The sequence below is a fragment of the Mobula birostris genome, chromosome 17 (assembly GCF_030028105.1).
Source record: "Mobula birostris isolate sMobBir1 chromosome 17, sMobBir1.hap1, whole genome shotgun sequence".
NCBI lineage: Eukaryota > Metazoa > Chordata > Chondrichthyes > Myliobatiformes > Myliobatidae > Mobula > Mobula birostris.
Window position 1 is genome coordinate 23,512,079 of NC_092386.1, and position 288,358 is coordinate 23,800,436.

The 288,358-nt window shown below is 40.8% G+C and overlaps 1 protein-coding gene across 9 annotated transcripts; it reads right to left on the bottom strand.

The window, feature by feature from the left end:
• Positions 1 to 3,120: 3,120 nt before the first annotated feature.
• Positions 3,121 to 240,986, bottom strand: epb41l4a (erythrocyte membrane protein band 4.1 like 4A). 9 transcript variants are annotated; one of them, XM_072281061.1, is made up of 24 exons: positions 240,674 to 240,986; positions 239,818 to 240,250; positions 142,427 to 142,531; positions 133,946 to 133,997; positions 119,954 to 120,032; positions 114,051 to 114,148; positions 111,768 to 111,888; positions 87,108 to 87,195; positions 85,505 to 85,593; positions 85,354 to 85,417; positions 70,027 to 70,118; positions 66,922 to 67,005; positions 65,003 to 65,124; positions 61,738 to 61,828; positions 47,998 to 48,078; positions 47,022 to 47,135; positions 35,108 to 35,158; positions 31,327 to 31,404; positions 28,640 to 28,759; positions 27,790 to 27,837; positions 16,341 to 16,409; positions 15,080 to 15,190; positions 10,743 to 10,830; positions 3,121 to 3,783 (listed from the first exon to the last, which is right to left on the bottom strand). In XM_072281061.1, the coding sequence occupies exons 2-24, from the start codon at positions 239,914 to 239,916 to the stop codon at positions 3,655 to 3,657; spliced, it is 2,073 nt and encodes a 690-aa protein (XP_072137162.1). In that variant the 5' UTR covers positions 239,917 to 240,250; positions 240,674 to 240,986; the 3' UTR covers positions 3,121 to 3,654. The 9 variants fall into 9 exon arrangements, with proteins under 9 accessions (XP_072137162.1, XP_072137164.1, XP_072137161.1 ...); XM_072281063.1 differs by lacking the exon at positions 240,674 to 240,986 and adding an exon at positions 146,728 to 146,824 and having other exon boundaries at positions 239,818 to 239,891; XM_072281060.1 differs by lacking the exon at positions 240,674 to 240,986 and adding an exon at positions 146,632 to 146,824 and having other exon boundaries at positions 239,818 to 239,891.
• Between the last annotated feature and the right edge of the window lie 47,372 nt (positions 240,987 to 288,358).

A 288,358-nucleotide genomic window follows, 5' to 3' on the forward strand; every position in this document is an offset into this window, starting at 1 on the left:
TCCCATAAAGCAAAAAGGGATTATCATTGTGTGTATTTCATTCATCTAGATTACATAAATCTGGATTAAAAGTAATTTTCTAATCACTTCACAAACCTTTATTTTAATTATATACACTCAGTGGCCACTATATTAGGTACACCTGTACACCTCATTCGTACAAACATCTAATCAGCCAATCACGTGGCAGCAACTCAATGCATAAAAGCATGTAGACATAGTCAAGAGGTTCAGATGTTGTTCAGACCAAACATAGAAAGGGGGAAGAAATGTGATTTAAGTGACTTTGACCCTGGAATGATTGTTGATACCAGACGGGGTGGTTTGAGTGTCTCAGAATACCATCTCCTGGGATTTTCACGCACAACCAAATGGCACGAAAATTTTTAAAAAATCTAATAAGTGGAAGTTCTGTGGTTAAAAATGCCTAGCTGATGAGAGAGGTCAGAGGAGAATGGCCAGATTGGTTCAAACTGCCAAGGCGGCGACAGTAGCTCAAATAACCACACGCTACAACAGTGGTGTGCAGGAGAGCTTCTTTGAACATACAACATATTGAACCTTGAAGTGAATGGGCTACACCAGAAGATCACACCTGTACTCAATAAGGTGGTCACTCAGTGTAAAACATACTGCACAGAAATAGACTATTCAGATGGACTGGTCTATGCTGGTAGGAATGCTCAACATGCACCTTCTCCCTCTCTCCTTAACTATACATATCACCATTATGCTCTATTGTTTCCTCCCTTACGTTCATATCCTACGAGCCATCAAGTAATTTGACTTAACTAATCTCCATTTTGGGGAGTTCCATATACTAACCTTTCTCAGTAAATAAATCTTCCAAGTGCTCCTTTTTATTTATAATTGACCATCTGATATTTACAGTACTGTGCAAAAGACTTAGGCACACACATATATATATAGCTAGCTAGGGTGCCTAAGACTTCTGCACAGTACTGTATGTCCTCATGTTTTTTGTTTACCCACAGGGAAAGTATCAGTGAAATGGTATTACAGGTATTTTTTCTGTTTATGAAATGGTTTTTATTTTGTTCTGAAGCAAAAATGGGATTCTGAGCCAAATGAGTTTACTCATTTTCACTCACAGATAAATTTTATTTAAATAAAAATTCTACTTTCCATTGGTGCTAAATTTTATGTGTACAGCTAAATATTCTTACAGCCAAAATAATGTAGGTGGAAAAAAAAGCTTGATTGCAATGCCTTATACCCACATTGAAACAAGTTCCCCTGACTTGCACCCACTTTGGCTTTATAAATTGGATTTTACCCACTTTTGGGGCACTAAATGGCATTATATTTTGTCTAAATGAAAGATCAGCTCCCATCAAAAGTACGAGAGGTGATTGACAAGTTCATGGCCTAAGGTAGAAGGAGTCAATTTTAGAAAACCTACCACATTTATTTTTCAACATAGTCCCCTCCTACATGTACACACTTAGTCCAGTGGTCGTGGAGCATACGGTTACCTTCTTCGTAGAAGTGGTCCACAGCAGGGGTGATTGATAAGTTCGTGGCCTAAAATAGATGGGAGATGAGTTATTAACTTCAAGCTTTCTGTATTATCACTCAAAGAGTTGAACTGCACATGCATGTAACGAGAGTATGTTGGACCTCCAGGTGGTCCATAGCAGGGGCGATTGATAAGTTTGTGGCCTAAGGTAGAAGGAGATGAGTTATGCTGCTCTCGTTATATGCACATGCAGTTCAACTCTTTGAGTAATTATGCAGAAAGTTTGAAGTTAATAACTCATCTCCTTCTACCTTAGGCCACAAACTTATCAATCATTCCTGCTGTGGACCACTTCTGGAGGTCAAAGATGCCGACTTCTCCAAAGAAGGGATCCGTATGCTCCACGACCGCTGGATTAAGTGTGTAAACGTAGGAAAAATAAATGTGCTAGGTTTTCTAAAATTGACTCCTTCTACTTTAGGCCACAAACTTATCAATCACCCCTCGTATTGCTGAGTTGAGAATTCCTCCATTAAAAACAGATTGCTTTATTCTCTCATTTAAAAGCATCAGTAACTGACTACTGTTACCAATAGCTGACTTATGCTTGCCGACAGCAGCTATACTCCAAGCTCAGGAATTCTGCCCTGCTGGGAACCAAGTGAGCGCAGCTGAAGCAGTCACTCCATGGCCGCAACACTGATGAAGAGTGGGAGAAGAAGCAGCCATTAGGGACGTGGAAATCAGAGAGGGAACGGAGAAACAAAGCAGAAGGTAGGGAAACTGGTGGGGAGGAGGGGTGGAGGGGTGGATAAGAATTGAAAATCAGGAATAGCCAGTCCTGACAGCTATAAGCAACGGGAATGGCGTTTGTAAAAGCATAATCAGGCTACTACAACATCAATGTCAGGGAAATAATGGAACTAATATCAATGTTGCAGAGGGGCCACCTGAATTTTCATATTGTTCTGGATTTTCTGCATGATATAAATTTTGGTGAATTGTAAGCAAATACTCATAGGAACCAATTGATCCAACTCCTGTTGGTAGTTCAAATGCCATAATGATAATGTTATCCTATGCATAAAATGCAACTAGAGCAATGACATGTGAATTGAGGCAAGAAGTAACTGGTCCATTGTTCCAGTGGGGTGGTCTTGCACTGGGACTGATGTAAAATTTAAATGTACTCCTCTTATGTGCAATATACACATATAAGTACAGGCACTATGCTTCCATGATCCATTTATGTGGCTTTTAACTTTTGTAAGTACATTTTAGTTTCATGAATGTTCAATATGCACTTGCACGTTCTGAAGAATTCACAATACGCTTAGAAAAGTGTGCTAAAATTCAGCTCATCTAAATAATAAGTATTAGTTTTCAATCATATGCATTGATTTTAGTAAGACTGAATTTAAGTACATCCAAATCAAGGAACTGTTATTCTCAGGATGTTACCAGAAATTAAATTATTGAGATAATCATTATTGAGTAGTCATTCATTGTAAGCTGTTCTCTCATCAGGAAGTTACTTGTAACAAGTATTGACCTTACTAAATTTTTATTTAAGTAAAGAATAAAATATGGTCAGTTTAAACTCAGTCCATATAAAAAGATATCCACAATAAATGGTAACATTTCTTTATTGACAATACACTAGCATCTAAACAAATATTCCTGCAAACTGGAAATACTAAACAAATAGTACTATAAGATGTACGGAGACATATAAAAACTGCACGAACCATTCATTTCTAAGACGAAATAACAATATTTTACCTGATGCATTCAATTAAGGGTAATGTCATGAGAGCACTGTATAGAAGGTATTGAATGCAATAGATAAACATTCCAGTGTTAAATAAATTTGTATGCTTTACCTTTGTTCAAGTGTATTGATGATCAGGAATGAAAATTTCAGTACAAACAGAAGTGTAGAAAAGTCTTCTATTGCTGCATTTAGAAAATATATTTAAAAAAGGAGGTACTTGGTCCCAAAGTCTGTCATCAATATATTTGAGATCAGTATAAAATCCAGAAGAAATAGGATGTATTGTAATAAAACAATGTCAAAACACGTTTTCACTCAAGGCAATATTATTGTGGCAAATAGAGTTGTCCGTACATCAAGGCCTGAGCAACAATTTCTTCAGATGACAAGTTAATGATAATCAGCTGTCATTCTTTATCCTCGGTGTCTGTATAGTTCGAGAAGTTTTAACATTGTATTTTGAATCCCAGTTATCACTTGCAGTCTGCAGCTTTCTTTCTGTTGTACTTCCTTCAAGTTTATTTCGCTTCTAATTGTAGCAGAATTTAAAGCAAATGTCATAGCAATTCATTTATAAATATGCAATTTTTATACCACCAAAAAGAAAATTAGTAACCTTGTTTATAAGTGTGATAATAATTGTACTCAGTCTTTTCAAAATAAAGAGATTACATACTTCATCTTAAAATAAGTTCTACTTCCAAAATTACATGTAACTATAGTTTTACTATTGTGGTTCATTATATCATCTACAAATTCTGAATTCAAAGTGCCCATTCTTTATCAATTAATCTCTTGATTAATAATTACAGAAGTGGGAAAATTATGTGAAAATATCAAGACAATACGTTAAGACATTTCTAATGACTGTATATAATGACATCATGACTTTATTCATATTGGAGTTCATGATTTTTGTTTAGAATTTATAAGATATGAAGATAATATGTGAATCATACATTCTATAATTCACACTGACTGACATATTAGAAACGACAATGAGAAATCCAAACTACCTGGAGAATAGTCAAGTACTTAAGCAGAGTTAAAGAAACATGAATTACTTGGAATTCCTCAAGTTTTTTTTTCCAAAAGGTTGATCCCTTTTCAGAAACCAAAGCACAAAAGTGAGGCTCATAGATTGACAGATATGATGTTGTGGGCATTAATGAGCTGTGACTGAAAGAAAATTCTAGTTGGGAGCTTAACATCTACAGATACAAATTGTATCAAAAGGACAGGCAGGTAGGCAGAGGGAATGGGGTGGCTCTGTTGGTAAAAAGAAATTAAATCAATTCCTTAAAAAGAAGCGACATAGGATTGGAAGATGTAGAATCCTCAAGGATAGAGTTAAGAAACTGCAAGGGTAAAAAGACCCTGAGAGGAGTTCTAATATGATAGAATTCACCCTGCAGTTTGAGGAGGAAAAGATAAAATCAGATGTATTAGTATTACAATGGAGTAAATGGAATTACAGAAGAATGAGAGAGGAGTTGGCCAAAGCAGCTTGGAAAGGAGACGCCAGCAGGGATGAAAGCAGAACAGCAATAGCTGGAGTTTCTGGGAGCAATTCGGAAGGTGCAGATACATCTCAAATATGAAGTATTCTAAAGGAAGGAGGAGGCAATCGTGGCTGATAAAGGAAGTCAAAAGACAGTATAAAAGCAAAAGAGAGAGCAAAAAAAACAAAGTAGTGGGAAATTAGAGGATTGGAAAACTTGTAAAAACCAATAGAATATAACGAAAAAACCATAAGGAGAGGAAAAAAATGAAATAAGAGGGCAAGCTACCAATAATATAAAAGAGGGTACCAAAAGCCATTTCAAATATATAAAGAGTAAAAGAGAAGTGACAGTAGATAACAGACCATTGGAAAATGACAGTGGAGAGGTAGTAATGGGGAACAAAGAAATGGTGGGTGAACTGAAAAAGTATTTAGCATCAGTCTACATTGTGGAAAACACCAGCAGTATGCCAGAAATTCAAGAGTGTCGAGGGGCAGAAGAGCACGTAGTTGCTATTACTAAAGGCAAGGTGCTTGGTAAGCTGAAAAGTTTTAAGGTAGATGTGTCACCTGGACCAGAAGGACTGCACCCCTGGATTCTGATAGAGTAGCTGAAGAGATTGTGGGTGCATTAGTAACAATCTTCCAAGAATCACTAGATTCTGGAATGGTTCCAAAGAACTGGAAAATTGCAAATGCCTTCCACTCTTAAAGAAGGGAAGGAGGCAGAAGTAAGGAAATTATAGGCCAGTTAGCCTGATTTCAGTGGTTGGTGAAGATGTTGGAGTCTACGATCAAGCATGAAGTTTTGAAGTTCATGGGGGCCCATGATAAGATAGGCCAAAGTTAGCATGGTTTCTTTCAGGGGAAATCTTACCTGACAAATCTTTGAGGAAATAACAGGCAGGATGGATAAAGGAGAGTCAGTGAATGTTGTTTACTTGGATTTTCAGAAGGCCTTTGACAAGGTGCTACACATGAGACTGCTTAACAAGGTAAGAGCCCATGGTATTACAGGAAGATATTAGCATGGATAGAAGATTGGATGCTGGTGACCAGTGGTGATCCACAAGGGTCGGTGCTGGGGCTGCTTCTTTTCATGTCGCTGATCTGGATGATGGAATTGATGGCTTTGTGGCCAAGTTTATGGATGATACAAAGATAGCTAGAGGGGTAGATAGTGTTGAGGAAGTAGAGATGCTGCAGAAGGACTGAGACAAATTGGGAGAATGGGCAACAAACTGCAATATTGTGTAAGAAAATGTATGGTTAGGCACTTTGGTAGAAGGAATAAAGGTGTAGACTATTTTCTAAAAGGAACGAAAATTCAAAAAGCAGAGATGCAAAGGGACTTGGTGAAGGATTCCCTAAAGGTTAACTTGCAGGTCGAGTCAGGATGAGGAATGCAAAAGTAATGTTAGCATTCATTTTGAAAGGACCAGAATATAAGAGCAAGGATATAATGCTTGAATTTAGTGAAGCAGAATCAGCAAAGCTTCATGAAGGAGAAACTGTGCCTACATATTTATTAGGTTTTGAGGAGGTATTGAACAGAATAGAATATAAAAGCAAAGATCTAATGCTGAGGCTTCAAAAGGCATTGGTCAGACCGCACTTGGGAGTATTCTGAGCAGCTTTGAGCCCCTTAATGAAGAAAAGATGTACTGACATTGGAGAGGATCCAGAGGAGGTTCACATGAATGATACTGGTAATGAAAAGGTTATGGTATGAAGAAAGTTTGATGGCTCTGGAGTGGGAAGGAGAACAGCCAGAGGTCATGGTACATAGTGGTACCAATGACATAGGCAGGAAAAGGGAGGAGGTCCTGAAAACAGACTATAGGAAGTTAGGAAAGAAGTGCATGACCTCAAAGGTATTAATCTCAGGATTACTCCCTGTGCCACACAACAGTGAGTATAGGAATAGAATGAGGTGGAGGATAAATGCGTGGCTGAGAGATTGGAGCAGGGGACAGGGATTCAGATTCCTGGATCATTGGGACCTCTTCTAGGGCAGGTGTGACCTGTACAAAAAGGATGGGTTGCACTTGAATCTGAGGGGTCCAATATCCTAGCAGGAAGATTTGCTAAGGCTATTGGGGAGAGTTTAAACTAGAATTGCTGGGGGGTGGGAACTGAAATGAAGTGACAGAGGAAAGGGAGGTTGGCTCACAAATAGAGAAAGCTTGGAGACAGTGCGAAAGGAAGGATAGGCAGGTGATAGAGAAGGGATGCGCTCAGACTGATGGTTTGAGATGTGTCTATTTTAATGCGAGGAGTATTATGAATAAAGCAGATGAGCTTACAGCGTGAATCAGCACTTGGAGCTATGATGTTGTGGCCATTACGGAGACTTGGATGGTGCAGAGGCAGGAATGGCTACTTCAAGTACCAGGCTTTAGATGTTTCAGAAAGGATAAGGAGGGAGGCAAAAGATATGGGGGCATGGCACTGTTGATCAGAGATAATATCACTGCTGCAGAAAAGGAGGAAGTTATGGAGGGGTTGTCTATTGAGTCTCTGTGGATGGAAGTTAGGAATAGGAAGGGGTCAATAACTCTGCTGAGTGTTTTTTATAGACCACCCAATAGTAACAGGGACATTGAGGAGCAGACAGGGCGACAGATTCTGGCAAGGAGTAATAATAACAGGGCTGTTGTGGTGGGAGATTTTAATTTCCCAAATATTGATTGGCATCTCCCTAGAGTGAGGGGTTTAGATGGGGTAGAGTTTGTTAGGTGTGTTCAAGAAGGTTTCTTGACACAATATGTAGATAAGCCTACAAGAGGAGAGGCTGTACTTGATCTGGTATTGGGAAATGAACCTGGTCAGGTATCAGGTCTCTCAGTGGGAGAGCATTTTGGAGATAGTGATCACAATTCTATCTGCTTTACCATAGCATTGGAGAGGAATAGGAACAGACAAGTTAGGGAAACGTTTAATTGGAGTAAGGGGAAATATGAGGCTATCAAGCAGGAACTTGGAAGCATAAATTGGAAACATATGTATGTTCTCAGGAAACATACGGAAGAAATGTGGCAAATATACAAGGGATATTTGTGTGGGGTTCTGAGTCGGCACGTTCCAATGAGACATGGAAAGGATGGTAGGGTACAAGATCCGTGGTGTACAAAGGCTGTTGTAAGTCTAGTCAAGAAGAAAAGAAGAGCTTACGAAAGGTTCAAAAAACAAGGTAATGATAGGAATCTAGAAGATTATAAGGCTAGCAGGAAGGAGTTTAAGAATGAAATTAGGAGAGCCAGAAGGAGCAATGAGAAGGCCTTGGCGGACAGGATTAAGGAAAACCCCGAGGCATTCTACAAGTATGTGAAGGGCAAGAGGATAAGAGATGAGAGAATAGGACCAATCAAGTGTGACAGTGGAAAAGTGTGTATGGAACCGGAGGAAATAGGGAAGGTACTTAATGAATACTTTGCTTCAGTATTCACTATGGAAAGGATCTTGGCGATCGTAGGGATGACTTGCAGTGGACTGAAAAGCTTGAGCATGTAGATATTAACGAAGAGGATGTGCTGGAGCTTTTGGAAAGCATCAAGCTGGATAAGTCACCGGGACTGGGCAGGATGTACCCCAGGCTACTGTGGGAAGTGAGGGAGGAGATTGCTGAGCCTCTGACAATGATCTTTGCATCATCAATGAGGACGGGAGATGTTCCAGAGGATTGAAGGGTTGCGGATGTTGTTCCCTTATTCAAGAAAGGGAGTAGGGATTGCCCAGGAAATTATAGGCCAGAGAGTCTTACTTCAGTGGTTGGTAAGTTGATGGAGAAGATCCTGAGAGGCAGGACTTATGAACATTTGGAGAGGCATAATATGATTAGGAATAGTCAGCATGGCTTTGTCAAAGGTAGGTCATGCCTTACGAGCATGATTGAATTTTTTGAGGATGTGACTAAACACATTGATGAAGGTAGAGTCGTAGATGCAGTGTATATGGATTTTAGCAAGGCATTTAACAAGGTACCCCATGCAAGGCTTATTGAGAAAGTAAGGAGGTATGGGATCCAAGGGGACATTGCTTTGTGGATCCAGAACTGGCTTGCCCACAGACAGGTTATATTCTGCATGGTGGTTGGTGACCAGTGGTGCGCCTCAGGGATCTGTTCTGGGACCACTACTCTTCGTGCGATATAAGTGACCTGGATGAGGAAGTGGAGGGATGGGTTAGTAAATTTGCTGATGACACAAAGGTTGGGGGTGTTGTGGATAGTGTGGAAGGCTGTCAGAGGTTACAATGGGACATTGATAGGATGCAAAACTGGGCTGAGAAGTGACAGATGGAGTTCAACCCAGATAAGTGTGAGGTGGTTCATTTTGGTAGGTCAAATATGATGACAGAATATAACATTAGTAGTTACTCTTGGCAATGTGGAGGATCAGAGGGATCTTGGGGTCCGAGTCTATAGGACACTCAAAGCTGCTACGCAGGTTAACTCTGTGGTTAAGAAGCCATACGGTGCATTGGCCTTCATCAATCGTGGGATTGAGTTTAAGAGCCGAGAGGTAATGTTGCAGCTATACAGGACCCTGGTCAGACCCCACTTGGAGTACTGTGCTCAACTCTGGTCACCTCACTACAGGAAGGACGTGGAAACTATAGAAAGGGTGCAGAAGAGATTTACAAGGATGTTGCCTGGTTTGGGGAGCATGCCTTATGAGAATAGGTTGAGTGAACTCGGCCTTTTCTCCTTAGAGCGACGGAGGATGAGAGGTGACTTGATAGAGGTGTATAAGATAATGAGAGGCATTGATCATGTGGATAGTCAGAGGCTTTTCCCCAGGGCTGAAATGGCTAGCACGAGAAGGCATAGTTTTAAGGTGCTTGGAAGTAGGTACAGAGGAGATGTCAGGGGTAAGTTTTTTTATGCAGAGAGTGGTGAGTGCGTGGAATGGGCTGCCAGTGGCAGCGGTGGAGGCAGAAACGACAGGGTCTTTTAAGAGACTCCTAGATGGCTACATAGAGCTTAGAAGAATAGAGAGCTATGGGTAAAGCCTAGGTAGTTCTAAGGTGGGGACATGTTCGGCACAGCTTTGTGGGCCAAAGGGCCTGTATTGTGCTGTAGGTTTTCTATGTTTCTGTGTTCTACGCAACCCAAGATTACTAACAAAGTACCAGGAAATTCTGTAATTCTAAATAATAAAAACCTTCTGAGAGGGGTGGAGGAACATTGGGCCATTGTAATGGATGGATGTCCACACATCAGTTAGGTAGCAGGTCAGCTAATAAAGTGATTAAAAAAGCATACAGAATGGTTTATTATCCAAAGGATGGAGTCTTAGAGCAAGAAAGTTTTGCTAGGACAGTACACTAGTTAGGTCATTGGTTGAGTGCTACAGATAGTTTTGATCTACACTTTATGGGAAAAAGATGTAGAGAAAATTCAAATGGATTTTGTCACTGCTGGAAAATTGTAGCTGTGAATAAAGACTGGATAAGCCAATATGCTTTCATTTGGAATGGGAAGGTGAAGGAAAGCTTAATTGATATGTAGAAAAGTATAAGTGGTCTAAACAGGAATGCTGTTTTTTTATTAGATGAATGAAAAAAATCAGAGGGGTAAGTTTAAAGTAATTGGTTGGAGGTTTAGAGGCAAGTTGCGGACAGTGGCTGGCCATATGACTGGACCTCTCATTGCCTGAAAAGTGACTGAGACAGAGAACCTTATCGCATTTAAACAGCTATTTGGTTAAAGAGTTGTGAGTTAATTTTGGAAGTGGGATGTGTGAGAATTAGACTGAATAGCACTTTTTCTTTTTTGTTGTAAGTTTTATATAATTCTTTGATTCTGTGGAGAATTAGAAAGTACAGGCCAAAGTTCCTAACTTGTGTCTTCATCCAGTAAGCTATGTTCTTCCAATCATATAATCAGATTCAGGTACATTCTCCAGTGCTGAGAGTATTTTCTTCACTATTACACAGTGTGACTTTCAAAATATACTATTAATGATTTTTATAAAACTTACTTGATTCAATGGTGCAGATGATCCACGAGGACCGTGAGCATCTGAGGCACGGGTCACAGGCAGTGGGGGCACAAGGTCTGTTCTAGAACTGAAAACAAATGGATATGTTTGCTCTCTTATAACTTTATATTCTGAGGCACTAAAATTTGCATTAAACAATAATCAAACCAGTTTTATTTACTTAACCACAAAAACTATTTTTGCAGAACGCATCATATAGTGCCTATGAAAAGTATTTACTCGCGCCCACCCCAGAAGTTTTCATGTTTTATTGTTTTACAACATTGAATCACCATGGATTTAATTCGGCTTTTTTGACACTGATCAACAGAAAAAGACTTCCACGTCAAATTTTCCTGTAATATTGACACAACATATTCCTCTGTCTGCTATCTAACTGTGACATTATAAACAAATTGATCAGTTCAGATTGTACTTTAAAACCAAAGGAATGTCATTAAGAATACATTTTTATTATTTCTAGGCTATAGGTTTGGAAGGCTGTGCAGTGGCTACTGAGATCTACATAAATGAACACTGAATGAAGGGAAAGAGTCTCTATCTTGTGACCTGATAGAAATGGTTTCAGACAGCTTAAAATCAGTTCATGCTATGCATGGACTCAGCAATAAATTTGCCATTTAACTTACCATTAATATAACAATCATTCAGAGATTGCCTTTGAAAATAGAAATGTCTTAAGCTAATGCTTTAAGTACACTTTAAAAATTAAATCTGACTACATTGTGAAGGCTAAATAATAAGAGCTTTATTCTACATGCAAATATATTTCATCTCACTTAGATGCACTTTCTGCTAACTGGCTATTAAGTTTAAAGACAAGATATTGGGCCAGAACCTCCTGATAATTACAGAGAGACTGTACAAACCCCTCACAGAGACTCACAGAGAGACCGTACAAGCCCCTCACAGAGAGACCGTACAAACTCCTCACAGAGAGACCATACAAAACCCCTTACAGGCAGTCACAAAGAGACTGTACAAACCCCTCACAGAGAGACCATACAAACCCCTTACATGCAGTCACAGAGACCGTATAAACCCCTTACAGGCAGTCACAGAGAGACCGTAAAACTCCTTACAGGCAGTCACAGAGGGACCGTACAAGCCCCTCATAGAGAGTCCGTACAAACTTCTTACAGGCAGTGGTGGGAATTGAACTCAGATTGCCTGTACTGTAAAGCATTGTGCTAACCACAATGCCACCGTGCCACGCCAAAATTATGGGGAACTGACAAAGAAGAGGAGTTGAAGCCAGCATGCATCAGCCATGATTATACTGAATGGTGGGGCAGGTTTGAGGGGACAGAGGGCTGACTGCTACTCTTATTTTCTTATGTATTTATAGTCATGATTTCTAAGCAATACAGAGTTAGGTGCAGAGAACCACATTATGCAATTTAACAAGATAAACAGCTTTGAGCACAGTTATAACTTTCAGGGGATCATAGATAGTATGGAAAGGTGCAGAGAGATTTTAAAGAGATCTGTAATGCTGTGATGTCCTTTGGAAGGGGTGTTTTTGACAGTGAGTACACTATACATGATCCCATTTTGACAAAGTACAAGCGATCAACAAGACCCTGATGGCCCGTAACAGAGACAAAGTTATTTATGGTGTGGCCTAAAAAACCACAAGAATTTCTTGTTATTTAAGAAATATAAACATAGAATAGAGATGTTTGATTTCTGTTCATCATAGAATAGAGCCAAATGCAGATCATGTTAAAACTTCCTAGATCGTTAGTTAAAGATCAACTGCAATATTGTGAACCATGATTCAGGAAAAATAAAAATGCTTGAAATAGGAGATAGAGGAGGTTACCCAGGTAAGAGACTGAAATGAGAAGGGAATGAAACAGACAGAACTCTGTTAATTGTAACAGTGAAGGTTAAGGTGACCTTATGGAGATTTGCAAGAAGTTGAGAGATTATGATAGAGTATGTAAGAGGACAAATTATTACTTTTATGAAATAAGCCGAGTAATCTGTAGGCAATGCCCACAGCTTAAATTATTGTTGGCATAAAATCCAGTGAGAGATAAGAAGAATTTGTTTTAAAGTCGTGGAGTAATATTGCAGAGCAACAGGCCTTTCAGCCCAACTCATCCATGCTGACCAAGGTGGCCACCTAAGCTAGTTCCACTTGTCTGTTTTTAGCCCATATCATCATCAGGGATTCCCACCATGCATGAAGACCCACACTTCAAGGTTCAACAACAGCTTCTCTTCCTCTTCATTTTGGTTCTTGAACTGACCTAAAGTTTCAGACGATATTTATTTTTTTCTCTCAACTTGCACTAGTACGATGTTTATTTTGTTATGTATGTTACGTACAATATATGTTAATTTAACTTTATATTTGTCATCTTTGTAGTGTACTGTGCTGGTACTACTGAAATAAAGCTAATTTTTCACAGCATTTATACCTGCGTATGCACGTCTGTGATAATAAGTTTGAACCTGAACTTAAACTCCCTGTCCATGTTATCTGTACAAATGTCTTTTACATTTTATTATTGTCACTGCCTCAACCACATCTTCTGGCAGTTCGCTCTATTTACATACCACCCGAATTTTACACATCTCTAAGGTCAACTCCCCAGTCTCCTATGCTCCCAGAAATAAAGTCCTAGCCTGCCCAATATTTCCCTGTAATTCAGGATCTTGAGCCTTGTTAACACTCTTGCACTCTTTCCAGTCTTCCTTGCACTCTTTCCAGTCTAAAATGATGCCTTTGTACCCGCCCCAACCACTTCAACTGGCAGCTCATTTCATATACTCATCATCCTCTGTGTGGAAAAAGTTGCTGTTAGGTACCCTTTTAAATTTTGCCCTCTCACCCTAAACCTATGCCCCCTAATTTTGGATGTTCCTACGCTGGGGAAAACACTTATCATCCATCTTATCTATGCCTCTGTCCTGTGAGGGACGTACCTTATTCTGCTTCTGTTGTGATTGGTTAGTTTAGAAACTGCAGCTGCTTTTCCCATTGGTTAACTGCCTGGTGTCCAGTTTCAAATATCCTGGGTATAGAGAGAGCACGTGTGGGTGGTTCTGTCTCTCTCCCTTTGTTTTAGCCAAGTGGTGGACATGACCATTGGGAAGTTATGCTCTGTGCGCACTTTTAGCCAAGTAAATTTGTTGAATATTCAGCTTTGTAGTCTCTGTAACTTAGGGAACATAAATGTTTGGTCACATTTTTACTGTTTGTAAATAAATAATGAATATACCTATTCGCAAAGACTGCTTTCTGTCTCACTAGATCTGCGAACCTGATTCAACATTATAGCCTCTCATAATTTCAAAGGAATAAAGACTTAGGCTGGCCAATCCCTCCTTGTAATTCAGGCCTTCCAGCCCTGGCAACATTCTTCTAAACCTTCTTTGCACTCTTTCCAGTTTAACCACATCTTTCCCATAACAGACTCTACTCAGTATGCCAAATGGTCTAATTCTGCATCTATGTCTTATGGTCTAACAGGGTGACTAAAACTGTGGATAGTACTCCAAGTGTGGCCTCCCCAAAGACTTACTCAACCACAAGATCCCAGCATATGAATACAATCATAAGGAAAACAAGCAGGAGGTTAAGGAGATTATCAGAGTATGCAGTGACAAGCTACAGATGCACTGTTGAAAGTATCCTTACTGGTTGCATCATAGTCTGAAAAGCAGCTCCATCTCAATACATAGTAAGGCTGCAAATACCTCCACTCAGATAATATGAACGTTCTTCAAAATATCTCCACTTGCTTTACCTTGTCTCCTGAGCAAACATTATTTTCTCCTCAGTAAACACTTAAGAGAATTTAGTAACATTCCCCTATCTCCTATGGCTCAAAACATGGGTACCCTGTTGATCCAAGGGTACTTATTCTCTCTCTAGGCACCGTTTTACTCTTAATATATCTAAAGATAGGGACTTTTCTTAATTTTACCTGCTAGAGCCATTTGATACACTCTCTTTGCCCTCCTGATTTCCCTCACAAGTGTATTCTTAACTTTTTATAGTCATCAAGGGATTCATTTATCATAGACCTCATAAACCCAATATATGCTTCTTTCTTTTTCTTGACTGGAGCCTCAATATCTGACTAATATTCCGTATTCAAAAGTATCTGATTACTCCCATGGAGCTTCAGGTAGAATAAGAATGTTGCTTCTCCATAATACTGTGTTGTTGACTGCAAGTATGTTGTTTGGTGGCGGGTAGCTCTGAAAGGTCCAAATGAAAATGCTTCATATGATCTTTCACACAACTCAGTAAACTTATTTGAGCTAAGAGATACAATTATGGATTCAAACATACATACTTTACTTCTGACAGAACAGATCGTTCACCATCGGAACACTGAGAGCGACGATACTGTCGAAAACTTCGAGGTGAGTGTGAATGCCTGATTCGTATCGGGTTACCTTGAGTCCTGGAGACAGAAAATTTTGAAATTATTTGAGAAATAGAAACCAACACAAATGGAAAAAAAAATGTCTTAGGGTTTCTTTTTGGTAAATTATGATTGCATTGGGTGACATTTAACCTTGCATATTTGTCAGACTAAGTTAAAGTGTTACACTTCTCTTCCTAATTTCTTGTTTCCTTCTCGTAGTGCTTCACGCAGGAATAGTTCCAGAGGAGTTTATCGGCTCTCCAGTGCATCCCTTTTGGGACAAATTTGCAAGTGCAAGTCTATTCTTAGCTAGTCACTCAATTGCAAAATTTCCACGGCATGATCTATTGATCAACAAAGATATTACACCCATGTTCGTTGCAAAGATTGGATTAACAGTACAGGTAACATCTGATCCTGGAACATAGCTGAGGATTGCTGAATGTGTAATTCAAGATTCTGGAAAGAATACATCAGACATTGAATAAAGCACCAATTACCTACCAAATTCAAGACCAATTTGAGATTATTATTGCAGTATCCCAGCTACTTCCAACGGATGGACTATAAACACATTTGATGTTTTTGATTATATCTTCCTATATAGACCAGTGCAAAAAACAGTTCAAAATTTTTATGAAGCATGTGGCCTGAAAATGAGCTTTAATTAACTCCATCTGGACAAACACAGCCACTAAAATGAGGACAGAATTTCCATAATTAGGACATCTTGGGAACAAGTAATTTATGTTCATTTGAATATCTACCAATTGCAAGTAAACGAAGCAAGCATTTGCTTTCAATAATTGAATGATTTATCTAGTTTTGCTCACCTCTATAGCAACCAGCACACTTCATTTTGCATCTTAATTTTCCAAAGCACCATGCTTTTTGATTTTTCTTTATAATTCATTTAATATCTAATTTCAGGTGCGTTTTAAGAAGATGATATCAGAAAGATCAAATCTCAATTACTAATCAGAAAAGACCTTGAGGTTTAGTAAACATAATGACTTCAATGAAACAAAATGTTACTAATCCAATATTAAGCACACTGTAAAATCATTTTCTGATCAAAATTGTTTGGACAACATAATTATGCCTGTTTGTAACGATCAATAACATAAAATAAAGCACAGAAAAAGAAAAGCAAGTACATCAGGGTATAATAGCTGAATGAACCTACTCTACTTTGGTGTATGGTATCTCTTTCAGCTCTTCCTCTGTTAAACCAATTGGATCCACCAATTCCCGCCTAGAAAATGGAATTCAAAGAAAATATGATGTATTATAATAACAATGCAAATGAAATTACACTTCAGCATCAGGATTTGTGTAGGAAAAAATGGGTGACGTTATGTTCTACTTTTCCTGTATCTTTTTCCATCACATCCCCAAACAGCTTCTCCTGGACATTTCAGAGGCTAACACAAAATAATACAGACTTTGGAATCTGGAGCAAAAAGCAAGCTGCTGGATAAACTCAAAAAGTCAGGCAGTGGAGGGACAACCGAGATTTTGAGAGGAGACCTTCGTATGGACTTTAGATTCTGCTCCTTTTTCCTGGTCTCAACTGAATCTATTTGAATGTGGCGCAGTATAGCAAAAGATATCTGAATGTCAAAAATAGTGGAAGTCTGAGGGGTCTTCACTCTGAAATGTTAGTTCTGCTTCTCTTTCTGATGCTGTTCAGTGTTTACAGCTTTTCTCTTTTCATATGTATAGCAAAAACCACTTGCTTCCTTCAAATATGCACAGCATACACAAGCAGTTCTAATTGCAGAAATAGCAGTACTCATGTAGGAAGTCCAGAATCTCCACAGACACATCTCTGCAGCCACCCAGGGGAGGAGATGTTGGAGGCAGCATCCATGCTGTGTTGGGGGCTGGCCCCTCCCAGCGGTGTCACTCTCCAGTGTCTGGTCGGTGGAAGACAAGTTTGATTGCATTCATCAGCAATTGCACTAAAGCTTGACGATTGATCTCCTGCATGCTTGTTCTTCCAGAAATGTGGCTCCAGGATAACATCCCATTTACCACGCAGTGTGTGCATTTTTGAAGAAAGAGAGAATGCCAGGAGAGGCATCATTCCTGTAAGAAGTTAAGTGAGAACATCTTCTGTTCTTTGAAATTCAAGAGCGAATAGCCTGTTTGCGTAATATTTCCTCACAAGACCCCATTCCAGGAATTTATCAGGTACACTATCACTGCTCCCCCTCAATCCACATCCAAGGAGGCCATCATGTACTTAATATTCTAGATCTGGTGTCCTTTATCGAGAGCACCTGGCTCTCAGGGACTTGGGCTATATTTTTTCTGTCCATATGTTTCCTGCTATATTTGCCTTGTGCTATGTGTGACTGCTGGTGCTGTGTTATGCACCTTGGCCCTAGAGGGACGCTGCTTCATTTAGTTGTATTCATGAGTATTCACGTATAGATGAGTGATAATTAAACTTGAATTTGACTAGGAACAGAGTGGATGGGTAGAACCTGGGCATGAACCTGCAGCTATTAGAGCCACAAACCCAACAACTTCCATTCTAACTTCCAGCCTCCCCATTCCCAAGGTGAACATAAGGAGATAAAGCAGCAATGCAGATCCACATGCCCTCAGCTTCTCTACATTATAATAAGATGATAGGTGATCTTTTATCTTAGCATTATTCTCCTGTATAAACTCCACGTTCCTCAAATCCCTCAAAAGTCCAAACATCTATTAAATTCTGAATTGAATATGCTCAATGACTGAATGTTTTGGGTAGAAAATTCCATTTTTTCTCATCTCTGTCTTGAATAGCTGATATCTTATTTTGAGACAAATGCTGTAAATACTCAACAGAAAACAGCATTTATGAAGAAAACGAGAATACCAGCAGAGGCATCATTCCGGTAAAAATTTAAGTAAAAATACCTTCCATTCTTTGAAATTCAAGACAGCATAGCTTGTTTGCTTAATTTTTCCTCATAGGAGAATACCCTATTCCAGGAATTTATCAGGTAGACTATCACTACTCTCCCTCAATCACTAGTTTATTCTTCCATACACAGAGAGGCCATTGCGTACACAATATTTCAGATCTGGTGTCCTAATCACATCCTCTGTTGGAAGTGTATCCCTCTGTGCTGGGAAGATAATATCTGGAAACAATATATCAACACTTATTTTCTTGCCTGTTCTCATTCATCCTCTTATATTTGCCTGTACAGGCAGATCAATTGTGATTAAAGAGCCATCACCACTTACTTGCAAGACACCCGCATTATATCTGGATCCCAAAAGGGGGAATTTGTAGAATGCCTACAAAATGGCATTTTAGAACAGCTCATGGTTAGCCCACGAGGGAATCAGCTTTTCAGGATTGGGTGTTGTGCAATGAACTGGAATTGATTACAGCGTTTAAGGTAAAGGAACCCTTAGGGGAAAGTGATCATATTATGATCAAATTCACCCTGTAATTTGAGAAGGAGAAGCTAAAGTGAGATGTGTCAATATTACAGTGGAGTAAAGAGAGAGGAGCTGACCAAAATAGATTGTAAAGGGAACACTAGCAGAGATGACAGCAGAGCAGCAATGGCTGTAGTTTCCGGGAGCAATTCAGAAGGCATAGGATAAACACATCCCAAGGAAGAAGTAATATCCTAAAGACAGAATAATGCAACCATGGCTGACACGGGAAGTCAAAGCCAACAGAGAGAGAGCATATAATAGAGCAAAACTTAATGGGAAGTTAGAAGATTGGAAAGCTTTTAAAAACCAACAGAAGGCAACTAAAAAAGTCAATAAGAATGTAATGATAGAACACAAAAATAAGCTAGCCAATAATATTAAAGAGGATACCAAAAGTTTCTTTAGATACATAAAGTGTTAAAGAGAGGCAAGAGTGGATATTGGACCACTGGAAAACAATGGACCGCTGGAACTAGGTACCACAGTCTCAAAATAAGAGGACAAATAAGAAGAAATGTTTTCACCTTGAAGATGATGAACCTTTAGACTTTCCCATAGTGAAAAGGTCTGTAAAGACTCAAATGTTGAGTATATTCAAGACAGAGATAGACTCCCTGGAAAATTAAAAATTATTTGATTTGTTGCTGATCTAGATCAGGGGTCCCCAACCTTTTTTGCACTGCGGACCGATTGAATATTGACAATATTCTTGAGGACCGGCTGACTGGGGGGGGGGGTGCGGTGTTCGAGTACAGGTAAACTCACCTCAACACGTCTTTTACAGTTAGGGTTGCCAACTTTCTCACTTCCAAATAGGGGACAAAAGTAGCAATCAAATCCTGGGACATTTTACCCCAGGAAAGACTACCATGACCATGAAGCCTTGCGTGGGCACCTGTGTGCACATGCGTGATGTGCGCATGCGCGTATGTGCCGAATTTTTTTCCCACAAGTCGGTTTTGCCTTCATCTTCCCGACTATACTGTACATACATTATTTCTACTTTATATAGGCTGTGTATTTATCATATCATTCCTGCTTTTACTGTGTGTAAGTGTTATTTATTTTCAGTTTTGTGTGTTATTTGGTATGATTTTGTAGGTTATTTTTTGGGTCTGGGAAAGCTCAAAAATTTTTCCCATATAAATTAATGGTAATTGCTTCTTCGCTTAACGCCATTTCAGCACGAAAGGTTTCACAGAAACGCTCTACCTTAGCGGGGGAAATACGGGACAAACCAATTTAGACCAATAATCGGGATTTCCCGGCAAATACAGGACAGTTGGCAACCCTATGTTCAAGTTCAACAGTGCATGACAGGGAATGAGGAAAGGTGCAGCTGACTCATATCGTTTCCTCACGGCCTGGTACTGGTCCGCGGCCCGGTAGTTGGGGACCACTGATAGATCACACGATGTGCTTCCAAGCCCATCAAACCTGCACACATGGGGCAAGGCAGAGTCACCTGCATGCCCACTGTGCTCCAAGTGAGGAACCCTGGAGCACATCCTCAGCGGCTGTGCAAGGGCACTTGGTGAGGGATGGATCATACCTCCACCTGTACAGGTCCTGAAGACCATCGCTGAAGCCGTCAGCGCAGGAGTTGAGTGGACGAAGTGGTCCCGACCCTCCAAGCAGACCATTGCCTTTGTCAGAGCTGGCGAGCAGCCAATACCTGCCAAAAGAACATCTGCAGGCATTCTGACCTCTGCAAGGGACTGGCAGCTGTTGGTGGACCTCGAAGGGCAGCTGAAGTTCCCCAACCATATCGCAGCCACCACCCTGCGATCAGACATTGTCCTAGTGTCTGAGTCTACTAAGCAAGTGGTGCTGCTGGAGCTGACAGTCCCATGGGAAGATAGCTTGGAGGAGGCCTTTGAAAGGAAGCTCTCCAAGTACGCAGGACTGGTCAGGAACTGTCAGCAGGCTGGATGGAGAGTGAGGTGTCTCCCAGTGGAGGTTGGTTGTAGGGGATTTGTAGCCCGTTCTTTAGCTAAAGCCTTCGGCATTTTGGCATTGAAGGAGAGAGGAAGAGGAGAGCCATCCGCAGTACCACCGATGCAGCTGAGAGGGCCTCAAGATGGCTGTGGCTCAAAAGAGGGGAGCCATGGAGTCATAAGAAGCTAGCCATCTGGACACAAGCTGGGGTTTGATCAGCCCCGGCTGGGTCACCTGGAGGAGGCTGTATGATGTTGAAAGACCCGAAACACCCGATGATTCCAGGAATATCACTGAAGATGTGTCCAGAAGCATCAGTAGATGTATGTACACAGCATTCTTGCCACCCTCTTTATATTAAAAACTCTATTCAGCTAGCTATTGTGTCATTTAAGAGATTAAAAAACATGCTGCATTATGCTGAGAAATAACCAGAGTGCCTTTGTACTTCACAATGAATATACCATTTCCCAATTTTAATTGCTTGACCTTAATTTTATAATTCACTTTTTGTGAAATAATAAGCTTGATTTGCATTAACAATGTTATCACTTGATTGTTACGTGTTGAAATGATTCAGCTTCTTCCAAAAATTAAAATCCGTTCACAGCAGATTTCATTATTAGATCATGGGCAGTTTAGTTCTCCTTTGAACTAAATTGTGATTTAACCTCTTCAGCTCATTGGATGATTGCATTTCTTACCTTAATGGCTGGAAGATCCATTTTGCTGAATTGGAAAGAGATTAACCCTCCTACTATATTTCACTGGTTTTCACCAACTATGTTGTGTTTAAATTTGGAAGAAATTAGAAGTGTGGTTTATGACCCTTCCATTAAATTTGAAAAAACTTGGAAGCCATTTATTCAGCATTTTCATATGATGTAATTTGACCATTTCCAAACTTATTTTACTTCTCTGTAGTGTTGGTTGAGCGGAACGGAGTCGTCAACACCAAGGTTTTCTTTTCTCCCATTTTTTACAATGTTAAAACAGCCCAGGTCTTTTTAGGAAGAAGTACAGTCGACGTCTCGGCCTGAAACATCAACTGTACCTCTTCCTAGAGATGCTGCCTGGCCTGCTGCGTTCACCAGCAACTTTGATGTGTGTTGCTCGAATTTCCAGCATCTGCAGAATTCCTCGTGTCCAGGTCCTTTTTTTTAGTTTAGTTGATTAATTCTGTTTAGATTAGTTTTTTTTTGAGGGTTTTTTTTTATTATTATTTTTTTCTTTTTTCATGATTTTTGTCCAGATTTTTTTTTTGTTCTGCTTTATTCATTGGTATCCTATATGATTAGGAGTTTTGTCAATTAAGTACTATTTGGTTCTATGATTACTCATGTTAAGTATAACAATGTATTCCCAATAACTTTGTACTATTATTATGTTATGTTTATATTTTATGAAACTAATAAAAAGATTGAAAAAGAAAGAAAAAGAACTAAATTGTGAATTGATCAGCATATCTTTACGGATTATGCTATAAAGTTAACTACATTTTAACATCGCATTCCACATGGCGTGTACGTTACATTCTTCCAGTTAGTTTTACATATAGAGATAAAAGACATGGGTAACCACTTGAAGCAAAATTAGAAATGGATGTTCTGTGCATTAGTGTGCACAAACATCAGTTAACCTGTTTTTATTTTAATATTATTATAATTAATTTTTCAATCCAGAATTCCAATGCAAATTGTTGATGTAAACTAATCGGTGGTTAATCGATCTTGTCCCAAATCTGAAATCTTAATGTCCATATCTGAGAAGCAGAGGATATATCAAGAGACTGTAGAAATATGTGATTGTGATCATAAGCAGGAAAAGAGACAAGTTCGACAAAATTATTGGGAAGGTTCTCAACCACCTTTCCCAGCCTTGAGGCACAGTTTAGATTCCATGCACACAGAGGCACAGTATGTGTGATCTTCACCATGCAACAACTCTCAGAAAACCGTAGGGAGGAGCAGCAAATGCACAAGGAATAGTCACTAAAGCTTTTGATTCCATCAGGTAGAATGGGCTGTATAACAATCTCCTCAAATTCAGCTCGCCACAGAAACTCTTAACCATTTTACCTTGGTTTCTTATCAGCATGCAAACAATATTCCTAATCAATGGATCTATGACAGCACCAATTTCAGTGAAGAACTATGACAATCAAAGCTGTAGCTTTGCCCTACAGTATTCTCAGTCTATCTTACTGCAATTTTATAGCTCGCTTCCAACAAACTTCCCATAGGATTGCAGTTAATCTTCTAAAATAATGAAAGGTTGTTCAGACTGTCCCATCTACACTCCAGAACCAAGATCACCTAGTATTTGTGCTGCAATATGCATACAACATCTGCATTTGCACATGCTCAGAATTCCTAGCCATTTATTCATTTAAGCATACATTAAGATAGGCTTGATATTCAACATCCACAAGAAAAAGATACTTTCCCACTCTGCCCCTTCTGCACAACACCCCCCTCTGTTGGCTTACTTAATAAAATTATTACCTTCTCATGGTTTAGCTTTTCCTATGCTTGCTTATAACTTCTGTAATCACCTATATGTGTGTAAGTGTGGTACATTGTTCAGTGAATTTTCAGTAATTGTAGTATAGTTGCTGTAATTTTCTAGACGTTTCTCTGCAACCTTGTTACGCCAATGAAATCTGACAATTTCACAGGTTATCTGTTATCAGTGGAATGTCATTATCTGTCTTGCTTGTATAAAATCACAACTTTGTGTGACGATATCCTAAGTTATTCATTATGGACCGTGCTTTTAAAAAGAGAGAGAGAGCGTGCAGCTGTACAGCACAAACAACATGTATTGAGAGAGAGAGAGAGAGAGAGAGAGAGAGAGAGAGAGAGAGAGAGAGAGAGAGGCGAAGACTGCTCACAGTTGTTTGGGATTTCTGCAAGGACACTGCCAGCTTCTGAGTTCCTACAGAGAGAGAAGAGAGGAGCTACTTGATGGACAACTGGTGTCCAGCACAGCAGTACTTAAACCAGCGTAATTGCTTGTTTCACAGGACACGCAGATGCAGTAAGGTGTGGTGAAGTTACCACTATTCTGTTCAGGTGCCCACAAGTGTGGGACTGAGAATCGATTGAGGGGGATCGATCTGTGATTATTAGTGCGTGAAAGAGCGACCCTATGGAGTCTACCGGTGTGTCTAACCTTTGCCTGGGTTGGTAGACTATCACTAAGTTGGTCAAGTTTGGCTAATTTGGAAGTTTCGGAGGACAACAGGAAGAATCGATGGCATCGGCTTACTCGGATAACCACAACACCTCTCTCTCTCTCCATCACTACTCAACTCAATTCCCACGAACTGAACTGATTTCATTACCCATCATCGTAAGACTGTATCCATTTATCCCCTAGGCTTGAAGAAGCTTGGTTTTTATATTTCCACACTTATATATGCATGAACTTTGCTAACCTGTTTGATATATCTGAATTTATATTACTGTATTGCATAGTTACTAATAAATAGCATTCATTAACAGCAATACCAGACTCCAAGGTGTTTTCCATTTCTGCTGGTTCTTTAACCTGTCACGGGGTACGTGACATTTGTTCCTTGCTTTTCTGGCTTTTTTTTTGTTGTTTTTTGGTTCTTCCTCTTCCTTAAAGTAAAGTTGGTTACCATTATTTCATTGTTCTGAACACCTAATAAAATTGTTGTAACCACCAAATTTTATGCTTCATTCTTGACTTCTCAAGTTCAAATTTATTATCATCTGACTATACACTTGTACAATCAAATGAAACAACAATCCTCCAGACCACAGTGCACCCACAAAACATATAATCATACAAAACATAAAACAAAATATTTCCAAAAAACAGATTAATAAAAAGCAACACACACAAGATGCTGGAGGAATTCAGCAGGTCAGGCAGCATCAGCATCTATGGAAATGAATAAACATTCAACATTTCGGCCCAAGACCCTTCTTCAGGACTGGAACAGAAGGGGGAAGATAAAAAGGTGGGGGGAGGGGAAGGAGGATTGGTGAAGTGAGGTAGAGGAATGACACTGATAAGAATCTATAGGAAAAAAAGGAAGGAGGAGAGAAACCGGGAAGATGTGACAGACAGGTAGGAAAAGGTAAGAGGCCAGAGTGAGGAATGGGAGGAGGGTATTTTTTTTTAACCGAAAGGAGAAACTGATATTCATGCCATCAAACTAGAGGCTACCCAGACAGAATATAAGGTGTTGCTCCTCCACATCCTTGATGAAATTCACCACTGCCTTCAATTGGTCAATTAAGAAAAAAAGATGTTTGAAGCTAATATCTCAGATATAGCAAAAAAAGCTTGTTGTTTACTGGGCAGTATCTGAGACTGGGAATACCTATATAAGCACCTCAAGGCACTTGAAGAGTACCACCAATGGTGTCTCCATTAAATCATCCAGATGCACTGGAACCATAAGCAATCTCTCGTCTATATATTTACATATTTCCTCATAACATAAAGTGGGCCATTTATCCCATTGAGTTTATGCTAGCTCACAGAACAATTCCCATCCTCTACCACTTTTCCCTGTAATTAACTTTCCTCGTTTTCCCAAGCTACTTCAAATTCTCCCATTTAACTATACACAAGGTACTATTTAGGGTGGCCCATTAACTACCCCAGTCTGAACGGCTTTGGGATATGGAAGGAAACTAGAGTATCCAGAGGAAACCATCATGTTTATAGGGAAAACATGCAAAGTCTCCACAGGCGGCTGCAGAGATCAGGATTGAACCTGGCCCACTGGTTCTGTTAGGCAGTAACTTTACTAGCTTTGCTGCTGCACCACTTCAACATTTAGACCAACACATCCAGTAATGAAACTCTAACTACACTAAACTGGCTCCATTCAGCAGGCCATGTTGAGAGCATGTTTGGCTAGACTCGTGAAGCAGTCAATGCCAAATTCCATCATGAGACAAGATTACCAGTTGAACAGAGATCCAAATTGTGCTAAATGCCTTCTCACAAAATCACAGCATCCTAACTAACTCTTGGGAATCCCTGTCAATGAACATTTGAGAAAGACCAGTTTGGATGATACAGGAGTCCCCCGCTTTTCGAATGTTCGCTTTACGAAACCTCACTGTTACGAAAGACCTACATTAGTACCCTGTTTTTGCTAACAGAAGGTGTTTTCAGTGTTAGGAAAAAAATCAGCACGCGATAAAAGGCAGCGCGCGCCCCGAGCAGTCACTCTCCCCCCAATTCGGAATGGCATTCTCACTGGCATTGCTTAAACACATGCCTGTGAGCAGCCATTTGCAAGATGGGTTCTATGGTATCGGAAAAGCCTGAAAGAACTCGTAAGGGTGTTACACTTAGCCTAAAACTAGACATAATTAAGCGTTTCGATCGTGGTGAATGAAGTAAGGACTCTGAGTTTGGTTTGTGGAAGCTGACGAAGATGATGTTGAAGAGGTCTTGGCATCCCATGACCAAGAACTGATAGATGAAGAGCTGATGCAATTGGAACAGGAAAGGATAACAATCGAAACCGAATGAGTAATGATAAAGTGTGACTTTAATTTTGAAAGGGTACGTCGGTTTAGGGGATATTTGCAGGATGGTTTGAGTGCTTACAAACAACTGTATGATAGAAAAATGCGTGAGGCTCAGCAGTCAAGCAAGCCTTCCACATCAGCCACAGCAGACGATGAACCTCGAGCTTCTACATCGAGGCAGGCAGTCATAGAAGAAGGTGAGCTGCCTGCTCTAATGGAAACAGATGACAATGAGATGACACCCCAGTGTCCCACCACCCCAACACCCAGGCTGCGGACGTATACCGATTCGCGGAGAATGCAGCAGTAGCCGGGAGACACACAGCATATCTTTAAGAAAAAGCCGAAATAAACATGCTAATTAATTAGGTGCCACCTGACACATAATTGTCAGCCCAGATCAGAGGCGATGCAATCGGCACTGATCTGGGCCGACAATTACGTGCCGGGCGGCACCTAATTAATTAGCATGTTTATTTCAGCTTTTTTTCTTAAAGATGTGCTGGGTGCCTCCTGGCTACTGCTGCATGCTTCGCAGATCAGTATCCATTCGCTACCCAGAGGGTGGGGGCCACTGCACCACCCAAACTCTGACGTCACAGTCTAACACACCACCATCAGTGTGCTCCGTGCTTTCCCAATTTCCGTAAGTGATACTACACTGTACATACATTATTTCTACTTTATATCGGCTGTGTATTTTTACGTATTATTTTTAGTATGATTTGGCAGCTTCATAGCTTAAAGGTTACTGGACAGCATTTGCGCCATGTTTTCGCTACGGAGAACAGTTCAGGCAATGATTGTGGAAAACTATTTCTACTTTATATAAGCTGTGTATTTATCATATCATTCCTGCTTTTACTATATGTTACTGTTATTTTAGGTTTTATATGTTATTTGGCATGATTTGGTAGGTTATTTTTGGGTCTGCGAACGCTCACAAAATTTTCCCATATAAATAAATGGTAATTGCTTCTTCGCTTTACGACATTCCGGCTTCCAAACCGTTTTGGATGGCGGGGGAAACCTGTATTGAGAACTTCAAGTCCATTCAATGAGAATGGCTAAGCTGACAAGCCAGGCTATGCAGCACAAAGAGTACACCACTTCACAAGCTGTCCACCCATCCCATCAGGTACCTCTTGCCTCATCTGTCAATGAGCATGCAGTTCCCATATTGTCCTCTACAATCACCCAAGAATGCAAAAAAGGGGAATAGAAGCAAGTCACTTCATTCTTGAGAGGCCTCCTAAGACAACGGCTTTCTGCCAGATATTGCATAGCAGGAAGTTCAAATGAGGCAGAATAACTTATATGGGCAGTTGTAGTGGAAGCAAAATTAACAGAATTTATGATCTTCCTTCAGCATATGTTGAAAAAAATGCTTGCAAATGGTATCTATAAAGTATGAAGACACAAAGATGTTACCTTTTTTGTAGAAGTCAGTGAAGTGCCCATAGAGTTCTGGTGAATACACAAGAAACATTAAACCTATTTCTCTTTGCACAGATACTGACTGACCTGCTAAATTCATCATATCATGTTTTTATCTGAGATTTCTAGCACCTGCAGTTTTTGATCTTCCATTTGATTTTGGGTGCCTGGCAAAAGGGGTTCAGAAGACTCTTGAAAAGATGTTCTACGTTAGCAAAGAATTATCCTTATAAGACAAAAACTTGTAAAAATAAAATTTCATCTTGCCAGTAAGTTCAGACTCACTGAATGTGTTTCCATAATTCTTCCTTTGCCTGTACGTCTGGGCTCCTCCTACAAAAATAATTAATAAAATTGGATAATGTTAACCAATTAAATCCCAAAAGTAAACAGCCCTAAAATCCTCAAAGGAGGTCAAATTGCGTTTAATAAATAGTGTTTTAATGTTTCTACATGAGCTATATTAAAGTATTTTAAATTTCCACAATAAAATCATGTATGTTTGTGAAATCCTATTTTAAAAGAAGTGCTTTAAATTTCATTAACCTATTAAATACTTCTGATTTTAGTGGATTACTAATAAACCTCGGTGCAGTCTCCCTCCCTTCATGGTGGCCTTTCTCACAATGATATTCCCTCAATATTTCAAACTGATGAGTACAAATATTAATGCATTCAATGATAATGAAAAAAAGTGTAGGTTTCTAAGAAGGAACACTACATCAGCTGATGTAAATTGTACTGCATTCACCCATTTCATTTCTAATTAAGACCATAATCTCCCTGCTTTCCATAATAATTCTAAATGATAAATTTTGGAAATTTCATTTATTCCTATTGGACTTCATTAGGTAGTACATATTGGAAATGAATCAGCCATCATACAGAAAAAAACAAAAGGATGATTGAAGCACGAATCAGAGTAAGTTTATCTTGATGCAGATGGATCTGTTTTTAATTAAGGGAAATACAAAGGCATAATGCTCTGGGTAGAATAAAATGAGCATTATTTTGCATTTGGCTACAGGAAATTTGAGCTGACTTTTCATGCATCAATACTTAATACACCATAAATCATTTATTACTACAAGTTCTTCAGATTAATTTTTAAATTCACTGGTAGTTGAACACATACGATCGTGATCTGTGCTTTGAACGTCTGTTGTTGGGGTCAGTTAATGATCTTTCTTTTTGCCGTCTCAGCACTTGTTCCCATTGAGGAGCTGAGTCCACCATCTCATTCTCTTGACGTGACCTTGAAAAGTAAACACAAAAATGAAAAGAGCAAGAGTACGTGAAACTAGCACCAATCAAAAACGCAACCATTGTCATAACACAAAAATGTGTTGTTCTGAGTTTAAACAAAGCAATGTGGCCACCTGCTGGACACCGTGTAATAACACAAGGTAAGGCAAGACAACCTCTGAAGCAGTGCGGTCAGCTCCAAGCACCAGCCCCTCGGATGGGAATAATGCCTTGCAGAGTTCAGTATAAATGCACAGGCATAATCCCTCAGCCTTCAAAGGTTAAACTGCAAGAACAGATTACAAAACTAGATATACCCTCACCAATATTGAGAAGGTTAAAGGAAGACTTTGGTAGTAAATTTACTATCAAAGTACATATACGTCACCGTATGCAACCCTGAGACTCATTTTCTTGTGGCGTTCACAGTAAGTTCAAGAAACACAATAGAGTCAATGAAAGATCGCACACAACAGGACAAGCAAACAAATATGCAAAAGATAGTGGATGTAAGTGCGACTGGATGATAGTCATTGCGCCAGATAGCCATGTTCTTCTTAGGCACTGGTAAAATTAAATCCTGCTCGAAGCAGGTGGGTGCCTCAGACTGCCAAAGTGAAAGGTTAAAGATATTGGTGAAGACTTTGGGCCAGATGTTTTCCATAGATACACCCTTCTTAAGGATTGCTCACATCGGCATCAGAGACTGAAATAACAGGGTCATCAGGGGCTGTGGGAGTTCATGAAGATGCCTCCAGATTTTAACAGTCAAAGCAAGCATTAAAGGCATCAAGCTCATCTGGGGGCAAAACCGTATTATTACCTAGGCTGCTTGGTTTTACTTTGAAGGAGGTGATGATATTCAAACCCTGCCACAACTGTTGAGCATCCTTCAATGATTCAAGTTTAGACCCGAATTGCCACTTCACACAAGAGATGGCTTTCCAGAGATCATACGTGGACCTTTTGTATTTTACTTGGTCACCAGACTTGAATGCCACTGATCTGGCCATCAGCAGACTGCAGTTCTCATGGTTCATCCAGAGCTCCTAGTTGGGGAAGACTCTGAATGATATTTTGGGGACACACTTGTCACTGACTGTTTTTATAAAAATCTGTGACAACTGTGGTGTATTTGTTCAGATCCTCTGACGAGTCCTTGAACAGGGCTTAGTCCGCCAACTCAAAGCAATCCCATAGCTGCTTTTTTGCCCCTTGCAACCACCCCTTCATTGTCTTGGAGCTTTGCTCTTTAGCCCCTGTCTCTATGCTAGTAGGAGGAGGGCAGACAAATGATCAGATTTCCTAAAATGTAGTCTAGAGATCGAATGGTTGGCATTCTTTATGGTAGTATAGCAGTGATTGAGTGTGTTGGGACTCCAGGTGCTTTAGATGATATGTTGATGATAATTGGGCAGAAGGTTGTTCAAAAAGCTTGACTGAAGTCCCTGACAATGATTTAAAAGGTATTGAAGTGGACTGTTTTGTGTTTGCTGATGGCTGCACTCAGTAATTTGAATGTCTGCTTCGCATCAGCCTTTGGAGGCATGTAAACTACAGTCAGGATCACATAGAAGAATTCTCTTGGTAAGTAGACTGGTCAGGATTTAAGCATCAGATGTTCCAGGTCCGGGGAATAAGAGTGTGACAAGACCATGGCATCCAAGCACCACAAAGGGTTTATTGTGAAACACAGACCCCCATCTTTTACCTTTACCAAATCAGAGGTCTGGACCATTCTGTGTATCGAGAAGCTCTTGGGTCTGACCACTAAATCCAGTGTGTCTAGAGTGAGCTACATCTCCATGAAACACAGACTGCAGCAATACCTCATTTCTCTCTGATACAGCAATCTCGCCCTTAGTCCTCAATCATGTTTTTCCAGTGACTGTACATTTGCTAACATGATAGTGGGTAGAGGAAATTTCATGCCCCAGAATTTTAGTCTAGCTTGGATTCCTCCTCTTTTCCCTTTCACATGGCCATGATGATGTGCTTAAAGATGGCATACCTGCATTCTTGAGAGTTTAAGTCCACTGAGTCCTTCAGAAGATTGTGAAATTGCTAGTTCATTAAGGGGTTCAAAAGTATGTTATTTAAAGGAAAATTACAGGCTGCAGATTGCAGTGACAGTAGTTCAGAAAAAAGAACATTTTGAAGTTTTGTAAGATTCCCACAAACATTGCAACATTTCAACAACACTATCTTGAGATGGTATAGTACACTCAGTTCATATATTATAATCACATTGGGACAGGTAAGTAAGTTATTTCTCCTGGAATATAGAGACAGGAGGAAAAATTAAAAGTGAGAGTCAGCTGTTCATCTCCTACACCCAAGGGTGCATCATTCTTCCCAAAGAGACCAATGTACTCTCACAGCTATATACCAGACATGATGCTATACACCAGGGATGTATTTCTATGCATTCTGTTGCAAATCCAATGACATACTTTGGCCCCCCTCATTCCTCTTTCTACTAGTTCTTTTATGCATTGATAATTTTCCAACGTAGCTTATTGTGGGAGTCACTGCCAAACAATAGCATAGATCTGTAAAATTACCCAATATATGTACCTGTTCCTTCTTTTACGTTCTCTACTTGAGTTTTCCGACTCACTACCACTGCCACTGGTGTTTCCACGGGATCGGGATCTATCGCAGAAAAATGTTATCTTGCAGTAGTTAAATGGGCGACCAGCAAAGATCTATGCTGCAACAATAATGGCTTAGATTTTGCATTGAAAATATTGGCAAGGCTATTAATGCTCATCAGTATTGAGAAAATCATTCAGTAACACCTGGAACATTTGCAGTCAATCATGGAAATCTGGAAATGACTATCACTTTTATTGTGCCACCTCTGTTGAAGGTTGCATAATAAAAGTACATCCTCTACAGAAACTTACGATGAATGAATTATTAATTCATATTTCCAGGCTTGGATTTAATAAACCTCAGTGAGGAGTCATCAGAATAATTGGTTGAATGGCCTTCTATTGCGTGCTCTGTAGGTCATCAGCAAATGTTAAGAACAGTAAATTACTTTTTAAAAGGCTGTAAAAAAAAAGGATGTGGCCACCAGCAAGCACACTAAACAGTTAGAGTGTTTCTTCATCACTGATCACAGTTATTATGTCTTTGATCAATTGTCCAGCTGTGGAATTGTTAGCATTTCTCAGGTTAAGCACCAGCATTTCAGGACTTCCATGTGAACACTTAGGTCCAAACTCACTAGTTAAGCTCTGTTGTACATTTCCTGCCTGTACGCTACTCTGTCGCTGCACTCTGAAAGATTTGTGAAGTTCATTCATTTTGAATGAGGATTTTACAGTGCTGTGGGGAAAAAAATCCTGTGTTCTCTCTTCTGCTCTTTCTAAAGTAGTGGGGTCACATTTCCCACCCTCCAAAATAGGAACAATTCCTGAATCTCTGGAACTTTGAAAAATGATATCCAATGCATCTACCATTAAAATGATCTCTTTCAGAACTCTGTGATTAGATTACTGGGCCCTCTGGATTTATCAGCTTTGAAGTTCACAAACTTCTGCAGCACTAATTTATTTGACTATTACTTCATTCATTATTCATTTTTCTCAGATGTTGCAAGTCTTCTTCCACAAGACAAATGCAAAATAATTGTTTAATTTCTCTGTCCTTTCCTTATTCCTCATTATAAGTTCTCCAGTCTCTCTCTATAAAGGGTTGTAATTGATCCCTTCCTTTTTACTTATGCATAAAAGCTTTGGAAATTCATTTTGCATGTTGCTAAGCTCATGATCTATCTTGCTTTTCTCATTCAATTTTATAATCTTCTTTCATGGGCTAACTTAAATTATATTTGGTCCAGAATAGCACTGTCAGAGAGGCAGCTAGTTAAGAACGTGAGAATTAGCTGCAGGAATAAACTAGTTGGTCTTTCCAACTTGGTACTGCTATTGAATAAGATCATGGTAGATTTTCTACCTTATTGCCATTTTCGAGAACTATCCCTGTATTCCTCGACTCTATTAATAATTGGAAACCTATTGATGATGTGACAATGTGATCCATTGTCGAGCACCTTCACCAAAAGTGAAATTTCCAATGGTCAACCATTTTACTCACCATCTCTATTCCAATTCTGACATGTTGGTCCTTGTCCTCCTCTTTTGCCACAATGAAGCCACTCTCAGGGTGGAGGAGCAACCCTCATTTCCTGCCTAGGTAGCCTATAATCCGATAGCACGAGCATCGAGTTTTCCTTCTAGTAATTTTATTGCCACCCCCTTCCCTCCTCTTCTGTTCCCACTCTGGCTTCTTACCTCTTCCCCTCACCTGTTTATCACCTCTCCCTGGTGCTTCTCACTAAGAATTTCCAATAAGGAAACCAAACATTGTATTCTTAAAATTACACTACAGGAAACAGAATAAAAGCCAAAGCTCAAATACTTTGTCCTTCGGAAAAAGTATGAAAGCTTCGATTTCCCTTGGCACCCAAAATAAATGGTAGCACCTGGCATTGTGCAATTCATAATTATTCTTCCCATGTCCTAATTATGTATATATTTTAAGGATTTTTGCAGTTTTAGAGAACATTTCCCCATACAGTATCTCAAAGCACATCTCTATTTCTTGCTCTTCTACTCTCTTATTACATATCCTCAACAGCCTTGGACTCCATCCATCATCCTTCACTTACAATGTTATTTCCACCACCAGGTATGTAAATCCCTCTTGTTCTGCAGCATACATTTTCTTCATCCACTCTTTCACCAACCACTCCCCCGATGGCCATTTCCTGAACAACTGCAGGAGATGCAACACCTGGCCTTTTCTCTCTCCTCTTCCCACTATCTGGGAATCCAGTCCTTCAAGATGGAAAAATTCACCTGTACTTCTTCCAACTGGATTTGTTACTCAGAATGCCTCTGCATTTGAAAAGTGGATTACAGATTAAATGACCACAACTCCAAAGAAAATGCAAGAATGATCCTGAGTTTCAAGTCTCCTACCACTTTTACTCTCCATTCTAATCCAACTCTGGGTCAAGGAAAGAGGTACAAGAGCCTCATGACCCACCATCGCCAGATTCGGAAGCAGTTATTACCTACCCCTCAACCATCAGGTTCTTGAAGCAGAGGGGATAACTTTACTCAACTTCATTCACCCCTACACTGAACTGTTCCCACAACCTATAGACTTGTTTTCAAAGACTCTTCATCTCATGGTCTCAATATTTATTACTTATTTATTTATAATTTTTTTTCTTTTTGTATTTGTACAGTTTGTTATCTTTTGCACATTGGTTGTTTGTATGTCTTGTTATGTGCGGTCTTTCATTGATTCTACTGTTTTACTTTGTATGCTTGCAAGAAAATGATACTCAGGGTTGTAAATGGTGACATATATGTACCTTCATAATAAATTTATTTTGAACTTTTAGTCTCTATGTGCTTCACCTCTGACATTGCTCCAATAATACCCAATGTAAACTTGAAGTATAGTATGGCATTTCACCTTTTGTCTAAGTATGTTACAGGGTCCCGGTCTGAATACTGAATTTAATAATATCAGTTAAAAGGTGCTTTATTTTTCTCTCCCTCAATTACATATGTGTCTGTACTTTTTAAAAATCAATATGCTTCATCTTTTTCTTTTCCATCTCTGAATGCCAGTTTTTAAGGTACTCATTATCTTGACAACTTTGGTCAGCACCTTACCATTTCCCTTTCTTCTCTCCAGTCCTCCCATTTTCTGCAAATTTAACTCCCTTGACTTCTCAATTTTCCTGTTCCAATGATGAATGCTTGACGCTGGATGCTGACTTACTTTCTCTTTCCTCTGATAACTGCCTGACCTACTGAGTGCTTCCAGCATTTGTTGAGAAATGGCATGACACAATTTTAAAAATCCAGTTGGAAAGAATATCTTTAACACTCAGACATACATCAGAAATTTATTTCACATAAGTTGCTATTTACAGAGGAGAGATACAGATTTCCACGACCCTCTGTGAAAAAGTGTGTTCTAGCTTCTCTCCTTAAGTCTTTTTCCAATTTTTAGTCTAGCCCCCAATTCCAGATTGAACAAACAGTGAAGATTCTCTCTATTCTACATAATCCTGCAAAATATTGAAAAAAAATTGATCAAACCATCCCTTAAACTTTTAACTTCTAATGAAAAGTACTACTTTATGTTAGTTTGTAAGGAGATTTATAGTTAGAGTCCTATCGTTCAAGTAAATGAGTCAGCTTGCCTTCCTTAAAATTTGTATATCTTAGATAAAATAAGGTAATAAATCCATAAAAAGTGACAAAATCATCTTTTTTGTCTTATTTTCTAACAATAATGTATATTTATTTATTTTTAATCATACCTTCTCCTATATTGCTTTGGATCTATATCTTCGCCATTGTTTTGACTCTTCCTGTTTGGATTTAAAAAGTTAAAATCAAGTTAGTCATGCTTGTTCTAAGTCAAATATGTGCAACAAAAAAATTTATAATCAAGGGAGTGGTACACATTCATTGAAAGTTCTACATACAGGAATGCAGGTTCATCCTTTGAACTGTCTTACTCTCTAGGCCTCTTGTGTAGGCAAATAACTGCAATATAACTATCAAAAGACCATATTTTATTGGCAATACAGGTGTCCCCCACTTTTCGAACGTTCGCTTTACGAAACCTCAGTTACGAAAGACCTACATTAGTACCCTGTTTTCGCTAACAGAAGGTGTTTTCACTGCTATGAAAAAAATCAGCACGCGATAAAAGGCAGCGCATGCCCCGGATTCGGAATGGCATTGCTTAAACACGTTGCATTGAGCAGCCGTTAGCAAGATGAGTTCTAAGGTATCGGAAAAGCCTAAAAGAGCTTGTAAGGGTGTTATACTTAGCGTAAAACTAGACATAATTAAGTGTTTTGATCGTGGTGAACGAAGTAAGGACAACGTGAGTTTGGCTTGTGGAAACTGACGAAGATGATGTTGAAGAGGTTTTGGCATCCTATGACCAAGAACTGATAGATGAAGAGCTGATGCAATTGGGAGAGGAAAGGAAAACAATCGAAACCGAATTCATTAGCGAAATGAACGTGAAGCAACTGTGTGAGATTTTCGCAGCAATGATAAAGTACGACTTTAATTTTGAAAGGGTACGTAGGTTTAGGGGATATTTGCAGGATGGTTTGAGTGCTTGCAAAGAACTGTATGATAGAAAAATGCACGAGGCTCAGCAGTCAAGCAAGCCTTCCACATCAGCCACAGCAGACGACGAACCTCGACCTTCGACATCGAGGTGGGCAGTCATAGGAGAAGATGAGCTGCCTGCTCTAATGGAAACAGATGACGATGAGATGACACCCCAGTGTCCCACCACTCAACCCCCAGGTCACGGACAGATACCGATTCACTGAAAATGCAGCGGTAGCCAGGAGGCACACAGCACATCTTTAAGAAAAAACCGAAATAAACATGCTAATTAATTAGGTGCAATCGGCAATCACCTCTGATCTGGGCCAACAATCACATGTCGGGCAGCACCTAATAATTAGCATGTTTATTTCGGCTGTTTTCTTAAAGATGTGCTGGGTGCGTCCCGGCTACCGCTGGACCCCTGTGTGCTTCATGGCAATGTATCGGTTGCTGCCCGGAGGGTGGGGGTCACTGCACCACCCCAACCTGCGACGACTCAGCCTAACACACCATCATCAGTGTGCTCGGCGCTGTCCTGATTCTGCTAAGTGATACTAAACTGTACATACATTATTTCTATTTTTATCGGCTGTGTATTTTTACGTGTTATTTGGTATGATTTGGCAGCTTCGTAGCTTAAAGGTTACTGGAGAGAGTGTTTCTGCCAACAGTGCTTGCATGAGATTTTCTGCCGAGAGCGCTTGTGTGAGATTTTCGCTATGTAGAACAGTGCCGGCGATGATTGTGGAAAAGTATTTCTACTTTATATAGGCTGTGTATTTATCATATCATTCCTGCTTTTACTATATGTTACTATTATTTTAGGTTCTATGTGTTATTTGGCATGATTTGGTAGGTTATTTTTGGGTCTGTGAACGCTCACAAAATTTTCACATATAAATAAATGGTAATTGCTTCTTCCCTTTACGACATTTCGGCTTATGAACCGTTTCATAGGAACGCTCTACCTTCGAATGGCGGGGGAAACCTGTAGTGCACACTCCCAACCAACCAACCAATGGCTGAAATGGCAATGCATCAGGATCATATTCAGTCGTACATTTAGTTCTTAAGGATAACTTTACACCCTATGCACTATACTGCTTCCTATTTAAAAACCGAAGTCATCCCATTAATTTTTACAGATAAATTTACATATTAGATTAAATATTTATATATGCGTACGCAGTTATCAACTTAACCAACTATATGTTCAAGAGGACTACTGGTCTTCTTAACCTCTATTTCCTCAATAAGAATGTATTTATCATCCTCATTCTATCCACTCCAGACACCTTCTATTCAGTTGCACCATCTTCTCTTGCAAATTGGGCATCATCCACTCAGTTTTAGTGCAACAGTGCCTCTTCCCCAATGTGCAGCCCAACAATGGTTACATCACAGAACTAATTCTTTAACACAAATGAACACTTACTGTATGTAGCAAATGATCTACATCTTTTGACTTTATCAGCAATCTTCACAATATAGAGCCTGACTCCTATAACTTCCACAATCTTTCCATGGCACTTTCTTCTACAGCCCAATGATTGAATCACTTTCACAGCATTTCACTTGAATCAGTTCTCCTAATCTTGTATCATTCTGCTTCTCCTTCTTTCCTTACAACTGCTTTCCAAATTGGGTTGTACTAAGTTCAGCTTTGCCCACAAATGTCAATCCATCAGTACTAACTGATTATGGATTTGGGTTCAAGGATTATTTCTGTGCACAGGAAACAAAAGCAGCTGATGACTTATGGGTGGCTTGAACCCCTTGAACAATAATAGCTGCTTCATTTCTTCCTTTACCATATAGATGACTCCTAATTGAAATTTGATGATATGGATATATTAAATTATGTTAGATTCCAATACAATGGAGGAATGTGACAAACTATACCAGTCTGTGGGTCACTTTCAGAAACCAATTCCTCATTGGGACCTTAAGTTGCAGAAACTGACTTCAGAGCCTCTATAGTCCACTCTGAGGAGATGACAGTTTAAATCGTAACACCTCCAAACATTTTGAGTGACCTTAACCAGCAAGAAAGAATTATCCATTCCCAATCACAACAAAATTCAACATTCACCCTCTAAATTTGCTCATTGCTTCTAGATTTGCAACTTATCTGGGTGCAAGTGCTTGCTTCATCAACTGATCCACCTCAGCATGTTGATCAATGTTCAATATCTTGATCAGTCCTAGGACATCCTTCAGTATATGTGCTGGTAGTGCCTTTGGAATTACCATGCTGGCACCTCATTTCACACAACCTTGACTCTCAATGAGTTTATGCTGCCTTCTGATATCCCCATACACATCCATCTCTGATTCAAACCACCTTCAAGTCCATTCAACAAAGGTTACCTTTACAGGTGGTTCCATCAATCTTTTCAGTTATCATTGGAAAATCATTATCAACTTGCATTTTAAAAGTGTCCTGTTCCAAACTAAAAGCCGTGACAATGCTTCTACTATATTATTCTGTTTCAACTTCAGTTATAGAACACTACAGCACAGAAGCAGGCCGTTTGGCCCATCTAGTCTATGCGGAACTATTAATCTGCCTAGTCTCATCCACATGCACCCAGACCATAGCTCTCCATACTCCACGCATCCCTGTAGTGATCCAAACTTATCTTAAATGTTGAAATCAAACCCTAATCCACCACTTACGCTGACAGCTTGTTCTACACTCTCACCAGCCTGAGTGAAGAAGTTTCCTTTCATGTTCCTCTTAAACATTTCAATTTTCAGCATTAACCCATGACCTCCAGTTGTAATCTCATCCAATCTCAGTGGAAAAAGCCTGCTTCCATTTACCTTACTTATATCCTTCATAATATTGCATACATCTATCAAACCTTCCCTCATTTTCCTATGCTGTAGGGAATGAAGTCCTAACTTGTTCAACCTTTCACCTGTAACTCAGGTCCTCAAGACCAGGCAACATCCTTGTAAATGTTCTCTGTACTCTTTCAATCTTATTAATATCTTTCCTGACAGTAAGTGACCAGAACAGCACACAATGCTCCAAATTAGGCCTCACTAATATCTTATACATCATTAACATAACATTTCAACCCCTTTAATCAATACTTTGATTTACGAAAGCTATTGTGCTAAAAGCTCTCTTTATGAGCTTATCTATTTGTGACACCACTTTTAAGGAATTATGGACCTGTATTCCCAGATCTCTCTGTTCTACCACTGTCCTCAGTGCTCTACCGTTCACCGTGTGTCCCACCCTGATTTCTCCTCCCTAAGTATAACATTATATTGTCTGCATTAAATTCCATCCCCCATTTTTCCAGCTGGTCCAGATACCACTGCAAGCTTTCATAGTCTTCCTCACTGTCCACTACACACCCAATCTTGGTGTCATCCACAAATTTGAAGATCCAGTTTATTACATTATCATCCAGATAGTTGATATAGATAACAAACAACAACAGACCCAGCACTAATCCCTGCAGCACACCACTTGTAAGAGACCTCGAATCAGAGAGGCAACCACCTACAATCACTCTCTGGCTTCTCTCACGAAGCCACTGTATAATCCAATCTACTGTGACATCCTAAATTCCAAGCGACCAAAACTTCTTGACCAAATTCCCACACAGGACCTTATTAAAGGCCTTGCTAAAATCCATGAAGACAAAGTCCACCGTCCTGCCTCCATCAATTTTCCTGGTAGCTTCCTCGAAAAACTCTACAATGTGCAGTACTGATTTGAGTAGTTAAGCTGTGATCTGTGATTTTTGTAATCACGAAGCTGCCATTGGTCTACAGAGTATCACCAACTATGTTTGGCCCATGAGCAGACTGAAATGCCTACCAAACAGGAACTTGTTAAATCAAGTAAATGCATGGGCATAGCTTAATTTTAACTACATAGTTTTTCCTCGCTGGAGATGAAGGTGTGGGATGTGTATGCAAATACTTGAGGCTATGGAAGAAGATAGAGTACACATCAGGTGCAATAGGTGGAAGGCCAGTTCCAGAAAAGAAAATAAAAATTAAGTTGTAGATAGACTCTGGGAGGAATGTTAGGAGGAAGTGGGAATATTTCTGATGGGGTAATGCCAAGGTCGCTGTGTGGATAAGTTGTTGATGAAGCCATCTGATTAGTAGATTAATAAGGGATTCCTTAAATCTGCAGCCCAGCTGATAAGAGCTTTCAAGAAAAACAACTTGATACTGAAAACTTAATGCTCAAGGGCACATTGTAATGATGTTTAAGAACATGAAATGGAACATTGCAAAAAGAGACCATGGATTGGTGCTACACAGACTAAGTTACTGCAAAACATTGGGTATTCCCAAGAATTAATAGTATATTTAGAACCCTTTGAAATTTGTGATAATGATGTCACAGTCACAATAAATGGTTATCTAGTAAAAATGATCATTAATAGAGTTGGACCTCTTGTTCGTGTATCATAACACACCAGCACAGCACACATGTGCAGTTATTCAATTCAATTCTGTTGTAACTGGGAATATATCTTAGAAAATTATCTGGTAAGAGGAAGTGGCAAGAAAAATGGCAGTGATATTTTTTGGGAAAAGACTTGTGGAAGTTGCAGTAAGGCAACCACAGCCAGGGCAGTTGTTGTCAAGTGAGACCTTTGAAGCGAGGCTGCCAGAGACCCCTCTGCTTACTACAGATGAGACAGGCAGTGTGTATTCAAGCCAAATGAGTGAGGCCTCCGCAGTGAGACTTTTCCAGGAAGGTCTTCCTAAGGTATAGCATCCCTTTACACAGTGGGAAGTGCTGGAGAGAGATGAGATAAGAGTAACAGAGAGAAGTGAAACATGCCCCACAGCTAAGGCTCGATTGCCTTTGCAAACTTCAAAATATCATCTGCTGTCCGCTTGAAGTTTCGATTGACTTTAGCACCTCTATTGTGAAAGGTTATTGATCTTGCGAGTAAGGAATTCAAACATGTAGAATTTACAATGATCAACATCCATGACTGGTAAGCCAATTCCATAGAAAAATAGCAGTCTTTTGTTAAGACTTCAGAACAGCGTGGGTGATGGGCTATGCTGTTCTCCTTGTGCACAAGTAAAATTACAAAAGAGTGCTTGAGTTGTAAGAGTATGTGTGTTCTGGGCTCAGAATTTTAGCTATTTTATTTTATTTTCCGGATGACAGTTACTTTGACAGTCTCATCCCAGGCATTACCTTTCATCTCACTGTCATGGCATGGAGCCTGTAGTAATTTTGGTGCAAAATGAGAATTTCTTCACTAGTTTATCTCATGGAATTTTTGAATATCCAAGAGGCAAGCCCACTTATTGCTGGCTGAGACTTTTTCAGAGGCCTGAAGCTGAAGATGGAGGAGGAGCAGAGCAATTTCGGAAATGAATGCAATGCTGATGCCACCTCAGTTCTGCAATACTGGAGAATTTTCAGGGAAGCGGCTGCCTATGATCATCACCTCAATATTGATGAATATGTGGGGTCAGTGACTGGCTACATAGGAAAATGCACTGAGGATGTTGCTATGATTAAACACTACACTGCCAGGGCAAACTGAAAACCAAGGTAGACTGCAGAAGTTCATGCACTGCTTAGGGATCGGGATGTTGCCTCAGATTGGGGGATACAACAACTCTAAACTGAGCAACAGCCATGCTCCCCATGCCATCAGGAAGTTAAACGTTGAGTATGCAGAGAATATCCAGACAACTTCATGGACACAAGGGACACGTGCAGTATGTAGCAAGGTATACAAACCATAACCAATTACAAGTCCACCCTGCGCATCAACAACAGCGATGGCCGGCTTCTATGCACGATTTGATGTATTGATGCAACATAGAGGAACACCACCTCTCCCCCAACAAGCACCCTGTCTGGCTGCAGGTGAGGTGATGAGGATCCTAGCCAGGGTAAACCCACGAAAAGCTGCAGGGCTGGACAACATACCTGGTCAGCTAACAGAGGTCTTAACATTCATCCTTAATATCACTCTAAAACAGTCCATCGCAGGCTTCCAGGCAGCCACCATTATTCCAGTGCCCAAGAAAGTGACAGTAACTAGCCTAAACGATTATTGCCCAGTGACTCTGACTTGAACAATCATGAAATGCTTTGAGCAGCTGGTAATGAATTGTATAAAATCTCACCTTCTAGCTACATTGGAACTCTTCCAGTTTGCTTACCATTCAATCCAGTACACCGATGGTGCCATAGCCTAGGCCTTCCACTCTGTCCCACCTCAAAAATAATGCCTCGTATGCCAGGCTGTTGTTCATCGACTTCAGCTTGGCATTTAACACAATTACCCTTCTGAAGCTGGTGGGGAAACAGTCCTCTTTGGGACTCAACAACCCTCCCTGCAACTGGAGCTTGGATTTCTTGACAGAAAGATCCCAGCCAGTCCGAGTTTACAGCCACATTTCAAGCTCCATCACACTGAGCTCTGATGCCCCAGGGTTATGTACTCAGCCCACTGCTGTTCGATGCTGCTGACTCACAACTGAACTGCCAGATTCAGCTTAAACTGCATCAAGTTCAATGATGAAAAACAGTGGTTGACCTCATCAGCAACAATGATGAGCTGACATACAGAGAGGAGGTAGAGAGCCTTGTCAAATAGTGTTAGGACAACAATCTGAGTCTCAATGTGAACAAGACAAAAGAGATGATTGTGGACTTAAGGAAGGTGCAGGTCAACCTCTTTCCATTGCACATCAATAGCTCTGCTGTGGAGAGAGTGAACAGCACAAAGTTCATTGGTATGTACAGAAAGGGCTACCAAACCTGGACTTACAACACCTCCTCATTAGTCAAGAAGGCATAGCAGCAGCTACACTTTCTGAGAAGATTGATCTGTGCAAGTCTTCCCTCTCTCATTCTAACAACTTTCTACAGGAGCACCATTGAGGGTTTCCTGACTGGCTGCATCATTGTGTAGTACAGAAGCTGCAAGGCATTGGATTGTAAGACTATGCAGACGATAGTGAAACTGGTGAGAAGATCATCAGGGTCTCCCTCCACCCCCCCCCCCCCCGATTATTTGTGACATTTACCAGAAGTGTTGCGGATGAAGGGCTCAAAGCGTGGTTGAGGATCCCATCTAGTCATCCCACAATCTCTTTGACCCACTTAAGGGCCCAAAACCAAAAACCACATTCCTCTGGGAGTCAACAGATTGAACTCATCAGGAACAGAAAGGCAGTTAACACCTACTAGAAAGACTGTGCAAAGACCTTCTCAATTGGGACTCTGCCTTGACTCCAAACCACAGCAAGTTACACAGTCCAGCTTTGCCAGCATTCTTAATCAACAAAATGTCGAGGTGGCCACATTCCAACTAAACGAAACAAATCGCAGGAGTGGATGACATCTCCACTGAAGTCTTAAAGCTCAGAGGTGAAGAGGTTCAGTCACAAATCCACAACTTATTTGTCCGTTCAATACCCTCATGTGATAATTCTGCAATCCACGTAAGACAGGAGTATGAGCATCTCATATATGTATTTTTGCCAATGTGACCAGCAACAAAGTCACTATCTCACACTGAGGCCATAATTCTCTGTTCTGTGCCCTCAACAATACTGTTCAGCCTCAGGAATACTTCCACTCATTCGATAGAAATGGTCATGTCTACTTCTACCTCTCAAATTCGGCAATATATTCACCAGTTCCATTTCCTGCTACCATCACTGCTTTACTTGACAAACTAGGTTTCCTTCACACTCCTGCTCTTCTTGCAAGCAAAAATGTCCTATCTTTTATCTATTTATTTGAGATACAGTGTGGAACAGGCCATTCTGGGACTTCAAGCCGCGCCATCCAGCAATCCCATGATTTAATCCTGGCCTAATCACAGGGCAATTTACAATGATCAATTAACCCACCAATCAGTACGTCTTTGCACTGTGGGAAGAAACTGAAGCACCCTGAGGAAACCCACACAGTCACGAGGAGAACGTACAAACTGCTTACAGACAGCATAGGAAATGAACCTGGGTCATTGGTACTGTTAAAGTGTTGTGCTAGCCACTATGCTTCTGTGGTGCTTATGTAATGTGAGTATGCTTTTTAGTACTGCTGTTTGAAAAGGTAAATAATAGAGGCAGAGCTATAAATGGAAAATTGAAGGCAGTGAACTCCCAACTAAAGAGTAACAAGATGTCAAAATTATATCATGCAGCACTGTAAGAAAGGTGGATGAGCTTAGAGCATGGATTGATACCTGGAAATATGATGTTGTAGCTATTAGTGAAACATGATTGCAGGAGGGGTGTGATTGGCAACTAAATATTCCTGGATTTCGTTGCTTCAGGTGTGATAGAATCGGAGGGACAAGAGGGGGAGGTGTTGCATTGCTTGTCAGAGAAAATATTACAGCGGTGCTCTGACAGGATAGATTAGAGGGCTCGTCTAGGGAGGCTATTTGGGTGGAATTGAGGAATGGGAAAGGTGTAGTAACACTTACAGGGGTGTATTATAGACCACCTAATGGGGACCGAGAATTGGAGGAGAAAATTGTAAGAAGATAGCAGATATTTGTAGTAAGCACAAGGTTGTGATTGTGGGAGATTTTCATTTTCCACACATAGACTGGGTAGCCCATACTGTAAAAGGGCTGGCTGGTTTGGAGTTTGTAAAATGTGTGCAGGATAGTTTTTTGCAGCAATACATAGAGGTACCAACTAGAGAAGGGGCAGTGTTGGATCTCCTGTTAGGGAATGAGATAGGTCAGGTGACGGAGGTATGTGTTGGGGAGCACTTTGGGTCCAGTGATTACAATGCCATTAGTTTCAATATAATTATGGAGAAGGATAGGTATGGACCCAGGGTTGAAATTTTTGATTGGAGAAAGGCTAACTTTGAGGAGATGCGAAAAGATTTAAAAGGAGTGGATTGGGACAATTTGTTTTATGGGAAGGGTATAATAGAGAAATGGAGATCATTTAAAGGTGAAATTTTGAGGGTACAGAATCTTTATGTTCCTGTTAGGTTGAAAGGAAAGGTTAAAAGTTTGAGGGAGCCATGGTTTTCAAGGGATATTGGAAACTTGGCTCGGAAAAAGAGAGATATCTACATTGAATATAGGCAGCATGGAGTAAATGAGGTGCTCAAGGAATACAAAGAATGTAAAAAGAATCTTAAGAAAGAAATTAGCTAAAAGGAGATACGAGGTTGCTTTGGCAAGTAAGGTGAAAATAAATCCAAAGGATTTCTACAGTTATATTAATAGCAAAAGGATAGTGAGGGATAAAATTGGTCCCTTAGAGAATCAGAGTGGACAGCTATGTGTGGAGCCAAAAGAGATGGGGGAGATTTTGAACAACTTCTTTTCTTCGGTATTCACTAAGGAGAAGGATATTGAATTGTGTAAGGTAAGGGAAACAAGTAGGGAAGTTATGGAAACTATGATGATTAAAGAAGAGGAAGTACTGGCGCTTTTAAGGAATATAAAAGTGGATAAGTCTCTGGCTCCTGACAGGATATCCCCTAGGACCTTAAGGGAAGTTAGTGTAGAAATAGCAGGGGCTCTGACAGAAATATTTCAAATGTCATTAGAAACGGGGATGGTGCTGGAGGATTGGTGTATTGCTCATGTTGTTCCATTGTTTAAAAAGGGTTCTAAGAGTAAACCTAGCAATTATCGGCCTGTAAGTTTGACGTCAGTGGTGGGTAAATTAATGGAAAGTATTCTTAGAGATGGTATATATAATTATCTGGATAGACAGGGTCTGATTAGGAACAGTCAACATGGATTTGTGCATGGAAGGTCATGTTTGACAAATCTTATTGAATTTTTTGAAGAGGTTACTAGGAAAGTTGACAAGGGTAAAGCAGTGGATGTTGTCTATATGGACTTCAGTAAGGCCTTTGACAAGGTTCCACACAGAAGGTTAGTTTGGAAGGTTCAGTTGTTAGGTTTTAATATTAAAGCAGTAACATGGATTCAACAGTGGCTGGATGGGAGACACCAGAGAGTAGTGGTGGATAACTGTTTGTCAGATTGGAGGCCGATGACTAGTGGTGTGCCTCAGGGATCTGTACTGGGTCCAATGTTGTTTGTCATATACATTAATGATCTGGATGATGGGGTGGTAAGTTGGATTAGCAAGTCTGCAGATGCAACTAAGATAGGTGGTGTTGTGGATAATGAAGCAGGTTTTCAAAGCTTGCAGAGAGATTTAGGCCAGTTAGAAGAGTGGGCTGAAAGATGGCAGATGGAGTTTAATGTTGATAAGTGTGAGGTGCTAGATTTTGGTAGGACTAATCAAAATAGGACATGCATGGTAAATGGTAGGGCATTGAAGAATGCAGTAGAATAGAGTGATCTAGGAATAATGGTGCATAGTTCCCTGAAGGTGGAATCTCATGTGGATAGGGTGGTGAAGAAAGCTTTTGGTATGCTGGCCTTTATAAATCAGAGCATTGAGTATAGGAGTTGGGATGTAATGTTAAAATTGTACAAGGCATTGGTAAGACCAAATTTGGAGTATTGTGTACAGTTCTGGTCACCGAATTATAGGAAAGATGTCAACAAAAGAGAGAGAGTACAGATAAGATTTACTAGAATGTTACCTGGGTTTCAGCACTTGAGTTACAGAGAAAGGTTGAACAAGTTAGGTCTTCTTTGGAGCGTAGAAGATTGAGGGGGGACTTGACAGAGGTATTTAAAATTATGAGGGAGTTAGATAGAGTTGATGTGGAAAGGCTTTTTCCACTGAGAGTAGGGGGGATTCAAACAAGAGGACATGAATTGACAGTTAGGAGGCAAAAGTTTAGGGGCAACACAAGGAGGAACTTCTTTACTCAGACAGTGGTAGCTGTGTGGAACGAGCTTCCAGTAGAAGTGGTAGAGGCAGGTTCGATATTGTCACTTAAAGAAAAATTGGATAGGTATATGGACGGGAAAGGAATGGAGGGTTATGGGCTGAGTGCAGTTCGGTGGGACCAGGTGAGAGTAAGTGTTCAGCACGGACTAGGAGGGCTGAGATGGCCTGTTTCTGTGCTGTAATTGTTATATGGTTATATGTTATATTCAAGCATTTTTTTTAATGGCAAGCATTATAGAAATAGCAACAAAATCAATTACTTAAAATAATTCCTACCATCGTCTGCCAGGCTGAACCAACTCATTGTCACTTCCACCAGAAGCAGTCCGTCGTTTAGGATGAGGGAACTTTGGTGATTTGTTACGTTCACTTGGAGAAATAAATAATCCACTGAAAAGAAACAGTGGATGACTAAATATAATAATATGAACTGCATTTACTACTTTTGGAACTAAGATATTCGTGGGTCTTTCTTCAGATACAAATGATTTACTGGACTGGTAGGTAATATTCTTCTTATGCAAGGAAGAGATGAAAAGAAGAACTGAGGGTAGAATTTCATCTGTGCTATTAAAACCTACACTAAAATTGCATGGCACTGGTATCTGAACCAATTTGCATTGGCACTATTGGACAAAAGCTTTCACGAGTGCACCCAAGACAAGGCATTCTGTGCATAAGCACTACAATTGGGTATTTTTCCCATTGCTGCACAAGTGATCATGTACGAATCATATTTTCTTCTGCAAAATGTGCATAGAGGAATAGGAATTTCTTTTCTCTGGAGAAAGTCATTAACCTGAATCCTAGACTTTTAACCATAACCTGCTGCAGTGGCAAGGTTAAATAAAGTCACAATCTCAAAACAGTAGGAAATGCAAACAAAAGATCTAATTTTTCAGAACTATAGTTAGCAACATCATTCCGGTAAATAGTTTACAGCAGGGGTCCCCAACTTTTTGCGCACCGGTTTAATATTGACGATATTCTTGCAGACCGGCCGACAGGGGGAGGGGGTGTTCAAGTTCAACACTGCATGACAGGGAATGAGGAAAGGTGCAGCTGACTCATATCGTTTCATATTGCCAAATCGTATCGTTTTCTCGCGGCCCGGTAGCACATGCTCGCTGTGGTTGGGGACCACTGACTTAGAGAACAATTAGCAATTCGGGTGGTTGCTAGATTAGGATGATGAAGGTTTTCCCTAAGGGAAAATAACTTTAAGGCGGAAAGATAATTAACGCCTACTTACCTCTGGGGACCATTTTCCTCCCATGGCGCACTAGTTCTGTTCTGTATGGCTGGACTACCATCTAATTTGGTTGCCCTGGAGCTAAGAAGGTAAAACTGTCAGGACAGTTAAACACCTACCAGGGATTGCTCTCTAAAAATACAAGTATCCCTCCCATGACTTTGCCCAACAGTACAATATTACATGATCTGCATGACTAAAGATGACTATACCACAAACATGGACATGTTGAGCTACCTCCCATGAACTCCTGTTCCTTTTTACTTTTATTACATGTTCTTAATGATTCCTTCAATCCCACTTAGCCTAACCAGTGTCATTTAATTAATGTACAGATGGGGCTCAAAATCTGGATTTGTATGATTTTTAACTGAGATTATATTAAAAATGAAGTCTGAATATATTCATACTCAACTATGGATCAAAGGAAGTAAAGCCTTGTATCTTTGGCAATCAAAACTAGACAGAAATAGATTCACGGCTTGATTTACAATACAATCCTTACCATCAATGAAAGAATACTCTGCACTACAAGGTATACTTCTTCCAAACAGTAAAACACGAAAAAAGGACTTATGTAAAAATAAGACTTTTGTTGGTAAAAGGAAACCGATTCCCTACACCAGACTCAAATGGAAAATTTACTCAAAAGATATAATATAATTTTACATGTTCTACAGCAAAAAATAGACTAATATGGTGATTCTGCTTCAGTGACATGACTAAAAATTACATTATATGAAATCTGGTGCTAAGCAAGCTCTGCAAATACATATTCAAGGTCACACTGATCTATATTGGTGGATTTACTTCAGTAACAAGCATGTACCTAAGATCATCAGTGTTGATTATTAGCTACATTCTTGTGTGGTCATGGATAGGCAGAGGAACTCATCTTACTCTGAAGCTGTTTAAGGGCTGACAAAAATTCTTAAGAATGAGTTGCTCTACATTTGCAGATAGCAAGAAACTGCTGAAAATAACCACAAAATACTGAAGAAACTCAGCAAGTCAGGCAGTATCTACAGAAAGGAATAAAGAGTCAACATTTCAGGCCAAGACTCTTCATTAGGCTATGCAAAATTGCAATACCACTCAACAATTGATCTATCTCACTTGTATATGCCTCCTTGTCACCACTTGAGATTCTACCAACAACTGTTGTGTCACTGATGAATATATAGATGCTGTGTCACTGATGAATATATAGGTGCTGTGTCATGAATGTGGGAGAACTACAGCCGTGGGATAAGAATGCACCCTTGAAGTGTACCTGTGTTGAGTGCCAGCATGGAGGAGTCGTTATTTTCACACCACACCGACTGTGGTCTCCCAATGAGGAAGTTCAGGATTCCGTTGCAGAGGGAGGTACAGAGGCCCAGGTTTTGAAGTTTTTTGAGTAGTACTGAAGGGTGATGGCGTTGAACACTGAGCTGTACTCAGTAAGCAGCAGCGTAATGTAGATATTGCTATTGTTCAGGTGATCAAAGGCTGGGAGTAGAGCTAGTGAGATTGCATCCAATGTAGAACTTGGTGTGGGTGGAAGGCATTTATATAAATAATGAATAGCAAGGGTCCCAACACCAACCCCCATGGCACACATTACCAGCATCCATTCCAAGAAACAATCTTCAGCTACTGCCCTCGGCTTCTTACCTCTGCGCCAATTTTGAATTCCATGGTACCTAACCTTTCAGACCAGCCTAGCTTGAGGGAACTTGAAGACCTTGTTAAAGTTCAAACAGACAACATTTACTACCCTACCCTACATTTTAAGTTACCTCTTCAAGAATTGTAAAATATTGGTGAAGTTCAGATGGACACATGAATATGAAGGGAATGAAAAATATGGATGATACACAATGGGAAAACATATAACATAAATAGGCTTCAAGATCATCAAAGTATCATGGGCTGAATGGCTTGTCCAGTGCTGTGCTGTTCCTCGTTCTGCATCCAGCACAACATTCACAAAGCCACGTTGACTGCTCTTAATCTGTTTGACCCAATGCTGGTAGATCCCATCCCTCAGAATTCCCTCCAGTAACTTTCCCACCACTCATGTTAGGCTGACTGACCAGTAGATCGCTGGCTTGTCATCTTAAACAACAGAACAAACAAGCCACCTTCGAGTTAACTTCTGCTAAATCCTACCTAATTCCTCCAAACAAAAAAAAAATTCAAACCTTAACTACCGGATTCAGGAAGTTATTTCCCCTCAACCATCAGATTCTTGAACCACAGAGGATAACTTCAGTCATTTTCACATTCCCTAGCAATGAACTGATTCCACAACCTATGGAATCACTTTCAACAACTCTACAACTCATGTTCTTCATATCTATTGTTTGTTTGTTTATTTATTATTTCACTTGTATTTCTTTTTGCATCTGCACAGTTTGTTGTCTTTTGCACATTGGTTGTTTGTCATTCGTTGTGTGCTGTTTTTCATTGCGTCTATTGCGCTTCCTTGTATTTACTGTGAACGCACACAAGAAAATGAACCTCAGGGTAATATATGATCCATATATTACTTTGATAATAAATTTACTTCGCAGTTTGAAAATTAGCCCTGTTGCACTTCGGGATCCTAACCTGTGAATATGTCCTACCTTTTCCATCAGCATCTTAAAACTAATAGAATTATGGTCATGACAGCCAAAGTTCTCCCTGACTCTCACTTCAGGTACCTGCCTTGCCTTGTTCCCAAGGAGAGGTCCAGTATTGCACTCTCCTGAGTGATGGAAGGTTTTACTGACAGTGCAATCCAGTGATACTTGCTCATCAATTGACGCTTATTGAGGCTCATTTAAAGGTGTTAAGAATATTCATTTACTACAATGCAGCTTGACAGCAAGATATTATTCACAACTCTGAAATAACTGCACTTTTTTTTCTTTTGCCATTTGCTATTTCAAGTGTGGAAATGTAAATTCCGATATGAACTTTAAAACACAATTGCTTGGAGGATTTCCCATGATGATGGGTCAAAATACATAGAGAAGCAGAATAGTGATTAGGGATAATATAAAAATATTTTTATTGTTAATTATATATTAACCAACACATGGGGGAAAGTCAATGAGATTTACAGGAAGATGGCATTGCTACCTGCCGCACATCCAACAGTACCCTTAGGTCAGCTGCAGGGTTATCAGCCAGGGACAACTGTTCATTGATGCTTCACTCCCTCAGCCTTGGTACATTTCCTGGTGGCAGAGCAGTGACAGGGTCTCCCTGCCACCCCTGCAGCTCTGTCTTTAATACCATCATTCCAAATAAACTGATTCCTAAGCTCCAGAACCTGGGCCTTAGCACTCAGATCTGTAGCTGGATCTTCAATTTCCTCACAGACAGGAGCCAGGCTGTAAAAATAGGGGACAAGCTCTCCTCTACAATCACTCTGAGCACCAATGCCCCACAAGGCTGTGTACTCAGTCCCCTGTTGTACTCACTGTACACCCATGATTGTGTAGCCAAGTTTCCATCGAACTCAATATATAAGTTTGCTGATGACACAACAATTGTAGGCCGTATCTCAGGTAACGACGAGTTTGAGTACAGAGGGGAAATTAAGAACCAGGTGGCATGGTGCGAAGACAATAACCTATCCCTCAATGTCAGCAAGACAAAGGAATTGGTTGTTGACTTCAGAAGGAGTAGTGGACCGCACGACCCAATTTACATCGGTGGTGCGCAAGTTGAACAGGTCAAAAGCTTTAAGTTCCTCTGGAGTCAATATCACAAATGACCTGATTTGGTCCACCCAAGCAGAATTCACTGCCACGAAGACCCACCAGCGCCTTTACTTCCTGAGAAAACTAAAGAAATTTGGCCTGTCCCCTAAAACCCTCACTAATTTTTATAGGTACACCGTAGAAAGCATTCTTCTAGGGTGCATCACAAGCTGGTATGGAAGTTGTCCTGTCCAAGACTGGAAGAAGCTGCAGAAGATCGTGAACACGGCGCAGCACATCACACAAACCAATCTTCCGTCCTTGGACTCACTTTACACCGCATGCTGTCGGAGCAGTGCTGCCAAGATAATCAAGGACATGACCCACCCAGCCAATACACTTTTCGTCCCTCTTCCCTCCGGGATAAGGCTTAGGAGCTTGAAGACTCGTACGGCCAGATTTGGGAACAGCTTCTTTCCAACTGTGATAAGACTACTGAACGGATCCTGACCCAGATCTGGGCCGTACCCTCCAAATATTCGGACCTGCCTCTCGGTTTTTTTGCACTACCGTACTTTCCATTTTCCTATTTTCTATTTATGATTTATAATTTAAATTTTTAATATTTACTAATTTTTACTATTTTTTATATTTTTATTATTTAATATTTGTAATCCAGGGAGAGGGAAGCACAGAATCAAATGTCGCTGTGATGATTGTACATTCTAGTATCAATTGTTTAGCGACAATAAAGTATAAAGTATATATTTAAAATATTTTACTTAACTTTGCAAAAGTACTGAATATTTTATTACACATTTGTCATTTTTCCTAGATCAACACATGGGGGAAAGTCAGTGAGATTTACAGGAAGATGGCGTTGCTACCTGCCACACATCCAATAGTACCCTTAGGTCAGCTGCAGGATTATCAGCCAGGGACAACTACTCATTGATGCTTCACTCCCTCAGCCTTGGTACATCTCCTGGTGGCAGAGCAGTGACAGGATCTCCCTGCCAGCCCCTGCAGCTTCCAGTGGGGTTAGTCTGTCCCCCAATTTCTGTCCTTCCTCCTCAGCCACAGACAAAAGCTGCCCTTTTCTGCTTCTTCAGCAAACTCTCTGCTGGCCTTCCTGAGCCTTGCTCCAGTCATTGCCACATCACAGAGTAACCTTGTTGTCGATGTGCCGATGAAGCTACCTCCACAGAGTGGATGTTGATCATCCCACAAGCTTCCTTACACTCAGCTGGCAGGTCTGAATACTTTAGCCTCTTTCGCTCATGGGTAGCCTCCTCTCCTTCTTCCCATGGGATGGTTAACTCAATGAGGACAACTGTTTTGCCAGCTGTGGACCACAGTACTATGTCCGGGCAGAAAGATATGGTGGTGATTCCATGGGGAATTGTAGCTATCTCCCCTCATGTTCCACTCCTTGCCCGTGGAGAGGAGTCCTGAAGGAGCTCTTGGACGGGTCCATCCAGTGCTCTTACCAGCTTTAATAAATGGGATGAGTTGTCATCCCACTGGGGAGAGGCCACTTCTCACATCTCACCTGCAAGTCTCTAGGATCTCTACCAATTACTTTAGGACCTGGTCGGGCTGCCACCTGTAGCATCCTTGGGACAGTGTAGTCTTGTGTCCTGCCAGGATGTGTTGGAGGTCAGCATCGGTGGTATCACACAGGGGGCAGCTAACCTCACTGCCGAGCCACTGGTGAAGATTTCGGGTCAGGGCAAGGTACCATAGGTTGCTCTGATGAGGAAGCTGAGTCTGGCTTATAGGATCTTCTGCAGGTCAGACCAGTGAATGGCCTGCTGATGGTGCCCTTCCATGATGTCCAGCTTCTCTGGCGGCCCTGTGCCACTGCCTTCATCCTGTAGTCCTCCTGCTCTGTCCTTGTCACCTCCTCCACTACAATGGCTTTCCTCTCTTCGAGGCCTTGGACCAGAAATGTGCTGCCTTCCCCCAGCCAAGTCCTGCATGTCCAGCCTGGACTCTGTGACGACTTCTTGGTACTGCAGCCTGCTGATAGCCTGATCTACTTGAGCTTCAGCTCTCCATTTATGGCCAGTATGCACTGGGGCATTGACACTCCTCACCAGCAGGTGAGTGGACTCCCTTAGCTGAACCACCAGTCGGGTTTTTTCCTGTTTGCACCCAGGCTGATAGGTCTCAATGGCAGCTGCAACATGTTCTTCCCAAAGTGTCCGTGAAACACTGAGGCAGCCCCAGCCATTTCCAGATGTACGAGTTGGCTATCCCATCCATCCTACTGGCTGTTGATGAGGGAATTTTACACATTTTCAGGGGCCACATCACCCTTTGGCATAGTGTGAACTGGTAGCACCACACTTTATACTTTGTGGGTAGTTAGCTCTGGTCGATTCCGGCCAGGCCCTCTGCGATCTGTTTCTCTGCTACTTTTCCCATTTGCCTGTCAGACAGCCCTGCTGCATACTGCTTCCCAAGGGTTTGGGTGGCCTCCATGGTTAACAATGGGATTTCTTGTGCATGCAGCCTTCTGAAGGATGCTTGTGACATCACCTATGTAACTTCTCAGTGGAGGAAGCCCCTGTCCTGACTGTAGCCTTATCCCTCCAACCACTTGCCTTGCTCCAGTAAGGATGATCTCAAAGGCTGCCACAAACAGGAATGGAGTGGTGGAACACCCCATCGCAATGCCTACTTCAAACTGCTGCCACCCTGTTGTAAAGCCTCGGAAAGAGAAGCCCATCTGGAGGTCACTGAAGTAAACGGAAACCAGGTCTCTAATGAATCAAAGATGTAAAAGAACTCCATCGCAAAGTTCTCGAGCTGGTGAGGCACAGATCCACAGGTGTTCAGGAGATTCAGCCACACAGCATGCAGGTCACCTTCCTCATGCTTGGCTCGTTGGATCTGGTCCCATATTAAAGATGCATGCTCCACACATCCCAGGAAGCTTAATCTCCTGCCTCTGGCAGCTGGTGTCAATGTATCCATTGCCCATGAGGTAGCTAGTCATCTCCTTAGCCATTTTCCCCTCGACATTCAGCAGTGCAATGCTCCTGAACTGGTTGATGGAACTGGAGTTCTGCTCTTTGGGGATGAACACCACCACAGCTCTTTGCCAATCTGATAGTATGTGCTGTTTTTTCCAGGCAATTCTCATTGGGTTCCAAAGGATCATTAGCACACCAGGGCAGTTTCTGTAGAGCTTGTAAGTAAATCCGTTCAGACTTCAGACCAGGTGCTGACACTGACCATGTCTTTTTGATGACTTCTCTCTGTTCTGCCTTCACTTAGCTTTGGAGGGGGAAGGGGCGTGTTTTTTTTCTTACACACACACATATATATACACACATACACATACACACACACACACACACACACACACACACACACACACACGTGCGCACGCACACACACGCTCTGCTCTTTACAGCCTGGCCAGCTTCTGCTTGACTTCATTCCACAACATTTCCTTAAATACATTTATTTGAAGCAAGTTAGATGGAAGGAAATTATTTGATCAATGTGTACTGATATGGTTTACAGAAATAAGAAATTTTGCCTGTATTTTATATATAACATTTTCACCTAATACTCTTTATTAATAAGCAACACAAAAAATCATAAAGCAAGCTGCAGAAAAAAAATGATTTTCCAAAGCACAAGCCACGTAACTTTGAGACACAAAATTGAAACACTCAGTTCATCCGCTCATTAGAGTTTGTAATTTATATCACAAGTTTAGACAGGCAGTTTGATTGTAAATTCATGCCAGATACTAGTGGGAAACTGTTACAGGTACATTTAAGCAAGAGTAATATGGAAATGCAGTTAGTTTATTATTGTTCACATGTACCAAGGTGAAGTGCTTGTCTCGCATATTGTTTAATCATAATAAATAATTACATAATACATTGAGGTAGCGCAGGGTAAAACAATAACAGAAGGCAAAATAAAGTACAACTACAGACAAAGTGCAGTGCAGGCAAACAATGAGGTGCAAGATCATAACAAGGTAGGTCGTGAAGGCCAAAGTTTATTTTATCATATGAGGGATCTACTCAATAGTTTTATAACAGAAGGGAAGAAGCTCTCCTTCAGCCTGATGGTATATGCTTGACATTTATAAGTGTATCCTTGTTTGTAGGGTTTTCCTAAGTGTACCCATTTGAAAGACAGGAGAACATGTAATCTCTTAATAAAAGTATTTCTTCAGATTATTTAAGTTCAGAAAGTGAAATAAACCTAAATCCAAAATTCAAAGTGTTTGAGAAATGAAGTTCCAAGGCCAAAATTTGGGAACAACAGCTCTGTTAAGGACTTAGATAAATTGGAAGAATGGGCAAAAAAGTGGCAGATGGAATGCAGTGTTGGGAAATGTATGATAATGCATTTCAGTAAAAGGAACAGTAGTGTAGACTATTATCTAAATGGGGAGAAGGTTCAAACATCAGAGGTGCAGAGGACCTAGAAGCCCTCGTGCAAGACTCCCAGAAAATAAATTTACAGGTTGAGTATGTGGTAAAGAAGGCAAATGCAATGTGGGCATTTATTTCAAGAAGAATAGAATATAAGACGGGTCTGCGAGTCAAAAAATTGGTGCTGAAACAAAGCCGAGGAGACAGACGTCAGGCAGAGCCGTGGTAGTAGGGGACTCTATAGTGAGAGGTACAGATGGGGGCTTCTGCAGCAACAGGTGGGATTTGAGGATGGTGTGTTGCCTCCCTGGTGCCAGGATCCAGGACATCACGGACCGATTGCAGGGCATCCTCAAGGGAGAAGGTGATCAGCTGGAGGTGGTGGTGCATGTCGGCACAAATGATGTCGGGAAGAAGATGAGAGACATCTTGCAGCGTGACTTCAGAGAACTCGGAAGAAGGCTGAAAAGCAGGACCTCCAGGGTGGTTATCTCGGGTTTGCTTCCAGTTCCTTGTGCTGGAGAGGACATGAACAGGGAGAAAGGGGATCTGAATGTATGGCTGAGGAGCTGGTGCGGGGAGCAGGGATTTAGATTCTTGGACCACTGGGATCTGTTTTGGGGTAAGGATGAATTGTACAGAAGGGACGGGTTGCACCTTAACAGACGGGGGACCAGCATTCTGGCAGGCAGGTTTGCCACTGCTACACGGGTGTGTTTAAACTAAGTAGTGGGGGGGGGGAGGGCATGAATTTAATAAGAATGGAGTTAAAGGGAATGAGAGAATAAGAAAAGTTAAGAAAGACAACAGAATTAAAGGGGCAGAAAGATCAGAAAGGAATCGGAGAGTATGGGCAAGTGCAATAGGAATCGATGTGAAAGGTGAGGGGAGTAAAAGTATTACTTTAAAAGGATTAAAAGTATTATATATGAATGCATGGAGTATAAGAAATAAAGTGGATGAGCTTGAGGCTCAGTTGGAAATTGCCAAGTATGATGTGGGAATAACAGAGACTTGGCTGCAAGAGGACCAGGGCTGGGAAATGAATATTCAGGGATATACATCCTATCGAAAGAACAGACAGGTTGGCAGAGGGGGTGGGGTTGCTCGGTTGGTGAGGAATGAAATTCAATCACTTGCGAGGAGGGACACAGAATCAGGAGATGTAGAGTCAGTATGGATAGAACTGAGAAACTGTAAGGGCAAAAAGATGCTGATGGGAGTTATCTACAGGCCCCCAAACAGTAGCCTGGATACAGGGTGCAAGTTAAATCAAGAGTTAAAATTGGCATGTCGCAAAGGTAATTCTATGGTTGTTATGGGGGATTTTAACATGCAGGTAGACTGGGAAAATCAGGTCGGTACTGGACTCCAAGAAAGGAAGTTTGTGGAATGCCTCAGAGATGGATTCTTAGAGCAGCTTGTATTAGAGCCTACCAGGGAGAAGGCAATTCTGAATTTAGTGTTGTGTAATAAACCATATTTGATAAGGGAACTCGAGATAAAGCAGCCATTAGGAGGTAGTGACCATAATATGATAAGTTTTAATCTACAATTTGAGAGGGAGAAGGGAAGATCGGAAGTGTCAGTATTACAATTGAACAAAGGGGACTATGGACACGAGGGAGGAGCTGGCAACAGTTGACTGGAAAGATACCCTAGCAGGGATGACAGTGGAACAACAATGGCAGGTATTTCTGGGAATAATACAGAAGATGCAGGATCAGTTCATTCCAAAGAGGAAGAAAGGTTCTAAGGGGAGTAAGGGCGACCGTGGATGACAAGGGAAGTCAAGGACAGTATAAAAATAAAAGAGAGGAAGTATAACATAGCAAGGATGAGTGGGAAGCCAGAGGATTGGGACACTTTTAAGGAGCAACAGAAGATAACTAAAAAGGCAATACAGGGGGAAAAGATGAGGTACGAAGGTAAGCTAGCCAAAAATATAAAGGAGGATAGTAAAAGCTTCTTTAGGTATGTGAAGAGGGAAAAATTAGTTAAGACCAAAGTTGGGCCCTTGAAGACAGAAACGGGTGAAATTATTATGGGGAACAAGGAAATGGCAGACGAGCTGAACAGGTACTTTGGATCTGTCTTCACTAGGGAAGACACAAACAATCTCCCAGATGTAATAGTGGCCAGAGGACCTAGCGTAACAGAGGAACAGAAGGAAATTCGCATCAGGCACAAAATGGTGTTGGGTAAACTGATGGGACTGAAGGTTGATAAATCCCCAGGGCCTGATGGTCTGCATCCCAGGGTACTTAAGGAGGTGGCTCTAGAAATCGTGGACGCATTGGTAATCATTTTCCAATGTTCTATAGATTCAGGATCAGTTCCTGCGGATTGGAGGGTAGCTAATGTTATCCCACTTTTTAAGAAAGGAGGGAGAGAGAAAACAGGCAATTATAGACCAATTAGTCTGACATCAGCAGTGGGGAAGATGCTGGAATCAATTATAGAAGATGTAATAGCAGCATATTTGGATAGCAGTGGCAGGATAGGTCCGAGTCAGCATGGATTTACGAAGGGGAAATCATGCTTGACTAATCTTCTGGAATTTTTTGAGAATGTAACTATGAAAATGGACATGGGAAAGCCAAAGGATGTAGTGTACCTGGACTTTCAGAAAGCCTTTGATAAGGTCCCACATAGGAAGTTAGTGTGCAAAATTAGAGCAAATGGTATTGGGGGTAGGGTACTGACATGGATAGGAAATTGGCTGGCAGACAGGAAACAAAGTCTAGGGATTACTGGGTCCTTTTCAGAATGGTACTAGTGGGGTACTGCAAGGCTTGGTGCTGGGACCGCAGCTATTTACAATATACATTAATGATTTAGATGAAGGGATTAAAAGTAACATAAGCAAATTTGCAGATGACACAAAGCTGGGTGGCAGTGTGAAATGTGAGGAGGATGTTATGAGAATGCAGGGTGACTTGGACAGGTTGCATGAGTGGGCAGATGCAGGTTAATGTGGATAAATGTGAGGTTATCCACTTTGGTAGCAAGAACAGGAAGGCAGATTACTATCTGAATGGTGTCAAGTTAGGAAAAGGGGAAGTACAACGAGCTCTAGGTGTCCTTGTTCATCAGTCACTGAAAGTAAGCATGCAGGTACAGCAGGCAGTGAAGAAAGCTAATGGCATGCTGGCCTTCATAACAGGGGGAATTGAGTATAGGAGCAAAGAGGTCCTTCTGCAGTTGTACAGGGCCCTGATGAGACCATACCTGGAATATTGTGCACAATTTTGATCTCCAAATTTGAGGAAGGACATTCTAGCTATTGAGGGAGTGCAGCGTAGGTTCACGAGGTTAATTCCCACGATGGAGGGACTGTCATATGTTGGAAGATTGGAGCGACTGGGCTTGTATACACTGGAATTTAGAAGGATGAGAGGGGATCTGATTGAAACATATAAGATTATTAGGGGATTGGACATGCTAGAGGCAGGAAACATGTTCCCGATGTTGGAGGAGTCCAGAACCAGAGGCCACAGTTTAAGAATAAGGGGTAGGCAATTTAGAACAGAGTTGAGGAAAAACTTTTTCACACTGAGGGTTGTGGTTCTGTGGAATGCTCTGCCTCAGAAGGCAGTGAAGGCCAATTCTCTGGATTCTTTCAAAAAAGAGTTAGATAGAGCTCTTAAAGATAGTGGAGTGAAGGGATATGGGGAGAAGGCAGGAAAAAGGTACTGATTGTGGATGATTAGCCATGATCACAGTGAATGGTGGTGCTGGCTCGAAGGGCTGAATGGCCTACTCTTGCACCTATTGTCTATAAAAGCAAGGAGATATGCTGAGCTTTTATAAAATACTAGTCAGGACACACTTAGAGTACTGTCAACAGTTTTAGACCCCATATCTCAGAAAGGATGTGTTATGATTGGAAAGAGTCCAGACGAGGTTCAGGAGGATGATTCCGGGAATGAAGGGGTTAACATACAAGGAGCATTTGACAGCTTTGGGCGTGGACTCACTGGAATTTAGAAGAATGCAGGGGGATCTCATTGAAACCTACTGAATGTTGAAAGGACTAAATAGGGTGGATGTGGAGAGGATGTTTCCTGTGTTGGGGGTATCCAAAACTAGAGGGCACAGCCTCAGAATTGAAGGGCAACCCTTTGGAACAGAGGTCAGGAGGAGTTGTTAGAGCCAGAGAGTAGTAAATCTGTGGAATGCTCTGCCACAGACTGTGTTGGAGGCCAACTCCATTCATATATTTAAGGCGGAAGTTGATAGTTTCCTGATCAATCAGGCATTAAAGGATATGGTGAGAAGGCAGGTATATGGGGTTGAGTGGGATCTGGGATCAGCCATGATGGAATGGCAGAGCAGACTCGATAGGCTGAATAGTCTAATATTGCTTCTATGTCTTATGATCTTATGGTTAACTGGAGATAGCAGTGTGAAAATTAGTGTCAGGACTGGAGAAAAAGGTCTCCTTGGAATCTGCTCATACTGTGTCAAGATTGGGGGGCAGGCCCAGGTAGGGAAGGCAACTCATGAGTTAGTTGTTAGTCCTGCAAAGATATATCCTGGTCAAGCCACATAGCCAAGAAGCATACCAGTGCCTCTACTTCCTTATAAAGTGAAGGAAATTCGGTAAGACCCCAGCAACCCTGACCGATTTTCACAGGTGAACGTTAGAAACTACCCGGTATGGATGCATCATGGCTTGGTACGACAACTGCTCTCCCCAAGACCACAAGAAACTGCAGAGTTGTGGACACATCTCAGCACAGCACATCATGGAAGCCAGCCTCCCCTCCAATGACACTCTCTACACTTCTTGCTACCTCAGTAAAAATAAAACCAGAATAATCAAAAACCCCACCCACATTCTCTCTTCTCCCCTCACCCACTGGGCAGAAGATACAGATGCCTGACAGCATGTAACACCAGGCTCAAGGACAGCTTCTATTCCACTGTTATCAGACTCTTGAATGGATCTTTTGTACAATTAAGATGGACTCTTGTCCTCACAATCTACCTCTATGATGTTGCACTTCATCAGTTACCTGCTCTGCATTCCTTTAGTAGCTTTTGCACTTTATTCTGCATTGTTACTGGTTGACCTTATTCTAGCACAATGAACTGTGTAATGATTTGATCTGTATGAACAGTATGCAAGACAAACTTTTCCCTGCATCTCAGTGCATGTGACAATGATAAATCAAGGTTTGTGACTGACTGGTCTGTACTTACAACTTTCTGCCATTTCTTGCAGTTTGAGCAGAATCGTTGTCATACCAAGCCTGAAATGTCGACTCTTTAACCCTTTCCTCAGATGCTGCCTGACCTGCTGAGTTCCTCCAGCATTTTATGCGTGATACATCCAGACAGAATGCTTTAAGTGTGCACCTGCAAGGACTGCATGAGGTAATATCCTGGATTTTGAAGAAAGAGTTACATGGCAAATACAGATTCTTGCTACGTAACACTGAGCAGAATGATAAAATTATCTTCCAGGGCCTCAAGTCAACCCTATTGACCCATGTGTGAACCTGTGCTTATATTTCTAATGTTACCAAATTCTAATAAGAATTTAAATTTAATCTGAAATTGAAATTCAGACATTCTGATATTAGTATTCTGAGATAAATGTTCCATAACAGATATTTCTAATGTGCTTAAATATAGCATAACTTTACCTTTTCACTGGTGAAGGCGCGATAATTTTGGTGGGGCCATCATATTTCGTACTGACTGTTTTTGTAACACTGCAACTGACACCATTTGATCCTACGATAACAAGATCACAGATCAACATTATATAAATGTTAATTGGATAATGTTTAGTAAGTAAATAATGCAATTAATCATGAAATTACAAGATGGACAATTTATTTCTTGTAAATATTCTTGGTTTGTTAAGCAATTTTCTCACATCAAATTAAAAGAGATGAGAAAGAAAAAAGAACAATTATTATATACATATAGTTCATTTTCCACCAAGAGCTCATTCACATCTTACTTCACATGAAATATGTTGATTTCTGTGTCTAGACTATGCCTCCTGGCCACATTTCTAATAGTTTAAAAATTGCTTCCAATGGAAATCAGGACATAACATCTGAAAAATTTGTCAATAATGACCAAAACCAGGGCAAACAATTTTGATTCTTCTTGTTTAAGGTAAGGGGCAGAAATTTTAAGGAGATCTGTGGAGTAAATGTTCTTACTCCTCAGTAGTATGGTTACAATTCCACCAAATTTATGAACTTTTGCACATAGCACTTTCTTGAAGTTGTAGCAATACATTTTACTTGCTGAGTTTCAGGCTTCATCAATAATCATTGTTAAATTTAATGGAAATAAGTTGGCCCCCTAAACACTTACATCATTGATGTTAAATGAGGAAGTGAAAGCTAGAAATTCCTAAGGAGAGAATTGCCGACCTCTTCTGACTTGCTGAAAATTTGCAGAATCTCTGGTTTTAAATCATCAGGGCATCCCAACTCACTATGTTTCCAGCATTTTCAGCTTGATTCTATTTTAAGCAATATTTACAATGGCTTTATCTTTTCACAATCATTTACTCCCTGACTGATTAGAACATAAATCCACTCCATACTTCAGGCATTTTAGTTGGTGTTTCCAGCAAATAAGGAGATTGATGGATATGAAGTGGTACTGGAACACAGACCAGCAATCTAAAGTTTAGTTTAGTAAAAATGAAAATTATGTGCTAGAGCAAAAGCTATTGAGAAGATAATAAAATGGCACAATTATATTAATCAAATTACCACAGAGGGGTATCTCATTAGATATGAAAAACAGTATTGATCTGAGGGAGCATCCCTGAATAGCTGGAACCAAGCAGTTAGTGAATAAATTTTCCAACTAAATATACTGTGTTTCCAGTAATGAAGTGTGGAGCCTGTCATCAAATTTACTGCTTCACAGAGAACAAAAGGTACAATCTATTCTCATGAATTTCTGCACAAGACATTGCAAGTCTTTGTTATGCCATTGTATTCATATCAAGCATAAAGCAGCAGCAGTTACTTCCTCAGAATAGGGGAAAGTTATCCTTCAACAGTCCTCATACAACTGCTATAATTGTAGTAAGAGCAGATTACTAATAGAGACACAAGAGATTGCAGATGCCAGAATTCAGAGCAAACAAACATTTTGGTGGAGGAACTCAGCAGCTCAGGCAGGATCTGTGGAGGGAAAATGGACAATCGACAATCGACATGTCTGGTTGAGACCCAACATCTGGGCTCAGATTACTCACTTTGCAATGAAAAATATTGCATAGCAAAGACCACGGGGAGCTTTTTTTAAGGGAAAGAAATAATTTACAAAATTTCAAAATGAAACATCTTATTTAAACATATCTGCAGGATTAAAATTTTGTCAATGAGAACCAGGGAGAAATAAATGATCATTTTCATGCTTATTAAAGGTACTATAACTAAAATTTATACATTGTGCATATCTAAAATTACGAACTTGTTTTTTTTTTAATCGTGCAGTTAAATACTGAAGAATAAATTATTCCAATTGTGATCTGTTTGCAAATTATGTAATCCTTCTTACTCATTTGGTATGAAGGAGAGTAGCACCAAAACAATCAATCAGAAGGTGGTGTGACTCCCCTTCATATAATACAGAAACAAATCTGAGATTGCATATCAATGGTGTGCTGTAGTTGAAGATTCATGATGGGAGTTTAATACACTTGCCAAAATGTGAACAACTGCCAAAGTGCAAGTTTTCAGTGATTTCTGTATTAAGGATAAAATGAGCTCAAGTGGACTTCAGTTTTCCGTGTGCATTTACCAAGCAGAGAAAGTTCATAATTCAAAGTAAAATTATCATCAAATACACTTATACTACCTTGCAATACGAAGTAGCCTGCAAGTGAAAGCCCAGGATTGAATCACAGAATACTAGGTACCACTGCTTTGACAACCAGGTATGAAGAGTCACTCTGTCTTGTGTACTTGGGGACCAGAATCCCCTTGGAAAATATGTCCAGAGATATTACTATAGAAATAATTGCTCCCAATGATTGATGGCCAATAAGATTGTGCAGCTAACAGGTTATTGGGTACCTAGCCCAATTTTAAAATACCCAATATACTGTATCTAAGGACCATTGCACCTATGACACTTATCCTCCATGCTCTGAAACCTTCATGAAAACAGTATCTTTATCTCATTGTGACTATATGCCTGCCCTACTTTTACCTCAATCTAGTTACAATACTAGAACCAAGCTGAAATTATACCTCGCATGCACCTAACCAGCCTATCATTACTATTGTAATAAGAGCTTTCTCAACCAGAACCAGGTATTCTTCTTGCGGGTTACAGGGTGAGTTAACTCATGGTAAGTTCAGGTTGCCTGAAGCTCACAAACTTTACCTGATTGAAAGTAACCAAATGTTTAAAACTCCCTTAATCATAACAGTTACAATTTCCCAGTAAAACCTCACACTGTTGAAACTCCTATTTTCACTCCCAACATTAGCGATTTTCTTGGTGTGTATCAGCCCACACACATCAAATGAAGAAGTTCTCAGAAGAGCCCAAGCAGTTTGATCACTCATACCAACAATAAGAGAAAGACAACTCAGGTTCCTAAGACACATCATGTGGAAAGATGAACTAGAAAAACTCATACTCTCTGGAAAGATCAAGGGGAGCAAACCTAGAGGAAGACCTCGGCTTATGTACATCAAAAGCCTAGCCAGGTGGCTGCACATCGAGGAGATGGAAGTCACCCAATGAACGAGGGATAGATCTATATGGAAAACCATGGTTACCAACGTCTGCATCGGATATGGTACCGAGACAGACAGACAGTATCAGCCAACTCAGGAAGGAAACCCCAAGATAGTTACCATGTTCTGAATTGGTTTAAATGAAGTACCACGTGTATCCCAGATGTAATTACTTGCTTACCAGATTGTGGAGAGTGGAGTATCCTCTTAGGGTAGGTTTTACTGCGAGTTCTCTGCACATTCTGATTGGGTCGTGGTAGTTCAATGGATTGATCTCTGTTTAGTTGAAATGCAGTCCTACCACTGCTCAAAAATAAATTATTATATTTTTATTGCTTCGCATGTATGCATATGTGAGCGTATGAATCCATTATATTTAATATATTGTAATATTATCTATAAATATTTCATTGTTTACAAAATATGAAAGGGTCCAAATGTATTCATACTATAAACTAATGTGGATTAATCAATTTTATTGCAAAAATGGGATACAAATTCCCTAAATAATTTCAGTGTATACGTGCAGGCTGAAATTAATAAACACATCTAACTCTAGGAATGAATTTCAATAAGTAATTCTGCACAAATGTATTGTATGATTTTCAACTGAAAGGGTATTAAAATTACACAGTGGTATTCCTGTCTATTATTATTATTAGTCTTTTGCTGTGCAAGCAGAGAACATGAAGACCCAGATTTTCACGTTAAAAAGAGTTTCTTTTTAAGCCTGGAACTTCTGTACATGTATAGGCAAATGATACTGACAAATTAATCCTGGGCCAATGACTCTTAATATGGCGCAAAATCAACAATCTAATTGATTTCAATGGGGATTGTAAGGGTACAGAGAGAAAGCAAGAGTGTTGTTTAATAACTTTAATTAGTTAATTAATAACTCTATTTAATTAAACAACACCTGTCAAAGCTGTTAAGATTTTGAGAACTTTCCAGAAATGGCATTTCAGTTCATCACTATTCTCATTCTCATGCTTTGGGCTGGCAAGATAGACTCTCCTCTCTAGGTAAGAGCAAGTATTGAATGATTCTGCACAGAGACTACCTGTGCTAGCAAGCTCTGGTCTATAGAGTCTCTCAGTTGCAAATCTCTTAGAGGAATTGGTAATACTGTGGCCAAGCACGAAGTTTTATATTGCGGTACTGTATTGCAGCTTAAACTTTTCCAATTTACCTCAAATCTAAACAAAAATACAATGCAAATGTTAAAATTAAAAAATATTTATACATTGCATATTTTCTTTCCACTGTTTTCAAGTACTATATAATGACATTGACAAAGCACAAGCAATTTCTTCTAGAGCGACCTGTGGAAGATTAGATAAAAAATGTTCAAAAATGTAAAAATATGGAAAAGAAGAAGATTTCTGCCACAAAGAGTACAATTTACTTAGTCTGCATATTCTGGTCTGAGAGAGAAACTTCCATAGCACATTATCAAATATAATTAACAAAAACTTGGCTTTTCTATGCCTCATACGTCCGTTTTGGGACTGAAAAGATGCTGACATACAATCAAACAGTTAAATAAATTACAAAAATCTGCTACTGCCTATGAAATATCTAATTATATTTCAGAATTCCATTTGATCGAAGAGGGAACTACTTTATTTTATTTTTTAAAATCAAAGGAGTATTGATTTAATTTTGCCTTCTGCAAGCGTCATGGGATTGATGTGCTCAATAAAAATTCAACAGATTGAGACATGTTATTAAATATAAGCAACATGCAATAAGAGATTGTGAAACTGCAACTTCTCTGCAACTTACAGGGAGAAGGATTGGCTTTTTATTCAATAACCTAAGATTAAATAGCAAGATCCACTATGCCATTCCTGGAATCAGTGATCTTCAAAATAAACTGAATTGATCAATTATGAATGAGGAAGACGTGGTTTAGTAACAACAGTGTTCTATATTTAATGTTTCCCAGTTTCAATGACAAAACCCACGTAACATTTAAACTTAACATATACCAAACGCATAATTTTAAAACAAACACTAAGATTAATTCAGGGAGGAATTTCTTTGCAGAAATTTTAAATCTTTAAGCAAAACATTTACTCAGTGAAATTTAATTACCTGTATCGGTGTCTGTACCCTAGAGATCCCAGCTTGCTAAGTTTTCGGGACAAAGAATTTGAATACTCATCAGTTTCAGGCAATCTGATTGAATAAAATGTAAGAAAATATATTTAAAGCATTCCCTGCTGGGAAATAATGTCAGTACTAGTTTTTGAAATAATTATTAAAATTAGTAGCTGGCTTGTGATGTACACCTAGAAAAGTAATGAACCAATGTCTAGATTAGGCTTGGTAATGACCAGCCCCGTAATTCAATAATCTCTAACAGTCTCTATCTACAACATTTGGGGGAAGGCCCTAAAGCAATGAGGTTTTATTCCAGAATAAATTATTGCCTTCACTAGAAAAGGAATGAGTAGGAAAAAAATGCAAAAGATTAAACAAATAAGGAATTGTCCTCTCTTCAATGTTCTTTATCTGTGTATTCCAGTTCTGAAATATCTGTAATGTTTCATATGAATCTATACTGCAATAAGGAATATAAATGTGCATTTTAGAGCAGAATCTATTCTTTTCAGGTTTTCAGTGCACCTGGGCTTTCTCAAACAGTGTTGCTGTGTGTTTTGTACAGGTACACTTCACTCTGAGAGCAGAAAAATAAATGATCCCTGTTCAGTACACACAGCTTGTCAAATTAAGCATATTTGGGGAATCTAGCTCGCCCCTAAACAGGCTAATTTTGAGTGTTAATACTCTTCTGTAGTACCCCAAACAGATTATGTATGAAGCCCACATGAACCACAATGCAGTTTTGTATTTGAACTACTGCACTATTAAGTTAGCAGTATGCAGTGCTAATCCATAGACACATTTAAATACCATCCTGACAGTGGGGAATTTAAGTCGATCAATACTGTGGCAATGTTAAAAATATGTTATGATGGTAGCCAAGAAATTAATAAATTCATGTGAAAAAATTGATATCAAATATTAGACATAAGTCAAAAAAGCATGAATAAGCCTTTGGCCCACGATGTCTGTGCTGACAATGATGACAAATTAATCCTATCACTCTGGATATGATCTATATCCCTCAGTATGTCACTAAATCTCTTGCATGTTCATATGCTTGTCCAAACACCTCAAACATCACTTTCACAGCGGCTTCCACCACACCATCACCCCTCCCCCCCCCACTCACCCCAGACTCAGTGTTCCAGGCATCTACTCCTCTCTATGCAAAAACATTGCCTGCACATTGCCTTTAAACATTTCCCTTCTCACCCAAAGCTCTGCCCTCTAAAATTTGATATCTCTATCCTGGGAAAAAAGATATTTATGTAGTTTAAGCTTGAATATATCTCTAGTTTCTTAAAACCACAAAATTATACGGGAGGTAGGGTTTGAGAGTCGGCACAACATTGTGGGCCGAAGGGCCTGTACTGTGCTGTACTATTCTGTGTTCTACGTTCTAAAGCCACTGTTTAGCATCACAACTTCCCTTGGATCACTAGGGGTCGTTCCACGTCCTGCTCCTCCGACTTACAGCTCCCCTCCTCCCCACGCTGAGTGAAGTCAGAGAAGTCATCAAAAGGTCAAGGTCAGCATCAACGCCTGGTCTGAACAGAATGTCTTACAAGCTCAACAAGATCTGCTAATGACCCTGAGGAACTGAATGAGACCTGCCCTGGAAAACCAGCGCATCCCATCGGTGCGACAAAGAGCTGCGGTGGTGTTTGTCCACCACAGAAGAACTCTGGTTCCATCAACCAGTTCAGGAGCATTGCACATAATCTTCTCTGTCACGGCTAAGAGGACGACTAGCTACCTCATGAGCAATGGATACATTGACAACTGAAGGCAGGAGTCCCAGGCTTCCTAGAATATGCAGTATGACAAGAGTGAGGTGGAAAAGGAGGACTGGGAATAGAGTGAAGGCTGGGTAGGGATGGATAAGTGTGGAGGACCAGGCAAAAGGCTTAGAGAGAGAGTGAGAGTGGTAGAGTGGAAAAGGTGGGGAGGGGGAAGGAGCTAGATAGGGGAATGCAAGAGACAGGAAGAGAGGGAGGGAGAGGAAAAGGAAGAATGTGGAAGAGTATAGGATTGGAAGGGAAGGAGAGGGATAGAGAATTAAAAAGAGAGAGGGAGGGAGGAAAAGGAAAAGCCGGAGAAAGGTAGACGGAAAAGAAGGGACAAAAGAGATGAGGAAATAGGAGGGAGGAATAAGAAGAGGAAGAAGGGATTGGGAGAGAAAAGGGAAAAAGGAAGTGCGAAGGGGTGGCAGGAAGGAAGAATATGGGAAAAAGAGAGGGAAAGAGGAGTAAAGAGAGGGAAAGAAGTGGGATGGAGGAAGCAAGCAGAAGACAGTGAGCAGAAGTGGGAGCTTGTAATGGTAAAGGAAGAACAGAGGGACAGGTGCATTGAACAGGGGTTGGATTGAGCAAGAAGTGAAGGGGTGAAGAATCAGAGGAATAAAGGGGGAGGTAATAGGGAAAGATGACTTGGAGGGGAAGGATTAGGTGAAGAAAATACTGAAGGAGAGAGGGTAATAGGGTGATGTAAGTGACAGAGTATGGGCAGGAGCATACTTGTTGAGTCTATAAATGTCTGTGTATGTGTGTACATACATGTGTGTGCTAAGACCATCTAACAGAACTTAATCTTCAATCATTTTGCATCTTGTTGCCACAGAACCAATTCTTTGTTTTCTTCATACCATGTAATGTACAATAGAGCCTCTTTCTTGAAAAGCAATTCTGCACAGGCATCTTCCAGTATTCATAATGCTGAACTGGATACATATGAATCTTTAACCGGTTGGAGGGGGTTGATGCTTTTGTTGCTGCTTATGTGTAAAAGGGGGAAGGGGGGTTTGGGGTTCTATTGAACCATTGAACTTTACCTTCAAACCTGAAAAATTATCATTGCACATCTCTGCACAGTGTTCAAACACCAGAAAGAATACTTTATGGTTTGTTTTAACATTTTGCAAAATGAGATGTCTTGCATAAATTTGCATGAATTAAGTGTTCTTTTTATTACTTTTCATCAATTATAATCTAAACAGAAATAAATAGATGCCAAAGTAGTATCATGGTCTACAGGGATTTTCTTGCAGAAATTAAGACTTGAACAGGAGCAATGAAATATTATGATACGTACCTGAAAAATGTATGATATTCAACACAGCACTTCCATAGATGCTTACAGGCTGCTTTGTTGGGTACCTCAAAGAAGTATGATGTTTCAGAGCACTAACAAATAAAACAAAGTAAATTATGAAGTGTATTTAGATTGTCTTTGCGATGTTCAATGCAAGTCTGGCAATGAGAGATAGGGAGATCCCTATATGTATTCCGCTTAAGAACAACACAACAATCACCAGAGTCAAACCCAATTAATATTAATGATGCTAAGGCCATACTTTGACTGAGGGCCTCCACGTTTGGTCATGCTCCATCACAATAACAAATTCCTTTCACAATAACATAAATGTTAGTTACTGATACTAATAGATCCACTGGAAATTGAATGAGTGCCTAGCTTCACAGAAACCTTCTCCACATTATGGCAGATGATTTGGTAAGGAGAATGAGTGTTCAGCATAGGAGAAATACCTGGAAATCCCACATTCTGCTGAGGCTACATTGGGTATGGGTCACTCAAGAAATCTGTGCCAACAGTAGATCCCCTAGGAGCCAGGATCAATATCACAATAAATTTGATATCAATGCCTATGCCATAACCCTTCAAAATCCAGCACACTAAAATCACAATTTTACCTTAAAACAAAACTATTCCACTGTGGCAACTAAAAATGAGTCATCCTTTCTCAGAATGACAACATCTAAGTTCCTGCTAACAGTATGCCAACAATGCCCTTGTGCCATTCAAGCATTATAAAGTTTTTATAATTAAATAAAGCGGAAAAGGGTGGCTAAAGGAATGTAGGTCCCTTGGAGGATGAGAAGGGGGAATTGATATTAGGTAATGAGGAAATGGCCGAGGCTTTGAATGACTATTTTGTGTCGGTCTTCATAGTAAAGGACACATCTAACATCTCAAGGAGCTTTTATGGATGTGACGGAAAGTGAGGACCTCGATACAATAGTTATCACTAAAAAAGTAGTGCTGAGCAAACTTCTGGGCCTGAAGACAGATAAGTCCTCTGGTCCTGATGGAATTTATCCTAGAGTACTGAAAGAAATGGCAGAAGTTATAGTAGAGGCTTTGGTGATAATTTACTAAAATTTTCTGGGCTCTGGGCAGGTCCCGGCGGATTGGAAGACGGTGAATGTCACACTACTGTTCAAAAAAGGATGTAGGCAAAAGGCAGGCAATTATAGGCCAGTTAGTTTAACATCTGTAGTTGGGAAAATGCTTGGAGGTGGTGCAGAGGAGATTCACCAGGTTGATTCCAGAGATGAAGGGGTTAGACTATGAGGAGAGATTGAGTCGCCTGAGACTGTACTCACTGGAATTCAGGAGGATGAGAGGAGATCTTATAGAAACATAAAATTCTGAAAGCATAGAGGCAGGAAAGTTGTTTCCACTGGTAGGTAAGACTAGAATTAGGGGACATAGCCTCAAGATTCAGGGGAGTAGATTTAGGACGGAGATGAGGAGGAACTGCTTTTCCCAGAGAGTGGTGAATCTGTGGAATTCTCTGCCCAATGAAGCAGTGGAGGCTACCTCAGTAAATATATTTAAGACAAGGTTGGATAGATTTTTGCACAGTAGGGGAATTAAGGGTTATGGGGAAAAGGCAGGTACGTGGAGATGAGTCCATGGTCAAATCAGCCATGAACTTATTGAATGGTGGAGGAGGCTTGATGGGCCAGATGGCCTACTCCTGCTCCTATTTCTTACGTTCTTATGCTATGATAGTGAGCTTCTGAATCTGATGATCAGGCCCAGAACTGTTCTTGGTTAGCAATTGCATAAGAACAGCAACAGGGGGGCATTACTTAAAGTAGTAGGCCCAGCAACTTGGAAAGTTGAAATTAAAGCCAAAGGATATTGTTTACTAATGACATTGGGTTGGTTTGTTCTGGTAAGTGTGCTGCCTTTTGGGAATAGATTGCAATACAGGTAATGGGATAATCTGAACAAGTAAAGAATATGAAAAAAAACTATGTCTTCTGCAAATTTAACAATAAAACTTACATTTTTATAATAGTTAACGCTCCAACAATTCAACATTAAGCCTGAGGATGGAATTTTCAAGATACACCAGTGAAACATATTACAGCATAGACTATTCAGAGCTCCAAGGCCTGGGCCTCAATATCTCCTTGTGCAACTGGATCCTTGATTGCAGACCCCAGTCAGTTTGGATTGGCAACAACTTCTCCCTTACAATCACCATCAGCACAGTTGGACCACAAGGCTGGGTGCTTAGACCCTTGCTCTACCCGCCTTATTCCTTTGATTATTTGGCTAAGTACAGCTCCAATGCCACGTTTAAGTTTCCTGATGACACTGCTGCTATTGGCTGAGTCAGAGGTGTTGATGAAACGGCATATAGGAGAAAGACTGAAAATCTGGTTGAATAATGCCACAGTAACAACCTCTCGCTCAACTTTATCAAAAACAAAGAGCTGGTTATCGATACAGGAGGAACCATAAAACCATAGAACACTACAGCACAGAGAACAGGCAATTCCGCCCTCTAGTCTGTGCCGAAACCTTATTCCGCTAGTCCCATTGACCTGTATCCAGTCCATAACCCTCCAGACCTCTCCCATCCATGTATCTATCCAATTTATTCTTAAAACTTAAGAGGAAGCCCACATTTACCACATCAGATGGCAGCTCATTCCACACTCCCACCACTCTGAGTGAAGAAAACCTTTCCCCTTTCACCCTAAAGCCATGTCCTCTCATATTTATCTCTCCTAATCTAAGTGGAAAGAGCCTATTCACATTTACTCTGTCTATACCCCTCATAATTTTGTAAACCTCTATCAAATCTCCCCTCATTCTTCTACGCTTCAAGGAATAAGGTCCTAACCTGTTCAATCTTTCCCTGTAACTCAACTCCTGAAGACCCGGCAACATCCTAGTAAGCCTTCTCTGCACTCTTTCAATCTTACTGATATCCTTCCTATAGTTAGGTGACCAGAACTGTACACAATACTCCAAATTTGGCCTCACCAATGTCTTATACAACCTCCCCATAACATCCCAACTCCTATACTCAATACTTTGATTTATAAATGCCAGGGTGCCAAAAACCTTCTTTACAACCCTGTCTAGCTGTGACGCCACTTTCAGGAAATTATGTATCTGAACTCCCAGATCCCTTTGTTCCTCCGCACTCCTCAGTGCCCTACCACTTACTGTGTATGTCCTACCTTGTTTTGTCCTTCCAAAATGCAACACCTCACACTTGTTTGTATTAAATTCCATCTGCCATTTTCTGGCCCACCCCTCCAGTTGGTCCAGATCCCTTTGCAAGCTTTGAAAGCCTTCCTGACTGTCCACAACGCTCCAAATCTTAGTGTCATCAGCAAACTTACTGATCCAATCTACCACATTATGATCTCTAGATCATTGATATAGACAACAAACAACAATGGTCCCAGCACAGATCCTTGAGGCACACCACTAATCACAGGCCTCCACACTGAAAAGCAATCATCCACTACTACTTTCTGTCTTCTCTCAGAAGAAGGCTGGAAGTCTATGAGCCTGTCCTCATTAGGGGATAGGAGGTGCAGAGGGCAGTAACTTTAAATTCACCATTATCATATCAGATGATCCGTCCTGGGATCAGCACATAAGTGTCATCACAAAGAAGGCACAACAACACCTCCAGCTTCTTATAAGTTTGCCTCGATTCAGCAGGTCACCTAAAACTTTGACAAACCTCTACAGATGCACAGTGGAGAGTATCCTAACTGGTTTCATCGCAGCCTCATATGAAAACATCAATGCCCAAGAACAGAACAGTCTACAGTAGGTGGTGGATGCAATTCAAGCAAAGCACCCCCCCCCCCACAACAATGAACACATTTAAATGGGGTGGTACTAAAAGAAAGCAGCATCCACTATCAAGGATCCCACCATCTAAGCCATGCTCTCTTCTCACTGCTACCACAGGGCAGGAGGCACAAGAGCATTAGGGCCCACTTGACCAGATTCAGGAATAATTATTTCCAACAACGGTTAAGCTCCTGAACCACAGCGGATAACCTCACTCACCACAATTCTTAACTGATTCCACAAAGTACAGACTCACTTCCAAGGATTGTACAACTAATGTTCTCACTATTATTTACTTTTTTTACTTATATAATTAGTTTTCTTTCACACATTGGTTGTCTGATGGTCTATGTTTATGATAATTTTTCACAAATTCTATTGTATTTCTTTATTTTCCCATAAATGCCTGCAAGAAAATGAATCTAAAGGTAGTATATGATAACTTATGTATACTTTGATAATAGATTTACTTTGACTTTGTGCTTGAAGAGTAGTTGTATTTTGCTCATTTTGAATAAGGAAATATTTGGCACAACTAAGTTTTTGCTATAGTGGTGTTCTGAACTGAAATATGCAATCTCATTGCTGAATAGAAAAATAAGCTCAAGAACTAATGCCAGGGTTATTACAATGAATTTGTACACATGAAACAAACTTAACTCACAGACAATCATTCATAAGATATATATAAACTATTTTAAAGCTAATCATATATTATAATCATTTTACTGGGTAAAAATTAATTTCGTCAGTTGAGAAATAATTTGCTTTAAATCTTCAGCATTTCTGTTTGCAGTTGTTTGTTTCTCCTCTGAAATTATTACATTATTTGACATGCATTCTAAAATATGGTTTCTGAATGATAAAATGTAACAAGCATATTCCCACAACAATGTATTTGGTGTACTGTATATGCATTGATCTCCAGGTCTTTCAGATTCATTGAATGTATTAATAGCAAAGTTCACTGAAAGCCTATCTCAAAAATGATAACCCAAAATGACTGCAGGCTTTCCACGTTGAATACTGTCAGCAGATTGATTGATCACCTACTCATATACAGTGGCTTCATGACAAGGTCTTTATCTGCCCTGTGATGTTTTATGAACTTCAAGGGAAAATTAATTAAAGCTGCTTTATCTTTCCAGTCAAATAGCTGTGTTTATTATTCAAAGTCAAAGAACAATGCAAGGGAGTCGGTGGCCCCAGGGTACATTTGAGGCCTGTACTATAAATCAGAGCTCTGAATTAACATTTTTGTCTGACAGGAGAAACATGAAGAACAATGCTGCATTTTTTCTCATCTATTTGTGCACTGGTTAGCTTACCAGTGCACAAACAATTTTCCCAATTAATAAATTATAGAATTTGAACAAGAAACTTTTAAGACAGTTGTAGTATGTAGAGCTAAAATTAGGCAAATTTATCAACATTAAAGTGGCAAGAAGTATTTTTTGTTTCTCATATTCAATGCCTCTGCAGATTCCAAATTATCATTTCATTCACTCTTTAACCTAATACCCTTCTGAGTTACAAATTTTCTTCTAAAATTCTTCCTAACCAATTAATTATCTTTGCCCATTAATCTTACTGTACATCACCTGCAATAGCTAATCTGCACTTTCCTGAATTGGCTCCCCTAGTGCTTTCATGTGGCGCCCTAGACTTTTTCTCTCTTTAGATAAATGTTTTTAAAAAAAATAAGAGGGAAGTTTCAGAAGCATGCCAAGCAAAAAGCAAAAATATCTATATTATTTAATAGACCATGTTAAGGAGTTGGAGTTGGAACAGGATGGACTTCGGATCATTCCAGAGGCTGAGGGGATGATAAACAGGACATTCAGGGAGGTCCTTACGCCCAGGGTGCTAGACACAGGTAACTTGGTGCCTGCCAGGAGGAGACAAGGGGATAGGGGATAAGCAACCAGAACAGCGTATACCCCTTGGCTGTTCCCTTCAACAAGAGGTAAACCACTTTGGATACCGTTTGGGAGTGGGGAGATGACCCAGCAGAGGAAAGCCACAGTCTCTGGTACTGAGTCTGGTTCTATGGCTCAGAAGAAGAGGAGATGAGGTGAGCTGTAGTGATAGGAGATTCAAGGGTTAGGAGGGCAGAAAGGTGATTCTGTAGGCAGGAACTAGATTCCCAGATGGTTTGTTGCCTCCCGGGTGCCAGGGTCAGGCACATCTTTGATCAAGTTGACAGCAGTCTTAAGTGGGGGAGTGAGCAACCAGAGGTCATGGCCCATGTCAGTCCCAATGCCATGATGTCCTGCAAAGTGAGTTCAGGGAGTTAGGTGCTAAGTTAAAGGACAGGGCCCCCAAGGTTGTGAGCCTAGATTGCTAACCCACACCACATGCAAGTGAGGCCAGAAGTAGGAAAATCATTCCATTTAACACATGCAGGAGGGAAGGTTTCAGACTCTTACATCATTGGACCCTCTTCCAGGGATGGTGGGACCCATACAGAAAGAATGGCTTGCACCTGAACTGGAGGGGGACTAATATCCTAGTGGAAAGGTTTGCTAGTGTTGCACGGGGGAGAGGGTATTTACATTAGAGTTGCAGGGGATGGGAATCAGAGCACCAGAACAGATGGATGGAATGGTTGTGGAGAAAGATGTTGTTAAGCTGAGGTCAGCAATCAAAAGGTTGAGTATGGTGGGACTAATGTTATGAGATGAGCATATGGCAACAAACCATCCAGGAATCTTGTTCCCATCTACAGAATCTCTCTTCTGACCTCCTAACCCTGAATCTCCTATCAATACAGCTCACCTCTTCTCGTCTTTGTCTGAGACACAGAACCTAACTCATTACCAGAGACTGTGGCTTTCCCCTGTCTTAATGACTATCGCCAGTAGCATTCACATCTACAGTGATGAAATGCTTTAAGGTTGGTCATGACTAGACTGAACTCCTGCCTCAGCAAGTACCTGGACCCATTGCAATTTGCCTATCGCCACAACAGATCAACGATCCTTGCTGACGATCAACACTGGCACACCTCAGGGGTGTGTGCTTAGCCCACTGCCCTACTCTCTATATACCCATGACAGTGTGGCTAGGCATAGCTCAAATACCATCTATAAATTTGCTGACAATACAACCATTGTTGGTAGAATCTCAGGTGGTGACAAGAGGGCGTGAGATATGCCAACTAGTGGAGTGGCGTCACAGCAACAACCTGGCACTCAATGTCAGTAAGACGAAAGAGCTGATGTGGACTTCTGGAAGGGTAAGACGAAAGAACACATACCAATCCTCATAGACAGATCAGAAGTGGAGAGAGTGAGCAGCTTCAAGTTCCTGGGTGTCAAGGCTCTGAGGACCTAACCTGGTCCCAACATATCGATGCAGTTATAAAGAATGCAAAGCAGCGACTATACTTCATTAGGAGTTTGAAGAGATTTGCCATGTGAACAAATACACTCAAAAACTTCTATAGATGTACCATGGAGAGTATTCTGACAGGCTGAATCACTGTCTGGTATGGCGGGTGGGGGGGGGGGGTACTACTGCACAGGACCGAAAGAAGCTGCAGAGGGTTGTAAATTTGTCAGCTCCATCTTGGGTACTAGCCTACAAAATACCCAGGACATCTTCAGGGAGCAGTGTCTGAGAAAGGCAGCGTCCATGATTAAGGATCTCCAGCACCTAGGGCATGCCCTTTTCTCACTGTTACCATCAGGTAGGAGGTATAGAAGCCTGAAGGCACACGCTCAGCGATTCAGGAACAGCTTCTTCCCCTCTGCTCTCCAATTCCTAAATGGGCATTGAATCTGTGAACACTACCTCCCTATATCTGTTTTTTTGCATGATTTTTAATCCACTCAATATACGTATACTGTAATTGATTTACTTATTTATAATTTTTTTTCCTCTTCTGCTTCTATATTATGTATTGCATTGAACTGCTGCTGCTAAGTTAACAAATTTCACAACACAATGCATGATATCCTGAAGTGGGAAGGTGAATAGCCAGAGGTCGTGGTACATGTTGGTACCAACGACATAGGTAGGAAAAGGGAGGAGATCTTGAAAACAGACGACAGGGAGTTAGGAAAGAAACTGAGAAGTTGGACCGCAAAGGTAGTAGTCTCGGGATTACTGCCTGTGCCATGCGACAGTGAGTACAGAAATAGAGTGAGCTGGAGGATAAATGCATAGCTGAGGAATTGGAGCAAGGGGCAGGGATTCAGATTTTTGAATCATTGGGACCTCTTTTGGGGTAGACGTGATTGTAAAAAAAAAAGGACGGGTTGTACTTGAATCCGAAAGGGACCAATATCCTGGCAGGGAGGTTTGCTGAGGCTATTGGGGACAGTTTAAACTAGAATTACTGGGGGGTGGGAACCGAACTGAAGAGATGGAGGAAGGGACGGTTAGCTCACAAATAGAGAAAGCTTGTAGGCAGTGTGAGAGGGAGGATAGGCAGGTGATAGAGAAGGGATGCGCTCAGACTGATGGTTTGAGATATGTCTATTTTAATGCAAGAAGCATCATGAACAAAGTAGATGTGCTTACTGTGTGGATCAGTACTTGGCGCTATGACATTGTGGCCATTACAGAGACATGGATGGCTCAGGGGCAGGAATGGCTACTTAGAGTGCCAGGCTTTAGATGTTTCAGAAAGGACAGGGAGGGAGGCAAATGAGGTGGGGGAGTGACACTGCTGATCAGAGATAGTGACACGGCTGCAGAAAAGGAGGAAGTCATGGAGGGATTGTCTACTGAGTCTCTGTGGGTAGAAGTAAAAACAGGAAGGTCAATAACTCTACTGGGTTTTTTATGGACCACCCAATAGTAAAAGGGACATTGAGGAGCAGATAGGGAGACAGTCTCTGGAACAGTGCAGTAATAACAGAGTTGTCGTGATGGGGGATTTTAATTTCCCCAATATTGATTGGCATCTCCCTTGAATGAGGGGTTTGTTAGGTGTGTTCAGGAAGGTTTTCTGACTGGCTGTACTTGATCTGGTATTGGGAAATGCACCTGGTCAGGTCTCTCAGAGGGCGAGCATTTAGGAGATAGTGATCATAATTCTATCTCCTTTACAATAGCATTGGAGAAGGATAAGAACAGACAAGTTGGGAAAGTGTTTAATTTGAGTAAGGGGAAATATGAAGCTATGAGGCAGGAACTTGGAAGCATAAATTAGGAACAGATATTCTCAGGGGAACGTATGGTAGAAATGTGGCAAATATTCAGGGGATATTTGCGTGGCATTCTGTACAGGTACGTTCCAATGAGACAGGGAAAGGATGGTAGGGTACAGGAACCGTGGTGTACAAAGGCAGTTGAAAGTCTAGTCAAGAAGAAAAGAAAAGCTTACAAAAGGTTCAAAGCAGTAGGTAATGATAGAAATCTATAAGATTATAAAGTTAGCAGGAAGAAGCTTACGAATGAAACTAGGAGAGCCACAAGGGGCCATGAGAAGGCCTTGGCAAGCAGGATTAAGAAGACCCTCCAAGCATTCTACAAGTATGTGAAGAGCAAGAGGATAAGAAGTGAGACATTAGGAGTAATCAAGTGTGACAGTAGAAAAGCGAGTATGGAACTGGAGGAGGTAGCAGAGGTACTTAATGATTACTTTGCTTCAGTATTCACTATAGAAAAGAATCTTGGCGATTGTAGGAGTGACTTATAGCAGATTAAAAAGCTTGAGCATATAGACATTAGGAAATAGGATGTTCTGGAAATTGTTAGGAAATTGGAGTAAGGGGAAATATGAAGCTATCAGGCAGGAACTTGGAAACATAAATTGGGAACAGAAGTTCTCAGGGAAATGTACGGCAGAAATGTGGCAAATGTTCAGGGGATATTTGCATGGCGTTCTGCACAGGTACGTTCCAATGAGACAAGGAAAGGATGGTAAGGTACAGGAACCGTGGTGTACAAAGGTAGTTGAAAATCCAGTCAAGAAGAAAAGCTTATGAAAGGTTGAAAAAACTAGGTAATGATAGAGATCTAGAAAATTACAAGGCTAGCAGGCTTAAGAATGAAATTAGGAGAGGACACAGTTTTAAGGAGCTTGGAATTAGGTACAGACGAGATATCAGGGTTTTTTTTTACATAGAGAGTGGTGAATGTGTGGTATGGGCTGCCGGCGATGGTGGTGGTGGTGGCAGATACAATAGGGTCTTTTAAGAGGCTCCTGGATAGGCACATGGAGCTTAGAAAAAATAGAGGGCTATGGGTAACCCGAGGCAATTTCTAAAGTAAGTACATGTTCGGCACAGCATTGTGGGCCGAAGGGCCTGTATTGTGCTGTAGGTTTTCTACACTTCTAATCCGGTGATAATAAACCTAATTCGGATTCTGATATTTCAGCACAAAGAGTATTGTTGGAAAGGTGGATGAGCTCAAGGCATGAGTTAGCATGTAGAATTATGACATTGTAGCCATTAGTGAGATATGGTTGCAGGAAAGGCAGGACCAGAGTTCAGTGTTCTGGGGTTCCATTGTTTTCGGTGTGATAGAACAGGAGGGATTAAAGAGGAAGGGATGGTGGTAGTAGTCAGGGAAAATTTCATGGCTGTGCTCAGTCAGGACAAATTAGAGAGCTTATCTAATGAGGCTTTATGGGTAGAACTGAGGAATAAGAAAGGTATGACCACATTAATGGGATTATATTATAGAACACCCAACAGTCTGTGGGATTTAGAAAAGCAAATTTGTAGAGAGATCACAGACCATTGCAAGGAATATAAGCCTGTGATAGTAGGTGATTTTAACTTTTCACATATTGACTGAGACTTCCATACTGTAAGAGGGCTGGATGGGAAAGAGTTTGTTAAATATGTTCAGGAAAGTTTCCTTAATCAGTACATAGAAGTCTCAACTAGGCAGAGTGACAGGGATTTGGCAGAAATATTAGATTATTGTTTTGCTCTGGCATTTATCAGAGAGATAAAACTAATGGGAATAACATTGGGATGATGAGTTAAATAATGTTACATGCAATTAAGATAGAAAAATGGGATAGATTAAATAAACTAATCAATTCTAAGACAGGAATCCCCAGTCTGGATGAATTCCATCCTTAAAATTTAAAAGGACAGCAGACATAATTTCACATATTTAATATTTATCTAGAAAAAGAAGTGTAGTGCCAAGGGACTAATGCTATATATTTAAAAGAGGGAAGTATAACACATCCTGGAATTATAGACCTGTCATTTTAACATGAACGTTGGGAATCCATACTGAAAGGAAAAGATAGAAAAACATCTTTGGACATATAATAAAGGACATTCAGGTTGAATTTCAAAATAGTAAAGCATGTTTCAACAACCTTAGTGAATTAGAGGTAACAGGGAATTGACAATGGTAATGCAGAAAATATAATCTGGTAAAACAAACCAAAAAATACTAATGAATAAATTCAGAATAGACAACAACTAGAAAACCTAGAAGAAAGATAGATGACTTCAAGACAAAAACAGCAGTGGGAAATAAAGAAAATGGAAGGCGGTGTGCAATAGCAATCCAAAAGAATCAGTACTGGGACCACTGCTGTTCTTGGAACTCACTATCAAATGGAGTGATTGAGAACAATAGCATTTAAGAGGTATTTGGATATGAAAAAGAAGAAGACAGGATTATACTGATGGATTTCAGTAATGAAAGACAGGAGGTTATTCAAGGGAAGCAACAATGTTGGCACGTTTAAGCCAAGTGTCTCCTCCCTCTATGTTCTAAATCTGATGTAATTGTGTGCTCAGGTATATCATACAGTATATAAAGCAACATAAATGGGAACCAACTGTTAAGGTCATTTATAAGGATAATTCATCCAAAGGTGTCACTGTGACCTTTATTTTTATTTTAGTTCATAACGTTTTGGCAATTTGACCATGGTGGAGTGAGATTCTGTTTCAATATTGATAAAGTGTAACATATATTTGAGTGCTAGTTGTCATAAGATAATTGAAAAAAGAGGTTGGCTTTATTTGTCACATATTAAAACATATAGTGAAATGCGCCATTTGTGTCAATGATTAACACAATCCAAGGATGTGCTGGGGACAGCACGCAACTGTTACCATGTTTCCAGCACCAACATAGCATGCCCACATCTTATTAATCCTAACCTGTCAGTTTGGAATGTGGCAGAAAACCGTAGCACCAGGAGGAAATACGTGGTCACAGGGAGACCATACAAACTCCTTACAGACAGCAGTGGAATAGAACTCTGATAATTGGTGCTTTAAAGCATTATGCTAACCACTACACATCTGTGCTGTCCTGAAATGCATTCACATTAAAAACATTGCTGAGTACTAAATACAATAAAAATAACTTTCAGTTGGAAAAAATACAGCCTTTTCAGGATTTTACAATATATTGTAGTTGGAATCTTCATTTCCATTACCATACATACCTGATATAGTTATATTCATATGGAATGTTTATTTTTCTACAAGACAGACTTTTAAATTCACGTGTCCATACATTGCAACAGAGTCATAATGCAAAGATTTTTACTCCCTAACGTTACGGGATGAATATAAGATTTAAATAAATTCTGAATTCTATTAGTCATCTGTTGAAAAGGGAACAGACGCTGCTAAGCAGATACAGTTTGCTAGAATCACTGGTAAAAATGACAGCTATTCAAGTTTAAAGGAGTCATAGTAGCCTCTATTTACCCTTATTCTGCATCATCATCTGGTATGAGGTGGGGAGTGTTACTGCACAGGATCAAAAGAAGCTGCAGAAAGTTTGAACTTGGACAGCTCCATCATGGGCACTAGCCACTGTAGGATCCAGGATATCTTCAAGGAGTGATGCCTTAAAAATGTGGCATCCATTGTTAAGGACCCCTATCATCCACGACATGCCCTCTTCTCATTGTTACCATCAGGAAGGAGGGACAAGAGCCTGAAGACACGCACTCAACCTTTCAGGAACAGCTTCTTCCTCTCTGCCAGCAGATTTCTGAATGGATATTGAAGCCATGAACACCTTTTTTTGCACTACTTATTTAATTTAACTATATATATATATATATATATATATATATATATATATATATATATATATATACACACACACATACACACATGCACACATACATACACACACACACAAACATACTATAAAAACTGAATTACAGTGAGTGATATATATATCACTGTAATTCAGTTTTTATTATGTATTGTAATGTACTGCTGCCACAAAAACATATGCTGGTGATAGTAAACATAATTCTGATTCTGTTTATGCATGTGCAATACAACTCTGATATTTGTCCTCTCCAGATAGCAATGAAATACACATGAAAAGGTATATAGAAACATGGAAAACTTACAGCACAATACAGGCCCGATCGGCCCACAATGCTGTGCCGAACTTTAGAAATTATCTCAGGTTATTCATGGCCCTCTATTTTTCTAAGCTCCATGTACCTATCCAAGAGTCTCCTAAAAGACCCTATCATATCTGCCTCCAACACTGCTGCCAGCTGCCCATTCCACACACTCACCACATTCTGTGTAAAAAACTTACCCCTGATATCTCCTCTGTACCTACTTCCAAGCACCTTAAAACTGTGCCCCCTCATGTTATTTATTTCAGCCCTGAGGAAAAGCCTCTGACTATCCACACGATCAATGCCTCTCATCATCTTATACACCTCTATCAGGTCACCTCTCATCCTCCGACACTCCAAGGAGCAAAGTCTGAGTTTGCTCAACCTATTCTCATAAGGCATGCTCCCCAATCCAGGCAACATCATTGTAAATCTTCTCTGCACCCTTTCTATAGTTTCCACATCCTTCCTGTAGTGAGGTGACCAGAACAGAGCACAGTACTCTAAGTTGGGTCGACTAGGGTCCTATATAAGCTGTAACATCACCTCTCGGCTCTTGAACTCAGTCCCACGTTTGATGACGGCCAGTGCGTCGTATGCCACCTTAAACACACAGTCAACCTGCATAGCAACTTTTAGTGTCCTACGGACTCGGACCCCAAGATCCCTCTGATCCTACACACTGCCAAGAGTCCTACCATTAATACTGTATTCTGCCATCATATTTGACCTCACAAAATGAACCCACTTATCTGGGTTGAACTCCATCTGCCACCTCTCAGCCAAGTTTTGCATCCTATCGATATCCCGCTGTAACCTCTGACAGCCCTCCACACTATCCACAACACCCCCAACCTTTGTGTCATCAGCAAACTTACTAACCCATCCCTCCACTTCCTCATCCAGGTCATTTATAAAAATCACAAAGAGAAGGGGTCCCAGAACAGATCCCTGAGAAACACCACTGGTCACTAACTCGATTCAGAATATGACCCATCTACAACCACTCTTTGCCTTCTGTGTGCGAGCCAGTTCTGGATCCACAGAACAATTTCCCCTTGGATCCCATGCCTTATCAAATGCCTTGCTGAAATCCATATACACTACATCTACTGCTCTACCTTCATCAATGTGTTTAGTCACATCCTCAAAAAATTCAATCAGGCAGGTAAGACACGGCCTGCCTTTGACAAAGCCATGCTGACTATTCCTGATCATATTATGCCTCACTAAATGTTCATAAATCCTGCCTCTCAGGATCTTTACCATCAACTTACCAACTACTGAATTAAGACTCACTGGTCTATAATTTCCTGGGCTATCTCTGCCCACTTTTTTGAATACGGGAACAATATCTGCAACCCTCCAATCCTCCAGAACCTCTCCTGTCCCCTTGATATCTTCAATAAATTTTGCCATTCCACACAATATGATATAACCATACAACACTGATGCCTACCATCCTCTGAAGTACAATAAAATCTATTCAGTTGAGTGAATTGTCCCAGAAGCAATAGACCTGCACAAAATTACCTTTATAAATAATTTTTTGAGTTGTTCCGGATTTCTCTGTCTCCACGAGAAATGATTTGACCCACAGTTGAGCAATAGGTATGGTCTAATATATGCATTTACACGAGTTAGGATTATATTCCCCAATCAGATTTTGTAACAAAGAGTCACACATACAGGAACAACTGATGATCTAACCTAGGCTAACTTCACATCTGTTAGTTTAAGTGGACAGAAATGTGACACTATGGACTAAAGTCCTACTGTGAGAATGTATTGAAAATTTACCTTTAACATGACTAAATGGGCAATTCAAACTGAATGTACCACTAGGAGCAGACACACTATTAAACCACATATTTTATTTTCATTTGGAATACATTCAAGACCTAAAGATAGCTGATTACTTCCAAACCAAAATTCAAGAGGGAAGGGAATATGAGATTATGGTGAGAGATTTAGTTCAGCACGACAGGAGGGAGCTCAGTGGAACATTTACACTGATATAGACTCACAGGATTGAACTTATCGGTTTCTGTGATATTCTTAGAAAATATTAACTCTGCTCTTATTCAATGGCACAAAACAATAAATTAAAATTATAAATGATTAACTTATGGAGATGTTAAGTGATGTCAAGGGAAGTAGAAGAATGATGACTGTGTGAAACTTACATCTTTTCCCAGCACTCTTAGCTCAAACTGGGTTTCTCTGAAGTTCACCTTGGTAATTCTTGGCCTGTTAGCAAACAGAGAGCCTTTTAACTTAAAATGACAATCATTGATGATAGAAAACAATACTGAATTCATGTTGTAGACCACCTACCAGAAATATTTCCCAACTTGTATTTTATTCTTGTAGACAACAACTCCAACTGGTGTTAAACCTAAAAAATATTCAGTTTGGTTTTCTCCCTGAAATTTAATCAGAAGTTTCATTTGCAGATATTACTTAAAATATTCATATTATATATGTTATTTTTGTTAAATACCTAATTTCCTATTACTGTTTTAAATTGTGTGATTTTTCAATTATCAACATTAATATGTAACCTTTATCAAATACATTTAGAATTTAGAACAAGGAGAGGAAACTCATTGAAACAGAGAGAAAAAAAATTACAGAGCTTTTCAGGCTGAATGCAGAAAGCATGTTACTGCTTGCCTAAGTTCTATATCCAGGAGTCATAGTCTCGGGATACAAGATAAGATATTTAGGACTAAGGTGAGGAGACATTTCTTCATTCAGAATGTGGTGACCCTGTGGAATTCTCTACCAAAGAAGACTATAAAGGGCAAGACACAATCTATTTACGGGAGACAGACCATTTTCAAAACAAAAAAGGTATCAAAGAATACAAGAAGTGAGTGGACATAAAGTATTGAGATAAAGGATCAGCCATGGTCATATGGATTCACCTTCTGTCTTTCTGTATTCTAGAAGGCACAAATCAGGAGGACAATGACTCTCCACATACCTAGAAGAGTGCAGTTCTAATAAGGAAACACAGCACTATCCAAGGAAAATGAGTCCATCTGATTTGTAGGCCACCTACCATCTTGAACATTCATTTCTTTCAGTATCATTGCTGCAAAGCACACTATCTATAAAGTCCATTGCAGTTGTAGCCCTAGATTACTCTGTCATCATCCCCTATATCCTTAGTTTCTACTGTGAAGAATGACAAGAAATGCAGGCCTATGAAAACAAGACCATCTTCAAGATCTCTGCCAAGTTGCACAAAAGTTGTCAGAGTTTCTCCATCATCACCTGGTCCAACTTTGGGTAATACCTCTCTAAATAGTTCTAGGGAAATATTTTCACCAGAAGATGGAAGAAGTTTAAGTTGCTGGCTCAATAGGATCTTCACAAGGATAAGCACTGCTGGTCTGTAACACCCAAAAAAAGAACTAAGTACTTTGACCAATCACTGCATATAAAATATTTTACATTATATTTATCTAGAGATACAGCACAGTACCAGGCCCTTCTAGCACACAAACTCTTGCTGTCCGATTACACCCTTGTGACCAATTAGCCTACTAATCAGTTCACCTTTGGAATGAAGCAGGAAACAGGAGCATCCAGAGGAGAACACAGAGTCATGGGGAGAATGTACAAAATCCTTACAGACAGCAGCAAAATTGAACCCGGGTTGCTGGCACGTCAATATCACTATGCCACTGGACTAACCTAAATTTATTCTCTTAAATTCCTTATTACATTATTGATATATTACATTATTTTAACCAATTAAGTATGGTAATGAACAAGCTGGTCTCATTACATCATAGAGTCCTTTAGTAAAGGTACATGAACCAATACTGGGCAAGTACAGGATAAAGTTTGATCTAGGCAATGGAACCAGCACCTAATTCAGCGATAAATGAGATGGAAAAAACAAAGTTGAAAATCATTATTCACTTACAAAAACAGGATGGAGATCAACTCCATACATCTCTAAAAGTTTGGCAACTTGTAAGTAATTGAGTTCTGCCTCAGCAGGAACTTGACCCCTAAGGAGAAATAACAAAAATGAAGTTACTAGATCCAATCTATTTAGCCCTTACAAATATTTACATTACAAATAACTATGGAACAGACTGGTTCTTATGGGTGTCCTTTGCATAATTTCACAATAATTTTAGCTCTTTATAGCTGATAAAGTATTTGAAGTGTAATTGTTGACATGAGGAAAACTAATCGTTCATTTATGTCTAGTAAGATCTATAAACAACAACTTTAAAAAAATTAGTTGAGGGGTCTTCTTACTCAATTGTTTCCACTCCCAACATGAATACATCCATTTATGATTTCTTCTAATGCTGTCTGGCCCTTGCACGATAGGTATGAAATAACCTTGGCAACGTGAAGACTTTGTTCAAAGGCAAGGAAATCCAAGATATCCCAAAACCATATTCCAGCTCTGCTGGATGGACTTAGTACACATACATATGAACTTCTCCCTCCCCCCACCACACAAACACATTAACGCATGTTCAGTCACACTTTAACCACAGATGGGACAAGAGATGCCTGACAGACAAGTGACATAACAGTTTATGAGGTGGTGCACTTTGTCTGCCACTTATGTAGGGGTTCAGTGTGCACCTGATGGATGGACTTAACGTTCTCAATACCATCTCCCATGTTTCCTCTCCACTTTGAAAATTCATGGGCCAGAGATTCCCAGAAGTCAGTGAGATACCTAATTTCTTGAAGGAAACTTTGACCATATCCTTGAATTTTTCCTTTGCCTGTCTGGCAGGCTTGCACCAGATTACAGCTTGGAGTACGATGTCTGCTTCAGGAATCCAGTATTGGGTGCATAAACAATGTGTGGGTCTGATGAATTGAACTGGGTGTAACTTGGCTCTCATTGCTGGGGATATTGGCTTCAGAAAGAAAAGTTAAGTTGGTTCCCTTATTCTTTTAGTGAATTTGGAGGAACTTGCGGTGACAATGTTGGTGTAATTTTTCCATTATCATGGAAGAGTCAATATGGTACATTCACATTTCTTAAATGGTCACTCAGTTCTTGACTCTCCAACAGACAAAACATCCTCTCTGCATCCATCCTGTCAACACTCCTCAGGATCTTATTTGTTTCAATCAAGCCCCCTCCAACTTTTCTAAACTCCAGTGATAGAAACATAGCATGTCCCACCATTTCTCATACAACAACCAAGCACAGACATTAGTCTAGTAAACTTCTGCTGAACTACTTCCAACCCATGTTTAAATAAGGGGACCAATAATACCCACAGCATTCCTGATGTAGTTTCATCAATACCCTACACAATGGAAAGATAACCTTCCCATTTTTGTACTCAGTTCCTTAGCAATTAAATAGCCTTCCTGACTCTGCCTCGATTAATCCAAGTCTGTTGATATAGCTTAAACAACACCTGGCAACGGTATTCAATAGCTTGCTATGTGGTCATTAAAAATACATCCACCCCACAATCCCTCCATTGTCAATCTGCAGACCACAGTATTTATTTTAGGGCCAAATATGTTGTCCATTTTTAATTTTATTCAGTAGTTGCATTGCCTCTGGAGGGGACACACAAGCAGCTGTTTATATTAATGAGGCCTAAAGCCCATTATTTACTTGTGTCAGATCTTCCAGTACCAGTATACATCACAGTTACACTGCCACCCTCATATGAAATAACCAAGAACTGAGAAAGCTGGTCTTTTGTTGGAGGATGTAGAAGAATATTTGTTTCAGTCCTACTTTTTTTGGTACATTAATAACTGCAAAGGTGCATGTTCATTCATAAAGAACTTGAAAATTTCATTATGTTCACTACCAATTTCAACCAACTTTTCACCTTTATATGGTCCTTCTCTGACTCTTCTTTTCCTTTTTCTTGATCTCCCTGTCTCCATCTCAGGATGAGATAGAAGAGAAATGGATTTGCACAGTAATCTCAACTACACTGCCATCCATCTTGACCCGTGTGAAGATTCAATTCTATTCATAAGACTATAAGACATCAGAGCAAAATTAGGCCATTTGGCCCATTAAGTCTGCTCTGTCATTTCATCACGGTTGATCCATTTTCTCTCTCAGCCCCAATCTCCTGGCTTCTCCCCATATCCCTTCATGCCCTGACAAATCAAGAATCTATCAACCAGTCTTAAACTTACACAATGACTTGGCCTCCACAGCATTTTGTGGCAACAAATTCCAGAGGCACACCACTCGCTGGCTAAAGAAATTCCTCCTCATCTCCATTCTAAATGGACGTCCCTCTATTTTGCGGCTGTGTCCTCTGGTCTTAAACTTCCCCACCTTAGGAAACATCTCTCCACATCCACTCTCTTTCAACATTCGATAAGTTTCAATAAGGTCATCCCTCATTCTTCTGAATTCCAGTGAGTACAGGTCAGAGCCATCAAACCCTCCTCATATGATAAGTCTTTCAATCCCAGAATCATTTTCGTGAAATTCCTTTGAACTCTCTCCAACGTCAGCACATCCTTTCTTAGATAAGGGGCCCAAAGCTGCTCACAATACTCCAAATGAAGGCAGACTTTAGGAAAGTTAATGGCACCTAACAGCGACTCCTTTGTTTGCATCTTCAGAGACAGCTCTATTTCCATCTTTAATATTTCTATTTTTCCCTTTCAGGGTTCTTTTGAAAACCCTAAGCTGGAGTTACACGCTGACTACGGTTCTTTCCTGGAATGGGACCCACTCTCGAGGTTTCACAACCGGTCGTTGTTGTTCTGCACGCCAAAGGCTCGGCCTAAGAGTCCGGCTTGGATTCGGAAGCCTGGGATTTCGGGGCTCTGGAGATGGGCAGATCGAGGGTCGGTGTCACGACAGGAGACCCATGTCTCATCGGGGGAGTCGGGATATCTGTGACTATGTGCCCAGGTTTCTGGGTACAGAGCTCGAGGAAAGTGATGTGGTGGACTTTTAACACCATAAACCGGTAATTTGTTTGTTACGTCTCCCCGTCTGCTGGGAAAATGGAGACACCCCTCTTTCTCCCTTATTAGGGAGAGAGAGAACCTGTGGAATGTCGAATACTGGGTGAAATGTGAAGTCTTTGGGGTAACTGCAAGTCTGTGTCTTTTCTGTTGTTTTGCTCACGCTTGAGTGCTTGGTGGCGGGTGTCAATGTTCTTTTTGCTGGTGGGGGGAGGGGAGAATGTTGCTCGCTGCTGCTTACGTGCGGGAAGAGGGAGCTGGGGGGGGGGGAACTGGGGTCCTAATATTTAACTGTCGTTCATTCTTTGGGGCACTCCTCTGTTTTTGTAGATGGTTGTGAAGAAAAAGCATTTCAAGATGTATATTGTATACATTCCTCTGACATTAAATTGTACTTTTGAACCTTTAAACAGTGCCTTATAAAGCCTCAATATTACATCCTAGCTTTTATATTCTAGTCCTCTTGAAATGAATGCAAACATCTCCTTTGCCTTCCTCATCACCAAATCAAACTACAAATCCATTTCTCATCTGCTTCACCTCTCTCTTATCAAGTAGAGAATGACTGAATTCCCCAAGTTCCCTCTCCACCCTACCAGCCTCAGCATTAAATGGACCATATTTCACAATTTTTATCAACAAATTTCCACCACCAGACATGTTTTATCAATGCCTCTCCCTTCAGCATTCCTACGGAACTATTCCCTTCGCGACTTCCTTGTCTCCACATTCATTACTGCTAATCATATCTCTTCTCATGACACAATCTCTGTAAGACATTATAAGGCATTGGTCAGACCCCAAGGAGTATGGTAAGCAGTATTGGGCCCTTTATTTAAGAAGACATTCTGGAATCGGAGCAGGTCCAGAGGACGTTCACAAGAATGATTCTTGGAATGAAAGGGTTAATATATGAGGAAGAGTTTGATGGCTCTTGGCCTGTACTCACTTGAGTTTGGAAGAATAGGGGTGGGGGGGGTGGAAATCGCATTGAAACTTATTGAACGTTGAAAGACCTAGATTGAGCATGTTTCCAATAGTAGGTGAGTCTTGGATCAGGGGGCAAGCCTCAGAATAGAGGGGTGTCTATTTAGAACAGAGATGAAAAGGAATTTCTTTAGCCAGAGGCTGGTGAATCCGTGGAAGTCATTGAATTCATTGCCACAGATGGCTGTGGAGGCAAAGTCATTTATATATATTTAAAGCAGAGGTTGACAGGTTCTTGGTTAGTCATGGCATCAAAGGTTCAAGGAGAAGGGGATAAGAGTGATAATAAACTACCCAATATGGAATGGCAGAGCAGGCTCAATGGGCTGAATGGGCTTACAGTCTAGTGGTCTTCTATGCAACAACAGAAGATACAACACCTGTATTTTTTTTTTTATCTCAGCCCTTCTTCCCATCCAAGGATCCAAACAGTCCTTCAATCTAATATTTTGCACTGGATGCTCATGATGCACAGACAAATGTCCGTGTACATCTAAATGTATTGTGCTTCATTGTTTTCAGAATTATCAGGTGTGAAATAAAGATCACCTGTGAGAAATGTATAGTTCAGAAAATGAGTAAACAATGTTAGGCTTTTGCACTAGACTGTCCCTTGTGTCAAAATAAAAATGATATTGTGCTTTAAATTTACTCACAGCCCCATTCTAGGAAACCAGAACATACCACAACCTATTAAGGCTCGTATGAGTTCAAACAAAAAGCACGAGAATTTTGTTTATATGGTTTCACATTTCATTTGCTGTGGTGGAGTGTCTTCTATGCAACGATAGTAATGCGTATCAAAAACCTTGTCATGTTACAGAGCAACTCTGTAATGTGATAACGTAAATCACTGGAAAGTGCTAATCAGCAGAATTCATGACACATCATGCAGTTCTGTACAATTATGAAATAATGGATGAAGCCAATATATCCTAAGGTCTCTCACTGTATCCAACAGTTTGCATAAAGGGATAAAATAAATTATTTGAAGTTATTCCCTTATATCCATAAACTACTTATCCATTTTTATGTCAGACTGCACTTTATTTGTGATTACACTATGGGCTTAAATGTTTTCAGTGTCTTTGAAAGATAACCATGTTTATCTCTGTGCTTTAATCAGTAATGGATAATTAGATTACAAAGATACTAGAATTCAGGGGATTCAGCTGTTTTGGACAAGTAGGTTTAATTAAAAAGACAGAAGCTGAATTTTGCTTTGGACAGTCCGATAGAAAACAGATTCAATGCTAGCACAACAGTAATGAGCTCATTAATAAGCATATTCACTTTTAGAATAATCTCTTTTGCCTTGCAATCAGTAACACCCAACTTTAATTGGTGAGAATGAAACTGATGCTCAGCATTGTTGCCTTTTGCAACCACATAGTCTAATGCCGGTCAATATTTAGATTTCTTCATAAATATTTGTATTAAAAGTTGGAACCAGAAGGCAAAGTCGAAGTAAAATTTATTATCAAAATATACCATATGGTATCTTCAGATTCATTTTCTAGCAGGCATTTATAGGAGAATAAGGACCATAAGATGTAGGAGAATTAGGCCATTCAGCCCATCGAAATCAGCTCTGCCATTCCATCATGTTAGATTTATTATCCTTCTCAACCCTCTTCTCCTGCTTTCTCCCTGGAACCTTTGACACCATAATTAATCAATAGCCTATCAACCTCTGCTTTAAACATATCCAATGACTTGGCCTCCACAGACAATTGTGACAATAACTTCCACAGATTCACCACCCTCTGGCTAAAGTAGTTTTTCCTCATCTCTGTTCTGAATGATGTTCCTCAATTTTGAGGCTGTGCCCTCGGGTCCTAGACTCCCCCATATCCTCTCCACATCCACTCTAATTAGACCTTTCAATATTCGATCGTTTTCAGTGAGATCCCCCCCCCCCCACAATTCTTCTGAACTCCAGCGAGTACAAGACCAGAGCAATCTAATGCTCCTCATACACTAACCCTTTCAATTCTGCGATCATTCTCGTGAATCTCCTCTGGACCTTCATCAAAGCCAGCACATCTTTTCTTAGATAAGGGACCCAAAACTGTTCACAATACTCCAACTGAGGTCTGACCAATGCCTTATAATGTATCAGCATTACATCCTTGCTTTTATACCCTAGTCCTCTCGATTTGAATGCTAACATTACATTTGCTTTCCTCACCACTAACTCAACCTGCAAGTTAACCTATAGGGCATTCTGCACGAAGACTCCCAAGTTCCTTTATACCACTGATTCTTGAATTTTCTCCCCATAGTCCATGCGCTTATTCCTTCTACCAAAGTGCATGACCAGCCTCTTCTCTACTTTATATTCTATCTGCCACTTCTTTGCCCATTCCTCCATTCAGACACCCTGCTTCCTCGACATGACCTGCCTCTCCATCATTGACTTCAGAATCGGGTTTATTATCACCAGTATGTGACATAAATTTTGTTAAATTAGCAGCAGCAGTTCAATGCAATACATAAAAAATAATAATAAATAAAATTAAAATAATAAGTAAATTACAGTATACTTATATTGAATAGATTAAAAACGGGCAAAAAACAGAAATGCTGTATATTTTTAAAAAAAAGTGAGGTAGTGTCCAAGGGTTCAATGTCCATTTAGGAATCGATGGCAGAGGGGAAGAAGCTGTTCCTGAATTGCTGAGTGTGTCCCTTCAGGCTTCTGTACCTCCTACCTGGTGGTAACAGTGAAAAAAGGGCATGCCCTGGGTGCTAGAGGTCCTTAATAATGGACACTGCCTTTATGAGACACTGCTCCCAGAAGATGTCCTGGGTACTTTGTAGGCTAGTACCCAAGATGGAGCTGACTAGACTTGCAACCCTCTGCAGCTTCTTCGGTCCTGTGCAGTAGCCCCTCCATACCAGACAGTGATGCATGCAGCCTGTCAGAATGCTCTCCACAGTACATCTATAGAAGTTATAATGTGAAAAGTAGCAGCAAAACAATGACCCCTGCGGTACACCACTAGACACCAGAAGACAACCAGAAAAGTCCCCCTTTATTCCCATCCTTTGCCTCCTGCCAGTCAGCCAATCTTCTATCCATGCTAGTACCAATCCTATAATACTATGGGCTCCTGTCTCTTAACCAACCTCATGTGTGGTACTTGTCAATGTCTTCTGAAAATCCAAATAAACAACATCCACTGACTCTCCTTTGTTTACTCTGTTCGTTATTTCTTCAAAGAATTCCAACAGATTTGTCATGCAAGAATTCCCCTTCAGGAAACCATGCTGACTTTGGCCTATTTTATTATGTGCCTCTGAGTATTCCAAAACCTCACCCTTAATAATAGACTCCAACATCTTTCCAACCGCTGTAGTCAAGCTAACTGGCCTATAATTTTCTTACTTCTGCCCCCCTCCTTTCTTAAAGAGTGCAGTGACATTTGCAATTTTCCAGTCCTCAAGAACCATTCCAGAATCTAGTGATTCTAGAAAGATCATTTTGAATGCCTCCCCAATCTCTTCAGCTACCTCCTTCAGAATCCTGGGATGTAGTCCAACTGGTACAGGTGACTTACCTTCAGACTTTTCAGCTTCCTTAACACCTTCCTCAACACCTTCCTCTTAGTTATAGCAACAACACTCTCAAATTTCTGGCATTCTGCCAGCGTCTTCCTCAGTGAAGATAGACTCAAAATACCTAATCAGTTTGTCCCCCAATACCACCTTTCTAGCATCATTTTCCAATGGTTTGATATTCTATTTCATTTCTCTTTTACTCTTAATATATATGAAAAATATTTTGTTTTGTCTATTATATTGCTGTTCTGCCATCATCCTTGTTAGTGCCCCCTTCCAATCAACTTTGGCCAGCTCCTCTTCTCCTGCCTCTAATTCCCTTTACTTGGCTGTAATACTGAAATCCAGTTTTAGCTTCTCCTCAAACTAATCAGGGTGAATTCTATCATGTTATGATCATTGTCTCTGAAGGGTTACAAACCTAACTGCACTAGAAAATCATCCACCTTATTCTATATATTACATCACCTTCAGTCACATATTAACCACCCTTTTCGATTTTAGCCCCCTGTTACACTTTAAACTCATCCCACAGACTGCAGTTTTGCCTTATTATGTGCCTGCTCTTCCTCAAGGTCTCACTGCATGCTACATTTAGCTGCATACCAACTGTCCCATCCTCAGCCCTATCACTCCAGTTCCCATTACCCTGCCAAATTAGTTTAAACTCACCACAACAGATCTAGCAAATCTGCCCAGAGGGATATTGGTCCTCCTCTGGTTCAGGTGCAATCTGTCCTTCTTGTACAAGTCATACCTTCCTCAGAAGAGATCCACAATGAACTGGAAACCTCAAATCCTGAGCCCTGCACCAATTCTTCAACCATGCATTTATCTGCCAAATCATTGTATTCTTACCTTCACTGACATGTGGCCCAGGTAGCAACCCAGAGGTTACAACCCTGGAGGTCCTGCTTTTCAGCTTTCTGCCTAACTCCCTATATTCTCTCTTCAGGACCTCCATCTCTTTCCAACCTATGCTGTTGATACCAATGTGTATCACGGCTTCTGGCTTTCACCCTTTAGAATGCCGTGGACCTGATCAGAGAAATCACTAACCCAGGCACCTGGGAGGCAACATACTATTTAGGTGTCTTTTACATCCACAGAATCTGCTTTCTTCTCCTCCAATTATGGAATATGCTATCACTAGTGCACTTCTGTTCTTCCCCCCACCCCCCACCTTCTGAGCCACACAGCCAGACTCAGTGCCAGAGACCCGGTTGCTGCAGCTTCCCCCGGTAGGCTGTCACCTCCAACGGTATTCGAAGCAGTATACTTATTGAGGGGAACGGCCACAGGGATACTCTGCACTGGCTGTCTATTCCCTTACCCTCTCCTTTTAGTAACCCAGGTACCTGCTTACTGCAACAGGGACAATTGCATCAAACCTTGAACCCCTCTCTCACACATACAAAAACTAACAGATAGCCTACACAAAAAAAATACCAACAAGAACATCAGACCGCAAATCCCCAACCCTTTCCTCACACAAAAAGTAACATATTGTCCAGGCACCAATTTGCAACAAGAAAGAAAACACGGAAAATTGGAGACCAACATAAACCACAGTCTAATAATCATGTAAATCTCAGAATTTCAAAATCATCCTCAAGGAGAGCGGCTGCACAAACTCAGTCCTTCCATGAAGAGCAACCGTCACACCGGGTTTGAACGCCAGCGACCCGGCTACCAACCGCATTGATCCTGTGGCCTCCTTGGAGAGCAGCCACTGACCTCCTCCGCATTCGTTTCCTCAACGCTTCAAAGTGGAATCAATCATGACCCCACATCACAGGCTCCAACAGTTTCCAAAACAGAACCACGACAAAAAGAACAAGCAGAAGAAGTAGCGAAAATAAAATAATTGCCAAGATTGGCTATCTGGAAGATGTCACCCAAGGAATCATTAACCACTGACGCCATCTTGACCTTACGGTGCCTGGTTCCTTAGATAACAAGATAAAAACTGTATGCACTATTTCAGGGGTTGCACATTAAAGCCTCACTAAATTGCAGCAAGACTTACTTTCTCCTACATTCAAATAATTTTCCTTTAAAGGTTAACACGACATGGTCTCTTAATTACCTACTACAACAGTAAGCTCAAGCACACTCATTTCCATTTAAACATCAACATTATTTATAACCATATAATAATTACAGCATGGAAACAGGCCATCTCCGCCCTTCTAATCCATGCCGAATGTTTACTCTCACCTAGTCCCACTGACCAGCACTCAACCCATAACCCTCCATTCCTTTCCTGTCCATATACCTATCCAATTTTACTTTAAATGACAATATTGAACCTGGCTCTACCACTTCTACTGGAAGCTCATTCCATACAGCCACCACACTCTGAGTAAAGAAATTTCCCCTCGTGTTACCCCTAAACTTTTGCCCTCTAACTCTCAACTCATGTCCTCTTGTTTGAATCTCCCCAACTCTCAATGGAAAAAACCTATCCATGTCAACTCTATCTAATCCCCTCATAATTTTAAATGCCTCTATCAAGTCCCCCCTCAACCTTCTACGCTCCAAAGAATAAAGACCCAACTTGTTCAACCTTTCTCTGTAACTTAGGTGCTGAAACCCAGGTAACATTCTAGTAAATCTTCTCTGTACTCTCTCTATTTTGTTGACATCTTTCCTATAATTCGGTGACCAGAACTGTACACAATACTCCAAATTTGGCCTTACCAATGCCTTGTACAATTTTAACCTTACATCCCAACTCCTATACTCAATGCTCTGGTTTATAAAGGCCAGCATACCAAAAGCTTTCTTCACCACCCTATCCACATGAGATTCCACCTTCAGGGAACCATGCACCATTATTCCTAGATCCCTCTGTTCTACTGCATTCTTCAATGCCCTACCATTTACCATATATGTCCTATTTTGATTAGTCCTACCAAAATGTAGCCCATCACACTTATCAGCATTAAACTCCATTTGCCATCTTTCAGTCCACTCTTCTAACTGGCCTAAATCTCTCTGCAAGCTTTGAAAGCCTACTTCATTATCCACAACACAATCTATCTTAGTATCATCTGCAAACTTACTTATCCAATTTACAACCCCATCATCAAGATCATTAATGTATATGACAAACAACATTGGACCCAGTACAGATCCCTGAGGCACAACACTAGTCACCAGCCTCCGACCTGACAAACAGTTATCCACCACTACTCTCTGGTGTCTCCCATCCACCCACTGTTGAATCCATTTTACTACTTCAATATTAAAACCAAACGATTGAACCTTCCAAACTAACCTTCCATGTGGAACCCTGTCAAAGGCCTTACTGAAGTCCATATAGACAACATCCATTACTTTACCCTCGTCAACATTCCTAGTAACCTCTTCAAAAAATCAATAAGGTTTGTCAAACATGACCTTCCACGGACAAATCCATGTTGACGGTTCCTAATCAGTCTATCCAGATAATTATATATACCATCTCTAAGAATACTTTCCATTAATTTACCTACCACTGATGTCAAACTTACAGGCCGATAATTGCTAGGTTTACTCTTAGAACCCTTTTTAAACAATGGAACAACATGAGCAATACGCCAATTCTTCGGCACCATCCCCGTTTCTAATGACATTTGAAATATTTGTCAGAGCCCCTGCTACTTCCACACTAACTTCCCTCAAGGTCCTAGGGAATATCCTGTCAGGACCCGGAGACTTATCCACTTTTATATTCCTTAAAAGCGCCAGTACTTCCTCTTCTTTAATCATCATAATTTCCATAACTTCCTTACCTGTTTCCTTTACCTTATACAATTCAATATTCTTCTCCTTAGTGAATACCGAAGAAAAGAAATTGTTGAAAATCTCCCCCATCTCCTTTGGCTCCACACATAGCTGTCCACTCTGATGCCCTAAGGGACAAGTTTTATCCCTCACTATCCTTTTGCTACTCATATAACTGTAAAAATCCTTTGGATTTATTTTCAACTTACTTGCCAAAGCAACCTTGTATCTTCTTTTAGCTTTTCTAATTTCTTTCTTAAGATTCTTTTTACATTCTTTATATACCTCGAGCACCTCATTTACTCCATGCTGCCTATATTCAATGTAGATATCTCTCTTCTTCCAAACCAAGTTTCCAATATCCCTTGAAAATTATGGCTCTCTCAAACTTTTAACCTTTCCTTTCAACCTAACAGGAACATAAAGATTCTGTACCCTCAAGATTTCACCTTTAAATGATCTCCATTTCTCTATTACATCCTTCCCATAAAACAATTTGTCCCAATCCACTCCTTCTAAATCCTTTCGCATCTCCTTAAAGTTAGCCTTTCTCCAATCAAAAATCTCAACCCTGGGTCCAGACCCATCCTTCTCCATAATTATATTGAAACTAATGGCATTGTGATTACTGGACCCGAAGTGCTCCCCAACACATACCTCCGTCACCTGACCTATCTCATTCCCTAACAGGAGATCTAACACTGCCCCTTCTCTAGTTGGTACCTCTATGTGTTTCTGCAAAAAACTATCCTGCACACATTTTACAAACTCCAAACCATTCAGCGCTTTTACAGTATGGGCTTCCAAGTCTATGTGTGGAAAATGAAAATCTCCCACAATCACAACCTTGTGCTTACTACAAATATCTGCTATCTCCTTACAAATTTGCTCCTCCAATTCTCGCTCCCCGTTAGGTGGTCTATAATACACTCCTATAAGTGTTACTACACCTTTCCCATTCCTCACTTCGACCTAAATAGCCTCCCTAGACGAGTCCTCTAATCTATCCCGCCAGAGCACAGCTGTAATATTTTCTCTGACAAGCAATGCAACACCTCCCCCTCTTGTCCCTCCAATTCTATCATACCTGAAGCAATGAAATCCAGGAATATTTAGTTATCAATCACACCCCTCCTGCAACCATGTTTCACTAATAGCTACAACATCATACTTCCAGGATTAATTTCTCACCTTTAACTATTTTTCTTGTGGATCACTTTAATATCTTTTCAAATTACATTCCATTTTAACATGTTTTCTCTCACAAACCCCAAAACCCTTTTTACACTTACCCCACAATCCTCCTGGTTTAATATCATTAGCAAACATAAAAATTAAAATCAGCAAAATCCAGGACATATGCATGTTAAGGAAAACTGAGAGAAAAGAAATCGCAGCAGTGCTAATTATCAGAAAACAAAGGAGTTTCACAGGATTCAAGTCTATATTACTGGAATTAGTGTTTGGTTTACCATTATAAGAAACCAAACCCCCATTGTGCAGTTTAAATCATAGTTTAAGTGTACCAGTGCAATACAAAATTAACTTTTAAAGTAATATACTGATGACTTTTGTACAGATTCTTACTTTATTCACTTCTGGCAATTTAAAAACCCCTCTTTTGGTATTGTACCAATCTTTTAACAGCTGTTTTATCTATCACTTTAGACATACCTTTCATCAAAATAATTTTCTTATGAGAACAGGTGGAAGACCTATCAAGTACTAAAGATGAAAAGAAATGACTGTTTTTAATAATAGCACGCAACAAGGTAGCATTGCGCCTCAGTCCCTGAGGCAAACCATGGACATTTGACCTGTTATAATTAGTATGTCTAATAATGTTAGGTATTTCACATAATACGTATCTAGTTAGTTAAACTTTCTACTGCAGTGTCATTTCCAGATCAACCATCAGGAAATAGAACCTTTAACCTATTTACTTCACAGATTGTTCAATGACGGCAACCTATTTGTTTTCAGCGATATAAATGCGTCAACAACAATGCTATTAGAAGTGAGTTATAGCACCAATCACATCAAACAGGTAGGGCTTGCAAGAACTAAACTGAGAATCAGCATCATTTGGCCATGGCAGCTGAAATATTCTCAAAGTCTAGCAGAAAAATTGCTTATCCAGCTACACTTTGCAATAGAATGACAGGTTTATAACTATCAAAGTCAAAATAATTTTTAGCTAAATTAGATTAGTTTTGATGAAGTGCAACTTTAGGCATAGAATAATGATAATAAGCACTAAAGTGCTTTTTATTGCTTATGACTGTGTGTTGTTTGCCATTACAAATATCTTAGCATTTCCCAAGGCTTGATGTCACGATATCAAGTCAAATTGAAATTATTTCTTGTTCATAAGCTATATGTTAGGACTATAATCTTCTATATGCTATTATTTACACTTCCTATTATAATATCTTGTTCCTTTTTGTAATACAATGCATTTGCGGACTTGATGTCATTATACTTTTAATTACATCACTATATTATCATATTTAAATTAGCAAACTTTTTGAAAACAGTGCCAGTATTTCCATGCCAACTAATTTCACTACATTCCAAGTTGCTGGAGTTTTTGTTACAGAAATAAATTATATTAAGCTATAGTATTATTTATCTGCAATTACTACCATTGAGTAATCTTTGCAGCCAGCTTGTACAAATTGAAATGATCATCAGTATGGTGAATTTTCTTCATCTTCCGTTGTGATTGTAATGATTAGGGTCCCTCTGGAACAGGAGTTCCCAAACTGTTTTTATATCATGGACCCTTACCATTAACCAAAGGTCTGTGGACCTCAGATTGGGAACACCGGTTTCAGAAAAAATAGCGATAATCATGATCCTACTTTGCCACTGGATAGCACATTATCCTAACAACTTGCTTACTTGTTGAGTTTGATTCATTCTGTTTTCTGAGCTATTTTCACTATTTACTTTTTTTGGAGGCGCCAATATATGAAGTCAGTACCTCAACACAACATGATGCTACCAACCACAAGCATATGTGACAAAATAAAACAAAGTCATGCTGTGTCTTTTGAACTACACCCGGGTACAGTGCAGGCTTTGGTACGCAGTGTTCCACAAAAAATGCTTTCCAATCAATTCACCTTTTATTTGATTTATGAGTAATTATAACCACCCTATGAAGTGAAAGGTGGAGAGGCAGAAGGCTACAGAGATGAAGAAATGAACAATGGGAAATACCAGGGAAATACAGGGCCAGGGTACAGTAAACAATATCTATGTTGGGCAATGTTGGATTGGTGTCAAAATGTATTTTTCAACCAATGAATAGTTTTCATTAAAAGTAGAGAATTTTGGTTTACAAACTACACATATCCTCATGGTTTTCCTGTTAACCGACCCTAAAAATTTCAAAGTTCAAAGTAAATTTATTATCAAAAAATACATATGTTACCATTTACAACACTGAGATTCATTTTCTTGTGGGCATACTTAATCAATCCATAATAGAATAACCACCATAATAGAATCAATGAAAGCCCGCACCAACTTGGGTGTTCAACTAGGTTGCAAAGACAACAAAATGTGCAAATACAAAAAGAAAAATAATAATAATAAATAAATAAATAAATACTATCAAGGACATGAAATGAAGAGTCCCTGAAAGTGAGTCCATTGGTTGTGGGAACATTGCAATGATGGGCAGGTAAAGTTCAGTGAAGTTATCCCTTTAGTTCAAGGGCCCAGACAGTTGAGGAGTAATAACTGTTCCTGAACCTGGTGATGTGAGTACTGGGGGTCCTGTACCTTCTTCCTGATGGCAGCAGCGAGAAGAGAACATAACTTGGGTGGTGGGGGTCTCTGATGATTGATGCTGCTTTCCTGCGACAATGCTTTGTGAAGATGTGCTCAATGGTGGGGAGGGCTTTATCCATGATGGGCTGGGCCATATCCACTGCTTTTTGTAGGATTTTCCATTCAAAGACATTGGTGCTTCTATACCAGGCTGTGATGCAGTCGGTCAATATTCTCTCTGCCACTCATTTACAGAAGTTTGTCACAGTTTTAGATGTTATGCCGAATCTTCACAAATTCCTAAGGAAGTAGAGACATTGCTGTGCTTTCTTCATAATTGGACTTACATGCTGGGCCTAGGACACTCAGGACAAGTCTTCCAAAATGATAACACAGAGGAATTTAAAATTGCTGACCCTCGCCACCTCTGATCTTCTGATGAGGATCATGGATCTCTGGTTTTCTCCTCCTGAAGTCAATAATTAGCTCCCTGGTCTTGCTGACATTGAGTGAGAAGTGTTGTTGTGACACTCCTCAGCCAGATTTGAAATCTCCCTCCTGTATGCTGATTCATCATCACCTTTGACTTGGCCTATGACAGTGATTTTATTGGCAAACTTGAATATGGCTTTGGGACTGTGCTTGGCCACAGCCATAAGGGTGAAGCGAGTGGAGCTAAGGGACTAAGCATACAGCTTCGTGGTGCACCTGTGCTGATGGTGACCATGGAGATGTTACTGCTAATCCGAACTGACTGGGATCTACAAGTGAGTAAATCCAGGATTTAATTCCATTAAGAGGAATTGAGGCCAAGGCTTTGGAGCTTATTGATTAGTTTTCAGGAGATGATGGTATTGAATGCCAAGCTGGAGTTGATAAACAGCATCCTGAAGATTCTACCTCTGCTGTCCAGATGATCCAGGGTTGAGTGAAGAGCCAATGAGGTGGCACCTACTATGGACCTGTGTTAGGCAAATTAGAGCAGATTCAAGTCATTTCTCAGGCACGAGTTAATATGTTTCATCACCAAACTATCAAAACACTTCATGACTGGATATAAGTGCTACTGGATGATAGCCATTGAGCCAGGTTACAATGTTCTTAAGCGAAGTCTGCTTGAAGTAAGTGGGTACCTCAGTGTGCCGAAGCAAGAGGTTAAAGATCTCTGAACACTCCAGACAGTTGATCAACACAGGGCTTTAGTACTTGGCCAAGTAGCCCATCAGGGCTGGATGCATTTTGTGGTTCACCTTCCTGAAGGTTGCTTGCACGTTAGCCTCAGAGACTGAAGTCACAGGACCATCAGGGTCTGTGGGAGCTTGTAATGGCTCCTCCATGTTTTTGACAGTCAAAGTGAGCATAGAAGGCATCGAGTTCATCTGGAAACGAAGCCCTGTTGTCACCTCTGTTAGTTCATTTTACTTTTAAGAGGTGGTAGCATTCAAGCCGGGCGACAACTGTCAAGCATCCTTCTCTGATTCAAATTTAGTCTGGAACTGCCACTTTGCCCGTGAGATGGCTATCCGGAGATCGTACCTGGACCTTTTGTAATTTTCTTGGTCACCAAACTTGAATGCTTCTGATTTGGCCCTCAACAGATTGTGGGTCTCATGGTTCATCCAGGGCTTCTGGTTGGGGAAGACTCTGAATGATTTTGAGGGGACACACTTCTCTACAACTGTTTTAATAAAGTCCATGACAACCATGGTGCATTCATTCAGATCCACAGATGAATCCTTGAATGCGGCCGACTCTACAGAGTCGAAGCAATCCCATAGCCACTCCTCTGCCTCCCACAGCCACCTCCTTGTTGTCCTAACGTCTGGAACTTTGTTCTTTAGCCTCTACCTGCATGCAGGTAGAAGGGAAGTCAAGTGATCAGGTTTACTAAAATGTAGTCTGAGCATGGAAGTGTAGGCATTCCTCATCCTAGAATAGTAGTGGCCTTGTGTTCAAGGTCAGGGGAATATGAGGTCAACAAAACCACCACATTGGAGCACCACCAAGAGTTTATTGTGAAGCCTTTTCTGAATCAGCAGTTCAGATCATCCTGTGAATCAAGAAGCTTTCTGGTCTGATTGCTTTTTCTGGCCTGCTAGGAGTAAGCTATGTCTCAGTCAAACATGGGACTCAACCATCTGTCATTTCTCTCTGGTTCAGCAATCTTGCCCCCAGGTCCTCAATTCTGTTCTCCAGCGACTGCACATTTGCTAACAAGATGCTGAGTCCCCCCTGACTCCTGGTTTGGAGTCCCCCCATTCTTGCCTCACTTCTGGCCGTAGTGATGAACCTTAATCCATTTAAAGGTGCCGTACCTGCTTGCCATAATTTCACAAACTAGGAGTGTTCATGTCTCAAATCTTAAGAGACTCTAGCAGTTTTGTAGGTTTCACTATCTTTGCGGAAGATATTGCACTGAATGCTGTAAGCAACATTTGTTTTGAGTACATACTAGGTGTTTAAGGCTAATTGCAAGGATAGAGTCAGTTATACCAGACCTGAATATGGTTTTAACTTGGAAAGATAATGAAAGGCTATTTAACATCATGACAGATAAAAGGCAGTAGAAGAAAGTCATTTAGGCACTGGTGCTTAACAGTGGTGTGAGTGAGAAGCCGGATGACCGAGCAGTAAACTTTCTCAGAAGTCAATATTCACTTAGCAATGCGTTTTGCTTCTTGATTTATCTGTACCCTTAGCCTATCTTCTCTGGAGAATCTTTATAGTGATCACACTAATCTTGATCCAACTTCTCCAGATTGGTCATCTATACTTTATACTTTATTGTCGCCAAACAATTGGTACTAGAACGTACAATCATCACAGTGGCATTTGATTCTGCGCTTCACACTCCCTGGATTACAAGTATTAAAAATAGTTAAAATTAGTAAATATTAAAAATTTAAATTATAAATCATAAATAGAAAATAGGAAAATGGGAAGTAAGGTAGTGCAAAAAACCTGAGAGGCAGGTCCGGATATTTGGAGGGTACGGCCCAGATCCGGGTCAGGATCCGTTCAGCAGTCTTTATCACAGTTGGAAAGGAGCTGTTCCCAAATCTGGCCGTATGAGTCTTCAAGCTCCTGAACCTTCTCCCAGAGGGAAGAGGGACGAAAAGTGTGTTGACTGGGTGGGTCGTGTCGTTGATTATCCTGGCAGCACTGCTCCGACAGCTTGCGGTGTAAAGTGAGTCCACGGACAGAAGATTGGTTTGTGTGCTGTGCTGCGCCGTGTTCATGATCTTCTGCAGCTTCTTTCGGTCTTGGACAGGACAATTTCCATACCAGGTTGTGATGCACCCTAGAAGAATGCTTTCTACGGTACATCTATAAAAATTAGTGAGGGTTTTAGGGGATAGGCCAAATTTCTTTAGTTTTCTCAGGAAGTAAAGGCGCTGCTGGGCCTTCTTGGCAGTGAACTCTGCTTGGTTGGACCAAGTCAGGTTACTTGTGATATTGACCTCAAGGAACTTAAAGCTTTTGACCTGTTCCACTTGCGCACCACCAATGTAAATTGGGTCATGCGGTCCACTACTCCTTCTGAAGTCAACAACCAATTCCTTCGTCTTGCTGACGTTGAGGGATAGGTTAGTGTCTTCGTACCATGCCACCAGGTACTTAACTTCCTCTCTGTACTCAAACTCATCATTATCCGAGATACGGCCTACAATTGTTGTGTCATCAGCAAACTTATATATTGAGTTTGATGGAAACTTGGCTACACAATCATGGGTGCACAGTGAGTACAGCAGGGGGCTGAGTACACAGCCTTGCGGGGCACTGGTGCTCAGAGTGATTGTAGAGGAGAGCTTGTCCCCTATATTTACAGCCTAGGTCCTGTCTGTGAGGAAGTTGAAGATCCAGCTGCAGATCTGAGTGCTAAGGCCCAGGTTCCGGAGCTTAGGAATCAGTTTATTTGAAATCTATGAAAAAGGTTCTCAGATATCTCTAAGCATGCTGAATTTAGAAACATAGAACATAGAAAACCTACAGCACAATACAAGCCTTTCAGCCCACAAAGCTGTGCCGAACATGTCCTTACCATAGAATTACCCAGAGTTACCCATAGCCCTCCATTTTTCTAAGCTCCATGTTTCCTGAGACAATTCGCTAATTTCATCAACGTTTCAGAGATTTGTCTGACCTCTTCACTGAGACACGAGGAATTCTGCAGATGCTGGAAATTCAAGCAACACACATCAAAGTTGCTGGTGAACGCAGCAGGCCAGGCAGCATCTCTAGGAAGAGGTACAGTCGACGTTTTGGGCTGACACCCTTCGTCAGGACTCACTGAAAGAAGAGCTAGTAAGAGATTTGGAAGTGGGAGGGGGAGATCCAAAATGATAGGAAAAGACAGGAGGGGGAGGGATGGAGCCAAGAGCTGGACAGGTGATTGGCAAAAGGGACATGAGAGGATCATGGGACAGGAGGCCCAGGGAGAAGGAAAAGGGGGAGGGGGGAAAACCCAGAGGATGGGCAAGGGATATAGATGGAGGGGGAGGGGGAGGGGGAGAGAGGGGGGAGAGGGGGAGAGGGGGAGAGGGGGAGAGGGGGAGAGGGGGAGAGGGGGAGAGGGGGAGAGGGGGAGAGGGGGAGAGGGGGAGAGGGGGAGAGGGGGAGAGGGGGAGAGGGGGAGAGGGGGAGAGGGGGAGAGGGGGAGAGGGGGAGAGAGAGAGAGAGAGAGAGAGAGAGAGAGAGAGAGAGAGAGAGAGAGAGAGAGAGAGAGAGAGAGAGAGAGAGAGAGAGAAAGAGAGAAAGAGAGAAAGAGAGAAAGAAAGAGAGAAAGAAAGAAAGAAAGAAAGAAAGGAGAGAAAGAGAGAGAGAGAGAGAGAGAGAGAAAGAGAGAAAGAGAGAAAGAGAGAAAGAGAGAAAGAGAGAAAGAGAGAAAGAGAGAAAGAGAGAAAGAGAGAGAGAATGTGTGTATATAAATAAATAACGGCTGGGGTACGAGGGGGAGGTGGGGCATTAGTGGAAGTTAGAGAAGTCAATGTTCATGCCATCAGGTTGGAGGCTACCCAGACGGAATCCCAGACTGTACCTCTTCCTAGAGATGCTGCCTGGCCTGCTGCATTCACGAGCAACTTTGATGTGTCTTCACTGAGACAACTTGAACTAGCCACAGAGTAGTTTTCAGTAGACATTTCTATGGCATACACTCCAGCCAATGAAACATACAAAAGCTCTGTGTAGTTCACATTGACAGGCCAGTTCCCTCTCACAGACTCAAGTGATTTTGAGACAGCAAAGGCAGAAACTGTTCCAATTTCCACTCCCTACTAGAGTATGTAATACATCATTACAGCCATAAAGAATAAAACTAAAGACACAAGCACAACAGAAAGACAATTTTCATATCAGGGTTAGCAGTTAATATATTCACTAAACGTGACAGTGGCTTTATCAATATTAAAGTCAAGCTCTCTGTTGAGCCTATTTGATCTGGTAAGTACTGATCTGCAAATGTACAAGTGATTGACATTGTCCAGAACTCTATTACTGGCAAACTCTTTGGGTGGGATATTGGTGTACCCAGTTTGTTTTCTTGACACTACCAACCATGCCAAATTTAGTGCATACGTCAGAGAACATGTCGCTCATGATCTGCATTTTATCAGTTTAATTAGAGAGCAGATGCTGAATAACGACATGTTTTTTCTTGAACAAACTGCTGTCTATTCTTACTTCAATCATTATGTTAAAATGATTGCCTTGAAAGCAAATTGGAGAAGTCAAGAAATGATGCCAAAGCCACGGGCTGACCAGACACAGACTTGTAGATGAGCTCAAATTACACTCTAAAAAGATCCATTACACAAAACCAAAAGGTAAACCTCACTTCAACATCACTCACATAAAGGATTTTGGCATTTGTGCATAACTTTGAGGAGTAGTTGAAATTTGTTATGAATATAATTAACTTGAATACTGGGAACATTTCAAAACCAGTTTTTGGTTGCTTCCAACAATACCTTTGGAACAAAGAACAAACTGGATAGTTTTCAGCACTGAATATCTGTTATTAGAAAACAGAAAGAAGTTTGCCTAACTCTACTTCAGTCCCAAATTCTTACATTTAAAGAGGCCAAGATTGTGATCAGAAATGGAACAAAATAGAATCTAATCAATTGGCAACAACTGTTCAATATGATTAACAATAACAGTTGTACGCCAACTAGTTTCCCAAGCCTCCCCTGCCTTCTGACTGACTTACCCCAGCCTCAGCTCCTGCGTGCCCAACACGTATAACTGTCAATTCCCCAAACTTCCAAAAATATATCTACCTTCATCTTAAATACTTCTAATGAGCTATCCTGCACAACTCTCTGGGGGAAGCAATTCCTGAAGAACACTATCATCTGTGAGTAGATTCAGTATGCTTTAAAAGAAAAAAGCATGACTCCACATAAAAGGCATCTGGTTGAACTTGTATAAAGTTGCAAGAAGTAAAACATGAACACACATATTGCCATGTAGTATTTGTTGATCAACCAAAACAACCTTTCAGGCAAAAAAAAAGCAAAATCAATGCAAAAAACAGTACGTTTCAGAACAATAAGCAAACACAACTCAATCATTGAGCCAAACATTACAAATCTTGATTGCAGTAGCTTCTATTCCCCAACTTACAATGATATATTAATTAACCACCAACTCTCAAAGACACAGAAATTGCAGTCAAGGGGTGCAGAGCTGGGAAATCAAAAGGCAGAGATAATTTTATCCAGAACTTGTAAGGCAATTGGAGAGAGGTAGCTTGTATGACATCCAGACCCTCCTCTACACCTAGTGGGGAGAAGCCTATAAACCTCAGGATTCATAAGGTACAGAAACAGTTAATCCATTCCAAAATAAAAGGGACAAAACTTTGAGTGAAGACCTCAAGAAACTTGTAATTGTTTTGCAGGAACAGTCAGCCCTGAGAGTACATGCAGATTATAAACAGAATGCTTCGTAACTGACATGTTCGAAGCATAACTAGCAGCAAGAGAAAAAACCTGAATATACTGATCTCCCTGTAGCATTTGTCAACCTACAAAAGGAGACCTTTCTGCCAGTCATCCTGTATGAGAAAGAAGCATCATCCAAAGCTCATCTTTGAAACTGGCAGGGCTTCAAAACTGGGAAGGTTCAAATAGTTATACTAAATATCCAGTCTTCAGTACTCAAGGGAGCTCCTGAGGACGAGCACAAAGCTAATAATTGTATTTAACTATCAAAGGATATACTCCACAAGGCAAAAATGAACACTTCTTATATCATCTTTCCAGAGCTCAACCTCAAATGGTAATGATACCACATCTGTTCTGTGTTTTTGGAATATGAAGTTATTGACCATTTATAGACTACAGTTATTTTGTGGCAATTCATTTCTAAGTTAAATACACAGTCCTGTCCGTGCTCTTAGTTCACAGAAATACACTGTATTAAGTCACAGGTGGGTCACAGTTAATTTTGCTGGCAATGTTAATATGCTTTGAGCTTGCAATATTATAGAAATATTTGACCACGTCATGAAAATGAATGATAACCGTGGAAAGCTCAAAGATACATTTTCTTCAGCTTTTCTTTTCTAGTTGTTTAACGTAACATCCAAGCTGAAAAGAACAGCATAACTGGATAGAACTAATTCATCTGAAGAGTTAACTAAAGGTTTTTTTGAATGGAACTGGAAGCTTAATTTGGAATTCAAAAATTTTAAAATTTTATTTATTGGAGTACAGCATGGAATGGGCCCTCACAGCACTTTGAGGCACGCCACCCAGCAATCCCCCGATTTAATCCTAGCAGAATCACAGGACAATTTACAATGACCAAATAACATACTAATCAATATGTCTTTTGACTGTGAGAGGAAACCCACATGGTCACAGAGAACGTACAAATTCCTTATAGGCAGCAGTGGGAATTGAACCTGGGTTGCCTGTACTGTAAAGCATTGTGCTGGCTACTATGCTACCGCGCCACCGTCTCTTTAGTTTGCAACAAGTTAATTGACTGAAATTGTACACTGCTCTTTTAACTAGACAGAATCTGGATAAGAATATTTGTCAAGAAACTAATACCAGCTAATGATAATTTAAGTTGCTCTTGGCCAGGTCAAGGTAATTATTTCAACCGTTACAAAGCTTAATTGCTGTAGCTGCCATTCATTCCCCAATTTACAATGACCCACTGACCAGATTCTGGGCTCTGCCAGGCTTTTGGATGCTGGGTTTCGTGTGTTTCAACTCAGCGCAAAATTGACATCATTAGCACAGATAGCAGTTTAAAGCAGTATTGATATTTATAAGGAATAGATCATAAAGCACATTTCAGTAATCAGTCAGTTTTTAATGAAAAATTATTAACAGGTTTACGGAATCACTTTGAATAAACCAATTCTGCAGTTCAGGCTTGCATAGTAAATAATATTTGATGTGCTTTTAATGAAGAAAGCAATTTTCTATACAAGTAAAAATGGCTTTGATCTTTTCAGTTATACGTGCCACTGAATATTTGCACAACTGAATTGATTAATTTGAGTGACAACTTTGGTTCCATCAGTGCATTTTTTTTAATATACATTTATAGCACTATTTCTGGTTCTGAGCCCAAACTCTCCTGTGATCCTTCAATTGAGGAGCAGCTACAAAAAATGTTATCTTTCTGTAAAATATTAAGTTGTCCATTCGGGTTAATGTTAAAAGTCTCAAGGGCAAAGGAGTATGCTTGGCCAAAATTTATTCCTTAATCAAATATAAAGAAATTTTAATGTGTTCATCATATCATTGCTGCTTGAGGAACCTCCTTCTGCACAAATTGTTTGTGATTTTTCTCTATAATACAACAGTGACCACACTGCAAAAATATTTATAAAGCTATAATTTCTGAGGTATTGACAAGCCTGTAATATTTTAAAGCTTTTAGTAAGGTTGAGGGCACAGGTATTCTCAGTATAAACGAAGACAAGAGAGAAAGTAGCTACTGGAATCTAGAGCAATGAGCAGTCTGCTGGAGAAATTCAGTGGGTCAAGCAGCATCTGTAAGGGGAAAGGAATTGCTGATGTTTCAGGTTGACGTTTCTCCACCAGATCATTTGCATGGTGTAAATGTTTAACCAGTCTAAATTTTTCTTCAGTTACTGATATGTGGAAATATATTACATGGGATAACATACCTTTGAATGAACCAAGAATTCAGACACAAGGCATTCTAACATGTTATCAGTATACTACATTGTATTTGCCAAATACCTAATGAAATTAACATAAAATATGAAATCAGGTTCACATCACTGTAAAGTATCCGGGAGAGCAGATTGTTTGTTCACTCGAAAACTGTGTGCCCACCTTTCTGTAAGGAATTCAGCTGAGCTATCTGAGAATGGAGTTTTATTTAATTAAGTTCTTCCCATCATAATTAATGTAACAATCCCATCTGAGAATGTGAGAAAATTGTGTAAACTATTACTTCTTTTTCTTGCTCTTTTCATAGATATCAAATTTAAATTACAAAATTAGTTAGCTTTACTGCTTATTGTGGAAAAAATGAAAATCCTTACATTAAAGCTTTATGAAATTGCTCTATTGCTTCTTCAAGATCCTCCTTCTGATCAGGAACAAAGCGATATTCAGATACGTAGTTGGCTGTATGCTTAAAAGGATCATAGTCTCCTAGTTCAGCTGAAGAAAGAAAATATATCATAATTGACCAACGTATTTATGATTTATTTAATCAACAGGCCTGACTCCATTATTTCTAATATAAGCACAAGTACATAAATTCTGAACCATGAACCTTCTCCTACGCTTTCAAATTTTAAGGTAAAAGTACTTACTATCTTATGCTAAAATACTGATCTTATTTATCAAGGATACAGGTAAACATAATTTGTCTGTGGTGAAATGAAAGTGTTGTTTTATGTATCATGCCCACTGTCGCGATTTGGTGAAAATATCATGCTTGTATATTTCCTTCCATCTTATAGTGATAATGTTCATTCTTACTTCTGTCAAATTTTTAATCTGAAGTTGCTAGAATTGGGTTTGGAATACAAACAGGCCTACACTCAGAAATTCTACACCACTCATCATCCCTTCGTTATGGAATATACAAGAATTTTATAAATGCATCTTCAAAATACATTTATAAAATGGAAAAGAAAAAAAACTTGGTTTTCACAATTCAGTGAAAAATATCATATCTTGTACTCCAATGTATGCACTTGGTTTGCTTCTTCCAGTAAGAATTTCCCCATTTCATTTGAATCAACAGTGGAAAAGTTACAGACAGATATATATATATATATATATATATATATATATATATATATATAAAGAGCCAACTCAAAATATATAAAGCAGCATCAACTCTTACGACATGAACTTGTTCAGTCAGTTGTAGGGCAAATATAAAATTGCTAGAAGTTCTTATAGTCACTGAGAAAACTAGGGAGAGAATGGCAGTCTTTATCAATACCTGCAGCACTAGCATGGGTGCAAGTAAACAAAAAGTTAATAATTTATTGCAATGACTTAACTAACAAGGCAGAGTAACACATCCAGGATTGTCAATGATACAAAGGTGGGAAATAGAAAAACATTCTCAAAAAGAAAAAAAACAAGCAAATATTGACATATAGAGTCAAGAAACACAAAATTAAATCTGCACATTCAGTAAGCGATTAGGAAGGCAAATTATATGCTGGATTCTACCAGACTTTGATAACATTCACTGCAATACTGTGCATAGCATTGGTCTCCATACCCAAGGAATGACGTACTTGCCTTGGAGTCAGTGTAGTGTCGATTCATGAGATTCCTGGTATGAGGGGTTTTTATCCTATGAAGAAAGATTAAGTAAAATTGGCCTAAACTCACTGAAGTTTAAAAAAAATGAGAGGTGATCTCATTGGGATATATATGATCTTAATGAAGATGATAGGATAGCTGCCAAGATGTGGTTTCCTCTAGCTGGAGAATCTGGAACAATAAGCCATTTCTCAGTCAGAGTAAAGAAAAAACATCTTTACTCAGAGGGTTGAGACGCATTGGAATATACAAAGGCCTATGGAAATTCAGTCATTGGATATATTCAAAGAAGAGAACAATATATTTTTAGACACTTAGGGTATCAAAGGACTAGCCAGCATAACGTATGAGGCTTAAGTTCAGCCATGATTATAATAAACCAGGTAGCATGCTTGAGTTTGGCAAATTCTTGCTTCTACGTTTGTACTTCTTAGGTTCCCAAATTCAATCACAACATACACTTATTCACATCACTTTTCAGCAAGGAAGCATCTCAATGTGCAACAACAGTATGGAGACATGTAAACCTCAGTCTACTACACAGTTACACAAGCATAGAAAAGATAAAAAAGAAACTGAAGTTTACACATTTGCAGAGTGTAAAAGACTCATACAAAAATGAGCCAATTCATTTGATTTTAATCTAAATTGTTTAAGTGCATATTTGTTATTCTAAATAACTTGAAGAATCTTCCTTATGGTGAATTATCTATCCCAGGGACGTGAGGAGGAAAGACAATAAATATTAGAAATAGCTAGGGTGGAGGTTGGTAATTTTTTTGAACGAGTGGGGACAAAGGGACAAAAGGACAAAAGGCACAGAATGTGCTCTCAGTACAGAAAAAATGTTGTGTCTGAAAATCAGGAGTGCATCAAAAACACTGAAGTGAAATATTTCTATCCATTTCTATTCAATTCATCTACCAAATTTTCTTTTAAAAACTATTTTTAAACTGTTACAACAACAGTACACTTACTTAACGCATCATATATCATACAATTATCAAGCTGTTGGAAAGAACAAATTCACTTACACTGGAGAGCATATGCACCCAATTGTGCAGCAATGTTTAAAGAGCAAGGCAATCTACCTTGAAGGACATCCTGTTTGACCTGTAGAAAAAACTGGTATCTAAAATAAGAAAAGATATCAGCATTTAGATAAATATAACACTGTATCCATTCAATGTATCTTCTGTTTTAAAAAGATCAGGTTATAATCTAACCAAAGCTGTGTCAAAATTTTACAAATGAAATTCAGAGAAACATGCATTTTTTATACATTTTTCTGATTTCATGAATGCATCCATGGTGATCTTTGTGAAGCACTTTTTGTTTCGAAATGGTGTTTATTGGAGTCCCAGCACTTACAATTTGCATGAATTTGCAGAAGATTTTTAACATAATCCGACACAAAAAGTAAACTGAAGCTCTGGAATGGAATGGCCAGTGACAAAATATGAATTAAACAAACCTCAAAAATAGAAACCACAAGTTCCCTGTGAGTGCTTTTCAGACTGGAACATGGCAAACAATGCTACAAGGGAATAGTGCAAGAGAAATTATTTATGAATGCCTTAGACATGGGTACAAGGGAATTTCGAAACCTACAGGTGACACTGAACTAGAATGTGTGGTAAACAGTCAGGAGGATAATAACAAATGCAAAGGATAGGCTATTTAAATAGGCAAACATACTAGATGAAATGTAAAGCCATATATTTCACAGAAAGAATAAATGGAAAGATATTGTCTAAATTCCAGAGCTCTAAAATGTGGACAGTAACATAATCTGAGCAAATTATGTGCATCATTTTTTTAGCAGAACATGTTGATAGCTTGGTTTATCTTCACAGAGACAAAAGAGTACAAAAATCAGTGAGATTATGCCGAATATGCATAAAACACCGATTGGGCCAGACTGGAATATTACTCACTTTCAATGACTCTACAACTCATGCTCTCAGTATTATTTTTTTAATTACTTGTCCCTTTTGGTATTTGCAGTTTGTCTTCTTTTGCACGTTGGTTGTTTGTTTGTCTTTGTGTGTACTTTTTCAGTGATTCCATTGTATTTCTTTATTCTACTATGAATGCCTGCAAAAATATTAATCTCGAGGAAGTATATAGTGACATATACGTACTTCCATAAGAAATTTAATTTGAAATTTGAGCTTTGAACGTCTAGCTCCAGTTGCCACGTATCAGGCAGACATGTTGTCCAATACAGGGTAGGAATGATATATGATATTTATGAGAATGGTTCCTATTTGGTGATTTTGACTGCAGGTTATATTGATTGGATAAGTTGGAGGCTCAGAAGACTGAGGTATGGATTGAAAATAATCATGATGGGTGTACATAGGCTAATTATAAACAGGCTGTTCCCATTCGATGTTTCAACATCTGAGGACACAGATTCAAGTTGATGGGCAAAAGATCCAGATGTCTGCAAGGAGTTTTTTTTTGTTTACACAGAGTGATCATGATCTGGAACTCCCTGCATGTAAGGCTCTTGAGGCAGAATAACTAGAGTACCATGGGGTAGGAAAAGGGAATGGGATAGAACTGAAAGCTTCTCAAAGAGCTGACATGGATTTGACGGGGTGAATGGTTTCCAGTTGTGCTGTAAAATTTCTATGACAGTATTTCACTAGCAGGTATCTATTGCAGTCTGATCTCCACTCGTCCCAGATGGGATTAGTTTATTTTATTATGTAAGACCCTGCACTGGCTCCAATCAAGAGCTGCCCAACAACTGAATAAAAAATAGGAAAGAAATATTAAATACTCAGTCCACCACAGACCCCCAAAAAAATCAAATTACACTGGTGCCAATCCAGTGATAAAAGGACAATTCTCACAACCTCCACCCTGGAGTAGTCAAGTGAAGAAGCAGAAATTCCATATAATTGGATAGGTCCTCTCAACTCAAAAAGTGAAGTGACTGCAAAAATGAAGTACAGTAACTTGTGATTATTTATTGTATGCAGGAAGCAGGTGTACATGCTTATCTGAATGATTTCTGAGTTCAACCTGTAACTAATCACACTATTTATTGGCTGGATGATCAGCTCAGATCAAGTTTAGTCAGCTCAAATTGATAAGCTGAGTTAGGAATTGAAAATGGAAAACCTAGTTGATACGAGAAAGATGATGAATAAACTAAATTAGGGTCATACTGATTCTAGCCTAAAGAGTATAGACAAAAAAAGTGTATAAACACACTGATCTATCAACAGTAAAATCATGGAGAGAGCAAAATATACTCCTACTTTCAGTATAAATAAGGAAATATCCAATAATATTCTGGAAGCAGGTAAGATGTTTAAAAGAATCATACCACTAAGTGCACAAAAAGAGATTAAATCCATGCCCATGTAATGCCAATGAGAAAGTTAACTACTTTATGGAACTTACCAATAAATAGGTAAAAAGTGATTAAAATTAACTTTATGTGATAGAAGATATTATTGCAAGAAAGAGGAGATCAAAGAGGCAAAAAGACTCCGTGCCTACCACAATTCTCCCATTAGACTTAATAACTTGAAGTAACTTTAGAAAGCATCATACACAATTGGAGCAATAGTCTGAAGAGTCAACCAGAAAACTTGAATTTGACAATCACTGTAAAAGTGCTAATGGACAGGTTTTTCCCATAGCTATGTACCTTCAGCATGCAAATTTAAGACAAAAAGTTAGACAGTGCAGTGTTTTCAAATGGCACTGCTATTGTCAAGTCAGCATTGCACACTAATGGATATCTTGATCTGGCTGCCTTACATTCATTTGTCAGACATACATTCTTACAGACTAAGGTTCTCATCCTTATTTCCAAAGTGTGGACAGAGGCATGCAATAACGTTACGGAGTTTTGAGGACACCTGTAGCAACCCAAAAATAGGGACTAATGATCTCAATGTTACATACAATCTTTTTACAATACTGAATTGTCTTAATTGCTTGGTCAACTTTGTTTAGCACACATAAATATTTACAAAAATATTTTGACTCAACTTTCCTGCCTCATTTACTCTCATCATAAATGTAAGACGGACATTAGTTTAAATGGCAAATTCATGAACAGTCATTATGATTAAAATAAATTGCCTATTTTAGTGTTGCAAAGTGATAAATTATCATTTCTCCCTTCACACAGTCTGGGTAGATCTTCAAGATGGTGCCCTAATTGAAGGAGTATCTTCAGATGTTACTATTCCCATGCACTTCCTGCTCTTGTCTTTCCTGATGATAAATGCTTAAGGTTTGGAGATGCCCAAGAAGAGTTTCTTAAGTATGTCCAGGATGGATTCCTGTCACAGTATGTTGGCAGGCCGACTAGGGGAAATGCCATACTAGGTCTAGTATTAGGTAACGAACCGGGTCAGTTCACAGATGTCTCAGTGGGTGAGCATCTGGGGGACAGTGACCACTGCTCCATGGCCTTTAGCATTATTATGGAAAAGGATAAAATCAGAGAGGACAGGAAAATTTTTAATTGGGGAAGGGCAAATTATAAGGCTAGAACTTGCAGGTGTGAATTGGGATGATGTTTTTGCAGGGAAATGTCCTATGGATATGTGGTCAATGTTTAGGGATCTCTTGCAGGATGTTAGGGATAAATTTGTCCCGGTGAGAAAGATAAAGAATGGTAGGGTGAAGGAACCATGGGTGACAAGTGAAGTGGAAAATCTAGTCAGATGGAAGAAGGCAGCATACATGAGGTTTAGGAAGCAAGGATCAGATGGGTCTATTGAGGAATATAGGGTAGCAAGACAGGAGCTTAAGAAGGGGCTGAGGAGAGCAAGAAGGGGGCATGAAAAGGCCTTGGTGAGTAGGGTAAAGGAAAACCCTAAAGGCATTCTTCAATTATGTGAAGAAAAAAAGGATGACAGTAGTGAAGGTGGGACCGATTAGAGATAAAGGTGGGAAGATGTGCCTGGAGGCTGTGGAAGTGAGCGAGGTCCTCAATGAATACTTCTCTTCGGTATTCACCAATGAGAGGGAACTTGATGATGGTAAGGACAATATGAATGAGGCTGATGCTCTGGAGCATGTTGATATTAAGGGAGAGGAGGTGTTGGAGTTGTTAAAATACATTAGAACAGATAAGTCCCCGGGGCCTGATGGAATATTCCACAGGCTGCTCTACGAGGCGAGGGAAGAGATTGCTGAGCCTCTGACTAGGAAATTCATGTCCTCGTTGTCCATGGAAATGGTACTGGAGGATTGAAGGGAGGCGAATGTTGTCCCCTTGTTCAAAAAAGGTAGCAGGAATAGTCTGGGTAATTATAGACCAGTAAGCCTTACGTTTGTGGTGGGAAAGCTGATGGAAAAGATTCTTAGAGATAGGATCTATGGGCATTTAGAGAATCATGGTCTGATCAGGGACAGTCAGCATGGCTTTGTGAAGGGCAGATCGTGTCTAACAAGCCTGATAGAGTTCTTTGAGGGGGTGACCAGGCATATAGATAAGGGTAGTTCAGTGGATGTGATCTACATGGATTTTAGTAAGGCATTTGATAAGGTTTCACACGGTAGGCTTATTCAGAAAGTCAGAAGGTATGGGATCCAGGGAAGTTTGGCCAGGTGGATTCAGAATTGGCTTGCCTGCAGAAGGCAGAGGGTCACGGTGGAGGGAGTACATTCGGATTGGAGGGTTGTGACGAGTGGTGTCCCAGAAGGATCTGTTCTGGGACCTCTACTTTTCGTGATTTTTATTAACGACCTGGATGTGGGGGTAGAAGGGTGGGTTGGAAAGTTTGCAGATGACACAAAGGTTGGTGATGTTGTAGATAGTGTAGAGGATTGGCGACGATTGCAGAGAGATATTGATAGGATGCAGAAGTGGGCTGAGAAGTGGCAGATGGAGTTCAACCCAGAAAAGTGTGAGGTGGTACACTTTGGAAGGACAAACTCCAAGGCAGAGTACAAAGTAAATGGCAGGATACTTGGTAGTGTGGAGGAGCAGAGGGATCTGGGCTACATGTCCACAGATCCCTGAAAGTTGCCTCACAGGTAGATAGGGTAGTTAAGAAAGCTTATGGGGTGTTCGCTTTCATAAGTCGAGGGATAGAGCTTAAGAGTCGCGAGGTAATGATGCAGCTCTATAAAACTCTGGTTAGGCCACACTTGGAGTACTGTGTCCAGTTCTAGTTGCCTCACTATAGGAAGGATGTGGAAGCATTGGAAAGGGTACAGAGGAGATTTACCAGGATGCTGCCTGGTTTAGAGAGTATGCATTATGATCAGAGATTAAGGGAGCTAGGGCTTTACTCTTTGGAGAGAAGAAGGATGAGAGGAGACATGATAGAGGTGTACAAGATATTAAGAGGAATAGATAGAGTGGATAGCCAGCGCCTCTTCCCCAGTGCACCACTGCTCAATACAAGAGGAGATGGCTTTAAGGTAAGGGGTGGGAAGTTCAAGGGGGATATTAGAGGAAGGTTTTTTACTCAGAGAGTGGTTGCTGCATGGAATGCACTGTCTGAGTCAGTGGTGGAGGCAGATACACTAGTGAAATTTAAGAGACTACTAGACAGATATATGGAGGAATTTAAGGTGGGGGGGTTATATGGGAGGCAGGATTTGAGGGTCGGCACAACATTGTGGGCCAAAGGGCCTGTACTGTGCTGTACTATTCTATGTTCTATGTTAAGACATAAATAGTGCACACTACAGGCTTACTGCAGAATAAATAGCTCCCCTACAATTAGCCAAACCACATTTACTTGTTACTTTGTAAAGTGCTACTGTCCACATATATATATTAACTATTATTTTGCACTCCATTTATTTGGAGATATTTGCAAAAGGAAAATAACATAAACTTGATCAAGTTGGCCTAACAGGATTTCGTAAAGCAGACTGATCAAAAAGTAGCAATGTTTAATACCATATGACTTGGGTAGCAAAGATAATATTTACATTCTGTTACCTTGTTACTTCTTCTTTAAGTTTACAAGGATCTTCTGCATAGAACTTTACACCAAAATATAATGTATAAGGTGGGCCAGCTACAAAAGAAGAAACATTAACATAGGATGCAATTTATATATTGAATATTTAACAAGTGTAAAATTTCTATATATAGTTTAGTTACAGATTTCCTGTAAAAGACAGTTTTCAATATGAAGCTTCACATCAGATGAAGCAGACAAATTAATAAAATGGATGAATTATAGCATTCAAAATTATAACAAGAAATAAAATAATGGAACTTTACAACAGAAAGGACTGATTATCTCATCTCTACAGCTTCGGCTGGTTTCAAAGTAAATTCATAATCGAGGTATATATATGTCACTATATACAACTGAGATTCATTTTCTTGTGAGCACACACAGTAAATCCAATAAACATAATATAATCAATGAAGGACCAGACCCAACAAGATGGACAAAGAACCAATGTGCAAAAGACACCAAACTGTGCAAATAAAAAACAAAAAAATAATAATAATAATAATAAATAAATAGACAATAAATATTGAGAACATGAGATGAGGAGTCCTTGAAAGTGAGTCCAAAGGTTGTGGGAACAGTTCTATCATGGGGCAAGTGAACTTGAGCGAAGTTATCCCCACTGGTTCAAGAGCCTGATGATTGAGGGGAAATAACTGTTTCTGAACCTGGTGCTGTAGGTCTTGAGACTCCTGTATCTTTTTCAGGATGGCCGCAGTGAGAAGAAAGCATGGTCTAAGTGATGGGGGTCCTATAATGGATGCTGTGTTCCTGGGACAGTGCTCCATTAAGATATGCTCAATGGTGAGGAGGGTTTTACCCGTGATGGACTGGGCTATGCTATCACTTTTTGGAGGTTTTTCCATTCAAGGACATTGTTGTTTCCACACTATGCCATGATGCAATCAGTCAATATACTCTCCACCACACATCTACAGAAGTTCGTCAAAACTTTAGATATCATGCTGAATCTTCACACACTTCCTAGGAAATAGAGAGATTGTAAGGTAGCAAGGAGATTCCCCTCCCCTTTTACAAATGTTCTTTTGTTTTTCTTTATCCAACTTACCTTTTAAGAATTGAATCACATTCACCACTGCTTTTCCACATTGCATCACAGGACCTAATAATTCCCTGCACTTAAAATGGACAGCACCACAAAGTTCCGTTGCTGTCACTAAATAAACCATTAGTAAACTGAAGTTTAAGAAATATTATAAAATAATTGGAAAAAAAATTAAAAGAGGATATGATAAAGAACAGTAAAAGGAAAATAAGAGAAAAAGACAAATATCTAAAATAGAAAGGCAGCTAAGAAATCTACAAATAAATAGAGGATTGTTTTATTTGTTGACACCCAGAGGAGATATTGAGTTGCAATCCTATAAATGGAGAATGGCAGCTGTACTCAATAACTACTTGGCATTAATGACGTAAAAATAGATGGGAGTTGGAGAGTAAATCGTGAAGAACCAAAAGCAAAGTGCTGTAATTAGTAAAGGCAAACCTCATTGATATTTGTCAATTCCCCACAGCTAATATCTTGTCTGCACTGTAGTAAGTGGAACATAACCTTGTTGGTAACTTTGATTAAACAATGAAGTGCATTCCGAATAAATGTTTTCTTGGGCTTCAAGCTGGGTACAGGTATCGATAATTACTGATGTTTCGATGACAAACTCTGCCATCTTCAGGGATGATGAAGCACATTGTTAATGGAATTCTGTAAACCCATGTGTTCTACCAAGTCATTGATAGATTTTAATTTACAACAAACAATACAATAACTTTAAAAAGTGACTATCAAGGATGATGAAGTAAAATGGTAGACTGTCGTGTTGAAGAAAATAATATACAGAAAAGCTCCAATATTCCAGTATCTGACTGAAGATCCTGATAGTTCACTCGTTACTCTTGAATGAGAGCCAGTGATCCGGAGTCCAAGTGGGGTGTGTGCCCGATTCAGGGGTCCAGAGCGCAGACTGGGTTGGATTATGGACCAGGTCTGGGTTTTCAAAGATCTGGAGTCAGAAAGTTTCTAGACAGAGCTAGGGTTCAGAGCCTTGTACATTTTGTGCTTCCTTTAACTCATCAGATTACTATGAAACATGAAAAAAAGTGAAATAAAAGTCTGATTGGGTACTGATAGAAGCAACATCCAAATATCTGCTGGTCCAGCACTACTAAAGACCCATGAATGCTGGAGAACAGGTGGCTTACTACACAAGTACTGAGCTTGTCTAACACAAGACCGAACCAGAAAAAGGAGGTGCATGAAGATTATGTACTGATCTCCTTGGAAGTAAAACCTAAAGAAAGGACAATCGATTACAGACATGAACAACAGAGGGCTGCCCGTTAGTGTGGACAGACAGCGGGAAAGCCTGGCTGAGCAGTTATCCCGATCTGCTTGGGAAATAGTAAGAGAACTGAGAAAGCAGCGGACGGGAGGAGGACGAGAGAAGGATATTAGGAAGAGACTGTGAGTTCTCCGAGGACAGCCCTCACCTCCTCCAGAAGAGCCATAAGGTTTGGCAAACTTTAAAAGTGCTGATAAACTAAATGGAAGCAAAAATAGATGGTGATACCTATCTAGAGAAATACGTATTATAATGTGGATTTTATATTACTCAATTTTTTTAAATTCATTCATTCACTCCTTTTTCCCCATCTAAATGAGAACATATACATGGGAGGAATACACAGGGAAATCATTTCTGTGTAATGGACATAGATTTTTTAACTTACTTTTATAGGTACTGCAGCGGGGGCACTCAACTCACAGGTAGGAGGGGCTATCCCCCAAGGCTAGACGTTTCTTCTAGTTCAACCCAGGGTCATCTAGAGACCCCAGCCTCGGAATCACACCTTTGTTACCTTTTTTTTATTATTTGCATTTCTTGGCTCTTATTTGTTCAGGGAGTAGATCGATTAAGTTATATTCTGCAAATTTCAATGATATACTAACGTAAATATGCATGGCTAAGGATAAAGTAAAATTCATTTCTTTTAATGCCAATGGGCTGTTGAATTCAGTCAAGTGCAATAAAAATTCTATCAAAAATGAAAAAAGAACAAGCCCATGTAGTATATTTACAGGAAACTCACTTAAGTGATAATGAGCATGGAAAATGAAAGAGAATGGGCTTCACTAATTTGTTTTTCTCCTCATATAAATCAGGACATAGAAGAGGAGTTGCTACTCTCACCTCAAGCAAGCTAAATTTTGAAAAAGTATTCGAAATGGGAGATAAGAAGGGCAGATAAATTCTGGTAAGGGGGAATATAAATGGAAATCCAGTTACTTTATTGAATATATACACACCCCCAGGAAGTGATATTAGTTTCTTCCAGAAAATTACTAATATTATAATGGAAACAGAAGGTCTCTTGATATGTGGGGGACACTTGAATTTACAATTACAACCAAAGTTAGACTCTTCCAATAGAAAAACTTATGAAGCAAAGTCCTTACATAAGAAAGTTAACACTCTCTTTGAGGATGTTGGTCTAATTGATAATATGGAGGGACCTTTGCCCCAACAGAAGGGAATCCATTCATTATTCTGCCCTCCATTCTGCCCCCATTCCGTATATACAAGAATAGACTATTTCATAATATTTGGAAAAGATTAAGACAAAATCATTACCTGTGGAATTGGGACAATAGATGTAAGTGACCATGCATTTATCTGTTGATTTTGACCTACAACCAAAAAGTACTATTTGGAAACTAAATTCAAGTCTACTCAATGATCCCTATTTTAAGGAACAAATTAGAAAAGAAATTGGTCTTTACTTAGAATTCAATGATAATGGAGAGGTTTCACCTCCCATTCTATGGGATACTCTGAAGGCTGTCTTAAGAGGGAAAATTATAGCGATATCTTCATATAAGAAAAAAGTAAGGAATAAAACATTAGAAGAATTACAAAATCAGCAGAAGGAACTAGAAAAAAACAAATTGAGTTTGGCACAGGATATACTAGAGGAAATTAAAGAAATTAGGAATGAAATTAATAGTTTGACTACACAAGAAATTAGAAAAAACTTAATGTTTCTGAAACAGAGACACTATGAAAGTGGATCTAAATCTATGAAAATACTGGCGTGGAAACTGAAAAAAAAGATAGCAGAAAATACAATTCATAGAATTAGGGATCCAAGAAGCTTTCAAGAAGCTTTTGAAATGTTTTACAAAACTCTATATTCCAAAGTTCCAGGGGGAAGCATAACCCAGACTGACACCTTCCCAAATTCTTTAGAGTTACCCACTTTAAGCAAAGAACAAAATAGTACGATGACTGCTGACATAACTGAAGCTGAATTAAAAACTGCAATTAGTAGGCTTAATTTAAGCAAGTCACCAGGATCAGATGGATATACAGCAGAGTGGTATAAAGAATTTAGAAATGAGTTAATTTCTGTTTTACTCCCCACATTGAACAGGGCTCTAAGAAAGGCGCAAATGCCACCCAGTTGGAAGGATGCGATAATCTCAGCTATACCGAAAGAAGGCAAGGATAAAATGGAATGTGGGTCATTCCATTAAGTATCTGTTCTTAATGTGGATTATAGAATATTTACCTACATCATAGCCAACGATTAGAAGAGCTTCTACCCACATTGATACATAATGATCGGACAGGTTTTATACAACAACGCCAAACACAAGACAATATACAAAGGACACTTCACATTATGGATCATATACAAAAAAATGAAATTGAAGCAATAGTGATAAGCGTGGACACTGAAAAGGCATTTGATTCAGTTAATTGGAATTTCCTTTACAAAGTTTTGCATAGATTTGGTCTACGTGACACAATTATTAAAACTATACAGGCACTTTTTGACAATCCTACTGCTAGGATTAAAATCAATGGATATTTATCTAATAGTCTTACCCTAGAAAGGGGCACGAAACAGGGTTGTGCATGCTCACCGCTACTCTTCGCATTACATCTGGAACCACTAGCTCAATACATCAGACAAAATGAAGATATCAGGGGAATTACTATTAAAGGGACAGAACATAAATTGGCCTGTCTATCTAGGGCAACCAACATACTCTTTACCTAAATTGATGCAATCCTTTGAACAATATGGCCAATTATCAGGATACAAGATCAAGATAGATAAAACCCAACTACTTTCATATAACTATAGCCCACCAAGAGAAATTGAAAGTAGATATCCTTGGGCATGGCAAACAGAGTATGTCAAATATTTTGGCATCATCATGCCAAAAGTTTTTGCAACATTATCAGAACGCAATTATCAGCCTATATATAAGAAAATTAAGGAAGATGTAACAAGATGGAACCTAATTCCTTTTCTTGGTCTCGGTTCAAGGATTGAATCTATTAAAATGAATATACCGCCCAGACTACTATATCTCTTTCAGACCCAACCAACAGAGATTAACCAAAATCAATTCAATGAATGGAACGAGATGCTATCAAGATATATATGGCAAGGTTAAAGGCCTAGGGTTCGTCTCAAAACTTTGCAATTAGCCAAGGAAAAGGAGGAATGGAGCCTACCTTCTCTTAGAGATTATTATTTTGCCGCACAGTTGAGAGCTGTGATATACAGGTGCAAACCATCATATGATGCTCAATGGAAAAACATTGAGGAGGGGATACTTTCCATCCCCATACAGGCAATTTTGGCTGATAACAACCTACAAAGTTACATAAATACTATTGATAACCTGTGGGTGAAATGGACTCTTAAAAAATGGAAAACTATTATAAAAGAATATAAACTAGAGAGAGACATTGCAATTCTAAAATGGTGTGCATATGACTCGGATTTTACGCCGAATAAACTGGATGCTAGATTTAAGGACTGGACAGCTAAAGGAATAACAGTTATTTGCAATATAATGAAAGAAGGAACACTGTTCAGTTTTGAAATGCTCAAAGAGAAACACTTGTTAGAAAAACAAGACTTTTACCGGTATTTACAGATGTGACAGTATGTTAATAAGACAGTTAAAAATGTAACCAAGGCAAGCGCATGTCTGATAGAGCTGTTTAGAAAAGCATATAATTCAGACAACAGTAGCAAGATCATTTCAAGCGTGTATAAGGTTTTGTCAAATCTTAAAACACATTCAACTTCATACATTAAAACAAAATGGGAGAAGGAAGGAGGGATAATAATATCTGAGGAAGACTGGACAATAATATGGAGGTATCAATAGAAGTGTAGCAGTTCACAGAAATGGAGGGAGTTCGGGTGGAAAAACTGATAAGATATTTTATCACACCCTCTCAGAAATCCCATTATGATAGTAACCTCCCTGTTTGCTGGAGAAATTGTGGAAATCAAAATGCAAATCATTATCATATTTTCTGGGAATGCCCCGTTACCAAAGACTATTGCAGTGAGATACACAATGCCCTACAAGACATCTTTAAATGTGAAATACCCTTAGAAAGTAAGACCATATATTTTGGGTATATAACTCAAGAATGATTGAAAAGAGATAAATATTTAATGAATATACTGCTGGTGGCTGGTAAAAAGACCCTTACCAAGAAATGATTATCAAAGGAGAGCCCAGCTTTAAATGTATGGATGGAAATTACAATGGACATTTACAAAATGGAGAAGATAACAGCATCTGTTAATCATAAGTGGGAACAATTTGATTCATACTGGGAAAAATGGCTTAACTACATAACACCTCATAGGCCTGATTTTATTCTCACAAGTTAATGAATAAGTTGTAAAAAAAAATCACTCCCTACTCTGTACATAGTTTTCATCTTTTGATTGTTCTTTTTTTCCTCTCCTTTCTATAAGTGTACACCTCAGATATATATTATGTGGAGATTTCTGACAAATATCATATGATATATATGTACAGTATCTGAAATACATCTTATGGAAATGTTTGTTTGATGATGAAATTCAATAAAAAATAAATTACAAAAAAAAAGTACAATCAATAGATTTGGTTTCATTATAGATGCAGAGATAGTCCTCAATGTTCTTGAAGTGAGTGGAACCTGTGAAATAACAATGGACTCAGTGCGCAGAAAGGACGTAAAACAGAGATCTGTGCCTACATCCAACATAATGGTGGATTTTCAAAGGCAAGGTAAAATATCTTGATAAACTCAAAGAACAACAGAAGTTGGTCCTTCAGCTATGCTGTTTTGTAATGGAAAATTTTAATGGAAGAACTAGGACAGACAATTCAGTCTGAGGAAGAGATCTGACGACAGATTTTGTGAAGGAGGGGGTTGGGGAATTGATGTTATTGTCGCTGTTTTATCTGTGGGGGACGGTTTGGGGGTTTGATGTTATTGCTTTTTTTTTGGAAGGGAGGGTGTTGGGGATTTGATGTTATTGTTGCTGTTTTTCTGTGAGGGAGGGGGTTGGGGGTTTGATGTTATTGTCCCAGTTTTTTTTTGCGAGGGCAAGGGGTTGGAGGCAGGGGGGGTTTTGATGTTCCGGTTGTAATTTTCCATGTGGTCAATCTGTTAGTATTTTATGTGAGGGCGGGGGTGGGGGGTTCAGGGCTGAGAGTTTTGTTTTCTTTTCATACTGGGGGGAAGTTGATGTCTTTCTTTTCAACAACTCCCATGGTTTTTCTCTATTTCATGGCTATCTGAAGACGACAAATATCAGAGTTGTATCGTACATGCATACTTTGACAATAAAATTAACCTTTGAACATGTCAAGATTATGAGGCAAAATGACAATGGAGAAAAGCACTAGAAATGTATACCCAACACAACCTCCATACGTTCCACATATTATTCCTTTAGAGACACAAGTATTCTCTCAGTCCAAGTGGAATGACCTGGATTACAAAAGCTGGATCAACTTTACACATCCCAACAGAGCTCTTGTAACATTGCTGGTACAGCAGCAAATGTGGTTAACAACATTCACCACAAGATGGTGCCTCTCACCATAGTGCATTTGAGAGATCGAGGACTAAATCAAATATTTAGATTATTGACTTAGTAAAGAATTATTGAAATATCAAATTAATCAGGCATTGGAAGTCACTGAGTATATCAACTGAATCAAAATCAGGTTGGTTATTACCATTTTAAATGACATTAAATTTTACAGCAGCAGTATAGCACAGACATAAAATTATTATAAATTACAAAATAAACAAATAGAACAAAAAGAAGGAATAATGAGGTAGTGTTCATGGGTTGGTTCATAAACCATTTAAAAATCTGATAGCAGAAAGGAAGGAGTTGCTCCTGAATGATTGAGTGAGGATCTTCTATACCTCTCTCCGACAGTTCCTTCTGTGCTTCCTCCCTGACAGTGGTAAGGGGAAGAGGCAATGTCCCAAATGGTGAGGACTCGTAATGATGGTGCTGCTTTCTTGAAGAAGTGGGATGTGCCTGTGAAGGTGCTGGCTGAGTCTACAGGTCCCTACAGTCTTGTGATCTTCTGCACTGGAGCCTCCGTACCAAGCTGTGATGCAACCAGTCAGTCCACAGCCTCTCTATAAGAATTTGCAAGTCTTCAGAGACATACCAAATTCCTCAAATTCCCAATTAGGTAGCCTTCTTTGCAGCTACATCAATGCATTCGGCCCAGGACAGATCTTCAGAGATGCTGACACTCAAGAACTTGAAGCTGCTTACCCCTTCCACCATTGACCCTTCAATGAGGATGAGTGTGTGTCCTCCTGACTTCCCCTTCCTAAAGTCCACCAACAAGTCCTTGGTCTTAATGATGTTGACTGCAAAGTTGTTATTGCAACACCACTCAGCTGAACTATCTCATTCCTATACCTCTCCCCGTTGCCATCGAAATTTTATCAACAGTGATGTCATCTGCAAATTTATAAATCGCATTTGAACTGTGTTTAGCCACACAGTTACGAATGTAATATAAAAGAACAGTGGGTTAAGCATATGGAAGAGTATTTTCTTAATGTCCTTATTCAGTCGTTATTTTTCAAGCTACTTTGCAGTTCATTTCAGAGGTCAAGAGTATCATTGATGTTTTGCCATGTTTAAGGCAAATCTTAAGCAATTTTAACAATACTTGTAGCTTATATAATCATAAAATAAGAAATGGGCACAGTGAAAAAGCAGATTGATTGTTAACACCTTCAAGCACAATTGATGTTTTTCCAAAAGTACTGCTTTAGAACTCTTTTACTCTGATTCCTTGTTCATTTAGCTTAACTACTCTGTCAGAGGCCATAAAATGAGTTGAGAGATTTGAGAGTCTCTGCCTTCACCACACCCTCCAGCAGTGTCTTCCAGATGGCAAACACTGTCAGAATAAAAAAATTCTTCCTTGGATCTCTTCTAAACCTTCTACATCCTACCTTAAACCTGTGTCCTCTGGGATTAGATAACTTTTAGAGAAAAAATTCCTAATCTAATTACCACACTTTTCAGGCTTTTTCTAACAATGCTCCTCATGATTTTGTTTACCTCTGTCAACTGTTAATCTCCTCTGCTCCAAGGAAACGACCTGTCCAATCTCTCCTCATAACTGAATTACTTTCCTACGTAGCATCCCAGTAAGCATGTGGGTGGCATGGTGGTGCAGCTAATACCCATGTCAGAGAGCCAGATTCAGTCCTGACCTCCAGTGCTATGTGGAGTCTCTTCCAGTGCTTATATAGATTTTCTCCAGGTGCTCTTGTTTCTCCCACATGCTACATTTGTGGGATAGTAGATTAATTGGTCAGTGTAAATTATTCCTTGAATGTACTGTATGTGAATAATAGAATCTAAGGTTCCTTAGGGATAGCCATAGCTGGGGAAGGTCGAGGGGATAAGCTCCCACTACTTATTAAATGCTCCCATTGGTGTGCCTCTGACAACCAAGTGCAGCTCTGGCATTCACCTGTGGCTTAGCTAGTAAGCCTAGTGGAACCATTTATACAGACAGGAGAAGGGGCAAAGATATGTTACTGGCATCTTAAAACCAGTCGCTTTGGGCAGATGGTTGCCAACTCATCTAGGAGAAGAAAAACTCTGATCTCAAATCTCCGCTACCTTGCAGTTATACTGTAAATAATAAATTTACTTTGAACTTTGATCCCATACAATTGTATCCTTCCTAAACTGTAGTAAACACAACGGTGACATACCCAGTGTTTTATAAAATTATCCATTAAACTCTTTGCTTTTATATTCTATGTCCTGGCTGATGAAGGCTAATATTCCCAATATCTTCTTCACTAGCTCATCTACCTGTTGAGCCTCCTTCAAGGATCTGTGGACATGTACCCAAAATTCCTTTGTTCATCAATACTCCATATGGCCCTGTCATTCATTTTGTATGCCCTTGTCTATCTTTAAACTTGCTAAAATATATGATGCTTCCTCATGCTTACCTGCTCTAAAATTTCTCCATCCTCCTGCTTGAATTCTCAAACTATGTCTACTTCATGAATGTAGATGGGAGGCATTCAATTAAAGCTTAATCTTCATTCCCTGGCCACGTGTACAGATTGCCTCTTTGGTCCCTAATAGGTCCTGCCCTTTCCTCACTTATTCTCAATGTACAGAAAATGCTTTGGGGTTTTCCTTATTCTTCTGCACCAGTGATATCTTATGTGTCTTCTCTGCTATCCTATTTTATTTAAGTTCCACTTTGCATTTCCTATGCTCCTGTCAGCCTCACTGCTTCAATGGGCCCCAACTTTCACTTTACTCAACCTTTTTTTGAATTAAATCCAAGCCTCGACATGACGTCCATGTCCTTGGACTTGTTACCTTCACTGTTTACTGTTGTAGCTATCCATTGGCCTCAAATGCCACATAAAACGACCATCACACTTGTGGGATGTGGACATACCTGCATGTAGCTGCTCCCAATCTATTTTTGTTAAGTGGTAACTTGACAATGAAATTGGCCTGCCTGCAATTCAGTACTTTTAATTCCTGTCCACCCTCATCTTTTTCTATAATGACCATCAAACTTAAAGAGTTAGAGCTACTATCTCTACAATACTGGATACACCGCAGCAAAGTCTTTTTGTTTCAAAGCTCCAACCATTACAACTTAATTTGAAGAGCTTGCAATAATAGGTTCTTTAATTGATACTGCAATGCCACATCCTCCTTTCCATCTCCCCTGCTATGCTGACAATTCTGCACACTAAAATAATAAGTATCCATTTCAGTCCTCCTTTCAATCATGACTCTATAACAGTAGCAATATTCCCATTAGCAAATCAACAATACATTTGCTTTGCTAGTGACACAACTTTCCATTAAAACAGATGCTATTTAGCATTCCTCCCATGCATCTCATCACACATGTATTTTCTGTTAAATGGAATCAGTTTTCCTTCTATTTTTAGCTGTACCTTCCTCCACCATACATCAACTCCTTGTCCCATTCACCCTTCCAAGTTAGTTTAAATTTTCCCTAACAATTCTGGTATATTTCCATGGAAGGATGAGGTTCTATTCCAGTTCAGGAGCAATTGATCCAGTTTCTACAAGTGCTACCTTCCACTGAAATGGTCCCAATATTCTAGAAATTTCTTTTCTCTTCACTATTCACTCTTGCCACTATTACCTTGGAACTTTTGTTCCTCTTCCTTTCTTATTCAAGGAGGCTACAATGATATAACCTGGCGAAGTATAATGAAAATATTTAACATCAGTGTTTAGTTCTAATTTAGCTACTGTACTGAGCTCTTCTATTCAACCATCCACAATTTAATAGAAAAATGAAATTTGTTCCCTAACACCATGTACTTTGTCTTTCCCCAGCTTAGAAACTGAAAGCTGCTAAATTGCTGCTTACAAAAGATTTATTTTTGTGAAGTAGCAGTTACTCTTTATTTTGTCTATGGAATGGCCTGTTCCAAAACATATTTAAGTTTTCAACTTGTCAGACAGAGCTTTACAGTATATGCAATCCTTCTTCATTCCGACTAATCTCACAAAAGTCTTAAATACAGAAACATCTACTTTAGTGGACATCTTCAGCATTGGGATTGGCATCAAATTGTTAACTGAGAGTTACAATCATGACTAAAAATTCAGAGACCAACTTAATTTTTGCTTTGTAATCCATGCCTTTGTGACCCCTTAACAAGATATTTCAAAGCTAGTTCTGACTGGCTTCTGCCTTGCGCTGTAAACAAAGTAATTCCAAACTCTTAAGTACCTGCTTCCAAATTCGTATCCTTCTCATTCAACCATGACCAAGTGACTTACTCTGGCTCCCATTTAAGCTAATCACTTTCAGAATACGTACTATTTTCATATCCCTGCACAAACTTGGCTTTCCCTATTTCTGTAATTTTCTTTAGCACCACTGTAGGTTTCCTTGCTTTCAGCTCTCTTGCATATTCCTGAACCACTGGCATGATGCTTTCATTTGCCAACACCCTAAAGTCTGGAATTTGCTCCCTAAGCCACTATGACGCTGTACATTCTTTCCATAAACACTCTGGCCAACTTTTCGGTCATCTGTAGTGACAGGGCAAAACCACAATCGGAGTTAATATTTTAACTGAAATCATTTTCCATGACTTTTGAAGTCATATGACATTATGTACCACGATTCTGGTAATAAAGCTCATTTTAAGCAATTATGGCTCAACAGACTAGTTTTCAGCATTTCTCATAAAAATGAACAAATCAGTGCCATCAAATGATGGAGACCAATGATAATTTTTAACATAGTCCTGACATTCCAATCATTAGGCTTTTGTTCAACAGAGTGTTTTAAAAATAGCTTTATTTGTCACATTGTACAGTGAGACATGCAGCGATAATTGTTCTGGGGGCAACCCGCAAGTGTCGACATGCTTCTGGCGTTAATGTAGCATGCCCACAACTTGCTAACCCTAACCCCTAACAGTAGGTCTTCGGAATGAGCGAGGAAACTGGAGCACCCAGAGGAATCAACATGGTCACTGCTTTTACTTGACTAAAAGGACAGAATGATAGAATTGAATTTAATGCACAATACTATTTCTCCCTATTTTACTTTTAGCAGCATTGCTCCTTCCCTTCATATTAGTTTTCTTGTCATATTTCAGATTACGACCATTTTTTTGTTACAAAGGATATGAAAGAGAGTTCTTCTCAGACAGCCCTTTGGGACTGAGACTGATTTGTTGTAAGTCAGTATTTCTTTAAGGTCAAAATCTCCTTTGGTTCACTTGTCACTCTTGAGTTGGGGCATACGAACAGATGATCACTGTGCCTTAGTACTATGTTAGAATGCAGGTTCAGTAATTCTAGAGATCGAGTCATTGACACACCAGATAAGCTCATTTCTGAGAACAAACTTCCAACCTTTTTTTTTTGGAAACGTAGATGTTTTCCAGAAGGTGGAATATCCATCACCTTTCCTTGAACAGGCTATTTCTTGCCTATCATGTCTCATTCAAGACAGATGTAACCATCAAAATGTTTGCATTCTAAGTATGACAACAGTGATGATGTCTGTGGTGGTTTGTACTATCAGTGAGGGTCTTGGCATTCCAGCTCCTGAACTTCATATTGCCACAATAGTGGGGGGAAACAAGATCTTGATCCAGTGGCAAGAGAGTTCAAGACAACAAACGCCAGGCTCTGCTTCATTAATACACACATCAATACAACGGCCTGCATACTGAGGTACCTGCTAGCAAAACCCATTCCTATAAAATACAGTCAAAAGATTGTGAAAAAACTGATGTAACTAATCCTGATCAGGTCTCCGTTAGGTCCAAGTCTGTGATACTCAAGCTGAAATAAGTTTAATGACTTGGATCTATAAAACAAAGCTGACTTCATTTTTCTCTGAATACTGAGATAAAATTGTTCACTATTCACTGAAATCCAACATTTCAGCTCACCTGTGAAATAAAAAAGCTGACCTGCATTGTTTTGACCATACTGAAGAAACTTACAAGTTCACAAAATAGCATGTCTAAGCTACCCATCCAAGTTTTATTGTCTATAAAGCAGAAAATGCACATTTCATTGAAAACATTACTCACTGTTTATGAGGTCCTTGTGTTCAGCAAGAGTTTTCATGGGATCCAACCAGTACTGTAAAATAAATGTTTAATATGAGAACAAATTACTTATGTTCGGTTATGTGGACTCCTACAGAACTTTAATAATACACGCAGAAATATATTACTTGTATACAAATTGTGTTCCTTGTATAATTTATGCATAAATCAAACATGCTAAAAATAAATTATGTTTTACTTTTTTAACTGTTGTATCTCTCCTACCAAGTGCCTATGATGCTGTTGCAAGTATGGTTTCCATTTTACCCGTACATTCATGTAAATGTGCATATGACAATAAACTTGAGTAGACATGTTTATAGCAAGAACGCATGAAAATCTTTACGTAAATGTTTCATAATTATCCTATACTGTTTGTATTCCAAGCATTTTCAAAAACAATTAATTCAATGTCTTGAATGGGAGAGTGAGTAATTAACATAATTATTTCCTCTTCCTCGCATCTTTCTTGTAATATCCTTTGATAAACAGCAGTTAAAAGTCTGTTCAAGAATTCATGAGATGGAGTGATTTGGGATACAGGAGGAGGGGAGAAAGGGAAGGATGCAAGAACAGAGACAAGGATACCATTGGCGTGCCTGAACATTGAGACCCAACAATCTGACGTTGTGCCTTGAGCTTCAGGAACCTTTACAGTAACATTTCATTAAAGTTATTGCCAGTAAATCAGCTTTTCTCAAGAGAAAAATTGAATTATAAAATTCATAGATTAGTTTGAAGGTTGACAAACAGTGTTCAAAAGTATTATAAATTCATAGGCATTGATAGAGAAGGGACGAGCTCAGACTGATGATTTGAGATGTGTCTACTTTAATGCAAGAAGCATCATGAACAAAGCGTATGAGCTTAGACTGTGGATCAGTACTTGGAGCTATGATGTTGTGGCCATTACAGAGACTTGGATGGCTCAGGGGCAGGAATGGCTACTTAGAGTGCTAGGCTTCGGATGTCTGCTCGAGGAGAAGGGTCTGCACTGCGCAGGTGCGTGACGTAGCGCGCCAAGGTTTAAAAAGAGAAATTTTCAACGGTTCGTATTTCAGTCGAAGCAAGTAGCTGAGAAGAAGGGAGTGAAGAAATCCGGTACAAGAAGTCTTTGTTTTAAACACTGCTCGGGGAGAAGGGTCTGCACTGCGCAGGCGCATGATGTAGCGTGCCAAAGTTTAAAAAGAGACCACCATATACAGCGGGCAGCGTTGTGAGCAGGCAGCGAAGAGAGAGGGAGCAGAGTGGGACGGCTTTGGCCCAACAGGCTTCGGTGAGAACAGGCAGAGGCCAGGGTAGGTTCCGGTAAGTTTTCTGTTCAGATTGTTTAGAGTAGAGAGAATTCCAGGCAGGATGTTGGAATGCTCCTCTTGCAGGATGTGGGAAGTCAGGGAGCCCTCCAGTGTCCCTGACAACGACACCTGTAAGAAGTGCATCCAGCTGCAGCTCCTAACAAACCGCATTAGGGAACTGGAGCAGGAGCTGGATGACCTCCAGATCATTCGGGAGAATGAGGAGATTATAGATAGTAGCTACAGGGAGGTAGTTACGCCAAAGGAGCAGAGCACAGGAAATTGGGTCACTTTCAGGCGAGGGAGGAGGAAAGGGCAAGCAGAGCAGGGTTCCCCTGTGGCCATTCCCCTCAACAAGTATACCGCATTGGACAAGCTGCAGCAGCCAGATCTCTGGCACTGAGTCTGGTTCTGCAGTGCAGAAGGGAGGGTGGAAAAAGAGGAGAGCGGTAGTGATAGGGGACTCGATAGTTACAGGTGCAGGTAGGAGGTTCTGTGGTCGTGACAGAGAATCCAGGATGGTTTGTTGCTTCCTGGGTGCCAGGGTCAAGGATGTCTCTGATCGCTTGCATGACATTCTGAAGTGGGAGGGTGATCAGCTAGATGTCGTGGTGCACATCGGTACCAATGACATAGTAAGGAAGAGTGAGGAGGTCCTGGAGAGTGAGTATAGAGAGCTTGGTAGGAAGTTGAAAAGCAGGACCTCGAGGGTGGTAATCTCAGGATTGCTACCTGTGCTACGTGCCAGTGAGGGTAAGAATAGGATGCTCTGGAGGATGAACAAATGGCTGAGGAACTGGTGTAGGCGGCAGGGTTTCAGATTTCAGGATCATTGGGACCTCTTCTGGGGCAGATGGGACCTGTACAAGAGAGACGGGTTACACTTGAACTACAAGGGGACCAATATCCTTTCAGGGAGGTTTGTTAGTGCTATTGGGGAGACTTTAAACTAGATTTGCAGGGGGATGGGATCCAGAGTGCCAGAGCTGACAGTAGGGCTGGGGTGAAAATAAATGATGTTAAAAGTTCAAGCAAAGCTGCAAATAGAAAGGTTGTGAGTGGAGGTAAAAATCTTCTGAGGTGTATATATTTCAATGCTAGTATTGCGGGGAAGGCAGACGAGTTGAGGGCATGGACTGACACGTGGAATTATGACGTTATAGCAATTAGTGAAACTTGACTACAGGAGGGGCAGGACTGGCAGCTCAATGTTCCAGGGTTCCGATGTTTCAGATGTGATAGAGGCAGAGGAATGAAAGGTGGGGGGTAGCATTGCTTGTCAGGGAAAATGTTACAGCAGTGCTCAGGCAGGACAGATTAGAGGGCTTCTCTACTGAGTCCTTATGGGTAGAGCTGAGAAACAGGAAAGGTATGCCCACATTAGTGGGGTTGTATTACAGACCACCCAATAGTCAGCGAGAATTGGAGGAGCAAATCTGCAGAGAGATAGCAGGCAACTGCAGGAAACATGAAGTTGTGTTGGTAGGGGATTTTAATTTTCCACATATTGATTGGGACTCCCATACTGTTAGGGGTCTAGATGGGTTAGAGTTTGTAAAATGTGTTCAGGAAAGTTTTCTAAATCAATATATAGAGGTACCAACTAGAGGGGATGCAATATTAGATCTCCTATTAGGAAATGAGTTGGGCCAAGTGACGGAGGTGTGTGTAGGGGAGCACTCTAGTTCCAGTGATCATAACACCATTAATTTCAACTTGATCATGGAAAAGATAGATCTAGTTCTAGGGTTGCGGTTCTGAACTGGAAGAAGGCCAAATCTGAAGAAATGAGAAAGGATCTAAAAAGCGTGGATTGGGACAGGTTGTTCTCTGGCAAGGATATGATCCTTGGGAAGCCTTCAAAGGAGAAATTTTGAGAGTGCAGAGCTTGTACGTTCCTGTCAGGATTAAAGACGAAGTGAATAGGAATCAGGAACCTTGGTTCTCAAGGGATATTGCAACTCTGATAAAGAAGACAGAGTTGTTTGACATGTATAGGAAACAGGGAGTAAATAAGGTGCTTGAGGAGTATAAAAAGTGCAAGAAAATACTTAAGAAGGAAATCAGGAGGGCTAAAAGACGTAAGGTTGCCTTGGCAGTCAAAGTGAAGGATAATCCAAAGAGCTTTTACAGATATATTAAGAGTAAAAGGATTGTAAGGGATAAAATTGGTCCTCTTGAAGATCAGGGTGGTCGGCTATGTGCGGAACCAAAAGAAATGGGGGAGATCTTAAATGGGTTTTTTGTGTCTGTATTTACTAAGGAAACTGGCATGAAGTCTATGGAATTAAGGGAAACAAGTAGTGAGATCATGGAAACTGTACAGACTGAAAAGGAGGAGTTGCTTGCTGTCTTGAGGCAAATTAAAGTGGATAAATCCCCAGGACCTGACGGGGTATTCCCTTGGACCTTGAAGGAGACTAGTGTTGAAATTGCAGGGGCACTGGCAGATATATTTAAAATGTCGGCATCTACAGGTGAGGTGCAGGAGGATTGGAGAATGGCTCATGTTGTTCCGTTGTTTAAAAAAGGATCGAAAAGTAATCCGGGAAAATATAGGCTGGTAAGTTTGACGTCACTAGTGGGTAAGTTATTGGAGGGAGTACTAAGAGACAGAATCTACAAGCATTTGGATAGACAGGGACTTATTAGGGAGAGTCAACCTGGCTTTGTGCGTGGTAGGTCATGTTTGACCAATCTATTGGAGTTTTTCGAGGAGGTTAGCAGGAAAGTGGATGAAGGGAAGGCAGTGGATGTTGTCTACATGGACTTCAGTAAGGCCTTTGACAAGGTCCCGCATGGGAGGTTAGTTAGGAAAATTTAGTCGCTAGGTATACATGGAGAGGTGGTAAATTGGATTAGACATTGGCTCAATGGAAGAAGCTAAAGAGTGGTAGTAGAGGATTGCTTTTCAGAGTGGAGGCCTGTGACTAGTGGTGTGCTACAGGGATCAGTGCTGGGTCCATTGTTATTTGTCATCTATATCAATGATCTGGATGATAATGTGGTAAATTGGATCAGCAAATTTGCTAATGATACAAAGATTGGAGGTGTAGTGGACAGTGAGGAAGGTTTTCAAAGCTTGCAGAGGGATTTGGACCAGCTGGAAAAATGGGCTGAAAAATGGCAGATGGATTTTAATAGAGACAAGTGCACTTTGGAAGGACAAACCAAGGTAGAACATACAGGGTAAATGGTAAGGCACTGAGGAGTGCAGTAGAACAGAGGGATCTGGGAATACAGATACAAAATTCCCTACAAGTGGCGTCACAGGTAGATAGGGTCGTAAAGAGAGCTTTTGGTACATTGGCCTTTATTAATCAAAGTGTTGAGTATAAAAGCTGGAATGTTATGATGAGGTTGTATAAGGCATTGGTGAGGCCGAATCTGGAGTATTCTGTTGTTTTGGTCACCAAATTACAGGAAGGATATTAATAAGGTTGAAAGAGTGCAGAGAAGGTTTACAAGGATGTTGCCGGGACCTGAAAAACTCAGCTACAGAGAAAGGTTGAATAGGTTAGGACTTTATTCCCTGGAGCATAGAAGAATGAGGGCAGATTTGATAGCGGTATATAAAATTATGATGGGTATAGATAGAGTGGATGCAAGCAGGCTTTTTCCACTGAGGTAAGGGGAGAGAAAGACAGAGGGACATGAGTTAAGGGTGAGGGGGGAAAAGTTTAAAGGGAACATTAGGGAGGGCTTCTTCACATAAAGAGTGGTGGGAGTGTGGAATGAGCTGCCAGACGAGCAAGTTCTTTTTTAACATTTAAGAATAAATTGGACAGATACATGGATGGGAGGTGTATGGAGGGATATAGTCCATGTGCAGGTCAGTGGGACTAGGTAGAAAATGGTTCGGCACAGCCAAGAAGGGCCAAAAGGCCTGTTTCTGTGCTGTAGTTTTTCTATGGTCTCAGAAAGGACAGGGAGGGAGGCAGAAGAGGTGGGGCCTGGCACTGCTGATCAGAGATAGCATCATGGCTGTAGAAAAGGAGTAAGTCATGGAGGAATTGTCCACTGAGTCTCTGTGGGTGGAACTTAGAAACAGGAAGGGGTCAATAACTCTACTGGGTGTTTTTTTTTTTTTTTTTTTTTACAGACTACCCAGTAGTAAAAGGGATATCAAGGAGCAGATAGGGAGACAGATTCTGGAATGGTGCAGTAATAACAGGGTTGTCGTGATGGAGAATTTTAACTTCCTCAATATTGATTGGCATCTCCCTGGAGTGAGGGGTTTAGATGGGGTGGACTTTGTTTGGTGTCAGGTCTCTCAGTGGGAGAGCATTTTGGAGATAGTGATCACAATCCTATCTCCTTTACAATAGCATTGGAGAGGGATAGGAACAGACAAGTTAGGAAAGTGTTTAATTTGAGTAAGGGGAAATATGAAGCTATCAGGCAGGAACTTGGAAGCATAAATTGGGAACAGATATTCTCAGGGGAACATATGGCAGAAACGTAGCAAATATTCAGGAGATATTTGCATGGCATTCTGCACAGGTACGTTCCAATGAAACAGGGAAAGGATGGTAGGGTACAGGAACCGTGGTGTACAAAGGCAGTTGAAAATATAGTCAAGAAGAAAAGAAAAGCTTACAAAAGGTTCAAAGCAGTAGGTAATGACAGAAATCTATAAGATTATAAGGCTAGCAGGAAGAAGCTTAAGAATGAAACTAGGAGAGCCAGAAGGGGCCACGAGAAGGTGTTGGCAAGCAGGATTAATAAACACCCCCCCCCCCCTCCCAAGGTATTCTACAAGTATGTGAAGAGCAAGAGGATAAGAAGTGAGAGATTAGGAGTAATCAAGTGTGACAGTGGAAAAGGGTGTATGGAACCAGAGGAGGTAGCAGAGGTACTTAATGAATACTTTCCTTCAGTATTCACTACAGAAAAGGATCTTGGCGATTGCAGGGATGACATAGCGGATTGAAAAGCTTGAGCATATAAGACATTAAGAAATACGATGTTCTGGAGCTCTTGGGAAGGAACAAATTGGATAAGACACCGGGACCGGACAAGATATACCCCGGGCTATTGTGGGAAGCCAGGGAGGAGATTGCTGAGCCTCTGGCGATGATCTTTGCATCATCAATGGGGATGGGAGAGGTTCCAGAGAATTGGAGGATTGCTGATGAGTGTTATTCAAGAAAGGGAGTAGAGTTAGCACAGGAAATTACAGACCAGTGAGTCTTACTTCAGTGGTTGGTAAGTTGATGGAGAAGATCCTGAGAGGCAGGATTTATGAACATTTGGAAAGGCATAATATGATTAGGAATAGTCAGCATGGCTTTATCAAAGGCAAGCTGTGCCTTACGAGCCTGATTGAATTTTTGAGGATGATTAATGAAGGTAGATTGTAGCGTATATGGATTTCAGCAAGGCATTTGATAAGGTACGCCATTCAAGGCTTATTGAGAAAGTAAGGAGGCATGGGATCAAAGGGGACCTCGCTTTGTGGATCCACAAATAGCTTGCATACAGAGGCAAAGAGTGGTTGTAGACGGGTCATATTCTGAATGGAGGTTGGTGACCAGTGGTGTTTCTCAGGGATCTGTTCCGGGACCCCTTCTCTTCGTGAATTTTATAAATGACCTGGATGAGGAAGTGGAGGGATGGGTTAGTAAATCTGCTGATGACACAAAGGTTAGGGGGTGCCAGAGGTTATAGCGGGACATCGAAAGGATGCAAAACTGGGCTGAGAAGTGGCAGATGGAGTTCAACCCAGATAAGTGTGAGGTGGTTCATTTTGGTAGGTCAAATGTGATGGCAGAATATAGTTTTAATGGTAAGTTCTTGGCAGTGTGGAGGATCAAAGTGCTCCTGGGGTCCAAGTCCGTAGGACACTCAAAGCTGCTGTGCAGGTTGACTCTGTGGTTAAGAAGGCATACAGTGCATTAGCCTTCATCAAACTTGGGATTGAGTTCAAGAGCCATGAGGCAATGTGACAGCTTTTGGACCCTGGTCAGACCCCACTTGGAGTACTGTGCTCAGTTCTGGTCACCTCACTACAGGAAGGATGTGGAAACCATAGGATGGGTGCAAAGGAGATTTACAAGGATGTTGCCTGGATCGGGGAGCATGCCTTATGAGAATAGGTTGAGTGAATTCTGCCTTTTCTCCTTGGAGCGGCGGAGGATGAGAGGTGACCTGATAGAGGTGTATAAGGTGATGAGAGGCAGTGATCGTATGGATCAAGGGTGGTGAATCTGTGGAATTCTCAGCCCAATGAAGGGTGGTGAATCTGTGGAATTCTCAGCCCAATGAAGCAGTGGAGGCTACTTTAGTAAATATACTTAAGAAAAGGTTGGATAGATTTTTGCATAGTAAGGGAATTAAGGGTTATGGGGGAAAGGCAGGTAGGTGGAGATGAGTCTATGGCCAGATCACCCATGATCCTATTGAATGTTGGAGCAGGCTCAACGAGCTAGATGGCCTACTCCTGCACCTGTTTCTTATGTTATGTTCTTATATTAAATAAATCCTTCCAATCCATCATCTTCCTACACCAAGCCAATTTAGGATTTGAAATTAGGGTTAGATCAGCTGCTAAACTACTGTATCCCCACTGTTATATTTGTCTCGTCACTTAACCTCTCTAATGTCTCTTCAGAACTCACTCCTAATTCCCTTAGAATTTACTTTGCTATCAAACCTTGTGCCATTAGTAAACTTGAATGTAATACAGTTGATCCCTATATTTAAATTAATAATACAGGTTAAAAATCCCTAAGGCTCATACACTGATCCTTACAATATTTAACAGCTTACTAACTTGAAAAAAGCTGCAATCCCTAACCAATTTTCAGTCCATGCTGACATCACAAATCCATGATCAATTCTCTATAACAAATATGTATGACACCTAATTTCTTGTTAAGTAATCTACATGACATGCAATGACTCCTTTTTAAGTGTCCTGCCGTTAAAAAAAATCTTATTGTTGCAGAACCATATTGAGCTGTAATACTTTGCAATTTATAAAATCTTCCACAAAGACCATGTGAAAAGCACAAGATAATTTCATGCATTTCAAAGTAAAGAATACACTTGGTATTCAACATTAAAAGCTAAAGACAGGAAATGCCTGTTTCAAAGCTATCACACTTTTTAAGGCAGTCCTTTTCACCAAATCCTTTATCACATTTCAGCTTTTCCTAGTACTTACAGTTTGATGACTCCTGTCACAATAGCGCAAACCAAAGTATTCTGTCTCCATCAGGTTTGCATGTCGGAAGACATAATCCAGGACAACAGATCCCTTGGTAGATTTCTGTGGGAGAGTTCAAAGGCACCGCTTCAGGACAGAAAAAACTCCTTCAGCATGAACAAACCATTACAATTTTACTTTAGAGTTTATAACTGTGAGAAAGTTGTGATACAAGCAAAGCAAAGATATTACAAAAGGTGTGATATATACACACATGCATGTGCGCAGAGACACACACATACATTCTTTCTCCAGTCCTGATGAAGGGTCTTAGCCCAAAATGTCAACTGTACTCTTTTTCCATAGATGCTGCCTGGCCTGCTGAGTTAGACCATAAGACAAAGGAGCAGAAGTCGGCCATTTGGCCCATCGAGTCTGCTCCGCCATTTTATCACGAGCTGATCCATTCTCCCATTTAGTCCCACTCCCCCGTCTTCTCACCATAACCCTTGATGCCCTGGCTACTCAGATACCTATCAATCTCTGCCTTAAATACACCCAATGAGTTGGCCTCCACTGCTGCCTGTGGCAACAAATTCCATAGATTCACCACCCTCTGACTAAAAAAATTTCCTCGCATTTCTGTTCTGAATGGGCGCCCTTCAATCCTTAAGTCATGCCCTCTCGTACTAGACTCTTCCATCATGGGGAAACAACTTTGCCACATCCACTCTGTCCATGCCTATCAACATTCGAAATGTTTCTATGAGGTCCCTCCTCATTCTTCTAAACTCCAAGGAATACAGTCCAAGAGCGGACAAATGTTCCTCATATGTTAACCCTCTCATTCCCGGAATCATTCTAGTGAATCTTCTCTGAAACCTCTCCAACGTCAGCACATCCTTTCTTAAATAAGGAGACCAAAACTGTCCACAGTACTCCAAGTGAGGTCTCACCAGCGCCTTATAGAGCCTCAACATCACATCCCTGCTCCTATACTCTATTCCTCTAGAAATGAATGCCAACATTGCATTCGCCTTCTTCACCACCGACTCAACCTGGAGGTTAACCTTAAGGGTATCCTGTACGAGGACTCACAAATCCCGTTGCATCTCAGAACTTTGAATTCTTTCCCTATTTAAATAATAGTCTGCCCGTTTATTTCTTCTGCCAAAGTGCATAACCATACACTTTCCAACATTGTATTTCATTTGCCACTTCTTTGCCCATTCTTCCAATCTATCCAAGTCTCTCTGCAGACTCTGTTTCCTCAGCACTACCGGCCCCTCCACCTATCTTCGTATCGTCAGCAAACTTAGCCACAAAGCCATCTATTACATAATCAAAGTTCTTCCAGCATTTTCTGTAGATTTTCTCTTGTTTGCAATATATACAGTATTTTGTCAAAATTCAAGGCAGAGTATTTAATACAAAGTAGATATAATAGTCATAATGATTTTATGATGTTAAACCATCTTGCATAAGTATTCATATGTTCTCCAATTTAAAATATTCTTTATTAGATTTTATAATAAAAACATGTCTTGGACCTGCATGGTAGTGAAGTGATTGGCATAGCACTTTACGGTACCGGCGGCCCTGGTTCAATTCCTGTGGCTACCTGTAAGGAGTTTGTACATTTTCCCCGTAACCGCATGGGTTTCCACTGGTGCTCTTGTTTGCTCCCACAGTCCAGAGTTGCACTGGTTGGTAGATGAGTTTGGTCATTGCAAATTGTCCTGTGATTAGGCTATGAATAATTTGGGGGATTGCTGGGTGGTGCAGCTTGAAGGGTCTGAAGTGCCTATTCCGCACAGCATCTGAATAAATAATTAAACAAATAGGCCTTCTGTAGGGTGACTATAGTCTCCAATCAGCTGTGGTAATGCAGTCCCTCAGTTCTGGGTTTCTCAGTTTCTCAATCTGGCTAGATAAATATATAACCAGCTTTGTTTCTATACATTCCAAATTAGCCCAAGTTTCTAATCAATGCCACTAAAAGAGATTTAATGTATGACAGATAAAATAAATGATGCATTGAAACCATTAAAAAAATTGCACGGGTGTGTAATGCTGAAACACACCCGTGACCACACAAACGTGTGACCACACTTTGAAAATACTCTTTTGTAAGTCACAAAATATATTACAGCCAATTGTACAGAAAAGCCACCACATGATTGCAAGTATCTTATCAAAATTTATTTTAACATTGAAGGATAAACATTGGGAAAAAGCATATGATCTTTTAGATCTATCATGTGTATGGATGTGAGCTAGAATCTCTTACTTGAAAGACAATCTTTCACAAAATGCAATATTTCCTTAATTGTACTCTGAGGTGTGAGATTTAAATCTGTTCAATGGCTTTGTGTATCTTTGATCCAAACATTTAGCATGTTTTGAAAATACGTTCTTTCTACACAAAAAGAGAAAACAATTACATTTTATTCTCATAGAATCAAAACCAAAAATTCTGTTTGAACTGGTAAAGTTCAAATACTAGTAAGTTGTATCTGAATATGTAGCTCTCCTGGTAACGTGAAAGGGGTTAATCCAAATGTCTGCACAACAAAGTATTTTGTACTTTCCAGCTTAGCTTGGCTGCCTCAATATAGTGAGCTCCACTAATCCAGCATGCTCGGGATCTTGGCAGAGCTGGACTAACAAATATTCCAGATTTCTGTAAATTATCTTACTAATATTCTCCATACAGAGTGGTTTATACACAGAATGAGCAGCAAGAGGTGGTAGCATCAGATACTGTCAATGTTTAAGAGCCATTTAAATAGGCACTTGAATAAGCAAGACTTAAAATATGGACTGTAGGTTGCGTGTACTTGACATAATGGGCTGAAGGGCTCCTTTTCAGAGTTGTACAATTCTATGCCTCTAATACTCAAATATACTTTCATATCACTTATTTTTAAAGATGTAACATATCAGTGAACCTCATTAGGGAGTGTATAAAACAGATCAAGTTTTTAAAAGGAGCACAGCAGAGGAAAACTAGTTGGTTTAAAGAGAATGTAAGACCAGGTCCCCAGTAAGTTAAAGGGAGTGCAGGAACAGGGAGGCTGGCCTGTGGGAATAGGACCCTCAATGAATGAAAGGGGAGACAGCAAATATTACCTGGTGAACCATACATCTTATCCATCTGCATTTCCAAATGGTTGGATTGCAAATAAATCAGAGATTTTCTGTGGTAACGATCAGAGGCAAAGCAAGGTGTCTGTTCCCTGCACCTCCTTCCAAGCATGCATTTCCATTCTAGGAAATGTAGGGTTCAAACCCTGTCTATTGTTCCTTTATTTCCATTTCATATTTGATCTCGCAGTCACATTTTCTACCAGTCTGTTGTTGCCAATATAACCTGCTATGTGGTGGTGTGCTGAGGCAATGGCATCAACACAAGTGATGCTGACAGGCTCAATAAACTGTTTCGAAAGGCTAGCTCTGTTATAGGAGTCAAACTGAACATGTTGAAGGCTGTGGTAGAACAAACAGAAAAGCCTATTAATTCTGGACAATGTTTCTTACTCTCTGCATGCCACATTGGCTGAACAGAGGAGCACTTTTAGTAATAGTCTAAGACAACTGCGCTGCTCCAAAGAGCGCTATATGAGGTCATTCCTACCCTCAGTGATTAAGCTCTATAATGAGTCAAACTATAGCCAGGGAAGTGATGACCCTCCTCCAGTTAGATTGTTTGAGGTAACTTATTTTTTATTCTTTCTTTTACTTCTCTTCTAATATTTGTATATCTGTGCAGTTGTAATATTACTGTGACATTGTAATTTCCTTTGGGATGCATAAAGTATCTATCTACTGTAATGCATATATGGTAGCTTGTACTGTAACCTGTGTGTGACGTGTCTAAAAAAACTCAGGCCATAGCAGGATTTTGACTGTTTGCTTTTAGAATTTAATACTTGGTATGGTGGATTCCAATTCATTGGGACACATCAGGACCAGTACATTTTCACCCAATTAAGCGGTTGCCCATCCCAATTAGTTGAAATTACATGGAAATAGTTAATGAGGAATAAAAAAGACGAACTGAATAACAAATTATATATTAAAATGAAATACACAACAAATTAGAACACTTAATACCACTGCAATTACTATGAAACTGTGTATTAGATCCTAATACTTATCGACAGAGGAATTCATCCCCACCGCGTTCTTTTTACTGTAAATGAAAAAATCAGCGCAGATACCTCGTCAGTTAATGGACTGCCTTCATACAACGCTATCAACGATTGCATCCTCCAAATCTTTATTTCCATTGTAACATTCAAGATGATTGTTGATACCTTCAAATTCTTCACCGTTTCCAACTTGTTGAAGTAGTGAAATTGTTTCATTTTCAATCCAGACAATTTGTGGCATCCCCAAGCCTGAATGCTTGAACTGCAGTGAGCAAAACAGTTTGGAATTGTCTTACAGCTTATTTCTTGCCAACTATCAGTGACAAAAATTGCTGCTTTTTTAAACACTAGCACACACAACAGAAGCTATTTAAAAACTATTTGCTCGAAGCACAGTGTCGTATCTAATAGCCACACAAGTGCGCACAACGACACTGGTAAAAACTGTTCAGCAAGGGTCTCCTAACCCAATGAAGACCATAAGACAATAAGACATAAGAGCAGAATTAGGCCATTTGGCCCATCAAGTCTGCTCCGCCATTCAATCATGGCTGATCCTTTTCTCCCCTCCTCAATCCTATTCCTCGGCCTTCTCCCAATAACTTACGATGCAGTGTCCAATGACAAACCTACCAATCTTTACCTTAATTAGACCTAATGACCTGGCCTCCACAGCTGCCTGTGGTAACAAATCCCACAAATTCACCACCTTCTGGCGAAAGAAATTTCTCCGCATCTCTGTTTTAAATGGACACCCCCCTATGGTGAGGCTGTGCCCTCTTGTTCTGGACTCCTCCACCATGGGAAACATCCTTTCCACATCTACTCTGTCTAGGCCTTTCAACATTCAAACAGTTTCACTGAGATCCCCTTCATCCTTCTAAATTCTAGCGAGTACAGATCCAGAGCCATCAAACGTTCACCTTTACATTCACAGAATTGTCCTCGTGAACATCCTCTGGACCCTCACCAATGCCAGCACATCTTTTCTTAGATGAGGAGCCAAAAACTGTTCACACTACTCAAGGTGTGGCCTCACCAGTACATTATAAAGCCTCAGCATCAGAACCCTGCTCTTGTATTCAAGACCTCTTGAAATGGATGCCAACATTGCATTTGCCTTCCTCACTACCAACACTACGTGCAAGTTAACCATTAGGCTGTTCTGCACAAGGACTCCCAAGTCCTTTGCATCTCAGATTTTTGGCTTTTCTGCCAGCTTAGAAAATAGCATGCACACTATTTCTACTACTGAAGTTCATGACCATGCATTTTCTAACATTGTATATTATTTGCTGCTCTCTTGCCCATTCTCCTAATCTTTCTGAGTTCTTCCTCAGCCTACCTGTTTCCTCAACACTACCTGCCCTCCACCAATCTTTATATCATATGCAAATTTGGCAACAAAGCCATCTATTCCATCATCTAAATCATTGATACACAGAATAAAAAGAAGCGGTCCTAACACCAACCCCTGCAGAACACCATTAGGCATTGGCAGTCAATCAGATAAGAATCCTTTTAATCCCACTCACTGCCTCCTACCAATCAGCCATTGCTCTAACTGTGTCAGTAACTTTCCTGTAATACCATGGATTCTTAACTTGGTAAGCAGTCTCATCTGTGGCACCTTGTCAAAGGCCTTCTGAAAGTCCAAATATCCAACATCCACTGCATCCCCTTTATCTATCCCACTTGTAATCTCCTCAAAGAATTTCAACAGAGTCATCAGGCAAGATTTTCCCTTAAGGAAACCATGCTGCCTTCGACCTATCTTGTCCTGTGTCACCAAGTACTCCATCACCTCATCCTTAACAATGGACTCCAACATCTTCCCAACCACTTAAGTCAGGCTAACTGGTCTATAATTTCCTTTCTGCTGCCATCTACTCTACTAAAGAGTAGAGTGACATTTGCAATTTTCCAGTGCTCTGGCACCATGCCAGAGTCCAATGATTTTTGAAAGAACATCGCTAATGCCTCCACAATCTCTACTGCTACCTCCTTCAGAAGTTTAGGGTGCAGTTCATCTGGTCCGGGTGACTTATGTATCTTTAGGTCTTTCAGCTTTTTGAGCACCTTCTCCTTTGTAATAGGAACTGCACTCACTTCTCTTTCTTCACAGACTACAACATCTGGCACACTGCTAGAGTCTTCCAAAGTGAAGACTGATGCAAAATACTCATGTTGTTCATCTGCCGTCTCCTTGTCCCCTGTTATTATTTCTCCGGCCTCATTTTCTAGTGGTCCTATATCATCTCTCATTTCTCCTTTTCTTTAAATACTTGAGAAACCTTTTACTATCCACTTGGATACTGTTTGCTAGTTTGCTTTCACATTTCATCTTTTCCCTTCTAATGATTCTTTTCGATGTTCTCTGTAGGTTTTTCAAAAGTTTCTCAATCCTCTGTATTCCTGCGAATTTTTGCTTTGTTGTATGCCCCCTCTTTTGTATTTACAATAGCTTTGACTTCCCTTGTCAGCCACAGTTGCACTATTTTGCCATTTGAGTATTTCTTCATTTTTGGAATACATCTGTCCTGCACCTTCCTCATTTTTCCCCAGAAACTCATGCCATTGCTGCTCTGCTGACATCCCTGCCAGCAGCTCCTTCCAATTTACTTTGGCCAACTCCTTTCTCATACCACTGCAATTTCCTTCACTCCACTGAAATACTGCTATGTCAGACTTTCTCCTTATCAAATTTCAAGTTTAACTCAAGCATATTATGATCACTGGTTCCTAAGAGCTCCTTTACATGAAGCTCCCTAATCGTTTCCAGTGCTTTACATAACACCCAGTCCAGTATAGATGATCCCCTGGCAGGCTCAATAACAAGCTGCTCTAAAAAGTCATCTCCTTGGCATTCAACAAACTCACTCTCTCAAGGTCCATTACTAACCTGATTTCTCCAAACTACCTGCATGTTAAAATCTCCCATGACTATCATAACATTGCCCTTTGGACACGCCTTTTCTATTTCCTGTTGTAATTTATCGTCCATGTCCCAGCTACTGTTGGGAGGCCTATATACAACTGTCATCAGGGTCCATTTATCTTTTTGCAGTTTCTTAACTCAACCCACAAGAATTCAACATCTTCCAACCCTATGTCACGTCTTTCTACTGATTTAATGCTATTCTTTACCAGCAGAGCCACACCACTTCCTCTGCCTATCTTCCTATCCCTCCAAAGCAACATGCAATCTTGGACATTCAGCTCCCAAATACAACCATCCTTCAGCCATGATTCAGTGTCGGCCACAACATCATACCTGGCAATCTGTAACAGAGGCATAGTGTCCCAAATAAACAAGGGAATCCTGGCTACTTTCTCAATTAGTTTTTGTTCTTTAAAGTTGTCCCATGTAAGTGCCCCTCCCCCAATTAAATGATGGCCCAATTAACCAGAATCCACTGGATTTGCATTCCTTGCTTTGGATCTGCTCTCCTTATTCAATCTAGCCTACACTCAATTAGTTTTGAATTCTATGACCAAGCCTAACTTTGCTGCTCCCAGTGAAATGACATATAACCTCACCCATTAAGAATATGGGATTTAGCATTCCACATGAATATAGATTTGCTACTCTTCAATATACAAAATTATATAATGCTGCACAACACTTAGCAATGTGCATTATGCCAGTTATCAGTAAAAGACTCAGTTATTAAACAGAATTATTAACAGTCAAGATACAAAAAGTCAGGAGCTTTAGAAATAAACTGCACAACATTCAGAAAACAGCTCATAAGAGGCTTCAGCAAACAACTAATCATAAAAGGTTTGAATTTATGCATTAGTACTGATACACTACTTCTCAAAAGGAAACAATTTAGTTTATCAGATAAAAAAATGCACAACTTAAAGAAAAATTTACTGTGTCTAATTGAACATTCCACAAAGCAATGTATATAGAAAAGAATATTTGCTGACATACGTATAAGCCTTTGGATTTTATGAGGATAGCTGCCAATTTTAACATTCTTATTTCAAATGCAGTAATCTAATTAAACTGCCTTCAACACTGTCCTCATTGTAAAAATGCTAATTTTTGACAAAATGTACATGATCATAAACATAGTACAGGTCCACAATCCCTTATCCAAAATCCTTGGGGCCAGTTGCATTTCGGAATTCAGAATTTTTCGGATTTCAGACCCCCCCCCCCCCCCGATACCAAAAAACACATAGGCTCAAGTCCCTTATTTAATCTGTCTCAGTGCGGTGGACTTTAGGACCCGGCGGTGCACCAAACCTACGCGCATCCTCCTGTATACTTTAAATCATCTCTAGATTACTTATAATACCTAATACAATGTAAATGCTATGTAAACAGTTCTTATACTGTATTGTTTAGGGAATAATTATAAGAAAAAAATTATTTCCAACAAAAACATTCAATAAAACATAAAAATATACAGCTTCAAACGAACCAAATCAAACACATGGTAAATGACTTATTGGAATAAATGTAGAACATCACTGTCACTGTAAAACTTCAGTAACTTGCCTTTTTGTTTCTTTTAATCATGTACAGTGGTAGTTCCGACACTATTTTCTTCAGTAAGACGCCACACAGACACACCACGATCAAGCTTCTGTGTTATTGATAATGAAACAGATGCTTCCTTCTCTTTTTCTCATTGTTACCCATAGGGGTATCTGCAGCTCTTTTTGACATTTTTGCAGTGAAATTAAACACAAAGTCAACAGTGAACACAAAATATCAGCGAACAGTAAATGCACATGTAACCAATACGAGCGCTGAGCCACAACTGACTTCTGGTGGCCTCTGCTAGTGCTGCCACGTCTCACCTGAGTGACGTAAGCTGTTGGCGAAAAAAACTTCGGTTTTCAGAGCTTTTTGGATTTCAGAATTTCAGATAAAGAAATGTGCACCTGTATTTGAACTACGTTGTCAGAGTTAAGAATTCAACAGCTGAGCAGCTTAGCCATGTTGTCAATACATTTATGGTTATCTACTTCATGGGACCAGCATTTTATACATGATATTTAAGGTGAATTGAAGTGAAGAGCAAGGTGGGAGATAAGTTAGGAGTTTTATATAGTTTCTCAGTATTTTTAGGAGTTTTTCCATTGTAGGTGTACCCTATCATACCTGTGCACATGACAAACTTGATAATTTGACTTGAAGTGTTAACAGATTCCTCTTTCCACAGATCTTACCTGACCTGCTGAGTGTTTACATTTTCCAAAATTTTTGTACATTGAGTTGAATGTCATTCAGTCATGCAACATAGTTAACTTCACAGCAATTAAAATAATGATTTATTATTTTATTTAAATGCTAACATCCATTCCCATGTGCAACCATAATTCAAAACTCCGTTTTCCTGACAATTGTGCTAAATAAACGGGCTGAGGTATAACAAAAGAATGTATATTCATGATACAGCATTAACAACTAGAATACATAAAATATAAGCATACGACTTGGAAGCATGAGAAGGCTACTTGACACTTCAAGCCCGCTATACTATTCAAAAAGATCATAACTGCTCTGAATGCAACCACAACTGTACTTTCCTGTCCATTCATAGTACATTTCACTTTCTTATCAAATATATTGTATATCTAACTCTGCCTTGAAAATATTTAAGACAGTTTTCTCCACCTTTTGTTCAAGAGTTTCAAAGATTCACAGTCCTCCAAGGGAAATAATTCCCACCATCTGTCTTGAATGGACCACTTACTCTTAAGCAGGATCTCAGAGTTTCAGATTCTTTTTCGATGTTTAGTTTCAAGAGAGAATCTAAAACTATAATCATATTTAATGAGCTAAAGGGCCTATTGGCCCAGTGTTGCTCCTAACCTCTATGTTTCTATGTAGATTTTCTGAGCTGCTTTGAATACATTTATATCTTTTCTTAAACAAGAAGGTGAATACCATACATATGTATTCTCATTTATTCTCATGTGTCCATCCAATATTACTGAAGCAAGATGTTGTGCTCAATTCCCTATGCACAACACAATATATTTCCTCATTACATGCTACATCTGTGTACTTCCCTTTTATAAATCATGCACTGGATATCCAAATCTTCTGCAGTTCTGAGCTTACTTACTTATGATGACACATAAGGAAACCATTCCACTTCTGGATCCAAGCTGAATCCCAGAAGAACCATATCACCAATCCTGATTATTTCCATGCAGGCCTGCAAGTTCTTTCCCTAAAGTGCTCATCAACCCTCCTCTGACTCATTTTGCCCTGCTTACCAAGAGTAAGGGGCAACTTACAGTAGCCAGTTAACCCATCAGCAAAACTTTGATATGTTGGAGGAAATCAGAATCTCTGGTTCAGGGAAAACATGCAAACTCAGCATTGGAAGCATCCGTGGCCAAGATCAAATTCAGGTTCTTGGTGCTCTGCAGCAACAATGTCAACTGCTATGCCATTGTGCTGCCTCAATTTTTCTTAATTTAGATAATTCACCTTATATTTTTACACTTTCACCTTTTCAACCACATTATATCACCTTTGCTAAGTCATTTTTCAAGCAATTTTATTTTGAGGACTCGTATGTCTACAGAAATTATTTTCCAACCCATTTTTGTGTCATCATTAAGTTGACCAACCATACCCATGATTGCTTCAAAAGTAACTTATATAAATTGTAGAACATTGACGCTCAAGCACTACCAATTTATCTTATTCAAAAAAGAATATTAAGTATTAGGTTGTGATTCAAATGTGATTTTGTCCTTAAAATATAGCATCTATGAGGTAATTTATGAAATGTGTTATGAAATTCATGAAATGTAATACCATTTGGATTTTCATTAAATATTCTGATCACATCATGAGCAATGTTCTCTTTAAAGTATGCTCGTGCATACATCTTTTGCTACTAGTGCACAAAGGAATTTAAACTACGCACAAAAGGTTGTCACCCTCTACCTCGTTGGCATGTTAGGTACATTCTACACAATCACATCTGCCTTTCTAGTTTCTGATGCAGAATGTGTTGATAACGTGGAGTTTACAACGATTTGTTTGCAGAGTTTAGAACTAGCTTATTTATACTGTCTTTATTGAAGAAATTATTCAGTGCACACATGTTGTTGTCACTAGGCAAAAAAAATCACAGCACAAGATTTTTGTGCACACTGGTCATTACAAATTAGAGAGAACATTTCTTTAAATGACAACTAACTTTTCCTAAAACTAACCTATGAAATTCTAATGAAACCTAACACATGATACATTCCTTCTATTCATCTCCGAAAACCTCCCACATCCAGGTTGAGGGACAGCGGGTTTGGTTATGCAGACTTCCACATTTACTTTCACTTTATTGTTTAAATGGCTTTCCTTACAGTCCCTTTTGCCCAACCCAAAGCAAAATCTGCTAACTGATTTAAATGTTTTATTTCTGCACACAGCTGCTAAGAATTCTTTCTCATGTTTACTGCAGCAGAATATGACAACTTCTGCTTCGAGGCATTTCTTTTAAACTTTTATTTAAGACAGAACATTTCATTTGTGTAACTGTAGCTTCCCACGCAAACTTGGCTTTATGTAGGGTGCTATCTTCACAGGATATCTGCTGTTTTATGAACTTATGGATAGTTAGTTCATTTTACAGGTGACTAGTTTTGACTTGCACAGAATCATTCAAAGTTAAACTCTATCCTGATCTCCAAAATGGCTATAAATTTTGAAAAATTTGCTTTGAAACTACATGAAAGCATTCAGCAAGAAAAGCCTGCATAAAAGTTGTTACTGAACAGACCATAATTTACAAACTGTAGCCATCTATCACATTTAGTATCCTGTAAGATTAACATTTTTTATGTACAAAGCAAGCTACACTGATAATTACTGTCAGCATGGACTGACTCAGAGCTTTGGAATTTTGGATAGAATAAACACAGAATTAAAAAGCATGGAATCCAGTGTTGCAGAGTACTGCCCCTACAGAGTATGAACTCAGGATTTCAGTGAGTGGAGGAATTTGATGAAATTAAGAAAGCACGAATAATTTTTGAATTTTAAAGCTAATTGAACAACATGGATAGGGGAATAAATCATTTGAGTTAAAAGAAGCACCAACAGCAGAAATGCCAATTAAAAGTTTAGCAAAAAAGGTAAAAGAATCATATCACACAAAGGCAGGAATGTAAATGACTGTTGAGTAGAGCCATAGAATAATACAACATGGAAAGAGGCCTTTTGGTCTATTGATCCATGCTGACCAGGGCATCCTCCCTGCTAATCCCAGTTGCAGCAATTTATCTATAACCATCCGAACCCCTCCCCTCCATATACTTATCCAAATGCCCCCTATATGTTGCAATTGACCACTTCTTCTGGCAGTTCATTTCAGGTACTCATTCCCCTCTGTGCAAAGAATTTATCTCTCAGGTCTCTTAATTCTTTGCCCTTTTGTACCTACAGCCTTTAGCTTGGACTCTGAGGAAAAGATAATGACCATCCACCATGTCCATGCCCTTTATGATTTTATAAATGGCCAAGAAGTCATTCTTCATTCTCCTGCATTCCAGGGAATAAAACTCCAGTGTGGCCAACCTCTCCATATAACTCAGGCCCTTCAGTCCGGGAAACATCTTTGTAAATCGCATCTGTCTCCTCTCTATCTCAACAATATAACCAAAACTGTGTACAATACTCCAAGTACGACCTGACCAACTATTTTATAACTGCAACATAATGTCCTTGCTCTTAAGCTCAACACCTTTATTGATGAAGGGCAACAGTTTCTTCACCATTTATCTAATTGCACAGCTGCTTTCAACAAACTGTACTTGTACCCCAGGTCCATGTGTTCCATAACACTCAGCAGTATCCTGCCATTCAATGTATAAATCCTATTCTGGTTTAAGTGCCCAAAACACATCGCCTCACACACATCTAAGTAGAAATTCATTTGCTATTCCTCAACCACCTCCTTAACTGATAACGTTCTCTCTGCAATTCATTGTACCTACTTCACCAGCAAGACCCTTAATTTAGCATAATCAGCAAACTTGCTAATTGTCCCATGCACATTCATATGCAAATCATTTACATAAAAATGCAAAACAGAGATCCCAATACCGGCACATGGGGCACCGCACTAATCTCAAATTGGTTATTTTCATTTAACTGGGTACACTTATGAGAGAAGCAGAAGAAAGGAAGTTAGTCTGACTTCAGTGGACAGGAAGATGTTGGACTCAATTGTTAAGGATGTGATTTTGAGGTATTTGGAGGCACAAAATAAAATAGGTCGTAATCAGCATGGCCTCCTCAAGGAAAAATCTTGCCTGCCAAATCTGTTGGAATTCTTTGAAGAAACAACAAACAGGATAGACAAGAGAGAATTGGTTGATGTGTACTTGCATTTTCAGGAGGTCTTTGACAAGGTGCCATATGAGGCTGCTTAACAAGCTATGAGCCCTTGGTATTATCGGAAAGATTCTAGCATGGATAAAGCAGTGGCTGATTGCAAGGAGGCAAAGAGTAGGAATAAAGGGAGCCTTTACTGAGTAGCTGCTAGCAACTAGTGGTGTTCCACATGGGTCTCTGTTGGGACCGATTTCTTTTACGTTATATTTCAATGGTTTGAATGATGGAATATATGGCTTTGTTGCAAAGTTTGCAGATAATATGAAGATAGGTGGAGTGGCAAGTAGCTTTGAGAAAGTAGAGAGGTTACAGAAGGACTTAGGAGAATGAGCAAGGCAGTGACAGATGGAATACAGTGTTGGGAAGTGTATGGTCATACACATTGGTAGAAGGAATGAAAAGGTTGACTATTTTCTAAATGGAGAGAAAATATGAAAATCTGAGAAATCTGAGGCACAAAGGGATTTGGGAGTCCTTGTGCAGGATTCTCTGAAGGTTCATTTGCAGATCGAGTCTGTAGTAAGGAAGGCAAATACAAAGTTTGCATTCATCTCAAGAGGAGTAGAATATAAAAGCAAGAATGTAATGATGAGATTTTATAAAGCACTGGTGAGACCTCACCGAGTATTGTACGCAGTTTTGGGGTCTTTACCATATAACCATATTTATAACCATATAATAATTACAGCATGGAAACAGGTCATCTTGGCACTTCTAGTCCGTGCCGAATGCTTACTCTCACCTAGTCCCACTGACCTGCACTCAACCCATAACCCTCCATTCCTTTCCTGTCCATATACCTATCCAATTTTACTTTAAATGACAATATCGAACCCGGCTCTAGCACTTCTACTGGAAGCTCATTCCACACAGCCACCACATTCTGAGTAAAGAAGTTCCCCCTCGTGTTACCCCTAAATTTTTGTCCCCTAACTCTCAACTCATGTCCTCTTGTTTGAACCTTAGAAAAGATGTGCTGAATCTGGAGAGGGTTCAAAGGAGGTTCATGTAAATAATTCCAGGATTGAATGGTTTGTCAAACAAAGAGAGTCTGATGGTTTTGGGCCTGTATTCACTAGAATTCAGAAAAATGAGGAGTAACCTCCTTGAAACCTATCGAATGGTGAAAAGCCTTGATAGAATAAATGTGGAGAGGATGTTCCCTGTGCTGGAGCATTTAAGACCAGAGGACACAGCCTCAGAACAGACAGGCGCCCTTTTAGACTGGAGATGAGGAGGAATTTCTTTAGCCAGAGAGTGGTGAATATGTGGAATTCTCTGCCACAGGCAGCTGGAGATCAAATCTTTATGTATTATTTATGGCAGAGGTTGATAGATTCCTGATTGGTCAGGACATGACCCGAAGGGGGGTAGAAAAGAGGCAGGAGATTGGGGCTTAGAGGAAAGTTGGATCAGCCATGATGAAATGGCAGAGCAGACTCGATGGGCCAAATGGCCTAATTCTGCTCCTATATCTTACAGTCTTATGTAAAGTATGTAACTATTTAATGTATATAGAAATGAGACAGCATTTCTCTGAACCAGGGTGTAAAGCACAGTAGTACACAGTCTCACCTGTCACCTTGTGTTTCTTCCTCCCCTCCTTCCACCTTCTTACTCTGACTCCCCATCTTTTTTTTCCTCTAGTCCTGATGAAGGGTCTTGGCCTGAAATGTCAACTGTACTCTTCCATAGATGCTTCCTGGCCTACTGAGTTCCTCCAGCACTTTGTGTGTGTTGCTTGGATTTCCAGCATCTGCAGATTTTCTCTTGTTTGCTTCTCATCTTGAACATTCTTGTTTTTCTGCATCATAGTGTCCTGCCTGATGGTAGAAAGTCAAAGGATGCTGGATGGATCTTTAACAATACTAAGAGCTCTGTGTATGCAGCACTCCTGATAAATGTCCCCAGTGGATGGTAGGGAGACCTTTGTGATTCTCTCAGCTGTTCTCACGGTCCTTTGTAGGGACTTCTGGTCTTCAGTCAGAGAATAAACCTTCAACCGTTACTATCTGCTTCCCATTATTCAGCCAATACGTATCCAACTTGCTAGCTCCCCCAGTGACCAAACATTTCAGATCAGCCTGTCTTGTAGGACTTTGTCAAAGTCCATGCCCCACCTTAGTTAACTCTTCGAAACTTCTAGAAGATTTATCAGACATGACATCACACAAAACAAAGATGACTATTCAGGCCTTGGCCATCCAAGTGATGGTAGATCTTATCCCTCAATTCTCTCCAGTACCTTCCCTACAATTGAAGTCAGGCTCAACTGCCTATAGTTCCATGGCCTGACCTAGCTTCCCTTCTTCGATGGCGGAAAACATTAGTCGCCCTCTCGTCTTCAGGAAACTTCACCAGTGGCTAACACTGAAGCAAGCATCGCTACAAGGGCCTCTGTGATTTCTTCCCTGGTTTCTCATAACACCCACAGGTGCACTTGGTCAGGTCCTGGGGATATAGCCACTTATTGTACTTCAAGACAGCAAATACTCCTTTCTATTAACATATATAGAACATCACTATCTATTTCCCTAATTTCTTTGACATCTTAGCAAACAACAGTGGAGAAATTAGACATTAAAAATTTCAGCCATCTCCAGCAGCTTCATACAAGACGACCCTAATAGTCTTTACGGGGATCTAGTCTCTCCCTAGTGACCCTTTTATTGTTAATACAATTGAAGATCCTCTTGGGATTACCTTTAACCCTGTCTCCCAAATCCATCTCATACCCTATTTATGCCCTCCTAATTTCCTTTATAAGCCTGCTCTTAAACATTTTGCCAAAGGACTCGTTCATACCAGCTGCCTAACCATGATATACACATCCTTCTTTTTCCTTGCCAGCGACTCACTATCTCTCAGCAGTAGCATTCCCCGTACTTGGAATGCCTATCCTTCACCTGAACAGGAAGATGTTGCTCCTGGACTCATAATGAACTTTTTTTTTTCCCCAAAGAAAGCTTCCCACTTGCCAACTGTTCCTTTGCCTTTAAATAGAGTCCTGCCTAATGCCTTCAAAGTTGACCGTGCTCCAATTCGGGACTTTAACCTGTGGGCTCATTCTATCTTATTGCATATCTGTTTAGTGGACCCAAAGTGTTCCAGTTCCAGCATATTTTTCCCTCTGTCTTAGAGATGTTCACTGTAAAATATAAGCCTGTGCAAATTGGGTACCTAAAAGTGAGATGATTTAGTAGATTTAATTATAACAAAGTATTACCTATGGCCAGTTGTAAAATTAATCAACTATTTTGCATTATAATAGATGCAGTAGAGCAGGGGGTCCATGTAAAAAACCTTTCTGACGTCTCCTAGACCTTCTGCCAATCACCTTAAAACTATGGACTCCAGTATATTAAAGCAGGGGTCCCCAACCTTTTTTGCACCGCGGACCGGTTTAATAGATGTGGTATATTTGGATTTTCAAAAGGCTTTTGACAAGGTCCCACACAGGAGATTAGTGTGCAAACTTAAAGCACACGGTATTGGGGGTATGGTATTGATGTGGATAGAGAATTGGTTGGCAGACAGGAAGCAAAGAGTGGGAATAAACAGGACCTTTTCCTTGGCAGGCAGTGACTAGTGGGGTACCGCAAGGCTCAGTGCTGGGACCCCAGTTGTTTACAATATATATTAATGACTTAGATGAGGGAATTAAATGCAGCATCTCCAAGTTTGCAGATGACACAAAGCTGGGCGGCAGTGTTAGCTGTGAGGAGGATGCTAAGAGGATGCAGGGTGACTTGGATAGGTTAGGTAAATGGGCAAATTCATGGCAGACGCAATTTAATGTGGATAAATGTGAGGTTATCCACTTTGGTGGCAAGAACAGGAAAACAGATTATTATCTGAATGGTGGCCGATTAGGAAAAGGGGAGGTGCATCGAGACCTGGGTGTCATTGTACACCAGTCATTGAAAGTGGGCATGCAGGTACAGCAGGTGGTGAAAAAGACGAATGGTATGCTGACATTCATAGCAAGAGGATTCAAGTACAGGAGCAGGGAGGTACTACTGCAGTTGTACAAGGCCTTGGTGAGACCACACCTAGAGTATTGTGTATAGTTTTGGTCCCCTAATCTGAGGAAAGACATTCCTGCCATAGAGGGAGTACAAAGAAGGTTCACCAGATTGATTCCTGGGATGGCAGGGCTTTCATATGATGAAAGACTGCATCAGCTAGGCTTATACTCTCTGGAATTTGGAAGGGGGATATTATTGAAATGTATAAAATTCTAAAGGGATTGGACAGGCTAGATGTAGGAAGATTGTTCCCGATGTCGGGGAAGTCCAGAACGAGGGGTCACAGTTTGAGGATAAAAGGGAAGCCTTTTAGGACCGAGATGAGGAAAAACTCCTTCACACAGAGAGTGGCGAGTCTGTGGAATTCTCTGCCACAGGAAACAGTTGAGGCCAGTTCATTGGCTATATTTAAGAGGGAATTAGATAAGGCCCTTGTAGCTAAAGGGATCGGGGGTATAGAGAGAAGGCAGGTACAGGGTTGTGAGTTGGATGATCAGCCATGATCGTAATGAATGGTGGTGCAGGCTCGAAGAGCCAAATAGCCTACTCCTGCACCTATTTTCTATGTTTCTATTTTAAATATTTCTGCTAAGGCTCCAGCAATTTCTGCACTTGCCTCACATAGGGTCCAAGGGAACACCTCGTCAGGCCTTAGGGATTTATCCACCCAGATTTGCCTCAAGGTAGCAAACATCTCCTCCTCTAATATGTACAGGGTCTATGAAGTTGATGCCACTTTGCCTCACTTCTATAGACTCTGCATCCATCTCCTGAGAAAATACAGATTCAAAGAATGCATTTAAGATCTCTCTCATCTGTTTTGGCTCCACACATGGATAACCATTCTGGTCTTCCAGTGGACCAATTTTGTCCCTAGTAAGCCTTTTGCTCTTAACATATCTGAAGAATCCCTTAGGATTCTCCTTTACCTCGTCTGCTAGAGCTTAAGTTTCCCTGATTTCTTTCTTAAGTGTTCTCTGGTATTTCTTGTACTCCATAAGCACCTCATTTGTTACTACTTCCCTATACCTGCTATACAACTTTTTTCCTCTTAACCAGGGACTCAATATCTCTGGAAAACCAAGGTTCCCTATACTTTCTATCTTTACCTTTTACTCTGACAGTTCAAAGTAAATGTATTATCGAAGTACCTATATGTCACCACATCCAATATGGTAACACCAAGGAATTTAAAGTTGCTGACTCTCTCCACTCTGATGCCCCAATAAGGACTGTGTCATTAACCTTTGGTCAATAATCAGTTCCTTGGTCTTACTAAAACTGAGTGACAGGTTGTTGTTGTGACACCACTCAGCCAGATTTTCAAACTTCCTCCCATATGCTGATTCGTCACCACCTGTGATTCGGCCCACGACAGTGGTGTTGTCAGCAAACTTATATATGGCATTGGAGCTGTGCTTAGCCACACAGTCATAAGTGTAAAGTGAGTCAAGCAGGGACCTAGGCACACAGCCCATGGTGCTGATGGAGATTTCGCGGGAGTGTTGTTGCCAATCCCAACTTACTGAGGTCTGTAAGTGAGGAAATTGAGGATCCAGTTGCACAAAGAGGTATTGATGTCTTGGTCTTGAAGCTTACTGATTAGTTTTGATGAGATGATAGTATTGAAAGCCAAGCTTTGTAGTCAATGAAGAGCATCCTGATCTTTGCCGTCCAGATGTTCCAGAGTAAGTGGAAAGTAAATGAAATGGCATCTGCTGTTGATCTAATTCTTCAGATATTCAAAAATACAGGAATTAAAGACAATAAGATCTATACCGAGTGCATCCTTCAAAACATTTATTAACATTCATTAACTACTTGCAACTTTATCCTTTGTATACAGTACATATACATTGACATAAAAATAAGCAAAAGATGTGTAATCTGTAATTACATCAATTTTAATATATTTAAGACAAAAATGAATCTTGAAATATAACATTTTACATAACAGGAAAGCTTTCACAAAAGTTTTACCTTCAGAAGGGATTTAAAAGGGCGAGAAGAATTGAGCTTTTGAAGCAATTTAATGGATAAATACATATCAAGTCATGCAAACATAGAATGTTTAATGTTTGGTCTCTGTTCTTTGTTAATTTAACTGAAGGCATCAAGTTTTGTAAAGGTAGAACAATTAGTCCTTTACACAAGCCCACAGTATTGAAAAACCATCTGACGCTAGAAAAAATGTGCAGGTGTGAACACCAATATTATGGGGAAAAAAATAAGTTTTAAAAAGCTTCAAATGGTAGAAATAAAAGCAATTGCTGAAAACACTCGGGAGATTTTAAAGGGCTGTTTTAAAGTTGCAGAGATGTTGGCAGCCTCTTTTCTGCAATTTAAAACTACCTTTTCATCTCCTTCCCTCAACTCTGACAATGGGTTTCCTCTGACATTAACTCTGTTTCTTTACCTAAAGATGCTATATAAGTTGCTAAGTATCTCTAACATGTTTTGGTTTACTATCAATTAATCTTCCACTTCTCAAAGATTCATCTCCAAAATAGTTTACAAGTATTCATTCATTCATATCCTCTCCACAACTCCTCTCAGATACAATAGGGTTTGAACCTCTTTGAATCATACGCCCATCCCCCAGCATTTAAATTCAAAAGATTTGACATTTTGACATTTATTTTGATCTCTGTGATGTAATGCCAATGCCAAATGCATCCTCTCCCTTATCTTTCCAGTGATAGAAAGAGCTATTCCCTCTCTGAAACCCTATTACACTCTCAATCACCACCAGCACCCTTTCATATTCATTTAACATTCCACATAGTTGCAGAAAGTATAACACTTTCCCTTTCCTCTTCCAATACCCAGAATATTCAAATTAGTATGTTATATTGGCTGCTTTTTGATAATGACTCAAAATAATAAGAAAATATGAGCAGGAGGGGGCACCTGGTCCTGTAAACTTCCCTGCCAATCAACAAGATCAAGATTGATGAGCCCTCAACTTTAACTTTTTTTCCTGAGACAGATCCGCAGAACCTTCAGTTCCCATATTTATCAAAAATTTATCCACTTAGATTTAAATCTCTCCAGGAACTAGCTCTTACAGCCCTTCCAGATAGAAAATTTCTAAGATTCACCAGTTTCTGTGAGGAGAAATCTTCATACAACAGCATTCTATGATCATTCCCTACCTTGTAACCTTGTTCAAGACTCTCTCAATAGTGAAAGCAGCTCAATATCCATGCTGACATGCCCCTCTAGTCTAGTATAATAAATGTTTCATGAAGACCATCTTGTCAAATGAGCTATGAAAATCCAAAGGCACTATATCTGCAAGTTCTGCTCTGTGGACTCCACATCTTATAATTTTCAAGAACTCTTGCAAATTTGCCAGACATCATAAAGCTTCCCTAAGAGACTAGCCATTTCCAACTTCATCATAGGTTCCAGCACCTCTCCAACAACAGATGTTAACCTCACGAGCCTACAGTTCATTGATTTTTGAGACTCTCTCTTCTTGGAAAAGGATGTCACATTTGTAGCTTTCCTAAAAAAAAATCCCTGCCCTCTGTATACCACTAGGTTTTGTCACTTGGTATGCTCTGGTTTCCTTTTAACATCTCCTTTATTAACTTAGAATATTCAGCTTTGTCATGAAGTCCCTCCTTCCATCTTGAATAAATTTCTGCTGAGCATTAAGAAATGACTGCTCTAACACTGCTACTGCTCATCAGCTGATCTTTCCTTCAGCCTATTTTTTCAGTTCACTCCAAACAATTCTTCCTTCATATCTCTGCATTTGCACAAACTTAAATTGAGGACATTAGTTTTGCACTAAAGGTGTTCACCCACAAATTGTGCATGAAATTTCATCCATCTGTGAATATCACTTCCCAAAGGATCCTTGATTGCAAGATGTTTTATTAATTCTATATTATTACACATGACTAAATCTAAAATAGCTCACTCATGAGGAGGTTCAGAGGCTGTTTGGCTCACTAGGTCCATGCAACCATGAATTACAATTTATAGTGCCTATAAAAAGTATTCACCCCTCTTGAAAGTTTTTATGTTTTATTGTTTTACAATATTGAATCACAGTGAATTTAATTTGGTTTTTTGTTGACACGGATCAACAGAAAAAGACTCTTTCATGTCAAACTGATCTACCTTAATTTTTTCCTCTTGCATCTTAAATTTGCAGCCCCTAGCTTTGGACTCCTCTGTCCTAAGAAAAAGACTGACAAACTTATACCCCTCATTATTTTCTGAAGTCACGCCTTAGCTTCCTTTGCTTTAGTGCAAACAAACCTAACCTATCTAATCTCTCTTTGTGCTCCATTCAATGCAACATCCTTCTGCACTCTTTCAATGGCTATCATATCCTTCTTGTAGAGTGGCAACCAGAACTGTACACAATAATCCAACTTTAGCCTGTGTTCACACAGCTACAACATGATGTCCTAACTCTCATTTTGCTCAGTGCTTTGAGCTACGAATGCAAGCATTCACTACCCTATCCACCAATGTTGCCACTTTGAGGGAATTATGAACGTGCCACAGGTTTTCTCAGCACTTCAACACTCCTAATGTTCCTGTCATTTATCGTGTCCAGCCAGAATTTCATGCCTTGAAATACATTTCTTCACATTTGTCTGGATTAAATTTCATCTCCACTGTTCGCCCAACTTTCCGGTTGATATACATCATTCCCTATCCTTTGACAACCTTCTTCACTATCCACCAACTTCCTCTGTAATCAGCAAACTTACTAATTCCTGCAGTACAGCAGTGACTTTCCATAAGAAAAACAAACCTCCTGCCACCAGGACAATTTGAATCCAGTTTGTCAACAAAACCTTGTCAAAGACTGACTAAAGTTGATGTAAAATATGCTTTCTGCACTGTCTTCCTCAATTTTCTTTGTTAACTCATCAAAGCTCATGAGGCATGATCTTCCCTGCTTAAGATCATGCTGACACCCCTTTTCAGGCCTTCCTTTCTAGGTGATCACAAGTCTTGAGTGTTTTTACCAATAATTTCCCTACTTCTGATGCAAGACTTATCAACTATAGTTTACTGGTTTATCGCTGCTGATCTTTTTGAATATGGGAACAGTATCTGCTATCTTCCAGTCTTCCAGTATGCACTTCAGGCTAAGAAACATGTAAAAATCTCCACAATCTCAGTAATCTCCTTCCTATCTATAAACTTCTTAAATGTTGTGAAAGTACCTGACTCTACAATCAGTATATTCAACCCCTTCTGTGTGAAAAATATTTTCAGATCACCTTTCAACCTCTAATCTTTTACCCTAAATCTATGGCTATGTGCCTCTCATAATTTTGTATACTTTAGTCAGATCCACCCATCGGCCTTTTCCATTCTAAAAACTCCATCCAGATAATAATCTGCAGAATCTTCTCTGCATCTCTCCAGTGCAATCACATCTTTCCTGTAATGTGGTGACTAGGATTGCACTCAACTCCTTCTCTAGCCTGACCAATGTTCGATAAGGCTGTACCATAACTTCCCAGCTCTATACTCTAAGCTCCAGAAAGTAATAGCTAGTATCTTAAAAGCCTTATTCACCACTTTAACTATCTGTGGTGGTATCTTCAGGGATCTTTGGATTTGTCCATAAAGGCCCCTCTGTTCCTCAACACTCTCAAGAGCTGTACCATTCATTGCGTAATGTGGTAGCATTATTAGTCCTTCAAAACAGAGAACTTAAGGTGATTAAATTCCACCTGCCATTGCTTTGCTTATTTTAGAAAATAATTAACATCTTCCTTTTACCTAAAACTATCCTCCTCGCTATCAACATCATCATCAATAGTTGTCTCAATTGTAAACTTATTAATCAAAACTTTCCAAACTCATATGAATCATCAATGTATATAAATTCAGTAAGGATCCCACACTGATCCCTGTATCTTAAAGTCATACAACATGGAATTAGGTCCTTTGGCCCAACTCATTCAAGGTATGTACGAGTTATGCCCACTCACCAGCATTGGGTTCATATCACTCTAAATCTTGTCTACTCATAACCTGCCCAAATGAATTGTAAACATTGTAATTGTACTCACCGTTAGAAACACAGAAAACCTACAGCACAATACAGGCCCTTCGGCCCACAAAGTTGTGCTGAACAAGTCCCTACCTTAGAAATTACTCGGGCTACCCACAGTCCTCTATTTTTCTAAGCTCCATGTACCTATCCAAAAGTCTCTTAAAAGACCCTATCATCTCCGCCTCCACCACCGTTGCCAGCAGTCTATTCCACGCGCTCACCACTCTCTGCGTAAAAAACATATCCGACATCTGCTCTGTACCTACTCCCAAGCACCTTAAACCTGTGCCCTTTTGTGGCAGCCATTTCAGCCCTGGGAAAAAGCCTCTGACTATCCACACAATCAATGCCTCTCATCATCTTATAAACCTCTATTAGGTCACCTCTCATCCTCCAAGGAGAAAAGGCCCAGTCACTGAACCTGTTTTCATAAGGCATGCTCCCCAATCCAGGCAACATCCTTGTAAATCTCTTCTGCACCCCTTCTATGGTTTCCACATCCTTCCAGTAGTGAAGCGACCAGAACTGAGCACAATACTCCAAGTGGGGTCTGACCAGGGTCCTATATAGGTGCAACATTACCTCTCGGCTCCTAAATTCAACTCCACGATTGATGAAGGCCAATACATCGTATGACTTCTTAACCACAGAGTCAACCTGCGCAGCTGCTTTGAGCGTCCTATGGACTTGGACTCAGACCCCAAGATCCCTCTGATCCTTCACACTGCCAGGAGTCTTACCATTATATTCTGCCATCATATTTGACCTACCAAAATAAACCACTTCATACTTATCTGGGTCGAACTCCATCTGCCACTTCTCAGACCAGTTTTGCATCCTATTGATGTCCCGCTGTCAACTCTGACAGCCCTTCGCACAATCCACAACACCCCCAACCTCTGTGTCATCAGCAAACTTACTAACCCATCCCTCCACTTCCTCATCCAGGTCATTTATAAAAATCACGAAGAGTAAGAGTCCCAGAACAGATCACTGAGGCACACCACTGGTCACCGACCTCCATGCAGAATATGACCTGTCTACAACCATTCTTTGCCCTCCGTGGGCAGGCCAGTTCTGGATCTACAAAGCAATGTCCCCTTGGATCCCATGCTTCCTTACTTTCTCAATAAACCTTGCATGGGGTACCTTATCAAATGCTTTACTGAAATCCATATACACTACATCTACTACTCTTCCTTCATCAATGTGTTTAGGCACATACTCAAAAAATTCAATAAGGCTCGTAAGGCACGACCTACCCTTGACAAAGCCATGCTGACTATTCCTAATCATATTATACCTCTCCAAATATTCTTAAATCCTGCCTCTCAGGATCCTCTCCATCAACTTACCAACCACTGAAGTAAGACTCACTGGTCTATAATTTCCTGGGCTATCTCTACTCCCTTTCTTGAATAAGGGAACAACATCCACAACCCTCCAATCCTCTGGAACCTCTTCTGTCCCCACAGATGATGCAAAGATCATCGCCAGAGGCTCAGCAATCTTCTCCTTCACCTCCCACAGTAGTCTGGGGTACATCTCATCCGGTCCCGGCGACTTATCCAACTTGATGATTTCCAAAAGCTCCAGCACACCTTTTTTAATATCTACATGCTCAAGCGTTTCAGTCTGCTGCAAGTCATCGCTACAATCATCAAGATCCTTTTCCATAGTGAATACTGAAGTAATGTATTCATTAAGTACCTCTCCTATTTCCTCCGGTTCCATACACACTTTCCCACTGTCGCACCTGATAGGTTCTATACATTCACGTCTTATCCTCTTACTCTTCACATACTTGTAGAATGCCTTGGGGTTTTCCTTAATTCTGTCTGCCAAGGCCTTCTCACGGCCCATTCTGGCTCTCCTAATTTCCTTCTTAAGCTCCTTCCTGTTAGCCTTATAATCTTCTAGATTTCTAACACCACCTAGCTCTCTAAACCTTTTGTAAGCTTTTCTTTTCTTCTTTACTAGATTTAATACAGCCTTTGTACACCACGGTTTCTCTACCCTACCATAACTCCCCTGTCTCATTAGAATGTACCTACGCAGAACTCCACACAAATATCCCCTGAACATTTGCCACATTTCTTCTGCATCTTTCCCAGAGAACATCTGCTCCCAATTTAAGCTTCCAAGTTCTTGCCTGATAACTCTATAATTCCCCTTACTCCAATTAAACGCTTTTTTAACTTGTCTGTTCCTATCTCTCTCCAATGCTATTGTAAAAGAGATAGAATTAAGATCACTATCTCCAAAATGCACTCCCACTGAGGGATCTGACACTTGACCAGGTTCATTTCCCAATACCAAATCAAGTACAGTCTCTCCTCTTGTAGGCTTATCTACATATTGCGTCAAGAAATCTTCCTGAACACACCTAACAAACTGCACCCCATCTAAACCCCTTGCTCTAGGGAGATGTCAATTGATATTTGGGAAATTAAAATCTCCCACCACGACAACTCTGTTATTATTACACCTTTCCAGGATCTGTTTCCCTATCCACTCCTTGATATCCCTGTTACTATTGGGCGGCCTATAAAAAACACCCAGTAGAGTTATTGACCCCTTCCTGTTCCTAACCTCTACCCACAGAGACGCCGTAGACAATCCGTCCATGACGTCCACCTTTTCTGCAGCCGTGGCACTATCTCTGATCAACAGTGCCACGCTCCCACCTCTTTTGCCTCCCTCCCTGTCCTTTCTGAAACATCTAAAACCCGGCACTTGAAGTAACTGTTCCTGTTCCTGAACCATCCAAGTCTCTGTAATGGCCACCACATCATAGCTCCAAGAACTGAGCCACGCTCTAAGCTCACCCACTTTGTCCACAATACTCCTTGCGTTAAAATAGACACATTGTAGCGGTGTGCTACACACAGCGCTAGAATAACCACACGGAGTCGGTGAGTTGGAGTTGCGATAAAGAGATTTATTCAAACTTTGCGGCCTGCTTTAAAGCCTTCCCGTTCCCGCCCTCCCTGGGGCGGGACTGCTGTGGGGAATGCATATTCCCAGACCCTTTCCGCGCGCAGGATTTTCCCCCTGCTGGTGAAGATGGCCTGGCGCTGTTTTTGGGGCTGGCCCTCTGCCTGTGCGCGCTGTTTCGTGAGTCGGTTCGTGGGTGCTAGAAAATGGGTCACCACATAACCCCCTCCCCCCCAGAACCAGCGATACCTCCCCCAATGTCCACAGTCTGGATCGGCCTCTGTTTGGGGGGTCTGCCCCTGCGCCGTGGTGCCTGAGTCTGGACCGGCTGCGCCAAGTCCACATGGGCCGGTTTGAGTCGGTCCACCGTGAAAACCTCCTCTCTCCCCCCAATGTCCAGCACGAACGTGGACCCGTTGTTCCTGATCACCTTAAAAGGCCCCTCGTAGGGCCGCTGTAGCGGTGCCCGGTGTCCGCCCGTCCTACAAAAAGAAACTTACAGTTCTACAGGTCTTTGGGTACGCGGGTTGGGCTCTGTCCGTGCTGTGAAGTGGGTATGGGGGCCAGGTTACCGAGCCTCTCCCGTAGTCTGTCCAGGACTGCTGTGGGTTCTTCCTCTTGCCCCCTTGGGGCTGGTAAGAACTCTCCTTGGATGACCAGGGGTGCGCCGTACACCAACTCGGCCGACGAGGTGTGCAGGTCTTCCTTGGGTGCCGTGCGGATTCCGAGCAGGACCCAGGGAAGCTCGTCCACCCAGTTAGGCCCCTCCAGGCGGGCCATGAGAGCCGACTTCAGGTGACGGTGGAAACGCTCCACTAGTCCGTTTGACTGTGGGTGGTAGGCAGTTGTGTGGTGTAGCTGTGTTCCTAAAAGGCTGGCCATAGCTGACCACAGGCTGGAGGTGAAATGGGCACCCCTGTCGGAGGAAATTGGGCCGGTACCCCGAAGCGGGCTACCCAGGTTGCGATCAGTGCTCGGGCGCAGGATTTGGAGGTGGTGTCGGTGAGCGGGACTGCCTCTGGCCATCTGGTGAACCGGTCTATCATAGTTAGGAGGAACCGCGCTCCTCGTGACACTGGCAGGGGCCCCACGATATCCACATGGATGTGGTCGAACCTCCGGCTAGTGGGTTCAAACTGCTGCGTCGGAGCCTTGGTGTGCCGCTGCACCTTGGCCGTTTGGCACTGCATGCACATTTTGGCCCATTCACTGACCTGTTTACGAAGCCCATGCCACACGAACCTGTTGGCGACCAGCCGGACGGTTGTCCTGATGGAGGGGCGCGCTAAGTTGTGAATGGATTCGAAAACCCGTTGGCGCCAGGCTGCTAGGACGACGGGGCGGGGTTGGCCGGTAGCTACGTCACATAGTAGGGTCCTCTCACCTGGGCCTACGGGGAGGTCTTGGAGCTGCAAACCGGAGACTGCAGTCCTGTAACTGGGGATCTCAGCGTCTGCCCGCTATGCCTCTGCCAGTGCTGCATAGTCCACGCACTGGGTCAGGGCCTGTATGGTAGGTCTGGATAGTGCGTCCGCCACGATGTTGTCCTTTCCCGAGACATGCCGGATGTCCGTCGTGTACTCGGAGATGTAGGACAGATGTCGCTGCTGGCGGGACGACCAGGGGTCGGACACCTTCGTGAATGCAAAGGTAAGCGGTTTGTGGTCTGTAAACGCGGTGAAGGGCCTACCTTCTAAGTAGTACCTGAAATGTTGGATTGCCAGGTATAGTGCCAATAGCTCCCGGTCGAAAGTACTGTATTTGAGTTCGGGTGGTCGTAGGTGTTTGCTAAAGAACGCCAGGGGTTGCCAGCGACCCTCGATGAGTTGTTCCAGCACTCCACCGACTGCTATGTTGGATGCGTCCACCATGAAGGCAGTAGGAACGTCCATTCTGGGGTGCACTAGCATCGCTGCGTTTGCCAAGGCTTCTTTGGTTTTAACGAAAGCGGCTGCGGCCTCTTCGTCCCAGGTAATGTCCTTGCCCTTATCCGACATCAGAGTTAACAGGGGGCGCATGGTTTGGGCTGCTGAGGGGAGGAAACGATGGTAGAAATTCACCATACCCATGAATTCCTGCAGACCTTTGATTGTGTTGGGTCGGAGGAAGTGGCGGACCGCATCTACCTTGGCGGGCAGAGGGGTTTCCCTGTCTTTAGTAATCCTGTGGCCCAGGAAGTTGATGGTGTCGAGTCCGAACTGGCATTTGGTCGGGTTGATTGTAAGGCCGAATTCACTCAGGCGGGAGTAGAGCCGGCGGAGGTGGGACAGATGCTCCTGACGACTACTGCTGGCTATGAGGATGTCGTCCAACTAGATGAATGCAAAGTCCAGGTCGCGTCCCACCGCGTCCATTAGCCGCTGGAACGTCTGTGCGGCATTCTTTAGACCAAACGGCATTCGAGGAATTGGAAAAGTCCAAACAGGGTGATGAGTGCTGTTTTGGGGATGTCGTCCGGATGTATCGGGACTTGATGGTATCCCCTGACGAGGTCTACCTTGGAAAAGATCCTTGCGCCGTGTAGGTTTGCTGCAAAGTCTTGAATGTGCGGCACAGGGTAGCGGTCTGGCGTTGTAGCCTCATTCAGTCTGCGGTAGTCACCGCATGGTCTCCAGCCCCCCGTTGCCTTGGGCACCATGGGCGGGGGGGGGGAGGCCCATGGGCTGTCGGACCGTCGTATGATCCCCAATCCCTCCATCTTCTTGAACTCCTCCTTCGCCAGTCGGAGCTTGTCCGGGAGAAGCCTTTGAGCACGGGCGTGGAGGGGTGGTCCCTGGGTCGGGATGTGGTGCTGTACTCCGTGTCTGGGCATAGCTACCGTGAACTGCGGTGTCAGTACTGATGGGAAATCCACCAGGACCCTGGTGAATTCATCATTGGACAGTGTGATGGAGTCCAGGTGTGGGGCTGGCAACTTTGCTTCACCCAGGGAGAATGTTTGAAAAGTCTTGGCGTGGACTAGTCGCTTCCCTTGCAGGTCGACCAGCAGGCTGTGGGCTCGCAGAAAATCCGCCCCCAGGAGTGGTTGGGCCACGGCGGCCAGTGTGAAGTCCCACGTGAACCAGCTGGAGCTGAACTGTAGCCGCACCGTGTGGGTGCTGTAGGTTCGTATTGTGCTGCCATTTTCGACCCTCAGGGTGGGTCCGGGTTCTCTGTTGTGGGTGTCGTAACTCGTTGGAGGTAAAATGCTGATCTCCGCTCCGGTATCGACCAAAACTCGGTGTCCCGACTGCTTGTCCCAGACATACAGGAGGCTGTCCTGATGGCCAGCCTCCGTAGCGATCGGCGGCGGCTGGGCCTTGGCGTTTCCCAGGAATTTGCAGGGTGGTCTTCAGCGGCGGGCCTCTGTGCCCCATCGCTGGTGGTAGAAGCACCATTGTTCGTTGGGCTCTGCTGCTGGGCCTGGTCTGGTCTGTCGTTGGGCACGCGGCTTGGTGATTTTTGCGACAGATACCCCTCTCTCCTTCTTGGCATTCCACAACACATCTGCTCGGGCCGCCACCTCCCGGGGGTCGCTGAAATCTTTGTCAGACAGCAGCAGGCGTATGTCCTCGGGCAGTTGCTCTAGGAACGCCTGCTTAAACATGAGGCAGGGTTTGTGTCCTTCAGCCAGGGCCAGCATTTCGTTCATTAATGCCGACGGCGGCCTGTCTCCCAAACCATTCAAGTGCATTAAGCGGCATGCTCGTTCGCGCCGTGAGAGTCCAAAAGTCCTTATGAGCAGGGCTTTGAATGCTGTGTATTTGCCGTTCTCTGGGGGCGACTGTATAAACTCCTCAACTTGTGCAGCAGTCTCTTGGTCGCGAGAGCTCAGCACGTAGTAGTAGCGAGTGGACTCCAAGGTTATCTGCCGAATGTGGAATTGTGCTTCTGCCTGTTCCAACCACAGACGGGGTCTCAGCGGCCAAAAGCTTGGCAGTTGTAACGAAACTGCGTGAACAGATGCGGCGTCGGTCATCTCTGACCCAAATATTGTTTGAGTCGTCGGGGTCACCAAATGTAGCGGTGTGCTACACACAGCGCTAGAATAACCACACGGAGTTGGTGAGTTGGAGTTGTGATAAAGAGATTTATTCAAACTTCGCGGCCTGCTTTAAAGCCTTCCTGTTCCCGCCCTCCCTGGGGCGGGACTGCTGTGGGGAATGCATATTCCCAGACTCTTTCCACGCGCAGGATTTTCCCCCTGCTGGTGAAGATGGCCTGGCGCCCTTTTTGGGGCTGGCCCTCTGCCTGCACGCGCTGTTTCGTGAGCCGGTTCGTGGGTGCTAGAAAATGGGTCGCCACAACATCTCAAACTGTCAGTGTGAGTGCGTCCCTTCTCTATCACCTGCCTATCCTCCCTCACACACTATCTCCAAGCTTCCTCTATTTGTGAGCCAACCGCCTCTTCCCCAGTCTCTTCAGTTCAGTTCCCACCAACCAATAATTCTAGTTTAAACTCTCCCCAGTAGCCTTAGCAAACCTCCCCGCCAGGATATTAGTCCCCCTGGGATTTAAGTGCAACCTGTCCTTTTTGTACAGGTCACACCTGCCCTAAAAGAGGTCCCAATAATCCAGAAATCTGAATCCCTGCCCCCTGCTCCAATCCCTGTGCCACTCATTTATTCTCCACCTCATTCTATTCCTATACTCACTATCACATGGCACTGGCAGTAATCCTGAGATAACTACCTTTGCGGTCCTGCTTCTCAACTTCCTTCCTAACTCCCTGTAATCTGCTTTCAGGACCTCTTCCCTTTTCCGATGTCATTGGTACCAATATGTACCATGACCTTTGCCAATTCCTCTGGCAGCTTGTTCAACATAACCATAACACTCTGTATGAAAATCTACCCAAGATTCCCTTTAAATTCTCTCTTAATCTGGGGAAGAAGACTGACTGTTCTGTCTATAAACCTTTTGAACATCAGCTCTCAGACCTCAGTGAGAACAAACCCTGCCTATTCAATTTCTCCTTATAATTTACAGTTCTCTAATCCAGACAACACCCTGTTGAATCTCTTCTGTACTCCTCTATGCTACCACATCCTTTTTGTAATGTGGTGACTAGAACTGTATACGACAGTCAAAATGTTTTCTACAATTATAACATCCCAACTCTTAGATTCAGTGCACTGGTTTACAAACACAAGCATACCAAATCCTTTCTTCGCTACTCTATCCACCGGCTGGCCACTTTTAGTGAACTATGGATGTGCATTCGAAGATCTGCCTCTACATCAACGTTCCTAAGGTCACTTCCATTTACTCTACATCTCCTATCAGAATTTGACTTCCTGAAGATTATTACTTTACTTTTCTGTGAATTAAATTAATCTGCCACTGCTCTGCCCAACTTTCTAGTTCATGTATGTTGTATTGTATCCCAGCAATCTCAAGGTTCAAGGTCCATTTATTATCAAAGTATGCATGCAGCATACAACTTCGAGATACGTCTTCTCCAGATAGCCATATAACAAAGAAAACCATGAAAGCTGTTCAAAAGAAAAACATCAACCATCCCTCCCCAGCACAAAAAAAAACAAATCATGCAAGTGGCAACAAGAACATCAAAAAAAGGCAAAAACACAGAATATAAAAATATGAAATTGTAATAGTCCAAGTGAACTACAGTCCAATTCATAAACTGAAGACCCAGAACTTTGGTATTATCTTTCAACAGGAGAGAGAGAGCGTGAGAGAGCGAGAGCGAGCGAGAGAGACCCCATTCAAACGCAGGGACCTTCGCTCGGGGGTGAGGGGAGTAGTGAGAGAGACATCATCACACACAGACCTACCAAGCTTGAGGCTGGTAGACAGTGCTGAGCATTCCCTCACCTTACACACGCGTCCATGTTTCAATTTTCCTGAACACTTTTCATCGGCAAGATTGCCAAGAATTGGGCTTGCACCCCATCGCTAAACTTCTGGACCTTGAGACCGCTTGCCTCTGGGAATCTTCTTGGAGACAGCAAATCACCAGATCGTTCAATCAGCCTGAAAACGCACCTTCAGACTATAGATGACAGGCCCCAACAATATCAGGAACACATTTAAAATAAAAAGACACAAGTTTCTATCACATTAATCTGAGCCACTCTGCCAGTTTGAACATGGCTCAACTAATAATCATGTTTGTAGTTCTGCTTTTCAGTTTTGTCCCAGCTATTCATAATCCCTCAGAAAAAAACTCTTTCCTAGTCTCAGTAATCTCATAATTGACTTCGTGGGAGAAGGGGTGGGGCAAATGCAGGTTCATTGACAATTTAAGAAATACTCCTTTTCAGTGCCCAAATATTAGCATAAGCATCTATACACCGGTCATTTAAATTTTTCATCCTAACCAATTTTTAGTTTCTTTGACCTTGGCCTCCTCCATTATCAAAAGTTGTTGCGGTAGCATGACCTAATTTTTCAGCAAGGCACATTGGAAGCATCTGTACTAATGTGAGTCAAACAATTTCAAATAAGGGTCCTACAATTCATATTAAACCTCTTCTCAAATCTGGATAGTGTGGAGGGCTGTCAGAGGTTACAGCGGGACATCAATAGGATGTAAAACTGGTCTGAGAAATGGCAGATGGAGTTCAACCCAGATAAGTTTGAGATAGTTCGTTTTGGTAGGTCAAATACGATGGCGGAATATAGTGTTAATGGTAAGACTCTTGGCAGTGTGAAGGATCAGAGGGATCTTGGGGTCTGAGTCCATGGGACACTCAAAGCTCCTGCTCAGTTTGACTCTGTGGTTAAGGCGGCATACGATATATTGGCCTTCATCAACCATGGGGTTGAGTTTAAGAGCAGAGAGATAATGTTACAGCTATATAGGACCTTGGTCAGACCCCATTCGGAGTACTGTGCTCAGTTCTGGTCACCTCACCACAGGAAGGATGTGGAAACTATGGAAAGAGTGCAAAGGAGATTTACAAGGATGTTGCCTGGATTGGGGAGCATGCCTTATGAGAATAGGTTGAGTAAACTCTGCCTTTTCTCCTTGGAGCTGTGGAGAGGTGACCTGATAGAGGTGTATACGATGATGAGAGGCATTGATCGTGTGAATAGTCAGAGGCTTTTTCCCTGGGCTGAAATGACCAACACGAGAGGGCACAGTTTTAAGGTGCTTGGAATTAGGTGCAGAGGAGATGTCAGGGATAAGTTGTTGTTGTTGTTGTGTTTCTTTTTTACACACAGAGAGTGGTGAGTGTGTGGAATGGGCTGCGGCAATGGTGGTGGAGGCAGATATGATAGGGTCTTTTAAGAGACTCCTGGATAAGTACATGGAGCTCAGAAAAATAGAGGGCCATGGGTAACCCTAGGTAATTTCTAAAGTACGTACATGTTTGGCACAGCATTGTGGGCCAAAGGGCCTGTATTGTGCTGTAGGTTTTCTAGGTTTCTTTGTTTCTAACAAAGATTAATGAACATACAGTGCATCAAATTTCAGAACCCAGCTGGGAATGTGCAATTGATGTAAAATATAGGTCGACCTTCACTAATCTGACTACCTGTAATTAGATTAGATTCGATTCAACTTTATTGTCATTGTGCTGAGTACAGATACATAGCCAATGAACTGCATTTAGCATCTGACCAGAAATGCAAATAGTGTTATTTATAAAATAACTGCGAATAAAAAAGTGCTACAGCACACAAATATAAAAGTACTGAGACAGTACAATATGGGTGCAATACTGCTTCGCGCTGTGATGAGAGGTTCAGCAGTGTCACAGCCTCAGGGAAGAAGCTCTTCCTGTGCCTGCTGGTGCAGGATCGGAGGCTCCTGTAGTGTCTATCAGATGGGAGGGGAGTAAAACGTCCATGGTTAGGGTAAGATGCATCCCTGATAATGCTTTTCGCCCTGCCCGGGCAGCGTTTATGATAGATGTTCTCAATGGTGGGCAATTGGGTGCCGATAATCCGCTGGGCAGTTTTCACCACACTCTGGAGTGCTTTGTGGTCCGATACGGGACAATTGCCATACCACACTGAGATGCAGTTGGTGGCAATGGTACAGTGGTAAAAGTCTGTCAGTATCCTGGGACAGAGATGAGCTTTCTTCATGCTCCGCAGGAAATAAAGGCACTGTTGTGCCTTTTTGATCAGGATAGAGGAGTTCAGGGACCAGGTGAGATCCTCGGAAATGTGGACACCAAGGAATTTGAAGCTTGATACACACTCCACTACAGTTCCATTGCAGTTGCAGATACAGTTACGGTTCCTTCGATAATCTGGCACTGATTATGCTTAATGTGATCCTTCTGTAGTTCGGCATTTTCACTAATCCGGCATTCCTCAGGTCCCAATGGTACCGGATTAGTGAAGGTCAACCTGTACTACCAAATACTGGGAAAGCAAGCAACAATTTACCACCAAAGTCCCCAAGGTGCAAGATTCTCACAAAACTGTCCAGTGAAGGTTTATGAGAATGATTCTGGGAATGAAAAGGTTAACACATGGGGAGTGTTTGATTGCTCTGGGCCTGTACTCGATGAAGTTTAGAAGAATGAGGGGGATCTTCATTGAAATCTATAGATAACTGAAAGGCCTAGATCAATGCTCCCCAAGTACCGGGCCGCAAGGCATGTGCTACCGGGCCGCAAGGAAACGATATGATTTGGCGATATGAAACGATATGACTCAGCTGCACCTTTCCTCATTCCCTGTCACGCCCACTGTTGAATTTGAACACACACGAGGTCATCAGTGACCCAAGACGTGCAAAGGGATGGATCGTGACCCATTTGTGAGTGTCCCCGGTGAATCATCCATGTCAGCGCGGGAAAAAGATCAACTCCTCGAGCTTGCAAATGACGATGGGCTGAAAAGTATGCTTGAGATAACATCTCTGCTGGCATTCTGGATCAAAGTCAAGGCTGAATATCCTGAGATAGCCACGAAAGCACTGAAAACGTTGCTTCCATTTCCAACATCATATCGCTAAGAAGCCATGTTTTCTGCAATGAATGCAACAAAAACTAAATGGCGGAATAGACTGGACATAAGGAACCCCCTTCGAGCATCGCTGTCTCTCACCACCCCTTGATGGGACCGTCTTGTTGCAGGGAAACAAGCCCAGGGCTCCCACTGATTCAGCGATATTGGTGTGTTGCAATGATTTTATATGTTCATACGAGGAAAATATGCGCTGTGTGTTTAATATCCAAACATTACTTAAAATGTTATGATGCTATTGACTTATAAGTGACTTATAATTCAGTGGTCCTCAACCTTCAGGCCGTGGACCAATACACTGCCGTGAAGAATGCAGCAGTACAGCGGTAGCCGGAACGCACCCAGCACATCTTTAAGAAAAAAGCAAAAATAAACAAGCTAATTAATCGGGTGCCACCCAGCACGTAAATGTCAGCCCAGATCAGAGGCGATTGCTGATTGCGTCGCTTCTGATCTGGGCCGACATTTATGTGCTGGGCAGCACCTAACCAATTAGCTTGTTTATTTCGGCTTTTTTCTTAAAGATGTGCTGGGTGCATTCCAACTATCGCTGTACCGCTGCATTCTTCATGGCAGTATATCGGTCTGCGGCCCAGAGGTTTGGGACCACTGTTGTAATTGACTTATCACTATATTCATGCGAGGAAAATATGTGCTGTGTGTTTAATATTAAATTCGTTAGATAAACCCCTTTAGAAACGAAATTCAGTGTATTAGCCACTTATAAATGACTTACAGTTGACTTATCACCTATATTCCGGTCGTGATTAACACCACCCCCCCCCCCGCTCCGGTCGGCCAGTCCGCAAGAATATTGTCAATATTAAATCAGTCCACGGTGCAAAAAAGGCTGGGGACGCCTGGCCTAGATAGAGAGACATTTCCTATAGTGAGGCGGTCTAGGACCACAGCCTCAGAAGAACGGGATGTCCATTTACAGCAGAAATGAGGAGGAATTTCTTTAGCCAGAGGGTGGTGAGTCAGTGGAATTCATTGCCAGACGGCTGTGGAGGCCAAGTTACTGGATATATTTAAAGCAGAGATTGACAGGTTCCTGATTAGTCAGGGCATCAAAGGTTACCGGGAAAGAGCAGAAGAATAGGATTGATAGGGAAAGTAAATCAGCCATGATGAATGGCTCAATGGGTCGAATAAACAAGCTCTGCTCCCATGTCTTATGGTGTTAAAACTGGAAGCAGTAATAATCGTAAAGTGATGTGCATATTGCTCTATTAAAACACTGAAGTATCAGCAAGCATTGTAGCTGAAATTGTAAGAAAGTTGAACAGAACAGAAATATTTGCTGAAGAAACAACTATTCTTGGCAGAATTTTAGATGGTGATGAAAAACCATACAGGAGCAATCAGCTGGTTGAGTGGTGTCGCAGTAACAACCTTACTCCAAAGAACTGATTGTGGACTTCAGAAAGGGCAAAATGAGGGAACACACAACAGTCCACATAGAAGGATCAGAAACAGAAAGAGTAAGGAATTTCAAGTTCCTGGGTGTCAATAGCTTTGAGGATCTAACCTGAACCCAGCATATCGATGCAGCTCCAAAGAAAGCATGACAATGGTGAAATTTCATTCTGAGTTTGAGGTGATTTGGTATGTCACCAAAAACATTCGCAAATTTCTACAGATGTACTGTGGGGAGCATTCTAACTGGCTGAATCACAGTCTGTTTGGATGGGGGGGGGAGGGCTATAGCACAGGATCAAAATAAGCTTCAGGGAGTTGTAAACTTAGTTAACTCCATCATGGGCACTAACCTCCGTAGTATCCAGGACATCTTCAAGAGCAGTGCCTTCATCATTAAAGACTCCCCCCTCTTCTCATCGTTCTCATCAGGAAGGAGGTACAGGAGCCTGAAGGCACACACTCAGCAAATCAGGAACGGGTTCTTCCCCTCTGCCATCAGATTTCTGAATGGATGTTGAACCCATGAACACTACCTCACCACTTTTTATTTCTGTTTTTGAACTACTAAATTGAATATTTAACATTAAAAAGATATATACACAAAAACTTACTGTAATTCAGTTTTTTTATATTATGTATTGCATTGTACTGCTGCCACAAAGATAATAAATTTCACGACATATGCCAGTGATATTAAACCTGATTCTGATGTACTACATAGATGTGCCCTGTATTCTTCTGAATTGGCTTCCCAGAATAACAACTGGTGTCTTTTAATTTTCTGCTTTTTCTTTCCCCTTGGTAATTGGTGAGTGGGATACAGGGTCACACTATAGTCCAAGGTTGCCAAAAATTAACCAGGTTACCTACACTTTAGACTCTCTTCCCCTCTATTGGAAAAATCCCACATTTCTCTCTCAATAACGTGCTGTTTACTTCAGCCCTCTTTGGGAACTAAATATTACATGCAAATTCACTACCTGATCCTGAGAGTAAATAAACTGAATCAAGTGATTCCTTGACGATACATCGACAATGAGTTCCTAATTTTAAGTCAGTACAGTAATGCCACAGGGGCAAGGGCACAGGATAATGTCTTTGTTAAAACAGTTCAGAGTAGTGTAATTTTGAATATGCAAACATTGTTGAGAGTTCTATTCACACCATTAGTCCTAAATCATTCTAGGAAAGTGAAACCAATTGAATTTCATTATTTTGTATTACTCTTTAGTCTTGTTTATTATTTCAGGCTTAGAAGTTTACTGATTGCTATAATTTAACATGTTGGTGAATAAATTATAATTAGCAGACTTATGAATTAAATAGGCATCCATTAGTCTCGTGAAACCATGGGTTTGTGCCTTGGAAGGTTTCCAGGGCGCAGGCCTGGGCAAGGTTGTATGGAAGACCGGCAGTTGCCCATGCTGCAAGTCTCCCCTCTCCACACCACCGATGTTGTCCAAGGGAAGGGCACTAGGGCTGATACAGCTTGGCACCGGTGTTGTCACAGAGCAATGTATGGTTAAGTGCCTTGGTCAAGGACACAACACGCTGCCTCAGCTGAGGCTCAAACTAGCGACCTTCAAATCACTAGACCGACGCCTTAACCATTTGGCCACTCGCCAACACAGTTACTTATGAATTATTAGAAAAGATAACTTAAGATTTATTTAGAACTTTAAGTTAAACTTCACAGAGACCACAAAGTTCTATGGCATGCAATAAATCAATAATGATAAACAGGGTGAACTTCATATTTGGTTGCTATGGTGACTGACTGTATTGGCCAAAGGCTATACTCACTTCCCGACATTCAGTCCCATTAACTACAATGGAATTCCAGCAAGTCAAAAACAGTGATACTTGATGAATATACAATACTCAATTTAACTTCAACTCCCTGTATAATTAAATGGTTTATACCAAAATGTCTCAAGTAATGAACCATATTTGAGTTTGGGCTAATTAAGTGGTAATTAACATTTGTCCTGCATAAACACTGGACATTGATAATCAGCCTTTGCCATTCATCGGCAAAAGTAAAAACATGCTGAGGATCACCAATAATCAGCAGTTTAACTGGACCAGGGTATGAATACACTAAATAACTTAAGACAATTTTGTAAGATGAAAACACTGGTGTTCTTCCATGAAATTGCTCCAGTAAGGAAGCATGTAGAATAAGGGGAGATACCAAAGGAAGTAGTAATACGAGGGGTGATTGATATGTTCGTGGCCTAAAGAAGGAGTCAATTTTAGAAAGCCAAGCACGTTTATTTTTCAACATAGTCTCCTCCTACATTTACACACTTAGTCCAGCGGCCGTGGAGCATACGGATCCCTTCTTTGTAGAAGTCGGCGTCTTGGACCTCCAGGTGGTCCACAGCAGGGGTGATTGATAAGTTTGTGGCCTAAGGTAGAAGGAGATGAGTTATACAGCTTTCGTTACATGCACATGCAGTTCAACTCTTAAGAGTGATTATGCAGAAAGTTTGAAGTTAATAACTCATCTCCTTCTACCTTAGGCCACAAACTTACCAATCACCCCTGCTGTGAACCACTTCTGGAGGTCCAAGACGCCGACTTCTACAAAGAAGGGATCTGTATGCTCCATGACCACTGGACTAAGTGTGTAAATGTAGGAGGGGACTATGTTGAAAAATAAATGTGCCAGAGTTTCTAAAATCGACTCCTTCTACCTTAGGCCACGAATTAATCAATCACCCCTCATATACAGAAAAAAAAGAGAAGGTATCTTTGGAGATTTTTCTCTGTATTAGCCATTCTCCAATGAAAGAATCCTTGCGAAGCAAACCTCATTAAAATTCATTATGTTTACATTCTTACTTTTAACTTATTTTTGTTAAATGATTTCTTTGCTCGGCAAACTCTACATGGATTGTAAAATATAAAGTAGAAGCTCAACTTCATAGGTTTTGACATGAAAACGTGCCTGAGCAAGCTGCTCATTTAGTGGCATGTGATCTTATTAAATCTGTTTAATAAATAGTGCAAATTTATTCCTCCAGTATCAACAAGAGCCAACATATTCCATAAAGCATGAGACATCTTTAGCTTGTCCTTGGACCTTGATGAAAAAAAATCCAAACATTAAATAGGCAAATTCCTATCAGATATTTGTCCAGAAGTGTCAAACAAAATCATGTTAACAGGTACAGTCCTGGGGAGATCAGAGTGTTTTACTCCACAGTGAGGGAGGAGGCAACTGCACAGGACCGAAAGAAGCTGCAGAGTGTTATAAACTTAGTCGACTCCATCTTGGATACTAGCTGACCCAAGACATCTTCAAGGAGCGGTGTCTCAGAAAGGCAGTGTCCATTATTAAGGACCCCCAGCACCCAGAGCATGCCCTTTTCTCACTGTTACCATCAGGTAGGAAGTACAGAAGCTTGAAGGCACACACTTACTAATTCAGGAACAGCTGCTTCCCCTCTACCATTCAATTCATAAATGGACATTGAACCCGTGAACACTACCTCACTTTTTCAATATATATTAATTCTGTTTTTGTACGATTTTTAATCTACTCAATATACATATACTGTAATTGATTTGCTTATTTGTTTATTCATTTTTTCTTCTACATTATGTACTGCATTGAACTGCTGCTGCTGAGTTAACAAATAATGAGTTAGACCAGCATGAAGAGTTGAAAAGGAGACAGCTTTATAGAATGGGCATCGGAGGAGAGGGTGACGGAGTAGAGGTAGACAGAGTAGGAGGGCTTTGGCGATAATGGGTTGAGGCGAGGTGGGTTACCTGTGAAGAATAGAAACAAGAAGTATGTCTGTGAGGCCAGTGTTCTGTACTAGATGTCAGATGTGGGAAGTTCAGGAGACTCCCAGCCTCCCGGAAGGCCACATCTGTGCCAGATGCGTCAAGCTGCAGCTCCTTAGAGATTGCATTAGGGAACTGGAGATGCAGCTCGATGACCTTCGTCTGGTCAGGGAAAGTGAGGAGGTGATAGAGGGGAGCAATAGGCAAGTATTCACACCAGGGCCTTGAGAGACAGATAAGTGGGTAACAGTCGGGAGAGAGAAGGGCAAGAGTCAGATACTAGAGAGTACCCCTGGGGCTGTCCCCCTTAAAAATAAGTACTCTTTGAGTACTGTTGGTGGGGATATCCTACCTGGGGAAAGCAACAGTGGCCATGCCTCTGGCACAGAGTCTGGCCCTGTGGCTCAGAAGGATAGGGAAAGGAAGAAGGCAGCAGTAATAGGGGACTCTATAGTTAGAGGGTCAGACAGGTAATTCTGTGGATGGAGGAAAGAAACACGGATAGTAGTTTACCTCCCAGGTGCCAGGGTCCAGGATGCTTCTGGTCACATCCATGATATCATGAAGTGGGAAGGTGAACAGCCAGAGGTCGTGGTACATATTGGTACCAACGACAGAGGTAGGAAAAGAGAGGAGGTCCTGAAAACAGACGATAGGGAGTTAGGAAGGAAGTTGAGAAGCAGAACCTCAAAAGATAGTAATCTCGGGATTACTGCCTGTGCCATGAGACTGTAAATATAGGAAAAGAGTGAGGTGGAGGATAAATGGGACCTTATTTGGGGCAGGCATGACCTGTACAAAAAAGACGGGTTGCAATTGAATCCAAGGGGGACCAATATCCTGGCAGGAAGATTTGCTAAGGCAATTGCAAAGAGTTTAAACTAGAATTGCTGGAGGGTGAGAACCAAACTGAAGAGACGAAAGAAGGGGCTGTTGGCTCACAAATAGAGAAAGCTTGGAGACAGTGTGAGAGGGAGGATAGGCAAGTGATAGAGAAGGGATGCGCTCAGACCAATGGTTTGAGATGCGTCTATTTTAATGCAAGAAGCATCATGAACAAAGCAGATGAGTTTAGAGTGTGGATCAGTACTTGGAGCCATGATGTTGTGGCCATTACAGAGACTTGGATGGCTCAGGGGCAGGAATGGTTACTTCAAGTGCTAGGCTCCAGATGTTTCAGAAAGGACAGGGAGGGAGGCAAAAGGATGGGGGCGTGGCACTACTGATCAGGGATAGTGTCATGGCTACAGAAAAGGAGCAAGTCATGGAGGGATTGTCTACTGAGTCTCTGTGGGCGGAAGTTAGAAACATGAAAGGGTCAATAACTCTACTGGGTGTTTTTTTATAGACCACCCAATAGTAACAGGGACATCAAGGAGCAAATAGGGAGACAGATTCTGGAAAGGTGTAATAATAACAGGGTTGTCATGATGGGGGATTTTAATTTTTAGATTATGAGGAGGATGACTGGCACGTCCCTAGAGCGAGGGGTTCAGAGGGGGTGAAGTTTGTTAGGTGTGTTCAGGAAGGTTTCCTGACACAATATGAAGATAAACCTACAAGAGGAGAGGCTGTACTTGATCTGGTATTGGGGAATGAACCTGGAGAGGTGTCAGGTCTCTTAGTGGGAGAGCATTTTGGAGATCGTGATCTCAATTCTATCTCCTTTACCATAACATTGGACAGGGATAGGAACAGACAAGTTAGGAAAGTGTTTAATTGGAGTAAGGGGAAATATGAAGCTATCAGGCAGGAACTTGGAAGCATAAATTGGGAACAGATGTTCTTAGGGAAATGTACGGCAGAAATGTGGCAAACGTTCAGGGGATATTTGTGTGATGTTCTGCCACAGGTACGTTCCAATGAGACAGGGAAAGGATGGTGGGGTACAGGAACCATGGTGTACAAAGGCTGTTGAAAATTTCGTCAAGAAGAAAAGCTTATGAAGGGTTCAAAAAAACTAGGTTATGATAGAGATCCAGGAGATTATGAGGCTAGCAGGAAGGAGTTTAAGAATGAAATTAGGAGAGCCAGAAATGGCCATGAGAAGGCCTTGGCAGACAGGATTAAGGAAAACCCTAAGGCATTCTACAAGTATGTGAAGAGCAAGAGGATAACATGTGACAGAATAGGACCAATCAAGTGTGACAGTGGAAAGGTGTGTATGGAACTGGAGGAGATAGCAGAGATACTGAACAGATACAGGGAGAGTTGGCAGAGGGCAACCTATAGATGTAGTGTATTTACATTTTGAAAAGGCATATAACAAAGTGCCACACAGGAAGCTGATACACAAATTGAAAACCCAAGGTATTAGATGAAGTGCATTTATATGGATTGAAAAGTAGCTGTCATATATAAAACAAAGAGTTTCAGGCTAGAAGGATGTAACAAGTCGACTTCTCTAGATTTCTATTCTTGGCCATCAATTGTTTACTATTGATATTAATGACCTGAAGGAGGGAATGAAATGTAACACAAGTCTGATGATGATAAGAGAGTAGGTGGAAGAGCATGTTGTGATTCTTCAATGGGATACAGATGCACTGAGTACTCTGGCAAATAGAGTTTATTGTGAGGAAGTGTAAGGTCAATCACTTCAGAAGCATGAATCAAAATGTTATCAGGCAGGTCTAACATGTAGATTACAAGGCAAAGGGTACTTATTTGCAGAAGGATTGGCTTCAAGAATACTGAGGTAATGTTACAGGTAAGGGGTGGGAAGCTCAAGGAGGATATTGCAGGAAGGTTTTCTTACTCAGAGAGTGGTTGGTGCATGGAATGCACTGCCTGAGTCAGTGGTGGAGGCAGATACACTAGTGAAGTTTAAGAGACTACTAGACAGGTATATGGAGGAATTTAAGGTGGGGTGTTATATTGGAGGCAGGATTTGAAGATCGGCACAACATTGTGGGCTGAAGGGCCTGTACTGTGCTGTACTGTTCTATGTTCTATGTTCAATGTAATACTTTGTTTCAGTATTCACTACAGAAAAGTTCTTGGCAATTGTAGGGATGACTTATAGCAGATGGAAAAGCTTGAGCATATAGACATTAAGAAAAAGGAAGTGCTGCAGCTTTTGGAAAGTATCAAGTTAGATAAGTCACCAGGACTGGACAAGATGTACCTCAGGTTACTGTGAAAGGCAAGGGAGGAGATTGCTGAGCCGCTGGTGAAGATCTTTGCATCATCAATGGGGACGGGAGAGGTTCCGGAGGATTGGAGGGTTGCAGATGTTGTTCCCTTATTCAAGAAAGGGAGTAGAGATAGCCCAGGAAATTACATGCCATTGAGTCTTACTTCAGTAGTTGATAAATTGATGGAAAAGATCCTGAGAGGCAGGACTTGTGAACATTTGGAGAGGCATAATATGATTAGGAATAGTCAGCATGGCTTTGTCAAAGGCAGGTCGTGCCTTATGAGCCTGATTGAATTTTTTGAGGACATGACTAAACACACTCATGAAGGTAGAGCAGTAGATGTAGTGGATATGGATTTCAGAAAGGCATTTGATAAGGTACTCCATGCAAGGCTTATTGAGAAAGTAAGGAGGCATGAGACCCAAGGGGACATTGCTTTGTGGATCCAGAATTGGCTTGCTCACAGAAGGCAAAGAGTAGTTATAGACAGGTGATATTCTGCATGGAGGTCGGTGACCAGTGGTGTGCCTCAGGGATCTGTTCTGGAACCCCTACTCTTCATGATTTTTATGAATTACCTGGATGAGGAAGTGGAGGGATGGGTTAGTAAATTTGCTGATGACACAAAGGTTGGGGGTGTTGGGGATAGTGTGGAGGGCTGTCACAGCCGGACATCGATAGGATGCAAAACTGGGCTGAGAAGTGGCAGATGGAATTCGACCCAGATAACCGTGAGGTGGTTCATTTTGGTAGGTCAAATACGATGGCAGAATATAGTATTAATGGTAAGACTCTTGGCAGTGTGGAGGATCAGAGGGATCTTGGGGTCCGAGTCCATAGGACACTCAAAGCTGCTGCGCAGGTTGACTCTGTGGTTAAGAAGGCATACGATGCATTGGCCTTCATGAACCGTAGGACTGAGTTTAAGAGCTGAGAGGTAATGTTACAGCTTTATAGGACCCTCATCAGACCGCACTTGGAGTACTGTGCTCAGTTCTGGTCGCCTCACTACAGGAAGGACGTGGAAACCATAGAAAGGGTGCAGAAAAGATTTACAAAGATGTTGCCTGGATTGGGGAGCATGCCTTATGAGAATAGGTTGAGTGATCTCGGCCTTTTCTCCTTGGAGCGGCGGAGGATAAGAGGTGACCTGATGGAGGTGTATCAGATCAGAGGCACTGATTCTGTGGCTAGGCAGAGGCTTTTTCCCAGGGCTGAAATGGCTAACATGAAAGGGTACAGTTTTAAGGTGCTTGGAAGTAGTTACAGAGGAGATGTCAGGGGTAAGTTTTTTTTAAATAAACGCAGGGAGTGGTGAGTGTGTGGAACGGGCTGCCGGTAACTGTGGTGGAGGCAGATACGATAGAGTCTTTGAAGAGACTCCTGGATGAGTACATGGAGCTTAGAAAAATAGAGGGCTATGGGTAACCTTAGGTAATTTCTAAAGTACGTACATGTTTGGCATAGCATTCTGGGCCGAAGGGCCTGTATTGTGCTGTAGCTTTTCTATGTTTCTAGGTTTCTATAACAAACCTGATTCTGATTCTAATAATTGATTGCATAGGCATTCACCCCCTTCAGAATTTAGTAGATGCACCTATGGCAGCAATTACAGGCTTGAGTCTGTGTGGATAGGTCTCTATCGGCTTTGCACATCGGGACACTGCAATTATTCCCCATTCTTCTTTACAAAACTGCCTCAAGCTCTGTCAGGTTGCATGGAGATCGTGAGTGAACAGCCGCTTTCAAGTCCAACCACAAGTTCTCTTTTGGATTGAGGTCTGAACTCTGACTTGGCCACTCTAGGACATTAACTCTGTTTTTCAGCCATTCTTATGTAGCTTTCACTTTATGTTTGGGGTCATTGTCTTGCTCTAAAACAAATCTTCTCCCAAGTCACAGTTCTCTTTCAGACTACATCATGTTGTCCTCCAGGATTTCCCTGTATTTTGCTGCATTCATTTTACCCTCTGCCTGCACAAGTCTTCCAGGGCCTGCTGCAGTGAAGCATCCCCACAGCATGATGCAGCCATCACCATGCTTCATGGTAGAGATAGTGTGTTTTTGATTATGTGCATAAGCAAAACATCGCATTTAGTCTGATGTCCAAAAAGCTCAATTTTAGTTTCATCAGACCATAGAACCTTCTTCTAGCAAACTTCAGAGTCTCTCACATGCCTTTGGAAAACTCTAGCCAAGATTTCATGTGAGCTTTATCAACAGTGGCTTTCCCTTTGCAATCTCCTATAAAGCTGTGACGAGTGAAGTACCTGGCAATAGCTGATTTTTCTGCAGTCTCTCCCATTTCAACCAATGAAACTTTTAACTCCTCTAGTGTTGTTAGAGGTCTCTTGGTGGTCTCCCTCACTGTGCCCTCCTTGCTTGCTCACTCAGTTTGAGGATGGCATGCTCTAGGCAGATTGACAGATGTGCCATATTTTTTCCATTTCTTTATGACTGACTGAACTGTACTCTAAGGGATATTTAGTGACTTGGAAATTTTCTTTTATCCATCTCCTGACTTGTGCTTTTCAATAACCTTCTTGTGGAGTTGGTTAGTGTTCTTTTGTCTTCATGGTGTAGTTTTTGCCAGGGTACTGACTCATCAGCAGCTGGACCTTCCAAATATAGGTGTAGTTATAGAATATACATAGAAATTTACAGCACATTGCACCACAATGTTGTACCAACCATGTAACCTACTTTAGAAACTGCCTAGAATTTCCCTACAACATAGCCCTCTGTTTTTCTAAGTTCCATGTATCCATCTGAGGGTCTCCCAAAAGACCCTATTATATCCGCCTCCACCACCATCGCCGCAGTGAATTCCATGCTCCCACCACTCTGTGTGGACAAACTTACCCCTGACATCCCCTCAGTATCTACTTCCAAGCACCTTAAAACTATGCCACCTCGTGTTCAGCCCTGGGAAAAAGCCTCTGGCCATCCAGCCTCTGATCAATGCCTCTCATCATCTTATACACCTCATCCTCCATTGCTCCAAAGAAAAAAGGCCAAGTTCACTCAACCTATTCTCATAAGGCACACTCTTTAATCCAGGCAGCATCCTTGTAAATTTCCTCTGCACTCTTTCTATAGTATTCAGATCCTTCTTGTAGTGAGGAGACCAGAACAGAACACAATAGTCCAAGTGGGGTCTGACCAAGGTCTTATATAGCTGTAACATTACCTCACAGATCTTGAACTCAATCCCACCATGTTGATGAATGCCAACACACCATACACCTTCTTAACAACACTGTCAACCTGCGTATCAGCTTTGAGTGTCCTATGGACATGGACCCCAAGATCCCTCTGATCCTCCACACTGCCAAGAGTCTTACCATTAATACTGTACTCTGTCTTCAAATTTGACCAACCAAAATTAACAACTTCACACTTAATCTGGATTGAACTCCATTTGCTACTTGTCAGCTCAGCTCAGTATCCTATCGATGTCCTGCTGTAACCTCTGACAACCCTCCAGACTACTCACAACACCCTCAACCCCCTCTTTGTGTCATCAACAAACTTACTAACCCACCCTTCTACTTCTTCATCCAGGTCATTTATAAAAATCACAAAGAGAAGGAGGTCCAGAACAGACCGCTGTAGAACACAACTGGTCTCCAACCTCCATGCAGAATATGAACCATCTACAACCACCCTTTGCCTTCTCTGAGCAAGCCAAATCTGGATCCCATGCCTCCACACTTTCTGAATGAGCCTTGCACAGGGAACTTTATCAAATGACTAACTGAAATCTATATACACTACATCCACTGCTCTACCTTCATCACTGTGTTTTGTTACATCCTCAAAGAATTCAATCAGGCTCGTAAGGCAAGACCTGCCCTTGATGAAACCTTGTTGACTATCCCTATCCAGATTATGTCTCTCCAAATGCTCATAAGTCCTGCCTCTCAGGATCTTCTCCAACAACTTAAGTAAGACTGACAAATCTATAATTTCCTATAATCTCTACTCCCTTTCTTGAACAAGGGAACAATGTTTGCAACCTTCCAGTCCTCCAGTACTTTTCCCGTCCCTATCAATGATGCAAAGATCATTGCCAGAGGCTCAGCAATCTCCTCCCTCATTTCTCACAGTAGCCTGAGGTATACCTCGTCTCCTCCCAGCGACTTATCTAACTTAATGCTTTTCACGAGCTCCAGCACATCCTCTTTCTTAATGTCTATCTGCTCAAGTGCTTCAGTCCGCTGTAAGTCGTCCCCACAATTACCAAGGTCCTTTTCCCTGGTGAATACTGAAGCAAAGTATTCATTAAGTACCTCTGTTACCTCCTCTGACTCCATGCACACATTTTCACTATCACACCTGATTGGTCCTAATCTCACACGGCTCATTCCCTTGCTCGACACATACTTATAGAATGTCTTTGGGTTTTCCTTATTCCTGCTTGTCAAGGCCCTCTTGTGGCCCCTTCTAGTTCTTCTAATTTCATTCTTAAGCTACTTCCTGGCTATCTTGTAATTTTCTAGAACTCTATCAGTACCTAGTTTCTTGACCCTTCATAAGCTTTTCTTTTCTTCATAACTAGATTTTCCACATCTTTTGTACACCATGGTTCTTTTACCCTATCATCCCTTCCCTGCCTCAATGGAACATACCTATGCAGAACACAATGCAAATGTCATAGAAACATAGAAAACCTACAGCATAATACAGGCCCTTCAGTCCACAATGCTGTGCAGAACATGTACTTACTTTAGAAATTACCTAGAGTTACCCATAGCCCTCTATTTTTTCAAGCTCCATGTACCTAAACATTTGCCATATTTCTGCCGTGCATTTCCCTGAGAACATCTGCTCTCAATTTATGCTCCCAAGTTCTTGCCTAATAGCATCATATTTCCCCCTATCCCAATTAAATGCGTTGTCTGTTCCTATCCCTCTCCAGCGCTATGGTAAAGGAGATAGAGCTGTGATCACTACCTCTAAAATGCTCTCACCCCAAGAGATGTGACACCTGACCAGGTTCACAGTTCCACCTCCAGCTTTACATTTTGCAGAACATGTCAGAGTACTCCTGTTACTAGAGCCTCAGCCATATGTTGTCTGAGATCCATTCACCACAAAGCTCTAGAGAGTCATTGAATCCAGCTCTCCCTGCCTAGCTCTGGATGGGGCAGCGAACAATTAGTTTCAAGACCTTAAAAGCAAGTTTTGTGTACACAAGTGATGAGCTGAGTCCATGATCACACAGTCCATTGACCTGATGGGGCTAGCACTTAGCAGAGGCAACTAGATAAACAGAAAAACGCCCACTTTAAAGTCTATGATTTCACAAATTGTAGGTTGATTACCCACTGTAAAAATTAGAAAGAGAATAGGTTATGGAGACAATTAATGGGGAAAAATAGGATTGGTGTGTGAATTAGCATAGACTCCATGTGCTGAATTGCTTCCTAGGTTGTTAGAAAATATGAAAGTTCCAATATCAAGGATGCTCTTTTATCTCATATAAAAATAATATCTGCTGAACAATACACCAGCTATCATATTCCTTTTCAAATTGCAAAAGGTTTAGAGCCCTGGATTTATTGTTGTAAATATTCTCAACATAGCAGTTTCTAACCACTTATAAGATATTAATAGCACTGATACTGAATTAGACATTTCAAAATATGGAGTTCTTAAACTATAACTTCAAAGTTAGGATTGATTTTTTTGCCAAAATAAAGTGTGAACTTGACTTTGATTTGTTCCTATTTTAAATAATGCAATGTGCAATGTTGATTTTTTTTCTGGACATTGTATAGATCTTCATTGTTTAGGTCAATTCTCCACCACCTTATTCTACCTTACAACAAAATGACTACAAGGCTGATTGGTCAAGTACTGCTAAAGATCTCATTGCTGAACAGAAATCAATATGTTAATCATGTTGGCTGACAGGCTGGAAAGCAAGGAAAATAAATTTAAACTATGCGACATCGATAAATTTGGATTCAAAGAAGCCCACCTCTGTAATTCCTTATTTCATTCCCAGTTCCCCCATAAGTCAGATAGCTTAGTGAATATTTTGGCTGTGTTATATAAATTTACATGCTTGAAGGAAAAGTGAATACAGAGATATGAAAAGATTAAGTATGACTAATATCAAAGAGAGAAACAATTCAAACTGGTGTTTAAGTTGCAAAATCTAAGTATAAATCTAGGTTAACAAGCTTCACATGTCTCCTTAGATTTCTGTCCTTCTACATCCATTAAAATGGTAAACAGCTTAGACTTTCTTCAAGAATTGTATATTTCCTCAAAAATAAAAATTACTTTCAAAATTTCAGCCTGCAAATTTGCCGTGCATTGCTGTGCTTTTTCAATTCTAAACCTAATGAAGTTCGCCATCTCAGGACTCCTTAAATATATTAAGGAAATGCAGTTTACCCCATTTGTTAAATGATAATAGCAAACTATTACTGGAACTGGAACACAAACGGAATTTTCTTTATTATGTATGTGATCAGGCCATAAATTGTGTGGGTCTTTATTTTGTTAGTTAATACAAGGAAATATAATAACACATATTAAAGCAATGTTCATCAAGATATTAGATGACACTGAATTACAACAGTGAAACGTAAGGAGCCAAGTCATATAAATCTCACGGTATGTTGTGTCTTGCTATTAAAAATAGTTCACGCAGGTGCAGCTCACAGAGTAGTTTCTTCTGTTCTGAAAAGATTTTCTGAAGGTAGATGGTAAGGTCAACTGTAACAGATAACATGCTCCAGAAAATGAATTAAAATCCATTAACTCTGGACTTCATTTATTTATATATTATCAAGGAAAGTTTTAGTTGAATAAGAGTTGAATGTTCCATGAGGTGCTTTATCACCAAAAGACACTGTGGCAGAGCACCAGACCTGCCAGTGAGAACTTGCCATCAATGCGGGCAAAATACCTCTCCCTTCAAGTGCTTTTGAAATGGTCTGTTCGAGAAGACTGCAAAACATCCTATTGCCACTTTTCGACATGCTTTCTTCAGTAGAAGCTAAATTGTTGTCCCTTTCCACAACAGTTTTATGGTATATAACGAAAACTACTTTCCTTTGCTCACTTTGTAAGAACACACCATCATCTTTACCAAAGCAACACACACAAAATGCTGGAGGAACTCAGCAGCATCTGCAGAATTCCTTGTGTTCAATATTACCACATGCTTTAAAAAAAGTTAACAACCAGAGAATTTGAAAAGAAGATTCAAAATTGTATTTTCTCCTTCACCATTTCCTCACCAAAAAATACAGTTGAAACAGTCTGGAATTAAGTTCCACGAGTTTAGTCAGCCATCCACTGCCCAAAACTATTTTTGATGTGCAAGTCTGAACCACAGAACATTTTTCACTGATTGGCGTAATATCAAAGCCAGTGTGTTCTCAACTGAAACTGAGGCTCCAGCCTCCAAGTATTATTGATCTTTGTGTCATCACTCCCACGTTCAACCACTTCTCCACCCACTGCCCTTATTTGCTGACTGCGCTTGGTTAACTCAATATAATTAAGAAAATAAAACTGAGCTTCCACCAGGAATTAGCAGAAAAGCTGAGGGTGCTGATGGGTACTTTATTCCCTGTAAGAGTTTTAATAATAAAGATCTAAAGTAACATACAATTTAGAATGTTCTTCACCTAAATCACAAATGGCAAGACAAATAAGTGTGATATATATTAGTCAGAGTACCTTAAAGAGCTCTGTGTACTATGTTAAATTACTTTTGATATTTTGGTCTCTACGCTATTGGTGTTAGCCGAGAGCAGATAACTCACAACAAAGGATTTTTATTGTCAGCTTTATCTCTGTGCTTGCTTTTGTAAAAAGTACTAACTGGAGGTAAGGAAATCAAATGCTAGACTTCGAAAAATTTTCAAATCTTCTCTCAGATGACTTGAAGAAGCAGAGATAGCCAATTATAGGTCCACGGCAAGCTCTGATACTGTTTGAACCAAGTTCTCACCTGGCAAAAGATTTCTACAGCCCCTACAGCTGTCAGTAAATCCATGCTGCTGGTCTCCCAAATAGTTATTTCTATGTACAGGCTGTACATAATATGGCAGTTCATAAACTGGGGAAACATAATTGCAGGCCAGGAGTCTAAATTAATGACTGGAAAACAACTGGAAAAAATTTTTGAAGGGCAGAATTATTCTGCACAGTTAGGTATCGATTCGTGAAGGATAGTCATCATAGCTTTGGCAAGGAGAGATCTTGTCTTATTAATTTGACGGAAATCTTCTCGGATTAACTAAGTATGAGGATGATGGTTGTGCAGTTGAGGTAGTCCACATGGACTTCAAAAAGACTTCTGAGAAGTTCCACATGGGAGATTCAGGATTCTTCCCATTGTGGATGAACAAAGGATCTTGGGGTTCACGTCCACAGATCCCTCAAAGTTCCAGCGTATTGATAGGGTGGTTAAGGAGACGTATAGCACGTTTGTCTTCATTAATCAGGGTATTGAGTTCGAGGGTCACAAGGTAATGTTTCAGCTCCATTAAACTCTTGTTAGATCACAATTGGAGTGCTGTGTTCAATTCTAGTTGCCTCATTATAGGAAGGTATGTAGAAGCTTTAGATAGGTTGAAGAGATTTACCAGGATGATGCCTGGATTAGAAAGCGTGTCTTCTGGGAATAGATTGAGCAAAGTAGGGCTTTCATCTTTGGAAAGGAGGATGAGAGGTGTCTTCATAAAGTTGTACATGGTGATTAAAGGCATAGATAAAGTGGACAGCCAGAGACTTTTTCCCCAAGGTGGAAATGGGTAAATACAAGTGTCAAGACTTCAGGGTGTTGGGAGGAAAGTGTAGTGGGGGGGGGGGGAGAGAGAAACATCAGAGGTATTTTTTTTTAAAAACACTGTAGTAGTTGCGTGGAATACGTTGCCAAGGGCTGTTGCTGAAGCAGAGTACATGAGGGACATTTACGACATTCTTAGATAGGCACATGAATGATAGAAAAGTAGACGGCTATTTGAGAGGGAAGGGTTAGACTGAGCTTGGAGTAGCTTTTCATGGCCAAAAGGTCTGCATTGTGTTGTCTCATTCTATCCAGAAGCTGAGATCCTATGGAATGCTGGGTAATTTGCACAATTGAATTCTAGTTGGTTTGGTGAGAGGAAGCATTAAAACAATGTTTGAGGGTTGCCTCTCCAATTAGAAGCCTGGGACCAATGGGAATGGAGGTGGATCTTTTGATCATCTTTAGGGATAAGATGACATAATTGATAGCATTGTTGACTGTGAGGAGGGTAGTCTTTGACCACAGAACAATAATGATCAGTTGGTAAAATGTGCAGAAAAATACCAGGAGGAATTTAATGCTGAAAGATGCATTTTGAGAGGACAAATAAGGCTAGAGTATACACTAAGAATAGAAGAATCTCAGCAGATAACTGATGATTTATACCTAACCAGTGTTCCCTGAAGGCAGCAGCAGTGATCAATAAAATGGTCAAACTAAGGCATAATGGATATACAGTATGTTTTTATGAGCTGGAAATAGAATAAAGGAGCAGGGAGATTACAATACAGATATATGAAATATTAATTAGGCCATAGCCGGATACTGTGTGTAGGCATGGTTGCCACACTACCGGAAAAATATATTTACACTGGAGACAATGCAGTGGAGGTTCATCTGAAAAGTGCCTGGCATGGAATGATTCTGCTATCACAGACATTGGAGAAACTAGGATTGAATTTCTTGGAATAGAGTAAGCTGGGGGGGTAATGTATGCAATATTTTAACAATCATATACTAGGTAGATAGTGAGAATATTTTTCCTGAGCAAAAGAATCTATAATGAGAGAACTTGGGTGTAAGGTAAAGGATAGGAATACCAGACACAAGGAGGTGGACCAGGAGACATAGGTCCCACAACACCAAGTTCAGGAACAGTTATTACCCCTCAATCATCAGGCTCCTGAACCACCATGGACTACTTCACTCACGCCAACACTGAACTGATTCCACAATCACTTTCAAGGACTCTGCAACTAATTCTCAATAATTATTACTTCCTTTTTCTTTTCGTACTTGCACAATTTGTTGTCATTTGTACAATGGTTGTTTGTCTGTCTTTATTTGTGTGCAGTTTTTCATCGATTGTATTTCTTTGTATTTACTGTGAATGCCCACGGGAAAATGAATCTCAGGGTTGTATATGGTGACGTACAGTACATGTACTTTGATAATAAATTTACTTTGAACTTTGAAATAGCAGATGGAATTTACTCTAAAGAAGCATGAGATGTTCAACTTCGATAGATCAAATACAGGAATGAAATGTACGGTGAATAGCAGGAGCTTTTAGGAGCATTGACGCACAGGGGGAAGTTGGGGTGCATCTTCAGGGCAGCAGATAAAACAAGTATTGCATTATATGATACTGGGATATGAGGGCAGCTCATAACCTCCCAATTTGTGACAACTATCAAAAAGGACACACACAAAATGCTGGAGGAACTCAGCAGGCCAAGCAGCATCAATGGAAAAATGCACCTGCCAAAGGGTCTCAGTCTGAAATATCAATTGTACTGTTTTTCCATAGATGGCCTGCTGAGTTCCTCCATCATTTTGTGTGTGTTGCTTGAATATTTAGAATATTACTGAAATATTAAATACACAGTTACATACGTAACTGATATTCTTAAAGTTGTTAACTTGTACAGCTTTTTCACTTTTTAAGGGGAAGCAACAGAGCATACATGAGGATTACTGAATGTTTAAAGAATTGTCTGCACTAGGTTGTATGACTTGACACACTGCTGTTGATGGAACAAAACAGCTTATGTTGAAGACAAAGCTCGAAGTACATTTATTATCAATTTACAGTATACCACATACAATCTTGAGATTCATCTCCTTACAGGCAGTCACAAAGAAACACAACAGAATCCACTAAAAAAAATCTACACAGCAAAGACTGTCAAACATCCCATGTGCAAAAAAAAAAGAACGAATCATGCAAGCAATAAATAAGTAAATAAATAATACACAGTATATGAACCATGGAGTCCCCAGAAGTGAGTTCACAGCCACGGAGCCAGTTCAGCGCTAAAGCGAGTAAAGTCCCAGCTGAACACCAAACAGTACCTCTACCTGTCATTTGCTTTTTATAAGCAGAACTAAAGGCAGTACATTAAATTTTAATAAAATGAAATGTTATTAAAAAATTCAGTAGCACACCAATAATGAACTCATATTTCATATCACCTCATCCAATTGGGTGAAAGGATTATGATAAAATCCATGGTGAAATCTAAAGAAAATTAAGTTCCATTGTTTGAAAAGATACCTCATCATAGTAAACTATTAACACGGTGTCAGCGAAGGCATGCGAAGTATGCTTACCCAGCTATGTTGTGGGGAGCTGGGGGGAGGGATCAGTGTTTATTCTGCACATTCTCAAATCCTAAGGTCAGTACGAAGAACAAACAAATAGTTCACAATCCAAGACTTATGGTTATTTCAAATACCAACTGTAGAAAACTATAATCTTTAAATCCTGTGAATTTAATTAGTAACTTTCAGCATTCAATTGTTTTCATTTGAAAGGAGGAAGGGTAAAGGGACAAGGAAACACAACTGCTGACTCTGTGGTTACAGCTATTTAACAATATCTTATTTATTAACTTAAAGACTAATGCTTACGAACAGAAAGTACAGTTAGGAACGTGGGGGGGGGGGGGGTAGAAAGAAACACACTACCGTGCTTAAGAGTCCCTAAAGCTAATTGCATTAAAATATTTTATTTCCCCTACTTATATTGGGGCACACCACCTCCCAAAAAAGACAGGCCTATTCAAAATGAGGTTAGTAAAACCAAAATATTGATAATAGAGAATCAGCACAAGACTCTTGAGCCCTAATACCTTACAAAAATAAAAGGATGTGTTCCAACAGCTCATCAAGAAGCTGAAACTTAAACTTACATTTCGCTCATTCTTTCCTGCAATCTCACAAACATGTATTTTGCAGATCAAACTTGCAAATGATCTTATTCCTACAATTCAGCATAGGGATTAGGGTTGCATTGCAGCATCAATTTTGCGCTAACATTTTTAATTGAATCAGCTCATCAGATTTTCAACCCACAAAATTTAAACATAAATTGTTTTACACCTTTGTTTTTCTTTAATATCACTTGACAATATTTAAGTTTTGACCTGAAAATTAAAAGATTTCCAACCTGTTACCAAGTACAAATATGTCACTACAGATTATCTTGAGATACATTTTATTGCAGGCATTTACAGAAAACAAATACAATAGAATTTTACAAAAAATTATACTTAAACAGAGAAAAGACAGATAAAACATCCAATGTACAAAAGACAAACTGTGCAAATAAAAAATGATACTCAAAACACGAATTGCAGAGAGTCGGTGAAAGTGAGTCTATAGGTCACAGAATCAGTTTAGAGTAGTGATGAATACAGAAGTATCCATGGCAGTTCAGGAGCCTGACACTTGTAGGGTAATAACTTCTCCTAAACCTGGTCGTCTGATACCCAAAGTTCTGTACTGCCTGCTCGATGGTAGCAAAGAGAAGAGGGCATGGCCTGGATGATAGGAATCTTTGATGATGATGGGAAAGGCTTTGCCTGTGATGGACTGTTGAAACATTCCTGATAATCTGCTATGTAACTGTGCTCATAAAGAAAGGTCAAGTACCCCGATCCAAAATGATTTGGGATGGAAGTGTTTCGGATTCGGGATTACATAATGAGATTGCTTGGGATCGCCATCAATTCTGACTCTGAATTTCTGTGCTACCAGTAAGCAGTTTTTGTCTTACACTTACTCATCACACACATGTACTGATGCTGTCATTCAGCATTAGATTTTCATCAGCAATCATCTTGGCAAACTCAATGAATTTCTCGCAACACACACAAAATGCTGGTGGAACGCAGCAGTCTAAGCAGTATCTATAGGAAGAAGTACAGTTGACGTTTCGGGCCAAGACCCTTCATCAGAACTAACTGAAAGAAGAGATATGAAAGTGGGAGGGGGAGGGGGAGATCCAAAATGATAGGAGAAGACAGGAGGGGGAGGGAAGAAGCTAAGAGCTGGAAAGTTGATTGGCGAAAGGGATACAGAGCTGGAGAAGGGGGACGATCATGGAATTTCTCGGCTGCTTCATGATCAGATGCTTTATCACCACAAATCTTTTTTAAAAATGTCATGTTGTGCTTTTTCTTAAATTTCTGCAACCAGCTTGATGAATATTCACAATTTCCTTCAATTTCAACTCATCGTGATAGATCTTTGCTTGTTTCATGATCGGCATGACGCTGACGAATCCACTCTTTGAATACACAAATATCTTCGTTTTTCACTTTATGCAGAGTTTTTTTATTTTTCATTAACTTCTGTTCACACATATGTGAAGTCACTTCTTAGAACTGTCTGTAGTGCGCAGCGACCTATGCATCGCCTGGAGCCTTCCCAGCACCTTGTGGAATTTTCAATTTGTGAAATCATGTCAGCGTTCAAAAAAGTTTCAGACTTCACAGGTTTTCAGGTTTTGGAATTTTGGATAAGGGGTACTCAACCTGTATTTATGGTTCAGGCTAGACGTTCACATGAACTTAATTCATCCACTTAGGGAGATCTTATTTCTTCAGGGATTCTAGCTTTTTTTTTCACTTCAATTATGCGTTCCTGCATTTTTTCCCTGTGGTCTTACATTCATATTGTACCAATGTCCCCTTGACTCATGGCGTTAAAATAATGCATATTTACATGTTTCATCTCTTTTACAGATCTCAGTCATCTCTCAAATATTTCCTTTCCCTGTAATATTCCATTTGTCCTGCACCAGATTTTTGTCTGACAATATTAAAAGCCATTTGTTTTATTATTTCATTCCATCAAGTTTGGTGTTTTGGAGTAACATCTGTCTAACAGGGTATTTTGGGTTTTCAGATATTGCTGAGTGAGAACATTCTATGGCAACTGTGCCTTTGTTTTTCTAGTGTTAGCTGGGCCATTAATAAATGTAAAATCAAAATGAGTGTCTGCTTCTTGTGACTTCCTTGGCATGCTGTTGTGCTTTGATTTAGCTGTTCTGAATCCAAACTAGTTGGAATTCTTCCATTTTAATTTATTAAAGCTTTTTAATCAAAATAATCTTGATTTCACAAACCACATTTCTCACTTTGTACAGCAAACTATTACTGAACTATCCATAATGCAAACTAAGATTATTTTTCCTATAATAAAGCTAATCAAAGTAGTTTGAGTTCTTCTTCTCAAAGAATCAAATTTATTTATAAACTAGGAATTCCTGATGCATTTGTATTTTATTTTATACATCCAAGGGAGTAAAAATCTTTATGTTGTGAATCCATCAGTGCACAAGCAATAAGGAGGGAAAAATGTGGGAGGATATTGCACAAACGCCAGGATTGTACACATTGTTTTGTATATAAGTACAGTCAGATACACAATCAGATCACTGTACAGTCAGATATGCAATCAGATTAATGTCTATCAATAAATCTGACAGGCTGGTGAAAGAAGCTGTCCCAGAGCCTGTTGGTCCTGACCCTAACGCTGCAGTACTATTTGGCAGATGGTAGCAGTTGAAACAGTTTGTGGTTGGGATGGCTGGAGTCCCTGATGATCTTCCAGCCCCTTTTTACACAACCTGCTGCTATAAATTTCCTGAAGAAAGTTCACATCCACAGACACACTGAGCTATGTTTGTGCAATGCAGTCACAATCAAAGAATAAACATTAGGATATAGCAGCCATTAATACAAATGAGAACAATTCTTTGTGAACTATTTCAAAGATAAACTACAATCAGTAATCGGTTTTGAAATTAAGAACAGTTACATGCCTAAGCACCACCATTTGAAGACAGCTGGCTATTAGCTCACAGCTGAAGATTGCTTAAGAGAAATGATTAGTAAACTGACATGACCTCGAGATGTCCTCATATGTATTGGCCAAATTAAGAAAACAGGGTAAAGTTAATTGGTCTACACATCAAACCAAGTGTGGTAAACCATGTATATATGTTGTAACTCGGTTACCTGTCTAGACACACCCCTCTGCTGACTTCCCCTGTGGCTCCTCCCACAGAGTCCTGTATAAAGGTGTTCGCCTTGCCCCTCCCCTTCAGTCCAGGGGCAGACACTCACTGTGGAGGTCGTATTGTACAGCGAATAAAAGCCTTTCAGTATTTTACCAAACCTCAGTCTTTTGGAGTAATTGAATGTGCTTCAATTTTATCCGCTGTACGTTTTAAAACATGGAACAGGCCCTGAGACCAGAAAAATTAGACCTCAATCCGCAAATACCTGAAGCTGGAAACGCTTTCAAACTCTGGCTGGCCTGCTTCAAAGCGTATCTAGAGGAGATTAAAGCGACCGACCCCGTAGCGAAGTGCAGAGTTCTACTCTCCAGGGTCAGTCCACGGGTCTATTCGCTGATCAGAGACCAGCCGAACTACAACGGCGCAATGAACGCACTCAAAAGACAATACCTGCGGCCGATAAACAGCGTCTATGCTCGGCACCGTTTAGCAACACGGCAACAACGGTCTGGGGAATCGAGTGCTGAGTTCGTCCAGGCCCTATCGACACTCGTGCGAGCCTGCAATTGCCAGGAGCTGACGGCGGCGCAGCATGCAGAACTCCTAGTGAGAGACGCCTTCGTTACGGGGACTAGGTCAGTGTATGTGCGCCAGCGGCTGCTGGAAAAAGCCGATCTTACCCTAAATTGGGCGATGGAGCTGGCTGATACGTTGGAGGCCGCTCTGCATAACTCCCAGGCTCTCCAGGCACGCGATCCCCCGATGGCCTCGTGGGTGCCGCAGACCCTGCAACCTGCCAGCGAATTAACCTTGGCTGCCGCCAGTCGTGAGTCCGCGAAGTGCTACTTCTGCAGACTGGTGAAGCACCCCCGGAAACACTGCCCGGCCCGACAAGCTACCTGCTCCAGCTGCGGAAAGAAGGGCCTCTTCGCCAAGGTCTGTAAGTCAAAACCGCGAGCGGGATCAAGCAGCGCCGCGTGCGAGACGTGGGGGTCACCATCTTCCCTGCACACACTGCCACCACGTGCGAGACATGGGGGCCGCCATCTTCCCTACACACTGCCACCACGTGCGAGATGTGGGGGTCGCCATCTTGCCTGCTGCCATCTTCCCTGCACGCCACCACCACATGTGAGACATGGGGGCGGCCATCTTGGTCGGCGCTACCTCCCACCGCTTACGACCAACGGGTGCTCACGGGGCACCCCACCACGCCAGACCAAGACAGCGACCCCACCCTGGCTTCCGTGACCCTCGACCAAAGCACTCCCCACCAGCTCGCAAAGTCAATGATGGACATCCTGGTGGAGGGGCACAGGACAAGCTGCCTGTTTGACACAGGCAGCACGGAGAGTTTTATCCACCTGGCCACGGTGCAGCATTGTGGACTCATGATACGGCCGGTAAGTCGGAGGGTCACCATGGCCTCCAGGTTGCATACAACAGACATCCAGGGGGGTTGTGCAGCGACACTAGTGGTACAGGGCACAGAATATCGGGACTTTACATTACTGGTCTTGCCTGAACTGTGTGCCCCTGTGCTGTTGGGGTTGGACTTCCAGAGCCACCTGAAAAGCGTGACAATGAAGTATGATGGGCCCCTCCCGCCAATTACTGTCATAAATCCCCTGTTTTGTAGAGATATGTCACGTACCCCACTACTGACCACACACACACACCGACCCGCGCATCCCACCCAACATCATGCCAACTGCCACACTACCGACACCACTTGCGGCCTCTCCGCCCTCAGGATCCCTCCCCCACCGCTGTTCGCCAACCTGACCCCCGACTGTAAACCTGTGGCAACTAAAAGCAGGAGGTACAGCGCGGGGGACAGAGCTGTCATTAAGTCGGAGGTGCAGCAGCTGCTTAGGGAGGGGGTCATTGAGGCAAGCACAAGTCCTTGGAGGGTGCAGGTGGTGGTTGCTCGGAACGGGGAGAAGAATAGGATGGTCGTGGACTATAGCCAGACCATCAATAGGTTCACGCAGCTCGACGCGTACCCTCTACCCCGCATCACGGATATGGTCAATCAGATAGCACAGTGCAAGGTGTACTCGACCATAGACCTAAAATCCGCTTACCACCAGCTCCCCATCCGCCGGGAGGACCGCCCTTACACTGCCTTCGAGGCAGACGGCAGGCTTTATCAATTCCTGCACGTCCGCTTTGGTGTCACAAATGGTGTATCTGTCTTCCAGAGGGCAATGGACCGGATAGTGGACCAGTGCCAACTGAAGGCCACGTTCCCATATCTGGATAACATCACCATCTGCGGTCACGACCAGCAAGATCATGACAACAACCTCCAAAAATTTCTCCAAGCGGCCAAATCTTTCAACTTCACCTATAACAAGGACAAGTGTGTATTTGGGACCACCCGACTTGCTATCCCTGGGTGTGTCGTGGAGAATGGAGTCATTGGCCCTGACCCCGACCGTATGCGCCCCTTGTTGGAACTCCCTCTTCCCAATACTCTCAGAGCCCTCAAAAGGTGCCTGGGCTTCTTTTCATATTACGCCCAATGGGTCTCTAACTATGCAGACAAGGCCTGCCCCCTGGTCAAGTCCACCACATTCCCCCTCTCTGCCGAGGCCCACGCAGCCTTCAACCGCATAAAAGGGGACATTGCCAAAGCAGCAATGCATGCGGTGGATGAGGCCACTTCCTTCCAAGTAGAGAGTGACGCCTCTGACTTTGCGCTGGCTGCTACCCTCAACCAGGCAGGAACACCAGTGGCTTTCTTCTCCCGTACCCTTCAAGGCCCTGAAATTCGGCACTCTGCAGTAGAGAAAGAGGCCCAGGCCATAGTGGAAGCTATAAGGCACTGGAGGCACTATCTTGCCGGCAAAAGGTTCACCCTGCTAACTGACCAGCGCTCAGTCGCATTCATGTTTAATAATCAGCAGCGGAGCAAAATCAAAAATGATAAAATTCTGAGGTGGAGAATCCAACTCTCCACCTACAACTATGACATCATGTACAGGCCTGGGAAGCTCAACGAGCCCTCCGATGCCCTATCCCAGGGAACATGCGCCAGCGCGCAGATCAACCGGCTATACGCCCTACATGTAGACCTTTGCCACCCGGGAGTCACCCGGCTTTTCCACTTCGTGAAAGCCCGGAACCTGCCTTACTCCCTTGAGGAGATCAGGATGATGACCAGGGACTGCCAAGTCTGTGCAGAGTGCAAACCGCACTTCTACCGACCCGAAAAGGCACCACTCATCAAGGCCACCCACCCCTTTGAGCGACTGAGTGTTGACTTTAAGGGCCCCCTTCCCTCCACCGACCTCAATGTGCACTTTCTTAACGTAATTGATGAGTACTCGCAGTTCCCCTTTGCCATCCCCTGCCCCGACACCACTACCACGTCAGTTATAAAAGCCCTGCGCAAGCTCTTCACTCTGTTCGGATACCCATGCTATATCCACAGTGACAGAGTGTCCTCATTTATGAGTGATGAGCTGCGCCAATATCTACTAGCTAGGGGAATTGCAACCAGTAGGACCACGAGCTATAATCTGCGGGGGAATGGACAGGTAGGGAAGGAGAATGGCACAGTGTGGAAAGCCACACTCTTAGCCCTCAGGTCAAAGGGACTGCCGGTCTCCCGCTGGCAGGAGGTCCTTCCCGAGGCACTCCACTCCATCCGCTCCCTGTTATGCACGGCCACCAATGCCACCACTCATGAACGGCTCTTTTCTTTTCCCAGAAAATCGACCACTGGAACCACCCTACCATCTTGGCTGACGTCCCCGGGGCCAGTGCTGCTCCGGAAACATGCGAGGAGCAAGAAATACTCCCCGAGAGTCGAGAGGGTTCACTTACTTCATGCGAACCCCCAGTATGCCTACATGGTTTTACCTGATGGGCGGGAGGACACGGTCTCCATCCGCGACCTGGCGCCCGCAGGAGCTCCGGGCCCCTACCCTGAACACTCCGTGGTGACTATTGACCCCGTACCCACCAATGTACCTACGACACACCGTGCACCCCAAACCCTATACAGACACCACACGACACTCCCATACTGGGCGCGACGCACACGCACGAGGGATTACCGACGCCTAACGTGCTGGCACCCGAGGTCAGGCCGGAGCCAGCACAACCACCATCGCTGGTGCAATCACCGCCAGTGCTACGTAGGTCACAGCGACGGACTCGACCGCCTGATAGACTTAACCTGTAAATATACTTCTTCTAAATATTGTCAGTCACTTCACCCCGCGGGACTCTTTTTTAAAAAAAGGAGGGGTGAATATGGTAAACCATGTATATATGTTGTAACTCAGTTACCTGTCTGGACACACCCCTCTGCTGACTGCCCCTGTGGCTCCTCCCACAGAGTCCTGTATAAAGGTGTTCGCCTTGCCCCTCCCCCTCAGTCCCGGGGCAGACACTCACTGTGGAGGTCGTATTGTACAGCGAATAAAAGCCTTTCAGTATTTTACCAAACCTCAGTCTTTTGGAGTAATTGAAGGTGCTTCACCAAGCATCAGGAATCCTCAGATAAAATATTTTGCAGAATTGTGACTGAGACTAAGGAAGGTTCCTCACTGGTATCTGTAATTTAACCCATTAAAATATGACTGTGAGCATGTTTGCTCCATCAATCAATAATTAGTGGCATATGTATATCCAGAGAATCAACCCCTGCAACACAAATGTCAAGCGTCTGAAGTATGTATGTTCAGGAAATTTTAGACTATCCATGTGAATATCCCCGCAAAAGTGTTTGAAATATTGAGGCATCTTGTCAATTAATATGCTCCCAATATAACGAAGTGAAAAAAGTTAATTAAAAACAATTTCTGTCTTTATAGAAAGCATTGAAGTAAACTGCAACTGTAACGATTGAAATTGTATTCTAATCGTTTTTGAAATTGCATTCTAATTTTTTATTGCTCACGTGCATAAAAACTCAACATAATTTGAGTTTAGGGAGATTCTACAGTTTCTCACAGGAGAGAATCATTTGTTATGCCTTGTCCCGAATATCTGCTTATGCTGAATGAAAAATATTTACAATCTACAACTCCAGTCTCATTCACAGTCTTAACACCTGACACACAAGATTACACAACCTTCTTTAACTGCTTTATTTTTGAAAAGAGTGTGCCTCAAACATAAATTTAATTTCCATCCCATGGACTGAGGCATCCACAGAAACCATAGAAACATTACAGCACAGAAACAGACCTTTTGGCCCTTCTTGGCTGTGCTGAACCATTTTTCTGCCAAGTCCCAATGACCTGCACCTGGATCATATCCCTCCATACACCTCTCATCCATGTACCTGTCCAAGTTTTTCTTAAATGTTAAAAGCAAGCCCGCATTTACCACTTTATCTGGCAGCTCATTCCACACTCCCACCACTCTCTGTGTGAAGAAGCCCCCCGCTAATGTTCTCTTTAAACTTTTCCCCCTTCACCCTTAACCCATGTCCTCTTTTTTTTTCTCCCCCCGCGTCAGTGGAAAAAGCCTGCTTGCATTTACTCTATCTATACCCATCATAATTTTAGATTAGATTAGATTATGAGGACACTCAGTCCTCATTTATTGTCATTTAGAAATGCATGGATTAAAAAATGATACAATGTTCCTCCAAAATGATATCACAAGAAAACACAGGACAAACCAAGACAAAAACTGACAAAACCACCTAATTATAACATATAGTTACAACAGTGTAAAGCAATACCATAATTTGATAAAGAGCAGACTCCGGGCACGGTAAAAAAAACGTCTCAAAGTCCCGATAGACTCATCATCTCACGCAGGCGGCAGAAGGGAGGAACTCTCCCTGCCATGAACCTCCAAGCACTGCCAACTTGCCGATGCAGTACCAGTGGAAGCACCCGACCACAGCAGACTCTGAGTCTGTTCGAAAACTTCGAGCCTCCGACCAGCCCCTCCGACACAGCCTCTCCGAGCACCATCCTCGGCCGAGTGCTTCAACCCCGCCCCGGCCGTCAAGCAACAAGCAAAGCCAAGGACTCGGGGCCTTCTCCTCCGGAGATTCTGGATCACACAGTAGCAGCAGCAGCGAAGCAGGCATTTCAGAAGTTTCACCAGATGTTCCTCCGTGCTCTCACGTCCATCTCCACCAAATCAGGATTGTGCATGGCACCCTACTTGACAAATAACAGGCATCACCACCGGAGTGGCGCTGCGCGGTGTGTCGTGCCGCCGTCTTCTCCTCCCACATATAATTTTATATACCTCTATCAAATCTCCCCTCATTCTTCTACGCTCCAGGGAATAAAGTCCTAACCTATTCAACCTTTCTCTGTAACTCAGTTTCTCAAGTTCCGTCAACATCCTTTTAAACTTTCTCTGCACTCTTTCAACCACACTAACATCCTTCCTGTAATTAGGTGACCAAAACTGCACACAATACTCCAAATTCGGCCTCACCAATGCTTTATACAACCTCACCATAACATTTCAACTCTTATACTCAATACTTTGATTTATAAAGGCCAATGTACTAAAAGCTCTCTTTACGACCCTATCTACCTGCGACACCACTTTTAGGGAATTTTGTATCTGTATTCCCAGATCCTTCTGTTCTACTGCACTCCTCAGTGCCCTACCATTTACCTTGTATGTTCTACCTTGGTTTGTCCTTCCAAAGTGCAATACCTCATACTTGTCTGTATTTAACTGCACCTGCCATTTTTCAGCCCATTTTTCCAGCTGATCCAAATCCCTCTGCAAGCTTTGAAAACCTTCCTCACTGTCCACTACACCTCCAATCTTTGTATCATCAGCAAATTTGCTGATCCAATTTACCACATGATCATCCAGATCATTGATATAGATGACAAATAACAATGGACCCAGCACTGATCCCTGTAGCACACCACTAGTCATAGGCCTCCACTACCACTCTCTAACTTCTCCCATTGAGCCAATGTCTAATCCAATTTACTATCTCGCCATGTATACCTAGCGACGGAATCTTTCTAACTAACCTCCCATTCGAGACCTTGTCAAAGGCCTTATTGAAGTCCATATAGACAACATCCACTGCCTTCCCTACATCCACTTTCCTGGTAACCTCCTCAAAAAACTCTAATAGATTTGTTAAACATGACCTATCACGCACAAAGCCATGTTGACTCTCCCTAATAAGTCCTTGTCTATCCAAATACTTGTAGATCCTATTTCTCAGTACTTCTTCCAATAATTTACCTACTACCGACATCAAACTTACTGGCCTATAATTTCCTGGATTACTTTCAGAGCCTTTTTTAAATAACGGAACAACATGAGCTATCCTCCAATCCTCCGGCACCACACCCGTAGATACCGACATTTTTAATATATCTGCCAGGGCCCCCGCAATTTCAACACCAGTCTCCTTCAAAGTCTGAGGGAATACCCTGTCAGGTCCTGGGGATTTATCTACTCTGATTTGCCTCAAGATAGCAAGCACCTCCTCCTCTTCAATTTGTATAGGTTCCATGACCTCACTACCTGTTTGCCTTATTTCTATTGACTCCATGCCAGTTTCCTTAGTAAATACAGACACAAAAACCTATTTAAGATCTCCCCCATTTCTTTTGGTTCCATACATACCAACCACTCTGATCTTCAAGAGCACCAATTCTATCCCTTGCTATCTTTTTGCTCTTAATATACTTGTAGAAGCTCTTTGGATTATCCTTCACCTTGACTGCCAAAGCAACCTCATACCTTCTTTTAGCCCTCCTGATTTCTTTCTTAAGTATTTTTTTGCACTTTTATATTCCTCAAGCACCTTATTTGCTCCCTGTTTCCTATACATGTTATATATCTCTTCTTCTTTATCAGAGCTCCAATATCCTTCGAGAACCAAGGTTCCTTATTCTTACTCACTTTGCCTTTAATCCTAACAGGAACATACAAACTCTGCACTCTCAAAATTTCTCCTTTGAAGGCCTCCCACTTACCAATCACATCCTTGGCAGAGAACAACCTGTCCCAATCCGTGCTTTTTAGATCCTTTCTCATTCCTTCAAATTTGGCCTTTTTCCAGTTTAGAACCTCAACCCGAGGACCAGATCCATCTATCCTTCTGATTTTCCCATTCATTCAGTGCTCTCTTCTGCCAAAAAGCATCAGATTGTGGAATGATATTTCTAATGTTTTGACATACAAGTACAAGTGTCCCCCACTTTTCGAACGTTCGCTTTACAAAACCTCGCTGCGATGAAAGACCAACATTAGTTACTTGTTTTCACTAACAGAAGGTGTTTTCACTGTTATGAAAAAAGGCAGCCCGTGAAAAAAGCAGCGCGTGATAAAAGGCAGAGTGCCAAGCTCCTCCCCCAGAACTGCATTCTAGCTGGCAATTGCTTAAACACGTGCCTGTGAGCAGCCGTTAGCAAGATGAGTTCTAAGGTATCGGAAAAGCCTAAAAGAGCTCGTAAAGGTGTTACACTTAGCGTAAAACTAGACACAATTAAGCCTTTCGATCGTGGTGAACAAAGTAAGGACAAAGTGAGTTTGGCTTGTGGAAGTTAACGAAGATGATGTTGAAGAGGTTTTGGCATCCTATGACCAAGAACTGATAGATGAAGAGCTGATACAGTTGGAAGAGGAAAGGATAAATCGAAACCGAATGCAGTAGCGAACGGACTGAAAGTGAAGTCGTCCAGGAACTGAACGTGAAGCAACTGCATGAGATTTTCGCTGCAATAATTACAGAAAAGTACGACTTTAATTTTGAAAGGGTACGTCGGTTTAGGGCATACTTGCAGGATGGCTTGAGCACTTACAAAGAACTGTACGATAGAAAAATGCACGAGGCTAAGCAGTCAAGCATACTGTTGTTTTTCAAGCCTTCCACATCAGCCACAGCAGACAATGAACCTCAACCTTTGACATTGAGGCAGGCCGACATAGAAGAAGATGACCTGCCTGCCCTGAAGGAAACAGACGACGATGAGATGACACCCCAGTGTCCCACCACTCCAAACCCCGGACCGCGGACCGATACATTGCCGCAGAGAATGCAGCAGTAGCCAGGACGCACCCAGCACATCTTCAAGAAAAAATCCGAAATAAACAAGCTAATTATTAGGTGCCGCCTGGCACGTAAATGTCGGCCCAGGTCAGAGGCGACTCAATCTACTCTCGACTCCTACATCAATGGTTTTCATACATTCCCTCATTCTTAGAGTATTTATTCTTACTCAAAATGTTTATTCTTAAAATGCTTCCAGTTATTTTTAAAGCTTATCATGTAGTTAACTACTGATTTATATTCTGTCGATGAACAATCCTTTCCCAAATTCTAGAAGCCTGTGTGAGCTAATTGTACAACTTAGAATTGTGTAACAGCTGGCAATTTTTGAAGCCATTAAAATATTTCTTCTTTTACTATTTAACCTTGAAAGAATTCTGACCAATTCACCCCTCAGGCTCTTATGGTACCCTTCTAACTATTACTCAATACATTGCGTACCTATCTCATATGGTAAAATAAACTTTTGTTCATGTCTTTACAATGTACATGGTGAAGCACTTTCCTACATTTTCCGTTTCTTGCAAAATGCATTGTGGTCAAAGAAAAACTTGTTTTTAATTACTTCTTCCTTATGAACCAAGTTTACCCCATTCATCTTGTACGGAACCAAAGATTCAAGAGTGTAGGAAGAATTAAATAAATTACATCAATTTCCTAGTCAGAGAAAGGGGATATTGCTTGCAATGTAGCCACAGAACTGTCAAATCTTTGACTGGGTTAAGCAAATATGATGATTCATTTTTAAAAGACAAGACATAAATTTATAAACCACCTTTTACATCTTTCATTAAATTCCAAAAGGCTTTATAGAAAATGTTGTATTTTTTTGGTGCCCTGTCACACTGCAGGAAACAACGTTTGCACAGTAAACTTGCATAAACACCCAAGAATCTTATTTCATACTCAAAGTAACAGAGCTTTGACCAGCAACCAATCCAGCCATCGGATGTTTGAGGGCAGGGGATTTCACTGAGATCCAATGCCCGAGTCAAAAAATGGAGTAGCAAATCATGGCAGAGTAATAGTGCTTTGACCAGTGACCAGTCCACATTTGAGATTGATTAGTAAGAGCAAATTGCAGGAAGACAGGGGCAAGTGCAGCAACTATCATCTAAGTGGACAGAGTCAGAGTGGTGATCTTGAGGCTTTAGCTCTTTGAGATTTCAACGAAGAGGCTTCAGTCAGAGAAAAAAAAAGAAAAGCTCCGTGTCCCTTCTTTATATCTTCTCAACCAGGACAGTAGAGATGTCAGGCAGGATAGTGAAATGCTCCTCTTTCAGGATGCGGGAAGGAAGGGAGACCCCCAGTGTTAAGTTGGAGCTGTAAATGGATGAACTCCAGATCATTCAGGAGGCTGAAGGGGGTGATAGACAGAACATATAAAGGGGTAGTTACAACCAAGGTGCAGGACACAGGAAAATAGGTGACAGCCAGTGCAGAGTACCCCTGTGGCCATCCCCCTCAACAAGAGGTATATCACTTTGGATTCTATTGTGGGGGGGTTGGGGGGGGGGGTTTGACCTAACAGCGGAAAGTCACAGTGGTCAGATTTTTGGGCACTGAGTGACTCAGAAGAGAAAGGGGAGAAAACGCATACTGTGGTGATAGGGGATTTGTTAGTTCAAGGAACGAACAGGAGGTTCTGGGGGGGAGACTGAGATTCCTGGATGGTATGTTGCCTTCTGGGTGTCAGGGTCCAAAACATCTTGGATCAAGGCCTCAGCATTCTTAAGTGAGTGGGTGAGCAACTAGAAGTCATGGTCCATGCAAGTGCCAATGATATGGGTAGGTCGAGTAACAGATGCTGCATAGGGAGTTCAGGGAGTTAGGTGCCAAATTAAAGGGTAGGTCCTCCAGGGTTGTAATCTCAGGATTGCCACCTGTGCCACATGCTGGTAAGGAATTGGTGTAGGAGGGAGGGGCATAATAAGATTTTTGGATCATTGGGTTTTCTTCCAGGGAAGGTGGGACCTATACAGAAGGGACAGTTTGCATCTGAACTGAAGGGGACTAATATCCTAGCTGGAAGGTTTGTTAATGCTACACAGTAGGGTTCAAACAAGAGTTGTAGGGGAATGGGCACCAGAGTGCCAGAACAGTTAGTGGAGAGATTGTGGAAGCAGATGTAGGTAAGACCTCAAAGTCAGGAATCAAAAGGTTGAACATGATGCAACTAGTGTCCTGAGCTACATATATTTCATTGCAGTAAGTATCGTACAAAAGGCAGATCAGCTCAAGACACGGATTAACACCTGGAATTATGGTATTATAGCCGTTAGTGAGACTTGGTTGCTGGAGGGACAGGACTGGCAGCTCAGTATTCTGGGGTTCCATTGTTTTAGACGCAACAGAGCAGGAGGGTTTAAAGGAGCAGAGACCATAAGACAAAGGAGCAGAAGTCGGCCATTCGGCCCATCGAGTCTGCTCCGCCATTTTATCATGAGCTGATCCATTCTCCCATTTAGTCCCACTCCCCCGCCTTCTCACCATAACCTTTGATGCCCTGGCTACTCAGATACCTATTAATCTCTGCCTTAAATACACCCAATGACTTGACCTCCACTGCCGCCCGTGGCAACAAATTCCATAGATTCACCACCCTCTGGCTAAAAAAATTTCCTCACATCTCTGTTCTGAATGGGCGCCCTTCAATCCTTAAGTCATGCCCTCTTGTACTAGACTCCCCCATCATGGGAAGCAACTTTGCCACATCCACTCTGTCCATGCCTTTCAACATTCGAAATGTTTCTGACGTCCCCCCTCATTCTCCTGTACTCCAAGGAATACAGTCCAAGAGCAGACAAACGTTCCTCATATGTTAACCCTCTCATTCCCGGAATCATTCTAGTGAATCTTCTCCGTACCCTCTCCAACATCAGCACATCCTTTCTTAAATAAGGAGACCAAAACTGCCCACAGTACTCCAAGTGAGGTCTCACCAGCGCCTTATAGAGCCTTGACATCACATCCCTGCTCCTATCCTCCATTCCTCTAGAAATGAATGCCAACACTGCATTCCCCTTCTTCACCACCAACTCAACCTGGAGGTTAACCTTAAGGGTATCCTGCACGAGGACTCCCAAGTCCCGTTGCATCTCAGAACTTTGAATTCTCTCCCCATTTAAATAATAGTCTGCCCGTTTATTTCTTCTGCCAAAGTGCATAACCATATACTTTCCAACATTGTATTTCATTTGCCACTTCTTTGCCCATTCTCCCAATCTACCCAAGTCTCTCTGCAGACTCTCTGCTTCCTCAGCACTACCGGCCCCTCCACCTATCTTTAAATCATCAGCAAACTTAGCCATAAAGCCATCTATTCCATAATCCAAATCGTTGATGTACAACATAAAAAGCAGCCCCAACACGGACCCCTGTGGAACACCACTGGTAACCGGCAGCCAACCAGAATAGGACCCCTTTATTCCCACTCTCTGTTTCCTGCCAATCAGCCAACGCTCTATCCACGTATGTAACTTTCTCCTAATTCCACGGGCTCTTATCTTGTTAAGCAGCCTCATGTGTGGCACCTTGTCAAAGGCCTTCTGAAAATCCAAACATACAACATCGACTGTATCTCCCCTGGCTAGCCTACTTGTAATTTCCTCAAAAAATTGCAATAGGTTTGTCAGGCAGGATTTTCCTTCAAGGAATCCATGCTGAGTTCTGCCTATCTTGTCATATGCCTCCAGGTACTCCATAACCTCATCCTTGACAATCAACTCCAACAACTTCCCAAACACCGATGTCAAGCTAACAGGTCTATAAATTTCCTTTTTTGCTCCCTTGCCCCTTTCTTAAATAGTGGAGTGACATTTGCAATCTTCCAGTCCTCGGGAACTATGCCAGAATCTATTGACTTTTGAAAGATCATTGCCAATGCCTCCGCAATCTCCACAGCTACTTCCTCCAGAACACGAGGATGCATTCCATCTGGTCCGGGAGATTTATCTACCCTTAGACTATTCAGCTTCCTGAGTGCTTTCTCTATCGTAATTGTGACTGCGCACACTTCTCTTCCCTGCCACCCTTGAGTGTCCAGTATACTGATGTCTTCCTCAGTGAAGACTAATGCAAAATACTCATTCAGTTCCTCATTTCCCATTACAATTTCTCCAGCATCATTTTCTATCGGTCCTATATCTACTCTCACCTGTCTTTTACTCTTTATAAACTTGAAAAAGCTTTTAGTATCCTCTTTGATATTATTTGCTAGCTTCCTTTCATAGTTAATCTTTTCCCTCTTAATGACCTTCTTAGTTTCCTTTTGTAAGCTTTTAAAAACTTCCCAATCCTCTGTCTTCCCACTAATTTTTGCTTCCTTGTATGCCCTCTCTTTTGCTTTAACCTTGGGTTTGACTTCTCGTCAGCCACGGTTGCATCCTTTTTCCATTCGAAAATTTCTTCTTTTTGGAATATATCTGTCTTGCACCTTCCTCACTCCAGCCATTGCTGCTCTGCCGTCCCTCCCGCTAGTGTCCCTTTCCAGTCAACTCTGGTCAGTTCCTCTCTCAAGCCACTGTAATTTCCTTTACTCCACTGAAATACCAACACATCGGATTTTGGCTTCCGGCTTCTCTTTCTCAAATTTCACAGTGAACTCAATTATGTTATGATCACTGCCTCCTAAGGGTTCCTTTGCCTCAACCTCTCTAATCACCTCTGGTTCATTACACAATACACAATGCAGTACAGCCGATCCCCTAATGGGCTCAACAACAAGCTGTTCTAAAAAGCCATCTCGCAGGCATTCTACAAATTCTACAAATTCTCTCTCTTGAGATCCAATTTTCCCTGATTTTCCCAATCCACTCACATGCTAAAATCTCCCACAATTATCATAACACTGCCCTTCTGACATGCCTTTTCTATTTCCTGTTGTAATTTGTAGTCCACATCACTGCAGCTGTTAGAGGAGGCCTGTGTATAACTGCCATCAGGGTCCAAAACGAGATACTTGTTGCTGAGAGGGGCAGCCACAGGGGTGCCCTCCACTATCCGGGCATTTTCCTCCCCTCTCTTGATAGTCACCCAGTTTTCTGACCCCCACAGCCTGAGGATGACTACCTCCCTGCCTCCCTGTAGCTCCTGTTTATCACCTCTTCACTTTCCCTAATAAGAAGTGGCATTACTAGTTTGGAAAAATGTCACGGCAGTGCTCCATCAGAACAGGCTAGAGAGCTCATCTAATGAGGCATTATGCGTTGAATTGAGAAATAAGAAAGGTATGACAACATTAATAGAGCTATATTACAGACTACCCAACAGTCCTGGGGACTTGGAGGAACAATTTTCAACATATTGACTGGGAATCCCATACTGTAAAAGGACTAGATGAGATAGTTATTCAAATGTGTTCAGAAAAGTTTCCTTTAACAGGACATAGAAGTCCCAATGAAAAAGTGTGCGATACTGGATCTGCTATTAAGGAATGAGGCAGGACAGGTGACAAAAGTTTGTGAAGGGGAACACTTTGCATCCAGTGACCACAATGCCATTGGTTTCAAAGTAAATATACAGAGATAGGTTTGGTCTGCGGATTGAGATTCTAAATTGGAGAAAGACCAATTTGAATGGCATCAGAAATGATCTGACAAGTGTGGATTGGGACAGGCTGTTTTCCGGCAAAGGTGTACTTGGAAACTGGGAGGCCTTAATAAAATGAAATTTTGAGAGTACAAAGCTTGTATGTGCCTGTCAGAATAAAAAGGCAAAGATAAGAAGTGTAGGGAACCTTGGTTTTCAAGAGATATTGAGACTCTGGTTAAGAGAAAAAAAAAGGAGGTGCATATTAGGTAGGGGCAAGTAGGACCAAATGAGATGCTTATGGAGTATAGAAAAACAAGATAACACTCAAGAAAGAAATCAGAAGGTGAAAAGAAGGAATGAAGTTGCGCTAGCAAACAAGAAAGGAGAATCCTAAGGGATTCTACAGGTATGTTAAGAGCAAAAGGATTGCTAGGATCAAAACTGTCCTCTGGAAGACCAGAATGGTATTCCGTGTGTGCAGCCAAAACAGATGGGAGAGATCTTAAATGTATTCTTTGCATCTGTATTTACTCAGGAGATGGATACAGAGTCTATAGAAGTGAGACAAAGTGGCATCAACTTCATGGACCCTGTACAGATTACAGAGGAGCTAGTGTTTGCTACCTTGAGGCAAATCAGGGTGAATATATGCCCAGGGCCTAACAAAGTTTCCCTTGGACTCTACAGAGGCAAGTGTAGAAACTGCCAAGGCCCAAGCACATATATTTAAAACATCCCTAGCGACAGGAGAGGTAGCAGAGGATTGGAAGATAGCCAATGTTGTTCAACTGCTTAAAAAAGGCTCTAAACAGAAACCAGGGAATTATAGGCCAGTGAATCTGATATCAGTTGTGGGAAAGCTATTGGAAGGCATGTTAAGGGATTGGATAGACAAGTATTTGGATAGACAAGTATTTGGATAGATATAGACTGATGAAGTATAGTTAACATGGCTTTGTGTAGGGTAGGTCACGTCCAACCAATCTCAGAAATTTTCAAGGAAGTTACCAAGAAAGTGGATGATGGCAATGCAGTGGATGTTGTCTACATGGACTTCAGTGAAACATTTGACAAGGTTCCACGTGGGAGGTTGGTCAAGAATATTTACGTGCTCGGCATTCAGGATGAGGTGGTATATTGTATTAGACACTGGCTTTATGAGAGAAGCCAGAGAGTGGTAGTAGGGGGTTGCCTCTCTGACTGGAGGCCAGGGACCAGTGATATGCCACAGAGAGGGATATTTGGTCCTTTGTTGTTTGTCATCTATATCAATGATCTGGATGAACAGTAGGGCACTTAGGAGTGTGGTAGACCAAAGGGATCTGGGAATACAAGTCCATAAATCCATAAACTATAGGAGCAGAATTAGGCCATTTAGCCCAGAGTCTGCTGTGCCATTTCATCATGGCTGATCCAATTTCCCGCCTTCTCCCAATATCCCTTCATACACTGACCAATCAAGAATCTATCAACCTGTACCTTCAATATAGATAAAGACGCGGTCTCCACGGTTGCTGCGGCAAAGAATTCCACAGATTCACCACTCTCTGGCTAAAGAAATTGCTCCTCATCTCCATTATAAAAGGACGCCCCTCTATTCTGAGACTGTGCCCTCTGGTCTTAGACACTCCCACCAAAGGAAACATCCTTTCCATATCCACTCTATCAAACCTTTCACCATTCAATAAGTTTCAATGAGGTCACCTTGTCATTCTTTGAATTCTGGCGAGTACAGCCCAGAGCCATCAAAGGCTCTTCATATGACAAGCCATTCAATCCTGGAATCATTTTTGTGACCCTCCTTTGAACCTTCTCCAGTTTCAGCGCATCCTTTCGAAGATAAGGGGGGCAAACCTACACACAATACCCTGAGTCACTTTATAAAGTTTTAACATTACATCCTGGCTTTTATATTCTAGTCCTCCTGAAACGAATGCTAACATTGCATTTGCCTTCCTCACCATAGACTCAACCTGCAAATTAACCTTTAGGGAATCCTGCACAAGGACTCCCAAGTCCCTTTTCACCTCTGTCTTTTTATATTTTCTCTCCATTTAGAAAATAGTCAACCCTTTGATTTCTTCTTACAAAGTACATGACCATACACTTTTTGCCCATTCTCCCAATCTGTCTAAATCCTTCTGTAGCTTCTCTATTTCCTCAAAACTCCTGCCCCTCCACCTTACTTCATATCGTCTACAAACTTTTCAACAAAGCCATCAATTCCATCATTCAAATCATAAAATATAAACATATTCTAAATACATGTTACACATAATGTAAAAAGAATCAGTCCCAACACAGACCCCTGTGGAACACCACTAGTCAACCAGACAGAAAAGGCTCTCTTTATTTCCACTGTTTGCCTCCTGCCTATCAGTCACAGCTTTATCCCTGCTAGAATCTTTCCTGTAATACTATGGGCTCACAGCTGGTTAAACAGCCTCATATGTGGCAAATTGTCAAAGGCCTTCTGATAATCCAAGTACACAACATCAACTGATTCTCCTTTGTCTATCTTGCTAGTTATTTCTTCAAAAAATTCCAAAAGATTTTTCACGCAAGATTTTCCTTGGAGGAAAACATGCTGATGGCCTATTTTATCATGTGCCTCCAAGTACCCTGAGACCTCATCCTTAATAATCGACTCCAATATCCTCCCAGCATATTAGGTCAGACTAACTGGCTTATAGTTTCCTTTCTTCTGCCACTCTTCCTTCTTGAAGAGTGGAGTGACACTTGCAATTTTCCAATCTTCAGGTACCATTCCAGAATATAGTGATTCTTGATAGATGCCTCCATGATCTCTTCAGCCACCTCTTTCAGAACCTTGTGGTCCAGATGACATCTACCTTCAGACCTTTCAGTTTCCCAAAGAACCTTCTCACTAGTTATAGTAACTTCACATACTTCATGCCCCCTGATACCTGGGAACTGCCACCAAACTGCTGGTATCTTCCACAGTGAAGACTGATATAAAATACTTATTCAATTCTTCCCCCATTACTACCTTTCCAGCAGTCAGATGCCCACTCTCACCTCTCTTTTACGTTTATGTATCTGAAGAAGCTTTCTTACTTTCATATTCCAACTTTACCTTCTAAATGATTTTTTTTAGTTGCCTTCTGTTGGTTTTTAAAAGCTTCCCAAACCTACAAATTTTTGCTCTATTTTTTGCCCTCTCTTTGACTTTTACGTTGGCTTTGACTTCTCTTGTTAGCCAAGGTTGTGTCATCTTTCCTTTAGAATACTTCTTTCTCTTTGGGATGTATACATCCTGTGCCTTCCAAATTGCTTCCAGAAATTTCAGCCATTACTGCTCTTCTTCCATCCCTGCCAGTGTTCTTTTCCGATCAATTCTGACCAACTCCTCTCTCATGCCTCTGTAATTCCCCTTACTCCACTGTAATACTGATACATCTGACTTTAGCTTCTCCTTCTCAAATTTTAGTGTGAATTTGATATTATGATCACTAGCCTCCAAGCGTTCTTTTACCACAATCCACAGTAGCTGATCTTCTAGTGGGCTAATCTGGAGTATTGTGTACTGGGTCTAGAGGACCTGAGTTATAAGGAAAGATTAAACTGGTTAGGACTGTATTCTTTAGAACATAGAAAATTGAGGGGAGATTTGATAGAGGTATACGAAACTATGAGGGGTATAGATAGGGTAAATGTAAGCAGGCTTTTTCCACTGAGGTTAGATGGGACTACAACTAGAGGTCCTTGCTTAAGGGTGAAAGGTGAGAAGTTTAAGGGGAACATGAGGGGAATCTTCTTCACTCAGAGGGTCAGGAAAGTGTGGAATGAGCAGCCAGCACAAGTGGTCCATGTGATCTGAATTTCAAAGTTTAAGTTTTCATAGGTACATGGATAGTAGGGGAATGAATGGCTATGGTTCTGGTTCATGTCAATGGGAGTAGGCAGTTTAAATAGTTTCAAATATGGACTAGATGGACCAAAGGGCCCGTTTCTGTGCTGCACTCCTCTATGACTCTGAAAGTGGCATTACAGCTAGATAGGGTTATAAAGAGAGCTTTTGACACTTTGGCTTTCATAGATGGAAGTATAGAGTGCAGGAGTTGGAATGTTATGTCAAAGTTGTACAAGACATTGCTGAGGCCTAATTTAGAGCTTTATGTGTAGTTCTTGTCACCTGCCTACAGGCAAGTGTGAAAGAGTGCAGAGAAAATTTACAAGGATGTTGCCGGAACTTGAGGACCTCAGTTATATGGAAAGATTGAGTAAGTGAGGACTTTACTCCTTGAAGAGTAGGAGAATGAGGGGAGATTTGAAAGAGGTATGCATAATTCTGCAGGTTATAGAGCGGGCAAATGCAAACAGGCCTTTTCCCCTAATGATAGGTGAGAATAAAACTAGAGGTAATGGGTTAAGGTTGAAAAGTTTAAGGGAAATATGAGGGGGATCTTCTTCACCCAGGGGGTGGTGACAGTGTGCAATGTGCGCTCAGAGGTGGTGGATGCATGTTCAATTTCAACATTTGAGAGAAATGTGGCTAAGTACATGGATGGGAGCGATATGGAGAGCATGGTCCATCTGCACTTTGATGGGATTAGGCAGAATAATAGTTCAGTATGGACTAATTGGGCTGAAAGGACTGTTTTTGTGCTGTTGTGTTTTAAGATTCTATTCTGGTTATTGTTTTCAGTAACATTAACCTGACTAAATATTGTCAGTTAATTACTTGATAAATGGCATTAAATATCTTGGGATTTCAAACTAACTTTGAAAGAGAATGGCCCATTAGAAGCTGTCAATAATAACATTTAACGAAGTTATTTAATATGATGCTCATAGCAAAATAATAGAATTATATAGTAATTGCTGTCCACATACAAAAATTGAACTCTTGTAAATCATACTAAACTATTGATGATTACAAAATAGAAGTGATTAAGAGGAAAAATACATATCGGGATAGAGTAAGCTGCATCTTCTCCCACATGAATAGTTGATTACAATTAGAATCAGACAGATAGACCATGCCAACCAAATACCTGCCCATACCAATCCTATACTTGTCCTGTTTAGTCCTACGCACATTCCTAACAGCTTCCTCAGATTCTACCACTATTCAGAGCAACTTACAGTGACAATGAATATACCAATCTACACCTTTGGGGTGTGGGAGCACGCAAAGCAAATCCACTCAACCATATAGAGAATATGCAAACTCCAGACAGAAAGCAGCAAAAGTCACGACTTGAAATCAAGTCACAGGAATCAGAAGGCAGTAGCTCTACGAGTTGGAAAGCACTGCCACTCCAATTGAGCTGATATTGTGGTATTTCCAATATCAAGTAGATACATCCATTCTAAAAGTTATGTTTTATGAATTTGTCTATTATAAACTAAATTCAACATTTATGTTTGCACTTTTTCTCAGCATATATCAATATGTGTAATGTTTGGCTGCATGTTCAGTGTAGGATGGATTAACTTGAAAACAATAAGCCTCCCAAATTTCCAGAGGCTTCACCTATATCAGAAATGATTTTGGAGGAACAATGTGGCAAACTGAATTCAAGCTGAGAAGAACCAACAAAGACACAAACAACAGGAATTCTGCAGATGCTGGAAATTCAAGCAACACACATAAAAGTTGCTGGTGAACGCAGCAGGCCAGGCAGCATCTCTAGGAAGAGGTGCAGTCGACGTTTCAGGCCGAGACCCTTCGTCAAGACTAACTGAAGGAAGAGTGAGTAAGGGATTTGAAAGTTGGAGGGGGAGGGGGAGATCCAAAATGATAGGAGAGTCAAAGTGTGGTCGAAAAGTTGAAGAGCCGAAGAAATTACAGATGGGGAGCAGTGAGAGATGGTTTCACTGAACTCCCGTCGAAGAGAGGATCTAAACTTCTTCGGTGTAGAACCAACAAAGGATGCTTTTTCTTTCAGGTATCACTTTTTTACTGAGAGCAATTTTAATCAATAAATTCCATCATTCTTAATCATTCAGAAAATAATAGACAAGTTATTGCTATGTTTAGGTAATGTTTTGGCCTTCGTATTCTCAAATCCAGAAGGAGGAAAACCTGTAGAGAAAATGTCTTCAAAAGAGGTTTAAATCAGGGGACATCAGTATAGCTAACGAGTGAGTACAAGTTTAAAATAATCAAATCAAATCTACTTAATTAAATAGAACTAAGATGAACCATGCTGCAACTTGTGGAAAAAAAGTGAACTCCACTGCCATTCATCAGTGAGTATATCTGCAGCAAATGTTGGCTTTTTGAGGAACTCCAGCTGGAGTTCAAGCTTTAGATACAGCAGAGTCTGAGAGTTACCTCGATACCATGTTCCAGGAAGCAGTCATGCCTCTCAGGTTAATTATTTCAAATTTAATCAGTGAGAAGATGGTTTGACTGCAAAAAAAGTAAGACAAAGGGATCTGAGGGATTCTAGAGGAGCCTCAGCCATACCTTGCTGAACCTGCATAGGATTCTTATTCCTTGTTTGAATGAGGGCATGGACTGGATTTCAAGCCGTCCGTGGCACAGGAAACCATTCAAGTGAAGGGATAAAAGAGAAATGTATTAGTTATAGGGGACTGCATCGGGGTTGGGGGGGGGGGGGAGAGAAGAAAAGGCACCAACTCTCTGCAGAAATAACAAGGAATTCCATAATTGTTTTGCCTGTCTGGTGTTGGGCTACACACCTTGTGGACAAGAGAATAAAATGGAAGTGAGAGGATCTGACAGGGTCTGAGTGGGCATACGTAAGACGAGAACAGAGGTTCTACTGAGGGACAATGAGAAACTTGGGGCAAAATTAGAAAGCAGAACAAGAGAGGGAGCATACAAATAGCATGAGCATGTGCAAATTGGCAAAGGAAAGGTAAATGTCTAGCACAAGGATTTGTGGAGGAGAGATGGATTCTGATTCATGAGGCAATAATACAAAAACTGGCGAAAGAGAAAGCTGTTTCACTAGAAAGCAACTTCACTTACAAATGCTGTATCAATGTCCAGGCACATAAATAGGATCAAAGATCACCGACAGGCCTCTAAATTAATTAGAAGTAGGGAGTTTCCTGAACACAGCAAGTTTAATAAGTCAAAAAAAAAAAGGGAGCATGGGTTAGGAAAATGAAGGGAAGGATATAAATCAAATACAAGAAAGGAGAAAAATGTTAAGTAAAAGAGTATGGTAGAAAGTGCATTTAGAACAATTAAATATTGTATTATGAAAGCACACTGCACTTGTAACAAGATAGGTGAGCTGACAACACAAATAGAAATAACGAGTTAGTTATTCTAGAGATCTGGTTGCAAGGTAACCAAGAATGCCATCTCAATATAAGGGTTTATCTGATGTTCCAAACAAAATAAACAAGAAACAGAGAGGAGGTGGGGCAGCAATGTTAATCAAGGAAGGGGTCAGTGCAATTGAGAGCACTGATATACATGCTGTTAACATGATTTTGATTGGATTTGGATGGAGATTAAGAATACCAAGGGAAAAAAGGCAGGGTGATAATGGTCCAGAGGACCCCAAAGTGCAGCTTCATCATCAGACTAAAAAAAAGGTTGGAAATATCAAAGAAGGGAGTTGAGTTATCATGGGTGCTTTAAAATCTGCATATTGATTGGACTAACCAAAATGGCAAATGTTCTCTAGAAAAGGACTTTATAGGAGTACATCAGGGATTACTTCTTAGAGAAGAATTATAGAACCTAGCTGAGACACGCTATTTTTGAGTTGGTCACAAGCAATGAAGTAGAATTAAGATACTGTACATTAAGAGTAGTAATTACAACATGATGGAATTCCAGACATGGTTTAAAGTGAACACCTTAAGTGCAAAAACTCAGTGTCCTCAATTTAAATAAGAGCAATTACAAAGATATGAAGGAAGAGTAATCTAGAATGGACTCTTTTTACAGAAGGTCAGTAGACAACAATGGCAGATATTTAAGAAGCCATTTCATTATACTCACCAGAGCTTTATCTTAATCAGAAGGAGAGGCTCAATAAGAAAAATGAACTATTGTTAAGAAAGTCAAAGAAAATATTAAATAAAAACTAGTGAATGTAAAGTAGTAATAAACTGAGGAGTTTTCAGGAATCAATAGCAAAAGCCTAAAGAACTAATAATGAAGGAGAAAATTGATCATTAGGGAAAAGCAGCAAACAATGTCAAAAAAGTAAGACCATAAGACCATTACATATAGGATCAGAATTGGGTCATTTGGCCTATCGAATCTGCTCCACCATTTCTTCATGGCTGATTGTTCTTTACAATGAAGAACACTTCAAATATTTCAAGAATAACAAATGAGCTAGTTTCAACTGGTATGGAAGAACCTGACGTCATTCTTATCAGGAGGGAAATGATACTGGAAAAATTAAGGGGTCTAAAAGTAGACAAGTCACAGAACCAATTGATTGGCATCCTAGGTTTTTAAAGGAAGTGGCTACAGTTACTAGAGCCAATTTGTCAAAGTTTTTCAAAACCTGCTGAGTTTCAGGAGAATATCAATGCACTCCCTTGTTCAAGAAGGGTGGGGTTGAAGAAATAATGGGAAGTAACAGGGCAGTTAGCTCAATAACTAATGTTGGGAATATGCCAGAGCCAATAAGCAAGAAACAACAACCAATCATTTAGAGAAATCTAATGTAATCAAACCAAGTTAACAGAGTGTTTTGAAAAATAAATTATATTGGACAAATTTGCCAGAATTCTTCAAAGATTTTACAAGCAGAATCAATAAAAAGAAACATGTAGATATAGTTTATTTGTATTTTCAGAAAGCATTAGGTAGTTGCCAAATAAAAAGTTAACACACAAGATAAGACCTCATGATATTGGGAGTATTGACATGGATTAAACACCAATTGTCACACAGAAGACAGAGTCAGAATTAAAGGATTTTTATCAGACTGAAAAAAATGCAACCAGTAGACTGCTGCAAGGATCAGTTCTTGGCACTCAATCATTTACAACATACAATAAGGAATTGTGGAGGAGTGTGGCATCTAGGTTTGCCAATTATATGAAAACAAGTGGAAAGATATGCTGCAGTGCAACTCTGCAACAGATTATGGATAGGTTGAGTGAGTGGACAAAAACAGGACAAAGAGTTTAATGAAGGATTGTGTGAGGTTGTGCATTTTAGTAGGAAGCACTAAAAGCAGTCTATTATCAAAATGACAGATTGTAAGTGCGTGGAATACAGAGGAATCTAGGCAATACAAAATGTTACTAAGCAGTTGCATCAAGAAGTAGGAAGACAAATGGCATACTGGCATTTATTTCAAGGGGGTTGACTTTTTTTTAAATTAGTGTTGCAATTGTGAGACTGCACCTGGAGTTTGAGAATTAAAGAATGAATAAATTGACATTGAAGACAGTGAAGAAGAGACCAATTCCTGGGATGAAGGAGCTATCTAATCATAAATGGCTACAACAGTTAGAATAAGGGGTGATCTATTTAAACATGCAAGATCCATAGGGGAATGACAAGCTGCACTTTGAGAAGTTCCTTCTTTAAGGAAGAGTTTCAAATGCACAAGGGAAATTTCACAAAGGAAAGCAGGCAGTTATGGACAGTTGAGCTTCTCACAAAACTCTGTCTAGCCCAGAAAGTTCTGGATGCAAGTGCATGACATATTTAAAAGGGGAGGTAAATATACTTTTGAAAGATCAAGGAATTGAGTGCTATTGGGATCTAGATCAAAACAGTGGTTGGGGTCCAGGACAGATCAACAATGATAATGAATGGTGGGGAAGGAAGCCTACAGGATTAGGGAGTCTACTCCTGGTTCTAAACACAAAATACTCTGCAGATGCTGGGGTTAAAGCAACACTCACAACACGCTGGAGGAATTCAGCAGGTCAGGCAGCATCCGTGGAAATGATCAGTCAATGTTTCGGGCCAGAACCCATTGTCAGGACTGAAGAGGGAAGGGGCAGAGGCCCTATAAAGAAGGTGGGGGGGAAGGTGGGAAGGAGAAAGCTGGTGGGTTCCTGGTGAAAAACCAGTAAGGGGAAATATAAAGGGGTGGGGGAGGGAAAGCAGGGAGGGGATAGGCGGGAAAGATGAAGGAGGAATAGGGGAAAGCACAATGGGTAGTAGAAGGAGGTGGAACCATGAGGGAGGTAGTAGGCAGCTGGGGGAGGGGGCAGAGTGAAACTGGGATAGGGGAAGGGAGGGGGAGGTAATTACCGTAAGTTGGAGAATTCAATGTTCATACCAAGGGGCTGGAAACTACCTAGACGGTATATGAGGTGTTGCTCCTCCAACCTGAGTTTGGCCTCATCATGGCACTAGACGAGGCCATGTATGGACATATCCAAATGGGAATGTGAAGCAGAGTTGAAATTGGTGGCAACCGGGAGATTCTGTCTGTTGTGGCGGACGGAGCAGAGGTGCTCGACGAAGTGGTCCCCCAATCTGCATCGGGTTTCACCGATGTAGAGGAGGACGTACCGGGAGCAGCGGATGCAATAGATGACCCCAACAGACTCACAAGTGAAGTGAAGGGCCCTCACCCCATCCACCTGCCACCACAACAGGGACAGAGTTCCCCTTGTCCTCACCTACCACCCCACCAGCCTCCGGATCCAGCACATTATCCTCTGCAACTTCCGCCACCTTCAACAGAACCCCACCACTAAGCACATCTTTCGCTCTCCACCCCTCTCTGCTTTCCGCAGGGATCGTTCCCTCCGCGACTCCCTGGTCCACACGTCCCTCCCCACGGATCTCCCACCCGGCACTTATCCCTGTAAGCATAGGTGCTACACCTGTTCCTACACCTCCTCTCTTGACACCATTCAGGGCCCCAAACAGTCCTTCCAGGTGAGGCAACACTTCACTTGAGAGTCTGTTGGGGTCATCTATTGCATCCAGTGCTCCCGGTGCAGCCTCCTCTACATCGGTGAAACCCGACGCAGATTGGGGGACCGCTTCGTCGAACACCTCCGCTCCGTCCGCCACAACAGACAGGATCTCCCAGTTGCCACCCACATCAACTCTGCTTCACATTCCCATTCAGATATGTCCATACATGGCCTCCTCTACTGCCATGATGAGGCCAACCTCAGGTTGGAGGAGCAACACCTCATATACCTTCCAGGTAGTCTCCAGCCCCTTGGTATGAACACTGACTTCTCCAACTTTGGTAATTCCCTCCCCCTCCCTTCCTCTATCCCAGTTTCACTCTGCCCCCTCTCCCAGCTGCCTACTACCTCCCTTATGGTTCCACCTCCTTCTACTACCCATTGTGCTTTCCCCTTTTCCTTCTTCACCTTTCCTGCCTATCCCCTCCCTGCTTCCCCTCCCCTACCCCTTTATCTTTCCCCTTACTGGTTTTTCACCTGGAACCTACCAGCCTTCTCCTTCCCACCCTGTCCCCACCTTCTTTATAGGGCCTCTGCCCCTTCCCTCTTCAGTCCTGATGAATGGTTCCGGCCTGAAACATTGACTGATCATTTCCACGGATGCTGCCCGATCTGCTGAGTTCCTCCAGCATGTTGTCAGTGTTGCTACTCCTAGATCTATTTTCTGAGTTTGTGTTTAATAAAGTGCTGCAAAATGTATTGCAGTAAATACAGTGTATAAATGGATTACCAGCAGTAAATACGGTATACTAAATCAAGTAGGCTGGACATTGTGAAGGGTAAAGGGCAGGTGTTGTACCATCTACAATTATACTGGGAGGCAAATTAATAAGCAAAAAGGTGCTGGCAATGTTTGTGGAGTGTAAAAGTGTATCACAGAGGGGACAGTTTCTATAGATAACTGGAAAGAGAAGAATGAAGATAGGTTTTGAAAGCAGCATATTTTCCCTACAAAGCATTGGAGGAAGTCAAGAAAAATATTCAATAGGCCCTTTTCTGGGATATTTCACAAACAGCTAACAACTTTATATTCTCCAGAGTTTAGGGGTGGGGGGGAATTTTACTGTAAGATTTGCAGCATATTGCAGGGCAGATGTTTCAACTGCTTGGAGGGTGTCAAACAAGACACAAAAATTAGACATAAAGACAATCATGTGAAACCGAGGTCCATGGGAATTCTCTGCCACTAAAGATTTGTAGCCTGGGTCACTAGAGTCATTTAAAGTGAAGGTGGATACATTTTTAAAAGATCAAATATATGAGGACTATGTGGAACTGGCACAGAGGGAGTTGAGATCTAGGGAAGATCAGCCATGAAAACGTGCAATAAAAGGTGTACCATACTGGTCCCAGAGACCTGATGCACGAAAACAGGTGAAACTGGCAGTATTTCTATTCTCTAGAATTAAGAATAAGAAGCAACCTCAATGAAACATACAAAATACAGAAGGCTTTATGAAGTATATGCTGGGAGAGTTCCACTGATTCAGGAGTCTAGAAGTATGGGTCAGTGTTTCAAACTTAGGAATATGGCCTTTAAGAATAACAGGAGGGGAAGTTTCTTGTCACAGATTTCGCACTATTGCCTGTACCATTTTTATTCACATTTATGAAATGAAATGAATTTAAAAATCCTGCTGCTCCAACTCCATTCAAACATACACCTGGAGATCAATGATGCAGGTCTCAAAATCTCCAATCCTGTATTGAAATTCCATTCACTTTCATCATTATTCAAGAATTATAAATGAGGTCACAAACTCAGAATAAATTAAATTTCATATTTCAATTGACCAAATGATCCAATGATGGTGTACATTGGGGTAAAAGCAAAGGAACCAGCTCAGAAAAGGTTAATAAGAAAACTATAGCAACTTTTCAAAACAAACATTGGTAGGATGCAAATGAAGCATACATTTGTTTAGCAATTAATAAAAACTATTTTTTAAACAAAATCTCAGTTCTGCTAGCATTACGAAAGTGAGCATATTCAAGCTTAAAACACTAATGCAAAAAAAAATAGTAAGGCACAGATGTATAGAATAAAAGACCAAAATGACTGCTGGTGAAACAAAGGATAGAAGAATTTGTGTGCTGTCTGTGTCGGAACCAAGATCGTATATCGCCAAACCTGAAAATTACCTGCCTCAAGACAAAAGGTAAATGGACATCCAGTAAGAACTATAGATTGTTATCTTAAAGCACAAGGCAAAGAAAATCTTTGTTATTGGGGATTCTGCTCAGATTACATGCTAAATCACAATCTACCTTTCAATGTTGTTTCCTCTCACCAAATGTGGATGCTGAAGCAGCATCTGGATCCACAAAAACAAATTCTAGAATTGTAAAACATAATTATTTATTATTTTTAACTATTACTTATATTATATCAAGCTACTGACTAAAACTTTGCAACAGTATGACTTTACTCCATACATTTTGTACTGCTCAAAGTTGATATCTACTGACTTTCTTCAGGTTCCTCCGTTTTTTTCATAACCTTTAATCTTTGCTTAATAACTAATTAATAACAGCAGTTATAAAATGTTTATTCATTTCAGTAAAGTTTAGTGAATTTTAAACAACATTTTCATTTCAATAGTAGTATCACAATAATGCAGGAAATACTGGTATAAAAACAGAACATACTGGAAGCATTCCATAAGTAAAGCAGTATGTACAGAAAGAGAAACATAAAGAGACTGAGTTTCTTCCACCTGAAACATTTAACTTTGATGTTCTTTCCACAAAGTTATGAATGGTTTTCCCCACAGAGTAGATAAAGAAATGAGATAGTCAGAGACTAGAAAATTAAGGTTACAAGGAAGGGAAACAAGATGTTATCTATAAAAGAAAACGAAGTTGCTGTAATCAAAAAATAACCTGTCTCAGCAACATGTGAAAAAAATTAGTAGGAACTTGCAATTGGATATATCCTACAAGAACTGTGAAACCTGAAAAAGGAACCACTTGATAATTCTTTCAACGTGGTAAAATAGATGTTGTTTCCTTATTTAATGTACGATTCCATGAATTGAAAATTCAGGTAACATAGGTGAGAAATCCAATCCTCAATAACTGGTGGATTAGGAACAGGTGAAATTCTGGAATTTTTGGAGTGAGTTCACAACCTTGCTCCAAAGCCTGAATTCAACATTTACCAGAGCATTTTTTGGAAGCCTGTCAAAAGTCAAAATGCTTACATTGAGATACTAATAGTTGAATTAAATTCAAAATTTCAAAATAAAATCTTATTTTTGCAATTGCTAGCCCAGTGCTTGAAGCAAGCAAGGCAAGAAGGCCTTAATTCTTCAAATGAACATCAGTTAATTATACCAGAGCCCTCATTTATAGGCTGTCACTAGACCTGAGCTGACCGCAGGACAGACAACATTGATATGAAATATTCAGTTGAGGATTACCTCAAATATCACAAATAGCCTGTACTCAATATAGTAAAGAAAGTCAAGTCTGGTCTTCTGATAAATTTTCACAGGAAAATCTATGCCCTGGTAAAGGTGAGTGAACAATAAATTAAGTCTCAGTTATTTTGGTAAATGGCTCACTGAGTATTATGTAGATTTTTATTAATTTTTGAGGGTTTCAAATTGTATGACTGAGTTGAAAATGCAGAATCTTACTTTTACCATTATCATCAAATCTTCCACAACACAATTCAATCCCATTTCATGCTTGGAAGTCATCTCAATACTAATATCAGCACTACTTGCTAGTTAACATCACTTTTCATTAAATCTGCAGACATTTCGTTTTAGCAGTAAATAGATATTAACACAATTCAAACTACTCAATATTAACTACAATAATAAATGAATTGCTAAAAGTTATACTGCATTTTAATTACAGCAAATAAAGTTCTATTTTTCCATCTACAAGGTATTACAATTTTAAATAACTTTATTAGCAAAGAGCATAAACTAAAACTGATCTGCTATTTGCAACTATTATAGGCAATAAACTATTATAATGCAGTGATCTTTGGTGTGAATTATGTGTTAAGATATTAATCATAATAGAAGGATTAGTACCCATGTGGATAGGCCTTCTTTCTGCATTAGGTAAGTTAGGCACCATGGTAGAAAATGTATATTATGTAATCATAGAATTAGGATGGATGTCAGAAATTTTCATTTTGTTGAGGTGGGGGGGGGGGTTAAATTCACTGGATTACATTGTCAGTTTGTGCAACAAATTCTGTCCAGAAAAGAAAGCTGAATATTGGACCTGACTAAGGGTCGCATCATAACACACAGAAGTTGCTGGGATGTTAAATTATGTATTTCATTGCCACTGTAAAAATTAAATTAATTGGTTTCAGGGTTAAGAGTTTTTTCAACTAGAATTATTTCCCCTTGAAATAACCCCTAAAGCTGTTGCTAATGGTTGTCACAATGCTCAATTGTAACATAATTGTTTAGAACTATCTTTTCCTACAAAACATTTTCATGGTCATATGGTTTCCATGCTAAATCCCAATAATGATGTTTATGGATAGGAGTACATCCAGCCAGGAGACAAGCAAAGTCAGCTGAGACACCTCAAGCAATTAAGTGGATTGCCATCATCTCCTCAAGAATAAAACAATTTCTGAAATCAACTAGGTAAATAAAAGGGAAGCAGTCCAATTCTACTATCACACAAGCTAATGTACATTCCAAATTTCAATCATGGTAAATTCATATTAATTAATAATCTGCTGCACAATCAAACATTCAGTGGTAATAACGCTTTATATATACCAGGTAACAACAGGTCAACATTAGCTTGAAGAATGCTATAGAACTTGATGTGGGATTGACCTCATCTATCTCACAATACCATGATAAACAAACAGCCAACCCAGATATCCTGGGATATCATGACCAATAGTGAAAAAATAATGTTTTTTTTAAAAAGGGGAAACTGTGAAAAATAAATTTAAAATACTATAATATTTTATGAAAAAGGAAAAAATCTGCAAATAAAATGTATAGTCATATTGCTATTGAATGTAGCCATAGAATTAATGGAAGGCAATTTTCAACAGGGATGTAAAAACGGATCACTTCAACAGAGGGTTGCAGACTCAGCCAGCCCCATCATAGTCACAACCCTCCCCACCATTGAGGACATCTTCCAGAGGCGGTGCTTTAAGAAAGCATCTATGATTATGGACCCTCACCATCAAGGTCATGCCCTCACCTCATTACATCCATCAGGGAGGTGGTACAAGAGCCTGAAGACCGACAAATCAGGAATCCCCTCTGTTGTGAGATTTCTGAAAAGACCATGCACGACAAGTACTACTTCATTATTCCTTTCTTTTTGCACTATTTCTATATTTTGTAATTGATAGTCTTTTATGCCTTTGCACTGTACAGCTGCCACAAAACAACAAATTTCACGTTATGTAAAGGCAGTGATAATAAACCTGATTCTGAACGAGATGTGAAGGGCGATGATGAGAAGGTGGAATCAGTTGAGCAGAGGTGAGTGGGATAGAGGCTGATATGTGATAGTTGGAGCCAGATGGGGTGGGGGTGATGGGCAAATGGAAGCAAGCGGGGAGAGGGTGGGAGGAGTGAACAAAGGGAAGAAGGAAGCTACATGGACAAGTGAGTACTGCATGTTGGAGGGCAGCACTAGAGTTGTGGGTTACCTGAAATACGAAAATTCAATATTCATACCATTGGGTTGTAAGCTATCCAAGCAGAATACAAGATGCTGTTCTTCCAATTTGTATTTGGCCTTTCCATAGCAATGGACAAGACCAAGGAAAAACAGTTCAGTATGGAATGGAGAGTTGAAATGAGATGCATACAAAAGCTTGAGAGGCCAATGTAGACAGAGTGCAGAGCTTAATTTATAGCTTTCCCTTAGGATACTCAGTTGTAATTTAATGTTCCTCCTTTCAAATTAATACCTTGCATATAATTTCCTTTTGAATTATAATACCCATTGTCCATTCTAACACTACTGTTTCTATGATCCACCCCCTCTGCAAACAGAAACAATGTACTAATTTTTCCATTCCATCATTGTCAGTGCACTGAGGTTATTAAAGGTGACAATACAAATAGATGACTGCATCACAAGCCCAACAAGCTAAATCACATGTCATAAACCAATTTGTCAATGCAATCACACAATTAACAGTCTTGAAGAAAAGAGATTCTCTGCAATTTTCCAACATATTTGGAAAGGAAAATTGTACTGAAGGACTTTACTCTACCAAAAGTGAAATATGAATGTTTGCCTCCCTTGTTGCTATCAGTAACACAACTGCAAAACTATTTTCGATGCTCAACTTCCACAAACTTATTCAGAGCCTTTCAAAGTTGTTTTTAATCATCTCCCTTTCTGCTTGTAATTTTAACTGTCAAATGTTACACATCCCAAACCACAAAAATATATATCTATCGTTGAAAAGAGCCTTTTTTACATGCAAGTATGCAATATTTACAGGATGGAAGTATCAGAATGACAAAAAGCAGCAACTTACTGTTTTCAGATGTACACTAGACTAGACCAAACATTACATTTCACCAGTTCCAGCCTTCAGATTATGAAACAGGTCCCATATAAAAACTCAACACTAAAGGGCACCAAATGCATAATGCTAAAAGTTCAATCTGAAATGTTAACTCAGTTTCTCAGTCCACAGATGTCATCTCATCTGCTAAGAATTTCCAGCATTTGTATTTTACCACTGAAGGAAACTACTCAGCAAGTCTGTATAAGCTTTGTTGAAGACCAATCAAAATAGTCCTACTTTCATCCTCCTTCCACGTTTCACTCCAGAATGTACTGCCTCATAGAGCAGGAGATAACTATTCTACATTACCCATCAGATGAGAATTAAATAAATAAATGAGAAGAAATAGTTTCCTTGATTTCCATCATAGCCAATGATAGAATATTTACAACCTTTCTCATTAGGTAATGCATTGCAAATCCTAAACAGGCAAGGAAAACTATTTCCTCATACGTCTTGGGTTATTTTGCCAATTACAAACGTTCAGTTGGTTAACTCAGTTACTGGAAGGTGGGTAGATAAAGGAAAACCTCTAAATTTTTTTTTGTAATTTTAAAACCTCCATAATAATGTGTTTTTTTAAGTTTACACATTTGAGATAAAGCCGTCATTTTCCATTCATAACCAAGTGACTTCTTCAGGAAAATATTTTGACCTCTGCCAGAAGTCCTCCATTACACCACCACAGTCAGCAATAAAACATTACGATAATTGGAGAACTGACAGCTACAAATAATTCAATCTTTAGGGAATTGATTTTCCACCGGTTTTTGATCCCACTTATTCTCTGAGCGTAAGCAATTCTGGGAACACAAATTCTAGAAAAAAAAATCCACATCACATGTAAGAAGAAATCACCAAAGCAGAAAGTAATAAATTCAGTTATCAGCAAATTATAATACTGCATTTTCTTGAGATTATATCTTGTGAGATTATACATCCCTTTGAAACAGTGAAGCAATTGTCTATTAAATGCCTAACCACTCTCCTTCCACAAGCTTCACCTAATATCAGCTGTTCTTTCGAATCTTAACATCAACAACTGTGAATTAAATAATGCTCTTCTTGTTTACCTCTCTGTTAGTCACTGATATACATTTCACTGCCCTTTTAATACTTGGCTAGAGCTGTGCATGTTCTCATTATGTTTGTTCCATTCTCACCTTACAGCTGTGTTCAATCCCTATATTTACACAGTTATTCACCTTAGGAAATGCCACAGGTATTGATCATTTTCTCTTCAAAACCAGTGCATAAATATAAAAGAATTTGAATGAAAATTTTGTAGAAGTAATTCTACCTCCCACACTCCAAATGTGTTACTGCTGCTTCACCAGGTTTGGAGTATCTCACCACCATAGGCCCGATTCCCCAGAAGTAACTGTCTTTAGAAGGCAAGAAACACTGAACAGCCTTTAGCAGTTACAATACAGTACTCATAATAAAATTCCTGTTTTGATGTAACAATATTCCACTGCCTTGCCATAAGAAACATCTGACGAGATTCACTGTAGCACATAGACTGAAACTTGAACCATTTCTATTGGGAACATCAATGGATCTTACTCTTACAGGGTAGATTTGGAATAATTGAATGAGGCAAAACAAAGGTTAAAGGACATTTGTACAGGTATGTGGATAGCAAAGGTTTAGATTATACAGGCCAGATGTATGACTAGTTTAGATGGGCATTGTGGTCGGTAGAGATGACTCGAGATTAAGAGCCTGTTCCTGTGCTGTATGATCAAGACACTAACATTGGGGTCATGTTAAACCACAATAGTTAGAATAAGTTTCTTCAAACATCATAGAACTGTCATGACTTCTTTGATATTTGAACATGGTAGAATAAAACTATAGTGCCTATAAAAAGTATTCACTCCTCTTGGGAGTTTTCATGTTTTATTGTTTTACAAAATTGAATCACAGTGGATTTAATTTGGTTTTATTGACACTGATCAACAGAAAAAGACTCTTTCATGTCAAAGTGAAAACAGATCTCTACAAAGTGATCTAAATTAATTACAAATATAAAACACAAAATAATTGATTGCAAAAGTATTCATCCCCTTTAATATGACACACCAAATCATCACTGGTGCAGCCAGTTGGCTTCAGAAGTCACATAATTAATTAAATGGAGATCACCGTGTGCGGGCAAGGTGCTTCAATTTATTCAGTAAAAATACACCTGTATCTGGAAAGTCCAACTGTCAGTACCCTGGCAAAAATTACACAATGAAGACAAAAGAACACTCCAAGCAAATCTCCGAAAAGGTTATTGAAAAGCACAAGTCAGGAGATGGATACAAGAAAATTTCCAAGTCACTGAATATCCCCTGGAATACAGTTAAGTCAATCATCACGAAATGGAAAGAATATGTCACAGCTGTAAATATGCCTGGAGCAGGCCACCTCCAAAACCTGAGTGACCGTATAAGAAGAGGACCAGTGAGGGAGGTCCCCCAAGAGACCTGTGACAACTCTGGAGGAGTTACAAGCTTCAATGGCTGAGATGGGAGAGACTACACATACAACAGCAGCTGCCCAGGTGCTTCACCTGTCGCAGCTTTATGGGAGAGTGGAAAAGACAAAGCCACTGTTGAAAAAAAACTCACCTGAAGTCTCGGCTAGAGTTTACCAGAGGCTTGTGGGAGACTCTGAAGTCAGCTGGAAGTTGGTTCTATGGTCTGATGAAACCAAAATTGAGCCTCTTGGCCATCAGGCTAAATGCTATGTTTGGCATAAGCCAAACACCACACATCATCAAAAATACACCATCCCTACCATGAGGCATAGTGGTGGCTGCATCCTGCTGTGGGGATGTTTCACTGCAGCAGGACCTGGAAGGCTTATGAAGGTAGAGGGTAGAAAGAATGCAGTAAAATAAAGGGAAATCCTGGAGGAAAACATGAAACAGTCTTCATGATAACTGCGACTTGGGAGAAGATTTGTTTTCCAGCAAGACAATGACCCTGAGCATGAAGCCAAAGCTAGAAAGAAATGGCTTAAAAACAACTCAGTTAATGTCCTAGAGTGGCCAAGTCAGAGACCAAACTTCAATCCAATTGAGAATTTGTGGCTGGACTTTCAAAGGGCTGTTCAAACATGATCCCCATGCAATCTGACAGAGCTTCAGCAGTTTTGTAAAGAAGAATGGGGAAAAATTCCAGATGTGCAAAGCTGATAGAGACCTATCCACACACATAAAAGTTGCTGGTGAACGCAGCAGACCAGGAAGCATCTATAGGAAGAGGTACAGTCGACGTTTCGAGCCGAGACCCTTCATCCCACCAGCATTTTTTGTGTGTGTTGCTTGAATTTCCAGCATCTGCAGATTTCCTCGTGTTTTAGAGACCTATCCACACAGACTCAAGGTTGTAAATGCTGCCAAAGGTGCATCCATAAAATACGGAATTGAAGGGGGTGAATACTTATGCAATCAATTATCTTGTGTTTTATATTTGTAATTAATTTAGATCACTTTGTAGAGATCTGTTTTCACTCTGACAAGGTCTTTTTCTGTTGATCAGTGTCAAAAAAAGTCAAATTAAATAAACTGTGATTCAATGTTGTAAAGCAATAATAATGAAAACTTCCAAGGGGGGGGGGGGAAATACTTTTTATAGGCACTGTAATTCTCAGCATGTGCTGTGCATCATTATATTCCATTGTACACAGAGTTACTGCTGACTTTCTATAAAATTTTGTCTGATCACACCAAAGGTACAGTGAACAGATACCATGCATACCATAATGAGTTAAAAAAAGAGCCATTTGTTCAAATTATTTTCAGAAAACTTGTATACAGAAAAGAATTCATGGAAACAAAATGTCTAGTGATCAGCAGCATTGTGTGAACAAGATAGAAAAGCAAATAAAAGTTTCTGTATTTTATACACAATAAAATAGAACTTTTTGAACAGATTTCTTTTTTCAAAAAAAATGTCTTTGTACAAAACCCACGCTAATGATGAATTCACTGCAAAACAGGATGCAAACTGGTAACCACATTGTGCACGAACACTTAATTACACTCACAACAAATTCTACATAATAGAATTGTTCATCTGGTAAATAAATGAAGAGCAATTTGAAGCTAAATTCAGGAAGTTTATGCTGTGGTACAGAATCATATTTGACAAAAGTATTGATGAAAGAACTGGGCACACCAATTATTCAACCCAATCCGTGCCCATCTTGATTTGTATGATCATCAGTCTCTAAAATTAAATGCACAAAACTGCATGCCTGATTCTCTGATCCATATAACATCTGAGAAAATCCCCAACAAGCATAAAATTTATGCTGATATCAATCCAGAAAGAATTTCTATGATAACACTGGCAACTATACCAGTGTTACCAATTTTGCTTTATGTATTTTCTCATTAAACTGCTTACTCCAGAAGTGTACTTCATAGCAACAAATTAAATGATTAAAAATATTATATGATTTTCCATGTTCTCAACCAGGTGAGACACTAACTACATGCTAAATCAATACCAATCTTGGGACACACTGCTTTCTAATCAATGACAAGAATTCCTAGGCCATTTTAATTGATTTAAATTCTCAAATGATTTCTAACAAAATTTGAAATGCACTTTCACACTTTAATGTAGAATGCTTATTTTACTGTACACTAATAGTACTTTGTGGTGTGAACATTTAGTTTCATGGAACACATGTAAAATAAGGAACAGCACATTCCAAACATGTAAATAATCACAGCAACTGAAAGGAACCCTGATCTCACAATGATTAGAATGGGGTTTCATTTTCAGATCCTTTCCTTTATATTGCCCTGAATTGTTATCAAAATTAGTACCTAGCATTTGTGAACAAATCAAAATATATGGTAATTCTCTGTCACACTTTCCTCAGAGGAAGATGGTTTTTTTTGTTTCATGACATCTCAGCCCCTGGACAATCATCTTCAGGACTTCATTAATGGCCCTGGTCAAAAGTGTGGGCTCTGTGATAATTAGGTTACCTTTATGAATCTTCAAATAATGCAGCAATTTGTCGATATGCATTGAGACCTGGCTAACAAAGAGACTTCGCCTCATCCCTAACAATACTATGCATATTCAGTCAAATCTGCCCCAAAAACTTGAAGAAAGCCCAATAGCTTCCACGAAAACGTGACCTGCTTTATTGAAACCTTATCAAAACTTACTCTGTGCACCGTAGGCTTACTATACTAACAACCTTGTGTATAGACCCTCCTGTGCCTTGCATCACCTTCTGGACATAATCAATGTATACAAGCTATCTTATCTACTTACATTTATTGTGTTTTTTTAATTATTGTGTTCTTTATCTTATTGTGTTTCTTTTGTGCTGTATCGGATCTGCAGTGACAATATTTTTCTACTCCTTTACACTTGGATACTGAAAATTATATTAAGCAACCCTGAATCTTGAACAAGATGCAATATTTTTCCAGCACACATCCCAATAATTCAGCCTATTTTAGGACAATGGTAGTACTGTATGTATATGGAAATATTACGATCTCCAAATTCCCCTCCACAAAACATATCATCCTTACTTAGAAATATTTCACCATTCCTGCACAGTTGCTGGGCCAGAATCCAGGAATTACAAACCTGACAGCACCATGGAACTACTGGTCTGCACTGGGTAAAGGGAAATCAGGAATGCATATTAAATAGTCTTGCCACAGCACATACATCCAACAAATGATTTGAGCTTTTTTTAAAAACAATCAAAATAATGATATGAATTGCCATGTTGTTTTAATTTATAACCTATTTTACTGAATACCACAAAATCTGTTTTCAGGTCATAGCACAAATAATGGAATAAGGTCATCACCATGACCCAAACTTACCATAGTGGTATATTCTGCTTAGCTACTTTGATGATATCAAACACTAGAGGTACTTGGTTACACTCTGCTGGTACTGATATGCAAACCGACTTGAGATTCATTTGTAGGAGGATGAAGTGACTTTTTTAAAAAATAAATGCACAAGTTGCCCTGCATCATTTCAACCTGGTGTTCTTGCGAGAAACAATCACCTTAACACACAGAGCTGTCACTATCTATAAACCTACTGAAAATATATATAAAGGAGCAATCGGTAAAAGACTTAAATTAATGCAAATACTGCATACAGTCACCGATCATGATTAACTGCCCACGAGCCAGTCAGTGGTTTCATGTTCTTTGCATGAACACTATCATTAACAAAAAAAATGTTTTATTCATAATCTATTCCCTTGGTGACAGAAGACAAGACAATACCAAGTGGCTTATATCATGGTTCAGAAACTGTAACAATTGTGTGTGTGTGTGTGTGTGTGTGTGTGTGTGTGTGTGTGTGTGTGTGTGTGTATCTCTCACAACACAAACAAAAGTAGTCAACCATTCCCTGCCATTTTCCCGAAACCCGGTAAAGCGAAAATAAATGTTACAAACAGAATCAGATTAAGAAAGAATTTAACAGAATAAACTAACCCAACTGCAAATGTTACTGTATCAGAGTAAATCAGCAGGTGCCTTGAGTACTGTATTAGGGTTAACTTACTTTTATTCCTTGTTGTTGAGCGGTTAGGGTAAGCTTGGTCTCATCCAAAAGTAATACTTCGCAATAGAATTCTTCTTGTGTCGTGCAGAAGCAACCCATTGCTGCATTGAAACTAGGATAAACGGGGATAAAACTTGATATAAAGTCCACTGAACGTCCGTGATTTTAAAACATCGAGTTGAAAGTCCAGTTAAGAAATCATTGATGAGGATATCATTGCACTGTGCCGCTTCTTCATATCTGAACACGAGAAAACGTAGCAATTGGTAACATGAAACACCAGGTGCAGGATATCTTTTCTCCCTTGATGGAAAACCGCAACAAATACAATGCAAACTGTTGTATCCTTTAAAATGAACGCTACAGAAGTATGCCCGACAACAGGTAAGTTCGGCGAGCTGGTTCTTGGCAGCGGAACGATGGGATGGGTGATCTGAAAGAACAAAAGCAGCCTTCAGTTAAACAATTCCACACACACACACCGCAAGTATGACAGAGATTTCATGAATATTACAGGGATCAAAATCAAATCACGATCTTCTTCCGATTCTTACAACATAGATAATTTCACATAAATTGTTCAATGATCTAAATTTACGACCGAGTCACGATCCGCAGACGCCGCACTTCACAATAGCAAAGGAGTAAATGTAATGTTTGCTCCTAAAGAAACAAGCACAATTCAATTCACAGCAACCACAAATGCCAATTGTTAACACATTATTTAACATCGCTGATCATTTTTGTAAATTACATTCTGGGAGATTAACCGTCGCTGTCCCTAAGACACCAGATGGTGAACCGCAGGGAATGTCTCTAGCCTGCTTCTACCAACTTGTATTCTGCTAGACCTCACCTTCCACTTCTCTCAATGGGAAGGCGGCTTCAAACACGAGCCGGGAGTGTTGACGCCGAGGCGACCTACATCCCGCGACGGTCCCGAAGCTCAGTCGGCGGCCGAACAACGTCTCCCCGGCGCTTTCTCCCACTTTTCACATGCTTCGAGAGCCTCTGTTCCTTTCCCAGGCGGTGGGCTATCAGTCCCTGCTCTCCTGCGCCTACACTATGTCTCCGCTTGACCCCAGCGCGGCTCCAGTAACCGGGGAGACGCCGCCACCCTTCACCTTTCACCCGCAGCCACGGAGCGCGAGCCCGGCACCAGCGCGCGCGCACCCTCCGCACTACTTGGCAGCTTGGAGCTGGCAGTCTTTGTTAGACAAAGGCTACTGCTTATCACCAGTAATCAATTACCCCTAGGTTGTTTATGCATACAAAAGATACTATTGGCAGATATGACAGCAAACTTTGCAAACGTTACAACTGCACGACAACCTTTCGCAAGGGAAAGATGACCTGTAAACATTTCTTTCAGTCTTCACGGTTCTCTCGCTAAACAATAATCAAATTCTGCTTGATGTGAAACGGCATTTTTTTTTAATATTTAAACTTTGCCACCATTATACTTTTCAATCCAGAAAAAAAATTGCACAACTTAGCCAACTGCGTCAAAAACATTGACAGCCGAAGAACAACTCTGATTGTAAGCCATGGTCATTCAAAACACAATTCTCGGGCTTTGTGATGAACTTGCCAACTATTCGATGCCCTGATTTCCTTCATTAATATTGATGAGAATCAATCATTTGAAGGGGAAAATCTAGTCTTTGGAAACAAAACAAAAATGAAGAAGCGCTTATTGCAGGTAGGAACTGAAGTGTTTACTTAGCGGGAATAGTGTTCAGCTGATAATAAACTAACCTGATTAAGTGAACAGTGCCCTCAAAAAGCTCTGATGGATGTCAAGGTATTAGAGAACGAAATCACGTGGGACATGTGTAAATCGTTTGAAATGCTGCTGGAGAGGTGGGGACAACATTGTATTTGTAAACAGTTTGTTTAAACTGATGGCAATCACATCCTGTTACATGACAGTTTCACCATTCAAAAGCAGAAGACGGTTCATGTGAGTATTCGTGTTAAAATCAGACAGGTTAAACAAGGCTTGCTGAAGAACCAACTACATTGCCACCGCGAGCTCAATTACGTTGGAGGATGAGAACCGGGTTCAGAGTAACAATCCAATAGCAACGTTTTGGACGGATTTGTGGAAGGAGGGGGAAAAAATAAGACTGAATAAGAGAGCTTTGGGATCTTCATAACTGAAGATAACAGAATATAAGTGAAAGTTTCAAAGGCATATGGACAATATTACTGAAATAGAATTTAGAACAGTATAGCGTAGGGAAGACGCTCTTTGGCCCGAGACCGTGCTGACTATGATTCCAATCCACACTAATTCCAACCACCTGCACAGGGTTTATATTCCTCCAGCCCCTGCCTGTTCACGTGACTATTTAAAAATCACTGTCATATCTGCTTCCCTTGACAGCACACTTCAGTCACCTACTATTCTTTAAGTTTAAAACTTGCCTCATCTGTAACATTTCTTCTCCACCCCCAGCACTCTCCCCATGCCCTACACCACCAAGCAAAAATGCTAGTTGTTTACACATCCACCCTGGGAAAAAGAATCACTACCTCCCATCACTTTGTCCACTTCTCAGCCAATGACACTCCAGATAAAACAATCCAAGACTGTCCAGCCTCTGCTTATAGTTAATGCAGGTCCAATCCAAGCAATGTACTGGTGAACCTTTTCTGCAACTCTCATCTTCCCCATCCTCCCTGTGGAGTGGCAACACCTCAAATAGCCTGATTCATCCAAAAGCATTGGTGATCAAATCCATAGTGAGGGTATCAAGGTTGTGACTAAACGGTGATGGCTTTCATCTTCCCTGTGTTTACAGTATATGAAAGGAATTTTAGCTCACCTGAAAGAGATTGAAAGATGTACTGAAGAGTGTGATAATTGGTTCCACTGCCATATACTGTACTACATGTAGAATCTGATACCATGAATTCAGATTGAATTGTTACAGGACAGTATATAGTTGAGAAAAAGAAAAGAGCTGAGAATAGATGTTTTGCAATAGGAAAAGAAATCTTAGTTGCAGTTTATCATATTAAAGCCTACTTTCACTGTCATACCATTTGCAAACCCATATAAGCTACAAATTTTCAACCCAGTTCATTGCAAACCTTAAGAATGACCCTTAGCATATAAACTAAATTTTGGTGTCAAAAGCTATCTGTCACTTGTATTTTCATTAATTATTCATTCTTTTATTTCATCCATGCTTTACTTTGGCTTACCGTAAGACAAAGGAACAGAATTAGGCCATTTGGCCCATTGAGTCTGCTTTGCCATATGATTGTGGCTGATTTATTATCCCTCTCAACCCCACCTGGGACCATCTGTTGCAAGCCATTCAAGACATTTATTTCTGTGAAATTGGATATTAAGTTAGGTAAGCTTTTCTTTCAATTTATCTAGAATGCTTGATTATCATTGCGCTTTCGGCTCAGTTGAAAGGCCATGCTTGAAATACTGAATTGTTTTATTCTGCCTTCAGCTACTGAAAGATTTTCAGCATTTTCTGTTTCTTTATTTTCAAGATTCTTTTTTAAATCAATGTTAACATTCATTTCAATACAACCAGTAATAATCTATTTTTAATCTGCTGCTATACTGCATGTACAAAATACAGTACAGCACGTAACAAGAAGACAAATATAATATGACTTTATTACAGTTCAGATAACTGAATGAGCACTCATCTTTAAATCATGTAGCACAATGGCAGGTTTTATCCCAATATTTGCTTTAAATAAGAAAACTTATTGTCACATTACTTTGTGACATCCACTACTGGAATAAGATAAAAAAAAAAAGAAAGTGTTTCCATTTATTCAGTTCCTTTCAAGTCAAGAAAAAAAACCTCAAATATTTCACCCTTAATTAAAAAGATCTCAAATGTACTCACTGTTATTTTTAGAACATGGTAGCCAAATCCAATGCAGCAAAATCTCAATGGCAAATGTGATTATTTCACTACTTACCTCTTCAAGAAGGGCAATTGCTAGCCAGTATACCTACTTTTCTGAAATTATGCTCTGGGATCTTTTATGTATGTCTGAATGGATAGGCAGGCCTTCTGTTTAACATCCTGGCTGATAAATGGCATCTCCAACAAATCACTGCTCTCTTAGCAATATACTTGAGTGTCCATCTAGTTTATGTGCTTAAACCTCTGAGTGGAGCTTGACCCCTGACTTTCTGACTCAGTGTAAAAGTAAAAAAATCTCCCTGGAAATAGATTGTAAATTGATTTTTTTCACATGGATTAAAGTGGATCTCAAACCTACCATTATACTTAAAAGGCAGAAATGTCACTTTGTTGTTTTATTATATTTTTACCCTTCAGTATATTAGCCATGTTGTCATGTTTAGTGTTTCAGCATGTTTTATCACCAATCTGCCTCCAGAGCAGTTTGGTGATAATTAGATTTCATGTGTTTCTATTTCAGAGTTAAAACAAACAACATTAATTATATTAGGAGATATTTTCAGATGTTATATACCTGAACACTCAAAAACCATTGTCAATTAATTTTATTTTTAATTGAGTGTATTGGTTTTAACCTTTTTCCTAATCTGTGTCTGTCTTTCAAAGTAAGAATTGGGAAATTCCCAAATTTATCATAGATTAATTTCACTAAAGATGGGATCTTCACCTGCCTTACTTCGATATGTGCCACTATTCAAAGCATTGATTGTGTGGTTTGTCACATACGTTCAGGGATCAACACTGTTGTCTGTAGTGCATTCAAGTGTACTCTGAAGAAGCATTTGTTTTGGAGTTGGCTTCTGTCAGACAAAGTACAGCATCCAGTGTGCTAACAGAAAAGTCATTTTAATGTGATAACATCAAAATAATTGGAAGTTACTTTAATCTTTTGCCTTTTCGCAAATTTCATTAACAGTTCAGTTCAGCATACCATCCTGCTAAAATGTCATCATTTGTCCAAAACAGAAAAGGGGACAGAAAGGAAAGAGGCGATTTACATTTGGAGATTCAAATCAATTCATTTCACAGCTGCCTCTCCACATCCATCAATAAAAGAGAAATTCAGTTCCCAATGGACAATTTAATTGTAGATCATCAATAAATTCTGTCCAATTGGTAATTTGCAGCTGCAGTTTGAATGAAGTATTGATGAGTGGCATTCATCCAAATAAAAGTGTGATCCAGTTTCATGAACAGATTTAAACTGCATGATCTTTTGAGCACTTAATGTGCTCGAAAACGTGGGAAGTTTTACTTTCTGTTCACTGGATGAAAAAGTCCTTAAACATTCATTAATGATGAATGTGTAATAGAAATTGCTTGCAACAAAATTCCATGTTAGAGTTTTATTACACAGTACTTTAGTTTTACATTGACCTTTGAGACAGAATTCAATTCAACCTCTGGACCTCTCTGACCTTCCCACTGGCAACTACCCAAGCATAGTTTCTCTGTGAGCGACATATTTTGTTAAATGGCCTGGTGTCCATGGCAAGCCTTTGAGAAGTTGCATTTTACTTGTAAATGTCCCTGATCCCTAGGCACAAAATTCTGACAAGGCTGCAGCCTTAACAATCACACTGCATCATTTTGACCTGTCAAGCTGAGAGCTCTGCTTTAATGGCTCAAATGCTTTTCAAGGTGGTTATTACACCACAAACCCTAGCAACCATCTAAAAGCATTTCTCTTCCTTAATACACATATGATATCATTGACTGTACTTAGTAACAAACCTTTCTAAAGGTGGAACCACTGCGATAAATCATGAGTTCATAATTTTAACATTCCAATGTTTAAATTATATGCAGATGCACATTGAAACTTTGAATTAATTGGATGTCTGGATTTTAACAATAGTCATTTAAAGACCTATTCATATGCATTTGAAGAGGTTATAACATATATCCCAAATTTGATTTTTAAAAATTTGAAAATACAGCTTATAATGGCGAGTCATTCACATTTTTATCCATAGCAAATATGCTTAGAATTGAAAACATATAGAGTTACTAACATTCAACAATGAAATGTATCAGATATTGAAAACAGACAATCAGACAGACAGATCTATTCAGCATTCTTGGCTATTACTGTGGCATAAGTTTGTTCACTTAAAACAGTGCCTTTTGAATGATACACACCTACTTCTACTGCCACTGTACTGTCAATGACTTTGAATCTGATAAGCAAAGACCCTTTTCCATACTCATTCCCAGCTGACAATTCCTCATGTATATATTTTGGCTATCCAGCTGAGGAGGGCATTGCCAACTCATCCACAAAGGTGTTCGAGTAAACAGTTTCAGTCACTGAGGAGCACACAGGAGTGGGTCCTTTGGTGTGTTACTTCTTCCCGACCATTTTCCTGATCTTTGTAGTCTTAGGGATAGAAATTGTACCTCTGAGTCATTGGGACTCAGACTGTTATTGTAAGTAATTTATAATTCCCTACAAAAAGGAAAGTTACTTTAAGATCCAACTGGCAAACCAAAAGTTTGAAATAAGAATGACCAACCAACAGAACAACTTAAAGCGCAGAGTTATTGATTCATACAAACCTGGAATGACATGCTCAGCTATTGGTTGCAAAGTCACTATAGCCCATAATTTCCACAGATCAGGAGGACTGGCGAGTGTTCCTATTTACATGTGTATGCATGCAAAATGAGCACTTCTGTGAGGCTCCTTCTAACTCACCTCCTTTTGGGGATAGGGTGGAGTGGTGGTGGCAAACAAAGCACATCAAATTGAAAGGAAATTACATTTGGCATCAAAAGCAAAAAGATCAATTAAGAATGGAATGTTAAGAAGGATTACCTTAACTATATCAGATGCATCTGTATGAATGCCAGGAGCATTTGTAACATGATGACCAAGCTTGAGCTTGTTAAGGCAATTGGAAACTTTAAGGTAATAAAAATTTCAGCAACGTTGTTAACCCTTAATGATGGAGGTAATTACAGTATGCAAAATTTAAATTGCTCTTGAAGGGTAGAGCCAAGAAATTTATGAGGGAAATTTGTTTCATCTTTCAGAAATAGATGGTTTGGTACAATAACTCCACTGCACAGGGTGAGCACCTAATAGGTCAGGTGATATAAAGTAAGCAAAGAGAAGAAATAGAAGAGGCTTTGAAAAGATTTGTAAAAAATTGGAGCAGAAGTATGCTCTATTATTCCATCATTCAATAAGATCATAGCTGATCTTATATCTTCTTCAACACACACAAGGTGCTGGAGGAACACAACATGTCAGGCAACATACATGAAAATGAATAAACAGTCAACATTTTGGGCTGAGGCCCTTCATCAGGACTGGAAATTCTTTCCTGCTTCATTCCCATATTTTTAATTTCTTAAATTTCCATAAACCGATTGATTTCAACAGCTTTCTGAGGTAGAGAATTCAGAACATTTATAAACATTTTAACAGTGATATTTCTCCTCATCTTGTTCTCAAATGGCTGGCTTCTCATTCTGAATCTTTGATCCCAAACAGCATCTACTTGATAAATCCTCTCAGAATTTGCATTTAGCAGTCTTCTAAATACCAGTGAGTCCAGGATTTTATTCAAACAATCCTCATCCTCTCTCCAGGAATTCATCTTCTCCAACAAAAGCAGAGTTGCCAGGTAACTGGATGGCAGTGAATCCATCCAGTGCTCCGGTCAAGATGGTGCCACCTCCATTGAGGTCGTGACTCAGACTTAGTTGATTTTTAGGGTTTGTAGGGATGGTATTGGGGCAGAAGGTGGAATTTGGGGTCAGGTTAGGATTTATGGATCAGTATGTGTGGGATCTGGAGGTCAGGTCAGCGATAGGCCTTTGTTCTGTGTTCGAAGGCCAGTAGCATGGACATGTGATGAAAGACCTTTATGGTCAGATGTCATGCCGGCAGACCAGCAAGGTCAAGAGCTAGTGCCACACCCCCCACCCCCCACAAGTCAGGGAGTTATCGGTGGGTTCCAGGATCAGAGTTCCGTGCAGGCAGGAGACACAAGGGTCCCTAGATACATGAGTCAACAAGTCTAGAGTTTGAGACCTAGTATTTGCAGACCAGTCTTTAGAGAGTGTGGGGTTTGAGGCCCACATCTAGGGTCCTCCTTTGTTATCATTGCTAAGTTCAGACTCAGACCTTAACTGAAGGAGATCCTTTAGAATTTATTATTGGTTCCTTTTCTTTTTAAGGCTTTCATACATACACTGATCATAACCTGCTCTAGCGCATCTTCATGTCAGGTGACTTCTCTACAGAGTCTGTGCTGCCATATTGCTTTCTCAATATATATACTTGAAAGAGCTGAAGTTTTTATTATTCTTTCAAAATCCAAAGTAAATTTATTATCAAGATACATATATGTCACCATATACAACCCTGAGATTTGTTTTCTTGTGGGCATATTCAGTAAATCCAAGAATCAATTCATGACTGCACACAACAGGGCAGATAAGCATCCAGAGTGCAAAAGACAACAAAACGTGCAAATACAAAAGAGAAAAAAATAAAAATGATAATAAATAAGAAAGCATTAAATATCAAGAACATGAGATGAAGAATCCTTGAAAGTGAATCAATAGGTTGTGAGAACAATTCAGTGATGTGGCAAGTGAAGTTATCCCCACTGGTTCAAGAGCCTGATGGTTGAGGGGTAATGACTGTTCCTGAACCTGGTAGTGTTAGTCCTGAGGCTCCTGTACCTTCTTCCTGATGGCAGCAGTGAGAAGGGAGCATTGCTGGAAGACTGAAACAATTGCCTTTGGAACATGGCACAAACTCCAGCTTTGCCATTAATTTCATTCCTCCAGTAACAATCTCAGAATGATTGTAGCTACTTCCACCTGCAACACCATGAATGAAAACAGGCTAATCCACTAACTCCTTATCTTCTGCATCGTATAAAAAACCTTATTATTCAACGCCAAATTTATCTCCTACACTTACCCCAATCCTCCATCATTTCTGTCTTGAAATTCAGTCTCTGTGTGGTCTTTCATAATCTCTCTCTCCCTCTCTCTTAGTCTTTACAAACTTCTAAATTAACTTACCAATAACGCCCAAGTCCATTCATTTGAATGTCCTGATGCTATTTTTCTTTGAGCTCCTGACCATGAACTTTTTCTTTCTGCCTTCAGTACAAACAATAGTTCCCTTGCCCATGGTACTATCAACTTTTCTTCCAATGCTTCTTAAAAACCCATCCATTCAGGGACACGCATGGCTCTCTGCTCATACCAAACATCTGTCCATCCAGAACTTCCCTTTTTTAAGTCCCCAAGTACATCATTAGCTCTTAAATCAATGTTGATTTTTTTTCCCCTCAGAATCCTTATTTTAATCTCTTCAATCTGGTGTTAAGCAAACTAACCCCTCACAGCATTAAAGTAATTTCAACTATTGTGTAAGATATCCTCAATGCCCATAAATCATACATATCATTCAATACATCCAGTCCTTTCTCAATGGTAGATATTTCATGCTACCTGTTTACACAGCCAAAACCTCTCTTTCTGTTCTCATATTTTCACCTCCAGTGTTCCCCAAGGGTCTGTATTTAATTTCTCCATTATCTGATTGACTTATTGTGTCTTTATAGCAAGCTGTACACGAGGATCTAGTTTGACATGAACACCAATGAAACCAGTTCTACTTCTTTAACATCTCTGACAATCCTTTGACAGTCTCATTGATACTTGAGCACTTGTCTGACATCAAATATTGTTAACCTTGAATTTCCTCCAGCTCCTGACTGGGAATACTAAGCCCATTGTATTGAGGCCTCACCTTAACTTTCTTTTGCTCTATTTTTTGTCCAGTGGAAATCTTCAAAATTTATATGCTTAGCAGAGATCCAAAATTACATATCCAATAGATTTTCAATTCTGTAAGTTAGCAATAGCTTATGTCTAACAGCAAATGAAACTCACATCCACTGACTTTGACTTAGAAATGACAGCTCGAAACTGTTTAGGGTAGAGTTGGAAGAGGCACAAAAAAGAAGTCGCAAGAATTAACATGCCCAGTCATTGAAAATTTGTCATTGATATCACGAACTAGATTATGAAATTTAAGTTGCTACTGGAAAGAGAACTTGTAAAATAATGAAACCATATACTGCATTGGCTAATCTATTGTTGGATCCTATACCTAAGGCATAAAGAAATCACTGAAGAACAGATGATAAGAAAAGGCAGGAGCAACCATGAGCCTGTTTCATCATTCAACAGAACAGGCCTAAACAACTCTCCTTTCCTGCCTAATCCATATAATCATTCATTTCACCAAAGTCCAAAATACAATCTATATCATTTGTATGTGTTTAATGAATTTTCACCCATAATACTCTACCTGAGGGAGGGTATCTTTGTGACTTACATTTCTCAGGGGTAAGAGGAAAGGTATGGAGAGTGAAACAGGGTCCTGTTCCACAGAATACTGCTTCTGCAGAGAACACAATTCAGATTTCGATTAGACTATGAGACCATAAGATAAAGGAGCAGAATTTGGCCATTTGGCCCATCGAGTCTATTCCACCATTTCATCATGGCTGATCCAATTTTCCTCTCAGCCCCAGTCTCCTGCCTTCTACATGTATCCCTTCACAAACATTCCACCTCTCCCGGAAGTTCTGGGAGTCTCCCGCATATTGATAGTGGCTCCCTGATGCCCGTAAATTATATACAATATCCCGGAAATCCATTTTTTTTTGACAGCATGCGAGAGAGAGAAAGCATGAGCTAGAGAGAGAGAGAGATAAAGCGCCATGGTAGAGTGTTCCAGAAAAAAATATATAAAACATACGTCACCCCAGACTACACTAAAGTGTACCCCTGCCTAATAGGGGTCAAAAAAAATTACAGTGTTGCTCGCTGCACTGTTTGCAACAGTGACTTTTCTATTGCCCATGGTGGGTTAAGACCGTAAAAGACATGTTGAGGTGAGTTTAACAGGCGTCATTCGTTCATTAGCATAGCTAACGTTATTTAAACTAGCTGGCTAGCTGCTAAGGAGCTACTCTATTGCAGACATCCCACCTCTCCCGGAAGTCCCAGGGTCTCCCGCAAATTGATGGTGCTACCTCCCTGAAATGAGTTTTTGCAGGGTGGGATGTCTACCTTCATTCCCCAAACAATCAAAAATCTATCAACATCTGCCTTAAATATATATAAAGACTTGGCTTCCACAGCTGTCTATGGCAAAGAATTCCACAGATTCACCACCTTCTGGCTAAAGAAATTCTTCCTCATGTCTGTTCTGAAAGGATACCCCTCTATTCTGAGACTGTGTCCTTTGGTCTTAGACTCTCCCACATTGGAAACATCCCCTCCACATCCACTCCATCAAGGCCAAGAGCTCTCAGTGGCCACACATTTTAATTCCACGTCCCATTCCCACTCTGATATGTCTATCCATGGCCTCCTCTACTGTCTAGATGAAGCCACACTCAGGTTGGAGGAACAACACCTTATATTCCTTCTGGGTAGCCTTCAACCTGATGGCATGAATACTGACTTCTCCAACTTCCGTTAATGCCCCTCCTCCCCTTCACACCCCATCCCTTATTTATTTATTTTATCTATCTTTTTATTTTTCTCCTTTTTCCTCTCTCTCTTTTTTCTCCCTCTCACTATAACTCTTTGCCTGCTCTCCACCCTCCGGGCTCCCCTCCCCCCTTGTCTTTCTCCCCAGGCTTCCTGTCCCATGATCCTCTCCTTTCTCCAGCTGTTAGATCCACCCCTCCCCTCCTGTCTTCTCCTATCATTTCGGATCTCCCCCTCCCCCTCTCAAATCTCTTACTATCTCTTCTTTCAGTTAGTCCTGACGAAAGGTTCCCGCCCGAAACGTCAAATGTACCTCTTCCTATAGATGCTGCCTGACCTGCTGCATTCACCAGCATTTTTTGTGTGTGTTGCTTTCACCATTTGATAGGTTTGAATGAGGTCATCCCTCCTTCATCTGAATTCTAGTGAATACAGGCCCAGAGCCATCAAACACTCTTCATGACAAGCTATTCAATCCTGGAATCATTTTCATGAATCTCCTTTGAACCCTCTTCAGTTTCAGCACATCCTTTCTAAGATAAGGCGCACAAACCTGCTCAAAATACTCCAAGTGAGTCCTCACCAGTACTTTATAAAGTTTCAGCATCATATCCTTGCTTTTATATTCTAGTCCTCTTGAAATGAATGCTAACATTGCATTTGCCATCTTCACCACAGATGCAAACTCCAAATTAACCTTTAGGGAATCCTGCACAAGGACTCCCAAATCCCTTTAGATTTCTCAGATTTTTGTATTTTCTCTCCATTTGGAAATTACACAACCCTTTCATTTCTTCTGCTGAAATGCATGACCATACACTTCCTGACACTGTAGTCTATCTGCCATTTCTTTGCACATTTTCCTAATCTGTCTAAGTCCTTCGGTAACCTGACTACTTTTACAAAACTACCTGCCCCTCCACCCATCTTCATATCATCTGCAAACTTTGCATCAAAGCCTTCAATCCCATCATCCAAATGATTGACATATAACATAAAAAGAATCGGTCCCAACACAGACCACTGTGGAACACTACTAGTCACCGACAAACAGTCAGAAAAGGCTCCCTTTATTCCCATGCTTTGCCTCCTGCCAATCAGCCACTGCTTGATCCACGCTAGAATCCATGCACTCGTAGCTTGTTAAGCGACCTCATGTGTGGCACCTTGTCAAAGGCTTTCTGAAAATCCATGTACACAACAGCAACCAATTCTCCTTTGTCTACCTTGCTTCCTACTTCTTCAAAGAATTCCAACAGATATGTCAGGCAAGATTTTCCCTTGAGCCTATTTTATCATGTGCCTCCAAGTACCCTGAGAACTCATCCTTAATAATCGACTCCAACATCTTCCCAACCACTGAGGTCAGACCAACTGGCTTATAGTTTCCTTTCTTCTGTCTTTCTCCCTTCTTGAAGAGTGGAATGACATTTGCAATTTTCCAGTCTTCTGGAACCATTCCAGAATCTGGTGATTTTTGAAAGATCATTACTAATGCCTCCATGATCTCTTTAGCCACCCCTTTCAGAACCCTGGGGTATACACCATCTGGTCCAGGTGACTTACCTACCTTCAGACCTTTCAGCTTCCCAAGAATCTTCTATCTAATAATGATAACTTCATATACTCCATGCCCCCGACACCTGGAACTTCCACCATACTGCAAATATCTGCCATAGTGAAGACTGATGCAAAATACTTATCCAATTTATCAGCTGTTTCGTTGTCCCCCATTACTACCTCTCCAGCATCATCTTCCAGTGGTCCGATACGCACTCTCACCTCTCTTTTACACATTATGTATCTGAAAAAACTTTTGGTATTCTCTTTATTTTATTGGTTAGCTTATTTTTGTATTCCATCTTTACCTTTTTAATTACTTTTTTTGTTGCCTTCTGTTGGTTTTTAAAAACTTCCCACCAATCTTTGTTCCATTATATGCCTTCTTTTTGGCTTTTATGCTGGCTTTGACTTCTCTTGTTAGCCGTGGTTGTGTCATCTTTTCTTTAGAATGCTTCTTCCTCTTTGGGATGTATATATCCTGTGTCTTCCAAATTGCTTCCAAAAATTCCAGCTATTGCTGCTCTGCTGCCATCGCTGCCAGTGTTCTTTTCCAATCGGTTCTGCCCAGCTCCCCTCTCATGCCTCTTTCCCTTCACTCCACGGTAATACTGATATATCTGATTTTAGTTTCTCCTTCTCAAATTCCAGAGTGAACTCAATCATATTATAATCACTTGCCCCTCAGGGTTCTTTTACCTTCAGCTCTCTAATCAACTCTGATTCATTACATAACACCCTGATCCTCTGGTGGGCTCAACCACGAGTTGCTCTAAAAAGCCATCTCACTGGCACTCTAGAAATTCCCCCTTCTTGTAATCCAGCACCAACCTGATTTTTCCAATATAGCTGCGTATAGAAATCCTCCATGACTATTGTAACATTGCCCTTTTAGCATGCATTTTCTATCTCCCATTGTAATTTGTTGTTATGGGGTCTGTATATAACTCCCATCAGGGTCTTGTTACCCTTGCAGTTTCTTAGCTCTAACTACAACGATTCAATACCTTCCAATTCTATGTCACCTCTGTCTAATGATTTGATTTCATATTTTACCAACCGAGCAACGCCACCCCCTCTGCCTTCCTGCCTGTCCTTCAAGCACAATGTGTATCCTTGGGCATTAAGCTCCCAGCTATAACCTTTCAGCCATGATTCAGTGATGCCCTCTCCACTAACTGTTCTGGCACTCTGGTTCCCATCCCCCTGCAACTCCCATTTACACCCCACTGTGCAACATTGACAAACCTACCTGCTAGGATGTTGCCCCCCCTCCCTCTCCAGCTCAGGTGTAAACCATCCCTTCTGTACAAGTCCCACCTTCCCTTGAATAGAGCCCAGTGATCCAAAAATCTTATGACCTCCCTCCTACACCAACTCCTTTGCCATGTATTAAACTGCATAATCTTCCCAGTTCTACCCTCACTAGCACATGGCACGGGTAGCAGTCCTAAGATCGCAACCCTGGAGGTCCTGCCCTTTACCTAACTCCCTGAACTCCCTATGCAGAAACTTGCCACTCATCCTACCCACGTCATTGGTGCCTACATAGACCATGACTTCTGACTGTTCACCCTCCCACTGAAGAATGCTGAGGACTCGATCTGAGATACCCTGGACCCTGGCACCTGAAAGACAACATACCATCTGGGATCTTGTTCTCGCCCACAGAACCTCTTCTCTGTACCCCTATCTAACAAATCCCCTCTCACCACAGCATGCTTCTTCTTCTCCCCTCCCATCTGAGTCACAGAGGCAGACTCATTCCCAGAGACTCTACCACTGTGACTTTCCTCTGTTCGGTCATCCCCGCCCCCCCCCAGCAGTATCCAAAGTGATATACCTGTTGTTGAGTGGGATAGCCACAGGGATACTCTGCATTGGCTCCTTAACCCCTTTCCTTTTCCTGACTGTCACCCAGTTTCCTGTATCCTGCACCTTGGGTGTAACTAACTCTCTATATGTCCTATCTATCACCTCTTCAGCCTCCCGAATAATCCAGAGTCTATCCAGTTCTGGTTCCAGCTCCTTAACGTGTTTTGTAAGAAGCTGTAGCTGGATGCACTTCTTGCAGTTGTAGTCGTCAGGGGTACTGGAGTCTCCCTGCTTTCCCACATCCTGCAAGCGGAGAATTGCACTATCCTGCCTGCCACTTCTACCTAGCTAAACAGATATAAAGAAGAGAAGGAAAAAACTTGAGCTTTTATTTCCTTTGCTTTCTCTGAGTGAAATCTCTCTTTGCTGAAGCCTCAGAGAGCTAGAGCTTTAAGATCACCACTTTGACTATGTCCACTCAGACATTAGTGGGGAAATTCAGTGCAGCAAGGGAAAAAGGAGATGTTCTGATACTTCTACCTGCTGAGCAAATTAATCTAATATACACTGTAGACGTGTGGCAGACCATCTCAAAAGTATGTTTTACACATATGGTGTTATGTGGAAATCTCAAGATGCTTCCTGTGCCTTGGACTGTCCAAGGTTCAGAAAGTATCATCAACAGGAGGAGATGGAGCTCTGAGTTTGGAGCAGGAGTGACAAATAACACCACTGCAGCTCATCTGCAAAACTGAGTGTTTCATAAACAACAAGGTCCACTCTGCAGCTCAAGAGGACAATTGCAGGCACAGAGCAACAGGATGGGTGCCAAACACAGAAAGAAAAGAGAGTTTGGTTAGAAGATCCCTGAGGGCAACTTGCTCTCTTGTCACACAAAATGCTGGAGGAACTCCGCAGGTCAGGCAGCATCTATGGAAAGGAAATTAACATTTTGGGCATCGGAACATCAGCTTGACTGTTTATTCCTCGCCATAGATGCTGTCTGACCTGCTGAGTTCCTCATGCATTTTGTGTGTGTTACTCTGGATTTCCAGCATCTGCAAAATCTTATATCTATGATTTACTTTCTAGTCAGAACACATTTCTGAATATTGATAGGGGACAGATTTATTTTGGGGTTAGCAGCCAGATTTCTGGCCACAATACCATAAAAGGTACAACTGTGCAAAGGAGAAAGGTCAAGAGAGCAATAGATACAGGGATTTCTGAAGAGATGATGCAGGTGGAAGAGCATTGGATTCTAAGGACATTTGGATCAGTATGGAACAATACAGATCAGATAACTTGAAGGATAGCAGGGCTATTAAATCCTTACAGATTTGCTGGTGCTCCTATAAAAGTTTAAAGAAGCTTGGCCAGGGAATTTGGAGCTGAACATTTGTCTCTAGGGGAGGAAAGCAGTATGGTAACGCGGTTTTAAAAATGAGAGAGAAAGCCTGGGAGGCAGAGCAGGAATATTTTTAAAAATTCTCAAACAGGTGCCTGACTGTGCTCAGTGGTATATATCTAAATGCTGGGAATTTTGTGAACAGAGCAGGTTGGCAGTGGGCACATGGACACTTCAAAATATAATATTTTGGCTATTTTTGAAACAGAAGTTCAAAAGGAGGACTGACGATTATTGACTTAACATTCCAGTTACCCAGTTTTCAGGCAAGGGGGTTAGTAGCAATATTGGTTCATTTGCAACCATATTGGAAGTGGTCTGCTAGAAGTATCATTAAATGAGGCAGTGTTGTTTGAACCAAAGAACAACAATGGGGCAAGCACGCTGTTGGGTGTATACTATGAGCCTCCAAACAGTCTCAGTAAACTAGTAAAACAAATTGAAAATAATTGAAAAAGGACTATGATAGTAATAATGATGGATTTCAATTATTCTGTATTAATTGGGATATAGTCAGTGTGTAAGATATAGAGGGCAAAGGGATTCCTATGCTGTATTCAGGGGTATTTCTTGGCAAGTATGTGGTAAGCCCAATTAAAAGCAATTCTTGATTTAGTTTCAGAGAATCAAACTGGGCAGATAGAGGAGTATTAATGGGAGAGTATTTTTGTTATCGTGGTCAATATTCAATAAATTTTTATGTGGTTAAGCTAAGGGCAGAGATAAAATAGGAAGTAAGTTTTGAAACCTGAGTAAGGCTGAATTAACTTTACTTAGAAATGAATTAGCAACAGAAAACAGCTACTCTAAGATAAATAGTATCAGGCCCATAAGACATTCAAGAAGGAGAGTCCAGTCTTCTGGAGTAAACATTTCTACAAAGATAAAGGGTGGGACTAATCGATTTTAGAGCTTCCTAGATACCAAGATGCATAAAAGATCAGATAAGGGAAAAATACAAATTGCTTATGTAAGACACTAAGTGGTTAAGACATCAGGAAACCTAAAACAGTATCAGAAGTATAGGAGTGGAATTAAAATCAATATTATAAAAGCAAAAAAACAGATTATATTAAAATGCTGAGAAGAAAATTATAATAGAATCAAAGAGACATTTTATAAGTACATAAGACCAGTAAAATAATAAGGAAAAGGTAGGGCAATTAGTGAAATAGTAACATATTATTAAAAAATAACGTATTCATATGAATCCTGGAGGAGGGTTTCGGCCCGAAACATGAAGTGTCTGTTCATTTCCATAGATGCTGCCTGACCTGCTGAGTTCCTCTAGCATTTTGTGTGCATTGCTTTGAATTTTCCAGCGTCTGCAGACTTTCTCATGTTTGCATATTCTTGAAGGTAGAGGATGTAAGTAAATTCTTAATGAACACTTTGAAGCTCTCTTTATAAGAGAGAGGTTGGTTGCTAGTAAATATGAAATATTGAACTGGCTTGGTAGCATAGTGGTTAGAACATAAGAACATAAGAAATAGGAGCAGGAGTAGGCCATCCGACCCATTGAGCCTGCCCCACCATTCAATAAGATCAATGCTGATCTGTCCGTAAACTCAGCTCCATCTACCTGCCTTTTCCCCATAACCCTTAATTCCCCTACTATGTAAAAATCTATCTAACTGTATCTTAAATATATTTCCACAGATTCACCACTCTCCGGGGAAAACAGTTTCTCCTCATCTCCATCCTAAATCTTCTCCCCTGAATCTTGAGACAATGTCCCCTAGTTCTAGTCTCACCTACCAATGGAGACAAATTTCCTACTCCTATCTTATCTATCCCTTTCAAAATTTTGCATGTATCTATAAGATCCCCTCTCATTCTTCTGAATTCCAGAGAGTATAGTCCCAGGCGACTCAATCTCTCCTCATAGGTTAACCCCTTCATCTCTGGAATCAACCTGGTGAACCTCCTCTGCACTGCCTCCAAAGCCAGTATATTCCTCCCCAAGTATGGAGACCAGAACTGCACACAGTACTCCAGGTGCGGCCGCACCAGTACCCTGTATTGTTGCAGAATGACCTCCCTGCTCTTGAATTCAATCCCTCTAGCAATGAAGGCCAACATTCCATTTGCCTTCTTAATAACCTGTTGGACCTGCAAGCCAACTTGTTGCGATACATGAGCAAGCACTCCCATGTCCCTCTGCACAACAGCATGCTGCAAACTTTCACCATTTTAATCGTAATCTGCTCTTCTATTATTCCTTCCAAAGTGGGTGATTTTCACAAGATCACAAGACAAAGGAGCAGGAGTAGGCCATTTGGCCCATCGAGTCTGCTCTGCACTCCACCATGAGTTATACTAGTCTCCCAACTAGTTCCAATTTCTAGCTTTTTCCCCATATCCCTTCATACCCTGACTAATTAGATACCTATCAATCTCCTCCTTAAACACCCTCAATGATCGGGCCTCCACAGCTGTATGTGGCAACGAATTCCATAGACCCACGACCCTCTGGCTAAAAAAAATTTCTCCTCATCTCTGTTTTAAATGGGTACCCTCTAACTCTAAGACTGTGGCCTCTTGTCAATAGACAATAGGTGCAGGAGTAGGCCATTCAGCCCTTTGAGCCAGCACCGCCATTCACTGTGATCATGGCTGATCATCCACAATCAGTACCCCATTTCTGCCTTCTCCCCATATCCCTTGACTCTGCTATCATTAAGAGCTCTATCTAACTCTTTCTTGAAAGCATCCAGAGAATTGGCCTCCACTGACTTCTGAGGCAGAGCATTCCACAGATCCACAACCCTCTGGGTGAAGAAGTTTTTCCTCATCTCCATTCTAAATGGCCTACCCCTTATACTCAAATTGTGGCCTCTGGTTCTGGACTCCCCCAACATCAGCAACATGTTTCCTGCCTTGAGCATGTCCAATCCCTTAATAATCTTATATGTTTCAATCAAACAGAAACATAGAAACATAGAAAATAGGTGCAGGAGTAGGCCGTTCAGCCCTTCAAGCCTGCACCGCCATTCAGTATGATCATGGCTGATCATCCAACTCAGAACCCTGTACCAGCCTTCCCCCCCATACCCCCGATCCCTTTAGCCACAAGGGCCATATCTAATTCCCTCTTAAATATAGCCAATGAACTGGCCTCAACTGTTTCCTGTGGCAGAGAATTCCACAGATTCACCACTCTCTGTGTGAAGAAGTTTTTCCTAATCTTGGTCCTAAAAGGCTTCCCCTTTATCCTCAAACTGTGACCCCTCATTCTGGACTTCCCCAACATCGAGAACAATTTTCCTGCATCTAGCCTGTCCATTCCCTTTAGGATTTTATATGTTTCAAAAAGATTCCCCCTCAATCTTCTAAATTCCAACGAGTATAAGCCTAGTCGATCCAGTCTTTCATCATATGAAAGTCCTGCCATCCCAGGAATCAATCTGGTGAACCTTATTTGTACTCCCTCTATGGCAAGGATGTGTCTCCTCAGATTAGGGGACCAAAACTGCACACAATACTCCAGGTGTGGTCTCACCAAGGCCTTGTACAACTGCAGTAGTACCTCCTGCTCCTGTACTCGAATCCTCTTGCTATGAATGCCAGCGTACCATTTGCCTTTTTCACCACCTGCTGTACCTGCATGCCCACTTTCAATGACTGGTGTACAATGACACCCAGGTCTCGTTGCACCTCCCCTTTTCCTAATTGGCCACCATTCAGATAATAATCTGTTTTCCTGTTTCTGCCACCAAAGTGGATAACCTCACATTTATCCACATTAAATTGCATCTGCCATGAATTTGCCCACTCACCTAACCTATCCAAGTCACCCTGCATCCTCTTAGCATCCTCCTCACAGTTAACACTGCCGCCCAGCTTCGTGTCATCCGCAAACTTGGAGATGCTGCATTTAATTCCCTCGTCTAAGCCATTAATATATATTGTAAACAACTAGGGTCCCAGCACTGAGCCTTGCGGTACCCCACTAGTCACTGCCTGCCAAGGAAAAGGTCCAGTTTATTCCCACTCTTTGCTTCCTGTCTGCCGACCAATTCTCTATCCACATCAATACCATACCCCCAATACCATGTGCTTTAAGTTTGCACACTAATCTTCTGTGTGGGACCTTGTCAAAAGCCTTTTGAAAATCCAAATATACCACATCCACTGGTTCTCCCCTATCCACTCTACTAGTTACATTCTCAAAAAATTCTATGAGATTCATCAGACATGATTTTCCTTTCACAAATCCATGCCGACTTTGTCCGATGATTTCACCGCTTTCCAAATGTGCTGTTATCACATCTTTGATAACTGACTCTAGCATTTTCCCCACCACCGATGTCAGGCTAACTGGTCTATAATTCCCCGATTTCTCTCTCCCTCCTTTTTTAAAAAGTGGGGTTACATTAGCCACCCTCCAATCCTCAGGAACTAGTCCAGAATCTAAAGAGTTTTGAAAAATTATCACTAATGCATCCACTATTTCTTGGGCTACTTCCTTAAGCACTCTGGGATGCAGACCATCTGGTCCTGGGGATTTATCTGCCTTTAATCCCTTCAGTTTACCTAACACCACTTCCCTACTAACATGTATTTCCCTCAGTTCCTCCATCTCACTGGACCCCCTGTCCCCTACTATTTCCGGAAGATTATTTATGTCCTGCTTAGTGAAGACAGAACCAAAGTGTTATTCAATTGGTCTGCCATGTCCTTGCTCCCCATAATCAATTCACCTGTTTCTGTCTGTAGGGGACCTACATTTGTCTTAACCAATCTTTTTCTGTTCACATATCTATAAAAGCTTTTACAGTCAGTTTTTATATTCCCTGCCAGTTTTCTCTCATAATCTTTTTTCCCCTTCCTAATTAAGCCCTTTGTCCTCCTCTGCTGGACTTTGAATTTCTCCCAGTCCTCAGGTGAGCCACTTTTTCTGGCTAATTTGTATGCTTCTTCTTTGGAATTGATACTATCCCTGACTTCTCTTGTCAGCCACAGGTGCACTACCTTTCTGAATTTTCTCTCCTTTTAGAAAATAGTCTCTGCCTTTATTCCTTCCACCAAAGTGCATTACCATATATTGCCCTGCACTGTATTCCATCTGCCTCTTCTTTGCCTATTCTCCTAATCTGTCTAAGTCCTTCTGTAGCCTCTCTGATTCCTCAACACTTCATGCCCCCCCACTCATTTTTGATTAAACCACAAACTTGGCCACAAGGTCATCAATTCTGCCATCCAAATCATTGACATACAACATGAAAAGAAGTGATCCCAACACTGACCCCTGCAGAACACTGCTAGTCACCAGCAATCAACAGGAAAAGGCCCCCTTTATTTTCACGCTTTACCTTCTGCCATTCAGCAAATCTTCTATCCATGCTAGTATTTTTCCTGTAATACCATGTGCTCTTGTTAAGCAGCCTCATGTGAGACACCTTGTCAAAGGCCTTCTGAAAACCCAAGTAAGGAACATTCACTGACTTTCCTTTCTCTATCCTGCCTGTTATTTCCTCAAAGAATTATAGCAGAATTGTCAGGCAAGATTTCCCCTTAAGGAAACCATGTTTACTTTGGCCTATTTTATCATACGCCTCCAAGTACTCCAAAACCTCATCCTTAATAATGGACTCCAACATCTTCCCAACCATGGAAGTCAGGCTAAGGGCCTATAATTTCCTTTATTACGCTTTCCTCCCTTAAAGAGTGGAGTGGCATTTGCAATTTTCCAGTCTTCCAGAACCATTCCAGAATCTAGTGATTCTTGAAAGATCATTATTAATGCCTCCACCATCTCCTCAGCTACCTTTTTCAGAACCCTGAGGTGTTGTCCATCTGGTCCAGGTGACAGATCTACTTTCAGACCTTTCAGCTTCCCAGGCGCCTTCTCCTTGGTAATAGAAACTGCACTCACTTCTGCCCTCTGACATTCTAGATGATGGGAGGTGAGCTAGAGAAAAAAAGTTAGTCAAAGTGGTATGCTTTAAGGGTCACCTTTCAGGACAGTGGTGAAAATTTCAGAACATCGTGTCTTGATGGCTAAATGCAAGGATAAGAATTTTTTAAATGGAGGTATCGGAGGATTGATAGAGCCTTCAGAATGATATATTTTCAGGACAAGATGTTCTGTGATTCAGAAAAACTTTCAAACAGCGACAGTTCCCTGCACATGCTGCCATTTTTTCTTCTGTGTGACACAGATCAAGATTTTGTGATGTACTCTGGAAGAAAACTTGAAGAGTTGTGGTAACAGTTTTGGAGGTTGTACCCTTTGAGGGTATTGCATTTAGAATCTACCACCAGAGTGTATAACTTCCTCCAGGAAATATGAATATCTGTTGAGCAAAAGGTAATCTTTATCCACAAGTGGAGGTATTAATTGCTGGATCTTTTCAGTTCCATCCAACTCAATTGAGTAAAATATAGAAAAGTACAAATGGCGGCCAATACTTAAATATTTGTTTATCCAGGTGTTAAAATAATAATTTTTCATTTAACATTATTAATTTAGAAATATATTTTGTGCTCTTCATTTGTAAAACAAAAATTACAAAATAAGTATAAAAAGCATTAATGAGATGGAAAAAAATCCCATTTTAGCAATGAAAACTCTGCAGCATTCATATCCTCCAAGTTCCTCCAGTAATGCTTCTTCAGTGGCTTAAGTGCAGGCAGAAATATCTTCCAAAAATCAAAGTTCCAAATGTTTATGCTGTTTATTTCCAGTTACAACTAGTTCCAGCAAAGTTTAGGATCAAAATCTGGAATATGATATTTAGATGTCTAAAAACATTTGCCAATAGTAAGCTAAAAGGAGGCAGTGATCTGCAAGATATTAAAGTCAGATGAGCAAAGAGAGTTTGGGGACTGGAAGTAATATCAGAAGGCCAATGAAGTTGCAAATGCAAAGAGAGGAATTTTAAATTGGTGTAGGGTGGTTGTTCCCCATGTGTATTCAAAATAGCAGGTGCAAAACATAATAATTCTTAACTCCAGCCGGAGGTTACAAGGGCGTTGTTTATTTTTAAAAATTGGAGGAAATCCTGTGCTACAAATACTGAAAATCTGCAGGTTAACACATTGCAGTTTAGGTGCTCAGAGGAGCCCATTGTTTGCCACTGGTATGACTATTTCAAGAGCCAAGAAACAATTCTGAGAGAGGTTAGAGATGACATTGGATGAATGTCAACCCTGGCAGGGTTTGCAGGCCAATACTTCCTACAAAGCCAAATCGAACATCATGACTGGCAGCGAAGCTTCTCTACCAGCTCAATGTCTTTTATGTTCACTTTGAAAGGGAGAATAAAACCACAGTTATGAGGATCTCTGCAGCATCCGGTGACCCTATAATCTCTGTCTCGGAGGACGACATCAGGCTGTCTTTGAAGAGAGTGATCCCTCGCAAGGTGGCAGAGTTGGGCCCAGTGGACTATCTGGTAAGGCTCTGAAAACCTGTGCCAACCAACTGGCAGGGGTATTCAAAGACATTTTCAGCCTCTCACTGCTATAATTCCAGATATCCCACCCCGCAAAAACTCATTTCAGGGAGGTAGCACCCCCACCCCCCGCAACCCCATATTCCCCCCCCCACACCTGTCGACCTCCAAGGGTGTATGTAATACTTTATTTTGTGATTTTGTCTAATCTGTAAACCAAGTTGGGTATATGAAGAAAATGTGACATTAAAATAGGTACTTATATTATCATGTTTATTCTATTACAACTTTAAGCACGTCTACAGGGAGTTTGGCCTCATCACGTAGGACATCAATAAAGTAGCTCCATAGCAGCTAGCCAGCTAGTTTAAATAACGTTAGCTATGCTAATGAATGAATGACACCTGTTAAACTCACCTCAACATGTCTTTTACATTTTAACCCACCATGGGCAATAGAAAAGTCACTGTTGCAAATAGTGCAGCGAGCAACACTGTTACTATTTTTGAGGTCAACTGTAAAGCCCGCCCACAGAGAAAACTTTTTTAATCACGACCAAAATATAGGTGATAAGTCAACTATAAGTAACTTCTAAGGGGCTAATACACTCAATTTTGTTTCTAAAAGGGTTTATCTAACGAATTTAATAATTAAACACGCTGCACATATTTTCCTCGCATGAATATAGTGATAAGTCAATTATAAGTCACTCATAAGTCAGTAGCATCATAACATTTTAAGTAACGTTTGGATATTAAACACACAGCGCATATTTTCCTTGTATGAACATATAAAAGCATTGCAACACACCAATATCATTGAATCAGTGGGAGCCCTGGGCTTGTTTCCCTGCAACAAGATGGTCCCATCGAGGGGTGATGGGAGATAGTGATACTCGAAGGGGGTTCCTGATGTCCAGTCTATTCCGCAATTTAGTTTTCGTTACAGTCATTGCAGAAAACCCCGCTTCGCAAAGATATGATGTAGGAAATGGAAGCAAAGTTTTCAGTGCTTCCGTGGCTATCTCAGGATATTTAGCCTCGACTTTAATCCAGAATGCCAGCAGAGATGTTATGTCAAACAGACTTTTCAGCCCACCGTCATTTGCAAGCTCGAAGAGCCCTGTCATCCATGTCACCTCTTCCCGCGCTGACATGGATGACACATGGGTAATGACCTTACGTGCATTCAAGTTCAACAGTGGGCGTGACGGAATGAGGAAAGGCGCACCTGACTCACATCGTTTCATATCGCCAAATCATATCGTTTCCTCGCGGCTTGGTGGATGGGGACCACTCTTAGCACGAAGAGAGACCAATCAGGATGCTTGCTCTCACTCTCCCTCTCCCTCTCTCTCCCTCAAAAAATATCAATTTCCGGGACGCTGTATATAATTTCCGGGCATCAGGGAGCCACTATCAATATGCGGGAGACTCCCGGAACTTCTGGGAGAGGTGGGATGTCTGCATTTAGAAGTCCCCACCTGCTTCAAAAGGACAACAATTATATCAGTGCCCAAGAAGAGCAGCTTGAGCTGCCTTAACGACGACCTATGGCTCTATGACACTCACATCTATGGTGATAAAATGCTTTGAGAGGTTGGTCATGGCTAGTATCAACACCTGTTTCAGGAAGGGCCGAGACCCACTGCATTTTGCCAATTGACACAATAGGTCTACAGCAGATACAAACTTAATGGCTCACCACATAGCCTTGGATCACCTGGATAATGCAAGTACCTATGTCAAGATGCTGTTTATTGACTTAGCTCAGCATTTAACACCATCATTCCCACAGTCCTGATCGATAGGCTACAGAACCCAGGCCTCTGTATCTCCCTCTGCAAATGGATCCTCAGCTTCCTAACTGGAAGATCACAATCTGTGCAGATTGCAAATACCATCTCCACCTCGCTGACAATCAACACTGGCGCACCTCAGGGATATGTGCTAGCCCACTGCTCTACTCCCTCTCTACCCATGACTGTGTGACTAGCTTTTGCTCAAATGCCATCTATGAATTTGATGATGATTGTAGACTTCAGAAAGGGTAGGACGAGGGAACACAAACCAATCCTCATAGAGGGATCGGAAGTGGAGAGAGTGAGCAATTTCAAGTTCCTGGGTGTCTATATCTCTGAGGACCTAACCTGGATGCAACATATTGATGCAGCTATAAAGAAGACAAGGCAGCAGCTATATTTCATTGGGAGTTTGAAGCAATTTAGTGTGTCACCTAAAACACCCAAAAACTTCTACAAATGTACTGTGAAGAGCATTCTAACTGGCTGCATCACCCTCTGGTATGGCGGGGGGGGGGGGGAGGGCGCAGTTGCTATTGCACAAGGTCAAAGTATGTTGCAGAAACTTGTCAAATTAGTCAGCTCCATCATGGGTACTAGCCTCCGTAGTACCCAAGACATCTTCAATGAGCAGTGCCTTAGGAAGGCGGCGTCCATCGTTAAGGACCCCCACCACCCAGGACATGCCCTCATTGTCACCGTCGGGAAGGAGGTACAGAAGCTTGAAGGCACACAGTCAGTGATTCGGGAACAGCTTCTTTACCTCTGCCGTCTGATTTCTAAATGGACATTGAACCGATGAATGCTACCTCACTACTTTATTATTTCTGTTTTATTTTGCTCTACTTATTTTAACTCATCTATTTGATAGACATATGTAGACTTAATGTAATTCAGGTTCTTTTCCCTCTATTTATTTATCATGTATTTCATGGTACTGCTGCTGTAAAGTTTTCAAATTTCATGACATTTGCCGGTGATGATAGATCTGTTTCTGATTCCTCCTGTGATTGATTTTGGTCAGTGGAAGTCCCAGGAATTCAATGTCTTCAGCCGGGTTAGTCTCAGTTATTCGTCCTTTCCAGACAAAAATTGACAAAACAGTAACTTCCTTGTTATGCCAAAATCGTAGTAGAAATATCCCAAATGGCATTACATAAGCATTACCAAATGAAAATTGAGCTATGTAATGGAATAATAGGCAAACTATCAAAAGCTCAGTTAAAGTAGTTAAAGAATGGCTAAAGGAGGAAAGGGATAGAAAGGCAGAGAGGTATAGGGGTTTGGCAGCTAAAGGAACTGCCATCAATGGACCGGTGATTTGGAGATGAGCATGCAGGAAGATTTAAATGTATGCATCTTTCATGGAGGGTTATAGGAAGTGGATTTGAAAACAGTCTATCTAGAAGAAGACTTCTAACATCCCAATAGCTTATTTATAAAAGTCCAAACTTTGCAAAGAACGTAATGGCAGATCCATCAGCATTCACTATAAATCTGAGAGCAATTTTGTGATTTCTACAGATGCATACTTTTAAGACCATAAGATATAGGAGCAGAATTAGGTCATTTGGCCCATCGAGTCTGCTCCGCCATTTCATCATGTCTGATCTGATTTTCCTCTCAGCCCCAGTCTCCTGCCTTCTCCCTGCATCCCTTCACAACCTAAACAATCAAGAATTTATCAACCTCTGCCTTAAATATACATAAAGGCTTGGCCTCCACAGCTGCCTGTGGCAAAGAATTCCACAGATTTACCACTCTCTGCTAAAGAAAGTCCTCCTTATTACAAACTCTGGAAATTGTTCAGCTATGCTTCAAAGTTCTCAGTCGTGTCCACCAGAATCCAGAGGAATAACATGAAGTGAACTGGTCTTGTGTAAAATACTCTGAAAAGCTCATGAGAATGAAATAAGTTTCCTTGGCATATTTAGACATGACTATGGTTTGCAAGCTCTCTATCCTAAGTAATATAATGTATATATGTGTTGAAGTTCCCGCAGATAAAATATTTCAAAATGTTTTGTTTTAAATCACGAGAAAATCTGTAGATGTGAAAAATCTAAAGCAACACACCATAAAATGCTGGAGGAACTCAGCAGGCCAGGAAGCATCTATGAAAAAGAGTAAACAGTTGACATTTCGTACCAACACCTTTCATTGGGTCTCAGCCCAAAACGTCAACTGTTTACTCTTTTCCATAGATGCTGCCTGGCCTGCTGAGCTCCTTTATGTATCTTAATGGCTTACTTGTGATATATCAACTTTTATCTTAACTATTTGCATATTCTATCCTCTTTAGTACTTTAATATCTTTAAAAGGTTAACTAGAATTGGACACTTCCTTTTCTAGTTTTCTGGCAGTGAGAATCCTTCAATGCAATTGGCTTCTCACTCAGTTCGATCACTGCACAAACAGGAAATGCTAGAAACTGTCAGCAGGTCAGACAACATTCATGGAAAATGAATCAGAGTTAATACTTCAGGTCAAAGATCTTTTGTCAGATAATAACCTACACTGATAGTATAGATACCCAGCATCTGGAAACCCCTCTAGCTGACACTAGTAACTGTCAGAACCGTGTAAATTCTCAGTGGTGCTTGATATCAATATAATATCAAACAATGCTGTTTTATCACATACTGTAAGTTTAGGAGCAATTTTTTTTAAAGAAACTACATAAATCTTTGAGGGATAAATAATTGATTCTGTCAGGCACATTCTGCATTCCTGACCCTTGTTTATCGGCTTTCCAGATCTACTTGCTTGTCTGGTATGACAGGTTCCAAAGAAAGTCTGGAAAATGGAAGCTGTTACATTGCACCTTTGACTTTGCAGAAAACGAATGGTGGACTGGTCCTCCTGGAAGTTGCACTGTTGGGTTCAGAATAAGCTAAAGCTATTACAATCTAATTTCCATGCACTTTGCCGTATTCCAGATGCTATCAGAGTGGAAGTACGTCAAGAAGTCATGAATATTGGAGGTCCTCGTGTTGAATGTGGAAGAAACATACACAGTGAAATGACTCAGAGGAAGGTGGTCTGCTTTAACAATGCAGCACCATGGAGCAAATGAACAGAGAATAGAAGAAGCAGGCAGTACGCTCCAGATGTAGTGTGAGAACCAAAAGCCATGAGAATTGATATCCTTCTCAACAGTCGTGAGATGGAATATGAAATGTACACCCCCTCCCTAGAACCAGACATAATCTTTTATTTTAGTTTATTTGCTCGTGGAGTGAATGAAGTCACCATTATCACTTACAGCTTGCCCTGATTGCTACCAAACTGTGTTGTTTGCTAAGCTATTCAGAAGGCAGTTTGAACTCAGCTATATCGTACAGAGTTACATGTAGGCCAGGCAAGGTTGTGATTGCAAATTTCCTTCTGAGAAGGACTTGGGTGATCCAGGTCGATTTTAAAACAATTTTGATGGTTACTGGTGATATTTGCTTCTTATTCATGATTTGTTTACTTACTTTAATTTAAAGTAGCTAGCTGCCTGTTGGAATTTGAACTCATGGTTCCATAATTACAGTCTGGACATGAGTCCAGTAATTTAGCCACTATACTAGTAACGTAAATTTATTTTGATTCTTTCTGTTTTTCCTTCAATTCATTGTCTTTATTCTCTATAACTCATAGTTATTCAGGAAATATGGTGGATTCCTGTTAATTGGGCCATTGGTTAATCGGGGCAGCTGCTTATTTGAGGCAACTCTTAAAGAACAAAAAACTAATCAGGAAAATAGCTGGGATTCCTTTTGTTTATTTGAGACACTATGCCATTTAATTGGGGCAGAAGATTGTTGCCAAACAGTTTCTAACTAGTGTCAGTCATGCAGACTTGTGTGGCTGTTGGACACTACACTGTGCTTAGAGTGAACAGTTTTTAAATAGTATCAATTATAGGTGTTTGTGTTCAAAATGCAGTGATCTTTGTCACTGATAGTTGGTGAAAAATAAGCAATAAGACAACTCCAAACTGTTTTGTTCAGTGCAGTTTCAAGCATTCAGGCTTAGAGATGCCAGAGATGGCTGAGAGTGAAAATTAGATGATTTCACTACTTCAACATGTTAGGAAATGTGAGGAATTTAAAGGCATCAACAATCATCTGGAATATTACAATGAAAATGAATATTAGGAGGATGCATCGAAAGCATTATACGAAGGCAATCCATTACCCGCACTGGGTGTCTGTGCTAAATATGTTCTTTTGCAGTCAATCAAGAGAACACGGTAGTGTACACTGGATGAATTCCTCTATTGATAACTATTCGGAACTAATACACAGTTTATAGTACTATTGGTAGTGTTCTAATTTGTTATGTACTTCTTTAAATAGATAATTTGTTACTTAGTTAGTGTTTTTTTATACTTTTTAAACTATTTCTCTGAAACTTCAGCTAATTGGAGCAGCCGCTGAATTGGAAAATATGCTGGTCCCGATATGTCCCAATTAACCGGAATCCACTGTATATTGATTGTCCTAAATCACAAGACAGTAATTGCCATTGATAAATTTATTATCAAAGTACATATACTGTATGTCACCATATACAATCCTGAGATTTGTTTACTGTAATAGAATCAGTGAAAGGCCACACCCAACAGGACAGACAACCAGTTTACAATAGACAACAATCTGTGCAAATACAGAAGAAAAAAAATTATAAATAAGCAATAAATATCAAGAACATGAATAAGATGGAAATGAGAACACTTAAATGATTTGATCCAGGTATCAGCCAGTTATATCAAGGTAAGAATTTCTTACTGTGGAGGTCACAATACAACATTGTTATTATAGTTTATTTATGACAAAGAATGGAGGAATTGGGGTATTTACACATTTTTTAAAAAGTGGCTTTGAATCCTGCACTGTAATCTCCTTTTCTGTCAGCAGATGTCACTGCAGTCAGTTTTGCAACCTTGTTGAACCAAATAAAAGATATTTGTCACAAGATGGCATTTTGTCTTTACAAACTGCCCTTATATTTTATATATATTTTAATAAGTGAAGAAGAACCTGAATGGGAGAAACAGTTAACAAACAAGTAAAAGAACAAACTAATGATTAAAGAAAATAACATTCTAATTTGCGTTTAAAAAAAAGGGCTTTGAACCCTACTGACAGTATTATTTGGAAGGAAAGCACAGCAATTACACAGTGGCCACTTTTTTAAGTACCTCCTGTACCTAATAAAGTGGCTGATGAGTGTATGTTTATGGTCTTGTTCTGCTGTAGACCATCCACTTCAAGGTTCAATGTGCTGTGCGTTCTGAGATGCTCTCTTGCACATAATTGTTGTAACACTGTAGTGGTTATTTGAATTCCTGTCAGCTTGAACCTGCCTGTCCATTCTCCTCAGACCTCTCCCATTAACAAGGCACTTTCACACTCAAGACTAACATTCACTGCTTTTTTTTTGTTTATCGCACCATTCTCTGTAAACCCTAGAGACCATTGTGCGTGAAAATCCCAGGAGATCAGCAGTTTCTGAAATACTCAAACCACCCCAACTGGCACCATTTCACATTCAGATCAAATTTCCTTCCCCATTCTGATGTTTGGTCTGAACAAGAACTGAATCTCTTGACCATGTCTGCGTGCTTTTATACATTGAGGTGATGCCACATGACTGGCTGATAGATAATTGTATGAATGAGTTGGTGTGCAGGTGTACCTAATAAAGTGGCCACTGAATTTAATTTGAGCATGCAAAATCTAAATAACAAATGACATGAAAATGAAGTTGAAAGTACACTGAGAGAAATACTCACAGAGCATCAATAGAAATATGGTGAAATAAAATTGACGTCATGTAAGATGATAGTTTCCAACCCTCTCTGGGTAATTCCTGGTATTAGAATTCCTACCCTGGCAGTGCAGAGTAGACACTAAAAATGACATGGCAACAGCTGTAGAATGAGCTCAAATGCATTCATTTTAAACAGAATCATGTTCCAGCTTTTTCAACAGAGCTCTGTGCCAGCACTTGGAGAGGAATCAGAAAGGGTTTAGTGCAATGGGGAGAAAAGTTATCAAGGTAATCTCCTGTATCGGAGGAGGGCACTAGAATTTGGGATGGAGATGTTGAATTAGCAATGAGATATACAGTAGATGCACCACAACTTATTGTATCAGATGTTAAATAAAGGAAATACTGTTCTTATCTTAACATTTGTTACTCTCCTTTGCTAACAATACCTTGAAAAGAACCTATGGAGATTTGGTTGACAACAAAGACAAGATGATAGCCGAACGTGAAAAACAGTGGACACTATGCTCACAGTAGGCAGTGCAGGTAGTTGCCAGTGAACATTGCGGATATGCTGGCAAACTCAAGAAATAGGAGTTCACTTAACTCACTGACACTTCTCATGCTCTCGATCTCACTAACTTCCAATTCCCTGGCCCTGCCTGTTTCATTTTCACCACGGATATCCAGAACCTGTACACTTCTTTCCCTTATCAAGAAGGCCTTAACGCTCTCTGCTTCTTTCTCAATAAAAGAACCAACCAGTTCCCTCACACCCACACCCTCCTCCATCTGGCAGAACTGGTCCTCACCCTCAACAATTTTTACTTTGCCTCCTCTCACATTCTCCAGACTCGAGGGGTAACCATGGAAACCCATGTGTGCCTCAGCTATTCCTGCCTTTTCATTGGCTATGTAGAGCAGTCCATGTTCCAAGCCTTCCCTGGTAATGCTCCCCAACTCTTCCTCTGCTACACTGATGACTGCATTGGTGCTGCTTCATGCACCGATGCTGAGCCCGTCAATTTCATCAACAAGCCTCCAACTTCCACTCTGCCATTCAATTCATTTGGTCCATTTCTGACACTTCCAACCCCTTCCTCGATCTCTCTGAATCCATCCATAGAGACAAACTGTCGACCAACATCTTTTATAAACCTACCAATTCCCATGGTCATCTTGACTATACCTCTTCTCACACTGTCTCCAGCAAAAATATTCTCTTTTATTAGTTCCTTCATCTCCGCTGCATCTGTTCCCAGGATGTGGCTTTCCTTTCTAGGACATTGGAGATGTCCTCCTCCTTCAAAGAACTGGGTTTCCCTTCCTCCACCATTGATGCTGCCTTCACCTGCGTCTCCTCCATTTCTCGAATATCTATCCTACCCCATCTTCCTGCTGCCTTAATAGTGATAGAGTTCCACTTGTCCTTACCTGCCACCTCATGAGCCTTCACATCCATCACATTATTCTTCACAACTTCCGCCATCTCCAAAGGGATCCTACCATCAAACAATACTTCAATTCCCCACCCCCTCTGCTTTCCAAAGGGATCACTCCTTCCGTGATTCCCTTGCCCTTAGCAGCCAGAGTGCTACAGCTGCCCATTCACCTCCTCCCTCACCTTTATTCTAGGCCCCCCCAACAGTCCTTCCAGGTGAGGCAACACTTCACCTGTGAATCTGCTGAGGTTGTCTATTGTGCCCAGTGCTCCCACTGCAGCCTCCTCTACATTGGTGAGACTCGTTGTAAATTGGGGGGCTGCTTTGTTGAGCACTTCTGCTCCATCCACCAAAAGCGAACCTTCCCTGTGCTCAAGCATTTTAATTCCAATCCCCATTCCCATTCCAACATGTTGGTCCATGGCGTCTTCTCTGTAGAGGAGTAACACCTTGTATTCCATCTGGGATCCAACCCAATTGCAAGAATATTGATTTCTCCTTGCAGTGAAAAAATATTTCCATTCCCTTCCCCTCTTCTATTCCCCATTCTGGTCTCTTACCTCTTCTCACCTGCCTCTCACCTCCCCCTGGGTCCCTTCCTCCTTCCCTTTCTCCTCTCCTGTTAGATTCCTTCCTCTCTAGTCCTTTACCTTTCCCATCCACCTGGTTTCACCTATCACCTTCTAGTTATCTTCCTTCCCCTCCCCCACCTGGCATCTTCCCTCTTCCTTTCCAGTCCTGAAGAAGGGTCTCAGCCCGAAACATCAACTGTTTATTGATTTCCATAGCTGCTGCCTGACCTTCTGAGTTCCTCCAATTTTTTGCTTGTGTTGCTTTGGATTTCCAGCATCTGCAGAATTACTCGTGTTTATGATTCAATTAATCTTTTATCATTTATAATTCAATAAGTGGAAATATTCCTAAGCACAAGCAATATTGCCAAGGTCAAAGTGAATAATTTTCTCAGTGATATTTAGAACATTACAGCACAGTACAGGCCCTTTGGCCCACCATGCTGTGCCGACCTTCTAATCTACTCCAAGGAGTAGGTTACAGAAGGCTGATTTATACTTCTGCGTCAAATCAATGCCGTAACCTACGCAAGCGGCTTAAGTGTGTTGTGTGCATTTATACTTGTGCATTGGTGTGTCTGCGTCGCTCTGCAATTCGCACACATCATGCATGTGCACACACCTGCCCGTGCAAGGCTTCATGGTCATGGTAGTCTTTCTCCGGGTAAACAAGTTTAAAGTGAGTGTCTTTTTTCGTAAAAGCGAAATGTGTCCTCCATAATCTTGGAGGTCTGTAAAGCTTTATGGAAAGCATTGCAGCCAGAGTTCCTTCCCTGCCCTTCAGTCGCCCGATGGGAAGCTATTCCAGCATAGGAGGAAATGCGATGCTACCAAGCGGACCAATCACAGTTGTGGCAGTCTGCGTTGTCACAATGCGTAGTTACATTTTGGGGGAGGTGCACGTCAGGCTACGGCTTAGGGATCCATGTAGGCACTGCGTAGGGTTCGCGGCTACGCTGTACCTATGGCGTTGATTTGACGCAGAAGTATAAATCAGTCTTAATACTGTAAGAAGCCTTTACGTCCTTCTGGTGGAATGCATGGGTTTTCTCTGGGTATTCCAGTTCCCTCCCACAGACCAAAGACATACCAGCTAGTAGGTAAATTGGTTATTGTTAACTGCCCTGTGTTTAGGCTTAGGCAAATAAAAATAAGGCAGGGACAAACAGAGCGGCCATTGTTGGAATGGACCAATGTTAGAGTGGGGAGGCTTTGACTCGACAGGCTTGGGCAAGTTAAGTATCTGGTAAGTTTCTTCTTCTTCTTCATTGTTAACTCTTCGTCTGTTAGTACAGAGTTAGAGCAGTGAGGATGGCTCCAGGGGCTGTGTTGTGTTCTTCAAAGGTTCAAAGGTTCATTTTATTATCAAAGTATGCATGCAGAATACATCTCTGAGATTTGACTTCTCTAGATAGTTGAGATGTGGGAATTCTGGGACACTTCAAGCCTCCCTTATAACAACACCAAGCTGCAGCTCCTCAGAGAACATGTTAAGGAACTGGAGCTGCAGCTTGATGATCCTCGGCTCATACAGGAACTGAGGAGATGATAGATAGGAGCTACAGGGAGGTGGTCACACCTAAGTTGCAGGAGGCAAGGAACTGGTTGACTGTCAGGAGATGGAAGGGAAATGGGCAGCCAGTGTAAAGTACCCCTGTGGCTGTTCCCCTCAATAGTAAGTGTACCACTTCGAATACCATTGAAGAGGATGACCAACCACATTGATCGAGTCTTGGGCACTGAGTCTGGTGCTGTAGCTCAGAAGGGAAGTGGGGAGAAGAGGATTGCAGCAGTGATAGAGGATTCCATAGTTAGAGAAGCAAACACAAGATTCTGTGGACACAATACAAACACCCAGATGGTATGTTGCTTCTTCGATGCCAGGGTCAGGGATGTCTCAGACTGAGTCCAAGACATTGTAAAGGGGAGGCCAAGCAGTCAGAAGTCTTGGTACATATTGGCACCAATGACATAGGAAAAGGGAGGAGGTCCTGAAGAGAGAATTTAGGGAGCTAGGTAGAAAACAGAAAAGTAGGACCTACAGAGTAGCAATCTCTTGTTTGCTGCTTGTGCCACGTGCCACGAATAGGATGACTTGGCAGATGAATGCAAGGCTGAGAAACTGGTGCAGGGGACAGGGTTTCAGATTTCTGAATCATTGGGATCTCTTCTGGGGAAAATATGACCTGTACAAAAGGGATGGGTTACAGCTGAACCTGTGTGGAAGAAATATTAAGTTTGAGGACTAAGGGTTAATAGAATCATGGGGATAAACATGATAAGAAGTGGAGTGGGTCTATCTTACTTGTACTAACAATAGATCATGTCCTTAATGTGGAACCATTGCCCCTCATCTGAGAGGCAACGTGATTAATGGTTTGTTTGAACTCTGATTAATCAGGTACCATTGTGTAGATGCTAATTTTGTGTAAATTGCAGAAACAGTGTCTTGAGACCTCCTGACCTAGTGTGATTAGATTTACTGTATAAATCTGAGCTGTAAAGTTGGATTGGTGGAGTCATTGTTCACGAAGTAACGGCAGAAACTAGTTTCAAGGTCTTTGCCTACTTTGCGTTTGAACAGTACTGTACTAAATTCTCTAACAACCTGAGAGGGACAAATATCCTTGTGGGCAAGCTTGCTAGAGATGTTCAAGAGGGTTTCAACTAACTTGGCAGGGAGATGAGAACCAGAGTGATAGGGCTATTGGATTACAAACAGCAGCAGTGTGTAGTGAGACTGTAAGGAAGGACAGGCAGATGATAGAGCAAAATAGCAGTCAGTGGGATGAATTGTAGCGTAAAACAGGGAACAAAACTGAAAAGGGTGTTTGATACAGGAATGAAGGTTTTGTATTTGAATGTACGCAGTGTACGAAACAAAGTAGATGATCTTATACCACAGTTAGAGATTTGCAGGTATGACACTGTGGGCATCACAGAGTCGTGGTTGAAAAAAAAGATTATAGTTAGGAGCATAACATCCAGTGATACACATTGTATCAAAAGGAGAGGCAGGTAGGCAGTGGGAGTGGTGTGACTCTGTTGGTAAAACATGAAATCATATCTTGAGAAAGAGGTGACATAGGATCAGAAGATGTAGAATCCTTGTGGGGAGAGTTAAGAAACTACAACGATGAAAAGACCTTGTTGAGAGTTATATACAGTCCTTTGAAAATCAGCCAGGATATAGGCTACAAGTAACAACAGCAGATACAAAAGGCTTATCAAAAGGGCAATGTTAGTCATGGGGGATTTCAATGTACAGGTAGATTGGGAAAATCAGGTTGATGCTGGATCCAAAAAAAAAAAAGAATTTGTAGAATGCCTATGAGATGACTTCTTATGGCAGCTTGTGGTTGATCCCACTAAGGGAAAGGCAATTCTGGATTGGGTGTTGTTTAATGAACTAAATCTGATTAGGGAGCTTAAGGTAAAGGAACACTTAAGAGGCAATGATCATAATATGATAGGATTTACCCTGCAAATTGGGAGAACCTAAATTCAGATGTATCAGTACTACAGAGGCATGAGAGAGGAGCTGATCAAAGTTGATTGGAAGAGGGCACGAGCAGAAATTACAGCAGAGCAACAAAGACTGGAGTTTCTGGGAGCAATTTGGAGGGCGCAGGATAGATATGTACATCCCAAAGAAGAAATACTCTAAAGGCAGATTGATGCAACCGTGACTGACAAGGGAAGTCAAAGCCAACATAAAAGAGAGGGTATATAATAGAGCAAACATTAGTGGAAAGGTAGATGATTGGGAAACTTTTAAAACCAACAAAAGGCAACTAAAAAGCCATTAGAGTGGAAAAGATGAAATATGAAGATAAGCTAGCCAACAACATCAAAGAGGAACCAGAAGTTTTTTTTTAGGTATATGAAGAGGAAAAGAGAGATGAGAATAGATATTTGACTGCTGCAATACAATGCTGGAGAGTAAGTAATGGGAAATAAAGAAATGACTGACGAACTGAATAAGTATTTTGCATCAGTTTTTACAGTGGAAGATGCTAGCAGTATGCTGGAAGTTCAGGTGTCGGGAGCAGAAGTGAATGCAGTTGCTATTACTAGGGAGAAGGTGGTTGGGAAATTGAAAGGTCTGAAGTTAGATAAGTCAAGTGGACCAGATGGATTACACCCCAGGAGTCTGAAAGAGGCAGCTGAGGAGACCATGGAGGCATTGATAATCATCCTTCAAGAATCACTAGATTCTGGAATGGTTCTAGAGGACTGGAAAATTGCAAATGTCACTCTTCTCTTTAAGAAGGGAAGAAGGTAGAAGAAAGGAAATTAGCCTGCCTTCAGTGGTTGGGAAGATGTTGGAGTCCATTGTTAAGGATGTGATTTCAAGATTCTTGGAGGGACATCATAAAATAGGTCAAAGTCAGCATAGTTTCCTTCAGGGAAAATTTTGCCTGATAAATTTGTTAGAATTCTTTGAAGACATAACAAGCAACATAGACAAAGGGGAATTGGTAGATGTTGTGTATTTGGATTTTCAGAAAGGCTTTGACAAGGTGCTGCACATGAGGCTGCTTAACAAGTTAAGAGCCCATGGTATTACTGGGGAGATGCTAGCATGGACAGAGCATTCGCCGATTGACGGGAGACCAGAATATAAAAGCAAGGATGTAATGTTGAGGCTTTATAAAGCACTGGTGAGGCCTCACTTAGAGTACTGTGAGCAGTTTTGGGCCCCTTATTTTAGAAAGTATGTGCTGACATTGGAGAGGATTCAGAGGAGTTTCACAGGAACGATTCTGGGAATGAAAAGCTTATTGTATAGGAAGCAATTGATGGCTCTGAGCCTTTACTCTCTGGACTTTAGAAGAATGGGGGGAGAGATCTCATTGAAACCTATTGAATGGTGAAAGGCAAACACGAGGAAATCTGTAGATGCTGGAAATTCAAGTAACACACATAAAGGTTGCTGGTGAATGCAGCAGGCCAGGCAGCATCTACAGGAAGAGGTACAGTCAATGTTTTGGGCCAAGACCCTTCGTCAGGACTAACTGAAAGAAGAGCGAGTAAGAGATTTGAAAGTGGGTGGGAGAGGGGAGATCCGAAATGATAGGAGAAGACAGGAGGGGGAGGGATGGAGCCAAGAGCTGGACAGTTGATTGGCAAAAGGGATATGAGAGGATCATGGGACAGGAGGCCTAAGGAGAAAGAAAGGGGGAGGGGGAAGCCCAGAGGATGGGCAAGGGGTATAGTGAGAGAGACAGAGGGAGAAAAAGGAGAGAGAGAAAAAGAATGTGTGTATATAAATAAATAAATAACGGGTAGGGTAAGAGGGGGAGATGGGGCATCAATGGAAGTTAGAGAAGTCAATGTTCATGCCATCAGGTTGGAGGCTACCCAGACGGACTATAAGGTGTTGTTCATTTTAATTCCGTGTCCCATTCCTATTCTGATATGTCTATCCACGGCCTCCTCTACTGTCAGATGAAGCCACACTCAGGTTAAAGGAACAACACCTTATATTCCATCTGGGTAGCTTCCAACCTGATGGCATGAACATTGACTTCTCAAACGTCCGCTCATGCCCCACCTCCCCCTTGTACCCCATCAATTATTTATTTATCTACACGTGTTCTTTTTCTCTCTCTCCTTTTTCTCCCTCTGTCCTTCTCATTATACCCCTTGCCCATCCTCTGGGCTTCCCCCTGCCCCCTTCTTTCTCCCTAGGCCTCCTGTCCCATGATCCTCTCATATCCCTTTTGCCAATCAACTGTCCAGCTCTTGGCTCCATCCCTCCCCCTCCTGTCTTCTCCTATCATTTCAGATCTCCCCCTCCCCCTCCCACTTTCAAATCTCTTGCTAGCTGTTCTTTCAGTTCGTCCTGACGAAGGGTCTCAGCCCGAAACATCAACTGTACCTCTTCCTATAGATGCTGCCTGGGCTGCTGCATTCACCAGCAACTTTTTGTGTGTTGAATGGTGAAAGGCCTGGATAGAGTGGATGTGGAGTGGATGTTTCCTATGGTACGAAAGCCTAGGACTAGAGGGCACAACCTCAGAATTGAGGGGCATCCATTTAGAACGGGGATGAGGAGGAATTTCTTTGGCCAGAGGATGGTGAATCTGCCGAAGGTGGCTGTGGAGGCCAGGTCATTGGGTGTATTTAAGGGGGAGGTTGATAGGTTCTTGATTAGTCAGGGTGTGAAATGTTATGGGGAGAAGCCAGGAGATTGAGGTTGAGAGGGAAATAGATTAGCCATGATGACATGGCAGAGCAGGCTCAATGGGCCAAATGGCCTCATTCTGCCCTTTTATCTTATGGTCTTACAGTCCTGTAAATTGTTCTGTGATTAGGCTGGGGTTCAATAGGAAGGTTGCTGGACAATGTGGCTCTCTGGGCTGGAAAGGCCTGTTCCATGCTGTATCTCTTAAAAAAAAACTTTGGGTTCCAGGTTCTCAGGTTCCTGGGAGTTTATCAGCATTTAGACCCATTTTTTTTTCTCTAATTCATTTTATCAATACTAATATACGTCAGCTCATTTACTCTAGATCTATAATTTTCCAGTATTTCTGGGAATTGCCTCCAACTTCTTCTGTGAAGACAAATACAAAGTACAGTATTTCTTTAATTTCTTTGTTACCTAATTCCTCAGTATAATTCTCTAGTTTCATACTGCAGATGACCCAAATTCATTTCTGCTATATGCCAACATATTTAAGTTTTTACAATTTGTTTTATGTTACCTGATAGGTTACTCATGTGTTCATAAAACCATATAAGATATAGGAGCAGAATTAGACCAATTGGCCCATTGAGTCTGCTCTGCCATTACATCATGGCTGATCCAATTTTCCTCTCAGCCCCAGTTTCCTGTTTTCTCCCCATATCCCTTCATGCCCAGACCAATCAAGAATCTGTCAACCTCTGCCTTAAATATACATAAAGACTTGGCCTCCACAGCGCCTATAGCAATGAATTCCACAGATTCACTACTCCCTGGCTAAAGAAATTCCTTCTCATCTCTATTCTAAAAGAACACACCCCTCTATTCTGAGGCTGTGTCCTCTACTCTTAGACACTTACACCATAGGAAATATCCTCTACACATCAACTCTATCAGGCCTTTTATCATTCAATAGGTTTCAATGAGGTCACCTCTCATTCTTCCAAATTCCAGTGAATATAGGCCCAAAGCTATCAAGCACTCTTCATATGATAGGCTATTTAACCTCCTTTGAACCCTCTCCAATTTCAGTACATCCTTTCTTAGATAAGGAGCCTAAAACTGCTCACAATACCCCAAGTGAGGCCTTACCAGTGCTTAAAAAGTCTCAACTTTACATCCTGGCTTTTATATTCTAGTCCTCTTGAAATGAATGCCTTATCACTACTGCATGTCTCTTCTCCCCTCTTCCCTTCTGAGTCACAGAGGCAGACTCAGTGCCAGAGACCCAATCACTGTCACTTTCCTCTGTTAGGTCTGTTAGGACAGTTTCCAAAATGGTAAACCTATTGTTGAGGGGGATAGCCACAGGGGTACTCTGCCCTGGCTCCATAACCCCTTTCCCCTCCTGACTGTCACCCAGTTTCCTGTGTCTTGCACCTTGGCTGTAACTACCTCTCTATATGTCCTGTCTATCACCCTCTGTCTCCCAAATGATCCAGAGTATATCCATTTTCAGCTGCAACTCCTTAGTGCGATACATGAGAAGCTGCAGCTGCAACTTCTCACTGGTGTAGTCATCAGGGAGACTGGAAGTCTCCCAGCCTTCCCACATCCCGTAAGAGGAGCATTCCACTCTCCTGTCTGGCAACTCTACTGTCCTAGCTGAGCAGATATAAAGAAGGGAAGAGAAACAAAAAACCTGAGCTTTTCTTTTCTTTTGCTTTCTCTGACTGAAGCTGAAGCTCCAGGAGCTGAAGCCTCAAGATCATACTCTGACTCCATCCACTCAGGCAACGGCCACTGTGCTTGCCCGTGCCTTCTTTTAATTTGCCCTTGCGAATCAATCCCAAACACCAGTTGGCTGCTGGTCACTGCTCTTCTTTGTTGTAGCAACCCGCTGCTGCCTTTTGTACTCAGGCATTCAATCTGATTGAAAATCCTCTCCTCTTTGAACTTCTGATGTCCGGATTAGCCGCTAGTCAAAGCTTATCTTTCCCTCTTCTTATTAATTTTTTGGTCACTTGTTATTCTCAGGTATCCTGTTCTTTTACAAAGTCGAAGTCAAGTAGTCAAAGTGAAGTTTACTTCAAAGTACACATATGTTACCATATACTACTTTGAGATTCAATTTTTTTTTACAGGCATTTACAGAAAAATGAAGAAATGCTATATAGCAAGGACGTGACAAACAACCAAAGTACAAAAGACAACAAATTGTGCAAATGGAAAAATTAATACTGCGAATATGAGTTGTAGTGTTCTTGAAAGTGAGCGTAGGTTGTAGAATTAGTTCAGAGTTCAGCAACATGGTAAGCCATTTCCTTTGATATAATACAATCAACTTCTCTTTACCATCACAAACAAGGACAAATACAGCAAAAATTAGTGGGAAGTTAGAAGATTGGGAAGTTAATAAAGAAGATTCGGAAAGGTCAAAATTACATCATATGAAAATGTTGCATAAAAGGTTTCCAAGTTTCTTCGAATTTAACCAAAAGATCAAAGATATCACTTCTAATGTTTTCTAAATTTAAATTTAATATAGTTTGGGAAAACCATTGGAATGTAGTAGGAGGATTGATTTCCTTCCAGTTCAATAAAATAGAACTTCTGGCCATTAAAGTAGCAAATGCTATCATTCGACAGGCTGAAGAAGACAAAGATCTATGTTCTATCACTGGCAATCCAAAAATTGCCGTAATAGGATGGGGTTGTAAATCAAAATATAGAACTGTTGAGATAATATTAGAATCAGAATCCTTTATTATCGCCAAGTATGTGGACACATACAGGGAATTTAATGCCGGTTTCCCTGAGCTCTCGCTGTACAGAATCAAAAAGCAAACAAAACAATAGTGCAAATAATCGTGAACTATATACAATGAGGTATACCTGTGTATGTACAGGTGGACTTGGTTTATAATAGACTAAAATTCAAGTGTTCATAAGACTGATGGCATACAGAAAGAAACTGTTCTTGTACCTATTTGTCCTGGCATACAGTAATCTAAAGCGCCTGCCAGAAGGAAGGAGTTGGAACAGGTGATGTCCAGGGTGTGATGGGTCTACAGTGATGCTGCTTGCTCGCTTCCTGACTCTAGATGCATATAAGTCCTGGATCGAGGGCAGCTTCACACCAATAATCCTTCCCTGACAGTTCTTTGGAGTCTATTCTTGTCTTGTTTGGTAGCTGATCCAAACCAGACAGTGATGGACGAACAGAGAACAGACCAGATTATTCCTGAATAGAATTGAATCAGCAGCTCCTGAGGCAGGTTGTACTTCCTGAGTTGACGTAGGAAATACAAACTCTGCTGAGCCTTTTTGATAAGAGTGTCTGCGTTGGGTGTCCACTTCAGGTCCTGGGAGATTGTGACACCCAGAAACCTGAAGGTCTCCACAGCAGACCCAATACTGTTGAGTATAGTGAGTGGGCGGAGTATTGGGTATCAAAAATATCTTTCCACTATTTTTCCAAGAGAGGACAGGACCAAAAACTATGAGTTAAAGAAGCCACCTCAGAATGACATCTGTCACAAATAGGGTTTATATGGGAATAAAAACGGGCTAATTTATCTTTATACATATGGGCTCTGTGCACTACTTTAAATTGTATTAATTTATGTTTAGCACATATAGAGGTACTAACTAAAATATATTAACATATATACAGGTGTCCTCCACTTTTCGAACGTTCGCTTTACGAAACCTCACTGTTACGAAAAACCTACATTAGTACCCTATTTTCGCTTTCAGAAGGTGTTTTCACTGTTAGGAAAAAAAATTCAGCACGCGATAAAAAATCAGCACACGATAAAAGGTAGCGCGCCCCAAGCAGCCGCTCTCCCCCGGATTCTCGCTGGCATTGCTTAAACACGAGCCTGTGAGCAGCCGTTTGCAAGATGAGTTCTATGGTATCGGAAAAGCCTGAAAGAGCTCGTAAGGGTGTTACACTTACGGTAAAACTAGACATAATTAAGCTTTCTGATCATGGTGAACGAAGTAAGGACAACGTGAGTTTGGCTTGTGGAAGTTGACGAAGATGATGTTGAAGAGGTTTTGGCATCCCATCACCAAGAACTGACAGATGAAGAGCTGATGCAATTGGAAGAAAAAAGGATAACAATCGAAACCGAATGAGTAATGATAAAGTACGACTTTAATTTTGAAAGGGTACGTCAGTTTAGGGAATATTTGCAGTATGGTTTGAGTCCTTATTAAAGAACTGTGCGAGGCTCAGCAGTCAAGCAAGCCTTCCACATCAGCCACAGCAGACGACGAACCTCGACCTTTGACATCAAGGCGGGCAGTCATAAGAGAAGATGAGCTGCCTGCCCTAATGGAAATAGGCGATGAGATGACACCCCAGTGTCCCACCACCCCAACCCCCAGGCCACGGCCAGATACCGATTCGTGGAGAATGCAAAGGTAACCGGGAGGCACACAGCATATCTTTAAGAAAAAAGCCGAAATAAACATGCTAATTAATTAGGTGCCGCCGACACGTAATTGTCGGCCCAGATCTGAGACAACGCAATCGGAAATCGGCACTGATCTGGGCTGACAATTACGGGCGGCACCTAATTAATTAGCATGTTTGTTTCGGCTTTTTTCTTAAGGATGTGCTGTGTACCGCCCGGCTACCGCTGGACCCCTGCGTTCTTCGTGGCAATGTATCGCTCAGCGTCCTGGAGGGTGGGGGGCCACTGCACCCAAACTCCGACGACTCAGTCTAACACACCATCATCGGTGTGCTTGGCGCTGAACCAATTCCGGTAAGTGATAGTACACTGCACATACATTATCTCTACTTTATATAGACTGTGTATTTGTACGTGTTATTTGGTATGATTTGGCAGCTTCATAGCTTAAAGGTTACTGGAGAGCGCTTGCGCGTGTTTTTGCCAACAGTGCTTGCGTGAGATTTTCTGCCGACGGCGCTTGTGTGAGATTTTCGCTACAGAGAACAGTTCAGTAATGATTGTGTAAAAGTATTTCTACTTTATATGGGCTGTGTATTTATCATATCATTCCTGCTTTTACTATATCTTACTGTTATTTTAGGTTTTGTGTGTTATTTGGCATGATTTGGTAGGTTATTTTTGGATCTGCGAACACTCACAAAATTTTCCCATATAAATAAATGATAATTGCTTCTTCACTTTACGACATTTCAGCTTACGAACCATTTCATAGGAACGCTCTACCTTAGGATGGCGGGGGAAACCTGTACTTATAAATATATACATTTATATATGTATAAAATATATTTAAGTGTTAACTTATGTTACGTAACTGGCAACAATGAAGATTAATCGAGACAGGTTATATAAAAACAACCAAACATTTATTAAACACGTATAAACAATAAGGGAAAAAAACAAAGGAAAACTTTAACCGGAAGTTAACAGATACGCAGCCGTTCACCAACTCCACTGGGCTCTGATTCTTAAAGTGTTAAATGTGAAAACAGTTCTTAAAGCGATACAGTCAGATATAGTTCTTAAAGCGATAACTTCGAAAGTCCAACAGATTTACACGTTCAATTGGGAGAGACTTCTCTGGAGAAAGATTTCTTCATAGACGCACCTTTACTGCTGGTTCTGTCCACAGGATTCACGATGCCGAAAATAAACAGTTTAAATCGACTGACCTCAAATTTCTTTAGAGAGAGAGAGCACCTTTTTGCATGAACTCATTGCTCTTTCTGGCAAGAGTTATCTCGATGCAGGTAGCTACTACTCCAACGAAGACTCAATAAGGTCGATCCTTTATTAAACTGCCAAATGATGCCGACTCCTCTCAATCCTGCACTTCGATGAATTCTTCACTCTCCCTTCGAATGTTGGAATTGAGTAAATCAACACATCTAGCAAAAATTTCCAGTCCAATAATACCTAATCTTGTAAGAGAATGCACCTTCCGTTTCAAAAATGAAACTGCGTCACAAAAACAAACACAACAGAACGGACACACAACACATTCTACCTGGAAATCTACAAACTCAAAAATCCCACTGCGTCACCTCAGTCGACCCTTATATAGTCACAGGGCACATGTCATCACGTGACCTCACATCAGTGGGAAAATCATATCAGGTGACCTCCAAAAGACCATTACATCATTCTAACACAAAAAAACAGATCTCCTTGAGCATGTAACACTTAAAATATCTGAATAGAGGAGCGGAGTTCACGACATTATTGAACGTGTTCGATTCAAGATATTGGTCTAGCCCTGATTTGTCCTGTTCGTTTTTTTTTGGGTTTAGTATTTAGTTTTTTTTTTCTTTTTGGGGGGGGGGTTGTTTCTTTGCTTATATATATATATACGTTTTTCTTATTATTTCTTTTTTTTCTTTATGACTAATTTCATCATGAGCTTGGAAGTTTATTATACCTATGTTATTTGAAAATTTTTCTGTATATATTAATTATAAGATTATTCCAATCTCTGCATTAACATTGTTATTGTGTTTATAATTTTGAAAATTAATAAAAAGATTTAAAAAGAAAATTGGGAAGTTTTTAAAAAAACAATGGGCCACTGAACAGCATAAGGAGAGAAAAGATGAAATATGAAGGTAAGATAGCCAATGGTGTGAAGGAGCTTACCAAAAGATTTTTCAGATATATAATGAGTAAAAGAGAGGCAAGAGTTGATATCCGACCCCTGGAAAATAACACTGAAGGGATAGTATTCGGGGATAAAGAAATGATGGACAAATTTAAGTATTTTGTGTCAATCTTCACTATGGAAGACACTAGCAATATGCCAGATATCTGAGTGTCAAGGGGCAGTGGGACAAGATGGAGGACACCCCAGAGTTCTGAAAGTGGTAGCTGAAGAAATTCTGGAGGCATCAGTAATGATCTTTCAAGAATCACTAGATTCTGGAAATCCTTGCTTTTATATTACAGAATTTATCTTTTAGACTACTCAAAATGAATGTTAACATTGCATTTACCTTCCTTACCACCAACTCAACCTGCAAGTTAACTTTAGAAAATCCTGCATGAGGACTCCCAAGTCCTTTTGCACCATTTATTTTTGAGTTTTCTCCATGTTTAGAAAATAGTCCATGCCTTTATTCTTTCTAACCGGAGGTATTACCATACACTTCCCTACTCTATATTCCATCTATCATTTCTTTGCCCATTCTCCCAATCTCAAGTTCGTCTGCCGGCTCCCTGCTTCCTCAATACTACCTGCCCCTCCATCTATCTTCTTATCATCCATAAACTTGGCCACAAAGCCGTCAATTCCATGATCCAAATCATTGAAATATAATGTGAAAAGAAGTGGTCCCAATACCAACCACTCCAAAGCACCACTAGTTATAAGCAACAAATCAGAAAAGGTCCCTTTTATTCTCAATCTTTTCCTCCTGCCGATCAGCCAATCTTCAATCCATGCTAGTATCGTTCCTGTTACATCAGGGGCTCTTACCTTGTTAAGCAGCCTCATGTGTGGCACCTTGTCAAAGGCCATCTGAAGATCAAAGCAAACAACATCCACTGACTCTCCTTTGTTTATCCTGTCTGTTATTTCCTCAAAGAATTCCAACAGGTTTGTCAGGCAAGGTTTTCCCTTAAGGAACCATACTGACTTTGACCTATTTTATCATGTGCCTCCAAGTGTACCAAAACCCTATCCTTAATAACAGACTTCAACATCTTCCCAACCACTGAAGTCAGGCTAACTAGTCTATAATTTCCTTTCTTTTGCCTCCCTTCCTTCTTAATGAATAGAGCGACATTTGCAATTTTAAAGTGCTCCAGAATGGTGGAGCAGACCTGATGGGCTGAATAGCTTAATTCTACTTCTAGATCATAGAAACATAGAAATCTACAGCACATTACAGGCCCTTCGGCCCACATGTTGTGCCGACCATGTAGCCTACTCTAGAAACTGCCTAGAATTTCCCTACCACATAGCCCTCTATTTTTATAAGCTCCATGTACCGATCTAAGATTTTCTTAAAAGACCCTATTGTATCTGCCTCTACCACTGTCGCTGGCAGTGGATTCCTCGCACCCACCACTATCTGTGTGAAGACTTACCTCTGACATCCCCCTTGTACCTACTTCCAAGCACCTTAAAACTATGCCCCCTCATGCTAGACATTTCAGTCCTGGGGAAAAAGCCTCTGGCTATCCACACGATCAATGCATCTCATCATCTTATACACTTATGGTCCTTTTGGTCTAAAACCTTGTACAATATTTCAAACAAAACCTCAAAAGGATGTTTTGATTCAAAGCTGTCAGAGATTTTTTAAAAGTAATGAGTTCAGTAACTAGGGAGCAGAAGGAATAGTTGGTGAACATATGATCAAGCTGAAAACAGTAACAAAAAGGTGTGCAGTCCAGACATAGAAAGATAATTTTATGGATGAAGGATAGCACATATTGCACGGTATGCAAGTTCCTGATGAAAGTCATCCAAAAGCAAAATGAATGCTGAAAATCTGAAATAACCACAGGAAATAACCAGTTAGTCATGCAGCAGCTGTAGACAGAGAAACAGAGCAAAATTGGATAATGAGGGACTGGAAATAGGACTGTGGAATAGTATGTACACATATCTCAACAAATGTAATGAGGTTCAAGACCACTTTATTGACAAGGAAATCAACAATAATTATATGTCAGAAATAGCTTAAATATTTTCCAGAGAAATAGAGCAATATATCTTAATTGGACAATTTGAGTCAAGATCTCGTTTCAGGTGAGTACTGGTGAATCTCACCCAGTATGTTGTCTGACACCTTTTGGATCCACAGATGCTGTTTGATCCATTGGACTCTTTCAACTGTTCTGTTTGATGTTCAACATTCTGCGGCCTCTTTTGTCTTCAGAGCAAAATGTTATTGGGCACACATTCAAGTGAATGGTGGAGAGGTCACACGCTATGTGACAGATGAAAAGTTTGTTTGCCAACAAAAACAGGAGGATTCAATTGCCTATCACAGTGAAGAGCTCTAAGCACACTTCACCCACTATGGGCATGGACTGGGCTGTTTCATTTGGGTTGAGGGATTGTGTTTTTGAAAGGATCACTGCGTAAAGCTACAAAGAAATTCATCAGTTATTCATTCCTTAGCATGCACTGGCCCTACCTAGACCATTGCTTAACA

Excerpts from the sequence above, each read along its gene's own strand:
- epb41l4a (XM_072281060.1), bottom strand. The coding sequence starts at position 146,778 with ATGAAACAATTTCACTACTTCAACAAGTTGGAAACGGTGAAGAATTTG. Across the intron at positions 70,119-85,353 it reads TAAGAGTGCTGGGAAAAGAT|TGCTCTGAAACATCATACTT; the intron begins GTAAGTTTCACA and ends TTTATTTGTTAG. Across the intron at positions 27,838-28,639 it reads TCAAAGCACAGATCACGATC|GAGGAGCCCAGACGTACAGG; the intron begins GTATGTGTTCAA and ends TTATTTTTGTAG.